The 245,110-nt window shown below is 50.3% G+C and overlaps 13 protein-coding genes across 13 annotated transcripts; 7 read left to right on the top strand and 6 right to left on the bottom strand.

The window, feature by feature from the left end:
* Nucleotides 1-36,155: 36,155 nt before the first annotated feature.
* Nucleotides 36,156-38,737, bottom strand: THUMPD1 (THUMP domain 1 NAT10 acetyltransferase adaptor; the record flags this gene model as incomplete). The annotated part of the gene is made up of 4 exons (XM_079542787.1): nt 36,156-36,427; nt 37,030-37,278; nt 38,158-38,356; nt 38,528-38,737. 4 exons carry the CDS (start codon nt 38,735-38,737, stop codon nt 36,156-36,158), a joined length of 930 nt encoding a protein of 309 aa, XP_079398913.1.
* Nucleotides 38,738-44,157: 5,420 nt separating this feature from the next.
* Nucleotides 44,158-52,877, top strand: LOC306952028 (acyl-coenzyme A synthetase ACSM3, mitochondrial-like; the record flags this gene model as incomplete). The annotated part of the gene is made up of 13 exons (XM_079542660.1): nt 44,158-44,355; nt 45,735-45,945; nt 46,638-46,845; nt 47,074-47,217; nt 48,051-48,204; nt 48,899-48,978; nt 49,623-49,746; nt 50,244-50,324; nt 50,951-51,052; nt 51,753-51,880; nt 51,995-52,094; nt 52,517-52,636; nt 52,791-52,877. 13 exons carry the CDS (start codon nt 44,158-44,160, stop codon nt 52,875-52,877), a joined length of 1,737 nt encoding a protein of 578 aa, XP_079398786.1.
* Nucleotides 52,878-53,657: 780 nt separating this feature from the next.
* On the bottom strand, nt 53,658-58,169 carry ERI2 (ERI1 exoribonuclease family member 2; the record flags this gene model as incomplete). The annotated part of the gene is given in 8 exon segments (XM_079542985.1): nt 53,658-54,992; nt 55,178-55,266; nt 55,783-55,864; nt 56,932-57,032; nt 57,339-57,495; nt 57,611-57,787; nt 57,791-58,031; nt 58,147-58,169. Coding segments are annotated over 8 exon segments (2,205 nt in total).
* A 123-nt stretch (nt 58,170-58,292) lies between these two features.
* Nucleotides 58,293-72,525, top strand: REXO5 (RNA exonuclease 5; the record flags this gene model as incomplete). The annotated part of the gene is made up of 19 exons (XM_079542814.1): nt 58,293-58,391; nt 59,975-60,096; nt 60,965-61,091; nt 62,031-62,118; nt 63,196-63,345; nt 63,481-63,569; nt 64,311-64,426; nt 65,248-65,386; nt 65,922-66,016; nt 66,783-66,885; nt 67,470-67,606; nt 67,921-68,029; nt 68,386-68,496; nt 68,623-68,760; nt 69,261-69,353; nt 69,829-70,048; nt 70,427-70,620; nt 71,105-71,214; nt 72,456-72,525. The coding sequence occupies 19 exons, from the start codon at nt 58,293-58,295 to the stop codon at nt 72,523-72,525; spliced, it is 2,310 nt and encodes a 769-aa protein (XP_079398940.1).
* A 7,935-nt stretch (nt 72,526-80,460) lies between these two features.
* DCUN1D3 (defective in cullin neddylation 1 domain containing 3) lies at nt 80,461-83,255 on the bottom strand (the record flags this gene model as incomplete). The annotated part of the gene is made up of 2 exons (XM_079542989.1): nt 80,461-80,944; nt 82,828-83,255. The coding sequence occupies 2 exons, from the start codon at nt 83,253-83,255 to the stop codon at nt 80,461-80,463; spliced, it is 912 nt and encodes a 303-aa protein (XP_079399115.1).
* Nucleotides 83,256-103,570: 20,315 nt separating this feature from the next.
* Nucleotides 103,571-107,527, top strand: LYRM1 (LYR motif containing 1; the record flags this gene model as incomplete). Its single annotated transcript, XM_079543141.1, has 3 exons — nt 103,571-103,729; nt 105,707-105,799; nt 107,411-107,527. The coding sequence occupies 3 exons, from the start codon at nt 103,571-103,573 to the stop codon at nt 107,525-107,527; spliced, it is 369 nt and encodes a 122-aa protein (XP_079399267.1).
* Nucleotides 107,528-115,368: 7,841 nt separating this feature from the next.
* DNAH3 (dynein axonemal heavy chain 3) lies at nt 115,369-176,097 on the bottom strand (the record flags this gene model as incomplete). The annotated part of the gene is made up of 61 exons (XM_079542768.1): nt 115,369-115,722; nt 115,901-116,038; nt 117,079-117,283; nt 117,852-117,994; nt 119,322-119,489; nt 120,184-120,338; nt 121,903-122,019; nt 123,708-123,952; nt 124,280-124,505; nt 125,396-127,537; nt 128,350-128,548; nt 129,318-129,500; nt 130,409-130,625; nt 130,947-131,112; nt 131,219-131,885; nt 132,517-132,660; nt 133,520-133,676; nt 133,768-133,891; nt 134,833-135,012; nt 135,442-135,736; nt 136,417-136,520; nt 136,846-137,082; nt 137,555-137,684; nt 139,249-139,354; nt 139,433-139,533; nt 140,140-140,381; nt 140,921-141,032; nt 142,156-142,320; nt 143,101-143,320; nt 143,742-143,833; nt 144,484-144,660; nt 145,510-145,623; nt 145,910-146,018; nt 147,306-147,504; nt 148,633-148,747; nt 149,967-150,077; nt 150,374-150,466; nt 151,771-151,972; nt 152,675-152,811; nt 153,071-153,250; nt 154,299-154,415; nt 155,344-155,458; nt 155,845-155,936; nt 156,202-156,413; nt 156,649-156,793; nt 158,347-158,500; nt 159,026-159,149; nt 159,786-159,970; nt 161,080-161,258; nt 162,248-162,353; nt 162,518-162,654; nt 162,814-162,993; nt 164,145-164,340; nt 165,821-165,946; nt 166,855-167,050; nt 168,669-168,858; nt 169,732-169,918; nt 171,405-171,474; nt 172,800-173,025; nt 174,629-174,721; nt 176,080-176,097. 61 exons carry the CDS (start codon nt 176,095-176,097, stop codon nt 115,369-115,371), a joined length of 12,219 nt encoding a protein of 4,072 aa, XP_079398894.1.
* A 4,299-nt stretch (nt 176,098-180,396) lies between these two features.
* LDAF1 (lipid droplet assembly factor 1) lies at nt 180,397-183,157 on the top strand (the record flags this gene model as incomplete). Its single annotated transcript, XM_079542757.1, has 4 exons — nt 180,397-180,468; nt 180,955-181,123; nt 181,552-181,690; nt 183,064-183,157. The coding sequence occupies 4 exons, from the start codon at nt 180,397-180,399 to the stop codon at nt 183,155-183,157; spliced, it is 474 nt and encodes a 157-aa protein (XP_079398883.1).
* A 3,558-nt stretch (nt 183,158-186,715) lies between these two features.
* Nucleotides 186,716-195,603, bottom strand: ZP2 (zona pellucida glycoprotein 2; the record flags this gene model as incomplete). The annotated part of the gene is given in 21 exon segments (XM_079543064.1): nt 186,716-186,733; nt 186,956-187,092; nt 187,172-187,255; nt 187,343-187,439; nt 187,520-187,652; nt 188,001-188,190; nt 188,465-188,589; nt 188,675-188,766; nt 188,839-189,020; nt 189,170-189,299; nt 189,689-190,039; nt 190,413-190,577; nt 190,789-190,827; nt 191,137-191,295; nt 191,967-192,061; nt 192,152-192,235; nt 192,378-192,451; nt 192,663-192,830; nt 193,966-194,113; nt 194,116-194,223; nt 195,579-195,603. Coding segments are annotated over 21 exon segments (2,604 nt in total).
* Nucleotides 195,604-196,644: 1,041 nt separating this feature from the next.
* ANKS4B (ankyrin repeat and sterile alpha motif domain containing 4B) lies at nt 196,645-201,317 on the top strand (the record flags this gene model as incomplete). Its single annotated transcript, XM_079543063.1, has 3 exons — nt 196,645-196,808; nt 200,129-200,483; nt 200,601-201,317. 3 exons carry the CDS (start codon nt 196,645-196,647, stop codon nt 201,315-201,317), a joined length of 1,236 nt encoding a protein of 411 aa, XP_079399189.1.
* Nucleotides 201,318-205,629: 4,312 nt separating this feature from the next.
* CRYM (crystallin mu) lies at nt 205,630-211,797 on the bottom strand (the record flags this gene model as incomplete). The annotated part of the gene is given in 9 exon segments (XM_079542751.1): nt 205,630-205,694; nt 206,201-206,285; nt 206,995-207,116; nt 208,252-208,435; nt 208,622-208,723; nt 210,831-210,893; nt 211,158-211,308; nt 211,429-211,703; nt 211,705-211,797. Coding segments are annotated over 9 exon segments (1,140 nt in total).
* Nucleotides 211,798-211,824: 27 nt separating this feature from the next.
* On the top strand, nt 211,825-223,371 carry UQCRC2 (ubiquinol-cytochrome c reductase core protein 2; the record flags this gene model as incomplete). The annotated part of the gene is made up of 14 exons (XM_079543088.1): nt 211,825-211,860; nt 213,673-213,765; nt 213,882-214,031; nt 214,970-215,034; nt 215,770-215,826; nt 216,100-216,224; nt 216,711-216,808; nt 217,170-217,227; nt 217,366-217,461; nt 219,740-219,939; nt 220,715-220,795; nt 221,209-221,285; nt 222,312-222,465; nt 223,154-223,371. The coding sequence occupies 14 exons, from the start codon at nt 211,825-211,827 to the stop codon at nt 223,235-223,237; spliced, it is 1,374 nt and encodes a 457-aa protein (XP_079399214.1). The 3' UTR covers nt 223,238-223,371.
* Nucleotides 223,372-233,276: 9,905 nt separating this feature from the next.
* LOC306952169 (integrin alpha-D-like) lies at nt 233,277-244,897 on the top strand (the record flags this gene model as incomplete). The annotated part of the gene is made up of 20 exons (XM_079542825.1): nt 233,277-233,472; nt 233,839-233,969; nt 234,505-234,656; nt 234,764-234,908; nt 236,237-236,524; nt 236,808-236,937; nt 237,399-237,544; nt 237,617-237,751; nt 238,915-239,121; nt 239,280-239,410; nt 239,705-239,880; nt 240,074-240,222; nt 240,306-240,437; nt 241,076-241,149; nt 241,227-241,368; nt 241,864-241,965; nt 242,399-242,478; nt 243,033-243,110; nt 243,417-243,603; nt 244,827-244,897. Coding segments are annotated over 20 exons (2,852 nt in total), but the record flags the coding sequence as incomplete, so codon positions are not given.
* Between the last annotated feature and the right edge of the window lie 213 nt (nt 244,898-245,110).

The raw sequence follows: 245,110 nt of genomic DNA, 5'->3' as shown, positions 1-245,110 counted from the left end.
GACCTTCTGGCCTGGAACCCAGCTGGGAAGCTGGATCCCATTCTCCGCCATCCACATCTGTAAAGACACACAGGACAGAGCAGCTGCCGTCAAACCTGCCCACATACTTCTTCAGATGGGAGTGACAGGGGGCTACTTTACAACCCTCTTCTCTCTCTTCAACGCAGGAGCACCTTGAAAACAGTTGCTGGGTGCCTGCAGTGGCGCCGTGCTATTGAAAGTGGAACTGCACAGGAAAAGGGAATGGGGAAGGGAAGGGGAACACCTACAGACCCTTTCCTTCCAGTGACTTAGCTGGGGGATTGCCCTGAGTCTCATGGAGCAGATTAAGATGAGGCTTCGACAAGCCACTGCCTACGGACACAGCTGTCGTCAAGGGCAGATGAGAAACGTTCCCATTGCACGTGGCCACCTCTCTCTTCCTTAGAACCTACAGTGACTACACGGGGCTCAGGTAGTGACACGCGAGCCACACGCAGGACAAAAGCTCCCAAGTTGCAGAGGGGCCAGGGGACCTTGCTGGCTGGCATTCAGCAGCTTTCAAAATACTTTCTCCAGGCCACGTGAAAGAGCCCTCCGAGACCTCATGAACAAAATTCAGCCCCTTGAGGCTTTCTGACTGGGAGACCTCGGAGTCAGAGAGACAAAGGCAGCAGTGGGAGCATGCAGCACCCAGGAATCAGTGGACTCCATGCATTTCACCCAGCATTGTCACGCTGGCCGGTGAAGAGCTGAAAGCTTGCTGAGCTGTCACCACCAAGTCTGAGCAAATATCAAGGCAATGAAGACTGGGGACTTGCCTCTGGCGTCCAGCCCAGGCTCAGGGACAGGATTCCACTCTGCCGGTTGTCCTTGAGGGCCTGCAGGGACAAGTGAGATCAGACACGGGCGAGCAGAGCAGAGCTTCCTCTGCATGTTGGGGCTACTTTTTCCTCAGTGACCCGCAGGGTGTGGTGGCAGGTCAGGGATTGACGTGGCCCAAAGAAGAAGGTCTGCGTTCTCGCAACTGGAGAGGGGCAGGGGTAACCTTCCCACTGAAATGTGGCCGCTCTCCCAGTAACAAACTACTCATGACTGATCTGTGCAAGACCTCCAAGGTACAAGCAGGTTAGGAAGACCTTGAGAGGATCTGAAATGACACTGTATGCTACTGGGGCACAAATTTGTCTGCCTTCTTGGAAACAGGCACTCAGAACCTACCTCTGGGTTGATCCCAAGGCATAAGACCTGGATTCAGACTAACATCTGAATAGGTCGATTCACCACCACCAATGTCAGCATCTAGAATCAAGAATCAAGAACTGATGAGAGACGTTCCCATTGCTGGGGATGTTGTGATCTTCTTCTCCCTTAGAAACTGGAGGTGGGTCAGGTGACGGGGTGGGAGGAAGACTCAGGTCACGATGGCACAGTTGCAGAGCGGCCGGGAGGACCTCCTGGCTGCCACCTGGCAGCTTCCACAATGCGCTCTCCACGCCACGCGCAACAACCCTTACGGACCGCAGGGAAGAAGCAGCTGCCCCTCGGGCCTGTCTTCCTGGGACGCCTCTGGTGTACACAAAGGAAGGTCACACCGAAGCACCGGAGGAAAACACACCTGTGTCTCCCTCTGGGCTGCGGTCGGGGCTCTGTGTTGGAAACTGGGATTCGTCTATGGGGCGTACCACGAGGCCGGAGCAGAAATGCTCACGCTTTTCCCAGCACACAGAGGACATCACCCCTGGACATCACCCAGGATGATGGCTGTGCTCCAGCCAGCAAGCGGCAGAGCCGCGGCCCGGCACGGCTGGAGCCAGCCCTGGGGAACAGCGCTGCCACGGGCTCTTGCCCGGCTCCTGCGGTGCAGCCCGTCACCCTCTGCCTAACGTCCACCCCGGAAGGTGGCCCCAGGGAAGGGTGACTTCAGGCCCCCCGTTTTCCCAGTTTTGGCCCCGACTCTGCCCACTCACCTGCTGCCTGTGCTCGAAGCGGAGCAGCACAAATCTCGCGGGAACGCAGCGCCATCAGTAGGAGGAGCACGACAAGGCGGGCAGGGGCCGTGGCCCCCCACACTCGTGCCATGCTGCCACCACCACCGCTGTCGCCACAGCAAGTGTTGCACTTGGGGCAGGCGCAGAGCAAGGCCTGTGCCCAGGGACAGCATCACAGTGGGGCATTGTGACCTCACGGCCCCGGGAAGCCGGGTGGAGGCTCCCCGCCCCTTTGTGATGCGCTGCACCAGGGCTGCTGGGGCCGGTGCTTACATCATAGAAACGCGGAATCACGGAATGGCTGGGGTAGGAAGGGACGTCTAAGAACTTTTACCTCCAACCCCACTGCCGAGGGCAGGGATGCCACCCGCTGAGTCGGCCTGCCCAGAGCTCCCTCTAGCCTGGCCTTGAACGCGTCCAGGGACAGGGCATCCACAACTTCGCGTGGCAAACTTCTATAGTGCCTCCACAACCCTGAGAGGGAATGCTTTCCAGCTCGGTGTGCCCCTGACACCTCAGGCCACCGAGGACAAGATGTGATATAGAAAACGGGGTCTGGATCCAGGGCGCTTTTGCACAGGTTACCCACACACGTGAAACGTGCTGCAATGCAACAAGCCAAGCGCATAGAGCTTCTCTGGTACAAAGGCTGATGGCTGAAATATGAACACAGGGAGCTAGACCCTCCCGCAAACCTGCCAAGTCCAGCGTCACGTGCTTACACTCTTATCGGTACATCTGCAGCTTCACCTGTTCTCTTTCAGTTTTCCATACCTCGGCTAAGGACATCCCCTTTCCTACACCAGGCGTATTTCCCATTGTTAGTGTGCTTCCATACCGAATTTAGTAGTGGAAATGTAAGACTCGCCGGTTAGCACCTCCCGGCCGCAACGTCCAAGTGAGCTCACCCACTGCTGGCAGCCGGACGCTTGGTGGCGAGAGGCTCTGACGGCCATCGCCTGCAGGGTCCCGCCTGGGTCTCTGGAAACTGCGGCAGCAGCTGCACTCCTGCCACCTTGCACTGAAGGAATCACGCTGCTGCCACCTCCAGCATAGACTCTCCAGACATAACCCATCAGTGTCTTCGTCCCTCCTTCCCTTTGTGAGGAAGCTGTAGACCACCCAGACAATAGCTCTTGATGTCACAGCATCACAGAATCGCAGGGGTTGGAAGGGACCTCAAGAGATCAGTGAGTCCAACCCCCCTGCTAAAGCAGGTTCCCTACAATAGGTCGCACAGGTAGGCACCCAGGCCTACAGGCCTACCTGTCTGGAATGTCTCCATAGAAGGAGACTGCACAACCTCTCGGGCAACCTGATCCAGTTCTCCGTCACCCTTACGTAAAAAGTTCTTGCACACGCTTGTATGGAACTTCCTGCGTCCAAGTTTTGGGCCAGCGCTCCTTGTCCTATTGCGACACGCCACCGAGAAGAGCCTGGCCTCATCATTTGCCTCCCGCCTCCCTTTAGGTGTTAAATAACACAGATCAGATCTCCCCTCAGTCTTCTTTTCCCCAGGCTGCACAGACCCAGCTTACTCAGCCTTTCCTCATCAGGGATGTGCTCCAGGTCCTTTGTCATCTTTGTGGCCCTCTGCCAGACTCCTTCTAGGAGATCCGCGTCTCTTTTGAACTGGAGAGCCCAGAACTGGACACGGTATTCTAAATGTGAATATACACTGCCAGGGCAGAAGCTCTGAACAAGAGCTCAAGGACAGCCCTCCACGTATCAAGTCTCCCCAGCACTTCCCTGCTCTGGTGGGAGCTTGGGTGACCGTCCCGGTCAGACAAGCCAGCTGAGGCTGGGCCCGAGGAGGCCCTCCCTGGCGCGCGGCTCTCCGACTGCTTCCCTTGCACCAAGTGCTGGCCCCAGCCCTGTGCCCTGTAACCCCATATATAAGCACTGCAATGGGCTGCCCAGGGACGTGGTTGAGTCACCGTCCCTGGCTGTGTTTAAAAACAACCCTTCACTACCCTTTCTGTAGTGAAGTTTTTCCTGAGATCCAACCTAAACCTCCCCGGCACAACTTGAGGCCACTTCCCCTTGTCCTGTCACCACTCCCCTATCCTCCTAAATAAGGTGGAGATGTGGCTGGCCTCATCCTTCTGTAAGGTCTGTGGATGCTGGAGCTGCCTGCAGTCGGGTGGGCTGCGCTCACTTTCCGTCCACGTGGCAAAAATGGTCTCTTGCTCATGAGCTAGTTGGCGTTCATTAGCAATGACACGCGCAGCAATCCCACCAGTCGGTGATCCTTGGCATTTGGGGTTTCCAACTGGTGGGTTGGGCCTGGAGCCCCTCCTGATGGGGACAGGCTGGGAGTACTGGGGCTGAGCACCTGGCAAAGGGAACGCGGAGGGGGCATCTGAGCAGTGCTGATGGATATCTGATGGGCTGGGGCTGCTCAGTGATGCCTGGGGTTGGACTGGAGGACTCCAGAGGTCCCTTCCAGCCCCCCAGCTCTGGAGTTCTGTGTAGAATAATTCTTAACAAAATATTAAGGTGGATTACAGTGATTGGATGCAGGGCCCAATAAAACAAGCAAACAAACCAACGTGCAGCTTGCTTATACATGACTTCTGTGTCGGCCTCCATGTTGCCCCTTTTCTTTGTTTTCAATACTTACTCATCTTGCTTGGCTCCTCCCAAGTAAGCTATTCCCCTCCCCACTTAACTTTTCCCCTTTGCTCCCGGGTTTTGCTGCATTGCAGCGCAGATCGGTGCTGTTTGCTGAGGGCATCGTGTGCTCTGGGGCCATGACTGAGTTTCCTCAGTACTGCTGGCGCTGCTCCATTCCTGTCTCCACAAAGACACCCATCCCTCCCTCAGACACACGCGGAGCCATTCATCCGTCCCACCACTCCCCTTAACCTCCCGGAGAACAGCGCTAAGGGGACAGCTGAGTACCCACACAAGGCAAACTGCCCTCTGAGGCGTTCTGTGCACCCTCAGCAGATCTGGGGCACCGCCTTCAGGACAGCCCGCAAAACCACAGCAAGGTTTGTTTGAGAGCCGCTCCTGGTGCGCGTGACGCCTCGAGGGCCTTAGGAGCAGCTGTTTCCCTTTGGGACGGAGCCTGAAATTCGTGCTGCTGTCATTCACAAACCTGGGTTGCACACACAACCGTGTGGCTCTGCATCCATCCATACAAGACATAGGGCGCTGCTACGGCAGAAGGCAGCCGGGGGTCCCCTCCAGCTCCTGCCCGCACCCCCCCACGGCGGCACAAACCTCGGAACCAACGGTTCTGTGACATCAGCGCCGGCGGCGACGAAGCCGGGCGCGATGAGCTGCTGTGCGCCTCCGGGAGCGGTGGTGCTGCTGCCGCCTCTCGTGGTGCTGCTGGGCGCCTGCCGGCCCGGGCACGGCTTCTCCGGCGGCTGCGAATGAGTGGCCCGGCGGTGCCCTGTGGGGAGGGACGGCGGTTCCGATGCAAAAGCTGACGTGTTTCTGCTTGCAGCACCTGCGGGCTCCGGCCCATGGCTGATGGTTATAAAAATGTGTGGCACAGAAGCCCTGCACGGGTCCGTGGCAGGTGGGCACAGGAATCATCTCTCACGGAGGATCTCTCATCACACCGCAGTGGGTCCTCACGGCAGCGCACTGCTTCGAGCATGCAACGTAAGGGCTGTCCCAATGGATGTCCACCGCAGGTCCACCACCAAGTACGAGCAAATATCAAGGCAATGAAGACTGGGGACTTGCCTCTGGAGTCCAGCCCAGGCTCAGGGACAGGATTCCACCCTGCCGGTTGACCTTGGGGGCCTGCAGGGACAAGTGAGATCAGACACGGGCGAGCAGAGCAGAGCTTCCTCTGCATGTCGGGGCCCCTTTCCCCCCGAGCAGTTCAGGTTTTAAGAAGACCGGAGCCGCCCTTAAGCCAGCAGAAGGCTTTCGCCGGCGCTGCTGACGGGAACGGGTGGGGAGCAAGAGCAGGAGCGGCGGCCGCCCCCGGAAGCTCCGCGGGCAGCGTATCCCGACGGCCCGCGTTCCGCCCGACGGCCCGAGTCCCGCCCGCAGCGCCCGGCCGTCGCTCTCCGCACGCCGCTCCCGTCGGCTTCCCAGCGCAGCGTGGTGCCGCCCCGGCGGGGAAGGTGCTGGGAACGGCGGCGGCGGAGCTCTCGGCAAGGGAGCCGAGAAGCAGCCCGACGGCGGAAAGCCTCTGAGTGGAGAGCGAAGAGCCGTGGCGCCTCTCCCGAGCAGAGTGCTGCCGTCGTCTCGTTCGTCATCCGTAACCGTGAGGAAGCCGGAGCTCTGCTTTGAGAGCAATCGGGGCTGCAACGGGAGCGTTCCCCAAGGCCCGGGATGCCTGCGCTGTCCCGAGTGCGGTTTCTGCGATGATCTCTGCCTCTGGGCGCAGTCCCGGTGCGGCAGCCCGTGTCTCAGCCGGTATCACACCGTTCCCTCCAGCAACAGGAGCTCCGTGGGGACGAAGGGGACAGGAGGGCACCTGGAAGGCCCCAGCTTTCTCCAAAGGGCCCGGGAGCGCACGTGTCTGCAGCAGGGTCCTTAGGTGGACACGTTTGTAACTGAAGCCAGGGAGTTTTGTACCACGTCTTACACTGGCAGCCCCAAGGAGATCAGTGTTCTTCCTCTGAGAAAGGAAATTGCCTTGGTTTTACTAACAGCATCAAGACCACATTAAACTGCGCTGGAACAGCTGTACTGTGAAAAAACATGTTCCTTGATACAGGGCCATGGCTGGAGGGGAGGGGGAGTTCCAAAGTGAGTGTGTGTGGCGGGGGCATGCGGGGACAATGCCCACAGCGGGAGGCAGATGGCTCCAACTGGGTGGGCACAGCTACACTGGGGGAGGCAGATGGCCCTCACCGGGAGGAAACTGGGAGGAATACAGGGGGACTGGATTCCTAAAATTGGAGGGCACAGCTGAAATGGAGGTGCAGGTGGTCTAAACTGGAAAGCAGAGCTTGATATGGGCGGTGAGAGGGGGGGAGGTAGGTGGCCGAAACTGGGGGGCAAGGTGCAGATGGGGCTCACCTTCATTCAACGCTCAAGCTGGAGGGGATCCACAGGGATCACAGAACGGCAGGGGTTGGAAGGAAGCTCTGGAGATGGAGTCAACATCCCTGCTAGAGAAGGTTCCCTACAGCATGTCGCACAGCTCGGCATCCAGCATGGTTGGGAATATCTGCACAGAAGGAGATTCCCCCACCTCTCTGGGCAGCTTGTTCCTGTGCTCTGTCACTCTGACAAGAAAGTTATTCCTCATGTTTGTACGGAACTTCCGATGTTCCAGTTTCCCCTGTTGCCCCTTGTTCTATTGCTGCAAACCAGTGAAGAGAGCCTGCCCCCCTCCCAGCAGTGCAGCACTGCGAGGCTCTGGGAGCCCTGCCACAAGTGCAGGAGTTAATGTGATTTTCTGTGAATTTAGGAATCAGTAAGAGTGTTAAGAACAAGTAATCAAAAAAACCCCAATCCCCCTTTTTAAATGGGGAGAGGCTAGAAAATGAAATGTTAGACTCCGTTCGTGACATCTAAGTGAACAGCAAACCAAAAAGCCCAAACACGTGGTTATGCCAGAGAAATGACTAATATTATTTGGGAAATAAGGACACTACAGAACCTAAAAGAAGAAGTTGGAGCTATTCCACCAGCCACCAAATTCTTCCTTAGATTAAATAGGGTGGAGACCTATGCTATTCTGAATCAAAAATCTGTATGACAAAAGGAAGCAAGCAACAGAGGGAACAGATTTACTTTTGAGAAGCTATCCACAAAACCCATCCCCACTAATTGTACTTGTGACAAAACTGTTCTATTACAGCTGTAAGCACCAACCCAGCGCTGTGTGTGTGTCACACCACTAGGCAGCGAATGGGTGATAATGCACACGTTTTACAACTCCCACCTGTGCAGCCTTTAAGTGCCTGTGTTCTCACTGAACACAAACCAAGCCTGCCCAGCAAGGCAGATGCAAGCACAGCTTCTGCCACTGCCTGACACTTTTCAGAACAGCGATGTGCCTAGGAGTGATGACCAGGAGAAGGAGCAGCCTGTTAATTCTCCAGTACCGCACGCTTCAACCCACAGGAGGCTTATGAACAAGGAGTCACGGTAGCAGGTAACAACAGGCCCAGAAACAGCTACAGACCTTGCATGCACCCCACCTACTGTAATCTTGGTAACTCCTCAATTTGGGAGTTAACGCTTTAAGATAATCAAAGTGCAGCAAGGGCTGAAAAAAAAAAACTGGAAAAAAAAAAAAAAGAACCAAAGAAACAAAGAAAACAACAAACCAACTGAAACACACATGTACACCTTTAAGATTGCAGCAGAGACAGCATCTGTGTGTCAGACACAGGTTTGGCAGATGGAATGGGAGCTATTCAGCAGCTTCTTGCATTTTGGAGTGACAGATAGAAGGAAAAAATAACCAGCCCCTCCACGCAGGTATCCATGAGCCCTTGGCCTTTGTAAAGCAAGTGGGCTGTTTCCAGCCACACTGACCACCATCAGCTCCCACCAAACGTGACAGCTGGCTGCTGTGCCTGAGCTCCGTGAGCAGAGCAGAGCGAGAGCATCACCTCCCTTGGCCTGCCAGCCTCTCTCTTTTTAATGCGCCCCAGGATACCACTGGCCTTCTTGGTCCAAGGGCATGCTGCTGGCTCACGGCCAGCCTGCTGCCCACCAGAACCCCCAGGTCCCTCTCTGCACAGATCCTGTTCTCTAAGCAGAACAAACCAAGTGACCTCACACGTACTGCCCACTAGACTGCCAGCATCTCTGATACCCTCCTCTGGGCATTCCCTCAAGTTTTCAGTCTTTCCTGTATTGTGGCACCCAAAACTGCACACGGCAGTTGAGCTGAGGCCGCCCAGCACAGGGCAGAGCAAGATAATCCTTCTCTTCATCAGCTAGCAGTGCCGTGCCTTTTGCCCAGCAGGGTACGGTCAGCCTGCATTACCGACTGCTTTACCAGGGCATGCGGTTGACCCACATTCAACATGTCACCAACCAGAAGCCCCAGGTGCCTCTCCACAGTGCTCTTCTGCAGCCCCTCTCCCCCAGTCCTACTTGACCCAGCGTTGTCCTGCCCCAGGCGCAGAGTCCTTCCCGGCTCCGGCCTTCCTGTGAGCACGGGGAAGGCACAGCAGGCGGCTGCTGCAGGTGCCGCAGGCCGCAGCCCTGCATCTCCTCAGCTGTGAGGAGCCGAATCCAAAGTGCGCTCTCTCAGGCAGTCTCTCAGCACTCAGAGCAATGCCTGTGTCCAGGGACGGCATCACAGCGGGGCGTTGTGACCTCACGGCCCCGGGAAGCCAGGTGGAGGCTCCCCGCCCCTTTGTGATGCGCTGCACCAGGGCTGCTGGGGCCGGTGCTTACATCATAGAAACGCGGAGTCATGGAATGGCTGGGGTAGGAAGGGACGTCTAAGAACTTTTACCTCCAACCCCACTGCCGAGGGCAGGGATGCCACCCGCTGAGTCGGCCTGCCCAGAGCTCCCTCTAGCCTGGCCTTGAACGCGTCCAGGGACAGGGCATCCACAACTTCGCGTGGCAAACTTCTATAGTGCCTCCACAACCCTGAGAGGGAATGCTTTCCCAAGTGCTGGCCCCCGACCCGTGCCCTGTAACCCAATGGAAATGGTCACAGCAGCAGCTTTGGAATAGGATGTTTTTATTGATCATAAAGATGGAACTTGATGGAAATGAACCTGAGCCCTCAGCACCGGTGACAGGGGCACTGGATGGCTCAGGGGAGTCCTAAGGACTGCAGGTATGAACGGAAGAGATGTTGCCAGCGGGAGAGCTGCTGGGACATGCGGGCTGAAGGGAGGGGTCTGTGCTGATTCTGCTGCACAGCTCGGCAAATTCTGCTTCGGAGGACCACCATAATGGGATGGAGAGGTTGTTTCTTTGGTCAAGTGCATCCTTCTTTGCAGCCTCCCCCAGCTCCGCTCGGCCTTCGCCTGCGTTCTGATGTCTCTCGCAGCCGGTGTCAGGAGGAGCTTGTCCTGCAGCTGCCCGTTCTCTCTTGCGTGCCCTGTGGGAATGAGTTTCAGAAAGCACTGCTCACCGATAGGAATCGAGGGACGCTTGAAAGGCCTTGCAACATAAATCCTGGCAGTGTACTGCCAGCAGCTGATTTGGCCATCAGGATCCTGTCACCACTAATGCTTTGTAGCCAAATGCAGCGATACAGTGTCTTGGGGAAAAGTCAACTCACAGGTATTTTTTCCACATCCATAGCATAGGAATGCAGGCCAGCGTCAGCACGGACAGCAGCGCAGCTGAGACCACAGCAACCACTGGGATGTGGCGTTCTTGCAGCTCCTTGCCAACAGCAGCCTTTGTGATTTTCCCAACGTCCACCCCTGGAAGAACCGAGACAGTGCCGCAGGTTACTGTCATCTGCAATGCAGATGATCTCACACTGCGCTTCACGGAGCCAAGAGATTTCCTTTTTCATCAGTGGGTACCTCCGTCTCCGGTGTATAAGCACCAGAGGACAAGAAGGATTGCTTCCACTTCCCGTTGGGTAGGGAGAGGCTGCACCGGCACTGCCCATCTGTTCCTCTGGGCTGAGGGCCGGGCTCTGCCCTGGGGTCTGGGCTTTGTCCGTGGGCAGCACTGCAGAGCAGAAACCCTCACACTTTCCCCACATTTCATGTCCGGAGCTCTCCCCCAGGACATTCCCCAGGCTGGAGGTCAGCCTCCAGCCAGCACAAGGCACAGCTGGAGCCAGCCCAGTGGAGAAACACTCCTGCAGGCTCCTACCAGGCAGGGCTCATGGCCCTCGGGCTCCTTTGTAGCACGTGCTCTGTAGGAACACGCTCAGGTTTGGCTGCTGGCCTGCTGCGCAAGAGCAGGCAGGGAGAGCCTGGTGGCACGCAGTGATTCTGGTTGGGGACACCGGATGACCACGGGACTGAAATTACCTGGCAAAGCAGCTGCTTGTTCTGCCTGAGCATTTCGGTCAGAGACTGGCTGCGTGTCACTGCTGCCTTCCTGCAACGGCTTCTTCTGCACAGTCTCTTGGTCAGTCCCTTTAGTTCCGCCATGCACTGCCTCCCCTATTTTCATCACGGGTTTCCTTTGGACACGGGATGACCACCAGGCGTAATACCCTCCTCTAGATGCACCCTTTCCTCTTTCCGGACCTGCACAGAATGCATGAAGTTAAATCTCCCGTGCCAAGGACACGCAAAGCCCTCCCTGGGGGCACTTCTGCAACCAAAGAGCCGTGAAAAGTTTCCGTACACGACGGCATCGCTGTGGAGCACAGTGGAGCATACCGGGGGATCGTGCAAGGAAAGGGCACACACACGCAGCACTTCGCTCTCACACCTGCCGAGAGACCTGGCCGACATTCGGCCTCTGAGCTGGCAGCTCTCACAGGAACTAAAAAGCCATGGCATACCCGTGTGATCTGCCGGAGCTTCAGTCCTGGAACTCGGAGGGGAAGCTGGATGACCTTCACTTCCAGTCACACCTGCAAACAAGCACAGGACAGAGCGAATCTACTTAGACGTTCTGCCAGTCAGAATGGCAGAGCATGCGATTAAAACAGGAGATTCCTTCACGACGCTGTTCTCTCCCTTCCACACAGAAGCAGCTTGGAAGCAGATCCTGGGTGCCCACGTGGGGAACCACGATTGTACAAATCTAACAGTGCGTGGAGCTACCCAGAGGAACGTCCTCCTGGAGCTCACGCCAGCTCTAAACTCAAATGCACCATGGCAGAAGGCACTGGGAGCAGCTCACGGCTGGAGTGGCCGGCAAAGACAGCTTTGCAAGGCACGGCACTTCACGTACATCACCCAGCCTGACCCATAACCTCCCTTCCCTTCCCTTCTGCAAAGGAACTGTGAAGTCACAATTCACTTGGAAAGAAAACTAAAACCGGAATGCTCCTCCCTTTCAGCGACCTATCCATGAGAAGGAGCAGAAGGATCCTTCAATGCCAGTGCCCCATCTCTGTGGGTCAGTGTATCCCCCCGCGCCTCGGTTCACAGGAGGGATCCCGCTCTAGGCTTCTGTCATGCCTTGTGCCTCATGCAACAAGTTCCTGGGAACTGGGTGCAGTGGGAGCTGTATAACATGTAACCACAGACACAGAGCACTGTGAGAGACCTTTAACTGCATGACCAGTTGCTTGTGTGTCCTCTGTTTCTTTCCGAGAGATGGGCAGCGTGAGACTGCTGCCTTCCCCATCTGCACAGGCTCTCTGTCTGCCTCTCTCAAAAGAAGGCAGGAGCATGGGACTGTAAGTAAGTGCTCCTCATCAGGATGATAGTATCTTCAGGAGGCAAGATACAGCAAGAAAGTTTAGAAACAAAGCCTGGGCTTTTTGCGGTGCGCCTCGTCACCAGTCTGAAAGTGTCATTCACTGAAAAAAAAAATGCTACACACTTCCAGTTCTGTTGCACGGACAGCAAAACCTGGCCTGCTGGGAGACCGGCAGGTTGCAGGTGAGTTTGTTGTTCACAGTGCACGCTGTGCGTTTTTGACAAGCTGCAAGGTGATGGTAAATGCCTTCTTTCAAAGGGAACGGGCAAAAGCTGCAGCCGGTTCAGACACAGGAGCAGCACCACAGCAAGGCTCTGGCCCGTCCCTTCCTGCCATGCATGCTACAGTTTCTCCACAAATACACGTAGAACCTCAGCTTCCCAAGTCTTTTGGTGAACAGATGGAAATATACGCACCAGGGACTGCCTTCTCCAAATCCTCCTTCACTTCCTTGAGGACAGGGGAATATTTTCCTGTCTTCAGCTCCTCATTCCATGTCTCAGGACCTTCATGGAAAGTTTTAAGATAAATTTCAGGCAAACCGATTTCTGATGTGAGTGCTCTTTCTGGTGAAGCCAATGAAGGCAGACTACCCACCTCTGGGATGCCAGCGGGACGCCAGTCGAGGATCTGGCAACGCCCTCTGCGGAGCCACGTCTGCAACCAAAGAACCACGAGAACTTTCCACCACACACTGCAATCTACGTATTACAGCTGCATGATGGCGTCACTGAGGGGCAGGTGCTATCGGGGAATCATGCGGTGACAGGGCACGCAAAGGCACGTCTGGATTCTCATACCTTCAGACGTGCCTGGCTGACATTAGAGCTTTGAGCTGGCAGCTCTCAAAGGAAGTAAAAAGCCATGACATACCCATGAGATCCGCCGGACCTTCTGGCCTGGAACCCAGCTGGGAAGCTGGATCCCATTCTCCGCCATCCACATCTGTAAAGACACACAGGACAGAGCAGCTGCCGTCAAACCTGCCCACATACTTCTTCAGATGGGAGTGACAGGGGGCTACTTTACAACCCTCTTCTCTCTCTTCAACGCAGGAGCACCTTGAAAACAGTTGCTGGGTGCCTGCAGTGGCGCCGTGCTATTGAAAGTGGAACTGCACAGGAAAAGGGAATGGGGAAGGGAAGGGGAACACCTACAGACCCTTTCCTTCCAGTGACTTAGCTGGGGGATTGCCCTGAGTCTCATGGAGCAGATTAAGATGAGGCTTCGACAAGCCACTGCCTACGGACACAGCTGTCGTCAAGGGCAGATGAGAAACGTTCCCATTGCACGTGGCCACCTCTCTCTTCCTTAGAACCTACAGTGACTACACGGGGCTCAGGTAGTGACACGCGAGCCACACGCAGGACAAAAGCTCCCAAGTTGCAGAGGGGCCAGGGGACCTTGCTGGCTGGCATTCAGCAGCTTTCAAAATACTTTCTCCAGGCCACGTGAAAGAGCCCTCCGAGACCTCATGAACAAAATTCAGCCCCTTGAGGCTTTCTGACTGGGAGACCTCGGAGTCAGAGAGACAAAGGCAGCAGTGGGAGCATGCAGCACCCAGGAATCAGTGGACTCCATGCATTTCACCCAGCATTGTCACGCTGGCCGGTGAAGAGCTGAAAGCTTGCTGAGCTGTCACCACCAAGTCTGAGCAAATATCAAGGCAATGAAGACTGGGGACTTGCCTCTGGCGTCCAGCCCAGGCTCAGGGACAGGATTCCACTCTGCCGGTTGTCCTTGAGGGCCTGCAGGGACAAGTGAGATCAGACACGGGCGAGCAGAGCAGAGCTTCCTCTGCATGTCGGGGCTACTTTTTCCTCAGTGACCCGCAGGGTGTGGTGGCGGGTCAGGGATTGACGTGGCCCAAAGAAGAAGGTCTGCGTTCTCGCAACTGGAGAGGGGCAGGGGTAACCTTCCCACTGAAATGTGGCCGCTCTCCCAGTAACAAACTACTCATGACTGATCTGTGCAAGACCTCCAAGGTACAAGCAGGTTAGGAAGACCTTGAGAGGATCTGAAATGACACTGTATGCTACTGGGGCACAAATTTGTCTGCCTTCTTGGAAACAGGCACTCAGAACCTACCTCTGGGTTGATCCCAAGGCATAAGACCTGGATTCAGACTAACATCTGAATAGGTCGATTCACCACCACCAATGTCAGCATCTAGAATCAAGAATCAAGAACTGATGAGAGACGTTCCCATTGCTGGGGATGTTGTGATCTTCTTCTCCCTTAGAAACTGGAGGTGGGTCAGGTGACGGGGTGGGAGGAAGACTCAGGTCACGATGGCACAGTTGCAGAGCGGCCGGGAGGACCTCCTGGCTGCCACCTGGCAGCTTCCACAATGCGCTCTCCACGCCACGCGCAACAACCCTTACGGACCGCAGGGAAGAAGCAGCTGCCCCTCGGGCCTGTCTTCCTGGGACGCCTCTGGTGTACACAAAGGAAGGTCACACCGAAGCACCGGAGGAAAACACACCTGTGTCTCCCTCTGGGCTGCGGTCGGGGCTCTGTGTTGGAAACTGGGATTCGTCTATGGGGCGTACCACGAGGCCGGAGCAGAAATGCTCACGCTTTTCCCAGCACACAGAGGACATCACCCCTGGACATCACCCAGGATGATGGCTGTGCTCCAGCCAGCAAGCGGCAGAGCCGCGGCCCGGCACGGCTGGAGCCAGCCCTGGGGAACAGCGCTGCCACGGGCTCTTGCCCGGCTCCTGCGGTGCAGCCCGTCACCCTCTGCCTAACGTCCACCCCGGAAGGTGGCCCCAGGGAAGGGTGACTTCAGGCCCCCCGTTTTCCCAGTTTTGGCCCCGACTCTGCCCACTCACCTGCTGCCTGTGCTCGAAGCGGAGCAGCACAAATCTCGCGGGAACGCAGCGCCATCAGTAGGAGGAGCACGACAAGGCGGGCAGGGGCCGTGGCCCCCCACACTCGTGCCATGCTGCCACCACCACCGCTGTCGCCACAGCAAGTGTTGCACTTGGGGCAGGCGCAGAGCAAGGCCTGTGCCCAGGGACAGCATCACAGTGGGGCATTGTGACCTCACGGCCCCGGGAAGCCGGGTGGAGGCTCCCCGCCCCTTTGTGATGCGCTGCACCAGGGCTGCTGGGGCCGGTGCTTACATCATAGAAACGCGGAATCACGGAATGGCTGGGGTAGGAAGGGACGTCTAAGAACTTTTACCTCCAACCCCACTGCCGAGGGCAGGGATGCCACCCGCTGAGTCGGCCTGCCCAGAGCTCCCTCTAGCCTGGCCTTGAACGCGTCCAGGGACAGGGCATCCACAACTTCGCGTGGCAAACTTCTATAGTGCCTCCACAACCCTGAGAGGGAATGCTTTCCAGCTCGGTGTGCCCCTGACACCTCAGGCCACCGAGGACAAGATGTGATATAGAAAACGGGGTCTGGATCCAGGGCGCTTTTGCACAGGTTACCCACACACGTGAAACGTGCTGCAATGCAACAAGCCAAGCGCATAGAGCTTCTCTGGTACAAAGGCTGATGGCTGAAATATGAACACAGGGAGCTAGACCCTCCCGCAAACCTGCCAAGTCCAGCGTCACGTGCTTACACTCTTATCGGTACATCTGCAGCTTCACCTGTTCTCTTTCAGTTTTCCATACCTCGGCTAAGGACATCCCCTTTCCTACACCAGGCGTATTTCCCATTGTTAGTGTGCTTCCATACCGAATTTAGTAGTGGAAATGTAAGACTCGCCGGTTAGCACCTCCCGGCCGCAACGTCCAAGTGAGCTCACCCACTGCTGGCAGCCGGACGCTTGGTGGCGAGAGGCTCTGACGGCCATCGCCTGCAGGGTCCCGCCTGGGTCTCTGGAAACTGCGGCAGCAGCTGCACTCCTGCCACCTTGCACTGAAGGAATCACGCTGCTGCCACCTCCAGCATAGACTCTCCAGACATAACCCATCAGTGTCTTCGTCCCTCCTTCCCTTTGTGAGGAAGCTGTAGACCACCCAGACAATAGCTCTTGATGTCACAGCATCACAGAATCGCAGGGGTTGGAAGGGACCTCAAGAGATCAGTGAGTCCAACCCCCCTGCTAAAGCAGGTTCCCTACAATAGGTCGCACAGGTAGGCACCCAGGCCTACAGGCCTACCTGTCTGGAATGTCTCCATAGAAGGAGACTGCACAACCTCTCGGGCAACCTGATCCAGTTCTCCGTCACCCTTACGTAAAAAGTTCTTGCACACGCTTGTATGGAACTTCCTGCGTCCAAGTTTTGGGCCAGCGCTCCTTGTCCTATTGCGACACGCCACCGAGAAGAGCCTGGCCTCATCATTTGCCTCCCGCCTCCCTTTAGGTGTTAAATAACACAGATCAGATCTCCCCTCAGTCTTCTTTTCCCCAGGCTGCACAGACCCAGCTTACTCAGCCTTTCCTCATCAGGGATGTGCTCCAGGTCCTTTGTCATCTTTGTGGCCCTCTGCCAGACTCCTTCTAGGAGATCCGCGTCTCTTTTGAACTGGAGAGCCCAGAACTGGACACGGTATTCTAAATGTGAATATACACTGCCAGGGCAGAAGCTCTGAACAAGAGCTCAAGGACAGCCCTCCACGTATCAAGTCTCCCCAGCACTTCCCTGCTCTGGTGGGAGCTTGGGTGACCGTCCCGGTCAGACAAGCCAGCTGAGGCTGGGCCCGAGGAGGCCCTCCCTGGCGCGCGGCTCTCCGACTGCTTCCCTTGCACCAAGTGCTGGCCCCAGCCCTGTGCCCTGTAACCCCATATATAAGCACTGCAATGGGCTGCCCAGGGACGTGGTTGAGTCACCGTCCCTGGCTGTGTTTAAAAACAACCCTTCACTACCCTTTCTGTAGTGAAGTTTTTCCTGAGATCCAACCTAAACCTCCCCGGCACAACTTGAGGCCACTTCCCCTTGTCCTGTCACCACTCCCCTATCCTCCTAAATAAGGTGGAGATGTGGCTGGCCTCATCCTTCTGTAAGGTCTGTGGATGCTGGAGCTGCCTGCAGTCGGGTGGGCTGCGCTCACTTTCCGTCCACGTGGCAAAAATGGTCTCTTGCTCATGAGCTAGTTGGCGTTCATTAGCAATGACATGCGCAGCAATCCCACCAGTCGGTGATCCTTGGCATTTGGGGTTTCCAACTGGTGGGTTGGGCCTGGAGCCCCTCCTGATGGGGACAGGCTGGGAGTACTGGGGCTGAGCACCTGGCAAAGGGAACGCGGAGGGGGCATCTGAGCAGTGCTGATGGATATCTGATGGGCTGGGGCTGCTCAGTGATGCCTGGGGTTGGACTGGAGGACTCCAGAGGTCCCTTCCAGCCCCCCAGCTCTGGAGTTCTGTGTAGAATAATTCTTAACAAAATATTAAGGTGGATTACAGTGATTGGATGCAGGGCCCAATAAAACAAGCAAACAAACCAACGTGCAGCTTGCTTATACATGACTTCTGTGTCGGCCTCCATGTTGCCCCTTTTCTTTGTTTTCAATACTTACTCATCTTGCTTGGCTCCTCCCAAGTAAGCTATTCCCCTCCCCACTTAACTTTTCCCCTTTGCTCCCGGGTTTTGCTGCATTGCAGCGCAGATCGGTGCTGTTTGCTGAGGGCATCGTGTGCTCTGGGGCCATGACTGAGTTTCCTCAGTACTGCTGGCGCTGCTCCATTCCTGTCTCCACAAAGACACCCATCCCTCCCTCAGACACACGCGGAGCCATTCATCCGTCCCACCACTCCCCTTAACCTCCCGGAGAACAGCGCTAAGGGGACAGCTGAGTACCCACACAAGGCAAACTGCCCTCTGAGGCGTTCTGTGCACCCTCAGCAGATCTGGGGCACCGCCTTCAGGACAGCCCGCAAAACCACAGCAAGGTTTGTTTGAGAGCCGCTCCTGGTGCGCGTGACGCCTCGAGGGCCTTAGGAGCAGCTGTTTCCCTTTGGGACGGAGCCTGAAATTCGTGCTGCTGTCATTCACAAACCTGGGTTGCACACACAACCGTGTGGCTCCGCATCCATCCATACAAGACATAGGGCGCTGCTACGGCAGAAGGCAGCCGGGGGTCCCCTCCAGCTCCTGCCCGCACCCCCCCACGGCGGCACAAACCTCGGAACCAACGGTTCTGTGACATCAGCGCCGGCGGCGACGAAGCCGGGCGCGATGAGCTGCTGTGCGCCTCCGGGAGCGGTGGTGCTGCTGCCGCCTCTCGTGGTGCTGCTGGGCGCCTGCCGGCCCGGGCACGGCTTCTCCGGCGGCTGCGAATGAGTGGCCCGGCGGTGCCCTGTGGGGAGGGACGGCGGTTCCGATGCAAAAGCTGACGTGTTTCTGCTTGCAGCACCTGCGGGCTCCGGCCCATGGCTGATGGTTATAAAAATGTGTGGCACAGAAGCCCTGCACGGGTCCGTGGCAGGTGGGCACAGGAATCATCTCTCACGGAGGATCTCTCATCACACCGCAGTGGGTCCTCACGGCAGCGCACTGCTTCGAGCATGCAACGTAAGGGCTGTCCCAATGGATGTCCACCGCAGGTCCACCACCAAGTACGAGCAAATATCAAGGCAATGAAGACTGGGGACTTGCCTCTGGAGTCCAGCCCAGGCTCAGGGACAGGATTCCACCCTGCCGGTTGACCTTGGGGGCCTGCAGGGACAAGTGAGATCAGACACGGGCGAGCAGAGCAGAGCTTCCTCTGCATGTCGGGGCCCCTTTCCCCCCGAGCAGTTCAGGTTTTAAGAAGACCGGAGCCGCCCTTAAGCCAGCAGAAGGCTTTCGCCGGCGCTGCTGACGGGAACGGGTGGGGAGCAAGAGCAGGAGCGGCGGCCGCCCCCGGAAGCTCCGCGGGCAGCGTATCCCGACGGCCCGCGTTCCGCCCGACGGCCCGAGTCCCGCCCGCAGCGCCCGGCCGTCGCTCTCCGCACGCCGCTCCCGTCGGCTTCCCAGCGCAGCGTGGTGCCGCCCCGGCGGGGAAGGTGCTGGGAACGGCGGCGGCGGAGCTCTCGGCAAGGGAGCCGAGAAGCAGCCCGACGGCGGAAAGCCTCTGAGTGGAGAGCGAAGAGCCGTGGCGCCTCTCCCGAGCAGAGTGCTGCCGTCGTCTCGTTCGTCATCCGTAACCGTGAGGAAGCCGGAGCTCTGCTTTGAGAGCAATCGGGGCTGCAACGGGAGCGTTCCCCAAGGCCCGGGATGCCTGCGCTGTCCCGAGTGCGGTTCCTGCGATGATCTCTGCCTCTGGGCGCAGTCCCGGTGCGGCAGCCCGTGTCTCAGCCGGTATCACACCGTTCCCTCCAGCAACAGGAGCTCCGTGGGGACGAAGGGGACAGGAGGGCACCTGGAAGGCCCCAGCTTTCTCCAAAGGGCCCGGGAGCGCACGTGTCTGCAGCAGGGTCCTTAGGTGGACACGTTTGTAACTGAAGCCAGGGAGTTTTGTACCACGTCTTACACTGGCAGCCCCAAGGAGATCAGTGTTCTTCCTCTGAGAAAGGAAATTGCCTTGGTTTTACTAACAGCATCAAGACCACATTAAACTGCGCTGGAACAGCTGTACTGTGAAAAAACATGTTCCTTGATACAGGGCCATGGCTGGAGGGGAGGGGGAGTTCCAAAGTGAGTGTGTGTGGCGGGGGCATGCGGGGACAATGCCCACAGCGGGAGGCAGATGGCTCCAACTGGGTGGGCACAGCTACACTGGGGGAGGCAGATGGCCCTCACCGGGAGGAAACTGGGAGGAATACAGGGGGACTGGATTCCTAAAATTGGAGGGCACAGCTGAAATGGAGGTGCAGGTGGTCTAAACTGGAAAGCAGAGCTTGATATGGGCGGTGAGAGGGGGGGAGGTAGGTGGCCGAAACTGGGGGGCAAGGTGCAGATGGGGCTCACCTTCATTCAACGCTCAAGCTGGAGGGGATCCACAGGGATCACAGAACGGCAGGGGTTGGAAGGAAGCTCTGGAGATGGAGTCAACATCCCTGCTAGAGAAGGTTCCCTACAGCATGTCGCACAGCTCGGCATCCAGCATGGTTGGGAATATCTGCACAGAAGGAGATTCCCCCACCTCTCTGGGCAGCTTGTTCCTGTGCTCTGTCACTCTGACAAGAAAGTTATTCCTCATGTTTGTACGGAACTTCCGATGTTCCAGTTTCCCCTGTTGCCCCTTGTTCTATTGCTGCAAACCAGTGAAGAGAGCCTGCCCCCCTCCCAGCAGTGCAGCACTGCGAGGCTCTGGGAGCCCTGCCACAAGTGCAGGAGTTAATGTGATTTTCTGTGAATTTAGGAATCAGTAAGAGTGTTAAGAACAAGTAATCAAAAAAACCCCAATCCCCCTTTTTAAATGGGGAGAGGCTAGAAAATGAAATGTTAGACTCCGTTCGTGACATCTAAGTGAACAGCAAACCAAAAAGCCCAAACACGTGGTTATGCCAGAGAAATGACTAATATTATTTGGGAAATAAGGACACTACAGAACCTAAAAGAAGAAGTTGGAGCTATTCCACCAGCCACCAAATTCTTCCTTAGATTAAATAGGGTGGAGACCTATGCTATTCTGAATCAAAAATCTGTATGACAAAAGGAAGCAAGCAACAGAGGGAACAGATTTACTTTTGAGAAGCTATCCACAAAACCCATCCCCACTAATTGTACTTGTGACAAAACTGTTCTATTACAGCTGTAAGCACCAACCCAGCGCTGTGTGTGTGTCACACCACTAGGCAGCGAATGGGTGATAATGCACACGTTTTACAACTCCCACCTGTGCAGCCTTTAAGTGCCTGTGTTCTCACTGAACACAAACCAAGCCTGCCCAGCAAGGCAGATGCAAGCACAGCTTCTGCCACTGCCTGACACTTTTCAGAACAGCGATGTGCCTAGGAGTGATGACCAGGAGAAGGAGCAGCCTGTTAATTCTCCAGTACCGCACGCTTCAACCCACAGGAGGCTTATGAACAAGGAGTCACGGTAGCAGGTAACAACAGGCCCAGAAACAGCTACAGACCTTGCATGCACCCCACCTACTGTAATCTTGGTAACTCCTCAATTTGGGAGTTAACGCTTTAAGATAATCAAAGTGCAGCAAGGGCTGAAAAAAAAAAACTGGAAAAAAAAAAAAAAGAACCAAAGAAACAAAGAAAACAACAAACCAACTGAAACACACATGTACACCTTTAAGATTGCAGCAGAGACAGCATCTGTGTGTCAGACACAGGTTTGGCAGATGGAATGGGAGCTATTCAGCAGCTTCTTGCATTTTGGAGTGACAGATAGAAGGAAAAAATAACCAGCCCCTCCACGCAGGTATCCATGAGCCCTTGGCCTTTGTAAAGCAAGTGGGCTGTTTCCAGCCACACTGACCACCATCAGCTCCCACCAAACGTGACAGCTGGCTGCTGTGCCTGAGCTCCGTGAGCAGAGCAGAGCGAGAGCATCACCTCCCTTGGCCTGCCAGCCTCTCTCTTTTTAATGCGCCCCAGGATACCACTGGCCTTCTTGGTCCAAGGGCATGCTGCTGGCTCACGGCCAGCCTGCTGCCCACCAGAACCCCCAGGTCCCTCTCTGCACAGATCCTGTTCTCTAAGCAGAACAAACCAAGTGACCTCACACGTACTGCCCACTAGACTGCCAGCATCTCTGATACCCTCCTCTGGGCATTCCCTCAAGTTTTCAGTCTTTCCTGTATTGTGGCACCCAAAACTGCACACGGCAGTTGAGCTGAGGCCGCCCAGCACAGGGCAGAGCAAGATAATCCTTCTCTTCATCAGCTAGCAGTGCCGTGCCTTTTGCCCAGCAGGGTACGGTCAGCCTGCATTACCGACTGCTTTACCAGGGCATGCGGTTGACCCACATTCAACATGTCACCAACCAGAAGCCCCAGGTGCCTCTCCACAGTGCTCTTCTGCAGCCCCTCTCCCCCAGTCCTACTTGACCCAGCGTTGTCCTGCCCCAGGCGCAGAGTCCTTCCCGGCTCCGGCCTTCCTGTGAGCACGGGGAAGGCACAGCAGGCGGCTGCTGCAGGTGCCGCAGGCCGCAGCCCTGCATCTCCTCAGCTGTGAGGAGCCGAATCCAAAGTGCGCTCTCTCAGGCAGTCTCTCAGCACTCAGAGCAATGCCTGTGTCCAGGGACGGCATCACAGCGGGGCGTTGTGACCTCACGGCCCCGGGAAGCCAGGTGGAGGCTCCCCGCCCCTTTGTGATGCGCTGCACCAGGGCTGCTGGGGCCGGTGCTTACATCATAGAAACGCGGAGTCATGGAATGGCTGGGGTAGGAAGGGACGTCTAAGAACTTTTACCTCCAACCCCACTGCCGAGGGCAGGGATGCCACCCGCTGAGTCGGCCTGCCCAGAGCTCCCTCTAGCCTGGCCTTGAACGCGTCCAGGGACAGGGCATCCACAACTTCGCGTGGCAAACTTCTATAGTGCCTCCACAACCCTGAGAGGGAATGCTTTCCCAAGTGCTGGCCCCCGACCCGTGCCCTGTAACCCAATGGAAATGGTCACAGCAGCAGCTTTGGAATAGGATGTTTTTATTGATCATAAAGATGGAACTTGATGGAAATGAACCTGAGCCCTCAGCACCGGTGACAGGGGCACTGGATGGCTCAGGGGAGTCCTAAGGACTGCAGGTATGAACGGAAGAGATGTTGCCAGCGGGAGAGCTGCTGGGACATGCGGGCTGAAGGGAGGGGTCTGTGCTGATTCTGCTGCACAGCTCGGCAAATTCTGCTTCGGAGGACCACCATAATGGGATGGAGAGGTTGTTTCTTTGGTCAAGTGCATCCTTCTTTGCAGCCTCCCCCAGCTCCGCTCGGCCTTCGCCTGCGTTCTGATGTCTCTCGCAGCCGGTGTCAGGAGGAGCTTGTCCTGCAGCTGCCCGTTCTCTCTTGCGTGCCCTGTGGGAATGAGTTTCAGAAAGCACTGCTCACCGATAGGAATCGAGGGACGCTTGAAAGGCCTTGCAACATAAATCCTGGCAGTGTACTGCCAGCAGCTGATTTGGCCATCAGGATCCTGTCACCACTAATGCTTTGTAGCCAAATGCAGCGATACAGTGTCGTGGGGAAAAGTCAACTCACAGGTATTTTTTCCACATCCATAGCATAGGAATGCAGGCCAGCGTCAGCACGGACAGCAGCGCAGCTGAGACCACAGCAACCACTGGGATGTGGCGTTCTTGCAGCTCCTTGCCAACAGCAGCCTTTGTGATTTTCCCAACGTCCACCCCTGGAAGAACCGAGACAGTGCCGCAGGTTACTGTCATCTGCAATGCAGATGATCTCACACTGCGCTTCACGGAGCCAAGAGATTTCCTTTTTCATCAGTGGGTACCTCCGTCTCCGGTGTATAAGCACCAGAGGACAAGAAGGATTGCTTCCACTTCCCGTTGGGTAGGGAGAGGCTGCACCGGCACTGCCCATCTGTTCCTCTGGGCTGAGGGCCGGGCTCTGCCCTGGGGTCTGGGCTTTGTCCGTGGGCAGCACTGCAGAGCAGAAACCCTCACACTTTCCCCACATTTCATGTCCGGAGCTCTCCCCCAGGACATTCCCCAGGCTGGAGGTCAGCCTCCAGCCAGCACAAGGCACAGCTGGAGCCAGCCCAGTGGAGAAACACTCCTGCAGGCTCCTACCAGGCAGGGCTCATGGCCCTCGGGCTCCTTTGTAGCACGTGCTCTGTAGGAACACGCTCAGGTTTGGCTGCTGGCCTGCTGCGCAAGAGCAGGCAGGGAGAGCCTGGTGGCACGCAGTGATTCTGGTTGGGGACACCGGATGACCACGGGACTGAAATTACCTGGCAAAGCAGCTGCTTGTTCTGCCTGAGCATTTCGGTCAGAGACTGGCTGCGTGTCACTGCTGCCTTCCTGCAACGGCTTCTTCTGCACAGTCTCTTGGTCAGTCCCTTTAGTTCCGCCATGCACTGCCTCCCCTATTTTCATCACGGGTTTCCTTTGGACACGGGATGACCACCAGGCGTAATACCCTCCTCTAGATGCACCCTTTCCTCTTTCCGGACCTGCACAGAATGCATGAAGTTAAATCTCCCGTGCCAAGGACACGCAAAGCCCTCCCTGGGGGCACTTCTGCAACCAAAGAGCCGTGAAAAGTTTCCGTACACGACGGCATCGCTGTGGAGCACAGTGGAGCATACCGGGGGATCGTGCAAGGAAAGGGCACACACACGCAGCACTTCGCTCTCACACCTGCCGAGAGACCTGGCCGACATTCGGCCTCTGAGCTGGCAGCTCTCACAGGAACTAAAAAGCCATGGCATACCCGTGTGATCTGCCGGAGCTTCAGTCCTGGAACTCGGAGGGGAAGCTGGATGACCTTCACTTCCAGTCACACCTGCAAACAAGCACAGGACAGAGCGAATCTACTTAGACGTTCTGCCAGTCAGAATGGCAGAGCATGCGATTAAAACAGGAGATTCCTTCACGACGCTGTTCTCTCCCTTCCACACAGAAGCAGCTTGGAAGCAGATCCTGGGTGCCCACGTGGGGAACCACGATTGTACAAATCTAACAGTGCGTGGAGCTACCCAGAGGAACGTCCTCCTGGAGCTCACGCCAGCTCTAAACTCAAATGCACCATGGCAGAAGGCACTGGGAGCAGCTCACGGCTGGAGTGGCCGGCAAAGACAGCTTTGCAAGGCACGGCACTTCACGTACATCACCCAGCCTGACCCATAACCTCCCTTCCCTTCCCTTCTGCAAAGGAACTGTGAAGTCACAATTCACTTGGAAAGAAAACTAAAACCGGAATGCTCCTCCCTTTCAGCGACCTATCCATGAGAAGGAGCAGAAGGATCCTTCAATGCCAGTGCCCCATCTCTGTGGGTCAGTGTATCCCCCCGCGCCTCGGTTCACAGGAGGGATCCCGCTCTAGGCTTCTGTCATGCCTTGTGCCTCATGCAACAAGTTCCTGGGAACTGGGTGCAGTGGGAGCTGTATAACATGTAACCACAGACACAGAGCACTGTGAGAGACCTTTAACTGCATGACCAGTTGCTTGTGTGTCCTCTGTTTCTTTCCGAGAGATGGGCAGCGTGAGACTGCTGCCTTCCCCATCTGCACAGGCTCTCTGTCTGCCTCTCTCAAAAGAAGGCAGGAGCATGGGACTGTAAGTAAGTGCTCCTCATCAGGATGATAGTATCTTCAGGAGGCAAGATACAGCAAGAAAGTTTAGAAACAAAGCCTGGGCTTTTTGCGGTGCGCCTCGTCACCAGTCTGAAAGTGTCATTCACTGAAAAAAAAAATGCTACACACTTCCAGTTCTGTTGCACGGACAGCAAAACCTGGCCTGCTGGGAGACCGGCAGGTTGCAGGTGAGTTTGTTGTTCACAGTGCACGCTGTGCGTTTTTGACAAGCTGCAAGGTGATGGTAAATGCCTTCTTTCAAAGGGAACGGGCAAAAGCTGCAGCCGGTTCAGACACAGGAGCAGCACCACAGCAAGGCTCTGGCCCGTCCCTTCCTGCCATGCATGCTACAGTTTCTCCACAAATACACGTAGAACCTCAGCTTCCCAAGTCTTTTGGTGAACAGATGGAAATATACGCACCAGGGACTGCCTTCTCCAAATCCTCCTTCACTTCCTTGAGGACAGGGGAATATTTTCCTGTCTTCAGCTCCTCATTCCATGTCTCAGGACCTTCATGGAAAGTTTTAAGATAAATTTCAGGCAAACCGATTTCTGATGTGAGTGCTCTTTCTGGTGAAGCCAATGAAGGCAGACTACCCACCTCTGGGATGCCAGCGGGACGCCAGTCGAGGATCTGGCAACGCCCTCTGCGGAGCCACGTCTGCAACCAAAGAACCACGAGAACTTTCCACCACACACTGCAATCTACGTATTACAGCTGCATGATGGCGTCACTGAGGGGCAGGTGCTATCGGGGAATCATGCGGTGACAGGGCACGCAAAGGCACGTCTGGATTCTCATACCTTCAGACGTGCCTGGCTGACATTAGAGCTTTGAGCTGGCAGCTCTCAAAGGAAGTAAAAAGCCATGACATACCCATGAGATCCGCCGGACCTTCTGGCCTGGAACCCAGCTGGGAAGCTGGATCCCATTCTCCGCCATCCACATCTGTAAAGACACACAGGACAGAGCAGCTGCCGTCAAACCTGCCCACATACTTCTTCAGATGGGAGTGACAGGGGGCTACTTTACAACCCTCTTCTCTCTCTTCAACGCAGGAGCACCTTGAAAACAGTTGCTGGGTGCCTGCAGTGGCGCCGTGCTATTGAAAGTGGAACTGCACAGGAAAAGGGAATGGGGAAGGGAAGGGGAACACCTACAGACCCTTTCCTTCCAGTGACTTAGCTGGGGGATTGCCCTGAGTCTCATGGAGCAGATTAAGATGAGGCTTCGACAAGCCACTGCCTACGGACACAGCTGTCGTCAAGGGCAGATGAGAAACGTTCCCATTGCACGTGGCCACCTCTCTCTTCCTTAGAACCTACAGTGACTACACGGGGCTCAGGTAGTGACACGCGAGCCACACGCAGGACAAAAGCTCCCAAGTTGCAGAGGGGCCAGGGGACCTTGCTGGCTGGCATTCAGCAGCTTTCAAAATACTTTCTCCAGGCCACGTGAAAGAGCCCTCCGAGACCTCATGAACAAAATTCAGCCCCTTGAGGCTTTCTGACTGGGAGACCTCGGAGTCAGAGAGACAAAGGCAGCAGTGGGAGCATGCAGCACCCAGGAATCAGTGGACTCCATGCATTTCACCCAGCATTGTCACGCTGGCCGGTGAAGAGCTGAAAGCTTGCTGAGCTGTCACCACCAAGTCTGAGCAAATATCAAGGCAATGAAGACTGGGGACTTGCCTCTGGCGTCCAGCCCAGGCTCAGGGACAGGATTCCACTCTGCCGGTTGTCCTTGAGGGCCTGCAGGGACAAGTGAGATCAGACACGGGCGAGCAGAGCAGAGCTTCCTCTGCATGTCGGGGCTACTTTTTCCTCAGTGACCCGCAGGGTGTGGTGGCGGGTCAGGGATTGACGTGGCCCAAAGAAGAAGGTCTGCGTTCTCGCAACTGGAGAGGGGCAGGGGTAACCTTCCCACTGAAATGTGGCCGCTCTCCCAGTAACAAACTACTCATGACTGATCTGTGCAAGACCTCCAAGGTACAAGCAGGTTAGGAAGACCTTGAGAGGATCTGAAATGACACTGTATGCTACTGGGGCACAAATTTGTCTGCCTTCTTGGAAACAGGCACTCAGAACCTACCTCTGGGTTGATCCCAAGGCATAAGACCTGGATTCAGACTAACATCTGAATAGGTCGATTCACCACCACCAATGTCAGCATCTAGAATCAAGAATCAAGAACTGATGAGAGACGTTCCCATTGCTGGGGATGTTGTGATCTTCTTCTCCCTTAGAAACTGGAGGTGGGTCAGGTGACGGGGTGGGAGGAAGACTCAGGTCACGATGGCACAGTTGCAGAGCGGCCGGGAGGACCTCCTGGCTGCCACCTGGCAGCTTCCACAATGCGCTCTCCACGCCACGCGCAACAACCCTTACGGACCGCAGGGAAGAAGCAGCTGCCCCTCGGGCCTGTCTTCCTGGGACGCCTCTGGTGTACACAAAGGAAGGTCACACCGAAGCACCAGAGGAAAACACACCTGTGTCTCCCTCTGGGCTGCGGTCGGGGCTCTGTGTTGGAAACTGGGATTCGTCTATGGGGCGTACCACGAGGCCGGAGCAGAAATGCTCACGCTTTTCCCAGCACACAGAGGACATCACCCCTGGACATCACCCAGGATGATGGCTGTGCTCCAGCCAGCAAGCGGCAGAGCCGCGGCCCGGCACGGCTGGAGCCAGCCCTGGGGAACAGCGCTGCCACGGGCTCTTGCCCGGCTCCTGCGGTGCGGCCCGTCACCCTCTGCCTAACGTCCACCCCGGAAGGTGGCCCCAGGGAAGGGTGACTTCAGGCCCCCCGTTTTCCCAGTTTTGGCCCCGACTCTGCCCACTCACCTGCTGCCTGTGCTCGAAGCGGAGCAGCACAAATCTCGCGGGAACGCAGCGCCATCAGTAGGAGGAGCACGACAAGGCGGGCAGGGGCCGTGGCCCCCCACACTCGTGCCATGCTGCCACCACCACCGCTGTCGCCACAGCAAGTGTTGCACTTGGGGCAGGCGCAGAGCAAGGCCTGTGCCCAGGGACAGCATCACAGTGGGGCATTGTGACCTCACGGCCCCGGGAAGCCGGGTGGAGGCTCCCCACCCCTTTGTGATGCGCTGCACCAGGGCTGCTGGGGCCGGTGCTTACATCATAGAAACGCGGAATCACGGAATGGCTGGGGTAGGAAGGGACGTCTAAGAACTTTTACCTCCAACCCCACTGCCGAGGGCAGGGATGCCACCCGCTGAGTCGGCCTGCCCAGAGCTCCCTCTAGCCTGGCCTTGAACGCGTCCAGGGACAGGGCATCCACAACTTCGCGTGGCAAACTTCTATAGTGCCTCCACAACCCTGAGAGGGAATGCTTTCCAGCTCGGTGTGCCCCTGACACCTCAGGCCACCGAGGACAAGATGTGATATAGAAAACGGGGTCTGGATCCAGGGCGCTTTTGCACAGGTTACCCACACACGTGAAACGTGCTGCAATGCAACAAGCCAAGCGCATAGAGCTTCTCTGGTACAAAGGCTGATGGCTGAAATATGAACACAGGGAGCTAGACCCTCCCGCAAACCTGCCAAGTCCAGCGTCACGTGCTTACACTCTTATCGGTACATCTGCAGCTTCACCTGTTCTCTTTCAGTTTTCCATACCTCGGCTAAGGACATCCCCTTTCCTACACCAGGCGTATTTCCCATTGTTAGTGTGCTTCCATACCGAATTTAGTAGTGGAAATGTAAGACTCGCCGGTTAGCACCTCCCGGCCGCAACGTCCAAGTGAGCTCACCCACTGCTGGCAGCCGGACGCTTGGTGGCGAGAGGCTCTGACGGCCATCGCCTGCAGGGTCCCGCCTGGGTCTCTGGAAACTGCGGCAGCAGCTGCACTCCTGCCACCTTGCACTGAAGGAATCACGCTGCTGCCACCTCCAGCATAGACTCTCCAGACATAACCCATCAGTGTCTTCGTCCCTCCTTCCCTTTGTGAGGAAGCTGTAGACCACCCAGACAATAGCTCTTGATGTCACAGCATCACAGAATCGCAGGGGTTGGAAGGGACCTCAAGAGATCAGTGAGTCCAACCCCCCTGCTAAAGCAGGTTCCCTACAATAGGTCGCACAGGTAGGCACCCAGGCCTACAGGCCTACCTGTCTGGAATGTCTCCATAGAAGGAGACTGCACAACCTCTCGGGCAACCTGATCCAGTTCTCCGTCACCCTTACGTAAAAAGTTCTTGCACACGCTTGTATGGAACTTCCTGCGTCCAAGTTTTGGGCCAGCGCTCCTTGTCCTATTGCGACACGCCACCGAGAAGAGCCTGGCCTCATCATTTGCCTCCCGCCTCCCTTTAGGTGTTAAATAACACAGATCAGATCTCCCCTCAGTCTTCTTTTCCCCAGGCTGCACAGACCCAGCTTACTCAGCCTTTCCTCATCAGGGATGTGCTCCAGGTCCTTTGTCATCTTTGTGGCCCTCTGCCAGACTCCTTCTAGGAGATCCGCGTCTCTTTTGAACTGGAGAGCCCAGAACTGGACACGGTATTCTAAATGTGAATATACACTGCCAGGGCAGAAGCTCTGAACAAGAGCTCAAGGACAGCCCTCCACGTATCAAGTCTCCCCAGCACTTCCCTGCTCTGGTGGGAGCTTGGGTGACCGTCCCGGTCAGACAAGCCAGCTGAGGCTGGGCCCGAGGAGGCCCTCCCTGGCGCGCGGCTCTCCGACTGCTTCCCTTGCACCAAGTGCTGGCCCCAGCCCTGTGCCCTGTAACCCCATATATAAGCACTGCAATGGGCTGCCCAGGGACGTGGTTGAGTCACCGTCCCTGGCTGTGTTTAAAAACAACCCTTCACTACCCTTTCTGTAGTGAAGTTTTTCCTGAGATCCAACCTAAACCTCCCCGGCACAACTTGAGGCCACTTCCCCTTGTCCTGTCACCACTCCCCTATCCTCCTAAATAAGGTGGAGATGTGGCTGGCCTCATCCTTCTGTAAGGTCTGTGGATGCTGGAGCTGCCTGCAGTCGGGTGGGCTGCGCTCACTTTCCGTCCACGTGGCAAAAATGGTCTCTTGCTCATGAGCTAGTTGGCGTTCATTAGCAATGACATGCGCAGCAATCCCACCAGTCGGTGATCCTTGGCATTTGGGGTTTCCAACTGGTGGGTTGGGCCTGGAGCCCCTCCTGATGGGGACAGGCTGGGAGTACTGGGGCTGAGCACCTGGCAAAGGGAACGCAGAGGGGGCATCTGAGCAGTGCTGATGGATATCTGATGGGCTGGGGCTGCTCAGTGATGCCTGGGGTTGGACTGGAGGACTCCAGAGGTCCCTTCCAGCCCCCCAGCTCTGGAGTTCTGTGTAGAATAATTCTTAACAAAATATTAAGGTGGATTACAGTGATTGGATGCAGGGCCCAATAAAACAAGCAAACAAACCAACGTGCAGCTTGCTTATACATGACTTCTGTGTCGGCCTCCATGTTGCCCCTTTTCTTTGTTTTCAATACTTACTCATCTTGCTTGGCTCCTCCCAAGTAAGCTATTCCCCTCCCCACTTAACTTTTCCCCTTTGCTCCCGGGTTTTGCTGCATTGCAGCGCAGATCGGTGCTGTTTGCTGAGGGCATCGTGTGCTCTGGGGCCATGACTGAGTTTCCTCAGTACTGCTGGCGCTGCTCCATTCCTGTCTCCACAAAGACACCCATCCCTCCCTCAGACACACGCGGAGCCATTCATCCGTCCCACCACTCCCCTTAACCTCCCGGAGAACAGCGCTAAGGGGACAGCTGAGTACCCACACAAGGCAAACTGCCCTCTGAGGCGTTCTGTGCACCCTCAGCAGATCTGGGGCACCGCCTTCAGGACAGCCCGCAAAACCACAGCAAGGTTTGTTTGAGAGCCGCTCCTGGTGCGCGTGACGCCTCGAGGGCCTTAGGAGCAGCTGTTTCCCTTTGGGACGGAGCCTGAAATTCGTGCTGCTGTCATTCACAAACCTGGGTTGCACACACAACCGTGTGGCTCCGCATCCATCCATACAAGACATAGGGCGCTGCTACGGCAGAAGGCAGCCGGGGGTCCCCTCCAGCTCCTGCCCGCACCCCCCCACGGCGGCACAAACCTCGGAACCAACGGTTCTGTGACATCAGCGCCGGCGGCGACGAAGCCGGGCGCGATGAGCTGCTGTGCGCCTCCGGGAGCGGTGGTGCTGCTGCCGCCTCTCGTGGTGCTGCTGGGCGCCTGCCGGCCCGGGCACGGCTTCTCCGGCGGCTGCGAATGAGTGGCCCGGCGGTGCCCTGTGGGGAGGGACGGCGGTTCCGATGCAAAAGCTGACGTGTTTCTGCTTGCAGCACCTGCGGGCTCCGGCCCATGGCTGATGGTTATAAAAATGTGTGGCACAGAAGCCCTGCACGGGTCCGTGGCAGGTGGGCACAGGAATCATCTCTCACGGAGGATCTCTCATCACACCGCAGTGGGTCCTCACGGCAGCGCACTGCTTCGAGCATGCAACGTAAGGGCTGTCCCAATGGATGTCCACCGCAGGTCCACCACCAAGTACGAGCAAATATCAAGGCAATGAAGACTGGGGACTTGCCTCTGGAGTCCAGCCCAGGCTCAGGGACAGGATTCCACCCTGCCGGTTGACCTTGGGGGCCTGCAGGGACAAGTGAGATCAGACACGGGCGAGCAGAGCAGAGCTTCCTCTGCATGTCGGGGCCCCTTTCCCCCCGAGCAGTTCAGGTTTTAAGAAGACCGGAGCCGCCCTTAAGCCAGCAGAAGGCTTTCGCCGGCGCTGCTGACGGGAACGGGTGGGGAGCAAGAGCAGGAGCGGCGGCCGCCCCCGGAAGCTCCGCGGGCAGCGTATCCCGACGGCCCGCGTTCCGCCCGACGGCCCGAGTCCCGCCCGCAGCGCCCGGCCGTCGCTCTCCGCACGCCGCTCCCGTCGGCTTCCCAGCGCAGCGTGGTGCCGCCCCGGCGGGGAAGGTGCTGGGAACGGCGGCGGCGGAGCTCTCGGCAAGGGAGCCGAGAAGCAGCCCGACGGCGGAAAGCCTCTGAGTGGAGAGCGAAGAGCCGTGGCGCCTCTCCCGAGCAGAGTGCTGCCGTCGTCTCGTTCGTCATCCGTAACCGTGAGGAAGCCGGAGCTCTGCTTTGAGAGCAATCGGGGCTGCAACGGGAGCGTTCCCCAAGGCCCGGGATGCCTGCGCTGTCCCGAGTGCGGTTCCTGCGATGATCTCTGCCTCTGGGCGCAGTCCCGGTGCGGCAGCCCGTGTCTCAGCCGGTATCACACCGTTCCCTCCAGCAACAGGAGCTCCGTGGGGACGAAGGGGACAGGAGGGCACCTGGAAGGCCCCAGCTTTCTCCAAAGGGCCCGGGAGCGCACGTGTCTGCAGCAGGGTCCTTAGGTGGACACGTTTGTAACTGAAGCCAGGGAGTTTTGTACCACGTCTTACACTGGCAGCCCCAAGGAGATCAGTGTTCTTCCTCTGAGAAAGGAAATTGCCTTGGTTTTACTAACAGCATCAAGACCACATTAAACTGCGCTGGAACAGCTGTACTGTGAAAAAACATGTTCCTTGATACAGGGCCATGGCTGGAGGGGAGGGGGAGTTCCAAAGTGAGTGTGTGTGGCGGGGGCATGCGGGGACAATGCCCACAGCGGGAGGCAGATGGCTCCAACTGGGTGGGCACAGCTACACTGGGGGAGGCAGATGGCCCTCACCGGGAGGAAACTGGGAGGAATACAGGGGGACTGGATTCCTAAAATTGGAGGGCACAGCTGAAATGGAGGTGCAGGTGGTCTAAACTGGAAAGCAGAGCTTGATATGGGCGGTGAGAGGGGGGGAGGTAGGTGGCCGAAACTGGGGGGCAAGGTGCAGATGGGGCTCACCTTCATTCAACGCTCAAGCTGGAGGGGATCCACAGGGATCACAGAACGGCAGGGGTTGGAAGGAAGCTCTGGAGATGGAGTCAACATCCCTGCTAGAGAAGGTTCCCTACAGCATGTCGCACAGCTCGGCATCCAGCATGGTTGGGAATATCTGCACAGAAGGAGATTCCCCCACCTCTCTGGGCAGCTTGTTCCTGTGCTCTGTCACTCTGACAAGAAAGTTATTCCTCATGTTTGTACGGAACTTCCGATGTTCCAGTTTCCCCTGTTGCCCCTTGTTCTATTGCTGCAAACCAGTGAAGAGAGCCTGCCCCCCTCCCAGCAGTGCAGCACTGCGAGGCTCTGGGAGCCCTGCCACAAGTGCAGGAGTTAATGTGATTTTCTGTGAATTTAGGAATCAGTAAGAGTGTTAAGAACAAGTAATCAAAAAAACCCCAATCCCCCTTTTTAAATGGGGAGAGGCTAGAAAATGAAATGTTAGACTCCGTTCGTGACATCTAAGTGAACAGCAAACCAAAAAGCCCAAACACGTGGTTATGCCAGAGAAATGACTAATATTATTTGGGAAATAAGGACACTACAGAACCTAAAAGAAGAAGTTGGAGCTATTCCACCAGCCACCAAATTCTTCCTTAGATTAAATAGGGTGGAGACCTATGCTATTCTGAATCAAAAATCTGTATGACAAAAGGAAGCAAGCAACAGAGGGAACAGATTTACTTTTGAGAAGCTATCCACAAAACCCATCCCCACTAATTGTACTTGTGACAAAACTGTTCTATTACAGCTGTAAGCACCAACCCAGCGCTGTGTGTGTGTCACACCACTAGGCAGCGAATGGGTGATAATGCACACGTTTTACAACTCCCACCTGTGCAGCCTTTAAGTGCCTGTGTTCTCACTGAACACAAACCAAGCCTGCCCAGCAAGGCAGATGCAAGCACAGCTTCTGCCACTGCCTGACACTTTTCAGAACAGCGATGTGCCTAGGAGTGATGACCAGGAGAAGGAGCAGCCTGTTAATTCTCCAGTACCGCACGCTTCAACCCACAGGAGGCTTATGAACAAGGAGTCACGGTAGCAGGTAACAACAGGCCCAGAAACAGCTACAGACCTTGCATGCACCCCACCTACTGTAATCTTGGTAACTCCTCAATTTGGGAGTTAACGCTTTAAGATAATCAAAGTGCAGCAAGGGCTGAAAAAAAAAAACTGGAAAAAAAAAAAAAAGAACCAAAGAAACAAAGAAAACAACAAACCAACTGAAACACACATGTACACCTTTAAGATTGCAGCAGAGACAGCATCTGTGTGTCAGACACAGGTTTGGCAGATGGAATGGGAGCTATTCAGCAGCTTCTTGCATTTTGGAGTGACAGATAGAAGGAAAAAATAACCAGCCCCTCCACGCAGGTATCCATGAGCCCTTGGCCTTTGTAAAGCAAGTGGGCTGTTTCCAGCCACACTGACCACCATCAGCTCCCACCAAACGTGGCAGCTGGCTGCTGTGCCTGAGCTCCAGCAGGTCCGCCCCAGATAACCTCAGCACTGTCAGTTTCCATCCATATGCAAAAAGCTTTAAATTTCAGAAGAAAACACTGATCGATGTAAGAAAGCAGATCTTTAATAACTGAATGGTAAGGAAGACTGGACAAGAGAAAAAGCCCTCTTTAGTTTCCACTTCTGTAACAGTTTTGAGAGAAGAGGAAAATGGAAACACTACTGAGAGAGACCTGAACAAATCGTTCCTGCTAAATCAGGGAAGGAAAAAGCAGAGTTCTTCAGGACAGGCTTTTCCCATGAGCAACCCACGAGTATCTGCACTAGAAATGGAACACTGACGCTAGGCAGCTGTGCAGGAAGAGTGCTCCAGCCCCTCAGGAAGCAGGCAGCAGCTGCACTCTTTGGCTTGGTTTGTTTTAAAGTCACCGTGATACCTAGAAGTGCCACAACAAACTGACAACCCAGACATTCATTTTCAACATGGAACAAAATGAACGTTGTGAGGCTAAACCTGTATGAAAAGCCAAGCTCATATCACCTTATCCAATATGGCACTGCAGAGCTCCTCGTAAGAAATTTCCAAGCAGTTTTTAAATCCAAATTTTGAGATCTAAGAAAAAACCAAAAACACAGACCTCATAACTTTGCTCCCAAGGATTATGCTTCTGAAAAGACCCCAACAAAAACCTATTTGCAATAAATTGTTGGAAAGGATTCTGTTAAGTGGCTGCATGCAGCATTTGCTGCATACACAGCTGATGCACACACATGGAGCTTTTCCTGAAATCATCTGCAATGCCTGCAGATACCTCTGTTCTACAGCAGTCTCATCTATTACTCTGCATCCTCTCATAGAATTCAAGTACTTCGATCACAGCAATTCTTCCAATTCCCTTTCAAGACTTATATTTTTTCAGAGATGCACATAGGGGGAAAAAAATCAGTATTTTGAGCTCACATTATTGTTCCTGTAGAAATACAGATTTGAAATCTGCAGCCCCAAAAGTTGTCAGATCACTTCCCTAAAAACCCTCTCCAAGCAACTGTCTTGTTCAGGTCCCTCACTTCTGATGACACCTCCTGGCAGAGCTCATTCCGCCCTGCCTTCTGATTTCTGTATCCATCAGATAGGACAGAAGGTTCAGTGTATGGCAGGCTGGCAGCCTTTATAGATGCATGCATGGAAGCACACTTTGGTGCTAGCTAAAGACTGAACAAAGCTGCTGAAGGATGGCAGCAAACCTCACCAGAGGTGAAGCACTTGGAAACCCACAGCAGCATCAGCTCCACCAGCAGCAACCATTACAATTCTTCCATATGAATTTTAAAAGCAAGATTCCAAAACAAAACCCACTTTTCCTTTCTGAATTCTCAGGCAATATTTTTATAGGTTTATTTCTATTGTGTCCATCTTTCTTTTCTACCACATTTCCTACACTGCTTGCATATAATTCCCATGGAGTTCAGCTCCCATTGCACCATCACTCTTGTTCTTGTATTACTTCCTTGAAGTTCTCTTCCATGGTTTCTGGTTTTACGGCTGTTGAGTTCTGTTCTTCAGACACATTTGATGGGTTTTGTTGCGTGTCTTCTTTGTTGCTCTTCACCACCTCCTGTAGATTGTATTTTCTGAATAGAACATAGTCTCTCACCACACTCAAGCAACAAACATTCTTTATTATTTCCACCACAACTGTATGTTGTGGATTATTGAGATCAACTTTGTTTTCTGGATTAAGGCTGCCCACAATTCCTGTAAAACAAAATATAGCTTAAAAAACGTTGGGAAAACAGTTTCAGAGCATCAGTTTACTCTCCTGAATGGAACACAAGTCAGAGGAGATAACAACCCTCTACTTGTGACCAATCATTAGTTACTGCAATTGTGTAAAACAGCAGAACAGACTGGGATTCTTAAGAAATACTACCAGGAGGACTACAGTAACTAAATTATCCCATTGTAACTAGCAAGAAACAAGACGCCAAAGTATGCAACTTGTTGCAGAGCTGTTTTTCAAGTTCCACATTAAATGGAAATAGAAATGTGTGTATTTCAGTATAGCATTCAAACAACTTGATGTAGTCATTTCAAACCACGTATAACTGACACACCAAATAGAATTCACTACTGCATGCTGTTCTGCTTTGTCATCTCTTGAGACATCAACAGGAAACACTGATGTCAAGCTCTTTTCAGAGCCTTAGAGACATTTTTGTAACCCAACATACAGGTGTTAAGCAACAAATATGCCTCCTTGTTTACAGCACTTTTCTTCAAACAGCCTAGCCTGTTACGCATGCAGCCGTGTGCCGCTTGTGTACTTAGGTTCAGCTCTGTATGTGATCTATACGTACCTGCCAGCTCCTTAATTACTTCTTCTCTATTCATGTGACTGTTATTACGAGCTTTGTAAACAATCTGGAAAGTACTCTTATTGGGGGCTTTAAACCAAGGCTCAAAAAACGTTTCTGTGTATTTTTTCATATCTTCCAGAAAAGCCTTGCAAGTTCCAGAAATGGGCAGCATGCGCAGAATTACTCTGGTTTTCTTCTTTTTAGTGGTATGAATGTCCTTTAATATATGGTGCACCAGGTTCTCAGGTTCTACAAGGAAACAACTAGGTGTGAGAATCAATTTGAAGGATCTTCTCCCTTGTTCCTCCCCCAAAGGTATAAGCTGGGGAAACGCACGCTTAGCTGCACAGCGCTCAGCCTCAAACCCTTTTCTGAGAATTCTTTCCATGCACCAAAATTGGGTAGCTGTGGATCATTCTGTCAAGGCCAATTCCTCTGCCTTCAGAAACTCCGCTAATTGCAAAACCAGTGGGAAGGACAATGGGAAATGGTAGAATCATTACAGCCAGAAGAGACCTCTAAGATCACCTCACCCAACTGTCCACCTACCACCAAAATTTATCCACCAACCACATCCCTCATTGCCACATCTCCCCTGCTCTTGTTCGCCTGCAAGGATGGCAACTCAACCACCTCACTGGGCAGCCCATTCCAGGGCCTGACCACACTTTTGGAGAAAAGATTGTTCCTAATCCTCAACCTGAACATTCCCTCTCAGCCCATTGCTGTTAGCTGGGCACAGAGGTCCACCCCCCGCCCCCCACAACCTCCTTTCAGGAGTTGTAGAGCGCAGTAAGGCCTCCTGCGGGACTTCTCTTCTTGGCTGAACCATCCCATTCCCTCAGCTGCTCCCTATGAGACTCATTCTCCAGACCACTCGCAGATCCCACTGCCCTTTTCTGAACGCACCCCAGGGCCTCGATATCTTTCTCGCAGTGAGGAACCCTACACCGAACGCAGCTCTCGAGGCGTGGCCTCCGCAGGGCCGAGAACAGAGGAACGGTCACCTCCCCGTCCTGCTGGCTGCCTACTGCTGATACAGCACAGGATGCCGCCGGCCTTCTGGGCTGCCCGGGCCCCAGGAGAAGCCCCGGCCCTTTGTGGCGCGGCACGGCGCGGCACACCCACCGATGCCGCGGGTGCGGATGAAGACGACGTTGTTGGCGCCGCTCTCCACTGACTGGAAGCGCCGCAGCTGCCGCTCGGTGCAGGCGCGGATCTGTCCGACCTCCTTCTTCAGCGCTGCCTCCGCGTCGTCGTCGTCGTCCTCCTCCTCCCGCTCCTCCTCCCTCTCGCTCCCCGACAGGCGTTCCGCGGGCTCCGAGAGCTGCGGGCACACGGTTCGCCCCTCGCGGTGAGCGCCAAGCGGAGCTGCCAGGCGGTACCGCGGGCCGGCCAGAACGCCGCTCAGCGCCGGCGATCCGCGTCAGGGCGCGGAGCGGAGACCGCGTGGCCGCCCTCCCCCCGGCCCCGCCTCGGGACGGACGCACGCACGCACCTGCTCGGGGCCGTACAGCAGGTCCCCGTACTCGCCCAGTAGGCTGTAGGCCTCCCCCACGCACTTGCGCTCGTTCATGTTGCAGGTGATGAGGATGCCGCGCATGCCGGCCTCCAGCTGCCGCCCGCCGCCGCCGCGGGGCCGCTTGGCGCGAGCCGCGAAATGCCCCTTCAGCCGCCGCTTCCGTGCTGCCGCCTCCGGCGCGGCCATGGAGAACCCCGTCGCCGCGCGCCGCGATGGCGTCACACGGCCGCCCTCAGCGCCGCCCTCAGCGCCGCCGCTGTGCGTCAGCTCGGCGCCGCCTGTGCCTGCGCTTCCTCCCGGCGCTGGGTGCGGGCTCCTTGCGCTGGCTGCGCGGCGCTTGCTTTCGTTAGCAGAGCCCGCTTTGTCTGCTCGGTAGAGGCTCGGTGGACGTCTCCGTAATCTACTTGGTGCGTGCGAGGACTTTGTAAGCAAATTGCTTGATGCTACGGGAGCAAAGACGACCTATGGGGGGAACCGGCTTAGCAAAAGCAAGAAGGAAGGCGGCCGAGGGTCGCAGAGAGGAAAGTGATGGATGAAGGAAGGGCTGATCGGCCTCCAAAGGGCTCTACCCTCTACCATGCGACATTACCGTGCATTAATGAGTACCTGGAAAATGTTAATTGCTTCTAAGAAATATAATGAATATGGATAGCGTGTGTGTGTAAAGCTTATCTCGGGTTTGTGACATGGCACCCAGCCTGTGTCACTGCAAGGCAGCCAGGCTGTGACCCAGCACCACCACTTCCTGTCCTCATCACTTCTGTCCTCAGAAATTCAATTCCAGGGGCAAAGGCTGCAGTGCCAGAACAAAGACCCACACTTCGCGTGGCTCCTGAGGGCTGCCTGCTGCTCAGCGACTCCGGAGCGCAGTGTGCAATGTGGGGAACACAGTGCGAGGCGTGATGGCACAGGAGGCCTTGCTGGGAGCATGGCTGTTGTGCTGCTGGCAACCAGAGTCCAGCTGGGCTGCAGAAGGGGAAAGTGTGTACACTGGTGTAAATTGGTGGGATTCTTTACAATTTACAACAGGAGGTGCCATTTGTGTCTTACATAAAACTTGGTTCCTGGCAAGCCTTCAGGACTCATTTAACCCTACAGCAATTGCCAACTATCAGTGGGATTTGTCACAGTATTAGTGGGATATTGGTCACAAATCATACCCCAGAATCTCAGCATGTTGGGTTGGAATGGCCCTCACAGCCCCACCCTGTCCCCCAACTCCAGCTGCCCCAGGCTCAGCCATGGCTCTGAGCCCCCAGGGATGGGGACCCACAGCTCTGGGCAGCAATGCCAGCACCTCTCTGCCCTCTGAGGGAAGGATATTCTTCTAACATCTTACCTAAATTTCCCCTCTTTTAGTTTCAATCCATTTCAATCCAGCAAAGTTTTCTTGCTGTTGTGGGAATCAAATGTTGTTTCTGCATTAGAATTGGATAATTTTTTTATTTCATGATCTCCGCTATCATTGTAATTCTTGGGAGTCCTTCTACTTAACTTGGGGAAGATCTCTGATAGTTTACAGCACTTATCCTCTAGACGAACCTTCCCAGGAACGCACGTGACTCTGTATATAGGTGTATATCTGTATATTTTGTCACACACTGCAAGAATATCCTGCACGAGAGCAAACCAGAGAACAAGTGATGGCCTTCCCGAGGAAGCGCCAGAAGAGACATCGGAAGGCCTGGCATCATCCCCGTGCTCTTTGTTTAACGAAGACTTTAAAGAAAATCACTATATCAATACGGCAAGGACAGCACCGAGAAGACATCTTGGAAACAACAGGATGGCTGCTGACTGACACCAGGTAACAAATAAATTAACAAGTAAATAGCAAATGTAAACCTTCTGTAAGATTGTGAACCTGGAGTACCCAGCCAGTGGGGAAACAGGGGAGGGGGGGAGGCAAGGGGGAGAAAACGGTATAAAGGCTGTCATGATGTGTCCATAGGTGCGCTCGTGCTTGCGGGATGCCCGCCATTGCAATCGCGAATAAAATCTGCTCTTATACCGTCCTGACAAAAATTATTTGGATATTTCCAACACTGTTAAGCAGGTATTCTTTTTTAGCTGCACCAGGAAGCACTGGGGGTTAATTCCACCATAAGAGCTTTTAAGATTACATGTTTAGGAGTTCCTTATATGTTCACAGATAGTACATATTCGTCATTCCTTCACGAGATAATGAACAGATAGGCGCCTGTCTCCGGTAGTGACTTACAAAGGTTTCAGCCCTCTATTCCACGATCTCTGCTGCCATCCAGTGTCCGTTCAGCTCCATGACAGCCCAGTCGGTTGCTTCTTCCAATGTTCTTTGCCGCTCGCCCTCTAGATGAACTCTCTTCATTGACGCGTGTTCAGTAGAACACCTATTACAAGCAATTTACAGGTACCAAAATCGTAACATTTGCCTACGCAGCCATTATTGTCCGCACATCTATTAGTTCTGGGATGGAGATTGCATCCTGTCTTTCAGGGATCTACTGGGAAATAGGAAAATAAGGAAGATAGCGGGAGTATCTTAACACCCACATGTTGCATTCTAAGCTTCCCCCAGAATGGAGCAATTCAGCCCTATCTTCTTTGATGTTTGATAAGCCTGATTGTGCCTTTTCATTATTGTGTTTCTTTTGCTGGAGATCCCTGGCTAAAGCAGAACAGCCTTACAAAATGCTTTCTAGTCTATAACGCTATGCCTGTAATTAACTACTCACATCTAAAAGCTATTACAGTTTTGCAAGCAAGAATTAATCATATTATACAACAATTCAACATCTACATCGTACATCATAAGGATATGCTGCCAAAATATATTGTGTATTTACTTCTTCAAATCACCATTTCCCTTGTCCTCTCACTGTCTGCTGCTGTAAAAAGTTGGTCCCCCTCCTGTTCATAAGCTCCCTTTAAGTCCTGGAAGCCCGCAATGAGGTCTCCCTGCAGCCTTCTCCTCTCTGTGCTGCACACCCCGGCTCCTCAGCCTGTCTGCACAGCAGAGCTGCTCCAAGCTCCGAGCATCTTCATCGCCTGCCCTGGCCCCGCTGCAACAGCTCCCCCCCTTGCAGTGCCGGGCCCCAGGCCTGGACGCAGCCGTGCAGCTGGGGGCTCCAAGGGCAGAGCAGAGGGGGACAATGCCCTCGCTGCTCGCCGCCCCCCTCTGCTGCTGCAGCCCAGGATGCAGTCGGCCTTTGGGGCTGCGAGCGCACGCTGCTGCCTCACGTCCAGCTCTTCGTCCACCAGAACCTTGACGGCCTTCTCTCCCTGAGTTCCTCTCCCAACCCATACATGTACAAATGAAGCTCTGAAGTCACTGAACCTCTGAGGTCTCAAGGTTTATGGCAGTGGTCTGTGGAGCTGTGCAGGCTGTGTCTGACTGTGAGGGAAAGGTACTGCGCACTTGTGAGCTGAGCCAGGGGAATGCAATTAATCACCCAGACATAACCAGAGTACCTTTGTGGTGAGGAGTGCTGAGGGGTTTGGAAACATTCACTGGTGCTCTGGAAATCAGCTTTATGCCCTAACAAAACAGTAATACAGGCAGGCAGTTATGGGAGACACATTCCTCCTCAGGATGAGGTTTGCTTCCTGAGCTGGAAATTTTGCCTGCACACTCCTGGCAAATTTACTGATGCGAATCACAATCTAGTTGCTGTCACCCTCCTCTGCAGCATTGTGACCTGGCTAGGGAATCCCTTTCAGGCTGTTCATTCACTTTCTGGTAGGATTTTGTTGCCTGTGTTCCAACAAGCTTTTTACAATGTCCTCCTGCAGAATGCAGGTCTCCCTTTGCTGTGAGGTGGAGAGCAGATTCACTATTTGGGGGAACATTTTTTCAGTGGAAATGACCACTGCAGGAGCTGGTTAGCATCTCCTTTTCAGTGTCTGCTTGTCACCAACAGACATGAGCTGAACCCCCAGGGGCAACATGGCAAACATGCAGATCCTGCCTGCAGAAAAGCTGCGGTGTCACCTTTTCTGATCAGCATGTGGAGCTTCTTGGCTTCAAAGATATAGATGGCTGTTAGCAATCTCTCTGCTGACCTTGGAGCTGCAGCTTGAGGGTAGAAATGGAGCAGGAGGAACTCTGACAGCCAAACCCTTAGGAGTAAATCTTGGTGCCCCAAATTAAGGTTAGCCAGTTAGCCATGTCCCCAGCTCCCTGGCAAATGCGACCCTTTCATTATGGGCTGATGGCAAAAAGAGCATAGTAATGCCATGGCCACGAGGCAGAGTGCTTACAGAATGCTGTGCCAGCTGCAGCGCCCCAGGAGTTGACAGACACAGCTGCACTGCTGTGGTTATGGTCTGTTGTTCCCTGTGCTGCCCCAAACAGAGTATAACAAGCTGGAGTTATCTGCAGCAAGCAAGGTCCTAAGGCTGTGCTTTTCTGGGGCCAGGAGTCGGAGCAGGGAACTGGAAGGAAACAGGAGAGATTTTCACCTCACTTTCTGCTTCCACTCTGAACTCTGCAGAAACCTGTCAGCTCTTCTCTCCAGATGGGACCTGGCTGCCCCTTGTGTGAGTCCAAAGTACGCAGAACAGACACGGACAGCGGTCACTGGGCACAGCAGCAGTGCTAGAAGAGCTGTGCAACTAAAGCCTTGGATTTGTGCAAGCAGCCAAAGCTGAGGTGCATCTCAGCTGTTGGAGGGCTGAGAGACTGAGAGGTGAGGTAACAGTCTCTGCACGAGCTGTGCTGCTGCTGGACAGGACGCTTTCTGGTCCAAGACTGGAACAAGACAGGTATGCCTCTTGTCTGTCTGTATTCCCTGATCTCCTTGCCTCTCCACACCTTTCATCTCATTGGGTTTCTCTCCTGTCTTTCATAAACAGATTGAATGTTACAGATCAAAAATTGTCCCTTTGCTTCATTAATTCACTGAAATCATGTGGGTTTACAGCTGGATGATTATTAATTCAGCAAGGAGCTATCAGTGTTTGTATTATTTTGTAAATAAATGCATGAAAATTATGATTGTTGAGTTTTCTGCCCTCCTGCTAAGCTGACTGTAGAGAAACACAGCTCCGCATTTTGAATCCCTTATCTCGGGTCCTTTTAAACTTTCCCCATCTCATACAGCACATAACACCAGTGCTAATAGGGTAAACTGCAGATGCCTTTGTAGCAAGTAACACTGCGGTCAGCCAGTAACTCACGTGGGACTGTTGGTTTTCTATGCACCGTCTTAGTCCACGCTGCTACTTAAATGTTCTCAGTCAGCAGCAGTCCTTTCATTTCCAGCAGCCACAGTTCAGGTGCTTTCAGTGTCCCTGCTATGTAACAGCAGTGCTGTCTAGCAGCTGGGTGGGAGCTGCAGGGAGGGAAAGGCTGTGACTCATGGGCATAGTGCCCTGCTGGGCGTCCTGAGCGTGGCAAGTTGGGTGCACGGTGGGGATCGCAGCTGTGTGATGGTCTGTGGAGGGCAGGGACCCAGCAGCAGAACCAGAGCTGTCCTCTCCCGGTATTCCAGATACCAGCTATTGTTAATCCAGCTCATTCCACTGCTTTTAGTAAATGCCGTTTTGAAACTACATAGCTATGTAGTTAGCTAACACCTGGTTTGTATCTGCAGCATTTCTTGGAGGCTGCTTGAGCTGCTGCTGCCATGCGGTGTCTACTGAAGGCCATGAGCATCGTGTCCCTGCATGCTTCCCTGAAAAGATCTCGCCAGCTTTGCAGCCAGAGCTCCCCAGCTCAAACCCCATTTAGTTATGAACTCATGAAACAGCAGTACAGACCAGAGGTGCCAGAGTACTTCAACTTTGCGAGCGATGTGCTAGACAGATGGACTGAAGTAGAAAAGGTAACACTACTTGTCTGCTCTGCTGCTGAAGAGCTGAGAGCTGCCAGGCACATCCATCCAGCACGCTGCTGCAGTTGTGCTCTGGTTACAATATCATGACCATCTCATGTAGTTTGAACCTGTAAACCGCTCAGGCCACATGCTGCCTTGTTTGTGGGCCCAAGTGTTCCTTTAATCAGTAACCCTGGTGACACTGACCCTGAGTAAATTTGTGCCTTAAGGACAAGACCAACTGGAGCACTTGGAGCCTTGTGCTGGCTCCCCTACCAGCTGTGACATGCACCCCGCCTGTGTGTGCAAGGCAAAGCACTCAGCCCCCGCACATCTCACTGCTTGCCAGCAAAATGAGTAACACGGTGTATTGCCAAACCTCCCCGTTCTTTTTACGGTCGTGAAATCTTTGCATCAGGAGCTATCAGAGCTATCAGTCCACAAAAGCAAAACACTCTGAGTGCCCAAACAGGCACAAGTTCTAAGCAAGGATGGGGAATAAAAAAAAAAAAAAAAAGAGGTGAAGTGTAGGTGTATGACCTATCTTCTTACTATATTGTCCTAGTCTCTGTGGATGCAGTCCACAGGTTCTTTATGATGAGGGGCTGAATACAGTGGTGTCCACCTGGCAGCAGAAGCAGAGCAGAGGTATCTCCTGTCTGACACAAGGCGAGCATTTGCTCCATTTGCAGGGGGAATGGATTTTGGCAGGCTGCAAACTAAGCAAGGAATGAACACCTGAAGAGTTTTGCCCTCTGAAGTACACAACTAAACTCTTCTCCCTGAAGATGAACCTTAGTGTTATTCTGCCACCAAACAGATAGCAAGATACCATGTTCTTGCTGCCTCCATGAAGTTTTCTTTGCTCAGGAAGTGACTTACACAATGTCACTGCTAAAGGCATCAGTCCCCTTAAGAGCACGTTGTGTGCATACATTTCATTTTTCACACATCTGTTAGTTATGAGGGATGTTGATTCGAGATCACACTGCGGTTTTGAACCTCAGATCTAATTTTCAGAAGCAATAAATAGGCCCAATTCAAGAATAAGTTGGAAATGAGCTCAGAGAGTTTGTAAAACTGAGGCACAGCTCAGCTGCAGCTGTGTCCATTGGCAGCTTTTTTTTGTGGCCAGGAACAGAAGGCTGGACAGCCTCTCTGCAGAGGGAAACAACATGAGCTCAGGAAAGGAATTTCTAGCATGATATTTGTAGGCAGCTTTTCCTGAAGGAGAGCCTCATTTGGAGCCAGTGGCAAATTTCAGCTTCATCCCCGGATTCCTCCAGCACTGAATTAGTGCCAAACGCTTTGTTTCCTCAGACTTAATTAAGGTAAAGGTGGTATGTTCCTTAAGCGAAGCATTTGCACTGTACCCTCTCATTCTATAGGAAGGAAAAAAGCCTAAGAACCCCGCATTGTGGTGGGTAGATGGCGATGGAGAAGAGGTGAAGTGGAGCTTTGAGGAGCTGGGATTGCTGTCCAGGAAAGCAGCCAATGTACTCTCTGGTGCCTGCAGTCTGCAGTGTGGGGACAAAGTTCTTCTGCTTCTGCCACGGATCCCAGAGTGGTGGCTGCTGAACGTGGCTTGCATGAGAACAGGTTGGTGAGAGGATACAAATGGCATATGGGGATGGAAATCATGAGTTAAACCTGTCCTTGCTACTTAATGCATGCAGAACTAGAAATATGCTGTTGAGGATGAACTAGTAAAACAGGAATGCCCTTCATGCCAAATGTGGCATTTCTGTGTAGTTCTGCATGTGCCCTAGGTGTTAAGGAAACACTATGAGCCCACTCTCCTTTGACATTCTCCTTTCTCCAGCACTTGTGATGCATCCCAAATGCACCTTCTTGCAACCTTGCAGTGAAGCTGGCCCACATTTAGCCAGGTGTTTCACATGGCCCCTGTGGGATCTGTTACCTGCTCAGTTTGCCAATGTTTTCAACTCAGAATGTCATGGTGCCCCACAAACACTAGGGGGGTACGGTAAAGAAATTAGGTCCAGAAGGATGGCATGGTCCTTGGGAGGTGTCTTCAGACCAAGGAAAGTTCTTCCCTTGATTTCTTTTAGTCGTCCCATGTCCAGCCTGGTACCTCCTAACTTGTGCCCATCCTCACACAGAATTCAATCCACCAAGGAAGTCAGTATGTTTACAAACGTAGGGACAAATCCTGCTTTCAGTACAGCATTGTCTCACTCAAAACCACCAAGTAAGCTGAAGTCTTAGTAGTACAAGAATTATTAAGCAACATATAAGCTATTTTTTCCATTCCACTTGCTCCTGTTTAGGAACCGTCCTGATTCCTGGCACACAGCAGCTGACAGCAAAGGACATTGTCTATCGCCTACAGAAATCCAAGGCAAAGGGCATAATCACCGATGACTCTGTTGCATCAGCTGTAGAGTCAGTAGAGGCTGACTGCCAGTCTCTGAAGTTCAAGTTGCTGGTGTCAGAGAGCCACCGAGAGGGATGGCTGAGCTTCAAGGATCTCCTGAAGTGAGTAACCACCACTGTGACAGTGTCATAGTAAAGATAAGAGTGTTTCCATTTGCTTTGGATGAGAAATGCTGCAGGTGCCAATGTGTTCTCATCCTTCTGGGTCTGCACAGTGGAAAAATATAAATGTTTTTGGCACTTCTGATTGCTGCAGAGGTTATTCTGAACATCTTCAGGAACGTGTAAGTCACACAAATCATTTCATTCCTCATTTTGTTCATTTTGAAGAAATGCTCCATCTGATCACCGGTGCGTAACCACGAAGTCTCAACATCCCATGGCCATCTATTTTACTAGTGGGACGACGGGAGCTCCAAAAATGACGGAACATTCCCATTGCAGCTATGGTATTGGCCTCACAGTGAGTGGAAGGTATGTCCACTGCTTCGTCAGACAGATTGGTGGTGTGGCAGAAGGAAGAGAAACACAAGGTTTAACCAGAAATGTTTGTTTCGCTGCTTTAAAAAACAACCCTTCTGTGAGACCCAACCAAGATTTGTTTGATTGGTTGTTTTTCCCAGGAAACAAGGCAGATTTTGAGTCCAGCTGTCCTAGTGTGCATGGAATGTAGCAGCCAGATAGACATACTGACTTCTTTTTAACATTTTCTTTAACTTTTGATAACTCTTTTGCCATGTGTCCAACAAGTAAGCTAGCACTTAACAGACAGTCCACCAAATGAACATCAGCATAAGTTCATAAAGTCCGTATCCAAAATGGGAGAACATGGGTCTGACAGGCTTCTGGGTTCGTGTGTGCCTGGGTTCAACAGAGCTCCTAGAGGAATGAAATGCTGATAATTCAGAATCTCCAGATTTATAAAGCAATATTGTTTATAAAATTGATAGGGCAGTGCACTTCAGTCTAACTGGAAGAGAATAACAAACCATATGCGGTAAACCAAAACCATCCTTGTCACTAACAGTGAGTCAAGCAATCTTATATTCATGCACCAGCACATCCTGAGGTGGGTTTTGCTGCTGCATCGCTACAACTTCCCTTGGAAACATGCAGCATCGGTCCATCCTGCTGCACCCTGCCATTGCCAGGACCTGGTCAAGCTCAGCCATTCAGGTCTATCTAAATGCTACTTAACCAAGCCAAACAGTGCCGGATTCGCTTCCCTGGCACATCTCATGATGTTTTACTACTTGCTTTATTTCTGCTAAGTATGGACTGTAGGCTATGCTTCCTTCTGCTATCAGGTACTGGCTGAACCTGACCTCTTCAGATATATATTGGAATACCTCAGACACGGGCTGGGCCAAAGCAGCGTGGAGCATTTTTTCAGCATGGAGTCAAGGGGCATGTTTATTTGTGCATAAGATGCCGCAGTTCAGCCCGCCTGCTGTCTTTGAGGTATGTGGGGGAGCCAACCTTGCAGCTGTTTGCTGTTAGTCCTATAAATGAAACACAGAGGAGATTGGGCTGGGATCCGCAAAGCTAATCTGTTATTAAAATGAGTGACTTTAATAGATAAGTGAGAGTGCTGGTTGCCTGCACCGTGTAACTCAGTGGTAAGGGGTGAGGAGGCAGCAAGGCTGAATTCCTTTAACAAATGCCATCAACATCATATTGTCCTCCGTTCTCCACACACAACTTCTTACCCTTTGTAAAAGAGTACCACCACTTCACCCCTTCTGAGGTGGTGGGAGCTGCTAGGTAACACCAGGCTGTGTTGGAGAACGCTTTCAGTTTTAGTCCTGTAGCACATCTAAAAACGTAGGTTTAGGATTTCACTTTTTTTTCTCCCTAAATTGCAATTACAAAGCAGCTCCGCTAGGAGGAGTTCAGACTTTCTCGGAGTGCAGAGCTCTGGCTAACGAACCCATTGTAAGATGATGCAGATTCTGTTTTGGAGGAAAAAAAAAAAAAAAAACTAAATAAATGTAACTGCTGTGCTACACTAATATTATAATTTTAAGACACTAATATTTTGTTTGTGTGTTTCATAAGCCTGATGCAGGCAGATGCCATTACATCTCTTATATTGCAGATGAGACCTCACAGCCTATATTGACCACATTGGTTTTTACTATTCTGAACTCCTTAGAGCCTGTCAAGGTATCCCATAACTGTCTTCTGCTCAGCCCCAACTGCCTACCGAATGCTCGTGCAGCACCAGCCGCCCAGGTAAGCCGAGGCCGTGTCCCCAGCAGTGTCTTCCATCAAAGCAGTGTGCCAAGTGCTCAGCTCTCTGATTTTGTTCCACATTCACAGAGGTAAACAGGAACTCAGACTGTGTGTTTCTCAACACCTTAAGTCTCATTTATTGTGAATAAAGTCAGAATAAATGCTTGAGGTACCACCTTAGACTTTGTAAGCAACAGTGGAAGGCAGCATGGTATCATACTTAACACTCAGAAATACTTTCACTGTCACATTCTCCTTCCCTCTGTTCCCCTCCTGTGTCCCACCAGTAGTGTGCTCCCCATGAAGTGTGTGTCGGTACGGTCAGTGACACGTATGAGAGACATCTCGGCCTCACTGGGTTCTCACTGGCAGGGTTGAACTTCATTATTCCTCCTTGGTCCAGGCTTCAGTTCAGACTCTAGGACTAGAAACATCGCATTATTAGATTTTCCAAATAATACAGAAGTAAAACAGAAAGCTTTTTTTTCTTTCTTTCTTCTGCTATTTTCAGATTTGTTGTTGTTTAGCTCTGCACAGTCCAAATGGAACAGCAATTTGTGTAGAAAGGTCCCCCACAGTGCAGGAATACTGCAGCAAATGGGACGCAGTAGACATAACTGGAGTCATTTGCTTTCTCTTTCCAGCTGCACATTCAACAGCCTGAGGCACTGTGTGAGCGCCGGGGAGCCAGTCAACCCCGAGGTGATGGCTGAGTGGAAAGCATGGACGGGGCTGGATATCCATGAAGGCTACGGACAAACAGAAACTGTACGTTAAGCTTTACAGGTGAAAAGCATATAAATTCTATTCAGTTTGCCAAGAAAAAGCCATTAAAAAGATTGTACAGTTGTATTAGGTTTACGTACTCCTCCTCACTTCACCACATCCCAGCAACACAAACTCATAATCACTATTACAGCAGTTGTGACTTTTAGGGAGAAAGTCAATTCCAATATGTAACAATGAAAACACAGTTTTTTCAACTCATAAGACTCCCAAAAAAATCCAAGGCCTGGTCTTCACATGAGACGCACTCTTCATGACCTCCTTCCAAATTCTGCTTTGAACTCTACCTTTGGAATGCTCACACTGTTTGCGGTTCTGGGCAAGATTTCCAGAGAGTCATTTATTTCACTGGATGTATGAATATAATGAAGGGATCATTATTTCCTACAGAAGATTGTTATGTTAGCTGAGTCTTCTAAACCTAAGCTAAAGACTGAATATACAAGTCACTGTTTGACTGAGAAAAATACTGATTACAGGTGCTGGTCTGTGGAAATTTTAAAGGAATGGAAATTAAACCTGGCTCTATGGGAAAGCCATCTCCAGGGTATGATGTCAAGGTATGGCACCTCTGGTGGCACTGCCATCTCTCAGATCGTCAGTTGTCATCAAAGAGGTTTAAGAGCTTTAGCGTGGCACTGTGCTATGCAGCATCATTCCACAAGGAATGGATTACAAGTATGTTACTGACCCAAACGCAGTGTGGAAGTGAGCAGTCACACCTTCCTCTTGCACCAGCCTCAGTGGGATGACATAGATGACAGCCCACTATTGGATGGGAAGGCAATGATGGAAGTCAAATTACTGAGTAAACAAAGAGGGTGAACATATTTCTTTGGGGATAACAAAGCTGATGAAGTAAATTCTGGCAATACTTGCAATATAGTTTGAGATTTTTATTACCTTTCTAAGCTTTTTAGCAGCTTCTTCTGTTTTCACGTTCATTACTTAACCTCTTTGGAGTCTTACTAACTTCATTACATGTTTTCATAGTACTGGGAATTGCTCAGATAAAAAACAGTGTGAGGTACAGTGGATTTGCATTAAGCTGACACTGTAATTTCAGGGTCAGACTCACCTCCAATGCTCCAAATAATTTTAAATGAGTATTAAGATTCTATAATATTAATATAATGCTTTTCAATTTGGCTCAAAGATAATAAAGTTTTGTTTTGCTTATTTTCAGATTATAGATGAAAACGGTAATATTCTGCCTCCTGGAAAAGAAGGAGACATTGCCATCAAAGTAAAACCTACAAGACCACTTTTCCTCTTTACTTGCTATACTGTAAGAATGCTTCTCCAGCAAAAGCAGATGCCATGTTAAGTCTCTGCCAAGGAATCCGTGCCTCATTTCATTTACATATACTGCTTAGATGTCTAAAAACCCCTGGGAAGGAAAGAATTTCCTTTTCTTTTCATGCAGCTGCTTAGTCTACATACACAAGTTGTTAGTTGGTTGATGACAGCGCCTTGCCTAGCAAGCTGAATCCACTTTTTTTTTATTATTGGCTTAATAAAAAGGGAAATATCTAACAGCTTGCTCCCCGAGTCCCCAAATACCCTTTGGTCAGAGGGCTAGAAACCCCATCTGAGAAGTGGGGACACTGTTCAAGTATCTTCAGTGCAGAACTGGGCTCCATCTAGTGTTTTGAGCACAGCGTTTTTTGTTTGAATTTCAGTTCAAATGTTCAGTCCCAGAATCAGAAAAACAAACACACAGTGCTCTCAGTTCTTACAACAGGAAACCGTATTAAATTTTGGGGATGCTATCAGCCTATTATCATGGAATCATTAAGGTTGGAAGAGGCCATCTTGTCCAGTCATCAACTATGTCTTGGTTTATGGGCTGATAATAGTGAATTAATAATCTATTGTTTATTATTAATGTCCCACTGAATATTCCTGCTGATCATGAATCTACTAGAATGCAATTTATTTTATTTTCCAAGTAGCCTTTAAGCGAAACACAATTTAATATTTCCTAGGATGATCCAGAGAAAACAAAGGCAACGGTCCGTGGGGATTTCTATGTTACTGGAGACAGGGGGCTCATGGATGAAGATGGATATTTCTGGTTTGTTGGGAGAGCTGATGACGTCATTAATTCTGCTGGGTAAATCAAACTGATTAACAATACCTCTGCCAGCACAAATAATAGAGCTGATTCAGACAAGATGTGTTTACGTGTGTCAAGTACAAATAAAGAACCTTTATCTCCATTCTAAAGATACCGCATCGGACCATTTGAAGTAGAAAGTGCTCTAATAGAGCATCCTGCAGTGGTGGAATCAGCAGTTGTCAGCAGTCCAGACCCCATCAGGGGAGAGGTAAACAAGCTAAGCACATTTTAGGTAAAAGGGAGGTTTATGCACACCGTGGCTGAGGAAGACCAGCTTCCAGTGGATTAGTCTATCCAGTGATGGAATTTTTGAACTGAATAAAATCAAATTGGCATTTCTACTCTGTCAGATATGTCTAACCAGAAAAACAGACCACGGCAATTACCCCACATCCAACATAACCAAAGCACAATTTGAAGCTTTTCCTCTGCATTCCAGTATTTCCCCTTTTGACTATCCCCATAGTCCAGACAAACACACAACATTGGCATAGCTGTTTGTCGTATTTGTTATTCTGCAGTTTGCACATGAACGTTTGGTAAATGTGAAAGTTAAACCAATCTTTCAAATCTGACTGTTGTATAATGTTTCATCATCGCTTCACCTTCTGTTCCCTTATTGTCTTCAAGGTAGTGAAAGCCTTTGTTGTTTTAACGCCCAACTACGTCTCACATGATCCAGAAAAAATGATGAAAGAGCTACAAGACCACGTTAAGAAAGCTACTGCTCCATACAAGTATCCTCGGAAAGTGAGTCGTCAATTATCCAAATTCTTTAAGTAATTGTCATGACCATAAGAAAGCACGTATCAACTATTACACCACTTGTGAGGCTGTGCCACCAAGGGGAAGTCACATCTGAAATGAATTATTTTGTACTGTAATTCCTTCCCTTTCCCATTAGATGGAGTTTGTTCAAGAGCTGCCAAAAACCATTAGCGGGAAGATCCGAAGAAATGAACTACGCCAGAAGGAGTGGAGGAGATATTAGAATGCTTTGGGTTTTGGGTTGTGTTGCTGCTTTAACATAGCGTGTGGGTTCCAGTGCCTTTTTGCTTTGTTTGTTTCTCTAAATAAAATAAGATAATGCTGATTTACACAGTAATGTGAAGATACATGATGTCTCTTAGTTGACATTCTCACTAAGTCTCACCTGACCCCCAGCACTCAGCTGCCCCAGTGCCACATGGAGAGCACAAAAGCAGGCAGGCACAAATGACACAACAGTTCTCTTATAAAGAGGGCAGGGCAGTAGATGATGTGTTAAATAAACTTAATGAACCATCTTTAAACTGCATTTTATCTTTATTATTACTGAAATGAGAAAAATCACAAGAATTTACTACAACACTTGCTTCAGTAATCACTTCTGAGCAGCATGATAACTTACAAATACATATTTAACAGTTACAGTTAAAAATCTCTACAAGTACATTTAGTAAAAATAGTATAAAAGCAAAATCTACATCATTAAATTGTTTGAGGACTCAATTAGCAAAGAATTTAAGGCACGTGATGATGAAGTAGGAGTTTAAGATGCGTAACAGCAGCTGCTCACACCTTAACTGCAGCACAGTGATTTGTTCTGTCTCATTCCAACCTTGTCAACATGGGTATGTCTGCGTGCTTAAACACTGCAATTTTCATCCACATTAGCCAAGCAGCATTATTTTCATCCTCTGCTGAGAACATGTATTTGACACTGGACTGCCCCAGTTTCATTAACTACAGTTAACTGAGATTCAGATTCAAACCACCAAATTAAAAAGCTTCAAGTTCTCATAGATGGTCTGAGGAACAAATATTTGTTGGAATCATTTCCTGAAGTGCTGGGGCACGTTCCAAGAGAGGTCAAAGCATCTACATTCACGGTGATATCATGAGATTTCTCTTTTAGAAATGCATTTTCCCACTTGAAGTATCCACAACTTCTCTTACTACCTTCACGCCTGCCAACAGGACAACAGAAAAAAGCCTTGCCATGATTTGGACCTGCATTTGACACATAGAGCCTTTTAGCCCTTCGACCACAGTTACACAGAGGGGGAGCTAGTCTTTCATTTTGCACAGCTGTTACAGACTGATTTGGATTGACTGTGGAGCTCAGAACGGCGTGAGATGCTTTGGACAAATTCAAATTTCTCAAAGGTAAGGCATGATCTGAAGACACAGTTTTCTCTTGATAGATAGCAAAAGACTGTTTTTTTGCTGGTGGGAGTGCTGCTGGACTGGTTGGCTTTCTTTTGGGAACCTCAGAAGGAACAGAATAATTTCTCATTAAGACTGATTGGGAAGAAATAGCATTTACCTTTGCAGATGGGATCTTAAAGGCAGAAAGATTTGAAGTCTGCCTTTGTACCATTCCTACATTATAGATAGTAGTATCAGGACTTTTGTAAACGATAGATCCAGGAGGTTCTGTGGGTACCAGAGTTTTCCCCAAACTTTGATCACCTGAACTGATCTCAGCCGATTGCTTTGGAATTGTTTTTTCTTCAGACACAGTTAAGATGTCTGTACTTGAGTCCTCCTCAGATTGAACGCAGTCTGAATTTGGTTCAGACTGAGATTTAGGTATTAGAGCTACATCTTCCCAGTCAGCTAGCAGAGACAAGCAATCAGAATGAGTGCCTGTATCCTCACTGGAGGTATTAACTGAGGAGATGGTGGTGGAGACAAGTACTAGTCCTGACCCACACACTGGAGAGCTGTACCTTGCTGCGCTCATGAGATGCCCGCTGTTCAATCCTTGCTGAATGCCTGGTGACAAAGTACTGTGAGATTGCTGTGCGTGTCCAAGAAGAGGAAATCTGTCAGCAGATACTGTGGAAGAGCTTCGGACTTCATCACGGAAATCAGTCCTTGAGCTGCTGCCAGATACAACATGCATGTCTGGTGCGCAATCACTGCAAGTGGCCCATTCTGCAGATTGTACACGGGAATTTACCATAATTCCAGCAGTACCATTGTGGTTTCTTTCTGCCAGAGAGCTTGCCTTGCAAGATCTATCTCTGGATGTTTCAAGGCTGCTGCTACTTCCTGGCAGAGTCTTGTCAGCAGAGTTGGTATTCAGCGTTCTGGAAATTAAGTTCTTCCTAGGACAGGACTAGGAGTCCATTAACAAAAAGAGATTTTGGAAAGTAAATACCCAGAAGCTTTAGGAATCACTGCACAAAACTAACAAGAGTGTCAGTCTAAGGGTATTCTGTTCAGTTCATACTCAAGATTCACCCTTCACCTGTATTTCAGGCTACAAGACTAGTAGAGGAAAGATATGAAATAGTGACCAACCTTATCCAAAGATTTAGTAATCTTCAGCACACACCCATCACAAATCAGCCTCCAAGCAAGACGAGCAGTATTCCGAGAATCATCCAACCCTTCAAAAGTATGGTTATATATTGATATCTTCCTTTTAATCTACGACTGCTGACAGTTCTTATTAGAGGACAAGTAACATTTCCGTACACTAGGAAAAGTAACATGTACATACACTTAAGAACTCGTGTAGCTGAATATATAGCCACAACTGTTAAAATCCTTCCTGTTTCATATTAACTATATCAAAAATTAAAAATAAATATTATGTTTGTATTCTTTCATACTCATAAGCTACTCATGAGCTGTCAGGTAAGATCAAGTTTCCTTATCCCTTCCTCGCTTTCTTTTTCCTTTCATGCCCAAGCAACTCAGAACTTGATATTGTGGAGCACACACACACAAAAGCTCTGGGAGGGAATTCTAAAATTAAGCATGAAAATAAAAATGGCAAACTCTGACCTCTCAGCTGTTTCTACTTGGATGGTTTTATTGACCAGAAGGCTACAGTCTGGACTACCTGGAAATAATATTATATATATTCATATACAGAGAGAGATTCATCAGATCACACTTACCAGAATGTTCCCGTCCAACAAAAGCCAGCCCCAAATCCTGTAAAGCACCACTCAGCCCTTTAGGTTTTCTGTTATAGAAGGCCTAAGGAGAAACATGCGGCTGGTTAAGATGCAGCAGTTCACAGTGGAGTGAAAAGCACTTCCAAAATATCACCTAAGGAATAATAAATCTCCCACTGCCATTGTGCAAGTCAGATTTCTTCATGTTAGTACTGTGATAAATGAGCATAAAAAAACACGTGCATTACCAACAGCAGATAAGAATGGAAAGAACAATGATTCCTTCCTCTTCCAGTCTTAAACTAATCCACTCTACCTTTGTTCAGCAATCATCCATTTGCACTTCATGCCTTACATCAATAAAGGCCTTAACAGAAAGAACAGCCTTGAAGAATACAATTACAATACATCTTGAGATGCTTAAACTGTTGTATATATATATTTTTAAACTTATGCCTTTGCAATATGCATGTGCCAAGTATATTAAATAAGGAAAGATATGACTCCCTGGTTCTCCCCTTGATCACGTTGTTTGACTTTAGAGATCTAAATCTGCTGCCTGAGCTCCAGCACTAGGGACAGGCAAACTCCTGGATCGCTCCTTTGAATGTTTCCTTGGCTGCAACAGAACTCCTGTTTGTGTGTAGACCGAAAAACCAACCAAGAAAAAACCCACCCCATAAAAATAATCTTTCATTTCCTCAGTAGATATCCATTTGCAGTGTTACTAGCACTGCTCTGATCAGTACTAGTACTGTTCTGGTCAGAATACAGTTCCCACACTACGTCCTGACGTAACTGCTGAGCAGACAAGGACCACTACTTTCTAGGTAGCAATGTAAGACAGTAAGAGCAGTGTAGGAAGTCCAGGCAGCAAGCAAGCAAAAGATGCCAGGAAAAGAAGAATAGCTCAAAAATTCTCCAATGATTATCAGTAATTTATCTAACAACACATTTCTTCCCTAGCATTATGATTTCTATTAAAATTTACAGTCATAAGGCATGCAGTTTGTTATTTGTGTAACAACACAGAATGAAAGAGTCGGGTAACTCTAATTACTGGAACACAGTGCTGCCTGGTAGGTGTGATACAATTAGCATCTGAGGTTATAACACAGACCTATGTTCCAGCTTACTGGTTTTTCTCACCCTGTACGTCGCTTTGAGATCAATCCAGGAATTGAAGATGCCAGGTTTCCGCAACTGCTTCCTCTTACATTCGTAGTGCAAGCACACGCCCAGGTCCCAGTCTGCACAGGGAAGACAAGAGCAAGCAAAGAATTAATGTTTCTTTAATCCTAACTTCTGCCAATTGGGCATTATTCTCACCTGAACAAGCCAGAGGTTACCAAACAAGCAAACAAACCAACAGCTGGGCAAGACGGTGCACAGCCACCTACAAATCAGCGGGAGCCCTGCGATGGGGCGGTGAGCACTGCTGCCTTATGGCCATCAATGCAGGACAGTCCCAAAGCAGGCACAGATAACAGTCCCACCAAGGACTCCTTTTTAATGCGCTCTGCTTTGTGTAATAAGCAAAAGGGAATGTTGCCTACCTGTCCAAGTAACAAAAGCACACAGCTTTGTCTCTGGAATGGCATTACTTGGGATTTCTGAGATGAACAGAAATTTCTTCTCCTTCTGTATCTCCTGAAGCCACTTCAAGAATTGTGACAAGCAGATGTGCAGAGGGACTCCTTCGTCAACTTGTTTCTTTGGGCAGCGGATAGAGAAACACCCGCGTCAGTACAGACTGCAATCCGCTGGAGGTTTGGCTGCCTTCGGCCCTTTAAAGGAGCACCGAACGGTGTAAGTCACAGCGGGATACCTGCTTGACGCCGGTCAGCGCCGTGCAGAACTCGGAGAGCACGGGCTGCTCCTGCGGCTGCACGAAGGCGTGGAACTCGGCCTCGATCCGCCCCGTGGCGGCGTTCAGCAGCACGGCCGGGAACTCAACTGGGAGGGAGCACAGCGAGAGCGGCGGGAGGAAAACACCGCGTCCGTGTCAAGTGCGGTACGCGGGCACCCCGCAACACACAAACGCACATCGCACCCCGCAAACACACAAACGCACATCGCACCCCGCACACAGCCGGGCACTCCCGGAGCAGCACTCACTGATCTCGGGGCGGCGTTGCCGTGCGTCCCGCCAGCACGTGGACTCGAAGTCGAGGACGAGCAGGAAGCCGAATCCGGATCGCCGCTCCGTCACCCCGCCGCTCCGGCCGCTCCGCGCCATCCCCAGCGACCTGCGGGACGGGGCGGCCTCAGCGCCGGGCCGAGAGGAGACCGCTCCGGCCCGGGGCGGGGCGGCCCGGCCGGCCCGGCCCGGCCCGGCCCAGTGGTATGTGCCGCGGCCCGCACCTGGCCAGCCGCTTCGTAGCCATCTCCGCCGCTTCAAACCGCCCGCGGTCCTGCCCCGCTCCCCGCCCCGCGGCTGCGCACTCCCCACGCTCTCCGCGCAGGCGCTATCGGCTCGGCTCGGCTCGGCTCGGCTCCTCGGCGAGGCCATGGCGGGTCGGTCCGACCGCGTGAACGGCCGCAAGCGGACCGCGGGACGGGACGCGGAGGAGCTTCGGGCGGGCGGCAAGAGGAGCAGGGCAGCGATGGTGAGCTGTGACAGAACGCGGCACGGCGCGGCTCCTGGCGTCAGCGGCCCCGGGACGGGCGGAGCTCTGCGTGCGGTGCGCCGGCATCGGAGAGCGCCGCGTGTCCGGTCGGGAGGCCCTCGCAGCCCCCGGTACACCCTGCCGCCTTCCGGCTACCCCCAGCTCCGTCGGGTCCGGCCGTGGCTCTGAGCCCCCAGGGATGGAGCCCACAGCTCTGGGCAGCAGTGCCAGCGCCTCGCTGCCCTCTGAGGGATTTCCCCCGCATCTCACCTGCATCCGCCTCTTGTAGCTTAGAGTCTTTTCTCCTCGTCCTCTCACTGTCTGCTGCTGTAAAAGGTCGGTCCCCCTCCTGTTCATAAGCTCCCTTTAAGTCCTGGAAGCCCGCAATGAGGTCTCCCTGCAGCCTTCTCCTCTCCGTGCTGCACACCCCGGCTCCTCAGCCTGTCTGCACAGCAGAGCTGCTCCAAGCTCCGAGCATCTTCATCGCCTGCCCTGGCCCCGCTGCAACAGCTCCCCCCCTTGCAGTGCCGGGCCCCAGGCCTGGACGCAGCCGTGCAGCTGGGGGCTCCGAGGGCAGAGCAGAGGGGGACAGTGCCCTCGCTGCTCGCCGCCCCCCTCTGCTGCTGCACCCAGGATGCAGTCGGCCTTTGGGGCTGCGAGCACACGCTGCTGCCTCACGTCCAGCTCTTCGTCCACCAGAACCCCCGCGTCCCTCTGCGCAGGGCTGCTTTCTGTGAGCTCTTCTCCCAGTCTGCACACACCTGGCACTGCCCCAACCCAAGCACAGCACCCCGCACTGCGCCTTGCTTGGCCTCAGCAGGTTCTCGTGTGCCCCTTCTCCAGCCTGTCCAGGTCCCGCCGGGTGCTGTGTCCAACGCAGCAGGGCCATGTCGAAGACCTTACATGAGTCCATGCAATCATCAGTTGTTCTTCCTTTGTCCACCAGTGCTGTTACTGCATTGCAGAAGGTCACCTGGTGGGTCAGGTATGATCTGCCCTTGGTGATGTCCTCTTGTTATGTAATAAAATGCTATCTTGGAAAATTTTTACTGGTCATGTCAGTTCCATGGCCAGACAGTCACTGGAGTTCTCCAAGGTAATGTATATGCTTGCCAAAAGGCTTGGGAGAGCTAGTAAATTTGGGATCATGACTTAACGAACTGCTGTGCTAATTTGTGTGGTTCTGTCCTGTCTCTGACCCTCTCTGCCTGCAGCTCCTTTGGATGCTGTGAAACACTTTTTGCAGCAGGGTCAGTGAATGCCCCAACAGCTGATGCAGTTACACAAAGCAGATGGGTTCTGTCGAAGCACATGTGAGACAGCTGCATGCAGCTCATGTAAATGCAGATGTCTGCATGGGGTGGTCTTTGCAGGACATCTCTGAAGTACCTTACTGAGATGCTAATGGTAACTCTGATGTTGAAATGTGGGCTCAAAAGAAACCTTAATGAATGGAAGAGTTATTTTACATGCTGTTGCTTTTGCCCAAACAGTACACTGTTTTACTGCATGTTTCACCTCCTGTTCCACAAACGTGTGTGGTCACACGAAACCTTTCTTTACTGGCATTTTCCTTCTCACAGGAGAAGTCATCTCGCTTGTCTGCAGCGTTGCTTGGTGAGGACTGTGAGATCAGCCCAGAGCAGCTGTACGATCTGCTACAGTACGCAGCCCTGGGGAAACGCCACAATGCAGCCCAGCCCAGGTACAGCACCTCTGTGCTCAGGAGGCAGCTCTGTGCTGTGCCCCCTGTGCTGTGCGAGCCTCTGAAGGCAGTTGTGCTCTGGAACTCTTACAAGGCCGTACTGACAGCTTGCATTACATAGGTATGGTTCATGTTAGGCTTGGTTGCAGACCAGAATTCTCACAGAAATTCTAGCATTCCATACTTTTGTTTCATGCAGTCACAGAAACAAAATTTGTGGAGCAGCAGCTTCACACACCAAGAAAAGAAAGGTGCTGTTAAAATGTTAGCACTATACTGTTTTGTGCCAGGTGTATTTGAAGTGTTTTCTCTGGAGTGTTTTGGGAAAGCCGATTTAGTCACTTTGCCCTTTTTCATCTTCTCATCTTCTCTTCTGTTTCCTGCTGAAAGGCTGAGGGGGTATATAGCCTTAGTTGACTCAAGTTTGGTGACATGCAGCGTGTCTTGCAGTAAAGCTACATGCAAAAAACATTTCAGGCTTTCAGTACTGAATAGAAAATGATTTTGTGAATTTTTCATTTTGATGAAGTAATCTTAGTTTGACCAGATTGCATCACTACAGCGGGAGATACTGGTTTGTGTTTGTATTCTGGTGCATATAAATGAGGTATGGTAAGACCTGAACCTATATCTGAGCCAGGAGTGGAGTTCAGGTACAACTCATTCTTTCTCTGTCTCTTGTGTTGTGTCTCTTGTGTTGTGGCTGGCTGAGACAAGCGATACGAGCCTCTTCTCACTGAAGTCACTTGACGTTTTTGCCATTGATGGACTTAAAAGCTGGTCTGGCTCCAAGTTTGTTTCTAAGAGTGCATGATGATTGTGTTGCTTTGAGTTTTATGTATTCATTTATTTATTTGTTTTATTGCAGCTGGTGCCATGTTTATCACCAAAGCCGTCTGGCTGGGGTTGTGGTTATTGTTCTGCATGAAATGAGCCAGCTCCACTTCTACAAATTCTATTTACAGTTCAAACACCTCCGAAAAGTGTTCCAGCACGTAAGTCCCTGCACTGCTGTCTACTAAAATTCTTCCAGTGCTGAAGCTGTGCCCTGGTTACTGCTTGCCACTGCTTGCTTGAGACTGTGGCCTTTCCAGCAGGAAGCGGCCGCCTTTGATTGCTCACCAAGTGAATGAGAGCATCTCTCTAGGCTCTGACAGCTCAAGCTGAGGCCAGGGCTGCAGTGTGGGAAACAGATTTTCAAGGCTTAGATCTCTGCAGCCTTACCAGGTGAAATGTCTGTGCTGTGGCATTTCAGTCCTCAATGCTTCTGACTTCTTCTGGCTGCCTGGGAATTTAAAAATACCTCTGCTGATTTGAAATATGCTCTTGGGTGTGAGTGAGGAGAATCTTAATAGAGTTATGCTGTTCCCTTCCCACTGATTGAAAAATCTGTGTGTGCTCTATGTCAAGTTTCTCCCATTTATTTCAAGATTATTAAGAGTCATTTTAATTTTCTGAGCTGCAAGCAAAATCAAGAAAGGAGGGAGGGGAGGAAGGAGAAAAGGGAAAGAGGGAGGGAAAGAAGGAAGGGAAGGGGAGGGGAGTGGAAGGGGAAGGGAAAGGGGAAGGGGAAGGAAAAGGGAAAGGGAAAGGGAAAGGGAAAGGGAAGAGTGCTTTGATCTAGCATAGTTCCCCAAACTGCAGCAAATGCAAAATCATGGAAAGTCTGGAACTGCTTTAGGTCCTTATCAGTGTAGGACTGGGATTTGTGTTCTTAATCACATCAGTGAAGGCAAAGCTTTCTCCTTGTAACATACAGTTCTATACTGTGTGTCATGAGAACGGATTTCTTTAAATTTTCCTCAGAAAATGCCAAATATACTTCCTTTCTGTCCTTCCTTCTCTAACTTGGAGTGGACTGGCGATAAAGAGGCATCTTATATGCTTGACATTTCTGCTGTGTTTCCGAGTCTCTAACACATCTCTGTTTTCAGAGATTCACGTTACCACCCCCTTCAGCTAACTTCCTAACCAGTCTGTGTGGTGAAGGAGCGAACCCGAATCCTCAAGGCACTGCACAAGGTACCTCACTTGGCTTTGAGTTCTCTCTTTCAGTTGCAGCAATTCATTTTCAGGAGTAATTTAATATCTTTGCACCCTGTGCAATCCTAGCATGCTGCTATAGTAAAAAGAAAAAGTGTAATGGCTTATGCCAAGAGTCTACTTACACTGACTACTTCAGGAACTCTCTGGGGTTTATTGTAACAAATAAATGCAAAAAGCAGATTTTGTTTTGACAAGTTTAATACAAAATTCTGATGCTTCATTACCCCTTTTGTGATTATTTTATTGTAAGATATGTCTGTTATTTTTTAGTTATACTGAGCTGCAAATGAAGGTAAAGAACAGGTGTGTTGACAACTGATACCCTATTTTTACACTCTTTATAGAGGTAACTGTAATCCAACAGGCATGTAAAAAATCTGCAAAACTACCATGAGAAAGAACTTCACTGAAATTGTTAGAAGTGTAACACAAAGATCTTGAATTCAAGTCCTAAGTGGGAGATTGAGCAGCTGTTACTTTCACTGTAATGAGAGTCCTGTAGCACCTTGTCTGTAAGCCTGACGCGCTGTCACAGAGCTGAGACATCAGGTACAGTTTTCTAGAAGTGCAGCCTGCAGAGGATCACCTACAAAATAGTAAAGTTTATACAGTTGTGGATCGTGATGTCAGTTCAGTACTTGCTTTTAGAGCCACACTTACAGCACATTTTCTGTGAATAATACTTTGGGAAAATAAATTTGTAGAGAAAGTAGGAAGAAGAGAGAGCTGCTTTTTGTGGCTTACATGAGATAACAAATGACTGTACTGTCGTGCTTCACAGGAAGGTGTCCCCTCTGTTCAGCTGAGAGGAATGTGAGATAGATTTGGAGTACAGTCGGCTCACAAGCTGCTAGCAGTGTCAGTAGCTGTGCTGGGAGTAGATTTAAGTGTCCTGATAAACTTGTATGCCAGTGTATATTAAGTTCCTGATATATGTACAGTTTGTTCCATGCATTTTCTTTTGAAATGGTGTAGCCTTTGAATGTGCCTATTTGTGCAGACTGCAAGTAAGGAGTGCTGTCTGATCCTGACAGACCATTCTGTACATTCCAGGCTTGATTTCTACTGGTGTTGAATGTGTCCCTGAAAGCTCAGGCTTGCAATGTGATCCCATCATCCGGAAATATGGCAGAGAAAAACGAGGCCTCACGAGCTATACTCTAACTTCGGAAGAGCTGAAAAAGAATGATTATCCCATGAGAGGTTGGTTTTCTGAGGTTTTCGTTGGTATGATTTTTTTTTTAATTTTGAAAATGAATGAGATTTTTGGTGATGTATGTTGTATGATAACTATTAGAAGAAAGAGGTCTGTGTCTTAAATGTGTCTTTTCATTTTAGATTCACCAGGATGTAAGGGTTATATGTACACAGAGTGTGATCTTCAGAGGACAGACAGCAGCCCCCTCTTCGGTCTGGATTGTGAAATGGTAACAGTAAATGTGTGATCCTACAAAGTATAGTCAAGCAACCAAGCTCTTATTGGCTGTTCCAAATCAAACCAAGCACCCTGTGCATTTATTAAACCACTTCTGACATATCTGCTTACAGTCCATTCTTTGATGGTACCAGTGCTAATGCAGCCATGGGAAGGACTCAGTGGTTCTGGAGACATCAGCAAAGTTATCTTTGTCCTGAGCAGTGCAGCAGAGAGCTCAGTTCTGTGCTGGCTCCTACAGTAGCACCTGGATCTGCTATTGACAATGCTGTTGTCACTCCTGAGGTTTTTGTTTACAGTTCCCTGCCTTTGCCCTCCCCAGGGTTTGGGAGTGCAAAGATGTCTCTGTCCCACGTCTTTTCTGTAGCCATCACAGTTCTGTGGCAGCATCTTTGAGTGACTAATGATGTGGTCTGGGGTCTGCTTTTAAATTGCATTTTCTTCTTAGGTGAAGACACTGTCAATGGCAGCTCTGCACTGCAGAGTGCAAACTGATTCTGTGAATTCAGCATTTCCCTGTAGAGGTTTTCTTTGTGTTAAGGAAGTGGCTGTGTGTTTGATGTGTTGAGGGCAGGCGTTTACCACTTGAAATGAAGCATGGTATGGTATGAAAGCTGCAAGTGGTGGATCTCCGAGTAAAGTGATTTGTAGTGACACTGCTTGTAGTCAAAGCTAAGGAATCCGAATGGCAGCATCAGCCGATCCAGTGCCTGCCTCTGCTTTGTCCTAACAGTGCCTGACTGCAAGAGGGAGTGAAGTCACTCGTGTCTCTTTGGTGGATGCAGAGGGGCAGTGCCTTCTGAATGAGCTAGTCAAACCAGAAAGTGTGATAGTGAACTACTGCACCAGGTGACTTCCATTAAAGTTTCTTATCGTCATCTTTTAAGACCTGCAGCCCTTTCAGATCAAGCCTTCTATACAGTCTGTCAGAACACTTTGGTGTGCATGCTCTCACAGTGGTGTCTTGCATTTCACTCACTGTTAAGAATGCAGTTTGTGCATGGTTAGAATAACCAGCGTTGTGTATATGCTGCTACAGAGCATCTGCTTGTCAGCTAGGCATTGTCATTCTGCAGTGCTGTAGGAAAAGTTCTTCAATAAGTAAATTATCACCATACAGGCTATTTTTCAGGGCTGGATATAAAAAAGGGCACAGGGTGAGTAAGGTACAGGGTTGTAAATCAGCTTTCTCTGCTCCGTAGCTAAGTTTGCATATCGGTAGATAGAGAATAGCATAGGTCATCTGCTCGCTCACAGCTCTAGGGCTGGGCTCGTTACAACTGCAGCAGACCAAACTCAAACCATCTCTTCTCCAAGTCTTGGCTTGGATTTACGCAGGAGATGAGCTGCCTGTTTCCTCAGGTTGTGTGAAGCACCTCCTTCCATAACAGCCTCGTAGGATTTTGTTACCTGTGTTATCTGATGCTGAGAACTGCATTGCTTAATAAGTCATGCTTGAGAGGACACAAACAGATGTGGCAGCACAGCAGCTTAATATCTGTGCATCCTCTGGTGGATTCCTCTTGGAATATGCCCGCAGAGAAAGCAGTAAATAGCATTCTGTCATAAGTTATGCTGGATTCATATTTTGCATGCCCTGCTTGTGATGTTCTCCAGTAAATGCTGTTGCTAATGCATTGCTTGTACCTCATCTCATTTCTGTTTTGAAGATACTCGGGAGTCACAAGGAAAATGCTTCTTCCAGTGAAAACAAGATTGCCAGACATACAAACCAGACTGAAGAAGATACTTCCCCATGATGCAGTATTGGTGGGTCATTCTCTAAATGCTGATCTTCAGGCTTTGCAAGTGAGTGTTTATCCCAACCCTGCGATACTCATTTCAGACGTAAAAGGTCCAAACAGTTCTTTTTATTAGTGTACACTTGTTAATTGCTTTTCATTATGCATAGCCTTATGTTTGTAAGGATTTGAAAGAGAGAGACTGCTCTTACACATATAAAACTTGCTATCTGCTCTTCTGAACCCAAAAGGAAGGGAGGAATCTGATTAGACAGGGATACGTGTGCAAAGGAAGCATTACTGTCTGCTGCTTCTGGGTGCTTCTGACATCTCTGTCATGGGAAGAGCCAAAGTCCTTCCTATATTTAATTAAGCCAACATAAAATCCCTGAATCTTTCTAATCCAACGTTGGTCTTCCCAGCAAAGTGTTAGAAAAGAGATTTGGGCCTGTTTCATTATTACCATCTGTTTTGTCATTACCAATTATTTGTCAGTGAGAAACTGGCAACTGAAATGAAAGGGCACGGATAACAATGGAGTTATTGCCCAATTCTCTGACTGCTGTTCTTAAATTAAACTGGTGATATTTCCTTTCTTCCAGATGATCCATCCCAGTGTTATTGATACTTCATTACTTTTTGCCAGAAATGAAGGCCGAAGATTTAAGCTAAAATTTCTAGCCAAAGCTGTTTTGGGGTAAGATTATGACAGCATTGTCATGGGAACTATTAGAACTGTTGTGGGTCATAGGGTCCTGCTTTTCCAACAGTAGCAACAGAGTATTTTTTTCCACTAAAACTCAAGGGAACAAGCAAATGAACACGGTAATGAAGAATTTACTGTTTCCTTGAAACATTAAGCAGCACAACAAATTGGCCTGGTTTTGAGCAAAGATGCTTGGCACAAACAAGTTCTTGTTTGTATGTGAACCACAAAACCAGCTTTACTGCAGCTGTACAGTGTATGCTGTACAGAGCAGCAGATGCACTCTGGCTCACACAAATGATATTTGTTGCAGCTATCCAGAAAGAAATGCTAATTTAGGTAAGTATGATGTACTGACTTAATCATATCCCTTCCAATGCCAACTATCATAGCATGTCTTAGCAGTGCAGTGCTCACAACTCAGCTCCAAACTTCCCAGAGCTGGAGGTTACCTCCTTGCCTGTGTGCAAATTGTGAGTTCAGTCATTGATCAAGGGAGAAAATGGAGAATGATCGTAAATTATTATGCTGCACTGCTTCTTTCAAACCCCGTGAACAGTGTTTTGCTCAATATGGCAAAAAGGTTTCTTGCAGTAACTTTGGGAAATATTTAGTGAAAATGCTGCTGCACAGAATTGAAATGGTTTTTAGAGAGGAAAGCTATTTTGCTGAAAAGGATCCCGTTTCGAAAAAAAAAGATGTTAATTAGTATGGAAAAGTAGGTAACCTGCCTGTACATTTAATTTTGATGCCCTAGGAAGGAGATCCAGTGCCAACAGAGGCTTGGTCACGATCCTGCAGAAGATGCTAGAGCTGCATTGGAATTGGCTCAGTTCTTTATTAAGAAAGGACCAGCAAAGGTATCTGTGTCTCATCTCCTGAATGGCAGAACATGCAAATTGTTGTGCTTACAATGAATAAACACTCTTGCCCGTTCTTTTACTGAGGAAATGAAGCTGTGGTATAAGCCTTGATTGTGGTAGCTTACTTCCAGCCTGTATCTTGGTATCTCAGTAACTTGGAACATCACCAGTACTCAGACACTGCCGTGAATCAGCACTGCTGCTGACCTCTTACAGGGGTCTTACATTGGGAAGAGAAAGATTCTGACACTCACAGCCTGTGGGACAGCCTGTCTTTTTCTCAGTGAAACAAGTGAGGGACCTTCTATGTTTTGGCACCGATTCAAGATGCCAATTATGAGTCTTAAATCTTTTTCTTGCATTGCTGGTTTTTGAGAACACTTTTTGGATGTGCTTGCTGGATGGTGCTCAAATACCGCTTGCTTGAAAATGACAACAGAAAATATTAAGGCAAAAGATGAATGCCTGTGTTTCTCCACTGCTGTGGAATGTGGCCAGATAACTCATGGAGCAAGCACATGGTTGGTGGTTAGTTACAATTAACAGAGATGAAAGCCAACTGCTCATCTTCTTTCCACAAGGTAGCAGAACTAAACTTGGAAATGTTGCTGGCAGCTGAAAGGCAGACTGAAGTCTCACCAAACAAATCTGTGATGCAGCCAAAGCAGTGTGGGGTCCAGAAGCAGCTGAATGATCCTCCACACTTATCCAAACCATGGTAACAAGATTCTCAGAGATGCATATTTTTTCCTTTGATTGAATCCTCAGTGAAATGAAAGACTTGTCCTGTTTTTGGAAGGCTTCCAGTATCTTCAGAGGGAGACACTGAATTGTAGAGTAGCACTAACACGTTTTCAGAAGTTACATCTTAAATTTCGGACGCATTTTCAGGACTTCTGAGGACGAAAACATTCTTTAAAATATCTTTAATGAACTGTATCATTTTTCAATAACGGGCACTTCTTGAAAGCTTTTAACTCACCACATTGACAACTACTGTAATGTGCAGGTTTTTTTTTCTCTCTCTGCTAGTTTTCTGGCCCGCTTGCAGGGGATGGGCCAGAAGCCCCTCCTTTTGGGCAGACAGGAACTGGACTCTTCTGGCCTTTGTCGGAGTGACCTCAGCACTTCCAACAAACAGGTGAATGGACACAGAGTGGGTTGGTCTGAGCAAGCATCCAAGCTGTTAAAAGTTCTTCTTGTCCTGAGGCAGTGGGTGGGTCATGTTTTAAAAAGCTGACTGACAGTACTTTCAGCAGTGGTGTTAGCTAACCAGCTTAGCTGAATAACCTAACTAGGTTAGCTGAATCCACTTGAACATTGAAAAATAAGCTTTGATCCTCTGTCACCATCTCATGACTCACTAGAGAATAATTTCTGCTGGAGGTTTTCCTTAGACAGATGAGAATTAGAGGTGGGAATTAAGGTCAGGAGCTCTGCTTCAGGTTTGCTGCAATACAGTTACCTCTTTGAACTTCATACTCTTTTTCCTTCCAGATTCTTCAGAGAGCCTTGGAAGATGTTCCCCTCTCCACATTTAGTATAATTCAGTTCAGTTTGGATCCAGAGTATGTTGCATCTCACCGTCTTGCTGGATTTTGTGAAAAGGTAGTCATTTTTTTTTGAGTGAGAACTGTCCTCACTGCTGAGCTTGGGAAGACCCATGATGTATCTGGTGGAAGCGGATAGTTTCCTTGCTTTGTGAAGTTGCTTCTCTAATCTGTGTTCTTACAGGTGAGAAACAGGCTGACTGACATGCTGACAATTTACGCAGGTCCTTTTGAAGAAGACTTTTGCCTGAAGTCTGTGAAAAAAGAATTTGGAAGGTGTGGGCCGATCAGATCCCTCACAGTGGTGACTGAAACGTACCAGGTGAGGAGCACTAGCAGCATTCAGTGTGCTGATAGGCAGTGAAGTCAAGAGTAATCTCTTGGAAAGATATAGATTACAACCACTTAAATACCAGTTATTCTGGTGATTTTTGGGGAGCAGGGTGTGAGGGGGACAGTTCTCAGTACACGTGAAAGCTGCTCCAGACATTGACAAGAATGAACACAGCTGATATGGTACAACATTGCTGTCCAAGCTGCAGGGCTTTAACCGTGTGTTGATAATGCTGAGATGATTTTTGTCCCCCTCAACAGAGCTGGTATACCAAGGCCTGTAATGGCAGAAGAAGGTTGTTTTTAATAGTTGAGCTAATTAAAGGTTGTTTTTAGTAGTTGCGGTATCTAGAGTGTTACCTGTATCACCCACTCGAAGCCTTTATGTGCCATTTAAAACAGAAAAGAACCCTGAGACCTGACTTGTAAAAGGGGGGGGCTAATATCTGCTATTCATAAACCTGAGGTATCCTGTCCTTTTGTTTCGAGCCATATGTCTGTATCCAGTACAGCGTGCTGGAAGCTGCCCAGCTTGCTGTGGAAAGCCTAAATGGAGCTGAGGTAGCAGGATCGTGCATTAAGGTAAGCAAAGTAAATAGCAAAAGCCTAAATTACATTTTGGAATATGGGCCAGCATGAGTCTTTTAAAATCTACGTAGTGCATAGAGTGTGGGTGGATCTTGGCTGGCTGTGCTGCCACCAGCTCCCAAGACAACTTACGCTTTGGTCTCGTTTCCTTTCTGTTGGACAGCAGAAAGGTGTTAGGAAGCACCCTGAGTTGGCAACTCCATCTTTAAAATGGAGAGTGAGTTGCTGGGTGTTGAAATGCTGAATAAGCAGAATGGGGTTCTTATTTGTCTAGTGTTCTTGCACTGCAAACATGATCTTTTCCTTTTTCATGACTCATTAAGCTATCCTTCACTAGTTACATTGTTCAAGGAAAGGGAAATAGCTAACAGAGTTTTGATAGTGAAACAAAATCGTTTAAAACAGCAGCTTAGAAGACAGAGTTGCCTTGGCTGATGTGTTGCATTTGTTCCTATTGGACTCACTTCAGGTTCAGAGACCCATCACTGCTGCTACACTGGACTGTGATGTTCTGATAAGGGAACTGGAACTGGATATAGAAAATGAAGGTGTGATTTATGTGGCAGGAATAAAGAAGTCATTAACAGAGACAGATTTGCAAGAAGAATTCAGTCTGTTGAAAGACCTGGAAACACTTTTCCTGCCAAAGGATCTCCAGAGTGGAAAGCACAGCACCTGCTGTTTTCTCAGTAAGTAGCTTTGCAGTGCAGTCTGCTTATTTCCTTCAAGCAAGCTTGTTCAGCAGCCCTTGGAAATAAGATGGAAACTCACGTGTGCTCCAAGTGCCACTATTTAAAATAGTCCAATGAAAGCATGCCTGGCTGCTCTGCACTTCACACTGACTAGTGATCACTTCTAGGAAGTCAGGAGAACAACTGGATGAGTGTTGTTATATTTATCTGACGCTTCAGTAGTCTGACACTTGCCTGAAGCAAGATAGGATCTGCTCACTGGAGTGATTTAGTTTCTCTTCTTCCTCCTGCTCCACCTTTAGCCTTGCCCTGCAGGTGCCAAAGAACAGGGAACAAGAAGTGTTAAATCACAATCCCTTTCTCTTTGTTTTTCAGAATTCCAGAAATCGCGAAGTGCGGCAGATGCCCTGGAAGCTATAAATGGCTGGGCTGTGAGGGGCAGCACGCTCAGAAGTAGGCACGCTCTTGCTTCAGGTCACCTCTGGAGATGGATTTGGCAAATGAATCACAGCAGTGAAAAGCAAAGAGGAAACAGTTTAAGTGAGAAGATGGCACCACTGTCTGACTCTGTGAGTTTAAGGCTATGCTGGCTTGTTACTGTTCATCAGTGTGAAGGTGAATAACACTGAACCACGTACTGCCCTGGGAGCCAGGATGCCATGTGTCCATGCACAGGGCAGTGAGTGATGTTACACAGCAGCTGGAGCCTACCACCTGAGAGCTAACTAAGCAGTGCACAGGTGTAGGAAATGGTACAGAAGTCAGAGAGAGAAGTGGATCGTGTCGTAGTGTTGCAGGCAAGAACAGGTCTGGTCTGCTTGTAGCTGTCCCTTTTACTGGAGGAAGCTGTAGTGCCATCTGAGTAGAGCATGCAGCTCTCCTTGCAGCTGAGCTGGTGCACTTCCAAATGCCAGCTGTAACAATCACTGTTTCCTTACCTGCTCAGTCCCTGACGCTGCCCCAGCTCAGTCACCTCATAAAACATTTCTAAATGTGATCATTACATACCTGCAGAAGAATGGGTCATTGTAATACTTGTATTCTGTTGTGCAGGAGCAGGATGTAAAGAAAAAGGTGAAGAAGTTAGACCACCATATAAAAAAGCTTTATAGAAGTCTGCAGGATAACACTTTGTGCGTTGTTCTCTTTCCTGGAATGAACAGGTAACTTACTGCTTCATGCTTTTATTTTCATCTTCATTAAAAAGGAAACAAAAGCGTGATAAAAGGCCCAAGAAGCTGTTGTATTGTCTGACTTTCATATGAGGCTAATAAAACTGATCAGTAAATTCTTCTCATAAGCCATGCTCCAGATTAGCAGGGGTGAAATCCAGAGCGTTAATTAATTGCACGGGTTTTCTGTTTGGATGAAACCCCTAGTGGACATTTTGTCGCTGTTTCGAAGCTGATACAGTTTTGCAATTGTCTTGACGCACAAGCAAGCTTTCTGTGTGTCAAACTGAATCGGGCAGAGGTTCTGCAGCAGCCAGGTTTTTGGTTGTTGGGTTTTTGTGTGTTTGATTGTTTTCGAACCACCTAACAAAGCAGTACAGCCCAGCCACAATCTAACAGGTGTCTTGTGGTAGCTGGACTAGAAAGTGTAAATCTTTCCCAAGCAAGGCCATAGTGACTGACTGTGTCTCCGCTCGGTCGCACATCTGCCCCTGCTTGTCTGTAGTTCCCTTTAACAAAAGCTGCACTGACAGAGAAGCAGGGGGACAGGGCAGCACCTCTCTCGCCGTGGGCAGCCAGCCCTGCCACTCTTACCTGCAGAGCTTCCTGAGGAGTGGCAGCGTGATGCTGTGTTATCTTGTGGACCACTGCTCCTGGAAGAGTGAAGCATCCTGAGCCAAGAGTCTGTTTGTGCTCAGTGCCCATGACAAACCATTTCAGTATGCACACGTGCTGCTCTTGGCATGATTTGCTGTAATTGTCCAGTTTCTAGTAGCTGCTTAGCAAGTTTGTTCCAAAACACTTAGTTTTTAAGAAAAGATCATTTAGCTGGTTGCCCATCACTTCAAAGAATAATAGCAGGCAAAGTGAGACAGCAGCAGTTTTTACCTCATTAGAACAGTGCTGATTGCACAAACGGATTCTCACACAAGCTTGTTATCAAATCCTGCCTACATGTAACAGCCATGTTCAGGACTGTTGGGAAGAAGGGAGTGCCATCCCAAGCCTGGGAGAGTTTTCATGCCAAGTGAGGTTCCCAAATTACTGTTTCCCAGGGGACTGATAAACTTCTTGTTCAAAAAGAATAACAAAAATTGTTGGATGGAAAATAATACATGCAGTTTTCCAATCTGCTTAACTGGGGGGTTGCAGGCTTCTCCCTGCTAGAGCAGCTAGCTTGTATGCATCAAGGCTGCCCTGAGCAGAAATAACATCTCTCGTTTATGTTGCAGCGTTCATGGATCACAGTCCGGCCTTGGTCTGATGGGAATAAAAGATGACGGAGGGAGCAGTGCTTGTTAAGCTGCCAAATTTTTAATCAGTCTTTTGTAAAGATCTTCGTAGTTACTTTAAACATTGATGTCTTTGTAAAGAGCCCTTGCTGGAGGAACAATGGGCTTTCACACTGTATCTTCTATAAATTCTAAAAATAAAAGCTATTCAAAACATCTTAAAAGCACGAAGCCTTTTCCGTTAGTGCTTCTGGCTGTGGCATTTTTCCCTGGCACTGAATTCGGCAAATGCTTTGGAAGAGCGGAGGGCAGTGCAGGGAGGTCCTGTAAAACTCCATCACTGTGATGGAATTCAGTGAGTTGTTTCCACGTGGGGCACTGCTGAACCACAGGGCTGCCTTCACTGCAGCACTGTGCCGTACCTGCAGCAGCTGCTCAGCAGCTCCACGCTCCCTGTTCCAGCTGTGCCAGCTCCCAAAACAGTCATGGCCTCCTTTCTGGAAAAGCACTGTACTTCATGGAAAGGAGGAATTGGTGATTCATACCTCTTGGACAATCTCTTTTCTCCCACACCCCTTAGGAAACAAAAGATTGCAACTTGGCTGCAGTGGGAAGGGCAAGGGCTGTTTGTTTGGGCCATCTCAGCACGCAGCTGCAGAAACTACTCACCGTGTTTTTGGTGGGGAGCTGTAAGTGCAGAGTTGCTGCAGCAGCCAGCCCTGACCAGCAGTAGTGTGAGATGAGGTACAGCCTGGCATCAGCTCTGAGCTCTGCACACCTGGAACCAAAGGTTGCTTCACCACCTCTTATCAACAGACTGAACTACAACAACGCCCAGAAAAAGCTTTGGGCATTGGGGCAAAAAAAAAAAAAAAAAAAGGGAAATGTTTGTTTCCAAGTTTGAAAGTGAGACCAAGAGTTTCTTAGTATGAATTGAAATATGCTGAGATAACTTTGAAATAGTTACTGTCCCGGAAATGATGAAATGCAGTCGGCAGGAGACGTCACTTCCTCCTGCATCCCTGCCCAGATCCCCATGCCCACCTCCCAGGCTGAGCTGACGGAGCAGGAACTGCAGCAAAGAGCGATGGCAGGGAAAGGGCACTGCAGCTCAGCCCATGGCAGTGCCAGGCAGCGTGCACAATGGTGCTCACTTCAGGTTTTTTCATACCTATAGCTTAAAGCCTCCAAAATTCCTCAAATGAAGTATCTTATTAAGCGAGATGAATGCAGCCATTAATTTCTTTTGTTTTAGAAAGGTCCTGTGTCCACGCCCGGTGAGCTCGGCGGCCCTCTTCAAACTGGGATAACCACTGAGCCCTCTGTCACTGCTACTACAAAACCGGACGGCAGTCTGACCGTCCATGCAGTGCTGCTGCGGGGAACGGCGATTGCCCGCGCTGCCACGCTCGTCCCTGCACACAGCCCCTCTCCTGTGAGGCTGCCCACATCCAGCACCTTGCACATACCTCGCGCACTGCAAATCTGAGCAAGTAAACCAGGCCATTTTAATCCCAATGCACTTAAGAACAGGGTAGGCACCTCCCTGCACGGGTTTAGTAAGCAGCAAGGATTCCTGCTTGGGAAGTGGATAACAAATAAAAGTAGCGAGAGTCCTAGTTATAGTCATGAAAAAATAATTAATTTTTCCCCTTTTAATTGAAAATGTAAAAAGGACTGCAGGTTTAAATAAAACATTTTGTACAAAGCTTCACAAAAAAAGTGAACACCAAAGTGTCATTATATAAACACGACAAATGACTCATTTGTTCATAACGCACAGAGCAACGTGCAAGTTCCCTCTCCCAGGGACTGGGTTTCTCAGGCCGTCCCCTCCCTCAGACCTTACGGACGGAGACCCGTCAGCTCTGAACATTTGCAAAGCTACAGTACTCAGGATACAGAGTGTCTACAGGCAATACTTTTTTGGCGGTGATGGGGTTTCAGGGCTTTTTTTCTGTTTTTCTTAGCGGGTGTGTCGACGCTTCAATATACAGAAGTAAACAATCTCACAGGTGAATGAATGGCAAATTGGATTAGAAAAAGCACCAAAATATTTAATATACATCTGGCACAAACTCCACAAGATGTCAGTAATGGACAGACTGATGCTTTGCTTATAAGTAAAGAGAAACCTTAATGCTTTTCTTCCAAAAGGGACTGAGCATTGCACTCAGGGTTGCTATCAAGTAACAACCTTCTCATCACAACCGACGTGCACTGTGCCTCAGACTGCACATTCTGTGGGATGCTGTTTCCATTCTGTTCCAGACAATAACGGTGAGCAAGACAACACAAGAGAAGTAATTGTAAAGCAACCAAGCAGATAAGACTCAGTATAGAAACATCACCTCAAACTTTTCCCACTTTTTCTCCAGATCATGGCTTCACACTTGGCCACATCCTCGAAAAGACATCCAGCATGAAACGAAATTTACTGCAGCCTTTTCAAGCATTACAACTCCGCAGCACTCGTGATGGTGCCGGCTGGAGGAGGAAGTGTGGTTCTGCTCCACGACAATACATTCATCATTTCCTGCAGTGAGAAAACTGGAGAAAACTGGAGAAAACACGTGGCGTCTGCTGGTAAGTCCGAAAAGCAAGGATTACTCCTGATACAGAGAATGGTAGATTTGATCCCAAGTGCCCTTGAGGGCTTACTGAGGAGACTGGTAGCTAGCCGTGTTCACATACAGTTCAGTGGAAGCTGCACAAAGGTGTGATGCTTCCACTGTTTTCTTACAATTATTCACTTCTCTGGGAGTATACAATACCAAAACACATTCCTTCCATACAGGGCGATGTGGCCACGCCAGGGCTGAGCTCCACGACAAGTGTCTGTGCTGCAAGCTGCAGATCTCCAGGCTGGCTGTCAGTGTTCCCTCCCCCTCCATACAGCTGCAGCAACGCGGGCTCACTTTGTGCCCAGGTCGGCTGGGATGGAGCCCAGCAGTGCAGGGTGAGAATCTCATCCTGCAGTCCATCCATCTCTCTTGCAACTCCAGATAATGGACAACTCGCAGCATGAGGCCTTCCCACCACTCCTGGTGGCCCATTTCCTTTCTGAGGGCCCATTTCAACTTACTGATAAGAAAGAATGCATATTTTTAAGATAACTAAACTTGACTAAAGAGCCACTCCCGAGGCACAGGGACAGCTCCATCGGCAACATTCAAGCGTGCTGCCCCAGCCGCAGCCAACCCGCAGCCCAAGGAGAATCTGCAAGCAAGAAGCAAGAGCATTGCAGACAAATGTGTTTTTTCTTCGTGTAGAATGCATGTCATCTAGAAAGAGATTTTATCTTCAGGATGCAATTATGCAAAGATAGAAGCTTTCTAAGAACAGAAAAGGAGAACCTCCCAGCATCTCCAGCGTGCTTGAGCACTCTCAGCTCTGCTTTAAGCATAAGGCGTTCATCCTGAGCAGACACCGAGCGCAGGGAGGAAGCAGCAGCTGTGCAGCCCTTTCGCAGCCTTCACTTTTTGTTGCACAGCTCAAGATGGAACAAAGTACGGAACATGTAAGAAATACACTCATAGCACTGCATCAGGTGGGTTCCTGATGCTTTTCAAGAGCAAATGAAAGGGCCAGACGGTCCCTTCTTGGGGAGCAGCTGCTCCATCTCCCATTCATTGTGGCCTGAAGTGGAAAGACAAGGTGCGATGCTGAAAGGCCCTGAGCTAGTCGGGAGCAGCTCCACTCACCGCTGCGCTCTGGAACTCACTCCCTGCAGGACTCACATGTCCCTTACCAGCTTGGCTTTGCTCCATTCCAAAGGGTTGACTGCATGCAGACCAAAAGCAGGATACCGAAAAGTATGGTAAATAGGTAACACTTAACATGGGTCAATTAAAAAGTGTACATTACTTATCCAGGCATCATAGCCTGGGAGAGGATGATCAACTTGAACTACTCAAGTCTGACAAGAGGTAGAGATACCTACGTACTTCATGGTGAAGGAATTATGGCCTTCCTTCTTACAATCTCATGTATTTCACTTTAACTGAAGATATAAACCAAAGATACAATCTTTGATAATCCAGAGAAAAAAAATTAACACCAGTGTCTCTACACACAACAGAAATAAGCACACTTATCTTTTACTACTTGTTTGAAAAAAAACAAAAGCCTTCAAAGTTTGTGTTTTGCTGTATATTAAACACTGAAGAGTTTTCAGTTTCAGGCTAAGCATCTTCCTTTTCAGTATGAAAGGGGAAGTTCACACGCACACGTTTCAAGCAGAGGGAGCTCAAAAAATCAGGCGCCCAATTGATTCCTGCCACAAGGGCCACGTCGCAGAACACAGGGCTGCAAGACCCAGACCTCCACAGTGCCTGTTCTCTTACGGTGAGTAGGAACGGCACAGCCTCAGCCAGCACACTGAGTCAGATCCGAGGCAGACAGTAACCACATGGTGTTTAATTCTGCTTGTTTGTTTGGGGTTATTTTTTGGAAACAAGGCTTAGAACTGTAAGGAAGATGCTCATGTCAGCAGTGGGTGCACAGAAGCAGAAGGTGAGACAGGACCTCAGGGGGCCTCAGGGCTCTGATGGCCACAGCAACAGTTGGGACAAACCCATAGCCTGCAGCAGCCCGTATCCCAGCAGGTCCCATGCCACCTGCCACACTCATCTCTTTTCCCTCGGGTTCTCTCCGTACCATTGCACAGTAATACAAGGCTGTAATTCTCCACACAGAATAGCACCAGCAGCAAATAAACACACAGCTCCACATTCAGTTTCCATTAAGTTACTCATCAAGTTTGATGGCCAACTCTGGGTGAAATCTTTCAAATCTGCACTTGAATCAATCCACTGACAGTCTTTGACCCAAAATCACACCCGCAGGAGAAGCTGGCACCACTGAGCCAAGCTGCCAAGGCACTGCAGTAACACTGCACAGTGCCCAGTGCACAAGTTGCACTTCTTTGTGTATAAGCGAAGGCAATAAAATGCCACAGATCACATTTCCAGTAAATTCCTACAATGATCTGTATAGTTATCTGTAGTTATCCCAAGCTGCAGCAGATTCACTTCATGCATTAAGATTCCTAATGCATACTCTAAGAAAAAAAACTAAACAGATCCAATGGTTTTGACCACTTGATCTGCATCACTGCTCGATCCAGTCCCGTGGCCATTGAAGACAGATTATATGGAGAGTGGAAAGCATTGCACCTCTTCCACAAGCACTCACAGTTTAACCACTAGGCAAGCACATTTTCAGAGGCCCCAATATTGCTGCAGACTTTGCAGAAGTGCATCTGAAGCAGCACTCTAGTGGCACAGAAAGGCAGTGCTGCTGGGGGCAGGAGCACCAAGTACCAGCACTGCTATAGAAGAGCTGCCCCATAACCACAGCTCCCGCTGCAGGAGTTTACAGCAGACACAGGTCTGGCTTGCACCCTGTAACTGCCCCGTAAGCACCAAGGCCAGACTGAAACCAACAGCACTCTGCCAAGCCCACCTGTGGGCAGTTTTCCTTGTGCGCTGGAAGCACAGGACAGAATTCACAGACAGCTGCATGCCTGCCTCCCAGAGAAAATACTGTTCCTTCCAGCATGCTCAGTGCTGCTGTCTAAAGAAAGAAGCTATCTTGTGTCTGATGCACTGAAATGGCTAAGCCTTGATGTACTACAAATTTATTTTCTTACTGCAATCCATGTTCCGCACCACCAGATAGATGTGTTCCACAAAGCTCTCTAATCCCCCCCTTTTCGAGCTGCTGCAGTTCACTGTGCAGACAAGCAGCAGTCACTGCTCCAGCATTGTATGTGCAGAGTTGCACCCTGCACTGGGTGAACACAGCTTTTATGCACCGAACATTTTAGAACAACCTTTAGGAACAAATGAAGCGATGAAGAGAGCACTGAGCAGCTGAACGAGTGTCCCAAACTTCATATAGCCTTCATCTGCTATGAGCTCAGGCCTCCATCTGGGGCTTTCTCTAGCAAAGCGGCCTCTGCTGGAGAGCTCTTTTCACTTGCTTAAAGAAGAGCACCAGCAGAAGTCTCAACGATTCCACTCTAACAGCACAAATGCCTGCTTTGCTCACCAAACAAAAATACAGTTTTGCTGCCAAAATGTGCCAGTGCTGTTAGGGCAGCATGGAGGATGTGAGCAGCAGGGCACCCTTGGGGCAGATTTGCCTGTAACACCCTGAGCAGGGCCCCTCCTGCCCAGGGACAGGCTTAGCTACGCCTCTATTTGTTCCCCACTGCTTCACTCTCCCAAGAGGAGCTTGCCAAAGCAGCACAGACCAAACCCTCCTGTTACAGGAGGAGATGCCATCAGTCATCGTGGGCTTGTTTTTAAGCAGTTTTAGACAGCCAGGGATTGTAAGTGATGTATGAACTCTGCCCCAAGCTGCCATGCAGGCTGTGCATCAGCAGAGCCCAGCACAGAAGTCAGGCAAACGCTCCACTAGCTCAGCAGCAGACATGCACTGTACAGCACCTCAGACCCAATAACAAGCTCACCCCCGAAAGTTCGGCTTTTACACACTGTCACAAAACCTGTGAGATGCTAGAGATGACCGTTCAGTTTTGAGGGTTTTTGTTGCTTTCGATTTTTCACTGAAGCCATTTTACGATCCTGAAGTACAGCTCTGAAAATAAAAGGTGTGTGATGTACATGTATTGGCTTCATGAGTTTGACACTGGGCTTCATGGGAAGCCTTGGCAATTATCCCTTTTTACCAAAATGTGTAAAAAAGTTGGCGTAATACAATTAAAAAAGTTAACATCAATAACCAAAAAAAGCTTCAACCAGTGTTAATAAAATTCCCTTTAAGTCACAACAATTTCAACAGGCAAATAGTCCCAATACAGGCATTGTAAAATAATAAATTTACTCCTTTCCAAATATTATCAAATCAGTCTAAAAATGACTCGTCTACACTGTTGTCATTAAGAACACATTACGAATTCACTTTGTCATCAGATGCCGATATTGTTGCTCCAGAAAGTGTGGAGTATTAACTGCAATTTAGCAATTAAGCATAGCTTTAAAAAAACTGGTTCCTCACATAGAAGTACTGTGCTTGCCAGACAAGTAAGATAATGCTTCAGGTATAAATCAAACAAATTAAAGCAGAATTATACCGCAGTTTTCCTTGAAGACAGGCTTTGTGTGTTGCTTCTGTCAATATTTAAGAAACTTAAGAAGCAGAACCTTTGGTTCTTTTAGTCAAGTAAAAATATTCTCCTGTAACCACAAAAATAAACTTCCAAAGAAAATGGAAGTCCACCAAGAAGTCCACTTTCAATAAAACTGAGGTAGCACTGCTCTTTTATTACGTGTTGTGTCAGAGATTTCGATACAAATCCTCATCTACCACTCAGTTGACTGACAGGTACAGTAACTTTATAAAAACAGTCCCAACATTTAGTTTGAAACTGAAAATAAAAAGGAATGATTTGACTCGGTCACAAGGAGTTAGCTTCAAGTGGCAATGAGCCGTATTACAAAAAGCTGTTGCTTATGTTGTTGGATTTGTTGTCGTTGTTTTTTAAGGGCCTTATTAGGAGGGGATTAATGCATTTCAAGTTAACACTGCTATATTCTTGGTATAAAACCTTAAAATTATTATAGCCTAAATTTTCAACAATGTAAACAGCACTACGCACAGTACAGACCTGCCCTGACAGACATAGTATGAAAAACTTAATCTGGCACTGTATAATTTAGCAATGTTAATTTAACCTAACTAAAAAGATCTACATTGTGCAAGAAATATCAGACTTACTTATACTAATCTGAAGTCTTAACAAAAATGCTTAACTTGTAGCCGGGGTCAAATATTTCAGGGTAAGAGTAAAAGGAATAACCAAAGTTAAGAAAGTGCCTAAAACATGATACAGCATTTTAGAGCCCTTTCGAATACAAGGCAGAAAAAGGTGTAAAGTAGAAAAGAAATCTGGAGCCTTGGTAACCTCCAGAAACATCCAGAGTTTACATCTCATGAAGGGCAACAGGTTGCTTTCATCACTGCCGCTTAAATGCTGTTAAGTCTGTTCTTCTGCACACAGACCCTCTGTGTCCGAAGATGTAATACATTTGGTTTCTTCCTCCTTTTTCCTCCGCTCCATTTCCCACTCCACAAAGGTATCAAAGAGACTCGGCCAGGCCTCGTCTTCGCTGTAGTTGCTAAGGTCTGGTCCGATCACCTGAGTAAAATTTAGAAACATGTTCCATGTGTCCCGGGAGATTCCCTTGATTCCTGAGGGGTTCTCTACTAGGAAGTGCAACCACTGGTCCAAAATGGGGGGTTTGTTTTGGGTGAAGACTAATTTCCAAAGGGCAATGGCTATTTCCCGATGCAGCGACCTCTGTCCTTCCTCAGAGTCCAGGCCGAACTGAAAGGTGAAGCGGTAGAGATCCTTGAATTTATCTTCCTGCTTGGCTTCGTGTAAGAGGCTGGGAAACCGTGCACAAATGCCATCGATGCTGTCTGCGTTTATTGCTTTACAGCCTTCAAAAAACTCCTTCCTATTAAGCGAGAGAAGAAAAATTAGTGTGAACACTTCTCATGCACCGAGCACTTCCCTCAGTAGGTCAGAGTGAGCGATTTCAGCAGCATGTGGATGCCCCCAGCCCCGAGCTCTGGGTAAGACGTTGCCCCAGGTCCCTCCTGGCTGGGGAACCCCCCCACAGCACACGCGCCAGCCCAGCTGGGGCGCTGCAAGCACCCGAAAAGCTCTGCAGTACAGCCTTCCCAATACACGGTACTCTCACAGCCCAAGCCTTTCACCAACACAGAGCAAACCACATCAGCCACAAGAGAAGTGCTGAACACACTGGAAAATACCACAGCTGATCCACGACACCACATACAGAGCAGCTCCATGTGATATTGCCTGTGCCTGAGGGCCCATGCTCTGGACAAGCTGCTCTCAAGGAGGAGCCATTGAGCGGTGGCCTTCCTTCAACGTGTCGCTGCTCTTCCAGACTGAAAGGCAGAGCGGTGCCAGCTGTGATGGTCAGCAAGGGCACGAGCAGAGTGCCCCACACCACATGGCGCAGGCTACAATGCAACACACAGACACTGCTCAAAGCAGGGCTCCAGGCAGCACACCAACAACCTGCCACGAGGACAGGCAGCTAACTGTGATTTGTTTCATGATCAGGAGCAAGTGTTGCAGTATAGCAACCAGCTGGTATCAACCACGCCACAGACTGTGATGTGGAATTGGGTGGAGGGAAGACAGAAGAGCGCAGAGCGCAGGAGATCAGAAGACTGCCTTCCCTTCTTCGGCCAAAGCCACCCCTGTGCCCCTATCATGGAACACACTGCTGAGCAGAGGTAATCTTTCACCACTGGATCTGCATCTCTCCCAGAAAATCAAATCATTATTAAAATGATTGTGCAGAATCAGAATTCAGTCCAGTGAAACTGGTTGTGCAGAATCAGACACCGACAACTCCTTTCCCATACTGCACAGCCCTGCTCTCCTTCAGCCCCTGGAAAATCCACGTTTGCATTCAGCACACTCCCACACCCACACGGCTGCTGCAGAGGCAGGGGAAGCTGTCAGTGTTCAGTGCACAGCAGAGGCTTGGCTGAAGGCTCAGAACACCAAAGTAATTTTAAATGTTATAAGCTGAGTAAAAATAGTTACAATTACTCAAATCAATCTCAACTGACCAAAAACTCCAATAAAAGCTCTTTGCTTGCTCTTACCTGGACACTGGTAGGGAACTCAGTGTGTGGGGAGGGTGTTTTGGTTTGGGGATTTTTGGTGGTGGACTGGGCAGGTTTCTGGTGAGTTTCAGCCATTCTGTCATTTCCTGCAGCACTGGAAATGCTATGGGCTCACTAACTGACAGCCTTGTCAGGACAAGCAGAGCCTGCAACACCAGTCACTGCGGAAGCACGTCTCTAAGCTTTAACAGGACTAGTCTTGGAGAAAGACATTATGTGTAACATCAGTCGGGCACAAACAGTTCTTAGCAACGAGCTTGCTTTACACTTTTTGACAGAAAGTAACAACAGAGTTGACAGCAACTACTAAGGACTCTCACATTATTTTAAAGCAAAAGTTATTTGCTTTGTCAAATCTTAACTTTAAGACAGCACTGATACAGAAAAACTGGTTTTGTTAGTCAAGAACAAACCAATGTCTATAGAACATCTCCATGTTGTTCATCATTAGTAGTGTGATGTCCAGAAACATTTTCAGTTCTGAAGCCTAATGTGAGGGAGCAGGAGAGGACAATGCAAAGCTTACCTTCTGCAGCCACAGGAATGAACTGCACCGAAGCACAACTGTTAGAAGAAATACCTACATGAAGTTAATGAGGCTGTCTCTCTGATACAGATGATAGGACACAGTTTAACATATGAAAATAATTAAAATTCTGCAGGAACTAACCTTGTAAATTTGCACATAGTAGCAGCCTGGAATTTCCAAGCCAGAACTAGCACTTTAAATTCAGTGGGATCAACACAGAGGTCATTGCAAAATCGTTCCATTCCTTCCTCCAGTATGGCATCTTCCCGTTCATCCTTGTATCTCCTAAATAACTCTCCAATCCTTTGGAGGGACGATTCTTCTGCGCTGGAGACGGAGTCTTTCTTTGTATCCCCAGAAAATACCGAAGGACCGGACTCCAGAGCAGCATCCGCTTTCTTTGTCCCGTTCACAAGTACGTCTCCCGAGGACTTCCCACACGCCGAAGCCTGCTCATCTTTGTGGACAGCACTTCTCTTGCTATGCGACTTGCTGCCCGTTTCCCTTTCCCCATTTTTGCTGCCGAGGGTAGACGAAGGATTCTTGCACTTGGTGACGCACTGGCCCATGGTGCAGGGAGCCTGGCTTCATTCAGAGCAGCTCCTCGCCGTGCCACAGCCCCGCGGCCGCCCCTCAGCACATCGCACCATGCCGCTGGCGGCCGTCCGCCAACCTGGAAAACAGTTTCAGAGTGAAAGAGCTGCTTCTCCACAAAGAGCATTGCAAGCATTACACGTGGGATAACATTCACCGGAAGGAGACAGGCTTCAGGATACTTCCGTTTCGCCTGCTGAAAAGGAATAGTGTGCAGAAAGTCAGTGTATGCTGGAAACTTTGGGCGATTCCAGGCTGCTTCACCTCGCTCAGTTGCTGCTGTATATTAACAGGTCCTAATAAAGGAAATTCCTAAAATTCTTATGGCAACATAGGTTACAAAGAGGTTGATTCATGTGCGGATTTCATCGTGACAGACTACTCTAACCCAGAAATATTTTAAAGGAAATTTTTTTTGTTTTGTTTTGTTTTTTTAAAAGTCTGCCCACGTTTTAATTACAGAGCACAAAACAGTGAAACAAAACACTGGGTGGAGGTAAGGGAGGGCCAGCAACTGACCCAGACCAGGCACACAGAAGTAGCAGTAATCCCAGTTCAGTTGGTAAAATAAAAATTAAAACGCCAAAACAATTTCCTTGTATTTCATTTTCATAACCCCAATGCTAATGCGTTCCATACTTGGAAGGGACTTTTCACCCCCAGAGAAGGGATCTTAAATGATGCCATAAAAAGTAACCAGACAGCCTGGCACTGCCCTGCCAGCACCACCATGTCTGTTTCTTAGAGCATCACAGGAAAGCAGTTGCTCATCATAATCCTCCTTCCATGTTGGAGCCTCAGACACAAATGGGGTTTGCTTCATAGCTCTGGTTACTGCTTCCAGCTTACAGAACAAGTATGAGAAGAGATGAGAAGTACACATGAAGAAAGCAAACAGATGTCATGCCATCCTCCCGTGCTCTTTCTCTGGAGAAAGGGAACCTCCTGCTATAAGCTGGGAGCCACGTCAGAGCAGCAGCACATGCTGAAGTTGTGAACACACATCCTTCCCACCACTGTGCCTGCATGGGGCAAACAGTGCAGCTGCAGCTCTGTGGGCAGGCAGCACTTGGGATTCCATCCACACTGACAAAACGAGCTTTAACAATTCTTCAATTCATCACTCAGAATTGGTGTAATTTTTTATTATTATTATAGCAGGAAGAACAAACTCCTAAAATTGCTTTGAAGATGAACTCCACGACATGATTTCTACATGCAAGGGAAATGCAATCTAACATACTCAAGAATAATTTCTTCTTCAGTTGTACCTCAAATGATTCACTAAGATACACATCTCCACATAAATCATTTGTAGGAATTTCATGGGTCCTCAGCAGCTCACAGCTATGAATTGCAGAGCTGCCACAAACCCAGGGAACGCTGCCTTCTCCAGTCTGCACCACTCCTTTTCTCAGGATATTACCAGACAGTGTAATTTGCTGCTCCACAGCAGAACTCCACATGAACTCCCAGATATCAGCCTTTCTTCTGTTCTTTAAATTCATCAGAATTCAAATGCCAAGTCCAATTCTTACTCTTCCAGTGATTTCTTACAAACAATTTAGCACTCACGCCCTTCATTTTCCTCCTACAAATAATAATAAACTGCACTGCATCCACTGGCATTTACTCAGTGCAACTGGTTTTCTAAGAGACAAGTCATGCTCTCAGCTGCTCCTTTATAGAATGCTTGAGCTGTGCTCAATCCGCCTCATGTACTACTTGCCTCCACTTCCCACATCACTCAGCATCAAACCATGATGGCAGTCAGAGCCTCAGAAGGAAACAAGCAAGAATTCAGAGCTTTCCTTAATGGAGGATGGAGGAAGGGTTTGGTTGCAGTGTAAGGCGCTGCGCTGACCTCCATGCTCAGTGAGTATAAAGAAAGCGTTCCCAGATCAGTGGCCAGAGCTACTTATTCAACTGGAGAGCAAAGCAAATGTCACACCTAGGTCATGTCAGTGACAGAGAAGGGAGAAAAGGAGGTATGGGTATATTTCTCCTAGTTGGAATGGAAACTTCAAATAAGAAGTGTCCTGCGTAACTGACCCAAAGGTTACTCTGGGCTGGCAGCAAAGCACCAATTCCCAAAAGAATCAGTACTTAATAGCAAAATTACTGTAAGATGGTTATACAACTTAACAGCGAGACAGAAGAGATGACGCTGATCACCAGTTTTGCTATTCTAGTAAAAGACCAAAACTCAGGACTAACAATTGGTCGCACTCGGTGCTACAGGATATGGTACTCCCAGAGCAGTCTGATTACTCAGACAAGCACTGAGTAACAACCTACAGTAAATATGAATCACCATGATGCCCATCTTCCACACAACAGAAACTGCCTAGCAAGGCATCTCTATTTCCTTCTAGAGGAGAGAAAGCAGCTGGAAACACAGGAAGACTGCAGCCAGTTAAAGGAAAGCCACCCTCTAAGAACAAAGAATGTGTAGACCATATTACCCAGAACGTAACACAGGAAGACTACATAAGATTGGAAAGACCCTGTTAATGGTTTGTTTTGTTTTTCTTTTTTCAAGTCCTATAAAGCAGTGCGTTTTTATCTCATGTTTTCAAGTGACCAGATCCCACATAAACCAAGAATTGAAGGGAGTAAACAACAGAGTGATTGGGCAATAACTGGCACACAGAACACCACGCTCAATTGAAAGCACCTGAATTGTAGTGGGGAAGTTAATAGAACATGCAAAGGAGATATCTAAGACACCCACTATTTTCCTCCAATGACTAACATTGCAGCAATAGAAATTATTGGTTACGTCCAGAGAATAACAAAATACAGCCACGCATTACTCTGTTTAATAAAGTGTTGCATCACGAGGTATTTACAGTGAATTTTAAAAAGCAGGAAATACCATGACATAGGAAAAGAATAAAAGTTTAAGAAGTCCTCATAAACAAGTTTAAGACACCATATATCAAAAGGTACACAGCTCCCCCAGCCAGTAAACCAGAAGCAGTTCTTCAGCCAAGGCAAAAACAATGGCTCCAGCTTCACCAAGCCTCACCCCAGCCTCAGCTTCCTGCAAACAGTTAGACAGAGGCCACCAGCACAGTACGGAATTTCACAGTGCATTATTTATCTTTTGTGGGCAGAAGGCACGACTTCTAACATAGCAGGTCATAGGGAACAGCATCACGGGTACCCCCTCAATTTCCAACTCTGAACAGGCACACAATGCTCTCCACAGGGGAGGCACCAGAGGATCACTGCAACTGCTGAACCAGAAGCAATTGCAGTTCCAACAGCTGACACTGCAGCCATGACCTTGTAAGCAGACTTCTACTTACATCACTCCTATGATGTAGGCAGTCATTCCATTGGCTTTCACAGCCACCTGCAGGCCCTCTGGGATCCACATGGAACACTGTAAAACAAAAGGGCTGAAACAAAACTTTACATTTCAAAGAGACAATGAAAACCATAAAATGCACTAAACTGTGCAGTAGCACTTAAACTTCTGTAGTCCAAACTCATTTGTTAAAAGAGACTTTATAAAACTGGTTCACTTTTTCACTTACGGAGTAGCATTAACTAACTATGCATTATTATAGAAAGCACAGACCAAGTACTGAATACAATGGACAAGTTCAAATATTTGTTAAAAGTAAACACAGACTTCTGGCTAATTTAATGCTTTCAGCAGGGGAGAGTTAATTCCTCATCTCAGGCCCTCAGGGCAAAACTAACATGGGGTTGTCATGGCTGTCAAGCAAGGTCCCCAGAGACTGGAAAAAGGGAACCATCACTCATTAGCAAGAGAGGGAGGAAAGAGGAGCTGGGGAACTACAGGCTGGTGAGCATCACCTCTGTGCCTGGGAAGACTGTGGAGCAGATCCTCCTGGAAGAGATGCCAAGGCACGTAAGGGATGAGCGGGGATCTGAGACAGCCAGCACGGCTTCACCAAGAGAGGATGGCGCCTGACCCGTCCGGTGGCCTTCTGCGACGGAGCCTGGCATCAGTGGCCAAAGGAAGGGCACCTGGTGTCGCCTGCCCGGATCCACGCGAGGCCTTCGGCACAGTCCTGCGCCACGTCCTCGTCTGTGTGTCGAACAGAGCTGGATCTGAAGGTGCTGCTCAGTGATAAGGAACTGGTCGGCGCTCACAGCCAGAGCACTGCGCTCAGTGGCTCTGTGTGCGGGTGGAGGCCGACAAGCAGCGTCCCCCTAGAGTCCCTCTTGGGAGCGGCGCTCTTCAACCACTGGCACCAATGGAGGATGGCGTCGAGCACACCCTCAGCCGTTTGCGATGGCACAGCAGAAGGGAGGGCGGCACCTGGCGGGACCTGGACAGGCTGGAGAAGGGACACACGAGAACCTGCTGAGGCCGAGCAAGGCGCAGTGCGGGGTGCTGTGCTCGGGTCGGGGCAGCGCCAGGTGTGTGCAGACTGGGAGAAGAGCTCACAGAGAGCAGCCCTGCGCAGAGGGACGGGGGTTGGAACCGGCTGATCTCTGCGGCCCCTTCTAGCTTAAGTCATTCCGTGCTACCACTATCAATGCATGTTAGCTAAGCCACTGTTTAATCTGTGAATACCAGACAGTTGCTCCCTAGTACAGCATAATCTGGGTCTAGAAATTAATTCTCTCTTTTTTTTCCTTCTCTAGCACATTCTTTTCCATGTTTGTTTTTTCATGTTTGTTTTTCCATGTTCAGTCAAGTTGACTCAGTCTCATTTCTTTTCAATTCCCAACTTTACCAGGATAACTGAGAAGCTCTTTCGAGATAAGGACAGACAAAGGCACGTCTGCTTTGTATAGCAAGTGCTGCACCTGCAGCTCCTTGTCATCACTTCTGTTCAGAGCTGATGTAGAGAAAAAATAAACAAGAAAGCTGTGGCAGCTCCTCTGCTTAACCGTGCAAACACTGAAATATCTCATTGTCACCGTTAGTGCAATTAAGGAGCAGGCAGGAGATCAAAAGCTGCTTTTCTGCATGGTTACTTTTTACATGAGACCTGCTTGTGAGGAATCTAGTTGGAAAATTAGCTTGTCCCATTGTTTTCTCAGTAGAAAGTAGAGGATGGATGTAGAAAGATAGCCATAAAACATGTTCTTACATGCGCCATTCTCCAGATAAAGCGAGTTTTCCTCAAACAGAAGTCCCTTACACAGATGGTGCTGAGCAAACAAGAATACGACATACATTAGATCAAGGCTATTCTAAAAAATGTAAGTCCATGGAAGCAGGCATCCAAAACACTTTGAGAAGGCCAGGAACTGTCAGGCACTACTTTTGACTGTCATACATACCCACAGAGCAAAAATGCACCCTCACTGAAACATTTTTAGACAATTTTTGAAGCTGATATTCCAAAAAGCCTGCTCCCTACAGACACGCGTCCTCTGCCTCCAAAGCTCATCTTACATACCATAGATCCAGTCCTCCCAGAGGGTTGTTCAGACTGTGTTCTCAACATGTCATGCTGTACAGACCCCCATTCCTGTGCCACCACTCCTGCTATGCAGGCACCAGTCTGGGTTTCTATCGGACCACAGCTTCCCAAAATTCCACAAAATTCAACAGCTGCCACCTCTCTGTTCATTTATTTTGCCTGCCTCTCAGCTAAGTAATTGTTCTTATATTCACTTGGGGAACAAAGGGGAGGCAGAACAGGGAGCCCTGCAGCCTTGCTCCCCCAGGAACCCGTGGAAATAGTGGAGAGGCAATCTCTTGCAGTCTCCATTAAAAAAAAAAAAAAAAGCATTAGCATGGCAACTTCACACAACAAACAAACTGCTCCCCAAACAGATAAGGACTCTTTCAGAAGCCTATGATCCACCAAACCTCAGTTTCTAGCGGACTATATCACACACTGGCAGCCAGCATGCATTCCAAGTTGAAAGCAAGAGCCCAGCTCTCCAGGGCAAGGGTTTTAACTCAGACTTTGGGGCACAACGAAGAGGCACAGCTGGACACCACAACGCAAAGCACCGCCCTGGTGACACCAGGAGCTTCAGACTGCAGCTGCTCTGAGCAGACCCCAGTGTTTGTTAGTGAACCCAGATGGCAGTCCCTGGGGAAAATAAGGGAGCAAAAGGAGCACACCTCAGGATTGCTGGGACCCTGATCTACTCCCTTGTTTTTTTTGCATCCGTGTCTGCCTGCCCACTGTGGCTTGGGCTCTCTGGAACACCGCAGAAATGCTGTGGGTTCTCGCCAGCTCAGAGCACAGCTCGCACAGTCCTAAACAAGTGCACACTAGCAGGGGCTGCAGCACAGCTCCACATCTCTACTGAAGATATGCATTCGTGCAGAATTACTTCTTCATTACTTAGATGCAGTGTAAAAGCAAGAAAGCTCTGCTGTAATTGGTTAACAGTGAACTGCAAGTTTGTCAGGCTTCCTGCTTCAACATTTTTCAGTGAACTAGAGTCAGCTCATGACCAATGAAAAGAAGAATGGGAACTCTGCTGACCTGTTTCACATCAGGATAACAAAACATTCTGGTTAGCCTTACTTTTTGGAATCAAACTGCAATATTCAAGGAACCCAAACAACTAGGACACAGTTTGCCTCAATAAAATACATCTGCCTCGGAGTGGAAGCAAGGCATGCAGGTGGGCAGTGCAGGACCAGATAGGTTGACTGACACCTGGCAGCAGGTCAAGGGCCAGCTCTGAGTGCCAGGAACCAAACCAGAGCGGTCACAGTGTCTCATAGGGCTGTGGTTGACACACCGGGGGGGGATGCCATCCAGAGGGACTCAGACAGGCTGAGCAGTGGGCCCAGGTGAACCTCATGAGGTTCAACAAAGCTAAGTGCAGAGTCTGCACGTGGGTCGAGGCAACATCCACTACCAACACAAGCTGGGGAATGACAGGATAGAGCACAGCCCTGCTGAAAAGGATCTGGGTGTATTGATGGATGGCAGCAAGACATGAGCCAGCAATGTGCCCTCACAGTCGAGAAAGCCAACCGTGTCCTGGGCTGCATGCAAAGCAGCATGGCCAGCAGGTCAAGGGAGGTGCTCCTGCCCCTCTGCTCTGCACTGTGAGGCCTCACCTGGAGCACTGCACCCAGATAGGGAGAGTCCTCAGTACAGGAGAGACAAGGAGTTGTTGAAGCACGTCCAGAAGAGGCCCACAAAAATGCTCCAAGGAATAAAACACCTCACCTACGACTGAAGCACCTACAGGCTGAAAGAGTTGGGGCTGTGCAGGTGGAGAAGAGAAGGCTCTGAGGAGACCTGAGAATGGCCTTCAGTGTCTAAAGGGGAGCAAGAGCAAAGAAGGGGACAGACTCTTCAGCAGGGTCTGTGGTGACAGAGCAAGGGAAATGGCTTCAAACTTCAACAGGGAGGTTTAGGTTGGACATAAGGAAGAAGTCTGTTACAGTGAGGGTGGTGAGGCCCTGGCACAGCTTGCCCAGAGATGTGGTGGATGCTTCATGGCTGGAGACAGCCAAGGCCGGGCTGGGTGGGCTCAGAGCACCTGATGGAGCTGTGCGTGTCCCTGCTCATGGCAGGCAGATGGATCGGATGGCCTTTAAAGGTCCCCTCTAACTCTAAGGATTCTGTGATATCACACAGTCACAGAATGTCCTGAGCTGGAGGGCACTCACAGGGATCACTGAGCCCCAGCCCCACACAGCACCACCCAAACGCTATGGCTGAAAGTGGCCTCCCATGAGCTCCAGCACTGGGACTGTGCCCAACCCCACCTGGGGCAAAGCCTTTCCCTGAGCACCATGACTTCTGCTCACAGAAGGCACATTGTTTAAACAGCTTTTCCAGCACATCACGCCTGAATCCCTCCCTCTATTTTGCATTCTCTAACCACGCAATACCCTACATACTCAGCCCCATCAAGAAGCTTTAAATCTTTTCCCAATATGTGCTTCATCCTAATTTATTAGGTGGATAGAAAGATTTGCTAGGATGATTGTATTTTCACAGGATAAACCCAAGTCTGGTTAGCTAACTAATGCACAATGGTAGAAAGGTATCTTCTGGTGGTTCTGTAATATAAATAAGTTAATGAACTAATTGACAGAGCAGACGTACTTGCTTTGAGAAATTTGTTTAGGCTACAAGCAAAACAGAGGGGAAATATGACAGTCAGAGGATGCAGCCATTCTAGATGACACCATCAATTTCAGTAAAGCTGAACCCAGAACCAGGCTGGATTCCAAGCCATTTCTCATCCAGTACACACTTCAACACTCAAACCCTGGGTGTGTTTGAATCCACCAGTTTCATGAAATAAAGACTCAGTCACCACGCAGCTCATCTCCATCTCGTTACAGCTGTCAGCCTTTCCCCTCTCCCCTTCACATGCAAGATGTATAATCAATTCCTTCATCACTTTTCCAGGGTTCACTGTAACTTTTGCACAACATAACAGATCTCCAGCACTTCAGTATGTGCTATTCACAACAAAAGCAGTATATGCCAGGGGCAGAGCTACTCTATATGCTGAGACACAACCGTTTCACACCACTTCAGCAAACGTGCCGATCAGAATACCTGCAGAAACCACGATTCTCAGATGCCTGACACAGACACACCAGGCTCTGAGCATTTGAGTGCTGCGCTGCAAATACGTACCTTAATTTGTCTCAGGCAACTCCATAAAGTACAGAAATCCGCAACTATCTTAAAGCCAAACCAGAGTGACTCAGAAAAACAGCCTCGGTCTACAGACCGAGCCGGGTGCGTGTGGATTTTGCAGTGCTCTGAGTTTGACTAGCAGATTTCACCCAGAAGAAATGGAGGTACTTTCATTGCTTCTGTACAGCAGAACAGGATTAAAGTGGATTGTCAGTGATTTCTGTACCAATTAGTTATGCTTAAAACTGAGGTAACAAGTTCATAACTCCATATTTCTCCCTGCTCCCAGCAATTCAGAAAGCTACACTAATCCCGCAAAACCAGAAAGCCCTCGTAGCAGCTCTGGTTAGTGGTTTACCACCTCCAGCACAGCTCGGCTCAGCCAATAGCACCACGCAGGTGCCCAGCAGCACCCAGCAGCATGGGGCGGGAGCCAGACTGCCTCCTGACATCACCTGTGGCATCAGATGCTCACAAGAGGCTCTGCCACCCATCTCGGTGAAGTCTGCCAGCCGACCGAATCACTCGCTTCATGCAGTTGTGCAGGAACTGCAGGAGCACCCAGCCATGTAAATATTGGAATAAACACCAAGTTATGTACAAGGCATTGTACAAAGTGGAAAGGCTTAAAAGCAAACAGAAACGTTATAGCATTTTAAGAGCGTGCACTTGGATTTTTAAAACTCTGACTGCCATTTTTGAAGTAGAAGATACACAAAGTCACCAGCAGAGACCTCAGCTCTCTCTAACGAGTTGCCCATCACAGTGCACAGCACCAGTTCTTTACACAGTGTGCAGATGCTAACTGCAGCAAGAACATCTAAGCAGACCCTCTGAGCCCTCTGACTTACATTACCAGTTATAACACAGAGCATCAGCTCCCCCTTGCCAGCCTGGTGGCAGCTTCAGCCACCATGCTTTGTAGATGAATTTTCACCTATCCTTGATTTCACTCACTTGCTGTTTGTTTCAGAAACCTGGTAAGTTGTGGGGGTATCTGTTCCTGTGTCTCACAACAAGTACACTCCCTAACTCCCTAACAGGCAGTATGTGTTGTGTATCAGACCAGTAGCATTTCTGGACCACCCATTTGAGTGCTAATGCAGAGTATTTGAGGATCTCCATATAGACCCACTTGTAATGAAAATACTGAATAGCCAGCACATGGCCAAGTTCTGGGACATCTAGATTTATAGGCCTGAGCTTCACTAAGCTACACATGCCCCCCATACCCATTTGGTGCTAGGATGATTTGTCTCCCTCTTAATTTTCCAAACAAAAGGCTAACACTGACAGCAGTAAGTGTTTCAAAACTGCAAAAAGGAGAACTCGTATTACACTAGGAAAAAAATTAGAGTAAGAGCTGACAATTTGCCACAGTCTGCTACTACTTGGATGCAGAAATAAGAGCGGTATTTTTCAAGAGCACAAAAATCCTTTGAATTGTTTTGTTTTTTTAAAGAACGCGGTTACTAAAAAGGAGAAGTGAGACAACAAATCGTCACACTGTCTTCAGCAGCCTGGCTTTCTGGCAATAAAGATCTGCAACAGAAGGTCAGTATTAGCAGTCTCACATTTTTCTAAGTTTTGTTTTTCACAAAGCAGATGTCCCAGACAGAACCGCATTTCTAACTTTCCTTCCGAGACACCAGAAGATCACCACAGCTTACTCTCTTCAGCACTCCTGTCTTTGTTTGCCTACAGTATTACAACCTCTACAAAAGAACTCTTTAATACATACAACTAAGCAGCCCCTGACCCACCAACCTCCTGCTTCCACTTCAATAACACATCAGTTGACAGGAACACTGTCCTTCAGGACAGATAAAACGCAGACCTACCGACTCCAAAAGGGTTAGTTCTCAGGCTAACTGCTAGGCAAGCAGCCTTGATTGACCTTTTTCCCCAGTATTTCTTCTGGTCTGGTTACAACAGAGAGCAGAACATAGAACCATCACAGCCAAGCTCCTGGTGACAGGGACAATCTCTGGATGTCATGAGAAAAGGTGAAGATAAGGTGGAAGCAAACAACACGAGCACATCTCCAAGTCTGGGGTCTTCCTCTCGCTCTTTGAAAGGCTGCAGCCCAGGTCAGCAATTACCCGACTCAAACTGCAGTTAACAAGTGATGCAGGAGAGGCTAGGTGTCTCAAACAACACGTCTGAGACATCCCACGGTATCATAACAATAACAATACTGGCATGGGCAGTCCAGCAGTGTTATATAGGGTTTATTGCAGGAGGCATATCACCAGAAGGCAAGTTGCCACAAAATTACCATCGTTTCCAGTCTAGTTACTATGTCATTACTACTGACTAAGTTAGAGTCAGGGATACAATTATTCTGTGTCACCCAGGCAGATAGCCTGCAAAACACTAGAGCCAATTAACCTAGTATTTTCAGAAGGAGGGAGGGGAAAGAGAAAAGGAATTACGAGATGTCCAGTAACCAGAAGACAAAGCCTACCAAACGGGCTGGTAAGGAAAGGAAGACAGTGAGCTAACTGGTGAGACAAGACACAGACCCCCAGGGAGAAAGAGCTGGAGCGGAGGAGTCCAGCCAGGGAATCCCCACGGAGGGGATAAGGGTCTGCTCTTATCTCATGCCTAGCAAGTCCCTTGAGCATTACAGATTGAGCTTCCAGTCTCCCAAAATACTGGCTAGAAATCTTCAGCTCCTCTTTTATTTTTAAGGATGAGCACAATAGAAAGTACTATTTTTCTAACATCACATACCTTTAATTTTACAATTCCTTCTTACTCCAACAAGCTTTCCTGTTACCTTTATTTCTACAGACCGGTGTGCCTGATGGGACAAAGACCCTGGTTCTGCATCTTCCAACTTTTCACAAACAGCCAAAGCCCCAAACATTTTTGCAGTGCCCCCCAAGGCTCTACATCAGCATTCTGAGCAGTACTGGGGTACTCAACACAGACTCACAGGATCTGTTCACATCCAAACACATCATTTTCTGGTGTGAGTAAATGTAAGTTTACAAGGTCTGAAGGTTTAGAATAGTCGTGGCCATTCCCTGTTCTTCCACTGCCATTTTTCCCTGCTTTACTTTGCCCTGCCCCAGTACACATGCACACACGATATAGGATTTTCTCCCCTATCTTAATGTAGAAGCAAAGAAATCAGTGGGATGGAGCCTCACCCTCATCTACATGCAATTCCATCACAACAAACCCCTCTGTCTTAGAAGTCAGTCAAATGGACTGGTGGCTTCTCTTCCTCAGTACATACCTCTTTAACTAATTTTAACTAATGACTTTCAAAAGAGTTGTTCTGGGTTTTGCCTCAAAAATCAGCATTTCAATTCATCTGATCATCCTCTCCTATTGCGTTATCCATGCAAGTTAAAAGATATAATTATGAATGAATTTCCAAGATCAATAAGAACAAGTGAAGCAAAATTGTCTATGAATATGGCAATGGGCAACTCCAAAACAAAGTAAGAGAGCAGGCAGGGAAGGCACCTAACTCAGCAGACAATGGATCATACCACAGGTTATCAGTCTCAAGAGGAAAGCAGTTTCAAAGCATCACACTGAGCTGCGTACTCTGCCATTAATAGTTTTGTCAAATTATTTAAAGATCTAACTTGTGCCTGCATAGAACTTGATTTTAGAAAATGATCAGAATTTCAGGAATCCTTGCAAGAGAAGATGCTTGCAGCAAATTTGTAATGCCAGTTCTGCTAACTTGAACTAATTCCATGCAGATCACAAGTTCTCCTTTTCCTAATGATGTGCAGAAAGTCTTTGCTTCAGGTTGTATGTCGCCTTTCACGTAAAGGGCTGTAAGGCCTTCCCACACACCATTAGCACATGTGCAGGGGAGGCGTAAGATTTAAGACAAACCCTGGAATTGACAAGAAGGCGAAGCCAGACCTCTCCACTCTCACACAGAACCATTCCTCCTTCAGAGGAGCTCCTCAGAGCAGGAAAAAACAAAGCAGAGTTCAGATGCACTTAAAGAACATCAGCCCTCGGATGTTCCCTCTCTCCATTGCTAGCCCAAGAAAATACTAAGATCTCAGTCTCACATCAACTGTTAAATGAAGAGGCTCCCAGGCCAACAATCAGAGTGTGCTTACAAGAGATGCCTTCTGACTAATGGCTCCCCCAAGAAGGAAACAGCACACAAGGACTGCTGCCCAACACAGAGGCCTGACAGATATTTCAGGATCCACCGGCCTGTTCTGTGCTTTGGGTCTACAGCTCAGCTCTTCGAGTGCTTCACCTGCTTTCCCCTCTAATTATACTATGGATGGTATCGTTTGAAGTGAACTTACAGCTGTGGATTAATGCTGTACATAAGTACTTGGGCTCCAGTTATCAGTGAAACATTTTGAAGGATGGCACATTGGCAGCATTAACTGTTTAAAAGATCAGAAACAAACAGCTCTTTCCAGCACCGACAGGAACGGTTTGTACTTCTCAGCAGCGCTCCCCAGCAGTGCGGACCGCCCAGCTGCAGGCCCAGGAGCCGCCGGGGCAGCGCAGCAGACACGGCCCGGTAAGGAGCTCATAGCTGCACCGAAAGGCGAACGGAGAGAGGAACCGCTCTACAAAGGCGGTGTGTTCAGACAGCAGAGAACTGCCTGCCTTCCAGGCCAAGCACCGCACGCCTTCCTGGAGCTCCGCTTTGCCCCCGAGAACTCCGCGGCTCACCTCCAGCGCTGGGGCCCGGACCGCGGGAACCTCCCGAGCGAGGCGGCCGCGTTGCCCGGCCCGGGGCCGCTACCGAGGGCGGCTCGGACGGAACGCGGCAGCCCCCGCCGGTGGCTCGGCCCCGCCCGGCCCCGCTCGAGCCCCCGGCTCGCCCCGAGGCTCCGCGGCTCCGCACGGACCGCCCGCGCGGCAGCTCCGGGCGAGGCTGTGGCTCCCGGCCGGGCCCGGCGGCAGCCGCCGCCCGCGCAAACGAGAGACGCCCCGCCGTCAGGGGGCGGCGGCGACGGCCGAAGGGCCGCCGAGGGGCAGAGCGCGGGTCCCGCCGCGGGTCCCGCCGCGTCCCCGCAGGGCAGAGCCGCGCCGCCGGTCACTCACCGCCGCGATCCCGGCCAGCCTGCGGAGCCCCGCATCACTTCCGGGGGCGAGCGGTCAGCTGGTGCCGTGACGTCATACAGTGCGCCCGGCGCCGTGCGCACGGTGGAGGCTAGGGCTCCGCCGACCGCGCCCGGCGCGGCGGGAGAAACGAGACGAGAGGAGAGGGGAGCCGAGCCGAGCCACGGCGCGAGGGCGGAGAGCGCAGCCTGGAGGAGCTTCTGCTAGAAAGTAAAGTGGGTACTGAGAGCGAGCGAGTGGACTCGGGGGTGAGGCGGAGGGAGGGAGAGGCGGGAGGGCGGGCGTTGGGGCTGGGGCTGGTTCCGCTCAGTGCGGGGCAAGGCCGCCCCGGCCGCTAGGGGGCAGAGCGGCACCCGTGCCTGCAGCGCCCCTATGCGGCCCGGCGGCTCGGCAGGACAGGGCAGGGCCCGGCCCCCTGTGGCGGCTGCGGCGCCGGCGGTGCTCGGGGCCCGGCTGGGGGGCTCGGGGCTTCTTGGTCCGGCTGGGCTGGGTTGGGCGGTCTCCCCGCTTCCTCCCGGTCCACGGCGCTCCGCCGTCCCCCGGTGTCGGCGCTGGCGGCTCGGGATGCCGGGCCCGGCCGCGCCCCGCCCCTCGCTGCTCGCTCCCCGCAGCACGACGCGCTGCGTTCGTCCGGGAGCGGCCGAGGAGCCGCAGCAGCGCGAACCGCTGCCGGGAATCAGCTGCTGCACCGCGGTGCTGTGCTGTGCTGTGCTGTGCTGTGCTGTGCTGTGCTGTGCGGGAGGCGCTCAGAGCGGAGCCCCGGGCCGCCCGCTGTGCGCACGGCGCTGCTCGGCCCCGAGTGGGGCGATGGAAGAGCGCGTCCGTGATGGGCTTTGCGGCCCCGTCTTTGGGTGTTCATGAGCGTCGTGCGGGGTGAGCAGGGGGAGCTGAGCTGTGCGTTCTCTGCTGCGTGTGTTGCACTGCGTTAAAACCTCTTCTTCCCTTTGTGACTAACAGAGCTAAGTGTGAGAAGGCATTTCTAAGTCTCTGAAATGATGAGTGGCAAGGCTGCACGATGCTAGGGGCAAGCTCACCGTGCCGTAGAGTTCACCTGAACTCTGCTGGCTTTGTAACAACTAATTGAGAGATATTTAAAGAAGCTTTTTTCCTGTTTCCTTTTCCCACCGCCTCTCTGCAGTGTGGTCAGCGTTTGTATTCCTTCTGAGGCTGGCAGAGCGCACTCTGCCCTTCCCATGCAAACCAGGTGATGTCTCAACAGCCTTAGAGAGAGGGAATGAAAGCTGTCATCAAAAGGGACGAGTTAAGGGTTTCCACTTTTGTTTATTCAAATAAAGAGAATGGCAAAGAATCCTCATTTTATGCAATTTTACTTGTTTGAAACTGCACTGGAAACCGGTGATAAAATCCAAGCCCTCACTCTTACTACTTAATTCCATTCTCGTTGTATTCTGTTTCCTTTTTCTCACCAAAAGGCGACACCAACAGGCAGCCCCTTTGTAGGAGGGAGCTGAACGGACAGCCAGGTGCAGGCAGTGTTCCCAGGAAGCAGCAGAAAGGCAGCATTCCCAGTGCAGCTGATGGGCAGCACAGGCACAGGGACTTCAGCTGTGTGAGAGGTGGTACTTGGTGTTTCAAACCACTTCAGCCTGCCAGCAGCAAGGTACTGGTGTTACAAATTAGACAGCCACTCTAAAGCCGCCTTGCTTTCTTTCTGGTGTCATTACTAAATAACTCGATTCAATTGCTCTGTCATCAAATTTGCTGAGATTTATGGTTGTAGCAAACAGCTTGGAAATGCTTGGAATCGAATTGGTCTTTGGTGGAATTTTATTGAAACGTGCAGGTTTGTATCGCTGGTGGAAATGAGGATGTAGTGTGGAACAGTGTGATCTTCCAGCTTAGTTCATTTTTCACCATGTGACAACAGAATACTTTAGCTGTGATGGAAGTCTTGTTATTGTTTGGTTTTGTCTGAATCTATATAAGAAAAAGGTGTAAATATTCCATTAAGAATGGAAAGCAGTGGAAATCAAACACAGTTTTTTGCCAGGTGCAGACTGCAGGCACATAGCTGTCACAGATCACCATGTCTCTGATTTGAGTAAGAGAGAACAGAATTACTTTTATGGAAGGTGAATTCTGGAATTCAGTGTGCAGCTGTCACAGAGCCTGGGCCCTCCCCTCCCTGACCCACCACAGCGTGCCAGAGAAATGTGCCTGAGGGTGAGTGTAGATTGCTGACTTCTTGTTGCTGTGGGTGGGTGTGAAACGAGCCTTATTGCTGTTAGTGGCAGGAGATGAGCTGCTTAGCTGAGTGCTATCATTTGGCTACGCACAGGTTTTTTGTATCTCTTTAAATGAATGTTAGCCAAGGAGTGCATTTAAAAATATGAGATATAGATTCTTGTTCAGGCTGAAGGTGATCATGTTTTATACCATAACGTTCATGCGTTATGCTTTTGAATTATGTCACTTCATTCCACGGTGAGCCCAGCAACTTGGCAGAGCAACCCTGCCAGTAGTGTAGGGTGTACTGCCACCGGGTAAAACGTTTCACACCTGAGAAGTTCAAACCTCCCTTGTAAGGAGACTCCATGCAGTGTTCTGTTCCCTGCCTTCTCCTTTGGGCAGATATGCTTTCAGCGTCATCATTAAGCGTCTGTGTTCCTAATGCATGCCTTAGTTAGATCTTAGTAAAAATCTGTTGTTTTGAAATATCCATTTTTCCCTATGAGCTTTCACCTTTTGTTGACTAAAGCCCTCCTTGCGCTTGCTGCTTGCAGATTTGATGCTTAAAGTGAGTAGCTAATGACTGACGTGGAAGGATGACATGAAACAGACGTATGGTGCGGCGGAGGAGCCGTGCAGCTGGGAGAGGGCTGCCCACACTGTGAATTTGCTGCTCGCCAACGAGTGTCCGTGCCACTTGGCCCCCATCCTAGCTCTGACACTGCACTCCTGGTGCCACCTCACAGTGCAGCTGACAGATTCCCTTCCTTCTTTTTGTGTGCACTTTTAATTTGAATGCTATGCAAACCTGCAAATAGCAAAAGAAGACGGGTGTTCAACTGGTTATTCAGGCCATTGAACTTCTGCACTGACTTTTTTGACCATCCAAAAAATCAAAGGCATGCGTGTTTGTTTCTTGAAAGAGAAACATGCTTTTACCTTTTGTAGTCTAGAGGACTACTTGTTTTAATGAACACAACAAAAAAAATTGCATTTTCATCGTGCAGTAGCTCCTGAAAGCTCAAGGCGCCTTTGCAGGTTTGGGAACAATGGGACACTTGGAGCGCTTGACCTGCCTGCTGTAACGGGTTTGCAGGTAGATGAAAAGAAGGACACAGCCCCACAGCGGTCTGGGCTGTGCCTCAGCATCCAGCAGTCTCTTCCTGGAGGGCTTGCTGACTCACCTGCCCTGAAGCAGCCTGCACCCCACCGCTTGTCACACTGCAGACCTACCTTCGACCTCTCCTTGTTTGCTCTGTTGGAGTAAACACCTGAGATTTGCTCAGCAAATGGCATAGCTCTGTACTCTGTGACAAAAGCACTTGTGGGTAACATCTGTGGGCTGCATTCCACAGAGACACGAGTGGTGACCATCGTGAGATGCACGTTAGTGGGAAAGTGCTGCAACATCCACTTTGCTTTCCAGAGCTGCGAAATATAATCATGATGTAAATGCCAAGGATGTAAGCAGCATGATGAGTAATTAAGAGGACACGAAATCCTTCCTTATCCTCCTTTCTGTCCCACTCAGAGTCATTCTGCACACCCACAAAACTAATACAAGTAGTGTCAGCTGCAGAATTGCACTAATTCCTTACTTTCTTCCTTACACTTCTGTCAGTGTGGGTTCTGTTTGTAACAAAAAGAATGGATCTCTTCTTCACGTTTTAGGTTGAAAGTAATTTTTCCTCTCTCTGTGGAATCACTCCCTGTTTGCATTCTGAGGTCAGAGTCTGACCCACGCTTTGAATTTTGTCCTGTCTGCTCTTGGCTCTGGAAGAGGAGGCACAGAGCTCCTCACACCTTCATGGATCTGTGCAGGAACTGTGCAAATCATTAACTAACGGCAGCTGCAGGAGGAGCTGGTTGCTGAGGGCAAGTGGAGGTCTGCTTTCCATGTTTATCACCCCGCATGTGCAGGAAGGAGAGCAGTGCTGCAGCAGGGGCTGTGCAGCCCTGTGTCCCTTCCAGCATCAAGACATTGCAGAACAGAGAAGTAAATTCCAGGGGGAGGAGAGGAAGCGGACAGTGGCAGAAAAGAATGCTGCTCCTAAACTTCCAGACAAAATCTTAATGAACAGATTCTTTGTGATGTTTAAGATCCAGAAGTGTTAATTGTGATTACAGCTCTGAGGTACAGGTCCTGAGCTGTGGCTGCAGGAACCTGATGCAATTGGAATATCTATTCAAAACTTAGTTTCCCCTGAAATTATTCCTCTTATTATTATTTATGGATTATGTGAAAACCTAGAAGGAAGCTCTCAAGAGCACACTCCCATTTATTAGCACTGGGGAGCTGCAAGTGTGAGCAGCTCCCAGAGAACGCCTGGGAACAGAAGCAGAGGGTGAGGCCGTGGTGTGGGACTCAGGCTGTGGGGCAGCCCTGTAACCAAGCTGCTGCTACTTGGAAAAAAACACAGCAGGAAGCAATGATTTCTAAGATACAAGTGCATGAGTGGTTTTGTGTATGATTGATTTTATTTCTTTCCCAGAATTGGAGCTATAGAGTGAATAAAGTGAAGCTTTTGTTCCGAAGTGATTGACGAGTGGGGCTGCCTGTCTGTTCTATCGCAGGTACTTGCTCCCTGGAAATACCCTACGTATTTACTAGAAATAATTTCTGCTGGCTAAGAGAAATCAATTTGTACGTGGAGGAAAATATCCGATTAGGTAAATATTTTAAAATATGGAAATACAAATGTTCTCTTAATAATCAGAGAAAGAATTTCATGTCTGTATTTAAGATCCTCTACAGAGGTTATGAAACAAGGAGCTTTCAGGTGATGGCAATGCTTACAGCAGAACAGGCTGGGAGTAAAGTGTTTGGAAGTTTTAGCCAAAAGCACGGAGCACCAAATTGTGTCTTTAGGTCAGCACTGTGCCTCTACATTTGGTAAGGGCAGGTGCCCTGGTGGGATCGTCTCTCAGAGCTGCATGGCCTCATCCTGACCACTCTTTGCTTTCCCCAGTAACAGGAATTGCTACAGACTACAGGGAGGTGAAACATCCAAGTTGCCAAACCTCTTGCAGTAACATGGGGGCGTGTTTTAGGAATCAGATTCTGCAATACACCAAGGTGATGGAAAGCCTTCTTTTCCCAGAGGACAGCGGTGACCCTGCTTCTAACTGCTGTGGTCTGATGTCAGGGTACATTCAGCAACTGGAGCTCCAAGTTGGCAAGTAGGTCCCAAGACAGCCCAGTCAGGTACTGTGCTCAGCATTCACTCCTCATCGCACTCACACACTTACTTTGCAGTGCTGCTGCATTGTCCTTCAGGGACAAATACCTTTGTAAAATACCTTTGACAATCCCTGAAGTCATTGTTTTGGTGAATCTAATCCAGGTGGAGAGGGATCTATCTTAGTGGCACTGCTTACATGACAAAGTACTCATTTACACAGAATGAGAATGGGATTTCATTCTTCATTTCTGACACAGATTCTTGGCACACCTGGAGTGTGGAGAGCAGGTAGCCAGCTCTCCAAAAATTGGGGCGCTCGGGACTGTCCTAAACTCACTGTTTGTCTGCCTCCTGTGATGCTCAGATAACATTGCTTTCATCACCTCTTCATCACATCAGACTCTGCCTGAATCATTGCTATACGCTGCTGTAGCGCAGCAAACGAGCTGCTTTGCATCTGGCACCATGTACAGTTAATGAATATACCAATGTTATGGTATAGCAGTGTACAATTAATGAATGAGATGGTATGGTATAACAGAGAGCTTGGCTATGATGTTATTACACCAAAGCGGGCAACAGACATGATAGGTACGCTCACCCATATCCTGGGCTCGCATGGGAAACTCCAGTGGAGTGGATCTCCAGTAGAGATCCTTCCCTGCTGGTGGTCAGCTCTTCAATGGGTCTGGGAGAGGTGCAGCCAGGCTCCACCCCTTCCTGCAGCACAGCTGAATCGCCTTCACCTGTGCTCCTTGGCTGACTCAGTGCTGGCCTCAGGTGATCAATCAGAGTTCAGGCGGTGATTCAGCAGCCCCATCCACACCGATACTGGCATTCAGCAGTGCTGTAGTGCTGTCATCGTGTGGTTGACTCACAGATCTGAAGGCACTGGCGCAGACAGGGTCGGCGTTGTTACAACACAATGGGGACACCTCAGAGTTTCGGTGACTCGCCCAATGCCTGTTGCAAAATAGCAGTGAGGGAAAACGTGGCCATTCCTGAGCCGGTGATTGGTTCAGCAAAGCACTGCAGCGAGCCCTTAACTTCAGGCAGGAGCTCAGGCTGCCTGCTCTGGGGCAGATTTAAGTCTCAGTACCGATATTTTGCTGGACTGGGTCTTCAGGTTTCAACAGCTAATTGCTTTTTACAGCTGTTTCAGTTCTTTCTTTAGGTGGTGGGAATACTCCTAAGCCAATTGAACTGTGTAGAAAAACAGAACGCGTGGTGATCTTTGACATACATTGGGGCTTTTGTGGTATTGGTTTGTTTCAGATGGCAGCAGTCACACGACAAGAAGTGCTGGGCCTTTACCGCAAGGTATTCCGGATCGCCAAGAAATGGCAGTCAGCGTCGGGACAGGTGGAAGAAACTGCTGCAGAGAGGGAGTACATTATAAAAGAAGCCAAAACATTGTTCCGAAAAAACAAAGATGTAAGTGAGTGTCATTGCAGGTTTCAATTTCTGACTCCTTTTGTTGTGCTATGCACGCTCCTGGTGGCTGGATGCCAAGGTGTGAATATAAGAAATGGTTTCCCAAATTTCCTTCACCATAAATGCTGGTACAAACACATTCTAAGGTGCATTTGAGTTACAGCTTATTATTTCAGGAGTGACATTTAGTAAGAGAACTCAAACCCTCTGAGATCTCCATTAACTCTTGAGGAAGGCCAGCCACATCACCTCGATGAGCACTGCTCATGCTGCTCGCTGTGCTGCTTGATATGTTGATCCAACCACTGCCAGGAAGGACTCAGCCAACCTCCTGCCATCTCCAAAGGAAACAGAGTCCCAAAAAATGAAAAATTGTGGTTGAAGGATGAGTGTTCAACAAAAAATGGACAGAGGAGTATTTATTGCCAAGACAGCTAATACGGCACTGCTTAATTAGCAAGGAAGTTGTGTCTGATTTGATGGAGTACTGTTTGAAAAGTCATTATATGCAAACACATGCTGCAAATTCAGTGCATACCAAGGAATGTTTTGTGAAGAGAAATAGCGGAACTGTAAAAAATATCTTCTCAACATTTTTTTTTCTAAAGTTACACCTTAGATGGACTCTAATATTGAAGCTTGTTATGGAGTAGCAAATCTGATAGCAAAAACATCACACCCACTGACTGATGGTGAGTTTATTGAGCAATGGATGGAAAGCATGGCAGATACAATTTGTCCTGATTAAAACCCAGTTTTCTAACATTGGTTTGTCTCACCAGCCTGTAGCCAAGTGAAGTGAATAAACAGGAACATCTATCAAAAGAAATTTGGAGGGCAGAGCTGCTAATTTCAAATTTTAACTTCTGGTGATAGATGAAGGTGCTGATGCTACAGCTATGGTTCAACTTGTTGTTGTCATTTGAGGTATTATAACTAATGTCACTGAAGAAATGGCTGCTTTGGTGCCACTAAAAGACACAACTCAATCTCTTGATCTGTATGAAGCTGTACAAACTACATTGAAGTGATTTTCTTTAACCTTTGTCAATGTATCTGGTACAGCTAGTGATGAAACCTGGCAATGTTTGGTTAAAAAAACAAAAAAAGAAGGACTTAGACAATTGATAGCAGGACTGTTCTGAAAGCTGTGCCTTCTATTGGAGGCAGCACTGATTGTTGGTGGGATGGCAGCAGAGGTTGAACCTTCCCACCAGTATTCCATTACTTTTTGTTTGCTGTGTGACGGATCTGACAGAATGGGGCAGTCTGACAAAATGGTGTCTGACATGGAAGTGTGGATGAAAGGGAGTGGTGGCACTGAACTCCACCTGGAAAAATGGCACCCGCTGACATTCATCAATGCTTGTGAACAATGATAGAGATTTTTCTTTACCAAGTAGTGTTACTTTGTTCTTTGTAGCTGTTGTCATTTCCTTGAAAATAATTAGGAGGCATTCTGTCACGTGCCCTCTGCTACCATCTGTCACATGGCAACAAAATGAAATAGGAGGCATTATTTTTGGAGCAGGCATTGTAGTGCAGTGCAGGACTAAATTCAGCTGATGTAAAAATCACAGTTAAGTGCAGATGAACACTACGTTTCTGACTTCAGTGTGAGTTTCAGGACAGAATGACACCCATGTGTCACCCTTCTCTTTCCCTTTCTGCCTTGCCTTGTGCTGAATGCAAGAGTGGGGCTTTTCATGGGGTAGCGGTAGTTTATGCACTCACTGTCTTTTGTACAGAGAAAACACCAAACTTAAGTAAAACCCTCTTCTACTCTCACAGTCCTGATAGCCTCTGGGTACTGCTGCTCTGTGCCACTGAGCCCAGAAGTACAGATGTGAAAAACTCTATCATCGTATCCTTGGAACTGCAAAGAGGAAGGGAAGAGGAAAAAAAGGCTTGAGTTTTGAAATGCTGATTTTTTTGTACTTCTACAAAATATTAATTTTTAACTTACTGTTATCTTAGGTGGCAGATCCGAAGCTGATTAAGCAGTGCATAGAAGAATGTGAGGCAAGAATAGAAATTGGACTTCACTACAACATCCCCTACCCAAGACCTGTGAGTATGTCTGTTCACCACAGGTGCACCTCATTAGCTCCTACATGACACTCAAATAATAAGCCCATACTGTCATCACGCCGCACATCCCACCTGTGCTCAGGTGCTCTGCTAAATCAGAGCCAGGTAAGCCAGGTGCATGCAGACATCTCTCCCACCTTGCTGTAAGTCAGCTTGTTTCCTCTCTAGGAGTCAAACCATGCTGTTGTTGTGTGAGAAGAGCTCTGGGGACTGTCACTGTGTGAGCAGATTCACTGCTCAATGGATTGCAGAGAAAGATGGTAACAGAATTAAATCCATTTGTTCATCTTTCATGTAACGAGAGAGTAGAACAGAATAAAACTATTTAATTACATTAATTATATGTGTCATAGACCGAGTCATCTTCATGGCCTGTGCTGCCTGTAACTATTCTCCTTGGCATAGATCAGGTCTTAGAAAGCACCTTCCTGCCTTGCTGCTTCTTCTCACCTGTCCCTAGAAAAAAACCTGCTCAAGATGAGGGAAATTAGTGAAGGTGCAGCAATGTCATCTGTTGCAGCAGGCAGTATGGTTTCCTCAGCATCCAGCTGCTCCTGTCCACATTACTACACGCTGCCTCCCACACTGCCCTCCCAAAGGCACTGCCTTTGTTCTTCTGCTGGTTAGTTTACATTTTCACATCAAGAGTTTACTTATCAAGGTGATTGTGGTCCAAATTAATTTGCATCTTATTGGATGCCTGCCTAAAATACCTTCACTTTTAGCATGTCTTGCACATACAGCTTGCTCTTTTTCTCCACTATGCAGAATAACAGCGAGCATCTGACAAGCTGTGACCCTAGAAAGGAGCATCAGAACATATGCTTTGCATCCACTTCAAACCCTTAAGGGATAGTCCTGTATCAGTGCTCTCATATAAACTAAGCCATCAGTACCTTTATTTGCACCTAAAGCACTGTCTTAAAGGGTCAAGCTCCAGCATCAATAGCATCTACTGCTGACACTGACCTTTTTTCCGTCACCTGGGGGCATACAGCTGTGTGACTCCCACTGTACAAGGACTGTCAGGCAGAGGAGAAGCTGTTACCTGTTGCCCCTTTGGCTTCTGGAACCCATGACGCTGGCTGTGCATTTTTGTACGGTATATATGATGATGAATAAGAAGGCAGTATTTCAAGACACAGATGTGGCTTGCTGGCTAGGTATGAGGAAAGCATACTTCATTCAGACTTTCTGCTCAGGAACTTCACAGGTTTTCTGTGTCTTGCTGTTTTGGAATACTGCTTGCAGACATATTTCAGCAATGTTATTGTCACAATCTGATTTCAAATTGCAAAATCCAGAATTAACAAAACCTCAAATAGATAGGATTTTCTTAAACGCAATGTTTGAGGCCTCAGAGTCACACCACTGATCACTTCTCAGAGAGTTCTTTGCCTGGAAATCTAATAAGCTGACTTCAAACAGCGTGGTTGCCGTCTCCAAAGAGTGAAGGAATTATTGAAAATTCAATGAAATAGTCTGTGTGTATGCTTTTTTTTTTTTTTTAACTTTCTTTCTGGTTTTGTTTGTTTGTTTGTTTTTGTAACATCTCCTTTTGCACCTGACTGGTGGGATTTTCTTTTCCAGATCCATCTGCCTCCCATGGGTCTTACCCAGAAAAAAGGCCGTGCGTTTCGACACCAGGAAAAGTTGAGGAAGATTTCTAAGCCATTATACCTGAAATCCCACGATGAAATTTCGTAACCCATCATTTCAGCTGTGATGACTGGGATTGTAGTGCAGGTGGTTTGTGTGTACAGCTGTGAATGAAGCTGTTCTGGTCACTTGCTCCCACATCGCCTGAGGCCTCTCCAGAAAGCCACGGATGTGATGCAGACAATGGCCAGGGCTGGGCTGGTATTTGCTACAGTTCAGCCACTGACTGATCAATAAAAGTGGCACTTGGCAAGGAATGAGGTGTGATACTTCAACATCAGGATGAATGACAACAGTTTTTCAAATCCTCTTAATCCATAGAAGGATTCTTCTGTTTTTTGAGGATTATATATGCTCAGTTATGATTCAGGGCAAGGGTCAGCAAAAAGAAACGTGCTGGTTTCATAGTACCTTTATGATGCAGTGTATTTTCTAAAGAGACAGTAGCAAAGGGATGAAAGGGATTTCTTTTTTTGTAGATTGCTCAGCAATAGCCCAGCCTTAGTGTCAGCTCCTTTCCCCATCCTTTAGAGAGGAGGTGGATGTGAAATTCCATGTTTGGAATTTGCTACGGAGCCAAAAGCGTAACACTGTGTTGGGTTCCTCTTGTTCTCATGTAAAAACTTTCCCCTCAGGGTATCACCACTGGTGAAGCTTAAGCTAGTTGTGGAATCTCTGCATTTTCACGTGGTGAGCCTGCCAACAAAACTAGCACCTCAGCCTTCTCAGCAGATACTGCAGCGTCAGGTTTTAACCTAACATTGCAGACAGAATCACATCTTTAACAGTAAAAGAAACTTTTCAGTCTCCTACATTCAGAGAACACTGACCCTGGTGGTGTTCAAGGAACATTTGGATGTTGTGTTGAGGGATATTGTCTAGTGAGAGCTATTGGTGATAGGTGGATGGTTGGACTGGATAATCCTGCAGGTCTTTTCCAACCTTGGTGTTCCACGAATGGAAGTGAGATGGCAGCTCTTTTTCCCTGGCCGCGATTACTTTGGCTCTGTTTGAGCCCTCTGCTTCCCTGATCTCCAGAGGCAAGTAGGCAAAGCCTTCCCTGCTTCAGACTGGGAGTAGTGATAAGGCCAAGTAGCCCACAGGAGCCACACTGTGCTGGGAGACATCATGAGCACAGCCCACAGCTGCTTGAAGGACGAGAGGCATGAGCTGCGGCTGCTCCAACCAGAAGTTAGTGGTGGCAACAAAGCACATTTGCCCAATGCAGTGTGTATTATTTTCTATTAATGTAGGCAAAGCTCAATGAAATCTCATTTTCTCAGCTCTCCAACTCCTCCTGAACTCTCCAAGTCCCAACAGAAAGATGACAGCGATATTCTTGTCTACCTTAAAAATAGGTTTAAACTGATGACATATGGAACAGAATGACGGGTCCCCGCAGGGAATGTACTTAGAAGAATGAAAAATTATCATTTCAGGCAGGTGAGAAAGTGCAAGGGAACAAGGAGGAGAGCTGGACATTGTGACGGGCACTGCCCAGTGTTGGAGGCAGTGCAACAGCCCAGCCCAACTTCTGGCTGCCCTTCTGGCTCAGCCCACAGAGGTAAATGTTCCCAGGTTATTATTTCCTGGGAATGCCTCATGGAAGAGGAACCTTGCACTGAGCATGTAGAACTGTTGTTCTGCCTGTCTGTGTGGGCTCTGCCAATTCCTACTGCCAGGAAAACACAGAACAGAACTCCCTTCATTTAGGAAGAGGGAGATGATGGAAGTCAGAGACAGCAAGAAATAATATGATTATACACTGCTTCATCCTTCAGAAACACTGTTCTCCTGTCCTTAGTTCTGATATATCAGTGTAGGGAGATATTAGCTGAGCAAACCAAAATTACAGAATCATAGACTCACCAAGGCTGGAAATGGTGGAGAGAGAAGGATTTTGAATGGAAGCTTAGGCACGTTCTTTGTCATGAAATTATGGCTCGTATCTTTTTTTAACAATTCGTATGGCTAACAAAGTGTGACTCAGCAGGCAAATAAATGGTCGTGTAAACGAGCACTCTGAATTTTCTGTGTTATAGTCACAACTCTTTCCTGAGTGAACATCCATCCCCAAAATTGCAGACTACTTACATCAAATGGAAGTCACAGTATTAGTTTAGTTCTGAGGGGAAGGAGAACCAGCCTCAAAAGTGCTGTGCTGGGGAGGTCAGAGGAGGCAGATTTCTCAGCCAGCACTTGTATTAACTTCCAAGGGCCATGCAAATACTATGAAGAAATGTTCCTACACATTAATTTTAATTGCAGGAAGATATCCTAAAATGCCTCCTAGTTCCTCAGAGTCTGTGATGCACTGGATTCCTGCACTTCTTCAACTCTCCCTTACTCTCCTTCCAGTAAATTCTGCCTGTTCCCTGTGCATCACTCTACTTGGAGGGTCTGAAAGCAGTTTAGAATAACAACCCTCAGGTTCACTTGATATTATTTCTGAAGGAAAGCTGAGCCAGCTGTCTGGACAACTGCAGGTGAACAGGTCGGCAGCACAGGTGTGGTTTGTGCATACAACATCTGGCCTGGAATATCTGAGTGTCTTCTTTCTGGAAATCCTCACTCCACCAAGAGAAAGGTTACAGATAGCCAAGGACTTAGGAGACCAGCCTGAGCACTAACATTAGCAACGAAGTACATCAGTGCATCTGAGACGTGGCACCCACTTACCTGGTGTGCCCAAGTTGCATTTCTAGGGGAGAAAAAACTCTCCTTACACTGTGGCAGTGATACGATCTGTTCCAAGGGAAGTGTCACAACAGTGAGAAGGAATAAGTCATCTGATGTATCCTAGTAATGCATGTTTGCTGCTGTAACACACTCAGATCCTGTTTATGGCCCCACTGCCTATCTGTCAGAACTGATGCCAGTAACATTCATCTTTTATCCACAGACAGAATGCCACTTATCTGATCATCCTGTATGTTCAGGTTCAGAATTATGAATTACAGGAGGGACCTTCAAGATCTGCACCTGTCACTAATATTTCTAATTATCCAAATATTCTAGCTTACAGGAGCTTGTCAGAAGAATCTGGGGCCTTTTTGCCTTCTCATTGTATCATTTTCTCTTTTCGTCACCCAACAAGTATAGAATCAGAGGCAGTACTTTCTACTTCTGAAACATCTTTTTGTACAGAAAAGGTGTAAGAAAAAGTTTGGTCTCCTGAGAAAACATTCTGGCCCTGCCTGTTGTTCAGCATCCCTCGCTGAACTTCCCTCTGATGTTTTTGAGGAAGGAATGCTTTTGTTCTGTAATGCCTGTATACAGTATTCCCTTATCTGCCTTGAGTTATTAGGCTGAGAATTTAGATTTTCAGAAAATACAGATACTTTCCTCTTCTGGTTTGTAATAAGAGTTTCAAATTGAGAAATACTAAGTCTGCAGAGCCAGATATTCTGCTACTGCCATTACATGGAATTTCAGCTGTCCACCTTCTTTCCCATTTTCATAATGGAATTAAAGTCAGTCCAACTAATGGTCTTTTTGTTTGTTTTTTTAAATGCATCTCGGGCAAGAAAGATCGTGAACTCCAATGTCTAACACGTTTATCATGTTTATCTTTCTTCAGGAAGGTCAGAGAAAGTTGGAAAGTTCATTCTGAATGAACGAGAGAAGCTGGACATGAGGCAGCAGCGTGCGCCTGCTGTGTTCCGGGCTGCATTAAACAAGGGGCGGCCTGCAGGGAGAGGGAGGCGATCGTCCCCTCCATCGACTCTTGTGAGGCCCCATCTGCAGTGCTGTGTCCAGGCCTGGGGCCCCCCAGCACAGGAACGGCTGTTTGTGAATTGCAGAAGAATCTCTAACAGTAAATTCCACTGCTTTCCCTCTGCAGTAAAGGCAGCCCAGTACATTGCACACTTCTTCCAATGTCAGTAATCATTAAGTAAAGCAACTCAGCTGCTCCTGACCCTCACAAAGGGGAACATGGCAAAGTGTCTCTAAAGAATTCCCTCTTTTCTAGATGTTTTATTTATCTCTACAAAACCTTCATTTACATCTTTAAATATGTTCTCAGCCTGGAGAAACTCAGTCCTCCAGTTCTAAGTTCTTTTTTTTCGGTGTTAAGAGCACAAAGTGAGTCACTGAGCCATGTAAGCTCAAGTCTAGATGGAGAGCAGAGCTTCTTCCCAGAGCAGCGATGGTTCTGCTGCTCAGAGATGGGTCCAACTGGCGCCAGCCGAGTGCTGAGCAGTTGGGATGTGCCCAGAACCAACACATCCCTCACAGAATCATTAAGGTTGGAAAAGACTTCAGAGATCACCTAGTCCAACCATCCACCTATCACCAATACAGCCCACTAAGCCATGTCCTTAAGTACATCTACACATTTCTTGAACGCCACTAGGGATGCTGACCACACCACTTCCCTGGGCAGTCTGTTCCAATGCCTAAACACTCTTTCTGAGAATTAACTCTTCCTAATATCCAACCATTTAATAATGGCATTTTTAAGTATGGCTGATGCTTGACTCAGCTTTCCAAGAGCAGAGAACATCAGTGGGTGTAGGTAGGGAAGGTGACTGTGCCTCTTGTCACCAGTCAGTTGCTGGAGTGAAGATTTCCCCCGTTTACTCACACACATAAAATTCAGTCATACTTGAGCAGATAAGAGTCTGGAAGAACTAAGGCTGGAAACCATCAGTCTCTCATGATCAACTTCGCCATTGAGGCTACAAGGCCTGCCAGCAATTGCCCCTGAATCAGACCTAATCTAAAGCAGCTTTATACATTACAGCAAAGCTCTGCTCTCCAAGCACACCATGCACTAACTAGTTAAACCAATGGCTTTGCCTGTAGAGTAAAATTACAGTGGGGACTTTGGTTGTAGAGGTTAACACCTGCTAACATCCATAACTGGCAGAAGTGTGTGAATAGCTGCAATGCTGTAGAGAAGCAGCTGAAGTCAGAAAAATATCATACAAACATCCATTATTCCGAAAACGATGGGGTTCCAAACAAGGTTGTCATGGATGCTACGCATCGCACCCTAAGTCAGACCTCTGGTAACCTCTGCTATTCTCACACCTTTCTCTGCCATGAAACATCCTTTCCTAATGACAGTTTTAAGTGTACCCATGTTCAATGGACTACTGCTTCATACTACACATTTAAGCACTGCAGTGTACCCTCCTTTTCCAGCCTTTCTGCTTTGAGCCAGCTTTATCCACAAGAAAAGATGCTTCAAGCTTCAAGGAGACAGCTACAGTTCCACCAGGGGAGGAAAAAAGAAAAATGCAGCACAAAGAAGGTAGTCTAACGCTGAGAGAAGTATCAGGAAATAGAAGTGTTAAGTCCTTTAGGGTGGATTAAAAAGAACACAACTCCAGTTCATCTCCAAGCACTGTATTTTGTAATTATACTCCATATTCTTCCCTCAGGAAAAACCTGCTCCAACTAATCAGGCCTTTGTTTTTTAAAGTTCAAAACAAAGGCAAGAAGGGCTATGCAGCATTGATGCCCTCACTGCCAAGGGCTCCATTTCACTCTTTACAAGCAAATGATTCTTCCACCACCAGGTACCACAGAAAGCTTCTGTATGTCAATGCTGGAATAGTTCAAGATATTGAATGTTCTGCTTGATGCTTACCGCTTAGACCATCTTCACTCTGTCTTTTAAATCCGCCTTCTAAAGCTCCTCAGCACAAATCAAAACCCTTCTTCAACCCTCCACAAGCCTTCACAATGCCGTCATTTCAGATGATGTCCCTCATGTTCGCTCCCCTCATATTCATATCCCTCTGTCCCCTCTGATGTCACATTGGCCTCATGAGTAATCCGTTATTGATCTGATAATTGTAATCAGATGCAGCTGTTCAAAATGATAATAATGACCTTTTATTTTTTAAAGCATGTGCTGTATTTCAGCTAATTTTAGTCATATTAAAAGTAGAAACCATCGCCGTTAATTTCATGAAATCTAAGAAAAGACTGTAGTTTTAGAAGACCAATTTTAATTAAACTGACCTTAATTACAGATTTCTGAAGCCTCATTCTCTTCTCAAGAAAGGTTGTCCTTGTGGTAGCTGTGCAGTCATGTTGGTGTACAGCCGGTCCTGCTTGAGCTGCAGGGGCCAAAGGCAGGGGTGGGGATGACCTTTGTAGTATGGGGGATGACCTGCTGGAGAGGAGCTTTGCGCAGAGGGACCTGGGTGTCCTGGTGGACAACAGGTCAGCCATAAGCCAGCAGTGTGCCCTTGTGGCCAAAAAGGCCAATGGCATACTGGGGTGCACTAAAAAGAGCACGGCTAGCAGGTCGAGGGAGGTGATCCTCCCCCTCTACTCTGCCCTGGTAAGACCTCATCTGGAGTACTGCAGTACTCCAGTTCTGGGCTCCCCAGTACAAAACAGACAGGGAGCTCTTGGGAAGAGTCCAGCGGAGGGCCACAAAGATGGTGAGGGGCCTGGAGCATCTCTCCTATGAGGAAAGGCTGAGTGAACTGGGTCTGTTCAGCCTTGAGAAAAGAAGACTCAGAGGGGACCTGATCCAGGTCTATAAATATCTAAGGTGTGGGGGGCAGAATGGCGAGGCCGGACTCTTCAGTGGTGAGTGGAGACAGGACAAGGGGAAAACGGCCAGAAACTGCAGCATAGGAAGTTCTGCACCAATGTGCGAAGGAACTGCTGTACAGTGAGGTGACGGAGCACTGGAGCAGGCTGCCCAGGGAGGTGGTGGAGTCTCCTTCTCTGGAGATGTTCAAGACCTGCCTGGATGCCGACCTGTGCGACCTGCTGTAGGGAACCTGCTTTGGCAGGGGGTTGGACTCGATGATCTCTGGAGGTCCCTTCCAACCCCTACAATTCTGTGACTCTGTGATTCCGTGAAAAAAGATGTGACCCCAAATCAGTGGATGCAGTGGTTTGTTGGTTGTTGGGTTGTTTTTTTTTTTTTTAATGTTTGCTTTGATCTCTGTTGTTCCCTTGTACTGCATATATCAAAATTCTAAGAATCCATCTTTAGTACAAAATAATAGATGATTATTAGTCTGACATGAGGTACAATAGACTGTGGGAGAAAGAAAACTTAGCTCCACTGATCAGGCACCTGGGATAAGCATGTCATTAATACAGAAATTTAATAGCTACCGGATGACGAGGCAAGCATGCTCCAGGAGACGGCAGGCTCCTTTTGCATGTGCTTTCCAGAATTCTTCCATGGAAATTCTAGCGCACATATCCAAGGAGTATCAGTGATTGTCGTTTTACAGAACAGCTCTGGCAGTTCATTCTAGTGGAAGACCAGTTCTACATGTTGAGAAGAGACTGTTCTCATGTGCTCATTCCTTGTTCCACATCCTCCTGGGACACAAGGTGTAGAAAGTCCTATTTGCAAAAGCTGTGGATTAGATTCTCATTGAAATCAGCAGCAAAACTCTCTGAGCCCAATTTTATCTGGGGATAAACAAACAAAAAGACCCAGTAGTAGCAGCAAGGTGAAGGAATGGCCTCAAGTTGTTCCAGGGCATTCAGGTTGGGCATCAGGAAACATTTCTCCTCTGAAAGAGGGGTAGGGAGCTGGAATGGGCTCTGCCCAGGGGGGATGCGGAGCCACCGTCCTTGGAGGGGTTCAAAAACTGCCCAGATGTGGAACTGAAGGACGTGGTTTAGTGGGAAATAGTGGTGGTAGGTGGATGGTCGGACTGATCTCAGAGATATTTTCCATCCTCAGTGATTCAGTGATTCTATGACTTACTCGTTTTTGTGCAGGGGGTCAGAATGGCCAAAGAAACGTAAGAAATTTGGGGCTGTATTAAGGCCAGCAGTAAATAGCGGTATTTAAAAATAAAATAATAGTAATAAATTACAATAAAAAGCAACGAACAGCCACCAGAGAGCAAAGCATATCTTTTAATTACGAATGAAGGGAGCACTGACTTGTCTCAGTCATCGAGCTGGCACAGCGCTGCCACACCGCGATTTATCCAGTGCTTCTGGGGCTGCTCTGAAGGGAGCTCGACAGAGAGAACGTAGTTGGTTGAGTGGCCAGTTGTGGATAAGACGCCTCTTCTTGCACTTGTCTTGTACACTGGGCAGGAATAGACGTTCATATGAAGAAATCTGGAACTTTCTCCGGGCTTCAGCCATATTATGGGCAAGGGATCGTACAGGATTTTTGGAAGCGATTCTCCAATCACCGAGGATTCTCGATCCCATCGTGCACCTTCCAAAAAAAGGCCTTTCACATAAGCCCCATCTTCTGGTACTTTCTCCATCGTGTCCTCCTGTTTCAGCACCTGGGACGAAGAAACTATTTGCTTTGTTCTGCTTTCATTTGGAGTATATTAATATTACTATTTATTTTGAGTATGTTGAATCCTGCAATAGGATTTCTTTTGAAAACTCCATTCCCTGCTGCCCCAGAACATCTTTCAAGCTGCTCAAGAAAAGCAAAATTCCTCCATGTGTTCTTACCTCAAATTCAAATCCAATGCGGTCAATGGGGATGGTGTATTTTCTGGCATAGTTTTGTAAAACCCCCGTCAAAAAAGACTGAGTGAAGTAGAATCCTGACAGCCAAAAGACAGTGGGTGGCCCACTGCTGACCCAATCCTGAATATAGAGAAAAAAACAAAGCAGAAGGAAAAAAAATACACTTTTTGGCTTTGCTGTGGAAATTCAGCAGGAGGAGATGTCTTCACAGATGCAGTCAAACACTACAGTAAGATCCAACCCTTAATTGGACCCTCTGAGTACTGCCACTCATCATATTGTCTTTTTTTTCCCCTTTTAAAATCAATATTCCTTATTTCACAGTCTTTTAAACACCGACTTCCTAACATGAAAAAGATTATCTTACGTTATGTTATCTTCCTATCACTGTAAGGACAGTGTATCACTACAGACAGCACATAAAAACCCAACAGAGGAAATAAGTCCTGCACAAAGATGCCAGTGTCTATTTTGGAAATCAGGAAGTCAGCAGGAGGAACAGTGCAAGGACAGGAGATACACACACAGCTCCAAGCCATCTGGAGGCAAAAAAATTAAAGGAATGTATATGGTGCTTTAGTGCAGCAAACAGAATTCTGCTGCCTCATACAAATCTTCCACTCTTCCATTTAGCTTTCTCCTCTGTGACCTCTATAGAACTTTGCTACATCTCACTATCTCAGCTATTTAAGGCATAGCTGAGCGTTTAAGTAACTTAAACATGCTAAGAATGTGAGGAAAGTAATGGAAGACAGAGTACAGAATCGAATAGTTTGTTCAAAAAGCATGTGGAAGTGGTGCCACTGCTTATTGAACTTGAAAGGGATTTGCAGTCACATACGTAACATGTAGCAGTGCCTGCTACGCCCCGTGGGACTGCTTGTAACTGGTCAGTGCCCTTTGAGCAGGACAGTCATTAAGGCATCAGTGCAAAATAAAACACATGTTCTAGAGGAAGGAAAATGAAAACTAGTAAATGCTGCACTGCAGTGGCACAAAGGAGGCACTCCTGGAGTCACCCTGCAGAGAAGTGCTATCCATGCAGGGCACAGCAGTTCCCAACCGGAGCCTCTTGGGTTCTGCTGAGGGAGGACAGCAGCAGACATTGCACCCGCTCACCTTCCTGCCAGCCTGTCCTTAACCTGCTGGTCTCTGCGTACCTGGAAGAAGCCCAGCCGACAGAGCAGATCGGACACGTAGCTCCCCAGGGGCTTCAGGGACGGATAGGATCTGACAGCCCACATCGATGGCACTTTTCCCATTAGCATGCTGTTGAAAACATCTTCAAGTTCAGACGACATCAACACTTGGCCCTTGATGGCTTTGCCAATATTAACAAGGCTGCTGCGAACCACCTGAGTAAGCCTTCAGATAAAACAGAAATCATCACCTCATCATTTACTAAATTTTTTTTTCTGGCTATAGACTTTCAGCTCGAATAAAGGGCTGAACAAAGCTGGGGAATGTCCTGTCAGAAAGTCTTTATCTCTTATAGTAATCAAAAATCATTTACCTTGGGAAAAGCAAACACATGCACAGAAATGAAAGGCAGTAAAAATCCCGTGCTAGGAGGGGGAAAGAAATGAGAAGAGCTTCAAGTTTCTGACAGCAGCTATTGCAGTGTGCTGGGAACAGAGAAGCCCGGGCACAACTTATAAAGAAGGAAGCAGGCAGCCCCATCTCAGCACAACAAATTCAACTCTGATTTAAGTTCTTGCTACAAGAACATGGGCACTATTTTTATGTTTAGGCAGTTAGCTGCAACTTCCACAGGTTTTTTTAATAATGTTGAGACAAAGCATCATCCGTCATCTTAAGAAGCATGTATTGTGAGAAGCTTTTAACTGCTTAAAGTTTGCCAGCTGCCAGCAGTGTCCCACACGAGCACTCCTCAATGCCAGCAGTGCTGCACAGCACGCAGAGCCATCCATACCTGTTGAATCGAATCAGCTCCTGCCTCAGGACCGTATTCATGGACTCTTCATAAAGCACTGGGTACATCTTCATCACCTCCTCAACGTCAAAGTCGCTTGGTAATTTGGATAGGATGTCCTGTGCCAAATCTTCAACAGTTTTCTGAAATCATAAATCGGAAATGAGAACTTCTATTCATTAAATTCCTCGAAACATGACAGGCTTTCCATTTTTGCTGTATAACTACATAGGTAATGCATAGGTAAATATAACTACTTTCTTGTACAGCAGCCTGTCTGTCTCTGCATGCACCTGCAGCTCCTTTTCTCTGCTTTTAAATGTACCGACAACTCAAATTTAATTTGCAAAAGGGTTTCAGGCAACTGTGAGGCAGCAGAGCAGATAGGTGGCGCAGTCCCCCTACTGCCGTAATGAAGAAAAAGCAAAGGTATGCAGGAAGAAATGAGTGGCAGACAACAGGAGCATCCCAGCCACGAGAGCAGCTTTCCTCCCAGCACGTTACACATCAGAATGCGATCACTGCACACCCTCACAAGAAATGAGGCTCCACTGGTTTCATTTCCTCACAAATCCGCCTGTGTATAAAGTATCCCATCTGAGGGGTGTGAAAGGCCATCTACCTGCAGCAAAGGGGCACGGACTGGACTGGAGCAACCTGAGCTGCAGGATCAGAGGAAGGAAAGCAGTGCCCAGCACCTTCACCACCAAGTCCCCTGGAAGGGCTGACAACAGCAAGGTTTGGGTTCCAGCAGTTTTGCTGCACCAAACCAATCCCTTTCTTTGTTCCACAGAAGTCACACACAGTTCTAAGTTTGGGACTACAGGAACTGAAGCAGTCAGGGGGAAGAGAAAATCATACCTCAGAAACCAACACTCAGTGAGCACATAGGAGTGAAAGTGCCATTAGAGCACAGTTGTCACTGGGAAGACCTTCTGCCTCCCGTTATTACACTGCAGCCTGGTGTAGGCTTGGTACTTCCTGGCTTTCCAGAGGCTGCCCCTTCATGAGAACAGCTCGGACAGCCACTGGACGAAGCCAGGCAGTGGAAGAACTTCTACTGCTGAAAAGGCAGACTGCAATCAGTGTCCTGCTGTAGAAGTACCTCGGGATGGATGCGACTGGAGGTTCTTCACCAGCTGTGCTTGCAAACTGGGTTCTACCTACAATTCATGACTGAAATGCAGCACTTCACTGTTGTTTTAAAATGCGACAGATGACAGAAACTTTCCCACTCAAACCACATATTCTACTCAACCAGGTGCTGCTGTGTGGTGCCAGCACACCTCAGTACACCCACTTCAATCCAAGTTCTTCCAGTCCACATCTGCTTCTCTACACACCCACCCCCTGTTCCCTACACACCTACGTAACACTCATGTGATGGGAGGTGCAGGGTTACTCTGAGATGTGGGGCACGTGAGGCACAAGCACCTTTCCAGGCTGCAAGCTGATTGTTCCCCCTGTTACCTGAGGGGACCTGCCACCTCCTCCTGCCACCCGTGGCAAAGTCAGCAGCACTCCGCTGAAAAGCTGGTTAGTCTCCTGAGTATCCTTGGTAATGTCTGCATTCTCATGAAGCCCAAACACCTCAGGGTGTGTCACACTTGGTAAGCTCCTTAGGTATTCAATGTAAGACTGTAAAAGAAACATTCAAATAACAGAATTCAGGCAGTGATATATTCATAAATGATCAGTACATCCAACTTGGTTAGAACTTTCCCATGTAGAGTCACAAATTTAAGCCCCCACCTAAGTCACTCAGGAATTGACTTATCCAGTCCACACAGCAGTTTTGAATAGTTCAGAGACTCACTGAGGCCTTCCACCCTCACATTAGTAGCAAAAGAAAGAAATGCAACAAAAAGCAAGTGCTCACAGCTGCAGGCTAAACAACTGTGTTCCAATCCCATCTAGTGGTGAACTCTGAAACATCAGCAGAAGGGAAAGAGAGGCCGAACATGGAATACATGCCTGCCTTCCTACTGTCTCACTGTGATCACTGCTATCAAGGCATAAGTGCTCCCAAGAGGGTACAAAGTTACCCTGTACAATCCTGAAGCCTTACTCGGTAATCCTTTCAGAAGTGTGCTGGAAATTTGCACAGTAGTTGCTCTCCACAACAACTTGATCAGAATACTCCATGTCCACTGCCATGTGTGAGATATTAAGTACTGAATTCGTATTTCATAGATGCAGTCTGTCATGGCTTTGCAACCTCATGTTTTTATTTCCTGTACGTTTATTTATTGTATTCAGTGTATTGAAGCGCAGCGTAGACGAGCTTTTTCCCAACAATTAAAGAGAGAATTTACACGTGCTGTCTCCTCACCTCATATGGCCCATGTGGTGGGATATAGTAGTCACCTCCAGGTGCGAGCATGTACTTGTCCTGTTCTATATCCTTGTTGTAGACTGTAGACAGAAGGGACAGGAGAAGCCGCCTGTCTTTATCATCTGTTACTCTCCCACCATAGTTACATTCCCCTGGGAAAGGACAAAGAAAACCAGAACGAAAAGATTAAATTTAATGAACAAATACAAATTGTTTTACATTAATGTACACCACTAGTAAGTTGAAATCCTGAGGTTCCAGATCCTCAGAAGTTTCTAGGTACCACTGAATCAACAGAATGATGTTAACTAAAAACTTTGGATTCAGTGGAATTATGCACTTTAACATCTTTGGGACTATGGACCCAAACTGTGCATCTTAGTGGTAACATTTATGAGGAACACTGAGTTGGTCTGAGAAACTGCTGCTTATGTCACAGTGAATAATGACATGTTTCAAGTGACATCTGTTTTGCTTCAAGAACTGTCAAGATCTGAGCAGTGCTGTATAGCTGATCCTTGTCTTCTTCCTTTCACCAAACTCAGAGCTGATTATGCACCAGTACGGTAGAAAGGGGATCATCAACATACAGAATGGGTGGGAGAGACCCTCAGTAATGAAGAAGCAACGAGGGGAGGTTTGCACTGATATAAAGTAGAAGAAACAAGTAGAAGAAGTTACTACTTTGATGATGACTACTTACTTTATTTTTCACAAAGCTAGTTGTAACAATTGCAAAAACCAGGAATTATCTTTATAAGGCTGACAAAGGCGGTACCAACAACCTTTCTGGAGAAAGCCAGCTGTATAAATAAATATAACAATAAAATGCCTTACCCAGGTCAATGCCCACTGCTTTAAACTAAGAGGACGACCACATCCTACCCTACAGCCAACCACCAATGCTTTCTGTGTCAGGGTCTGACGCACAGCCAGCTGCAGTGAAGCACAGGTGTCATGGTTCTATGTTTTGTTTTTGTTTGTTTGTTTTATGGTTTCAGTATTCCATATCAAAACATCATGTAGTGTACGGGGCATTAAAGTGTCACTGCCCCAATTCCAAGTACCTATCCCTGTACATTACAGAAGTCACAGGATCTGACCCTTCCGGGTGTGGGGGGGCGCTCTCTTGCTGCCTGGCAGTGGGTGCTGGAGGTGCTTTCCTAGCCGTTCCAACCTTTTCAGGTTTGAATCGGTCCCGGGAACTCTCTCTCTCTTATCTTGTCTGATTTATTGATCTCAATTTCAATTAAATTGTATATATTGTGTTATTTTGTATTCCGATATTATAGTAAAATAAGTTTTCCTCCATAGATTGTTGCCACTGCTTTTTTTCCTCCCTTCCTTCCTTCCCATTTTTTGTGGGACTGGGGTGGGGGGGCAGGGCAGAGGCCTGTTGCCCCTGTCACGGACATAGATTGATCTGGTCAACTCCGTGACAACAGGCCACTCACTGCCTGATCTAACACATGAAGCGAAGACCAGGAGGTCCGCTGGACCAGGAGCAACTCTGCAGCCACACATAAGCCAGGACAGCCATGAAGTCTGAAGGTCTGGGATCCACCTTGCCGTTATGCGGAAGGCCAGGAAAGTAAACCTGAGTGGAAGCTCAGGTTTATCAAGCACTACATTTATTTAGCACTCATCTGTTCATCACAGTGAGGTACTTTCAGCTGGTACAAAGTCAAAACGCATTAGAGGGCACAACGCCTATACCTGTCAGATACGTCAGAGCTTCAAAAGGGACTTCTTCATATTCATTCAGAAACATGTGGATCTGCTGCATACTGATCCTGAGGTCAGACTCGTTGAACTCGTATGGAATATTCCAACCTGTCCAATACAGGAAAGATACATGGGGTGAATGAATGCTGCCCTATGCTGAAAACCATGCTTAGGAAGCAAGGGAACTGGTGTAACATTGCTATGGTAGAGCTGAAGATCACAACTTGCAGACAATGCCAAGGTGAAGCCCTGGCATTCACTTGAACCAATAACAGCCAGGTGAGGAATACCAATCTGTAACAGTATTGTATCCCCTTGCTCTTTGCGCAGGTAAACCATCAGCTCAGATGTCTGGCTCCACTCACTCCTGAAACATTGTGTTTTACCCAAAGTAGAACAGAGATCTGTTTGTTATCTCCAACTAACCTTCTGCTATCTGGAGACAGCAAGAACATGAGTTCAAATTAACTGACTGATTTCGGGTTTTGGAAAATCTGCCCATCTATCCATACAATAGTCAGAGTAGCATTACAATAAAAACAAAAGCAACTAAAAACCAACAACAGCCCTATGCTCCAGGTAAAGGAATCCTCCAGGAAAACCCAGACCTGGCACAAACCGATAAACGGGTAAATTTCTGCAACCATCCTTCTGCCCCTGGCCCAGAGTGCAGTTGGCCTTCCACTCACGTCCAGCTCTTCATCCACCAGAACCCCCGCATCCCTCTGCGCAGGGCTGCTCTCTGTGAGCTCTTCTCCCAGTCTGCACACACCTGGCGCTGCCCCAACCCGAGCACAGCACCCCGCACTGCGCCTTGCTCGGCCTCAGCAGGTTCTCGTGTGCCCCTTCTCCAGCCTGTCCAGGTCCCGCTGGGTGCCGCCCTCCCTTCTGCTGTGCCATCGCAAACTGCTCCGCAATCTTCCCGGGCACAGAGGTGATGCTCACCAGCCTGTAGTTCCCCAGCTCCTCTTTCCTCCCTCTCTTGCTAATGAGCGATGGTTCCCTTTTTCCAGTCTCTGGGGACCTTGCTTGACAGCCATAACTTTTTAAATATGAAGTGTGCCCTGGAAACCACATCAGCCAGTGAAGACTAACTTCATTCTGGCATCCTTGTGTTAATGCAAATAGCTGCTCATTAGGGACAGTGGCTTTCAGTGAAAAAATAACATTTCACAGCAGTCACAGCATGAAGGCAGATTCAATCAGAATGGAAGGCTGAGAGCTTCATGCACACTAACGCAGAGTGTAAGATACATATATATACAGTTATAAATACGAAATCTGTAATTTCCCATGTTTCTGCATTTTATGGAAAACGTCAGAATTCAGTATCTCTAAATACATCTTTCCATAGTTGCATTATGAACACGCCGCAGCTACTGACTTTCAGTTTTACACCAAGCAGACATGCGCACTGGCTTTGCTAAAAACGTACACACATGAATAGAAGCAGTGCTGATAAGTACCCTGATAAGTACGTGGTGAGTAAATTACTGCAGTTACTGAACAGTGGAGTAATAAACTAATCCAGTGAGCTACGATGTAATGCAAATGCTGTATGATTTATTGACACGATGGATACTTTCTAACCCTCCCCCAGGGTAACACTTGCAGGAGCTTCAGGAGCAACTCTGCTTGAACAAGAATCACTGGTAACAGCTTATAAACCTTATTATGTTCAGTACAGATTGCACTCCTGCAATATGCTGGCAACAGTACAGCTTTTTAATAATAAATAATGCATTTCAAAACTACTAACCTTTGTGAATCAATCTGGAAAATAATCTGAACCTTACCCAATGGGCCAAAGTTTCTCCTTTCCTGCACAACAGCGTGAAAAAAGCAAAGACCAAACAACAGTTTTTGCCACATTTCTGGCTTTTGGCAACTGCTAAAGAATGTGGTGTCAGAGATGGGGTCGTTGAGGTACGATCGAAGCAGGTTTGCTCTGACCCCTTTTGGAGGTTCATTTGTCATTTTGACGCCGTTCTGGAGAATACTAACAGGAAATTCTGCTGATGGATAACTGGTTAACCACAGTCTGCAAAAAAATCAAATTGCTCGTTATTCAAAAGTCATCAATACTGACAACTCCCCAGTATCGATTTTCCGCAAACCAAGGGGTTTATTACTTGTCTAGCTATAATGAGAACATCTACGTCTCTATAAATGCAGCATAAAGTAGAGTATATCAAACAAGTAGAAAAGATGACATCCCAATTAGGTATCTTTACTTTATCCCTGCATATCAAACAATATGAATGTTGTAAGCAGCTGTTCACACAGAACAAGCTTCATTTCTTTTTGCTGGTGCCTTCAGCACACAAGAAATGCTGATACAAAAAGAACAAAATACCAAATCCCTTACCGGAACTTATTGTCGGTGCTCTCAGGCACTATCACCTCCTCGCAGATTTTCTCCAAAGCAGGCATCCAGCTGGTTGCAAGATGGCAGTTCTGCAGTACCACCCAGCTCCCGGCAGTGACTGCCTGGCAGATCATGTTGGCTGCCACTGGGCCCTGACCTTGTCCAAGCGACACAGTCTGAATGTTTGCACCTCCCATGCCAACATCGTCAGCAAATTTTAGCAAACCTACGATGCAAGTTGTGCACATGCAAAGACAGACAGACAAAGTCTATTAGAAACTAGGCCCACGTTATACTTATTTTTTTATAATGGAGCAGGTATTAAAGGAGTAAAGGTCAACAGATATTCTACTCAGCTGAAAAAAAGAAAAAAAGAAAAGAAAAGCAACATCTCAACAACCCACAGGTAGCACCCAACACTGCATCAGCCATTTTCTCAGACATGTGCTGAAATTCCGACCTACAACAAAGTAACACCACAAAAATAACTGGCAGCCAGGCTAAATGCCCAGCCTCCTCTTCAGTCCCCAGTGCTCAGCTCCAGCCTGCACTGCTCCCTGATATTTCATGGGCATAGTCTGATACGGGGTTGACCTGTGAACTGAGCCCTTAGCTATGGGCTGTAAGTATCTCTTACTTTGCTGTTCAAGCCAGTACCTCCTGGAAATCCTTATAGTACAGCTGATATTACAATCCTTTGGGCAGAAAACCAGGTTTAAAAATAAATGAGGTGGTTATTTCTTAAAGGCCATTTAACAGATGTGTTTTTAATGTGGTCATATACACCATTTACTCAGTAACAGAGTGAGGAAACTTTCAGAAGGGGACAACTCCCAGCCTCACACAGGAGGAACCGTAATGTAAGCACGAATGATGAACTGGTGTGGATGTTAAGAAATTCTGCACTCCAGAACGGCTGCTCACAGACCCAGATATGGTATCGCCATTTCCTTCACCCCACTCCAGCAATTTTACTATCATTTTATATATATAGCTAGATCTAAACATCTTCTGTTCTATCACTGCTGTGTTATGCCCTACAGACATTTTAAAGGTCAGACTCAGAGTCACTTAATTAGACAAAAAAAAAAGAAATGTTTTCAGTATCAATCTCACCTGCCATGGGGTCAGCACCTGGCGATAACACAAAAATCAAAGGGGCACAACAATTGGAATCACTGTAGCTTTGTCCAAGATCAAAAGTAGGTGGTTCAATAAAAGTCCTTCCCATGTTTTCTGTGATGAACTCCTGCACTGCTGGAACTATTTTGTCAGGTCTCAAGCACCTGAGAATCACCAGACGATCCAGCCCCGTCAGTGTGCTCCACGCATCTGGGAAATTTTCTTCGTGGGGCCTTGCAGAGTCATAGACTCGTTTCCACTTTGAAGAATTCTCTCTTACATGTTCCATCAGGCCCTGAAGGTTTCTCAGACAAGACGCACGCACAAGCTCTGCCCACGATTTGTCAGAGAGCCAGTCTGGAGCTGGGTTGGGATGACGGTTGTCAAGAGCAACCCCTCCTGTCAGTAGGAAACGCCAGACTTCATCATCTATTTGGCCTCTTCCCTTCATTATGCCCACTGTCAGGAGGAGAGAGAATAACAGCTTATCCTTCTCAAACAGTGAGCGACAGACGTTGTTGTAGATGCTTGTTGTGAAGTGCTCTATTATATTCTTAATCCTCTCTTCTAGATCTTCACTCTTTTTGCTTTTAGCAATGGACTGAACATACAAGTTAATGAACCAAGTCAACGAATACTGGTACATGGGTTCAATGTTTGCCAGATCAGAGACGCAGAAGAAGACAACAGCTGAATGAACAGCAACAGGCTTATACCCCACTCGAGTAGAATCTATCTGCATTTCCGTTGCTGAGGCAACTTCTTGCTTTTCAGATATTTCTTCAGATAACTCTTTGGATGAAGACAAAATGTTTATCGCTGTTTCATCTTCTAAGATGTTTCCTTCTGACTTGGAAAGGACTTCCAGGATTTTGTCTTCTATTTCCTTCAATTGTTTCTTGTTGGCCGCACTTTCTATAATCAGTTTATTTTTCTTTTCTTCTAGTTCAGGCTTTTCCTCCGCAGCTACAATTCCAAGAAGCTGGTCCTGAAGACCCAACGGTGTAATCATGAAGTTGAGCAGACAAACTTTAATAGCCACTTCAGGAAGATAATGAGGATTTCTTAAGCGGGTCGTTATGTAAAACCTGAAATCTCTTGAATATTCGATTATATTTTCCCCTAATTTCATGTACTCTACTCCCTGTTGTTTGAATGTTAGCTTTAGTAAGATGGGTTCTAGGAAAGCGTCTAGTTCTTCTCCAATATTTTCCAGCAGGACGGGTGTTCCAAGCTGAACAGCATTTTCTAATGTCCTAACATAATGTGCGTCAGATAATTTGATGACTGACAGCTTGTTGGCTTTCTCCATATTCTTCACCCACCTGTTAGCTTGCCTTTGAGGATCTATCATTAAAGCCCATCTCCTTGAGTTAGAAACTATTATGCCATTGTCAACGGAAAAAGAATCAATTGGCAACCCAGCAATCTGCCACGCACGGATTTTGACTGGATCCCCTAGTGTGCCGCTTAAGGTAAAATCACTGGAGCACGGTATGTTCTTCTCATTGCACAGAACCTGCCATTGCTTTTGACACTGCAAACGGTAGTCTACAGTAAAGGCTCCCAGATAAGCCACAGTTCCCGAAGATAACAACACGTCTCCTGTAAGGTCTGTGTACCGGATTCTCAGTAACCGCGCAGCTGCTGTCCACCTGTCTTTCTCTCCACCAAGACCACTGATGAGCTGTTCGGCTCTCACAAGCTTTTGTGAGCAGAGTTCAATATTATTTTCTAATTCTCTCTTCCGGTCATTCATGCTTTCTAAATCATCATTCAAAGCTTGGAGGCGATCAACAACCTTCTTAAGTTCCGCTTGCTTTGCTTTTAGCTTCTGCATCTGAACATCCAGTAACTCTTCTGCAGTTCTCAAACGTTCGCGTTTTGGGGCAACCACTTTTGCAACGCGGTCATAGACCTCCATGGCTCGCACCCACTTACACAGGCCTTCACAGGCTGATGAGACATTTTTAATGACAGCTGGCTGAAAATCTGGATGATCAATAAACCTCTCTCTAATTCTCTTCATTACAGTTGGAGGAATATTATCCTTGTCGTATGACTTCAAGCTCTCCAGGAATTTCAGATCTCCAAGAATTTTTCTAGAGGGCCCCCAGTAGTCTTCTATCATTTTACCTGCATTGCACACAACACAAAAATCAGGCCTAAGTCATGCATGTTCAAATTGAAAAAAAAACAAAACTTAACAGGAAGAACTATTATCATGACTTTGCAGTCAAATTCTACTATGCAAGCACGGCCAACTATTTTGTGAAAATCCTCTCCTGAAGAAATTCAGACCGGAACTTCAGTATTGCTAACACTCATTGAATTTATTAATTACATATTAATTCTACTTCAACAAGGGAAACAAATTATTATGCAGTCTTTCTTACCATATTATTTTAATTATACCGGTTTATCAGACAAATCAATGCCTATATGAAGGCACTACATCCTAATCTAGACAAGACAATTTTGGATGAAAAACAAATTTACAGAACTCTTATTTCTGTTATTAAGAGCTGAAATGTGGGGATGTGAAGTAAAAGTCTTTCCTATCCCACCTTGTAGATCCTGTGCAGTCTCACAATAGTAACACGAGAAAGAAAGGGTTGGTTAGAATGGTAGCCTATGGCAAGGGGACAGCCAGAATTCTGTCTCCCAGCATATCTGGTGCTGTTTTGCAGCAGGGATTACAGAGGAGCCCCTCAAGGTGACGCTAACCACAAGACTGGGTCAAAGCAAGTTGAAACTGTGACTTTGTGCCCTCTGGGATCATACCTACAAAGCTTATGCAGCAGCCAAGCAAGTGCAGGATGCTGTAATAGCAAAGTAAGCTCTCAGCTATCAAGAGCAGCCCTAAGCCATCGCTAACAAAAACATGCTCCACCAGGGCAACACACAGCACCCAACCATTCCTGGGGCAGGGATAACAAACACTTTACCACTGCCATTCGGATCAGGCTTCCTCTCTGGTTTAGTCCCCTTCATGACACAGATACTCTCCATGACAAGCTTAACAGGACCAGGTGGATTCTGCATGGACTTCACAAGAGAAATATCTGAAGGATTCAGGGTATCAAGAGCTGCAAGTGCTGCCTCCAGAGCTGGCATGGCCTCTGCAAGGTCTCCTTCGCATTCGTCCTGTCAAGACATTGGGGAGATGCCTGTAGTTTCACAGAACACTCTGCCTGGAAGTATCTAATAAGAAGTCTCCACAACACTGTGCTTCTTAGAGAGGAAACTACTTTGGTCTGCACAGTTTGAGGAGGAAAGGATTGTAGAGAAGTTAGGAAATTCCATATGCTCAACCCAGAGCTGAGAATGCCAGCCAAGTTTTCAAGCTCAAAGTCTCTCTGGTCTGACAAAGAAAATTAAAACAGGTTAGATACAACTGCTCTTAATTTAAGAGCGCCGATCAGGTAGAAAGCATATACCGAGTAGCTTAAATTCTTTATCACATACCCAGATCTCAGTAATTATCTATCAATGGCCTTTCCAACTAGCTCCAAAAATATACTGAGGAATCCTGGAGCTCCCCACTGCAAATTCTGTGCTACAGACAACTGGCTGCATCAGGTTATGCCTGGCAGGGCTTCACACAGCTCTGTGACATCAGCTCACCTAACCCCATCTGCAAACCATTGCTGGGCCTGGAATCTGTCTGACCTCAGTACTCCAACTGCTGAAAAGCAGAATTATTACTACAGAAATAAAATCTATGAATCTTTGGGATGGGAACCAGTAAAGGAAGATTTGCAGGTACTGTGAAACAGCCACACACTAAGCAGCCAAAATTTACCTTCTTTATATCAGGAACATCTTGTTCACCCCACTAACACATCAGAATACAGACTTACTTGGAAAGATGCTGAAAACCCATCGCTCTCCAGGCCAAAGCCCCATTCAGTACCTTAATAGCTTTTGCAGCAGCTGCTGCTTCATTAGCCTCCTTTTCATCTGCTGACACGATTTCCTTCTTTGCATCTACTTCAGCTGTTTCTTTTTCAATCTGGATCATCATTTTCTCTGTTTCTGCAGAAGTTTGAATCAGTTCAGGCTGAAGGGCGGTCAGTTCTTTCTGCATCTCTGCAACCTGATGAACAGGAAATCAAGAGGAAATCCTTGTAAACATTTCCACAAGCTTCACACTCTTGATGTCTTAGGGAGAAAGATGCGAAGACATTAACAAGTGAAAAAGGGACATCAGACTTTGAATAATTATTAAAAGAGTTCTCTGACCTATTTTTAGTAAGAGCTGTTTTATTGAAAGGAACTGAATTTTTAAAAAGAGTATTTGTAATCATCCATGGTTCCTTCTTCATGATCCACTTAATTTCAATCATGAGAAATAAACCGATCAATTGTATTTTTTTCTTCACTGTCAGTTTCAGTTTCTGGAACCCCAAATAATCTCTTATTGCACAGGTGGAGAAACTGAATCCAAAAGAAGCTATGACTGTAACACAGATTTAGAAACAGCAACAGCTCTGCATTAGATGTTCTTTGTCAGGACAGTGCCTGGAAGCTCCACCACTTTGCATTGGGAAGCTCAATCCCTGGATTAGATGCTTGTAGGGGGGCTGTTTACGCGGACCCCAATCAATCTCCCACTGGGAATCCATTGGGGAATCAATGTTTGTTAAGGATTTACAATGTTCTTCAACTTCTTCCTGTTTTAGAAAGGGTAACAGAAGCTAAGGAATGGTTTTTGTATATAAGGTTTTGAGAAAATAAGTGTATCTGTTCCTTTTTTCCCTTTAACACTCAATGATACCATCAGCTTCATGTAGCTTTCTATTAAGTGCTATTGTCTGAAGTTAAAATCACTAAGCAATAACCTCACTTTTCTGGATGCTTTCTATAGAAAGTTATCAACAGCATCCTGAATACAGTGAAGAAGGAATTTAATAAGCTTTATTTTTGTAAGTTTGATTCCACTTATACAGCCCCTCTATTAAAGTATGCATATGCCACACGTTCAGTGTTTTCACTGAGACTTACTTGTGAAGATGCAAAATCAAGTTTTTCGAGCCCTGTAAGGTAACGATTTCTCATTGTGTCAACTTCTTGCCTTTTGCTAATCAGCAGAGTTTTAAAGGTAAGAATCAGCTCCAGGTACGATGTTGGTGTTACGTAGTTGTGTCTTCGCAGCGTACTGTAATAGCTGATGGAGAGCTCTCTCACACTTTCTTGGAAATATTTGCACATTGACACAACCCTAGAGAAAGATTTTCTGGGTTACTGTAAATATCATCTCTCTTTACTTCAATTAATAATGAGAAAATTATTTTGTTATGAAATCTTATCAGTGTTAGTGAAGGCAGAATTATTTTTCCCTACTACATGAAATATTTTTCAGATTTTCAAATGCTCTTTCAAAGAGCACAGTCTGACGTGTATATCAGATGCCTTTGGCTCGCACTGTAATCAAAGAGGTGATTCAGCCTGGCCCACTCATACAGACAGCGTCCTGGCCACGTAGGTCTGATAAGGGGGAGGTAAACATTTGCATCGTGTTTCTTGACAAATAAACTCTTACTCTTTTCTAATGTCTTCTTCAAGTTCAACCTCCTCTAAAAACTTGTTAGCAACCATTTCCAAAGCATCTGCAGGCCAGGTTTGGAACCAGTCAATGGTGCAACAGTTTATCAGGGACGGGAACATCCGTAATCGATTCCGAAACGCATCACCAACGGGGCTTATTGCTGGGAAATATAAAAACACAGCAAGAACACCACGATTATTATCTAACTTATTCTGCAGCTAGGAAGCAGAAAAGCCATTCTAGGAAATAATGCATTATATACAGACCTAAGACAATATGTAAATTTTTCTTCACCCTTTCAATAAAGAAATTGTACATAGCAAGCGGAGTAGCTTCAATTTTCTCACTCCCCATCCTTGATGCACTTTGCATTTTCTCAACAATTTCAGCCTTCTCATCAGCAGCAAAGATATTAGGCACATCACCCGTATTTAAAAGCATGTTGATGTCTTCTATAAATGTTTCATCCTTTATTTGATTATCACAGAACAAAAAGGAAACGTTCTTGTTACCAACACCAGCCTTCAGCATGACTCGTTTAATATCCTCTTTCCATTCACTGACTCCATAGGACTTTGTAATTTCAATTTGAAAGAGTTCAAATGCACTGATGTAGGTGGCTAGCTTGGTAGCACTTTGTCGACCACTTCCACCAATGCCCACCAACAAAAGATGTCCATTATCCTGTTTCAGTACCCTGCATATCCTTGAGACATGCTCAACAGCAAACTTGAACATGACTAAGGGCATTGGTGCTCTGCTGGTATTGTTGTATTCCTCCAGGTAGGATTCCATCACAGCTGTCAATTGCTCCAAGTCTGTGATTTCATCATACGCTTTTACATTACTGTCTGGCTTCAGGTAATCTCCAAAGAAAAGGCTGCGAATATGATCATCAGTGACCTTGCCAGTGGGTGAGAGATGACTCAGTACCTACAGGAATTGACACAAAATTCAGACTACTGGAGAATTACTTTCATTAAAGCAATAATTATTCTTATCCATATAATAATAATACTGTGAGAAGCACCATTTTCCAGCTATTTCAGTTATCATCTTAGTATGGAAGAAAAAAAAGAAACAAAGACAAAAGAAAGAAAAAAAGAGAATGGAAGAGGGTGGAGGGGTGAAACAGAAAAGCCTCCTGAACGGAGTAATACTCTGTAAGCAGGCATGCAAGTTTCTGCCATGCACATGTCACCATGTCAGCGGTGATTGTGCTGTGAAAAGCAGGAAAAGTTGCCAAAAGATTTCTCAGAAAAGTGCCCACTACTCCCAGTGACTCATTCCAGTGTATGCTAAGCAGGAGCACAAGTGAACAACGAAAGGCAGTTATCCCATGCGGTCCTCTGTGCCAAAGCAGAATCATTTTGAAGCTCTGGATCATGCAGATATGAAGTATTAATTTCCGTAGGAGTGCATATAATACATAATACAAACAGAAGAAAAGCCAAACTTTATGAATGCAGTGGTATAGATCATTCAAAACACGTCCAGTACTAGTGCAATCTCAGTGTCTAAGTGTTTCTGAAACACGTGGGTCTAGCATGTTGTTGAAAAATACCTTATCGAGGTTCTGCTTGAAGCTATCTGATGTTGTCTTTTTTACCATCTGAAAGAATATTTCCCTGTCCTCCTCATCAACTAAGCGATCATAAAAAACTCGGTACACCTCGTGAATCCAAAGGCGGATCAGTTTGTCTTCATTCTGAAAAGGTACACACAAGAATATGGGTAAATATTGCTCAGGCAGGATGAGTTAGAAATGTCCATCTGGACCCTGCTGTATTTTGTCCTAAGCTCAGTGGGAATCCTTCAGTTTCAAGCCATTTGGCACATGGCTCAGCATCTGCTCACTTGACTAGCTTCCCTAACCAGTGACCTGTGACTCTTCTGTCAGTGCATTTTTCTCAGCTGTATCAAATCTCCCCACTCCTGTGCATAAAGAACAAATCTTACTGACACAGCCTCTAGCCCTATCCCTGCCCAAACCCTGTCACTGGCCAAGACATTCCCTGAATAGCTGGTAGTCATCCTGTTCTATTCTTGCACCAAACACATTCATTACCCCAGTAGAAATACGACTTCCAATATTCCTAGAAATTCCCAAGCAATATTGCTGAAAATGGAAGAAAAAGCAAAAGGATGAAAATCCTCCATATCCGTCATTATACTTTTGTAGTATTTGGCCCAAATCCTGGGCCAACCCATTGTCTTGTTCACTGGCAAGCTCATTGACTTGAAAAGAAACACCAAGTCTTTTCACATGCTTGTTTCTGTGGGAGATTTTGTTTGAAAGCACACAAGGTGGGATGGCCTGAAGTACAGGCTGTAACAGATTGGCCTTGGACCCCTGGGCCACACATGGAAAGAACATCAGCAAAAATAACAGCTGTTTCCCTCCATCAGAGAGGGAAATTACACAGCAAGGCACTCAACTGCCATCTCAATTGCAAATGCAAATCAACTGAAATCATAGTTCATGTATTTTGAGATGTTCCCTTCGTAATATTGGAATTCACTCTTCCCATTGTTCTTTCCTACAGCAACACAACAGAACTACTTACTTGCAGATGAGTGTGAGGACAGAGCAGCACTCCTTTAACAACCCGGGAAAAATCTCGGAGATTGAAGACATAATGGGATTTTGAAGGAGTTGGAAGGAAATTCTCAACTGCCATTTTGTAAATCATCATTGTCGCGTGGACCATTATCTTACCAAGCCTGAAGAAGGAAAAGAGAGACATTGTAAGATCCACAGATAAGCTGCAGGAGAAAACGTGACAAAGGTGATGCAGGAAATGCATCAAATTACCTTACAAAGATGGACTCAAAGCCTTTGCTGAAGTGCCAATCAGAAACTGCAGTAAAAATCTTGGTGAGAATGTCATCATCAAAAGAACAGATAGATACAACGTTCAAGTGCCGCGTGAAGCGCCCTGCAACACACCAAGAACACCAGAGGGATCTAGGAACGTCCAAGTGCTTTTCTGCCTCCCCTCAGCATCTGGCTAGGATCGACTAGCCCAGATTTGCAACTGGTTGCAGCTCCACTATTTTGTTTCTGCCTAATTTCTGCCACAGCAGTGACACCAAAGGAACATAAACGGGTTCATGGTTTATATGTCAATATTCCTCTTTAAATTGACTGCTTTTAATAAGGAAACCACAAATCTCCATCACAGTACAGCCACTATCACCCAAATTTCAATTACAGGAGCTTTGACATCCATGATACGGCACAGTAAAGCTTCACAAAAGCAATGACCTTCTTCTCACATTTCACATAAAAGTATGCAGAATACACACTACTAAGTTATAAAAAATCAGCAGTGTCAAAATAGTTATTTTAATAAAGCCTCCTCAGAGTGTATACCTGTACTAGAATTTTTACGTGGAGGCTAAGTGAATATAATGATGTAGCTGTAGCTACAGTAAGGCTTTCCATTAGAAAATATTACCCTCCTCACAGTGATTTGGCAGGCACCACAGATTTTTGAGCAACATGCCTTTAAGTAAATTCAAGCAGCCTGTCTCAGCAACAGGAAATGGGATTTCAGGTGAGAACTGTTAGTGTAGCCAGAGAGACCTTTCAGGAGGATATGCTATCTTCCCTTTCCAATGAGTGAAAAGTAAAAAAAAAGTGTCCGTTTCTTAAAGTTTCCTGCTATTTCATCATCTACTTCCCAATATTGATTGAGTTAATTCTGGAAGAGTTACAGTTTTGACCTTGAGTACACATACTTCCTCCTGGAGCAATCCAAATGACAGACAAGCGTAGAGTCTGCCATCAGCAAAATGAAACCTGCCTCTGAACTTCAATTGGAAGTGCTTTTCCTCGTGCATACAGACTTTGTACCACCCTTGGCAGATTTCCTACCTGTGATATCATTCCTGCCTCCCCCGGAAGGACCCATAGCTGACAGAAGCAGCACATCTATGATATTAATCTTGGAGGCATCTTTCTGGTCATACCAGTGACCGTGATCAACCCACTGCCTGAGAAGCTCGATGGGAGGCTGTGCTCCGTACGCCTCCTTGGCTGGCATGTTTAGGTCATCTGTGGAAAGCAGGGGTAGTAAGGAAAAACCTCTCAGCATTTAGGAATCTCTTTTATGAAGCTAAGAATAAAAAACAATGGGAGGAGTGGTAGAAAAAGGTTCTACATTGTTATTTTGGTAGTTCGTAAAAGCAGAATCAAATGACATTGTACTTTGTAGGCATTACACTGATGGTTAATTAAAGCATGGTTGGTGATTTCATACTGCATCACACTGCAAACACATTTAAAATGAGTCAAACTGTTCCCAAGAGTACTGCTCCAACAGCTAGAAACCTTTCAGCAGGGGGCAGTGCTAACCTTCCCCTGGGCGCCAGAAAAAAACAAGGAGCACTGAGGCAAAACAAATGCCTCACTATCTCAGTGAATTACTTCCTTGGCCTAAAGCCAGAATTTAAATGACATAAAGACATGAGAAACTTGTCTTACCTACAAATATCACAGCCCTCTTCCCTGGAGGAGGCCCAAATAATCCTTTTCTTCTTCTGTCCAGCTTGGACATGATAATGTCCTGGGTTTGGTTAGCCGAGGTTCTTGCAGAGAAGTTGATGAAAACTGGGATATACGTTGGCTTGGGAAGTTGTAGTAGAAAATTGTTTGTTATAGCTGATTTTCCAGTGCCAGTGGGACCCACAAAAAGCAAAGGGATGTTATGATCCACATATGTTTTCAGAAAGAACGCCTGTCTGGCAGTTTCCATCGTTGGAATGATTAGCTCTGAGACCTGTTACACAGGGAAGTGAAACAGCTTGTGAAGATCAAACACCTAATGCTACACGAATGAGAATACTTTCATGCGGCTACAAGAGGCCTGTAGCACAAATATATGTTGATGAAATTCTCCTCCCTGAAAACCCAGGTTAGAATGAGATTCTGCTAGACAGTGCAGATGGCACTGCCTGTTCGGCAGAGATTGTTCAGTCGACAGCCCAAACGGTATTTACCTGTTACATGGCTCATAGACACGACGTGGAGCCTGAAAAGAGAACTGCATGGCCGAGCACAGCTTAATTCTTTCCCCTACTGTGCAAGCAGGGAGGGACAGTCAGAATTTCTCTCTAATAAAAGCAGGACAAACATCAATTATCTTGGAATTACACCTGCAGAATTGGTACTTTTATACAGATCACTGCTGTACTACACTTCCTACAGTTTGCAAATGCCATCAGGATGTGGAAATGGAGGGATCCATGACCCTTGGTCCTTGCCAAACAAGCACTGACCTGTTTGCTTGGTTAATGCATACTGTGCAGGGACACAGAACTAATACACAGGGGCCTACAGTGATGAAATGCTGCAGTTCAAACATTAAACATAGTAGGAGTTCACAAAGGTAACTGATTTACACCTTTAAATCTTTTAACCAAATAATTGTTTTCTACAGTGAGAGGTGTCAGTGTAAACCTTAGCTCCTGGGGAGATAACTTGTTCATCCTGCGAGATGTAATCCGTCCACAGGTTCCACTGCCCACTCCCACGCTTGTAAAAATAGAAGTCATAAACAGTCCCTGTTAATTAAAAACAACAGAACATGGGGAAACCCACTGATTAGAATGAACTTCTATAACGTCAGTGTGAGAAGTCCAACACGGAGAGACAACAAAGACCTTTTTATCTCAGGGGAGCCCCTCCTCCTCTCTCTGCTGTGCTCAGCACACAGCTATTCCAGGTCAGATTCACCTGCAGCGTTGAGTCCATGAGGCATACAGGCAGGAGGCACCTGGCGTGCAGCACACAGCAGAGGCTGGCTCTGCAGCACACCCAGACCTCTTTTAAGGTGCTGAGCGAACTTACAGCTTCATCAAAATCCAGGCAAGTGCAGTTACTAAGTACCTTTTTCTGGGAAGATATTGTTTCTGGTGATCTTCACATTCTTGGGGCGTTGGTTTCCATCATCCGCCCCCATTAACAAGTTACGGTAGAACACATCAAACTTCTTTCTGCTGTCTGCATCGATGGTCCCGCCAATCGTCCAAACCAAAGCAAAAAGGAAGAGCCCCTGCAGCCACACGGCGATCTGCTGACTTGACATGCTTTCCTTCCCCTCTTCCTCAGGTTGCCTTATTTCATCTAAAACAATATTTTGAATTCTCGTTAAGTGCTAAGAACAACATTAACCCCAACTCAAAACCTATTTTTGCAGAAAGTATTCTGAGACAAACTCAGAGCATAGTGAAAACTTTGCCTGTGTAAAGTGCTACAAATAATTACAGATAGAAATGAATGAGAAGCTTTTACAGAGAGTCCTTTTTTTTCTTTTTTTTTCCTTCAGATGCCAGCAGACAGCACACAAAGCATGTGAAATATGCTCACAAGGCCACGTGCAGCTCTGTAATGACACCAACGCCCCGGTGCGAAAGCTCTGTATGCCAGCCAAAGCACTGTGCAATCAATACTGATCTGTGAGAATGGACTTGTGTCGTAGGATCTGAAGCAGCAAGGAAATTCTTTGCATCTGATAACCTTCATCTTGTTACAGAACAAAAGGGAAAAGAAAAAAAAAAAAAAAAGGAATAAAAAGATTGAGATTTAGGATACTTACCAAGCAGGCAAGTATAGAGTTTCATCAAGCTGTGAGTCAGATGAATAGAGGACGTCTGTACTATGGCCTTGCAGTGATGGTGAATAAAATCTAAGCAGGGCTCAACTAGCCACATGAACATGCTGTTGACCTGCCAGGAAAAAGGAAAATAGCATTTAACAGTGCAGCAGTTGGAACACTGCCCGTTGTCTCCAATTCTCTGTCAGTAAAACATAAAACAACTGAAACTGTCCAAGCTGGCAGAAGGAAGATCAGGAAATGAGCACTGTGAGGCAGCAGATGTGATCACAAAATCTTACTGTCATCACCTGATGGTGAAAACAAGCTGCTTCTGCCACACCTAAATTTAAATTTCACCCTAAATTTTGTCACCCAGCTACAAATCCCAACATCAGAGCAGTAGCTCAGCCTAGGGAGGCTGTTGCTTTGCTTAGGCAGCAAAAAAATTATTCCAGTGTGAAGAAAGAAAAGGGCCTCAACCTCCCTCAAAAAAGACTGGCCTCTACTGAGGACCCAGCAGAGATACGGTGCCACAGCAGGAGAATCTGAAAGCACAGACTGGTACCTATGGGAGTGCTGGAGCATTCAGCCAGGCGATGGGATCTGCTCTGTGATCTCAAGAGGGAAAACATGGAGGAGAAATTGTGACCTAGGCTCTTCTCAGGGCCTTTTTTTCAAGGCATGCACTGAAGGCATGCCAACCTATCTGCTGACTCAGAAAGAACTACTTTGCTTTGATGAACCAAGTGGACTTTGTCAATAAAGAGCTTCCACAGGCTTTGCACTTCTTTTGAATTTGGTCCTAATTTCCTGCAAAAGCTCAAAACAAGTCTTGTTAGAGGAAGAAATCAAGACTTTCTAACCCAACCATTGAAACACAGAACTACAGAACGGCTTCGGTCGGAAGAGACCCTCAAGATCACCCAGTTCCGACCCCCGCCATGGGGGGGTCGACCAGCAGCTCAGGGCACACCGAACCCCCTGAGTGCCAGGGATTTGCACCATGACCTCTTTGTGCAGCCGTTCCAGGGCCTTACTGCCCTCTGTGTGAAGAATTTCCTTCTCACGTCTGATTTAACTCTCCCTTCTTTTAGTTTAAGACTGTTCCCCCCATCCTATCACTACCAGACAGTGATAGTGAACTGATTTTTTTTCTGATTCTTTCACTACATTTTGATGACCAATAAACTGGAGTCTGAATTTTGACAAAAACTGATTTGCCACGAACACCTACATTCATTTGCAACCATAGTGAAGATATAATACACAATCTGTATTCGTGTTTGTGCAAGAAATCCAACACACGAAGGACAATTTACCAACTGTGCCTAAGGTGAGTAGGCCACAGAAGATCAAGCTATCGATATCTTAATTATTTCTCAAGTATTTCTCAAGCTGCACTCTATAAATGTCTCAGAAAGAAGAAGGACGAGTTCAAAACATTTCTAATCTTTCATTTTTTCCCACATTGCATTTCTATTTCTCATGGCACCTCCACTTCTCATGCCCTGACATTTGAACACTGATAACTATAAAACAATTTACAACAGCCTCTAAGAAACCTGGGACATTCAAAATAGTGACAGTACTTCACCAGGTTTGATTCTTCACGCTCGCTTTCAAGATGGCAAACTGAGCATTGCCTTAAAGTCAATCTGCTAACTGGGACCTCTGCCGGTAAGTAATGCTCTCACCAGCTCCCGGTGCTCTTCCTGCAGGTTTGGAGGCAGTGTATGCATGTAGGAATCCTTCAGTGGCTTCCAACCCAGCTGCTGTGGGTCCATATAGACCATACCACACCTGGGGAGAATGAACAGTTATGGCAGAGGAAGAGATGCAGAAGGTGGGACGCTCCATGTTGGAGGGCTTTCACATCACCTGCTAACAGTTGCTGGAGACGCTTCCTCTAAGTCTGCTGCCTCAAAGATTAAGCTCATTTTGGAATTCATCTGAATTATTTCACCACTCATTAGGCACAGCTAGAAGGAACACAGCATGGGAATATGACCTACTCATGTCAGTGTTAATCTACCAGACAAAGCAACACCTGTCATACACTCATACATCACCACATCTGCATGCTGCCACTTGTCATTCACTCCTTGGTTTCTTGTACCACTTGCTACCTTTTGACCTCACCTCAATTTTTCCACATGTTACTGTAATGGCATGCAGAAACAACACTGTATCTTTAAATAACTATGTAAGGAAAAGCAGTTATGATCTGCAGCTTTTCTTTAGTTAATTTTCACCAAATTTTTTACACAAATTCAGTTTTTGGTTCCAGAACTGAGTTTACTCATTTCAGTTTCCTAAAACGTTCCATAAATAAACCTCAGTTTCAGTTCAATAATAACCTCAGTTAGTTACCTCATTTCAATGAAGTTGAAGCAAGATAAGCCTTCTAAGGATTAACAGCTTGCAATTTTCTACTGAACCAAACCATGGAACTCAAAAAAGCAATGCTTATAAGCACACCGGCCTTTCCTAATGCTTGCAACATGCCACAATTACACTCTTTGACCACCACAGAAGCAATGCTGCTATGTGTTCAAGTGTCAGACAGCTGGCTAGAACGAGGCTACCTTTTTGTTGTCATCCAGCACAGTGTTCATGTTCTCTATCCAAACTGCATCCACTGGGCCATCAAACACAATCCACTTTCGATCATCCGTAGTAGAAGATGCCTGTGCCCTGAAGGCATGTGCAAGAACCCCATCTGTCCACTCATGGCTTACAGGATCAAAGCTGCCGTACAGTTGTCCCATGGAAATCGCTTTTGGATTAATAACTTCGTATTCAACAGCAAATTCATCCATTGATTTTGCTGTGTAGGAAGACAAACAGAGGAGCTGGATGGGTTTGTTTTATTCAACATCCAAGTAAGAACATTTTGAAGGTTCCTACTTCAGCTGCACAGGGCAAGAAAGAAAAGAGACATCTGAGGTTAGGCAGTAGTGAATAATAATTTCCCTTACTTGTACAAGGAAAGAGCAAAGCGCTTTTTGCAAAAGCACATTAAAAAAGAACAAATAGAGCACGAGAGATTTTGTACGTTGAAGGGGACTACTTACAATCTCCAATCACAGCTTGCTTTGCATGTTTTGCAAGGGTATTACGAACTGATACAATGCTTAAAAAATGCAAAGAAGTATAAACACATTACTGTGTTTTATTACTCTAGTAATACAGACTAAACTACTTCCGGAAAATACAGAAGACAAAATAGTTCAATAAAGAGCAACTTCATTGGTTGAGAAAACAGAATGCAGGATGACTACCAACCTCAGTGTGTCTCTGCAAAGAGAAATACCATCAGTAGGATTAATTTCACTGAACGGTGAGTTTGGGGCTGTACAAAGTTACCTGCACACAGATCCCCAAGGGCTCCAGCCAGCACTTGGTATGCACATGTCTTCCCACCCAGGGGATCTCCAACAATCATGAAGCCATGGCGCACCAGCATCATCTCGTATATCTGCAGCAGCAACACAACACTCAGCTTTGACATTGCACAAAGTGCAGTGTGTATGAAATCAGCCCTGCGCTCAGACGGAGCAGGAAGAACAGCAGCCAAAAGCTGCACTCCATGAAGGCACTGACCCACATCAGAGCATCATCCTATGATTATGACAATTCACAGGGAAGTAATTCAAGCAGTCCTTCCCCAGATTTGTCCTTCTTGCTAAGCATCCTTCCTCAGCTGTCTCAGTCACTGCACAGACTGCGGTGCACTCACCGAGCACTGCTCATCGTGGCCCAGTGCAGAAAGTCTCCAATGAAATGAATGGCTATCAGTGAAGAAAACACACAGCAACTGGAACTGCTGCTCTGAGGATGTGCCAAAGCAGCAGTTCCCTCACGGCTGTCTTTGAACTGTAAGGGCGGTGACCTCTTCAGTGCCCTCAGCAGGTCTGCCAGACCTCACATCAAAGCCTTCCACCTGAACGCCTTCAAGCAGAACCCTACGAGGAGCCCTGAGCAGGTTTTGCTCAACCTCAGGCTGAGGCTGATATCTTAAATCCCTGATCAGTTAATACTGCCCCTGCTTAATGAAAGATAAAGCATGGTTTGCAAAGCAGCGTAAGCCAATTAACTACTAATGAACCAGCCCCATGCCTTGCAGTTCTGCTCCCAACAGCACCAGGCTGTGCTGCTCACACAGAAACCAGCCAAGCTTTCTTTGCAAGGCCACCAACACTGCAGTGCATGGGGGACAGCAGGAACACAAAGCTGAAGGTAAAGCTAAGCCATGATGGGACACACCAGCCCTTCCCAAGGAGACTGGGCAGAACTGGGACCACAGCCTGCCTGCCAGCCCAGAGCCCTGTTTGCTGGGCAGCACTGTGATGGCCATTAACAGCTTCAGCTTAATGTTTCATCCTGAATCATCAGGCTCAAGCTCCAACTAATTAGCTCCTTCACAAACTGTCCAAATTCAAACTGTAAGCAAAACAGACAATTATTCCATGTTTTTTCCTCAGTAAATACACGCTGTTTGTAACACTAAATTAACTGATCACTGAGGCTATTATCTATCGATTCATTCATGACACTGTCAGAGAAAGAATGAAGAATATTTCTCAATCATTTGCTCTGTCATCTCCCCAAGAAATAAGTGTGAGAATAACCTGAATAATTTTCCCAATGAACCACGGAACCGGCTGAAGATCCATTTTCCTGATATTTGCAGTCACTGCCTGGACAAAGAGCTCGTAGTCAGGTGAGGGAAGAACCACTCCTGGGAACAGGTCAGATATGATACTCTGTTGAGGAGAGACAGAATAAAACATCATCTGAACCCACAGATTACAAAAAGGGAGAACTCGCAGAGCACTGCAACCTGAAAGGAAAACAACAGCTGTACAGGTAGCTGGAGCTGAAGAGGAAACGTGTTCATAAGCTAACGCTCAGGCACTAACAGCAGCCATCAGTGTGTTCCGCAGGCACGAGAGAGGAGGGAGCCCTGCAATTCTCCTACACACACTGATGCTGTAAAAGCAAGGTTAACCTTCTGCAAAGGTGTCTCAAACTGTGCTACAGGAAAGCGAAAGCTGTTGAATATGCTCAGTTATTAAACAGAAGCTCTGTATTCTGAGGTGGTGCTAGTGATAACCGTGCTCACACCTCAGCTTCTGGGTCTTTCATGTTATTGTCTGATCTGTAGCTTTGCACAGTCTTTATCTTGTATGAAAGCAGCATACTTCAGCAGCAACAACTTCTTTGTTTTCATCTGACTTCAAATTTCTAATTGATCGATTTATTTGTCCACACCTTTTCTGCAGCACAAAGCTAGAATGCAAACGGCAAAAACAATGTTTCTGCTAATAAATCAGTGCCTTCAGCAGTTATCTCATAAACACTTCACAGCATAACTTCAGAGCTACCACTGAGTGTTTTTCAAGACAATACTCGTGGAACCAAAGAGCACATCCAGATTTGTGGCCAGCAACACGGCAGCACCTGGAGCAGCTGATCCTCATAAGGAAACACCTTTCCTGCAGGTTCTCACCACAGAGCTCAGGCGCAGCTGTGTGACAGCTTACCTGAAACAAGGGCACATCCTGTGCCAGGAATTTGGCGAGGTTCACATCCATCAAAGCGCGCAGCAGCAGCACGCTCTCACTCTCAGCTGGGTACCTGAGCTTTAAGTTTCCGGCTGCTGTCAGCACAGATTTAACAGCACGCATGCCATAATCGTAGTGGTGCTGAGACGAGAGCTGCTCTGAGCACAAGCGGTACGTGGCGACGATCTTCTGGGCAAGACTGGGGGAATTAAAATAGCACGTGGAGAAGGAAAACATCTCACCATGCCAAGAAAATAATTTAAGCATCAAAATCGCTGCGGTGACTGTGGCTGTGCAGATCCACCAACCACGTAATACTTGTACCATGCCTCGGAAGCAAAACTGTACACTGTCATGTGCCAGAGACCATGTGTGCCACTCAGCAATTTCACTTACATTGCATTTTGCAAGTGGTTCTGTGCAGAGATACGTATCTGTCAACATGAGGAGGTAAATGAGGACTGGCAATAATGCAGGGGGTCAAACAGTGCTTTCTAGAGCAACCAAACAAGATGGCTTTTCCAGAACATTATGCTTTAAAGTACATATATGCATGCGTGCTTGACGGAGGAATGAGGTCTATTAGACTCAACCAAGGTGGAAAATTCAGCATGCCTTACCTTCGAGAGTCCAAAAATCCCATGGAATAAAGTGAAATTTCTCCAATCAAAGCATAATCCGGAACCATCATGGCAACTGTTCGAAACAATGCCTACAAGAAAGGAATATTTAAGCTCACACTGCGGAATTTGGCAGTAAGCTGTGCTTGCTTTGTACGAATAGTATCTCTGTGATTTGTGAGCTTATAACAGCCAGGTTATTCTTTCATTCCATCTGAGATCACACTAGGACCAGATCTTACCAAGAGGTCTGTGCTTAGCACTGTAAGAACAAATACTTAGAGTCATAATTCTAAACAACTATTAACAGACCCAAGCAGAAGGCATTATTCATCTCATTTCTGCAACAGACACACTACACATGGCGTGGTTAATGTCTTGCACAAGGTCAGGTGAAGAATGCATGCCAAGGCTGGGAAAAGAACCCTATTGATCTCGGCAGTTTCTCAAGAAGTTGTTAAAATGAAATCAAATCAGGGTTTGGAACTCCAAGCCATTTTACACCACAAGAATTTCCATTTAGTGACAGCACAGCTAAAGCTGCAAACTGTTATCAGGCTGACTGTGCCGAGACCTTCTGTCTGTATTTTGTACAGCCCTGTGTTTACGCACTCAGTGAACAGCACAGCAGAACGAGTTAGAGCATTGTATTACTTGGTTGCTGTCTAGCTTTTCTTATCAAAATAGATGAGAAACTGCAAATTCTGTTTAATTTTACAAGAAATCAGGATCCTAGGGTTACCTTCAGATTATCAGGCAGCTCAGCCCGGCCGGCATAGCCAGGATTCATGGTGATGAACACAGCACAGGTGGGATTGAGAGAGATCTCAGTGCCTTCGAAGATGAATGTTTTGACTTTACGGATAATAGCTTGCTGTATGCTAAGTATTTGTTGGGCGACCACGGACAACACTTCAACCTAATAAGGCAGAGCGGATTGGAAAACATCAGAAATACACAGGCTTACACATTTTGATGGCTATCTCCTGCAGTCCTCCAGGTGAGACCCACTCGATGTAAGGCCCAGACTGACCATCGAGCCTCAGTTTTAGCTGTCTTTTAAAGCAATCCTCCGAAATGCCCAGGGAGGTTGTGGATGCCCCGTCCTTGGACGTGTTCAAGGCCAGGTTGGACGGGGTCCTGGGCAACCTGATCTAAATGTGTATGTTTGGTGGCCCTGCTAGGCAGGGGGGTTGGAACTACATGATCCTTGAGGTCCCTTCCAACCCAGGTGATTCTGTGATTCTGTGATTCTGTGAAATGCCATACTCCCATTCTCTATTTAACCAACGTGCAGATACCACAAGGCTTCTGAAAGCCTCCTCCCAGAGAAAATACAATCTGCCTGAACGTGGACAATTAAATCGAGTGGCTGGGAGGCTCCTCTGGATGCCCCAGAAGCGCTGGCCTTTTGCCTCACACTGCAAAGAATTCAGCATCTTCAGAAAGACCGACTCGGCCAGTGCCCCAAACGGAGGGGAAATGCAAGCCATGGGTAAAGCTGCCCAGGGCTGATCCTCAGTGCCTCCTGCTCAGGTGACAGAACACTGAAAAATGAGAATGCTAACACTAATTCATTAAAATACAAGTTACAGCAGACAAATAGAGAAATTCAGCTGTTAAAGACGCTAAAACATACAAAAATAGAAAACTCTGTGGAATTCCTAGGCCTACTAGTATTGACCTAAATCCAACTGCACCTAGTTGGAGTATCAATACCATGTATCAATACAGCTCTCAGTATTATGCATCCGAGCTAAAAAATGACCTCAATCCGATTGAATTCATCAAAGCAGGACCAAGCCCCAGACTGCGCCAGGCCTTTGAAGAACTTGCCCATCGCCTTGTAGTCGAGACCGTCTGAGCAATTGAAGACCACGCACTGCAACAGTACAGAGACAACATCTCTCAGGATTAACACCAAATCCATTATAAAATTGTTAGCCATTATAAAAGTCTAAACCAGCAAAGGATTATTATTTCCAATTTTGGATGACTGCACAATGATGTCACATAGACAAGATACAAAATGCAATGCTCTTACCAACTACTACTTTGGATAAAGTTTGAACTGGCAGAGAACAAACAATATTTGATTAAGAACAGCATTGAAAGAAATACCTACACACCCAAAACCAAACCAAACCAAACCAACTACATTTTAATACCTGTTTAGCTAGTGCTTTTGCCAGATCTTTAGTTGTTTCTGTTTTGCCAGTCCCAGCAGGTCCTTCTGGAGCACCACCAAGATTTAATTTCAAGGCACCCATCAATGTCCTATGTAAAGAGCACAGCCATTAGAAACAGTAATTATTAATGGTAAATTGTCTCTGAAGGATTGGACCAGTATCTTCCTACACAGGTTCCCTTGGCTGTGATTTATGTGTACTTTGCAGCTTGACCTAGCAACCTGCTAACAGCTCACAGCTGGCTCCCCAAAGTGGAAGCTTACAGGCACCTTCCTGGCCTGCAAGGAATGTTGAGGATTTTATTACATGCACCCTCTCTGTATATACTCAATTGTACAATCAAATGTGCAGAACCACAGGGAAAGCGGCAGAGTTTGCAAAAGACATGGTGCTCTCATGATGACAACTTTAAGCTGGCTTTATAAACAAAGCCAATCTTTAGAGAAGGCCAAAAATGCATGAAGGTTGTTTCCCTAAATGAGGCAATGGCCATGCTCTCCAAGCGATATTCATACTAAAAATGGCAGCCCTGCTAATAGTAGAGTGATCTCTTTCTTTTACAAGCCATTCAAAAACTCAGCCACCAAAAGCAGTTGCTAAATTGGGATGAGACTGCTTGCTCACTGTTAGCTCTAACACTGCTGGAGATGACCCCTATCTGCAGGCAGTGCAGCAGTCCCACTATCTCTCCACTACCCCTGTGCACGGCAGAACAGTGAGTGGTTGTTGGCCTAGGCAATAATGTCACCATTTAGCTGTGGTTTGAGTGCAACAGTGAGCTTGCAGCCACTTCGTGCCTGAGTAACATTCCCACAACCTATGTATTTGCCTGGGAACAGCTATCAAGAAGCATCTTTAAATCTCAAAATCTAAAACTACCCCCGAGATGACCCATGTCTCCAGGGCACACTGCAAGTGAAGACCCAAATGCCCTCAGAGGACAAAGTGTTTCCATTCCAGCCTCTTGCAAGTAAGCAGTGGAAGAGTCACCCACCTACCAGCAGTCAGGCACCAGTGACTATAGCAGCTCTTAATTTGACAGGTGGGCACACTCACATCTATGCCTTATTTACAGGAATAAACACACCGGTATTACCATACAGTTTGTTACATTTCCACTATATCACCTCCCAGCTTTTTTCAGAGGCACTTTCCTATGTACAACAGAGATTAGCACTCTACTAGTACAGGAATCTAAGTGCTGCAAATGTACCTTAACGCATTTGGACAAAGAATATGGGTAAGATCTGCCTCCAATACCTTCCTGGAACTCTCAGAGGCTAAAGCTCCTACAGTTATTAACTGTAACAAATGAAATCAAATACAGATTGCAAATCATTAAACAAAGATGCTATTCATAAACAACACAGCTCACCTGTAACACCGGTCTGTTAGCGGGGTTATAACCAGACGTGAGGAATTGCCCAGATATTCATATCCATATTTGGCTTCTGTGGTAATCATTCGCACTATCACACCCTCCCCTTCCCAGTAGTATCTCAGCTGAGAAATCCACTGGAAGTCATTCAGATCTGTGATTTTGTCTTCAACCAATTTTTCAACCACGTCACGAGCTGCAGAGTCGGGGACAGATGGTTTTTAAAAATCCAAACACTTCTACTATCTTTGTTTACTTAGAACACTGTGTAAGTAAAATAATATTTCCTTACATACACATAAGAGCATATTTCCTTACACACATTTAGAGCAGTAGGACAAATTTCATGTCAGAAAGAAATCCCCAGCTTTCATACAGGAAACCAGCTCCACCTGATCCAGATCACAGCGCCAATTCTAAGCGGACGCAGAGCTGTGTAGGCTGAGAGATCTCCATCACTGTGCAGTAACTTTGTAAAGGCTGTTTGAAGTCAGTGGCTGAAGGAGCCTACATGGGACACTTATTTTCCCCGATACTGCAGAAAAAAACCACCAAAATCCACTCTCATGGCCAAATTCCACACTGATAAATAGACCACAAACGAGCCAGGAAGTGACAGAATGCTGCTTACATCAGAATTTGTCTCTAAGGTGCAAGATGCAAGATTCTCAGCAGTTACACAGCTGCGTGTTTGAACTCTGTATGATGGTTAAACATTCAAGTCCAAGGCTAACTTTTCTTCCTTCTTCACTGATATATTGCAGCAACCCAAAAACCAAATGAAGTATGGAGCCAAAGAGAATTTCAGCAAAGACTAGAAGGATGCATGAACAAAAACCTTACAAATCATTGCAACGTGTAGAGACATAACAAATGAAATCATGATTTTAATGCCTTAAAATAGCATAAGAATGTTTTAGAGAAAGAGAACAACCTTTTTTTTTTAGCATGACTGAGCAGAACCATTTTGCTCATTTCAAGCAGTGAAAATGCTGGAAAAGCAAGAGAATGCTGCCTGCTGCTCCCCAGTGAGAGTGTGAGCAGCTCCCCTCAGCCCCGCTGCTCTAAGAAAAACAGAGGGCCACTGGGAAAGTGTTGAGACAGCTCACAGAGGCTGCTCGAGGTCCTCGCGCCTCTATCAATAGCTGGACCCCATGCACCAGTCCAGCCACTGCACCTGATTTTCATCTCCTGGGAATTAACCAATGAAAATGATTAACCCTGCAATTCATCTTCTGTTTGGTGGAGGAAGAATTGGAGCTGCCACTTTCCACGGTTTAGCAAAGTACGTCAGTGCTGCCCGTATGGAACAAGGCGTCCTTACCGTGCACATCGATGACAGTGAGAGCTCCGAGAGTCAGCCGGGCTCCGCTGGGCAGTTTACCTCTCACCAAGTCAACAATGTCTCCAATCTGCTGATTGCTCTCCTCCAAGAAATCCTGTCACAGAAGCAGAGTGCAGGCATGAAGGCAATGGCACAGTGCTTCCTGAGCTCCCATGGGTGCATCAGAGAGAGCTCCTGTCTGAGCACAGTGATGGGACACCCAACATCACTCAACAGTTTACATTCTCTTTTCCACTTTGCAGTTCTATTGCACTGTGAGCATTTCAGAAAGCCTTATGGCCTGAAATATAACGTAAGCAGAAGTGTTTTTTCCCCAGTAGAAATGCCAGATTTCTATCACAAGAGGTGTGCTGACTCACTGTCACGTAGATTTGGATTATATTTCTTCCGCAATTTGTAGTTAGCTGTAAATTAATACTGATACAAACCTAAGATTCTCCTAACTTAACTAAGAACATTTTAAATTATTTTCTCCTGAGTTTGCATTCATGATCTAGGCAGCGGGACTGAGTGCATCCTCAGCAAGCCTTCCAGATGACCCAAACCAGGGAGAGTGACTCGTCCTACAGCTGTGCTGCCATCCAGACCGCAGCAGGCCAGAGAAACGGGCAGCCAGCAACCCTGTGCCTGAAGGTATGGAATAGGATCTTCAGCTAGTGTTAAACACCACAGACAAGTCAGATAGAAGATGTGCAGTAAGGATACAGAAACAAGGTGCTAGCTTTAAAATGCAGTACGTGGTTAAAAAGCAGTCCAATGTACTGACAGAACAAATCCCCGAATTAATTCTCACACACGCTATTAGCTTCAGACAAAATTTCAACAGAATTATTTCCATTACTTGATCATGCACTTCATCAGCCCCGACTGAGCATTATTTGAACACTGTGTGATGACAGCAGTACCACAGACACACCAAGAGAAATAACAAGACTGTACAGAAGAACAAATCTGTCTGCTTCACCTTTATGGTAAGAGAATCTAGCAGCAGGCAAATAGCTGTAACACACTGCAAGAAAAGATTGTTGCCTCCAGGTTCTCCTGGAGCTTTGCAGGTAAAGATGGGAGGTAGGAATAAAAAGACAGTGCTTAACACCAGTTTATGACTGTTTGTGTTGTACTTTCATTTATATGCCAGCATAATCTTGTAGAACAGTAACATCACTTCCCCCAGCAAAGCCACTAAAGATACAGAGTCAATGAGAGCAAGGAAACAGAAAGCAGTGTGTTGCTGACTGATCATCTTGGTTAGACAGAGGTTTTATTAATAAGCACTAAACTCTGATTAGGGCAACAGCAGAAGAAAATCTTACTTGTAAGGTTCCTTTCCTTATGGCCTCAGATACTGCTTCTGTCCAGTAAATGGATGAAACACAAATCACCACCTGCCCAGGCCACTGCAGAACCCAAGCTTTTCGAGGAACCTTGAACATAAAGATCCATTTCAAAGGCACATAAACACACTTGATCACAGCACTGTAATAAGTATTTTCCCCAATTTCTTTTGTCTCATGCTGAAAATAAATGAGAGCTAGCGTGGAAAGCTTTGTCACTTTTTACTCGAGAACATTAGAACTGAAACTTCACGCACAGTACTGAACAAGGATAAGGATTCCCCTGATCTTTCAACAGGCTGCCCTGGCTAAGAAGAATGGGAACAATCTGTTCACATACAGTTGCTTGTGAAACTTATTTTGCACTGTAATTCAGGACCAATTACCTTGACGTATCCTCCTATGCCATCTTGAAGAACTTGTCTTACACTGGCCAGCATCATTTCCTCAACTTGCAAAAGCCATTTTTCTACCATGCCCTTTGAGTAGGAAAAGCAGTTGAGTCAATAAGCATTCTCTGATTATGATCTTCTTAAAGTGCAAATCCTTTGAAATACAACAAATTCTAATAGACTTTTCTCTCATTTAGGAGGACAAAGTAGCTAGAAATTTCCCAGATTCTGACAGGCACTTCTGCAGCTAACACTGCCTTCAGGCAGGCAAATCAATTAACTGCAGAGAATCCAGTGGAATCAACACACAGGGCTTCCTACAAAAGAAAACAAGACGCCAGCCAGCACAGCCAAATAAGCTTGGTCATTTTATCACAGGATATTTTATTCCTGGAAGATTTAGGGGGTAAAAGGTGGTTTGTGGACCTCACAACATTCCCCACCTCTCATCTCTGTTTGGGTACCATTCAGTAATTCACCTTCATATCTTCAGGTTGAGAACAGAAAAAGGAGGGAATGAGACGGAATTTAAGAATCACCGAGGTTGGAAAAGACCCCTAAGATCATCCAGTCCAACTGCCCGGATACTTATCAGCACTTCTGACTTTGAAGACTACAACAAACAGTGGAATTATGATGATCAGATTTTGCCTTCAACAATCTTGGAAGTGCCTTATACTCAGAGCACAGCAATATAATTCAGAGTACGGATTGCCTCGTGGATTACCACTAGTTTTAGCAACAGCTGAGATGAAGCAAGTTACCTCTCTGGTACAGCAGCTGGGGGAATGACTTCTGTGGGAGTACAGTAACACAGATCCCAGCGTTCAAGATCCCACATTTTTCCCCCTTGTTTTCCCGCCATTTCCTATCCTGCTGCTTTCCTGCCTTTTATTCCAGGCTTAATGCAGGTATAACGAAGTAACAGAGCAGTGTTCAGACACTGGGGTCCCTTCCAACCCGAACCATTCTATAGCACAGCCTCCCCTGCAGGACAAAGATGGAGGGCAGCCTCTGGGCTTGGCTGCCCAGCCGCCCTGACTGCAGGCTGCACTCCTCAGTGGCGCTCCTCCTTGCCCTCATTCCTCTGCGTTTCAGCCATGCTGTGCCATGTTCTGAAGGCACAGCTATCCATACACTGGGCATTTACACAGATGATTGCACGGCGTGGCTGTGCCACGTCTCCTCTGCGGTGTGCGCTGAGGCAGAGAAGCGCCCGAGGAATTTACCAAGCTGTTACACCTCACTCATTTCTGCAGGAATTCCTTTTTTGTTTTCCATCCCTAAACGCCTTTCATGATCTCATCCTAAACATTTTAAATTTCATTCCCCAAAAACATAGCCTGTAAGCAAAGCATACATTTGATATCACAGTAAGAAAAAAAAATTACTTTTGCATTTGTAGGATAGATTTTATCTATGAAAGGAACGATTTCCTTCTCTGAACTGATCATGCCTAGAATCTCCAAATTCTCGGTGAACTCCAGCTGAGCAATTCCCTCAAAACACTTCTTTAAGTGTGGCTGCACTCGGAGGGGATCCTTTGTTTCAGAGAGTATTTCCAGCAGTTCATCGTTAGACAGGAAAAAGAATCTGCCAGAAAAGTACAACTAATGAATATGAACATTCCAAGCACAAAAACTGTCATTAGACATATACTGCCTGCAAGATAAATTGTTCTTACTGTTGCTTATAACATCAACATAACAGAGGAGAAATTATTATTTCAGACCCCTTTCTTTTAAGTTACTGTTAACATCATATAACACTTGCTTCAGTCAGAATTTCAGCACAACTTTCCTTTCATGCAGTGAAGGAAGAAGATGGTTTCTCAAACCCACATAAAACTCTGGGAAGAGCAGATGTACCAGAGCAGTTACAAAGACCTGCTAAAACACAGAATCCTGTTCCTCACAATCCTTTATCAGCCATACGTACTGCACATCTCTGCACAGCCAGAGAAGGTAAGGCAGAGACAGAGCCCAAAACAGACAGGGCAAAGTAGCAGCTTGCCTCGAAAATGCCCCGTGAGTGACGAAGTGCTTCTAAGCACAGATGGAAGCAATGCCAGGCAGACTTTTTCCCCACATCTGCCTGCCCTTGGCACTGCAAACTTAGCTCAGAGAAACACTCATGAAAATCTGGAAGGAAGAACACAGTTTCATTTTTTGTCCCATGGCACTGTGTCTCACACATGTTTATGAGATGAGACTTAACAGCTCAGCAGAAACTGTTTGAAAGAGCTTACACAGATGATTTTTAAGATTTTTAGGCTCGATTAATTAATTAATTTACCTCGGGAAAAACAATCTCTTCTTTTCCAAGTAAATATTCAATCCCTTTTGAATGTCTTCTAAGAGAGCGTTTGCTTCCTGCAGTCTATCTAACATCCTGGGTTGCTCAGTTGCCACAAGTACCCTCGAGTCTTTTACCTGTATTACAACAAATGCAGTATAAATTGATGAAAGTTTACTAAATGTTTGTACAAACAATTTAAAATTAAAATGTCACTGGAGCCCCACAGCATCCATCCTCTAGAGAAATCCCTTTTACTACAACACCAGATTTCAGACCTTCTTGTGACTTAAATGCAAACAGCGAGCTCTAAAACCCAGCAGGTCCATCTTCTCAGCAGCAGCCACAATGTCACTGGTATACATGACAGTATGTGCTTTAAATGCTAGCACTCACCACTTGTGCCATGATGTCCTTCCAGTACGCATCCACAATGCCAAACTTTCTGCCCTCTTCTGGCATTTGAGCTACAATATCTTCTGAACTAAAAATTGGTTCCAAATACAACCATGTTGCCTGACATTTCAGCCAGCTATCTATGATGTTTTGCATTAAAGTCAGCTTTGCTTCCCAAGCCTGCATTGAAAACATTTAATATGTAAGACTAACGAGCAGCCACTTGAACATGTAGATTGATTAGAAGAGTGACAGTAGAAGACCTCAGGTTACTAAAGTAATGCAGCACTGCATTCCCATGTTTTTTTATTTGGAAAAACATCACTGGAAGAGTTTCCTCTGACAAACTGGAAAGAACCCTATTAAAAAAAGCCTAAGCATCCCAAGAGTGATACTGCACCATTAATGCATGCCTTAATCCCCGTACAGTTTACTTGATGAAAGACTTCTCACTTAACAGCAGTTCAGAAGTGCATTCTGCACCTGCTTCTCTTTAAATTAATTGATTAGGTCATAAAACAGTTCTTCAACTCAGATCTGAAGGAATATGGGACTACGGCTCATGCTTCCCACTTTCTTCAAGGTGATTCCCCTCACAGGATTTATCTGGCTACAGGATCTGCAGCTAGCAACCAAGTGAGAGGACACCGTATGTCTTAATGAAGCACACACACCTGCAAAATAAATACGCAGGCCGAAGGAGAGAGAAGCTTTTCAAGTATTTGTACAAGGCTTCACAGTTCACAACTTTTGTACTGGCAGAGGTTTGTGGAGAAGCCTACAGTGGCTTACAAGGTGTCCAACAGCAAAAACCCACTGATTTTTCTTTCTGAGCCTTTGCACTCCAGCTGGGAACTAATTTTGGATCAAGTTTGCAGCAAGCATCCAAAAGCTGTGCCAAGCCAGCTACCAGAGCAAAGAATCAGCATTATTTTTTAAAAAATATAAGAATATTCCTTCTAAACAATAGGCACACTTCTGCACAACCACTTTTTACAGCAAATGGTAGGCAGAACTGCTGGGATCAGCAGCTATGTTTGCTTCAGCTGTAAAGCGAGCTTTGCACACCTTTGTCTGGACACCATCAATTCAAAGCTCTTGGAGAAAAATATGAACATGTGATCCCTTGAAATGGTTCAAACTATCAAACTATACTAAACACATGAAAGCACTGCAGAAACCACATCATGAGAGACACACAAGCTCAACCAAACCAGCTTTTTCTTACCCGGCATTCGGCTTCCATTGGTTTGATGAAGGGAGAACCACACATCGTCTGAGTCTTAACAATGTGATCATCCAGTAAAAGCTGGATGTCATCAACTGCTGACAGGATGCTGTTGTTCTGCAAAATACATCACATGTTAAAGTAAATTGCAGTTGCACCTTTTCACTGCTTCTCAACCTCATGCTCACTCAGCTTCCTGCCACTCCGTTCTCTGATGGCTGAAGGCAGGGAAGCAGCAAGGCACTGAGCAGGCCCAAAACACATCTGCAGATACAGTCTCTCTACTGTGCATCACTATTTCAAAGTCAAGGGAGACACTAGTGCTGCAAGTGGGAAGTGAGCCAGGAATGCTAGTGGTTATAACCACCTTTTCACAGAATCACAGGACGGTTTGGGTTGGAAGGGACCTTTCAGAGCATCTCGTCCCAACCCCCTGCTGCAGGCAGGGACACCTCCCATAGCCCAGCTTGCTCACAGCCCCATCCAGCCTGGCCTCCCAGCAGTGCTTCCAGGCACGGGGCATCCACAGCCTCACCGGGCAGCCTGTGCCAGTGTCTCCATTCTCACTGGCATGAGGGAGAGTTTCTTCCTAACATTTAGTCTAAACCTACTCTCTTCTAGTTTAAAAACATTTCCCCTTGTCCTGTTGCTTCATGTTCTTATAAAAAGTCCATCCCCAGCTTTACTGCAGGCCCTTTCAGTCCTCCAAGGGCTGTAAGGTCCCCCTGGAGCCTTCTCTTCTCCATAGTATGTGATTTCCTCTGTCTTCTGGGTAAGTGAGACATTTCACCGTTGTTCACCTTTCCATATGAAACTGCAGAAGCTCTCAGTCTCACCAATTTCTACGCATGAATATATTGAGATCACAAATGTTCCCAGACATGAAGGTCTAAACAGAAGAATGCAGTAATGGACACATTTGCCCAGGCCCTGGTATGATACTGCTCCCCACCACACCACCGTGAAACAACAGTGACTTCCTCTAATACTGAAAATGAAAATAATTATTTCCAACAATGCATATGTAGAGCTCACATTTACTCACAGTATCTCTGTACTTCACCAGGCTGAACTGTACACTGATCCACTCTGATTTCATTTTCTCTATTGATTTCTCTAAAGAATGCTCCTTACTTGCAGCTGCTCCGATGGGTTCCAGCCTAAGTTGAAATGAAACGTAACTTTGAAATGCTTTTGCAACCAAAGAGCTGCTAACTTTTACATGGATTTCTCACACAGATTCTCATCTTGGGGAATATGTATGGGCTTCCAAGCTCACCAGGTGGAGAAATTAGTATTAGTTTAGATACAAATACGGACAGAAAATTCTGAATGCAGAAATTATGTGCTTTGGGAATATGACCATTTTTTGTTGCCTTTGTTCCACAAAGACACCTGACAGCTCCATCAGGCTTTGTTAAAATAAGCTGCGAAAATATGGGAGTTTTTAACACGCAAGAAGATTAAAACTGTAATTTGTTATCTGGCACATGAAATAGTGATTGTAAAAAGAAGGAACGAAAAAAAAGCAGAGTGAGCTTCTTACTGATCAATGTATTTTGAGAGTCCCAGTTCCAGCATGTTTAGAAGAGTAGTACCTTCATTGGGTCTGACTTCACATCCCACTATTTCACTAATCTGAAAATGAAGTAAGAAGTAACACCTATTAGCAGGAGGTACACTTGTCACAGATTTATCAAACAGCAAGAAATAAATGCTGAGCAGTGCTCGTGTACCCAACCCACTCCATTTTCTGCCAAAAATTACTTTGGAAGAGTTCAGATCTGTACCAATGGAGATTTCAGAACCTGATCTACAAAGCACAGACCTTCTTACGGTGGCACACAGAACTGTCCCCGGCACGTGCAGCAGAGCCCCCCAGGCTGGGCAGAGCCTGACATACCTGCTCCCAGTGCCTCTCCTTCATTCCGCGATTGCAGGCAAGGGACAGGACAGGAAGATGCTGCTTAAACTTGTCAAGTTTGTATTTTGTGCTTTCTGCTAAACGCCTCGGCCCGGCCAGGTCTGGAAAACTCTTGCTGAGCTTGTACATCGTTCTCCACATATTGCCAATTTCTTCTGTAATTTCATCAGCATTCAATTTCTGGAGAAATCCTGAATGCAGCAACAGAAAGAGAACAGAGTGAGCAATTCAGGGTGGACCGTATCTTCCCTCTGGAAATCACTCAGGTTTTGTTTGTTTAATATCACTGCAAAGTCCATGCCTACAATTTTGTTTTGGTGCTGGATTCCAACCCTTCTCTCTTCAGAGCTGTTATCTCACAACAACCAGGCAACCCTTCCAGCCCCTGCCTGACTCACTAAACAACACATCTCATCAGTGCCTCACCGTGCATCCACTCCTCAGACTTGGTATGAAAATCATATGCCGTTATCCAGAGCTGCTCAATGGGCTGCTTCTTTGTGAACATAATCTGCAGTAAAGGAAAGTAACTCTTCTCCCGCTCAAGTAACTCCTCTTCTTTATTTATTGCCTTTATTTAAAATAATAATAATAATAATAATTTAAAATCTTATTTCTATTAAAAAAAAAGAACTTGCTAATAGTTAATTTTGGTTATAATTTTTTACATGCCAAAGGCCAGACACGTACACAGACTCACGCCCATGGCTTCTAGGCAAACGCGTTCCTGTAAACTCCCTTTAACTGTTGGTATCTCTTACTACTGAAATAAGTGCTTGATAGGTAACAGCACATGGGCAGTAATGCTGTGTCTCACAAGCTTCCAAGGCACCCTGAAACACTTCAGTCACACCGGAATTGTCTTCACTTGGAATTGCTTGCTTTGAGCTTCTGTCACAGAAACATTTGGGAACTCCAGCCAAACAAATCATTAATTGCTGAATCTATTGATAATAAATACTGTCTTTGTCCAAAATTTCCTGCAGTATAAATGAACACACAAAGATTTAGAGAAAATCACTGCCTTCTTCATTTTACAGGTAAGGAAGGGAAGCACAACACTGCCTGAATTCAGACCTAATCCAAAGTTTGTGTCTGTACACCAGACACAGACCTCTTCTAATACATGTAGTCATTCAATCTGAGCTGGAGGCAGAGGAACATCGAGATCAATCGAGATCTGCTCAGTGTCACTTACACTGCGTGGATGCATCCCTCGCTTTGTACGTAGTGACAAACTGCACCAGCACAGTGATTTGCTCTGCCCTGCCTACAGCGCAGCAGTGCTGCTCACTCACACAGCTGGATGCACTGGATGCCTTCCAGTCAGATTACAGCAGTTGATACACAGGGATTGGAGCAATTTATCTAAATCTCATGCTGATTTCGTTGGTCCAATCTTCTCTTTTGAGCAGAACTTCATTAAACGTTTGATCCTTAAGGCTCTGTATATGCAGAAATTTCATCTTGCTGTTGTTTAGATTATTAATAAAGCCTCACAATACCTGTGAGACTTTCAAAGGTAACCACTCTTAGATCCCAATAGAGACACAACCAAGAAACTGCTCAGCCCAGAACCACTCCATATTGGCTGGAGAGCTCTAATAGAATCTAGGAATCTTGGTGTTCAGCTTCATTCTATCACCTGAAAACTTTCCTGTCTGTGCTATAATATACACATTAAATATTAATATTAAATATTAATGCCCATTGGCAGTTCTAGAAATGATACAAGGAGCTGGAAAACATTTGGTTTTAATTAAAGAATAAGCAGAGAGACTTGTACACAATTCCAATAGCACAACTCAGGAAAAACTGCACCTGCCTCCCCCAGCATCCTCCTGCCACCTCTGTCCGAAGAACTGTTTCTCATGGGCAGCAGCCTGCTGCTGCTGACTGCTTGCAATTACAGTTATTCCATTTAGACTTCAATAAATATTTCTCCTCCCCAAAACACATTTTTCAACTCAGCAGCCATGCTGTGGGATAAGAAGATAGCAGCCACACATTCCTGAATTTGGGAATCATTAAGCCTGCTTGACAGTGTGCGCCCAGAGCCCCGAAAAGCATTTTTCACCCTGTAACACTGCAGCCCACCTCATAGCTGACACAAAAAATACTAACCTCGAGTTCAGCCACTGCTTCATCTAGATTCTTATTTAGCTCCTTCAGTTTCTCAGCATTGCTCCTCATCTCCTCTATGGTCATGACTTCTTGCTTCTTGTAGCTTTCTATTTCTCTGTTATAACCTTCTAGCGTTTCATCAAACCGCGAACACCTGAGTTAAGACAGCGGAGGTGAGGTGGTGCTCTGTTCTGCTCCTTTTTAGGTTTCAGCTCTTTAATGAATTACAACAAATGCTGTCACATGAAATGTGACCCCAGAACTGGCACGAAGTACAGACCCCAATAAAACCCATGCATCAGTTGCATCAATACTACACACTCCAATTCCAAGTTCATTTTCAAACCTCCCAACCGACCCAGCTCACTTACATTTACTACTCTACCTTAAATACTTTATCTCCTTTACTGCCTGAAGGAGATGAAGGAGCAACGTAAACAGATGTAACAGGACTCAGTCATTCCTTCATTTCTCCTTTCAAACCTTTCAAAATACGTTCTCATTTACCCTGACCAACATCTTCTCAGAAATTTCCATCATATTTTCAAGCAGGTTTCTCTCTTATTTTCTCAGCTGCTTTCCAAGTTCTATTTATTTGCAATTCTCTCTCTTTTACTGATAAGGAGGTGTTCTCTTCCTTTAGAAACATCCAATGAAATAAAACATCTTCACAACGTACCTTTCCAGCAAAACCAGCTCTGCGTGTTCCCTCCTGCTGCTCAGCTCATCTGCACAGTTTTCAAACATCACTTCGATCTGATTGGGCCAATGGAGAACCGTGCTATTCAGCTGTATGTCATAACCTAAAAGGAGAAAATTGTATATATAGACATCTTGAAGAATCTACCTTTGAAGCAGTGACCTAATAGACTGAGAAGTCGAAGCAAAAGAAGACAAGACTGCATTCAGGAATAAGTGAGTTAGGAATAAACCTCCTATTTTTTCGAGCTGCTGGCTGAATGATAATGAATGAGCTGCAGCTGAAGATAATGAACTTTTTGCTAAAACAAGTTAGACTGATAGCAAAACTCTAAAATCACGTGAAGAAGGTAAACTTCTAGACATTAACTAGACAGAGAAATCACTAAGAAGAGCTTGCCAGAATACATATTTGTGAAATGATATTCAAGTCCAACTACGTAAAGTGACAGATTATTCCAAACTGAATATGTAGATTACACCTCCATGAAGTGGATAAAACAATGTTAATCATTATTATTCCAGAGCACGTCAATGCTGACTGATTCACAAGAGCTATAGCATGGTAACTGACATTTCCATCTTCACATTCTGTTTGTTTAGCACCCGCCATTCACTGCAGCGCTGCAGGACTCAGGAAGCCTGCAGTGAGCCGAACTTCATCTTCACTCTACAAGATGCACCATTCACCCACACAGAGCCCAGCATCCACCTATGAATGTTTGTATATGGAGACAAACCAGAAAGGTCAGCGTAGTCCATGAGGAACTGCAGCCTGCGGGCGGCCTCACAGACGTCCTGCCTCAGTTTGGAGGCAGTGATCCGACTGGATTGCTTTAAGTAGGCGTCCAGTTCCACCAGCTCTGCTGTGTTCAGAGGCAGCTTGCTCATTCTGTTTGCAATTGAATTATATTCACCACAAATCCTACAGGAAGGAAAACAACAAACAGGCTTACAACTGCACCTGTTGGTGAAGAGAGATGTAAGATTCTGCTCGTGGAGTTTGTCCTTCACACACCAATTATTCAGATGAATATACACAACAGAGATACATTTATTAAGGATTACATTTTACCCTGCAAAATCAGTTCTCTGCTGTGTTTGTAGGAACTGATACATAATAAAGCAATCATTAAATTGGGTCCAATTTAACAACAGCAGCACATCAACAGTTTATTTCCCACAAGTTTAGAATTTACTTTTTCAAGACCTGACTTGTGGCAAAAATAAAAGTTTGAATGCAGTAAGCAAGAGCTCACATAATCCCTCCACAAATATAAGATCAGGTGCACGGCATGAAACAAAGTACAGAGATGATGAAAAATCAATTTTAAAAAGCTTTTTAAAAAGCTTTTTACATTGGAATGGAAAACAGGGACAAATCCTGCTGTTTTCCCTCTTTGTTAGAGCAATAGATGCCCTTGTCCCAGATTCCTGCTCTGTACTGAGGTCAGTTCCACTAAAGCAGCCCGGGGCTCTCAAACAAGCTCATGGCCTCGGTGCCCCCCAGTGAGTACAGACAGAGGCCCCACAAAGAACAGCTGGTCTCCAGCAGGAGATGCTTTCTGGGTAAGTGAAGGGAACCTTTCCTTTAAAACAGAAACAAACAGCTACTCTCTGTCTCTATTCACTGTGAAAGAATTCTGTCCCTGATGGTAATTTTTTTATTTTTTAAGTTCAGAGATCCATGATTATCCCATCACAATAAAGTCAAATTATATCCTCGTTTTCATTTTTTTTAAATGTACTATTGTTAAATTTGCCACAAGTATGCAATCAGAACCACTGCTTCCCCAGGGGAAAAAAAAAAGTCAGATTCAAGAGAAGCTGATCTACAGACTGCACTCTGCACCCTGCTTTAGCTGGGTGCCAGCAGGGAAAGCATTCTGTTCCTTTTACACTCAATCTGGGGTCCTTCCCCACACGTGCCTGTGTTGGTAGAAGAGGCAGCAGGTGAATGCAGCCATCTCAGACACAGATACACAGCAGCAGCGCACACAGAAAGCAACAACCACACATACTGACAACACGCACCTTTTATTTAACTCCCTGTTTTCCATCACCTCAAAGTCAATCAGTGCATCTCTAAGATTTTGCGTCCGAACGCAGAGTTCCTCGTTCAGCTGTGCAGCATCCAGGCAGAACATGGCCAGAGGGACAGTGACACGCATGGAAGCAATCTCCCTTTTCAGTTCTGTGAAGCTGTCAATCTTCTACAAATGGAAAAGAATAGATACGATGTTTTTTTGTTTGTCTTTCAAGCTCATAGACGAATGATGCTAAACAACAGCTAATTAATTCCCAACAAGGAAACAGGGCTGAAATCTTCGCACAGGAGAATGTCGCATTAAGGAACACCAGAAGATGCCTCAGGAAGTATTCGGGCAGAGGTTAACTCACAAATGCAGCAAAGAAAGGGGGCAGGGCTAAAGACAAGACAGCCAACAGACCAGCGAGACCCAGATTCACCAGGTACTCCGGACAGCCTTCAGCTGGCATCCAACAGAACCCAGAGAAGAAGGCCAGAGAGAAATATCCTTCAGCATAGCGGCCCTATGGAGTAAGGGAGATGGACTCCCATGTGATCCAAGGGTGAAACAAACCATCTGAATTGAAACTCTTCAGAACAGCAATGTATGATGGCTGCTCCAGAAGTAATGCCTCCTGTTTTAATGTGATGGCCGACTCTGACAGAGGCAGGTATAGGTGAGGTGGCAGCAGAGGTTGAACCTTCCCACCAACACTCCATTACTTTTTACTGCTGCGTGACAGAGCTGACAGAACGGGGCACTCCAACAGAATAGTGTCTGATGTGGAAGCGCAGATGAAGCAAAGGGGCGTCACTGAATTCCTCCATGAACAAAAAATGGCACTCACTGATGATCATCAACAATTATGAATGTTTATGGAGGTGGGTGCTGCATCTCAGCAGCGGTGACAGTGACACTGGGGCACCTCTGTGCAGAGCTTCACGAGCGCAGTGCACAGCTCCTGTTCAGCACTGGTGAAAATGCACAGCTAATGGCGGTGACTGTTGAAAAGCAGTGTTTTGTAGCTGAGAACTTGCTCTATCAAACAGCATCACTGTGCTCTTTGTATCTGTTGTAGTTTCCATGGGAATAAAGAGGAGGCACTGCTTTTGGAGTGACCTCCAGGTGTGATGTGCTGTATGAATGCACAGCGGTTGTCAGTTATGTATTACCTCTCTTAAAGCTCCTAAGGATGGACTTCCATTCAAGAAATTCATAACGTCTTGCTGTGCATTGTTGTTCAAAAGATGGCTGTATTTCCTGTACATGTTTAAGTACCTTAAACACAGAAGATGACAAAAACAAACACAAGCTTCCAATGTGAAGATTTGTTATAGCAAGAAACAAATTGGCTCAAATTGTTTAATGTTTGATTCAAATAGATCAGTGTTTTTAGGAATGTGAGAACGTGATGGGCAAAAGGGTCAACAGACAAAACTCACCTCTGTGGGCCAAGCATGTTGCTCTCAAAGATCTCCTCAAGTTTGTTTATGTACTCTGCAAACAACGGTTCGTCTGGTTTGACTGTACTGAGAGCGAGGTCATCTCTTTTTAGTTGAGGAAAGAGAATTCTCTCTACCTAAAGGGAATCATTGCAAGTGATGTGAGAGCATTTACAATACCTTCTATAACACAAAATGCAGTTCCTTGGATGTGACTCTCGTAGGTAACATTTCACACCACGTGTTTTTTAATTCACAAAGTTGTACTTTACGTGGAGCTGCAATCTGTGCAGTACCTTTGGAAGCCCCTCTGCGCTTTGTAGGATCTCCCTGAAGCACAGACTGATGAAATCCCAACATTCGTTCAAAGGTGGCTCAAAGACAATCTTGGGTTCTTCCACACTGAGTTTGACTATCAGTATTTGAGGCAAAAAGAACTGCATTTCTTGATAGGGTTCTGCAAAATCACTCCCGTCCTTGGGGAAAAGAATGAAAATTGAACATGCCAAATAAATCAATTACAACTGTAATCATTTAACTGTCACCCACGTCCCCACTCTTTTAACTACAGAGCACCAATGGGATTTTCTTCACCAGCTCTTAGTCAGAACACTGCTGCACCAACATACAAGATGTTCAGATGCCAACTCCTAAAGGAATCTGTAAGACACAGAATTAGGAAGCTGGAGCTAAGCCTAATTGCCTCGCGGTGCCTAAGCACCAAGTGCCACGCAGAACTAAAACCCAAAGCGAAGAAAAAATCATTATCAGAAATAAAACCCAGCATCAAATACAAGATTCTGTAGGGTTTTTTTGCTTGCTTTAATTGTCTTGATGGTTAATAAGAACTGTCCTACCCCAAAATTGCTTCTACAGTAACAAAATGCTAACCCACATCTAGGACGGTAATGTGGAAGCTGTAAGAATTTCAAGCCACCAAACAAAAAGCAGCAGCAGCCGGCCACGAGGGGAGCCTGCCATGGGCATCACCTCTGACCTCTGCCTGCCGTGCAGCATTTCAGCTGCCATGCTCATTATGGCTCCTGCCTCATCACAGCAGCCATTCTGTGTGACCTGATATTTAACAAACTCACTTCCACTGCGAGACAACTGTGTGGTAGCCAAAAGAACCACAAAATCTCTGGCAGTCTGATGTTCATTTTCATAATTAAACGCATTGCTTGAAATAATACAGGGCACTCGTCTGGTATAGACAGGGACACCATACACAAGCTCTCTCTGCAAAGGATTACATACAGCTGCACACTTCTGATGTAAAGAGGGTAATTTGTGTGCTTTTATGAGAACAGGTTGGCCAGGTTAAGGTCAAGGCAAATAAAACTCAAAAATGCCATTAAAAAACAGCACATCCCCTCAAGATGGAGTCAAAAACTCTTAATTATAACTCCAGGCCTGCAAAATCATTATTTGAGTAAATAGTTCCTCACCCTTGAAAAAAATCCACTGAGTAGGAACGGTGATCCGAAGGGCTCAGCCCTATTCCAGTAAGGCTAAAGCTATCTGGAGTATTTCAGCCTCAAAGAGAATTATGTTTTGTGACTGCATGAGTTACCATCCCCACATAATGCTGGAAGCAGCGAGCACAGATACACCTGGTGGCACACACCTCGTGCATCATAAAAAACCGAAGAAGGTCCTCCAAGGAGCTAACAACCATCTGACGGAGCTGCAACGACATGAGAGTCGCCACGGAGCTGAAGTAGCTCTCGATTTGCTGGGGTGAATCCCTGCTATTTCCAGGAGCAAAATGAAGCCACTTCCTTTTCTCATCACGTAAAATCGATGCACAAGTGGGGATCCAGCTAAAAGAAAACAAGGCAGACAAAGTTTTTAAAAGCTTCTCGGGCTTCCTCCTTGTAATGAAATCTAAGCTGGAGATCACCCAAAGAATGAGTACAATCCAAAAAGCGAGCACAGAATTGATAACTAGGTGTCAGACTAAACTGCATCTGCCACCACCTGGAGAAACACCATCAAGATACCTGTTAGCATGGGGACCTAAGTCTAGTTTAAATGAATATGAAATAGATGGAACACTGGTGGCAAATTATCAGCATTAAATGGGAGCCTTGAGATCCTGATGACGGAACGAAGTCGCCTACCAGCACCAGACACCTCCTTAAATGAGTGATCTCCATGCTGAAAAGGCCACGTTTCTGGTCACAACTCCTGCAGACGGGGGGGCAGATTTAGCCTCCCTTCCTTCTAGTTTCCAGCCTGCCAGTCACTTTATTCCCATTTGCTCTGCTGCGAGCACCCTCATGGTTGCAATTGCTCTTTCAGCATCCAGATGCTTTTCTCTATCGTTCACTTTTCCCTCTGGTTCAGGTGTCTCTGGAACCACTGCCATCTCAGCCACCCTTTGAAACAGATACGGCTTAATGATGATTCTCAGGGAACTGAAGCGAGAGACAGGTATTAAAAGGAAACACTTCTAACCACGGAGTTCTTTTGTTTCCTTTGTAAACAGCATGAGTTAACTGGTATCGACAGGTTCACACCAGAGCAAAGCGTCCCAGGTTAATGTCAGATCGGGCAGACATTCACACCTTTGGGGAAATACTTAAAATCCAAAGGCTTCCAAGTTTATTCGAAATGTACTGAAATAAATAAGAAAGTCAACTTACCTTTACAATTATACACTGTAAAACGGGTGCAAAGCTGATAAATAAATCCAACCCTCAAAATACACTGTTCAACAACATTCCGCATTTCTAGCGCTCTGAAACATGAATTGGTTGGACCACTCACTTTCCGACATAACAGCAGGTTATGCTGTGGTTTTGTGTGGTTCCACTTAACTAACCAGAGCACAGACAGTCCGAAAACTTCCTGAGGCCATCAGTGCCACCTGCCTAAGACCAAGGGTACTTCTCTGCTCCCATATTTCTTTCCTGCCTCAGAGATGTCTCAGCACGCAGGGACTTACAGGTGAGTGCACCTGCAAAGGGAGTTTTCCACTGACAGCAGCTGGCCCTGGATCAGAATGGGAATGGCTGCTTACTGCTGCAGTCAGTGTGAATTCTGTACTTCATCTCACCTGCTGAGGACCTGTAACACATACCTAACTAAGGATCTCCATCTTGCAAATAAAATCCATAGGAGTGGAAACTGAAATGTAATCGCGTTCTCTTAACTTACATTAACTCAATCAGAACTCTAACATTTCTATGTAAATTTACTGCTACTTCATGCCAGGAAATAAGACTGAAACGCGCAGCTCTTGCCGCAGCTCAGCCCTCAGATCCCCACCCCCCCACCGCCACGACGGGGGGCACTGACTTGTTCAGGAGGACGGCGCGAGCCTCCGCGCAGTGCCTGCGAACGGCGCCCACGAAGCCGGCGGGCGGCAGCGGCGGCTCCCCGCCACGGAGCTCCTGAGTGCGAACAAACCGCAGGCAGCCGAACCTGCGGGAGCGAACAGCCGGCGCTGCGAGGAGTTCTGCTCAAACGAGCAAAGCCCGCAGCGACACACAGCCAGGTCTTGAGTGAACTTACAAACGCAAATAAAACTTCGTTGCTTATGCAGGTCACGTCACTGCCAACTTGTCCAGCAAGTGCATTTCCACAGTTTTTGCTTGGTTGTTTGCTCAACTGTCCTTTGCAGTTGGCAAATGTAAAGAGCTTCACAAATTTCATTTGGCATTTTGCAGATTTCAAATTATGTTAATTTCTGACAAAATGCTCAGAATATTAATTGTCTTTTTTGCAGGTTTATTAGTGAGTCCAGACAGTAAGAGCACCCGGAACGACAGCTCCTGCTTCTGCCCCACATTAATAGTAAAAAGCACCCACCTGGGTACCCTCTAGGAGAAAAAAAAACTACATTTCATCAATGTTTAAATGGTAAAAGCTTACTAGTACCCAGGGTTACTGAACACCATTTTTAACTCCCCATGAAAACACGCCTCAGAGTCCCCAGAGCAACTTCCAACTGAAACAGACTTGGTTTTAGCAGAGGCGAAAGGTTTTCTTTTGTTAATTTCAGCAATAACATTGAGAATTCTACATTACTGTTTCATTGAGCTTCAAGCCTTATCCCAAAGTGAATTCGGGATAACACCATTTAACAAAGGAGATGATTTTCTCATAGCACTGAGTGCACGTCCCTCACTCACAGCCAGACACTGCAGGAAACAACCATTCCGTGGCTGAGATTCCTGCAGGCTCTGAAAATGAAACACTCTTTAGAAAACAGAGAACAGATTTTGTCATTCCCCCTCCATCCCCGCTCGGAGCTCTGCAGCATCGGTCAGCAGATGCGCTCTCTAACAAAGCCATACAATCCCAACATAATGTTAATTGCAATTTCTTACTCAGAAAGCCAAAGCTGATGTAAAGCGTGCATCAGTGGATTCACAACAAACAGATTGCTTTCATTCCAGCTTTTTGCTTCTTTGTAAGAGCTGTGCCATGGGACGGGTGCCCGGATGACTCTCAGGGGAAACGGGCGCGGGGTTCTTCCAACCAGCAGTCTCTCTCTCTCAGCCGGATCCATCAGGATGTAATCAACTGGAATAAATCAGATCTACATTGAGGTGAGAGGGCATGCATGGTCATACCTGCATATGAGAACACAGGCTCTCCATAGTTCATGAAGCATGGAATTCTTCATTTAAAATCTGCACTGCCATTCCTTGTAAGTTTTTTCAGTGAAATACAGCACAGTAATCAAGTTACCAACACACATATAAAGTTATTTTGGAAAAATAAAACAGGGTCTGGTCCTGGCTCTAAAATCAGGAGATGTAGAAACAACTTTTCATCCTGCCTTCCCAAGCTGGGTATTGGGTGCTTCATTTCCTTCCTGGTCCACAAAGTGAGGGCGGAAATATCTCCCTTCCAAGCAGAATTTTTAGAAGGCTTCTTAAATATTTGTGATTGCAGAAATTATTGCTCAAAGCCTTCACTGCATCGAGGAAGAGCATGGCACCCAAGGGCTGACGTGTGTTCTCTCCCAGAGGACAGAGCTCCATTCTGCCGGCCCCAAGAACGTCTGCAAAACCTGGGAGTTGCACACTGAGCTCTCCCACGTATGGGAACCACAAACACACAGACTGTACCAACAAAGAAAAGCAAATTAAAGGTTACTTGGAGATTGGAGAAAGCAGAGTGAAAACCTGGCAGTCTCTCCTTTCCATGCTGTTGTGAAAAGGAGACTACAAATACTTGATCAACAGACTTTAAAAAATTCAAAGTGGGAAGGCTGAACGCTGCCAAACGTGGCTCCTATGTTTAAAGAGGAAAGGACAGCATTATACCCACTGCAACGCAGGTGGAAATAAATGCCATGCCTTACAACATGCTTCTGCAGATGTCAGAAAGCAGCTGCAGCTGCACGCAGTGCTGCACACCTAGGGCTGCTGTCAGCTGACGGCGCAGGCACTGCTCAGTGCCCAGGTACAAGTTCTGAGAAAACACATTCCATTTGTAAACCAGTCCTCTGATTTGCTAAAAACTAATGGTGATTCTTACCTGCTGCCATTTCATAGAAAATAAACCCCTCTTATAGGTATGAGTCACACTACACAGAATAGAATGAGAAGCAGCCCTTTATCACCAAGACACCCATCAGGGATTCGTTCTCTTCGTTCCATTCACACTGGTGAGTACTCTGTGACCACTGATCCACCCAAGTCTGCCTTCCCATCAGCCTGCACCCTGTGAAGGAGGACAGGCACAGATCTCCCATTTTCTGCATTGACATCAGCCCCTTTTGCTGTTCCCCTGCACTGGGAATGAACAGCTCTGCCCGTCCCGCCCCTCTACATGTGCTCCCAAAAAGCACTCTGAATATCTCTGGAGTCACTGCTGCTGTGTTGTGTTTGTATCAAGGTCTCTAATAGGCTCCAAAACTGCTGGAGTATGGTGTGGAAAGCAAATGGGCATATGGGCACAACAAGAGTATCTACAGTCTGATTTACAAAATCACCTCCTCGGCAGAGGTTGAATACACAGGTGTTTGTTCAATATGGAACTTCAGGAAGAATGCTGACATTCTGCCATGCACCTACTGCAGTTCTGCTGACCCTGACAGAGCCCTCCACTGGTGCTAAGAGCAGAAATCAAATTTGCTTTCCAAGTGCAACAGTTTACATATGCTAAATCACTATGAGATTACAAGTCTTACCAATGGCTTTCATGAGGCTGATACAATAGTCTTCCTTAACCTCTTCTTTTAAACTCACAAGTGAATTCTTCAGATAGGGGTTAGCAAGAACAGGAGTTGGAATTTGCTTTAAAATTGCGTTCATCACTTCCTCATCCTGAGGTGCCAACATGTCCTCCCGCACTGCGCTGTGCACATAGTGCCAATACCGCTGCAAAACACGTTCAAAATGTTACGCTGTGTAAGAGCTTCTGGTAGACAGGGAATTACCATAGAATCACAGAATGCCCTGGGTTGAAAAGGAGCACAATGCTCATCCAGTTCCAACCCCCTGCTGTGTGCAGGTCACCAACCAGCAGCCCAGGCTGCGCAGAGCCACATCTCCAGCCTGGCCTCGAATGCCTGCAGGGATGGGGCATCCACAGCCTCCTTGGGCAACCTGTTCCAGTGCCTCACCACCCTCTGGCTGAAAAACTTCCTCCTCATATCCAACCTAAACCTCCCCTGTCTCAGTTTAAAACCATTCCCCCTTGTCCTATCACCATCCAGCCATGTAAACAGTCCCCCTCCCCCCCTTTTTATACATTCCCTTCAAATAGTGGAAGGCCACAATGACTTCTCCCCTCATTGCTATGATTACTTCAAAATCATTTGGGCTTTTCTGTTACTTGAACCTTTTCTGCAATCAAAAGGTAACTGAGCACCATGAGTTGTAGCTGTGCCTATCTTCCAATTCTCTTTAAACGTCTGACATTTTGATCACACTTGCATCTGTTTTGATGGAAGCATGTATTAAGTGCAGCACACTAAATTCCTGACCTCTGAAGTAGAAGCCACCAATGTGTGAGGTTACGAATTTGGGAAGACAGTTTTACTTGCAAAATCATTATATAGAAGGCAAACTGAGAAACAAGTACGAAGGGAAGCAAAATTTAACAGCAGTTTGCTGAATATTCCTGTTTGCATCTCCTAAACCTCAGGCACTGCGTCCTCTTCTCAGCTCCACTTAAGCAAAGAGGTTACAGACGTAGTGCCGACATGCACTGCTGCTACTGCTTTCCAAATGGAAATGAACACTAAATACCTCCATATCGCTTCCTGAAGGTGACTTTTCTCGCTTATTCATCTCCTCCTCGTGCGAGTGCATGACAACAAACTGCTCTTCTGGAGTCAGTGGTTGATCTTCTGTGTAACGTGCAGCATCAAATTCTGGCCCATGAGCAGCTGCACGCAGGGAAATGAGATCCAAAGTGCGTAACAGCGGGGTACGGCTGAAACAAAACAAAGCTCTGGTGAGCAAGGAAGCTTCAGTGGATACCCAAATCAACGTGGGCAGACTACACTGCACTGCTCTAAGGACAAATACAACCTATGATGAAGTACTTCAATGATTCATAAGAGAAACTCCATAAAATTGTTGAAGATAGCAATTTACTTCAACAGAGAGAAAACCAGCTGCCACTTAACATCATGTGAACTTCCCAGCTACACAGTACTGCTGAGATGGGCAACATCTTGCAAGCAATTCTACCAGAGCCAGATCTCCTCACAGTAATGGCTATTATGCCTGAGCTCTCTCCCATTGTCAGGTGGTTCTCTTTCCAAAATCTTGACAATCTCAGCCAAAGTTCAAATTGGCTCATTCACAAATATATGTGGGTCACTCCAGAAGCAGTGCCTCTCTTTATTTCCATGGAAATGACAATAGATACAAAGAACACAATAACAACATTTGGTAGAGCAAATTCTCAGCCACAAAAGACTGTTTTTCAATGCAGCCACCAGCAGCAGCTCTGCATCTTCACCAGCAACGAACAAGAGCTCCACATCACACTCGTACAGATCTGCAGTGGCAGAGGTGAAGCACAGCTGCTGTCACCACTGCTGAAATGCAGCAGTGACCCTCGCTGTGCCAACAGCCACTGCTGGGTCTCCATAAATGCTCACAGGCGTCGATGGTGGTCAGTGGGTGCCATTAAGACACTAAAATGTAACAGAGTGTTGGTGGGAGGGTTCAACCTCTGCTGCCATCCCATTAACATCTGCCTCTGGTGGCGCGGGGCAGTGCAATGAAATTGAAGGCACTGCTTTCGGAGCAGCCCTCGTATGTTACACTGCAGCCTTCAGTGCCAGGATTACACAGGGTTCTCCATCGGGATCCTGCCTCACTGCCCAGGATGAGCAGCACTCAGCAGCACTGCAGACCTGACTTACTGCGCACTATCAAGCTCTTAGTTGAACAGAATTTAAATCCCCACTGTTTCGTTTGTATGGCACAGATCCCTACGTTACCTTAACACAGACCAACGCCATAGCAGTGCCAGAGAGGACTGTTTCTCCCTTTGTTTTTCAGAGGAACACAGGAAACAACAACAACAAAAAGGTAAAAAGAAATACTCAGTAGAGTAGAATACTCAACTTGACACAACTCCAGGAGCATTACAGAGCATTTAAAGGCTCACAGCACAGCTGGGAGCTGTATCTCCACCACCTAAATTCGGGGTTCTCATGTCAATACCTGTGAGAGGAGGGCACTGTCAGCACGCCCATGACTTGAACGTACTCTGCCACTAAGTGAACGATGCTGGCTTAGAACACAGTAGAATGTCAGTATTGATGCACATACCTTTTTGTAGAGACTTAACATCTCATGCTTGGAAGCACATCGCATCCTCCAAGTCAAAAGAAAATCAAAGTACAACTCAAGTAACAGAAATAGCTGTGACTGTGTGTCCTTACACCACTACAGAACATTACCTATCAGAACCACGTGGACTTCTTGGAGCAGTTTTGAGCCTCTTCTTGGAAGGTGCCAATTCTTTCAGAGCTTTAAGCACCAGTTAAGAAAATGACATAATACATATTTTTCAAACACTGATGCAAATCAAAGCTAACCACATGGCACAGCACCTCACTGAGGTGCAGGGCTCAGCCCTGCAATGTCAGTGCTTCCCAACCCTCTGCACAGACCATCTTTTCTGCCCCGCTGCACTCGCTTTTGAATTTTAAAGCAGTTCAATAAGATATATTGTTCCACCAAATATATTGCATGTAAAAAAATGGGAGAAGTACGAATTCTTACCAGGTGCACAAACAGACGGGACTTTAAACCATAAATAAATACATCCCAATCTTTCTCCAATAATGTGACCTGCCCCCCACATCCCACTCACATACCACAGAAGCACACGGAGTAGAAGAACCAGGTGTATAATTAAGAAACTGTGAAGACACCTAATGAAACAAAATAATCACTTCTTACACGATGCACAGGGAAATAAGTGGATATCAAATCTATTACACACCATCTACCCCAGGGAAAATAAACAGTTCTTACAACTTTGGAGGAGCAGAGCAGCCACGAAGGACACGCGTGCATTGCAAGCGTTGTGTAGGAAACAGTGCTTTATGGATGTGTCACTGCTCAGACAGGGGGCATCTAACTAGATAATAATGAAATAAACCTGAACTCTTAGCTCTTCACTTAACAGACTAAGTAACTGAGTTAATTTGTTACTTGCAATGAGTGAGATAACATCTGAGCAATGTTTTTGCTGTATAGATACAATATAGGTAAACTTAAACAGCAGAAGCAATTCTTAATATCCTTATCTGCATTACATCACAACATGTTTTGAATCAGCAGCATGAATTATCTCATACTGTAGGGTTTGTGTGTGCACAGGTTGCTAACAGATCAGCTGCAAGGTTGAGACGTGAGAAGTGAATGAAGCAAGGTTAGTGACGCTGATGCTCAGAGGATGACTGATGCCCGTTCCCTGTGAACATGAGCACAGCAGAAATGCTCGTTTGCACACACTGAGCCTGCTTCTGTGCCGTGCTGCTGGTACCCATTTTTACTTCTGACAAGGATCGGAGCTGAGTTGTATCACCTTCATTTTCCGCGCTGCACACAGTTTCCTCCAAATAACTGCACGTGGCTGTTTGGGAGGAGGAGCCTCACAAAATGACCACAACCTGGCCTTACCTTTAGTAAAGCTATGCGTGCTTTTGGAAACTTGTCTCTCCTGACCCTAAGGTAACACACTGGTAAGCACTTACCAAGGCAGAGTCACTTTGCAGACAAGGCACGAACAGACAATGCACACAACAAACAAGGCTGTGCCCACAGACAGATTCGGATACAGATACGTGGTGTGCCTGCTTCCTGCCCCGCTGGAACTGGCGGTGTCCTCGTCATCGAAGAGGACTGCAGTACGTGAAGATTTTTCAGCTTTAAGTCCCGCGCAGTAGGAGTGTAGTTATTAGCTATGGAGTCACTGGGGCTTCGGTGGTAACTCTGTTCTTTGAATGGAGCTGCCAAAGTCCATGATGCTTCTTGCATCAAGCGAGGATAGCATCTGCTCTTAAGAACGAGCTGAAATGGGAGGGGTAAGAAAAGTCACAGTTACACACAGCACAGTGATTTTACTTCTTCTCAGGGCTAGAACAGGGCAACAGACCAATTAGCACCACAGGCAAATACACAAATCTGACTCAGAGTAATTTGAAGACTAATTTATTTTAGATCCCAATGCTCCACTCATAGGAAGAAGTAATTTTACACAACTCTAGTGGGAGCGATCATGCCCTGCCCCCCCTCAAAACAGACAAACAAAAGCATCAGGATCTAGCTAGCACTCTCTCCTCCCCCACATCCTCTCCTCCTTACATTTGCTTACACTGAGGAAATTCCTATTTCTCCAGCCTTTGTTAACTACCTGCCATCACTCAGTACTTGCAATAGTGGAATAATAACACAAATCAACAAATTCTACTCTCATCTTTCTCCCCCACATCAATACAGGATTTGTAGTAGATTTCTTCCCTCTGCTCACTCCACGTTCTTCACAAGTCAGTTACTATCAGTGGATTGGCTCTTCATCATTGTTTAGATTAGAATTTGAACAAGAGTCACAGGCATAAGGGCTGTGGGACTGCAATTATTTTTAGTGAAGATACACACTCAGAGGGTGTATAACACAGAACCATGAACTGTTCCACCTCTGCAAATCCCAGTGAGGCCTGCTTTCAAAGCCATATTTTTTCTTCCCAAAACACAGAACTGCTGGATGCAAAATTCTGCCAGTGGTGATACTGAAAGCAACTGCTTGGACAAAGCATCCACCAGGAGGAAATCTGCCCTCTGGAGAGGAGAAAAAGTCACCTGGCAAAAGTGCGTTGTCCATGGGACACAAATGCCAGTGGCTAAACTACCTTGTATAAACCTCGACACATCCCTAGGAAGTCTAATTGATTTCCGGACGACAATTTTAAAAGTTTATGCAACGTTTCATTTAATTATTTTACCCTTTGTAAAAAAATCAGAATAGATTTTGCAGTTAAAATCTTCTATTTTCACTCAAAGTGTGAAATGACAAACTTTACAGCAGAAATCACTCCAATTTCTAACGATCTCTTACTATTAAGAGACACCACTGGGGAAACAAAGTGCGACATAAATGAGGCAGATGAGGAACTGTGAGGCTGCTCATGGCAGGAAACAGCCACCCTCTCTCCCTCCTCCCTCTGAATGCTGGCACGTGGGATTTATTTGTGCACCTGTAGCAGCCGATTCAGACCAATGCTGCACCTGCCGAGCTCTCAGCTGTTTCGGAACCATCATTTGGATTCAGTTTTTTTTGTGCACTGCTATGAAGTAGCCAAATAAAGTAAACAAATCACAATCTGCCTGGAAGGAAAATATTTTTAATCCAAAAATTCAGCCACAAATAGTAATGAACCATATACGTAATGAACTGATTTTGACTGGCTTAATAACCAAATAATAATAGAAGGTGTAACAACACTCCTCTCACTAAGAGCAACGCTAATAGAACACCCCACCACCTGCCCAGTGCTTAAAATTACTAATTTATGTACTTTCCTTGCCCTTAACTCACAGTGTGCCCATGGCCTGGTGTCACACAGAGCCTAAAATCAGCTCAGCATGGGTAACACAACCCTGACAGAACACAAACCTCGTGCAACTCCCAAGGTGCAGCTGCAGCAGGAGGGAGGACGGGGGGCACCTCAGGCAAGTGCCCCACATGGCTCCTGTCGTACACCGAGTCCTTCTGCAACTGCAGAGAGATGACAAAGACGTTCTGAAGATGCTTATGAATTATGCTGCTTTGAAGAAGTTATTCACAATGACTGCCAGGGCATCTGGCAGGAGGTTCTTCTAACGATATTTCCTCAAAATTATTCAGCCCCATGGTGTTGTCAGGTATTTCTGAAGCATTTTTCTTTAGTATAAGCAGACACCTCCGGTCCTTCTCATCGTTCTAAACCATATTTGCTCAGGAGATCCACAAGAAACAAATTCCCTAATATGCAATGAGATCACCAGAAAAAGAAGGTGAAAGCACGTGGTATCAGAACACCAGTGTGTTAAATTGCCATAAAACACCAAGTCGTTACCCTGCACAATTACGTATGAAAAATTGCACGTTATTACACATAACTTCAAATACACGATTAGAGCAAGGGGCAGTTTTCATAGAGGCCTGGGAATCCTGGCTGCCCAAACCTGGCATTCAAACAGACAAAACCGTGCCCTCCTCAGCGTCATTTTGGGAAAGGACTGATCTGACCGACCCCCCGTACCCAGCGTGCCCACACGCAGACACTCAGAACCAAGGCGTTACCAGGTGCAGCTCCCTAAAGGCAGTGCATGGGAACTGATTGATCAGAGGTTTTTTACTTAGTTGGAATACACAGCCAACTCAATTGGAATACAATGCCTCTAATGCCCGTTTTTTTCTCTTCACAACACAGCGTTTCCATAATCAGTTTCTCAAAAAACCTTCTAAAGACATGAATGGCATCTCTCCTTTTGCATGTGGGCGCGCCGGGTACCTGAGGTGAGCGCTGCGTCAGCCAGGGAACACAGGTGAGGCGATTCAGCTGTGCTGCTGGAAGGGCTGGAGCCTGGCTGCACCCCTCCTAGACCTATTTAAGAGCTGGCTGCCAGGGGAAAAGGATCTCTGCTGGAGATTCTCTCTGTTGGAGTTTTGTAAGTGAGCCCAGAACACAGGTAACCTTTCTATCTATTCTCTTTTTGTTATCATAATCTGCTCTGCCTAACTCTCTTGTTTATTTCATAATTATAACATCTCAATATCATTGATTATACAGGTAGTGTGAGTTTTTCTTGATTAATGACAAAAGTATTGAGCTTTTGGGTGAGAATAAGCTGAGCAGTTTGCTGGGAGAGTTGTTCATTCATGAAGATGTAAGGGTTCATAAGAAAACCACTGCTCCTTCTAACACAGCCCTTGGGTTACTTTTATTATATTACATATATTATACAGCTTTCTGTCTAAAGAACATGGAACAAGCTTCAAACAGAGTCCTCCTCAATGACGTACCGTCAGCCACAAGCTGAAAATCATATGAATTGTTCATAGCCCCTGCAGAAAGAACTCACCCTCTGTGTTGGCTTCATTCTGCTTTGTCTTTCATCTCTGCTTTGGTTCCTGAGAATTTTTTGGTCTTCCTCCTCAGATCAGCACATGCACTGAAAACAAACAAACAAAAAAATGAGAGAACCCTTCTGGGAACAAAAGATATCAAAGCAATCAGCCTTCTCACCCAACAACACTGTTCCCCACCCCCTCTCCTCCCAGACCACACGCTGTCTTTCCCTTCTTGTCCTCCTCAAGCTCCATTTTCACCTTAAGCTTTCTAACTCTCTCCAGCCATCTGTCAGGCCAGATTTTCACACCTACCCCCCCTCCACCTCTCCCAAACCCAGGCTCCTCCCCACTGCTCCATCTTTTCCATGGCACCAGTCACTCCAGGCCCCTTATGATGGTTTACAGCAGATGTTCCCACCATGAGAAGCAAATGCACGTCAAAACAAAGTGGAAATGAGAAAGGTGTATGGCCAGCAGGCCTCGTGCTTCCACTGAATGCTTGAGCCGGAGGACCCGCAGCCCCTGGTTACCTCCCTTCTGCTCAGTGGACCCAATACAGCTCAGGGATTTCTGACACTCTGCTGTTCAGTGCTCACCTTCACTGCTGCAGTCACAGTGCAGCCGGTGCCAGGAGGCCAGGATGTCCTCCTCCCTTCTCTGCAGAGCTGTGTGGCCAGCCCTGCTCAGCGCTGTGTTGTGCCAAGCTGTAGCTATGGAGACTCAGTTCTGGAATCAGTGAGCAAACACACAGGTCAGCCTCACCTCTGAAAGCTACAAAAACCCCAAATGCATCCTAGGTACTCTAGCAATAGTATGAAAGCTATTTCATTTTTAATCATTCAGAACCAAACTCCCCAGAGATCCAAAGCCAATGGGACGCCTGCATTCCCACACCAGTCTGTGTGTTTGTCTTCCAGCCACAACTGTCACCACGTCCCAAGAGAAAGCATCCTCCCAATTTCAGCACAGACGGAGCTGTTACTACCCAGCAGGAAATCCAGAGCAGTTTCCTGATGCCGGCCCTTGGCAGAGGCATTGCACGTGTTCTGCCCACCGAGCAACCCTTCCATTCCCACCACAGCTCCTCACCAGCACTTTCAGGTGCCGTTCATCACATTTTCTGTAAACCACAAGAACAGCAGGCGTCCTTCACACAACGGCACTGCTTTCCTTGGTTGTGATGTTAGCTCAAGGTGGGAGATGGCGCTTTGTGGCCACGCGTGGAACCTCCCCCCACGAGCTGCCCCATGAGCACAAGCCAGCAGTGGGGGGCACAGAACCAGCACTGCTAAGCGTGACTGCTTTCGATCACAGATGTACAAAGTCCCTGGTGCTGTTCTGCAATAGGAGCACCTTCCTGTGAATTCAAGGTAATGCTGGCAAGAAGACAAGCTCGGTTAAGCAACAGTTATGATGATGATTGTTCCTTTGTGCACAACTCCAATGTCCTCAAGAGCTATTAAAGCTCATGGCAGCATTATCACTGGATGATGCTGTAATGTTACAGCTAGCTACATTCACTTAACATATATATACATACAAATTGAGAATCACAGAATCCTTAGAGTTAGAGGAACCTTTAAAGGCCACCCGATCCATCTGCCTGCCATGAGCAGGGACACGCACAGCTCCATCAGGTGCTCTGAGCCCACCCAGCCCGGCCTTGGATGTCTCCAGCCATGAAGCATCCACCACATCTGTGGGCAACCTGTGCCAGGGCCTCACCACCCTCACGGTAACAGACTTCTTCCTTATGTCCACCCATCTCTGGGCTTGAAGTTGCCCACTGCTGATGGAGGCCTGGTGTTGCACCAGCAGCACCCAGATGAGCTCACGGTAACACAGATCTCTGCTTTACTTCTTCGTACCTGCAGAGCTCGGTGACCTCCGCACGGCTCGCACACCGCCTGCAGGCAGCCTGGCGTGCTAAAAAGAAACGAAGTACTTCATAAACCCTGCGTGAAGATGAAATGCACAGCGTGCTTCGCTGCTGTTACAAAATAACCCCGACACATTTCATATGGGCTTCCCAACATTCCCACGGTGGCACCAATCCGAAATCAGTCATTGAAGCAGAAAGGCACGTGTTGCTGGCACAGCTCAGGGCGGCGCGGCGAGGAGCCCGGCACCAACACCGGCTGCCGGCCCGGCCGCGGCGGCTCCGGGTCACCGGGGCGCGGCTCTCCGCGGCGGCGCCGGGCAGAACTCCCCGCCTTGCCGGCTGCGGGTCCCGGCACGCCGAGCCGCCCCTCCCGCGAAGCACGGCCCGGGCTTGGAGCCGCGTGCGGGCGGTCCCTGCGCCGCCCCTGCGGGAGGAGCCGCGCGGCTGCGGCCCGGGTTGTTTTCCGTCCTTAATTTCAGCCGTAAAAGAATCGAAATAAGTAGGAGGCTCCGGGACGCGCCGCGTGGCTCACAGCGCCGCACGAAGCCCGGAAGCGCCCTCCGAGGCGGCGGGGGCCGGGGGGGGCAAAGCGGGAGGGCGCAGAAAACGACAGAGCCGCCCGGCCCCCGCGGAGCGCCCGGCCCGGCCGTCAGGGGCGGAGACAGCAGGCGGCGCCGCGCTCCGAAAGCGAGCGCTACGCGAGCCGCGGCCCGGCGGGAGGTGAGTGGGGGGCGCGATGGCGCCGGGGCCGGGGCCGGGGCCATGCGGTCGGGTCGCGGGGGCCGGTCCCAGGGCCGGGTCGTAGAGCCGCCCTTCACGCTGCCCCCGCGCCTCCCCGCGGCGGGGCCTGGCGGGCGGCGGCCCGAGCGAGGCGGCAGCGTTGCCGTGGTCTCGCCGTGGGGTTTGGGGGCCGTGGGTTCCCCCACTGCGCGGCGCGGCGCGGCAGGGGAGGAGGCGGCGCGGCGGGCAGCCGAGTTCGGCGTTTGGTACCGTCCGTGTCGGGGGTGCGGATGTAGCGGCAGCGTAGATAAAATCGTACGTTACTCAGTTAATATAAAATTATTTAAAAAGTAACGTTGACGCCGTGGTTACGTGTTCAGAATTCAGAGAAGCCGAGCGTGGCGTTGGGTGTCCTTGGATGATGGAGCCGGCGCAGCAGATGGCGTCTGGGGGCGGTTGGCGTCGCTGCTGTGCGGCGTTGCCGCGCTCCGCTCGGGCCGCGTTTGGAGGCCCGGGAGCGTTGTGTGCTGTGCAGGGAGAGCCGACTTACAGAGAACTGAGAGCTGGAAGGGACCTTTAAAGGCCATCCGATCCATCTGCCTGCCATGAGCAGGGACACGCACAGCTCCATCAGGTGCTCTGAGCCCACCCAGCCCGGCCTTGGCTGTCTCCAGCCATGAAGCATCCACCACATTTCTGGGCAAGCTGTGCCAGGGCCTCACCACCCTCACTGTAACAGACTTCTTCCTTATGTCCAACCTAAACCTCCCTGTTGAAGTTTGGAGCCATTTCCCTTGCTCTGTCACCACAGACCCTGCTGAAGAGTCTGTCCCCTTCTTTCCTCTTGCTCCCCTTTAGACACTGAAGGCCGCTCTCAGCTCTCCCCACAGCCTTCTCTTCTCCACCTGCACAGCCCCAGCTCTTCTCACCAGCAGTGCTGTCCCCCCGTGGTTAAACGGGTCACGGTTGTGGTGCACAATGCGGAAACGCCCTCACCAGCCCCGATGTGGTGTTAGGATGCAGGCATTCTTAATTTATGATGCCTGCCCTAACCATGCCCCCCTGAACAAAAGCCCTTCAGGTAACACACCTCACTGGTCTTACCTATGCAAAAGGTTTCCTGGGCGGTACAAACATTCAGTTCTCCCCCCAAAACCATTCCATAGAGTCCCTCTCCTTGCGTGTGCTCATTGGTTTTGGGTGGGGGTCTCAAAACCCACAGATACAAAGTAAGCAGCCTTCCTCTTCGTGACCCCACATTGCCCTCTTCTTGGTTTTTTTTTTGAGTTGCAGTTCAGAGTGCTGTACTGGAGAGGACCCCTATGCTGACCTGGATAACAATGATGTGTGGGACTTGTTAAGCAGGAAAAGGATGTTCTGCTTAGTGTCAGAGTGCTCTGCTGACTGTTAGCTGGTTTTGTGAAAGCAGGCATTGTTCAATTACGGATATGATAAGGGCTGTAAGGAAGGAGGTAGGGCACCTGGATACTTATTTCTGCTCTTGGGAGTTCCAGAAGAGCTTTCAGGGCCTGTGTGTTAGGTTTCCTTTGTGAACCTAACATTTTAGGCTACAAATGACATTAACAACAAAATGTATAGTCTCTGTTTTGGCAAAAGCTTTTCCTTTATTTTCAGGGAACACCTGCACGAGTCTGCCACCGCCCGGCCGTGGCTGCAGGGGAGGTCGGTGGCTCCGAGGGCTGGCAGTGGCACTGCAGGTCCCAGCATGTCTAAAGAGCTGCAGGAGCTGCAGAAGCAATGGCACTTCATCGTGCAGTCCATCCACAGCAACTCAAACGTAGGTCTGCGTGAGAACTGGGAGAACTGTCTGTGGCGCACTTCCGAAGCCGGGATCTTTACAGCTCTTGAGATGCAGTGCCCCAGTTTATCTCAGTGATGCTTTTTTTCCTTTATTTGGAATCTTGGGGCTCTCTTTCTTGAGCAAATGCTCAGGAGTGCAGGGGAAGGGCAGCCCTCCCATATCTTCAGCAGTCGAGATGAAGGGACCACTGTTCTGCACTTCTGTCTTACCAGTATAGCCATTAAGGCGGAAGAGTGGCTGTTTGGTGACATGTTTGTGCTGCTCCACAAATAAACTACAGTACGTATTTGCTTAGAGGGAAAGAAATGTCTCTTCTACACAGAAATTCCAGTGTACAACTGCTTTAACAGAAGGGATTTGTTTCCACCTGCAGACTTACAAAAGGTGTTCCCCTGCTCACTGACGAGCTGCGGCCGCGGAGTTACGATGAGATACAGCTGAACGCTGTTCTTCCCTCCGCAGGTCGTTGCGTTTATGAACTCCCGCCTGGGCCTGTATTTGGATGACCATCCCTTTGTTGCCTTATCGCTCCTGATGTTCATTGCAGTGTCTACTATTCCTGTGGCATTTTTCCTCATCTTTGTCATTACGACAGTCATAATGGCTTGTGTTGGTGTGATAATCATGGAAGGTATTGTATGCATGAATATACGTACTCCCTTTTCAGGCAGAAACCTTTTCCTTACTCTTTTCTTCTTTTTGGAGTCCCAGTTGAAGCATTTGAAGATTTCTGCGTGTAGTCCTCAGAGCAGTCATCTGATTAACTGCATTCTGTACCAAAGGAAATCCTAATTGCCTTTCTAATCTGAACCACTGATTGCGGCAAAACCAGTTATCTTGGCCACGCAAAGCTTTTGTTTCTGGTATTTTATGGAAGGCATTGTTACTCTGCCCTCCAGTGCTGTCCTGCTAGGGCCAGGCTCTTGGCTGTTCCCCCATCAGCTGGTTGATTCCATTTTCCCAAATGCTTTTACTTTGGGGTTGTGGTCGAACACCTGCTTTTCTAACTCAGTTGTATATAAACGTGTTTAAATGATACTCTCTGTCTTGTTTTATTAGGTGTTGTGATATCCATCGGGGGCGTAGCCCTGCTCTGTGTGCTTTGTGGCCTGGGTGCGCTTTCACTGGGAGTTTCTGGAGTGCTGAGTGTTTGTTACATCATTCTTTCAGCTCTGGTCAACTGCTGGTGTGCCTCAAGGTAACAGCCCTGACTTCTGCATCCTGACTTCAAATTGCACCTGCACTACTGCTTTGGTTACTGCCTTTATTTTAACAGTGAACCACTTCTGGTTCGTTTAATGGATGGTTTTTTGGTGCTGGGGCATCTTTGGCTGCTTTGGTGCTTCAACATTAAACCTCATCATTAGTATGGATTTTGGTGAGAGTTACAATCACAGAATCCTTAGAGTTAGAGGGGACCTTTAAAGGCCATCCGATCCATCTGCCTGCCATGAGCAGGGACATGCACAGCTCCATCAGGTGCTCTGAGCCCCCCAGCCCGGCCTTGGCTGTCTCCAGCCATGAAGCATCCACCACATCTCTGGGCAACCTGTGCCAGGGCCTCACCACCTTCACTCTGAAAGGCTTTCTTATGTCCAACCTTAAACCTCCTCCCTTTGAGCTTGAAAAACCTGCATATGCTAACACTGTAACATCAAAATTTATCTTTATCTCAGAATTAATGTTGATTTAAACATCCTCAAAGCACGCTTTCAGGTGTGCCTAGAGGATGCAGCAGCGTTCTTTCTGCACAACACAGTACCCAGCTATCTCAGCTTACCTGCATTTGTAGAGAAATGGACAGAAATGTAGCTTTGGAATAGGAGCACGAGTTGATAGAAGATGAAGAGCGTGGGTGGCTTCAGTAGGAGTGAGTCGTTTTTCTGGATGCTACGCGTGTATTGCAGATCAGGTCTGCACATGCTCCAGGAGCTCAGGGCTTGGAGGCCAGCTTAGGGAGCTGTGCTTTAGCTGTGCTCTGCTGGGCTGAGGGCGGCCCTGGCAGGTTGTGCTGGAGGGCCACCTGCTGCCTGCCAGTGCGTTCACAGCAAGGAAGGGCTGATGGTCACTTGTAAGCACAGGGGGGAGCAAGGAGAAAAGCTGCAGCTGCTCTCTCTGAGACTTTCTTAGTTTGGTCCTTCATCACAGCAGCATTTCTGCACGGTTCTCAGGGACGCACAGTTTCCTGTGAGGGTGTTGTACTTCAGGAAGAGAAGACTGGTGCCAAGCCCAGTGTGTCTGCACACCTCCAGGACTTGCAGCCCTCCGCCTCGGAGGCGTGCTGCCAGGCCCATCGCTTTGCCCACCAGGTCCAGGAAAGATTTCTCTCTCCTGCAGCACGTACTGATGTACTGATAACCTACATACAAATTACAGTTTGATGTTAAAGAGGTGCTGGCAGATCGCTCTTTTTGCGTTTGGTGCCTTTTCAGAGAGCTGTGGCACATAGAGCAGCAACGGATGTTCAGAAGTCTCAGGCTTACATCTCGTGTTGCTCAGCTGCTCTGGCAGAAAGTTAGACAGCAGTCTTAGGGGAGAACAGACATAAAACTGTTCTTTTCTCCTGTGCAGGAGCCAGGCGAGGAAGCAAGAAGTTAATGGAAGTTCGCCACAGAAGAGTCTGTCTGTCATGGACTTCTCTGACAACAAACGAAAGAACAAATAGTGGGATTCTGCTCATCTTCAAACACTCCACTGTGCAGGTCTGTCCTTTGCAATGTAATCGTTTACTTGTTAAGCATCCAACCTCAGTGCACTTCATATGGGAGCTGAAAGAGCCGGTGTGCATCCTGCATCGTCACTGTAACAGCAATGGTGGGAGCACGCGCTGAGCAGCACAGCGTGACACTGCGTGAGCGAGGGAATGTTCTGCAGAGTTGGGGAGAGGGATGCAACTGTCACAGCAGAGTTGGGGGCAGTTGGGTAAGAGAAGGGCTGGGCAGTGTTTGCCTGTGCTCCTGGAGCTCTGGCTGCACTGTTGTTTGGTTTGCAACGCGTGCGCAGCGGTTTGGCCATTTCATACGTAAGTGTTAAAGCCCAGAACATCAGAAATGCTTTTGAAAGGTGAAAAATTTCTAAGTGCTAACAGCCCGTGTTAAAATACTGTGAGTATACCACACTAATGCTGTGTGTTGTGAGAGGAAAGCAGGTTTTATCATGCCTTAATTGTGGTGTAAGCTTTTGCACACCTGTACAGCTGCAGGGATGTTTTCCTGCACTCACTGCCACCTCACTGCAGCAGTTTGCAGCCTGCCATTCTGTTCTGCCCTGCTCTGGGTGCTTAAGTGGCCTGTTCTGCTTCTTGGTTGTAACCTCTCACTTTGTTTAAACTTTTTCCATTTTTGAAAATGCTGTCATAGTTCTAAGCATTATCTAACTGTCTGAGTTTAATAAAGTGCTGTTTGTTTAACCACGTTGCCTCATTATTCTTATTTATTCTCAAGTAAAGAGTTGCCCTCAAAACTTCCCTAAGGGTTTTCCTTTCGAGCAGGAGCATACTTGTTCAATAAAATATTTGCTGTAGATATTTCAAAACTTTTCCCCTATAGAATGTTCCATAAAATTCCTGTTGGTAGCAGGAAGACAAAAACAAAATTGAGTTTCTCTGTAAGGAAAGATAGGGCTGTAGTACTGTTTATGTAACATAGGGAAGGAGAAATCCATCGAGAGGATGGAACAAAGACACCACTTGAGCACGCATGCAGAGTTTTTTGCTATCGCTACTGGTGGGTAACACCTGCAGCAGCCAAACCCCCAGCAGCAGGGCTGCTCAGCAGCATCCCTTGGCCCAGGCTGCTGTGCCACCAGGGCTGGCTGTGCAGCGCAGAACGCGGCACCGCTTGTCACACTGCACGTTGGTGGTGCCTGGCTCCCTGCAAGGCTGTCTGTACTCCACAAAGCCAACAGCTCCTCCCCAGCTGGGGGCAGGCTTACTGAGACACCTTCAAAACTCCATCGAAGATGTGGATGAAAGCATTCAACAGAAGCGGCCCTAAAATGGAGCGCTGCGGCAGCACAGAGGGGCCTTGACCCCAGCCCTGTCCCCATTTACCATAACCCCAGGGCCGACCCCTTATGTTACATTTTGGGCTGAGTGCTGGGCGGTTTGTCTAGAAGGATACAGGATAGAAAGCTTTACTGAAATCCTAAAGATAACAGCAGCTGGCTTCCCTCCACCAACAGGACAAGTGACTTCACCATGGAAGGAAAATTAATTTGTTAAAGACCACCTCCCCTGTGAACCCACACTGGCTCTGGCCAAATACAGCACTGTCCTTCAGAACCTCCCAAGATAATTTTCTCCATCCTTTTTACAAGCACTGAGGTGAGTCCGACAGGCCTACAGGTACTGAAGTTTTGCTCTGGCTGGCAGTCAGCTGGCACATCTCTAGATTCCCAGTGATGGACAATTCAGAGACACCTGGCGCTGACCTTGGCCAGCTCTGAGTACTCTAGGATGGATCCTTGTGAGCTCTCCTGCACCACAGCAGGCTGCACCCAGCATCTCTGCCTCCCCCTGGCTTCCAGGCACTGCCAGGTCCTTGGGAGCATCCAATGATGGAGGTCAGGGTAAAAGGAATCCTGCTCAAGACAACCTTGATTATCATCCATTGAGGATTGCAGCACTCTGTTAGGATCTGCCTGAAATCCTTTTAGGAATTATAGTCAGCCCATCAGCAATGCTTATTGTGAAGGAGTGGCAGTGGGAGCTGAGCTCCGCTCCACACCTTCTCCCCCCCCCCCCCCCCCTCCCCCAGCTGTGGCAGCATCACAGACCCAGTCCCACACAGCACTGTGCCACCCACTTACAAGAAGTTGAAACCAACGATGAATAATTCTGTAGTGATGCTAAGAAACAAGTTTAGCTTAAAGAAAAGCTTTACTACTCCTTGCCCCAGCAGAGCTCTGCACACCTTTCCTATCCAGCTGCCCACTACAAGCACTTCTGTGCTCTGCTCACAGGGCAGTAGGATGTCCAGCACAGCATCCTTGAGATGCTGGAACATGGGAGATTCTGAAGTGGCTCGTGGCACTGACCAGTGCTTTTGCTCTGCTGTCTGCTCTCTCACTGGATTAAAAGCAAATACAATCCAAATGTTCAGTTTTAAGGAGAATCTCATTAACCCAAAGCCATCGGGACCAACACCATTTAGTTTAGTGGGGAAAGGCAATTGCCAGAGCTGACGTTCTCCACTTGTGCCATCCAGAAGCAGGAGTTTATTCTCAAATCAGTGCATTGGTAGAGAAAGCAACAACGCTGTACAAGTGAAAGCACTGCTCACAGCCTGGCCTTGCTCACAATAGCAGGCTCAGGAAATCCTGTAGCAAGTTCAGTTAGTTTTGCCTCTGCCAGCTTCCAGCAAGGTGCTGCAATTGGGCACAAGCAGTCACACGGAGACACAGCCCAGCAAAAGCAGCAGCCACACCTTCAGATGAGGCACCAAACAGAGGCAGCAGTTGTGCTCTCCCAGCTCTTGGCTTGCAGGAGAAAGAGCACTTTAACCTACTGGGCTGCCTGCAAGCCACCCTTAACCTGGATTAAAACCTGGTCTACCTCCAGTTTCATTTGCTTCTGTTTGAAAAGCATTTCCTCAGGGAGAGGAAGAGCCTCCCACTCATTCTCTGAAACCTTGCTCGAGGGGAAGGTGGTATAATGATCCAAGTGACAGCCTAAAGGACAGCGGGCACCTCCTGCAGTCTTAGCACTGAGGTGTGCAATGCATTAGCAGAACTACTGGAGAGCTAACACCAACCACTGCCACAAGCTTCCTTCTAAAAGTGCTCTTTAAACAGGGAAGGAGGGAAGAGGAGGTGTAGTTTCTCTTCCAGATGAGAACCCCACTGCATTTACACTCGCATTTTACTTCTCCTGTCACATACGCGCCTTTTTCTCACACCGGGATCCTCCTCCCCCCAGCCCACCTCTTCCAAAGGGACACTTCGCAGTCTCACCACCCCGCACCCGCTGGGTCTCAGCGCCCGCTTCCCATTCGCCGTGCACTTCACACCTCGTCCTTCGGAGGGCGCTGCTCGGCTGAGCGGTGCCTGTTCCGCATCGCACTGCTCCGCGGCTCTGAAGCCAGCGGGGCGACTGCGTTACCGAGCAGGACGGGGAGACCTGAACGCCGCAGTGCTCAGCGCTGACCTCGAAGCAGCAGCTCAGCCCTTCTCCGAAGGAAGGGAAGGAGCAGCTGAAGAGGGGCTGCTTTCACACGGCTGTTTTCTAGCAGTCGCGGCTTTCCTGAGACAAAGAAACAGCCACCGGCTTTAGGCCCTAAAGCTTTGGGGGCTTCTCTTCTGTTTTCAGCTCGGTTCCTCTGCCCGAAGACCTGGGGAGCACTGCCTCCATGCACCGAGACACCTGTGTTTACCTCCAAGGAGCTACACGACTAACTCCAGAGCTACATCTCTTACCTGAAAAGCCACATTTTTAATCCAAGTTTGATAACAAACATTAATATACCACATTTACCATCAGGGCTCTTCTTTTCAGGCATTTAAGAAGAGCCGTAAATAACAGCATCGCGGCCGCCAGAGAGAGAACGCCAACAGCAGCCGCAGTCACCGCAGCCCACGTCGCCCGGCTCAGCACAGCGTCCCCTGCAAGGGGAGCAGAAAAGCACCGCGCTGAGGGGCCGCCCCCCACGGCCGGGCAGCGCACGCCAGCGCCGCTCCTCACCTCGTGCTGCCGCCCATCCGCGGGGCGCCAGGAGCACCGGACCCTGCAGGCTCGCCGTGGAACTGGCGCCCGGCCTCGCACCGCCTGCAACCGCGCACGGGAGAGAGAAGTGAGCGGCGCGGTGCCGCGCGTCGGCACTGCCGTAGGACGCAGGGCGCGCCGGGGCGATACCTCGCTTGCTCCTAGGCGACCTGGGGCACCTCGCTGTGCACAAGGGGGAGTCCGGCTGGAAGCGGTCGCAGAGGAGGGCGCTGCAGTGGAAGTACACCTGGACAGAACAGATGTGGCCGCTCACTTACAGGAGACGGGAGGTCTTGCTGAGCGCAGTAAGTGATAAGCGGCACTCACCAGGCCAGGGAGGGCTTTGTCCGACACGAAAGCAAAAGCCTTCACTTCCAGCCTCTGGCGATAGTTGGGATAGCTGACGCCGCGGCCCACAGCATGGAACGCAGTCCTGTAGCTGTCCTGGTCGTACTCACACCTGCAGGGGGGGAGAAGCAGCCCATCGGTGGTAGGGCAGAGGCCATAGAGTGGCCGAGGTGGGATGGGACCTCTAAGACACCAACACCCCCCTGCTACGGGAGGATGCCTCCCTACAGCCCAGGCTGCTCCGCTTCCAGCCGCAGGCTACAGTTCAAAGCACAGGTGCCATCCTGCAAGTTCCAGGACGCCTCCATGCGTGGCACCAGGCAGCGGCGCCGAGCAGCGCCCCCCAAAGCAGAGCCTGTTGCCCCACGCCTCCGATTGGGAATGCAGAGAGAAGGGGCGAGGGGAGAAGCAGCCAAACCCCGCAGCAGACAGGGCAGCGTGCCTCCAGCAGGGCGCTCACCCATCAACAACAATATTCCACTGAGGAAGCGAGCTCGGATCTTCTGATGCTGTTGCCCAACAATCATCCAGCTGGAGATAGAGGTTGGGGTCATTGCGGTTCAGGACCTGCACTTCCATGAAGATGGGCTGCTGGAGGTACCTCACTATGGGGTACTGGTCGTCACGGTACGGCTGCCTGTACGAGTCCTCTGCAAGAGCCAAAGCCTTGGTAGGTGAGTCCCTACATGACAGTAGTCCTGAAGAAACCCAAGCGCTTTGAAGCCAGCTGCTCTGCTGGCTCGCAGCTCTTCCTGGAGCCAGAGGCACTCAGCTCCAGAACCAACTCCTCCACCTCAAGTAGCACAGCAGGAGGAAGAGAAGCATGTAGGGCCCCACAAAGCCCACACACCCAGACTTGCACACCCTTCCTTTCATCTCAAGCATGAATTACTGCCCAGTTATCTGAGCCTGGGGATGGCTTACCTGGGTAGCTTAGAAAAATTAAAGAGAGGGGGCCTTGGTTCATGGAAGCAGCCAGGGGGGGAGGGTTTTCAACCCCTACAGAGATGGAGGCATCACCATTGCTGAAGGAGCACAGCACCGTTAACCTGGGCAGGGAACAAGAAGCAAGTCTCACACCTGTGCACAGCATACCCACAGCCAAGTCTCAGCCAGAGAGACTTCCTTACACACCTGAACTCACTGTCCCTTGAGATCCTGGGCAGCACACGGTCAGACCACAGCGCCCTCACCTCATTCTCATACATTATCTTCTCTCCTTCAAGCTGAGAAGTGACAGCAGCATTAGTTGAGGGCATTCCCCCACGAAGCCCCCCCTGCCAGCAGTGGGAACTCACCCAGTACCTGGTCCCACACCTGCTCAGTGGGACATGAAACCAGGCCCTGTCATTTGAGGGGGACCTGAAGGCAGGTTTGCACATGGGATCTCTGAGCCTGAGCGTGTCCAGGGCTAGCGGAGGTGTAGTACTGCCAGCAAGGACTTCAAAATCCATGTACCCATCCTGAGTGCATACAGCAGCTGGAACAGAGGTACAGGAGTCATGCCCAAATAGCAACAGCTCAGTCTGCCAAACAGCTGCTGTATTTTGGCCACAGGAACTTCCTGGGAAGGAGCAGGTCAAGAATGGGCAAAGTTGGGGTTTGCCAGCCGAGCAGGGCATGACTGACCTATTGGTGCGTGCTGGTCACAGGGGCACTCCGGGCCCATCACCATTGCCACAGTCTCCCCGTGGAAATGAAAAGTCAGTTTCAAGGAGGACAAGTAGGACTGAACTCCGGGGCAGCTCTCCCCAGGTAGCTGGAAGACAAGTTACTCTCCTGGAGCATAGTGCAAGAGTTGCCCTTAACACCTACAACGGAGCAGTTCAGCCTGCTCTGCAGCCACATGGCATGAAGAGCAGAAGACCTGCATTGCTCCAGGCATCTCCAACAGCAGCCCACCTCACAGCAGTGCAACCTCCAGCTGCTCTCAAAGGACAGTTCATGAAGTCTGAATTACTTTTGAGGGTGATGCTTATCTGCTACCCAGTGAGATGACATTTATCTGGGCCACAGCCACCCTGCATCAGTCACAGCACACGTGGCCAACCCAGGACCCATCCAGTCAGAGGTGGTGTGCTTTGTAACAAGCAAAGCCCAAAGAGCTGTGAGCACAGCCACCCCCACAACCCCAGAACATCAACTCACTGCAGACTTCAGGACTCCCCTGCTGACAAGCAGGTTGACCCCTCCTGTTGTGTTGAGAGTAATGCCTTTGTCCTGGAGCTGGTCCATTGGGATGGTCTCGTCCTCTACAGCCACAGCCATAAGGGTCCCCGGGAAGTCTGGGATGGCAAGAGCCATGTGTGTCGTGTTACAAAGCACCGAACCTGCAACAACATCCTTGTTGAAGCAGAACATCCTTGTCAAAGCAGGAGCAGGCAGCTTCTCCCACGCATTACCTGGAGCACAAAGCATTCTTGACTCCACGGTCAGTCTGTGTTCAGGAGGGCCATACGTGAGCTTCAGTGCCGCAGTGTAGAGCGCCTCGTGGTTGTGCTGCAGGGCAGGATGCAGAGCAAGGCACTCAGTGCAGAAGGCAGCACAGGTGAAGCTCTGCAGAGCCACGCAATGCCCACCTGAGGCTGCTGGTCTTCAGGAAGGAAGTGGAGCTTTGCACGCTCACTCTTTAGGAAAGCTCTGCTCAAAGGACAGGCAGAACCCCAGCAGAACCGTGCTGCTGCAGGTGCACCCTGAGCAGGGCCCGACAACTCAAGGTAACTCTGCAAACTAACAGCCTGCACATACCATTAGGCACAGCTCCAGATGAACTCAGCTCTAGCCATAACCCACAAACACTTCCATCAGGAGGAAGGCTTCCAGCCCCGGAAAAAGCTGCATCATCCCTTCAGCGTGAGCTCCATGCTCCTACCTTGTAGGAGACAACTCCAATGGCAGTGAAGGCTGCCTGGAATACCAGGTGGTGTCCATCAGTCAGAAAGCTGTAGCCATGCTGCATGGCTTCCTCGAGGCTCAGCTGGTGAACCCTGATTCCATCATCAATTGTCAGAGTCCCAGCCAGCACAGCCGCCTGAACCTGCAGAGCAGGAGGGGTCCCTTAGAAAGGAAAGCATAGCCCCACAGCAGCAGGGCACTTTGGGCCACCACAGCACAGGCTGTGCATTTGATGTATCTGCACTGAGGTTACACATTAGACTCCCCAACAAGCGGTAGCTACTCCAGCCTGAAGGCCACAGGCTGCCTTTGGGTCCAGAACAGACACCTTCTGCCAGCAGAGAGACACCTACCGGGTGCTCATCACTGAGACTTGGTCCTGGGAAGGTAACCTGAGGAAAGAGAGCATGAGAGTTACCTCAGATGAAGCTGTAACCACTGTCTGCTTCTAAGAGAAGTCTCTGCTACACGTCCCCAAAGCTGGAGTCGGTGCCAGCAGCCCCCACCCCCCAGGCAGCACCGCGCCAGGCACAGTACGGCACCACAGCGCTGGGCACGGCTGCTCACAGAACGGCTCTCAAAGAGCAGAGTGCCGTGCCAAGGAGGGCTGCAGCCAACAGACCTCCCCAGAGCCACCGCTCCGTGGGACCCCAGCCTGCCCCAAGGCCCCCGGCAGGACCCACAGCACCGCCCTCACCCACCGCCATGGAATCCTTTGTGCACTCGGTCACACCAACAAAGAGAGGAGCGATGATTTCATCCCCGCGGGCAGCGCTGCACTGAGCGCTGTAGGTGATGTTCCTCTCCTCTCCCACGGTACTGTTCAGCAGCAGGAGCAGCCTCAGCTGGTGCTGGCCGTGCTGCAGGGAGACAGGCTTCAATCAGGAGGGATGTCAACTCAGGAAAGAACATCAGCGCAGCACAGAAGCCCTTCACCGTTTGCTCCTTCATCATTAGGATAAGCAACTGAGCTGGTACAACATCAGCCGGTATTTCAGGAGCTCTGAGGTAGAGATGGGCTCTCTGGGTCAGCAGGTCAGGCAGAGGGACATGAAGCACTGAGGGAGTCGGGAGCAGAGCCTCAGAGAGCACCTGGCAGCGGTGCCGGTGCTCCTGGAGCAAGTACCAGGGGTACTTCCAGTGCCTGAGAGCAGCTGGTACCAGGAAGGCCTCTGGGCCTCTCCCCACTCTGCTTTAACAGCTCTGCATAACTCAGATTATGTGTTCATGCATACATGTATCTGCCAGGTGCTGACACCCTTGGGCCCCTTCCAGCTCCTACAGGTATCATTTTAAGTAGCTCTCCACTCCATCACAGGAGAGTACAGCATTCCTAGCAGCATCTGAAGGTGTTTAATGCACAGCTGGAAGAGGAAGCGCCCAGGGAACAGTAACCCAGCAGAAGGGGCCCTTCACAGTAAAGAAGTCAGTAGAAATTAGAGGTAGAAATCCTACTAAGCCCAACCTCGAGCAGCAGAAAAACCCCAAACACTCCATGACATCATGCTCCCAGAACAGAAGCACGCTTTACCTCCAGGCTAGTGCAGTTCACCAGCAGGGCTCTGAGCAGCAGCTTCTCATAATCCACAGTGTGCTCACAGGACATCATCTCCTCCCCGCTCGCATCTATGGAGAAGGGAACAGCCAGCCCTGCAGGCAGCAGCTGACTTCAAGCCTTGGAGGGAACAGCTGAGCCAGGGCAGCAGCAACACCTACCCACGGCACGCACATGCCACGAGTGATTGCCGAGCTCCCCGGGAAGCTCCAGCTCCAGCCTGTCCTGCAGGCAGGTCACGCTCTCTGCAGAGGGAAGATCAGCCAGCTCAGCCCCAATCCAAGAGCCCCTTTCACACCAGCAGCAGAGGAGGGGGCTCGAAGCAAACACAGAGCCCCTCAAACCAGCAGTAGCACAGGGAGATCCCAGTAATTCATTCATTCTTACCTGAGAGGTCCAACTCCCCTAAGGCCCTAGGGGCCAAGAACAGCAAAAATCCAAACAAAAGGAGCAGCAGCAGCCTGCAAGCAAAGCAGAGCCTCGTTAAAGAGCAGCAAGGAAATGGCCCAGCTCCTCCTGGCCCCAACCTCACCTCATCCTCAAAGTGCCAGAGCACTGCTGCCCCACAAGCAGCCCCATCCCTCCCAGCCACCACAAGCCTCCTGGGTGCTGCCCAGGTGGGTTTATATGGGGCACACACAGGTGCAGCCTTTCTGGTGGGTGCCACCTCACCTGCCTCTCGTTTCTGGGCTGCCCTGGGAAGGAGGAGGGCTTCTGAGGGATGGCTGGGTGGTGCAAAGTCTTTGCCATGGGGTTGTTGGATTTGATTTTAAGGCACTTTTTCTTGCTCTGAGTTTATTCCCTTTCTTTCTTTGCCAGATGGTGCAGACTTTTTGGGAGCTGCTTTTAAAAATGAGACTTCTGTGCTGCTTTGATTTCCTGGTGATTTAAAACAAATGTACTGGGGAATCTGGATGCACCTGAGGGTGTCCAGTTCTCCTTCTGGGCAAACCTGCAATGCTGAGGGCAGATCTCGTACTTAGCAGAGAACCCTTGGGGTAGTTAAGGTAGAAGAGAATGTCCCTGTCAGAATTTGGGACCAAAAGAGCTCGGGGGCTCTGCCCCGCCCTGCTCTTCAGAGCTGTGAGGCCCAGGGAGAAGGTTCTGTGTTTTGTCCCAGCTGCTTCAGTTCTCTGCAAGTCAGACAGGCTTGAAAAAAGAAACAAGAGACTCATATTATTGAAAGCTTCTGAATTCTGGAAATGTGAGAGAGCGAGGAAGTGGGTCGTAGGAGTGGAAAGAAGTGTTATGGTGGCCATGAAGGATTTGTGCAGGGAATAACGGGTGTTGTGTCAGTTACTGCGTGTGAGCGCCAGACGTTGGCTCATCTCTCCGGTTTTGCTGCCCCGCTCTGCTTGCTGCGGGCTGAAGGCGGCGCCGCAGCAGCGGCACGGAGCTGCGCACAGCCGGACGCCGGGCACCTTCCCGGGCTGCCGGACACCGCCTGCCGCTTCCCTTCTGAGCGCGGATTCCTGCGTGGCCGCTGCCTGACGAGCAGCTCTGCTCCAGCCGCCCGCTGGTGCCCGGAGCGATGCTGAACGGCCGCTTCGCGTCCTGGAACATAAAAGCGGCTCCTCGGCTCTCTTTCGTTTTCCTGCTCCAAAGCCCTGCAAGCTCCGCTCTTTGGTATCTCTGTGTTTTTTCTTTTGTTTCTTTGATTTTCGGACTTCAGGAAAACAAAAGGCATCGCCCGGTGCCGACCAGCCCAGAACAGCGGGCGCAGCGCCCGGCTCCGCAGAGCGCACGCATCCGAGCGCGGCCCCGCAGCGGGTCGGATGCCCGCGGCATTTCCTCCCCGCGGGAGCCCGGACGGCTGCGAGGAGGGAAGGAGTGAAGTCTCTGCGGTTGTTCCAATACGCTGCCATCCTCCCTGTGCGGCGGCCATCGCCCCGCGTGCCCGATCTCCGCGCTCTCTGAGCCCGATGGTTCCGGCCCCCCCTGCTGCAGGGGTGCCTTTGCTGCCCTCAGCCCTCGCCGCGCCGCGTTTGTTGCTCTCCGGTTTGCGGTGAGCAAACGTTGGCCCGGAGCACGCATCGTGCAGAGCAGCCGCGGCAGCAGCGCTGCTTTTCTCTCAGCTGAGGAGGCAGACGGGGCTCTGAGCTGCCTGAGCAGCCAACGTGCTGTGCTGAGGCTGACGGGTGCGACCGGTGGTGCTGCTCTTGGGAGGAAACAGTGATCACCAAAGACACCGCAAAATCCGAAGACAAAACGGGAGCTGCTGGCTCGGTAACGCCTAGCTCACAGCAGCACCATTAGCGCGGTGCTTCTCCTCAACCTCGTAGCACATTTCCATTGCAAGAGGAACAGTTCAAAGTTCTTTTCAAACCCCGATAGAAAAGCTTCATTCGAACTGCCCAGGACTTGGAAAAGCTGTGCTTCAAGCATCGCTTTCAAAAGAAATGTCTGCATTCTGGCTGGGAAACTTCACTTGCTGCTGAATCATGTAACACATTTTAAGTTGAGCTTTTCAGATGGGACATAAATTAGCAAATAGGAGTTTGGGAAGAGATGGAGATTTTGTTCAGTCTTTCCTCCTTTATTCCTCGTTTTTGTGGTGCCCACTTTGGCAACATAAAGGATGAAAGCTTGTGAGGTCCCAGAGCTTCTCTGCATCTGAAGGGGGTTTTGCTTTGCCCCCAATTAAAACTTGGAACAATGGCATCAGTTGAAAACTTCCCTCTGAAGGAAACCTTTTGAGATGTTAGTGAATAACCATCACTGAGATCAACATTTTGCGTGCTGAACTAATTAGTAGAGTGGTCACGAAGGTGCGGGAAGGAGCGTACTTCTGCAGCAGGAACCATTTCCAGAAGGAACCCCAAAGGCGGCTGTTGTGCCCAACCATGGCCTGCAGTAAGGACGTGTGGGGAGGCAGCCCAGCATCCCTGCTGGGTCAGTGTGACCCCATGGGACCGGGGCAGCAGAGGCAGCAGAGGATGCAGCCTGGCAGGGCGTCACAATGAGCCGACAGCCGCCGTGAGTGCGACAGGAGAGCAGGGAGCCCGTGGCACTCAGTGAGCTTGTGTTGTCTCAGCATTCTCAGATTTCTTTTCAGCTGTGACCTGCTGAGCGTGTTTCCCTCAGTAATCCTTTTGAACATAAGAAAACAGGATTGGGAATCACAGAATCATAGAGTCGCAGAGCAGTTTGGGTTGGAAGGGACCTTTCAGAGCATCTCGTCCCAACCCCCTGCTGCAGGCAGGGACACCTCCCATAGCCCAGCTTGCTCACAGCCCCATCCAGCCTGGCCTCCCAGCAGTGCTTCCAGGCACGGGGCATCCACAGCCTCACCGGGCAGCCTGTGCCAGTGTCTCCACCTCACAGTAAAGAATTTCTTCCTAACATTTAGTTGAAATCTACACTCTTCCAGTTTAAAGCCATTTCCCCTCGTTCCCTCCCCTACACGCCCTTATAAAAAAGTCTCTCTGTAGGCCCTTCAGGTCCTGGAAGGGCTATAATGTCTCCCCAGAACCTTTTCTTTTCCAGGCTGCACAGCCCCGCTTCTCAGCCTGTCCTCGTAGTGGAGGTGCTCCATCCTCTGATCATCTTCATGGCCTGCAAGATCATCCAGTCCAAATGTCCCCTTACCAGCAATGTTTCCCACTGCCCACATCCCTCAGTGCCACATCATCTCTGTGGATCTTGGGTCCCTCCTGGGATGGTGACTTCCCTCCCCCCCAGGCTGCCTGTTCCAATGCATCACTGCTCTTTTGGAGATGTTTTTCCTAGCATCCAATCCTGTGCTCTAGTTCCACAGGCTTTCCCTCACAGGGTAACCCATTGCTCCACTGTCATCAATGGAAATAATGTCTAAACTGACAGGCTAAACTTGACAGGCTGAGGGAGCTGGGCTCGTTCCGCCTGGAGAAGAGAAGCTGCAGGATGACCTCATTGCAGCCTTCAGGACTTAAAGGGAGCCTACAAACAGGAGGGGAGTCAGCTCTAGGAAAGGGCAGATGACAGCAGGACGAGGGGAAATGGTTTGAAGTTGAGGGAGGGGAGATTGAGGTTGGATGTCAGGGGGAAGTTCTGTGCTGTGAGAGTGGTGAGGGGCTGGAACAGTTGCCCAGAGAGGCTGTGATGGCCCGTCCATCCGTGGAGGTGTTGGGGGCCAGGCTGGATGGGGCCCTGGGCGGCCTGGGCTGGCATTAAATGTGGAGGTTGGTGGTCCTGCACACAGCAGCAGGGGGTTGGAGCTTCGTGATCCTTGAGGTCCCTTCCACCCCGGGCCATTCTGTGATGCTGTGATAACTGAGACCCGTGCCTGTGAGGACGAGGCCAGGCGGAGCGTCCCATCTGCACCAGCAGTGTGTGCAGCCACGGGCTCAGGAGCAGCAGGCTACTGCTGCTGGAGCTTCTGTGCTGCCCGGAGGAAATCAGCCGCGTTGCTCCATCTGTACTCGAAAACGTAGCTGACAGCAACAGCAGCCGAGACACCAGAAAGGTGAAGGACCCCCTGCATTTCGGCAGCACCCCACGCAAGAAAGGAAGCAGTGCTGTGGCGGTGGGGCCGCTGCTCGGGAAGGGAAGCGGGAACGCCGCCCGCCGTGCGCAAGGCAGGACTTTGCCCCCGTCGGCCGCCCTGCGCCTGGGTCGATGCCGCAGCTCCGGCCGTGGGCGGGCCGCCCTGCAGGCGGGCTGCCGACGGCTGAAGATGTCGAGCAGGTATCACCGCGCGGCGGCCGACGGCAACCTGGAGCTGCTGAAAGAAGCCACTCGGAAAGACCTCAACGCTTCCGATGAGGACGGGATGACGCCCACGCTGCTGGCCGCGTACCACGGGCGCCTGGAGGCTCTGGAGGTCATCTGCCGCAGAGGGTGAGTGGGGCGGCCTCCCTCTGTCGGGGCTGCGGCGCCGACCCAATTAGCGCTTATTTCCACGCCGCAGCGACGCCCCGAGAGCTGCCGGAGCCGCGGCGCCCCTTCGGGCAGCCAGCTCTGCGAACTGCCGTGCACGGCGTGGCCGAGCAGCCCCTCGTTCCCCGATGGCAATCCTTTTTTACGGTGGGAGGGCACCGTCCTGCAGCATCAACGAACGGGGTCGTGTCCCCGTCGCTGCAGCGCTCCCTCCAGGGCTGACGTTTCGTGCTGTGATTCTCTTGCAAGGTTTAGGAGGGGGGAAACAGAGTAAAGAGAATGTTCATTCTGGGGTGAGATGGAGGTTAAGTTGTCCTCTGGATTGTGTTTTCAGTCTGAATGGTGTGAAGGAGATTGGGGGGAACGTTTGATTAAGTACTTGGATGCATTCAGTTCTCCTTGCCTAGAAGCAGCTTTGAAAACATCACACCCCGATGGGATTGCCACAGATCTGCTGTACAGCTGAGCTCAGGCGGGGCTGTGGCTGCACTGTAAAAAGGGCCTTTGGACTCTATTGCTGTGGCTGCGCCCCCAGGGAAAGCAAAAATTAACTTGTGCGATGAAGGAGGCTGCAAGGAGGTACTGAGAGTCCACAGAGCACAGGGAACGACTGCCCAGGGAACAAATAACCGAGCAACCTCAAGGTGTGAGTTCAGAAAACCCCTTCTGCCTTGAGAACAGCTAAAACTTCCACATGCGCTCAGAGAAGCTGCAGCAGAGGGCACAAAGCCCAGAAGGGCCTCGTGTTGCTCCATGTGCTCCATGTGCTCCTGCTCCCTTGGTGTGGGGCAGCTCTGCGTCTGCCGTCCCAGCGCTCCATTCTGCGCATCCCGGTGCGCTCAGCAGGCGCTGCCAGCAGCTCACTGGGTGTTCGCTGGGGGGAAGCTGAGTTCTGGGAGATGCTCAGTCTGCTGTGCAGTCCATGCTTTCTTAGATCTTTTTTTTTTAATGAATTCATCCTTTCCCTGAAGCAAAGGCAGTTTCCCGACAGAGGTGCAGTGAGGAGGTGTTCCCTCCATGGGGTGCATCCTGCAGGGTGCTGGGCCCGCAGCACACACAGACCCTGGCGGACGTGTCAGTGTGACAGCATGAGCGAGCCCTGTTGTCTCCAGAGAGTTTGCCTTCCCAGGCAGCAGGAGGTGTGCTCTGCCTGTCTGTGTCACACGAGGGGGGCAGATCTGCTTCCTTCTTTCTGCTGGGACAGTAAGGAAAGAGGAACCGAGGAGCCATCGTGGCCACAAAACTGTACCCCACTCACTATCACATGAATGAGGCTGCAAGGCCGGCGGGGTGCGGGGTGAGGAGAGACCCCAGGCAGGGCTGTGGGGCCCTGCAAGGCTGGGGGTGACAGCTCTGCTGCTGGCGTGGGGTTGAGGAATTTGCCATGCTCTGCTGCAGCCGCTGGCTCCCAGGAGCGAACACGGAAGCAGAGATGCACACGTGTGTTCCTGTAAGTCTGAGTGGAAAACCACTGCCCCCAGCTGCACCCTGCCCACGTGCTGCACTGCCACTGCTGCCGCACAGCCTGCCCGGCCCCCAGCTTAAAACCAAACTTGCAATCCCAAGCACAGATGCAGGCTGGGCAGAGAATGTTGGTGGACAAAAGATTCAACATGAGCCAGCAACGCGTGCTTGCAGCCCAGGAGGCCAAACAGATCCTGGGCTGCATCAAGAGAAGCGTGACCAGCAGGGAGAGGGAGGTGATTCCATCCCTCTGCTCTGCTCTCGTGAGATCCCACCTGCAGTTCTGCGTCCGGTTCTGGAGCCCTCAGCACAAGCACACGGAGCTGCTGCAGGCCATGAAGATGATCAGAGGATGGAGCACCTCCACTATGAGGACAGGCTGAGAGCCGGGGCTGTGCAGCCTGGAAAAGAAAAGGTTCTGGGGAGACATTATAGCCCTTCCAGGACCTGAAGGGCCTACGGAAAAGCTGGGGAGAGACTTTTTATAAGGGCGTGTAGGGGAGGGAACGAGGGGAAATGGCTTTAAACTGGAAGCGTGTAGATTTCAACTAAATGTTAGGAAGAAATTCTTTACTGTGAGGTGGAGACACTGGCACAGGCTGCCCGGTGAGGCTGTGGATGCCCCGTGCCTGGAAGCACTGCTGGGAGGCCAGGCTGGATGGGGCTGTGAGCAAGCTGGGCTATGGGAGGTGTCCCTGCCTGCAGCAGGGGGTTGGGACGAGATGCTCTGAAAGGTCCCTTCCAACCCAAACCGTCCTGTGATTCTGTGATTCTAAATGAGGGGAGATTTAGTTTGGATGTCAGGGGAAGATTTTCAGTGAGAGTGGTGCAGTGCTGGCACCAATGCCCAGAGATGCTGAGGATGCCCCAACCCTGGAGGTGCCAGGCTGGATGGGCCCTGTGCAACCTGTTCTACTCCTGACCTTGTGGTTGGCAGCCCTGCCTGCAGCTCAGGGTGGAATCTGATGATCCTGATGAACTCAAGCCATTCTGTGATTCTGAGATTCCGTGAGCCAAGCCAGGCCCATCCCAGCCTGCAGGCAGCAGCTCCGTGTGCAGTCAGTACAAAAGGGATGCAATTATTTTCACTGGCTTTAAATTTTGTTGAAAATAATATGGCTTTTATTTTGTTTCTTTTGTTTTCCCATTTCCCAATGAACTTCTGCTTTCCAAACCCCACAAGCAAAAGAACCATGTGGAGAAAACAAAAGAACTGAATGAAACCGAAATCTGCCTGCGCCCAACCCAACACCAATGGAGACGAAGGAGCCACACTTTGCTGCTCCTCATTTACCCCCTGCTGCTCCGCTGCCATTGCGTGGGCGCATTAATTGCACTTCGCTGCAGCTGGTGAGGGATCCTCCCTGTACTGTCCCGATTTTTGTCATGCCAAGAGGCAGAAACACCTTTGCAATACTCCGCCCGGAAGGTCAGGGAGCAGCCTTGCCCTCTGTTCCAAGGTGCAGGCAGAGGCCGGGTGTGCTGCTGATTGCTGCCGCATGGCAGTGGGCAGCTGAGGTGGGCAGGGAGCAGGCAGGGCTGTGCCAAAGCCCCACAGCCCCCGCTGTAGGAAGGACATCCTGCTGCTCCATAGGGACCGCGGGCACAGCAAACTCATGGGTGAGCGGTGATCGGGGTTTGCCCACGCTGCTCGGGGTGTAGCACGGCTCCCCAGGATGGAGCGAGGCCGACCTGCTGCCATCGGGCCGCGCTCCTACAGCAGTCGAGGTAACCATTGGGTGCTGGTTCTGCTTCACTGCTTCACGCACGGTGCTGTCCTCCACGTGCCATTCACTCTGTGCCATTTTCCTCCTCAGAGGCGATCCGGACAAATGTGACATCTGGGGGAACACTCCGCTCCACCACGCCGCGTGCAACGGTCACATCCACTGCATCTCCTTTCTGGTCAGCTTCGGTGCCAACATATTTGCTCTGGACAACGAGCTCCGCACGGCGCTGGACGTGGCTGCCAGCAGAGATCGCCACGAGTGTGTCAGACTGCTGGACAGGGCTGCCATGGAACAGAACGTGGCCAACCCCAGGAAGGTCTCCAAACAGAAGGCCCAGGCCCAGAGGAATGTGGAGAAACAGATCAAGGAGTGCGAGAAGCGGCAGGAGAAGCACCAGCACGAAATGAACAGGAGCTATATGAAGGAGAAGGAGAAGGAGAAGGAGAAGGAGAAGGAGAAGGAGAAGGAGAAGGAGAAGGAGAAGGAGAAGGAGAAGGAGAAGGAGAAGGAGAAGGAGAAGAAAGAGAAGGAGAAGAAAGAGAAGGAGAAGAAAGAGAAGGAGAAGGAGAAGGTTGGCTCGGTGACCTCCTCCAGAGGGACTCACTCCAGGGTGAAGCTGCCGACTCTCTTCACATCGAATACAGCAGCTCCTTTCTCCAAAAACCTGAAGGATACCTTCAAACTGAAGGCAAAAAGGACGGCCGGCAGCACGAGAAGCCAGGAGCCACAAAGCAACGGCCAGGCAGACGGCAGGGACAGGGGAAGCGTGATGCACTTGTTCGATGAGAGGGAGGAGGACGACTTACCCGATGATGATGGCCAGCTCTCCATTTTCACACGGCCAGGTCTCGGCAAGATTGTGTTTGGAAGGAATTTGGCTGCAGATATAGATCCCGGAACTGTGTCTTCCCAGAAAGAAGGTATCAGCTTTAAAATGTCCAGCGAGCTCTTCCAGAACGAAAGTGCTGAGAGCAGCATGGAGGGCAATGCTGGAAGTGGGGCAGATGTCCCCTGGCAGGAGGAGGAGCTGCTCTGGGATGACGAGGAAGCAGAGAGCACACCCCTGGAGGTGTTTCTGGCCTCACAGATGCTGGATGAGTTCCTACCCGTCTTCATGAGGGAAAAAATGGATTTAGATGCCCTGATGCTGTGTTCTGATGAAGACCTACAGAGCATTCAGGTGGAGCTGGGGCCAAGAAAAAAAGTCCTGAGTGCTGTGAGTAAAAGGAAACAGGCATTCCAGGATCCCGGAAAGACTGTGGATACCTGCTTGTAAAACAGCATCCCCGTTGCTGAGATCTGCTGATCTGCACGCTGAGATCTTTTCCTGCTTCAAAACAGCATGCGACTCTTCTCACACCACTGCTAATGCAAAGGGCAAAGAGCTCACGGCGATGCAAGGAGCTCATGGAATGCAAAGAGCTCGCGGTAACGCAGAGATGTGCAGTCAGACCAGGGCTCCTCACTCTGGGTTGGTGGCAGAGGTGTGCGGGCTGCGGTGTGGATTTGGGCACACTCTGCCAGAAGTTCATGACAGTAAGAGCCAAGAGCTGTAATCCAGGGCTCGTTCTCCTTGCTTACATGGGCAGGGTCTTTGGGTTTACTGAACGCGCCGCCCGGCTTAACGAGCCGCTCCGTTCTTCTGCAAAACAGCATCGAGCGTTCCCAGAGCTCCAGGCTTCCAGGTTTATCTCCGTCCCCGTGTTAGATTGCTGCAAACTGCTCTTCTCAGTGCTGCTGCTCTGCTAGAATAAAATCTGCTCCTTGGCTCCGGCCGGGGCTCATCGCCTCTGCTCGTGTCTGAATTCAGGTAAATAGGAGTATCAGCCAGCTCCGTGCTGCCGCTCACGTTTCTCTGCTGCTGTTGCTGAGGAGTGCCTGAAATCCCCGCTGAGATCCAAGAGCGGTGAGCGGCACCTCCTCCTGCCTCGCTGTGTGCCGGCACACACGGCGTCCTAAGCGGCACCGGGAGACAATTCCCTCTGCGGACGCGAGGCCGACGGCTCTTTTCCGCGTTTATTGTTCTGCGCGTCCCTGCAGGGCACGGCTGGCACGCAGGCCGAGGAGCAGAGCCGTGCAGCCGGTGCTGATGCTGCTCAGTGCCACCTCAGCCCGGCACGGCGGATGCACACACATCCAGCTCACAGGAGCAGGCAGGCAGGCGATGAGCAGGGCTGGCGTCCCACTGACCGGTCCCATAGCTGGAGAGGTGCAGTGCCTTTCCTTCGGAGCGCGTGGCGTTTGTGGAAACGAATTGCAGTTAATCATCTATTTGTCACGCTCCATTCTTTCCACATTTTTGTCTTCTCTGATTTACTCACCATTGCTTTCCTTGGCTGGACTTTGTGCTGCATTTTTTCTCTTTCCTGCTACTTGGCACGCTGTATTTCCCTGTGCCAACTGCAGCCCCAAAGGCCGACTGCATCCTGGGCTGCAGCAGAGGGGGGCGGTGGGCAGGGAGGGGATTGTCCCCCTCTGCTCTGCCCTCGGAGCCCCCAGCTGCAGTGCTGCGCCCAGGCCTGGGGCCCGGCACAGCAAGGGGGGGAGCTGTTGCAGCGGGGCCAGGGCAGGCGATGAAGATGCTAGGAGGTTGGAGCAGCTCTGCTGTGCAGACAGGCTGAGGAGCCGGGGTGTGCAGCACGGAGAGGAGAAGGCTGCAGGGAGACCTCATTGCGGGCTTAAAGGGAGCTTATGAACAGGAGGGAGACCGACCTTTTACAGCAGCAGACAGTGAGAGGACAAGGAGAAAAGACTCTAAGCTACAAGAGGCGGATGTAGGTGAGATGCAGGGGAAATCCTTCCCTCAGAGGGCAGCGAGGCGCTGGCACTGCTGCCTGGAGCTGTGGGTGCCCATCCCTGGGGGCTCAGAGCCATGGCCGGACCCGACGGAGCTGGGGGCAGCTGGAAGGCGGCAGGGTGGGGCTGGGAGATCTTCAAGGCCCCTTCCAACACAAGTCACCATGTGATTCTGTGGTCTCCATTAATTCTGTGCAGATGGCAGACAGCACATGAAGCCCCCAAGAGACCCTCGTCCTGCTTGAGCTGCACCTGGAGGAACCCCAGAGGCACACAGGACAGTGCCCTGCAGGCAGCTCAGAACACCCATCTGCACTTTGCCATTTCCTGATGGGGGGAGAGGAAAAGAGAGCCTTTTCTTGCAGGTTGTCCTGCACATGGAGCTCTGGGATAAAACAGCAATGTCAGACAACTGGGGAAAAACAGTAAGATTCACACTCTATTCCTTTTCCCCTACTTGTGTTTTTCCATTTCTCCATAGCTTTTTTTTTTTTTTTTTTTTTTTTAAATAATTTGGAACTATTTAATTAGGGAATTGCAGGTGCAACTCCTCAGTAACATTTGCATGGTGCATTTCAGCAGGAGAAATGATGTGCTTTATGTACAGCCCTACAATCCCACCCAAATGCAAACTGCAGAGCCATGAGGTCTCACAGCAGCAGAGCTGAGCACCACGATGTCATCTCCTTACAGACTGATGGCTGTGCAGGGGATGGACACAGCACTGAGCATCCCAGCAAGCAGATCTGCATTCCCTCTCACTCAGTGATCCCATTTACCAGAACAGCAATCGCTGCAACACCAGAAGTGCTTCCCTCCTGGTCTAAAAGAGCAAAGCCCACCCAGCTGTCCAGAACAGAAGTAACAGACACCAACACACAAGTCGAACAGGAGCTATTTAATTTTAACATAGACGAGAGTTACAACAAATCTTGAGACTCTCAATCGGTAAGAGAAGGAAGCAGAGCAGCGAGGCCTAATCTTCGCTCTCTGAAGACCTGGAGAAGGCACCCAAGTGGCCCCACTGTGCTGAGCAGCCCGGCTCCCCCCTGGGGCCGCGGGAAGCCCAGTGGTTTCAGTTTGGGCTCACAGCAGCTCCCATTGCCAACAGTCCTGTGAGCGCTGCTCTGCACCGCCAGCTTCTCTGAGGTGGCCGTAATGGACTGGGCACCACCACCACCAGCATGCTGCAGCCACCCCCCAGCGCTGCCCTGCGCAGACCTGGGGCTCGCACGATGCACTGCTGCGGCCCCGGCTGTCACAGCCCCCCACATTCCCCAGCTCTGCAGTAACAGCCGCAGCCCAGACACATTTCTCAGCACTTCACAAATGATACAAAGCAAAAAGCACTAAAAACACTGGGGTGACGCTGCTGTCATTAACACACGCAGAGCTGGGGGGAGGAATGTCTGTCCTCATTTCTGCTGACAGCAGCAAAAGCAGTCCAGTCCCACCTTTACCCACACAAACACATCCCCCTCCCTTCCCCTCCCCGCCCCCCGCACCGTGCTAAACCTCGCCCATGTGCTAAACTGCACCCATGCACACCGCTGCTCCCTGCCTTCCCACTGCCCTGCCTCACTGTTCTGAGCTGACACTGTCCTCATTAACCCCTTCCACACGTACCTATTTGCCAACCAGGTTCCCACACGCAGGGCTTCACAGCCTCCTTCCCCCCACACCCGCTCCTCCCCGGGCACAGGAGGCAGACAGGCTGCAGGAAGGTGCAAGGGCAGCTGAAATGAAGCTTCTAGACACAGTCTGCATGCATAGCCAGGCTGCTCTCAGCCGCCACCCAGCCTTCCATGCAGCCATCGCGTAACGGCACAGAAATGGGATTCCCTCCTTCTGCAGAGCATTCCTGGCTCTGCTGCAAGGGAGGACCACAGACATTCTGCTCCAGCACAGACCTGTAGGGATGAGCACTGCTACCAACAGGCAACTCAGCCAGGTGGAATCCATTTCCCTGTGCGCCCCGAGTTCCACTGGCCAAAATCAGCCAGTGCTGTTCCAGCCACCAAGACGCTTTGAGAACAGCTTGCATACACCATAGGCGACTAAGGAAACCTCCCAGCATGAGGAAACATTAAATCAAAGCACATTTTCAGCACTGACATTTCGGGCGAGTCCCTCCAACACAAAAAAGGCAAAACCACAGGCAGGAAAGCAGCAAGGGAGGGATTCAGTACAGTTTCAGCCTGCCTGAACCAGGTCTCCTACAACAAAGCCTGCCTGCAGGGAAGGCACGGCTTTGCACACAGATCCTGCTGGGGAATGTGCTCCTAAATGAAAACCAGTGAGGTGTGGGGCAGGAAATGGGGCACTGCTGGGGACTGATCCCAGCAGAACAGACCGGCTCTGCTCCCTGGAAGGGCTGAGGAGCCGCTCACAGCCAGCACTGCACTGCGACCATCACAGCTCCACACGTGGAACTCCAGTCTCCAAACTGCCTGCTACCCCAGTGGGAACGAGCCTGCTCAAAGCATGAGATCTACCCTGGACTGCCACACCAAAAATAATGAGGAAGGGCATAGCAAAGCATGTAAGAACACCATGTTAGTGTAAATGCTGCCATCATCCACACACTGTGTGCGAGATGTTTGCTAGCAATGCTGCAGGTACCTAACAGCTATAGAAAACAGCAGGAAGTCCCGTGAAGTGTTAGTTTTCATTCTTGAAAGCTGCATTCAGGTGGGGTTGCTGCCCATCTTGTTAACCAGAAATGCAAGGGAACCAAGTGCAAGTGATCTGCTGGTGCTTCGTGACCTCATTGGCACTGCAGAGCTCTCGCTTCATTTTCCAGCTGACCACGCATCGTATACAAACTTTGCAGCTATGGTATCTTCAATGGCCATCCCTGAAATAGAATGGGATTTGGCTCAGAAGGGAACAGGTGGACAGCAGCCAGTGGCAGCCCCATCCTGGCAGCCCCATCGCTGCGCTCCGAGTCGCTGCCACCACTCGCTCTTGACCATCCTACGGGAAGCCGACGTAAGTGTGAACACAACAGGCGGCGCTCCTGAGACCCCTGCAGCTGCAGCACACCGCAGCCCACCAGCACTGCTGCCCTTCCCACAGGCTGCAGATGCTCTGTGCCCTCCCGCCACGTGCAGTCAGCCCGGAGCTCAGACAGCAGCACACAGCCGCAGCTGCATCCACGTGCTCTGCACTCACACTGGATGATGTTGAAACGGGAAGCCTACTTTTCCCACTCTGTTTTGCTTTCTTATCACCTTTTATTACCCAGCCCTGACGGACAAATTACAAGGCAGCTCCCACAGCCACTCAGCAGCCTTCCTGTGTGCAGCCCAACAAGGGGCAGAGCCCCTCCGGCAGGCTGTGCGCTGCTGGGGCTGCCCTTACCCAGAGACTTGAAGACTGTGGTTTTCTCAGGCAGCGCTGGTTTTGTACCCTTCAGCACCTCCCCCAGCTCAGCAAAAATCTCTGCCTGCAAAACAGACATGTTTATAGCAATGTAATATCCGTGTGTACATTAAAACATATGCTTCTAAGTGATTGTCAATGCAATTCTGTCCTTTTCACTATCCCATCACGGAAACTTTCCTAAGGGGTGCAAATTGCAGAGCAGACAGAAGGACAGAGCACCACCAGGGGCAGCTGTCAGACCACCCTCAGGAGCCGGGCTGTTCCTAGCGGGCATCTCGCCATCCACCAGCAGAACCGATGGTGTCCCACCCCCACATCCCCAGGTGTCAGACACCAGGAGGGAAGTGCTGCCGCTCTGCACCACGGCTCAGGCAGAGCAGCAGTGAGTGCAGCTGTGCGGAACAGGAACGGCTCGCTGCTTCTCCTCATCCTGAGCTCTGAGTCGCATCACTCTCACTGAGATTCTTACAGGAGCAAGGGGACACATTTGATTCAAAGACTTCAAATATTTATATTAATTAACAAAGAGTGCAAGAAATGCACGCCTTCCAAAACAGCGCTTGGTTACTGTACACCAAGGGCAGCGCTGAAGGCCGTGTGACCACTGGCACAGAAGGTGCGCGGCTACATCACAGACATCTCAGATCAGTTCCCCATCTGACAGCTGCACACCATGCAGCCCCAGCACAGTACCCAGCCCGCAGCACCCCGCCAGGCCAAGCACTGCTCATCTCAACTCCGCTCCGCAGCACCAGGGCACCCAGACTCACCCCGGACAGGATGACATCGCCTGACTCTGTCAGCGCTGCCTCTCTGGAATCCACAACCAGAACAGAGCTCTTCATCAGCACGTCGTCCAGCTCCCTCCAGTCCGGCCTGCTTGCTCCAACCGCTGAGAAAGCACAACCATCAGCTGAGAGAAACACTGGGAGCAAACTCAAAACGTGCTTTGTCCACAGAAAGGCAAAGCGGCCATGGACAGGTGGGAATGTGGCATAGCACAGAGGCATAGCATCCCATCACCAAAGCTCTCACGTTCTTCATAAGCAGAACCAGACAAGCTTGAGTCAGAACAGCTTGTTTTCTGTGGCTTTTGTTTTCTTAAGCAGAGCTAGCAATCTCCTCTGAAATACGCTCCTAACAAACGCCAACTTTGCACAGAGCCTCCAGAGAACTGAGGCCCACGTGGACCACCTCCTCCGCCTGCTGTCTCTCACAGCCCCCTCCTCTCATCACATCAGCGCCAAAGCACCTGAGGTTTGTCACCCTTCCACGTGACCCAACTGTGACTGTGCCGCCTGCCTACAACGGAGAAGCTGGAAGCACCGTGCAGTTGTCCCAAGCAGGGCTCACTGCCAGGACCCGCATGCAGGCAGAGCGCAGTGTTGCTAACAGGGATTTTCAAACCTGCAGTTTCTCCTGTCTCAGCTTTAAGCAGGACAAGGCACGCAGGTTGCAGGTATGATCCACAAGAAGAAACAAATCCACGGGCCTAACCTCCGAGCACAGAAAGATCGCTAAGAGCTTCTGGGCTAATTAAACAGTTTTTGCAGTTAAACGCTTCTCAAGAGAGCTGCTGGTGGAGTAACAAGTGGTGTGGGGGGGAGGGGTTCGAGAGGGTCAGAGGGGTCTTTGTGTCCGCGTCGCCTCGATGACCGAGGCCGCCACTGCCTCTGGTGCAGGCTCGGAGCTGCTGCGGCCCCCTGGGAACGGCCTGACGCCACGCCCCGACAATCCGCCCTTTGTCTCAGCACCGCCAGCGGCCCGCCCGGGAGCACCGCCGCGGGGGGGTCCGACCCGAAGGCTCCGAGCACCCGGGTACCGCCCGACTGTCGGCTGTCGGCTCCGGGGAAAACCGACACGAGCAGCACGGAAAGGAACAAACGGAGACGCGGGGAAGGACGGACGGCCGCTCCGGGAGCCGCTCTGCACGCGTCGCTGTCGGCGCAGCGGCCGGCGGGGCGAGCGGCCGCGCGGAACCGAGGCAGCGCACAGTGAAGCTGCCGCCGGGGAGCAGCACGGCGTACCGTTGACGTGGGCTCCCGGCTTCACCCATTCTCCAAACAGAACGGGCGTCGTCGCCATGGTGACGGTCACGATCACATCGGCCCCGACCACCGCCTCCCGGGCCGTGCTGCAGACCCGCACCGCGCCGCCGACGGCGCTCGCCAGCCTCACCGCGCGCTGCTCGCTGCGATTCCACAGCCGGACCTGCGGGGAAACGCACGGATCGGCCCGGCGCTCTCCCTGCCGAAGGAGGCCAGCCGTTCTCTTCCTGTAGGCGGGTTTGGGGTTGGGTTCTTTTTACCGCAATTTCTCTTTGGGCAGCCGGGCGGTCAGCCCTCGTACAGCCGCACTTATCGGCACCGAGGAGCGAGAGCCCCGGGCGCCCCTTACCTCCGTGAACGGGAACAGCTCCGTGAAGATCTCGTAGTGGCTGCGCGCTTGGACACCGGCTCCCAGAATGCACAGCACTTCTGCAGACCTCGGCATCAGCAGCTAGACAGCACCAGAGCGAGCAGACGGTCAGAAAACAGACCAGCTGGTGCAAACGGATCTCAGATACCACAAAAGCAAGCAGTCCTCGTAGACGCTTAAGGGAAAAGAACCACGGCTTCGTGCAGAGCTGCTCACACACACAGTGACACAACGGCTGGTGCCAGCAGCACCACTGCTTACCTTGGGCAACTGGGTCTCAATGCCCAACCCCTGGAGCTCAGACTTGAGGTACAGCAGCACAGGCCGACGAGCTCCCACGGCACACAGCAGCATTAGCAGAACACACTGCACCCACGTGACAAACAAAGCCGGGAACTGCGATGCCGCTGTTCTGCACTGGCTGAGAACAGGGCAGCCCCTGACAGAGCTCCTTCTGCAGCTATAAAGCCACAGATCACAGTGCAACAGGCCTGGGTGCTGCAATCCTAGCTGGACCCAGGCCCCCATCAAGAGGGGCGATCCACCACCCCAGCCTGGCTCTCCTCTGCAATGTCCCCAGCTCCTTCCCATCCCCCTGCAGCACCAACACCTGTGTGCTTTCAGCATCCTCCCACTTCTTTTTCGATGGGCTGAGGAAGCAAAGGGAATAACGACACAGTGGTAGAACAGGAGCTGTTGAGATGCAGACTACTCCTTGCTAGCCAGGTTGCAGCTGAGCTCCCTGCCCCAGCAGGGCACCAACTCCACCTCTCCCCTTCTCAGCTGCCAATATTCCCAGAGCTTTTAGGACCTCAATAACTCGGCAGCTTTCACTCCTATCACATCTGATTGACAGCACCCCTCGGATTTGAAGTGCATTTGCTGGGCACCAACAGAAGCACAATCACTGTCGGGACACAACTTTGGGGGGGATCTTTTTCCCTACTTTGCCTGAGCTTGTCCCAGGTGCACAGCTGGGGGTCCATTTAGGTTAACCTATGAGGAAAAATGCTGCTTCCCAGATACTGTATTGCTGTGCATTTGTACTCTGTAACCTCCCTAAGAGACCTATAGACGGTGAACTGCTGATGTAGGAAACATTGGACAGTAAGAACAGGAATGCCCAAGGAATACATTGCCAGGTTCAGCTCTGTGGTTGCTTCGGGTTTTCTGGTTTAGTTCCCTCCTGTGATTCAGCAGCACTTGGCAGGAGAGCAGCATGGGCTGCAGCACAGCCCCACACTACCTTTGTCTCTTGTTTGTGCTTTCGCTACAGCCACTCGCTTCTGCATGAAAAGCTTTTGAGCTGTGCAGGCTCTCACTGCTTATTCTGCTGGAAGAAAATTGAGGGGGGGAAAAAAATCTCATTATTGCGTTTTTCAGTAGCAACGACTCTTTGTAACATTCCTTTTCAAAGGCACTGAAGCGCTAATCTCAAAGGCATAAAAGCATTGGGTTTTTGAAAGCTGAGTGTCAAAGAGGGGACATGACGACAGCTATGAGCTGAACTCAGACACTGCTGAGAGCTTCCCGGAGCAGTGGATAGCAGTGAGGGCCTTGTCACGAAGCCCCTCCAGTAGCCAAAGCTCCTCGGAGCCAGCAGAGGCTGCGGGAAGCAGTCAGTGTCCCATGCAGCACAGTGGGACGGATGGCAGATGAGCATCGTGTTCCACAAGTACTGCAAGTTCTTCTGCCCTGGGAGCAGGAGAAGCTCCTGGGGATGGGTTCCTCTGCTCAGCTTTCTGCCAGCTCCATTTTAGCGCTACAGACAGAGCCAGGCAGGCATGGAGTGCTGCTAGCAAAGCACTGAGGTCAGCCCCACCTGGGCACAGAAATCAGGAGCACTCTTTAGCTCCAGATCCCCTTCCTCTCACTTGGCTGAGCTGGAGCCACGGCACTGCTGTGCAATGGACAGCGAGCTGCTCTGCCCGATCACAGCAGCACAGCCCCAGGTGCGCTTTAGGAGAATTTGAAAGCAACCACATCTGACAGAGCATAAATCAACGCACACCAAGGTCTGCATCCCCACCCTCAGTCAGCACGGCTGTCACACGGCCACCCCACAGCTGTCCTTGTCAGACCACCATCCTCAGGAGCGCCCACGGGAAACAAACCCTTTTCCCACAAGCCTGGCGGCACCGCACAGAGCCACAAGGCTCCGCTCTGATCGGGGCAGCCCGACACCGACCTTGGTAGCTATGGCAGAAACCGCCGCTGTGCGCCTCGCCGTGATGACAGAGCCGTCCAGGACCTTCCAAATCAAACAAACAACAGCAGACTGAGACACACAGAACACACCGAGTGCCCGACGCCCGCAGCGAGCGAGACGCGGCACACACGGCACCGCGGCCCGCGCCGCAGGGAGCGCGCAGCGGAGCACCCGGGGGGCAGCAGATAACCCGTCGCCCACCATTTATCGACTGCCGTCGAGACAGAATAACTAAAGCCGGCCGTCGCGGCTCCCCGAATCCCCGCTGCCCTCTAAGCGGCCCCGCCCGCACCCCGCAGGACGCACCGCTCGCAGGGAGCCGCAGCGGGGGTCGAAGAGCAGAACGGTGGCCTGATGGGACGGCGCGGCGGAGTCCCCGCGGCGCTCATAGAACGTCACCAGCTTGGTAGTCAGCGCGTCGTCCGCGGCGCTGTATGCGGGCATCACCCCCAGGAACCTTGCGGAGAGAGCGGCTCAGCGACGGTACGGGGCGGCACGGACGGGCGCACCGCAGCCCCCCTCCCCCCACCCCCCTCCTCCCTCCAACAGCCCTGCCCGCTCCGCGCCCGCTCCTCACCCCCCATGTGGCCGCACAGGCACCACGGCTCGCAGCGGCTGCTCCACTCCGCCCGCCGCGCCCGCCGAGAAGTTGCGCAGCGCGGCCTCCAGTCCCGGCAGCAGCAGGCTGGCACGGGGCAGCAGCCGCTCCACCTCTGCAGAGCTGATGAAGACGGGCGGCGCCGAGCTCATGGTGGGCAGACAAACCGTCCAAACTCCACACGCAGCGCCGTGCGGCCGCCCAGAAATACCGCCCGGCCGCCCCACCCCCAACCCCCGCCCACGGCCCCGCCCTTCCCGGAGCAGTAGAGTCCCGGCGCCGCAGTGCTAGAGTGCCGCGCGGCGTGGGGCACACCGGGAAGGCAGAGTCCTCCCCGCGGACGGCCATCTCGCCCTGCTGGCGCGGCGCGGCACCATGAAGCGCTTCCCGCTGTCTGCCCGGTCCCTCGCGGTGAGCGGCGCTCGGGGCGGTGGAGGGGAGTGGGGCAGGGTAGGGAGGCCGAGGCTGAGGCTGAGGCTGAGGCTGTGGCTGAGGCTGAGGCTGAGGCTGAAGCTGGAGAGCTTGTCTGGTGGCTGCCGGCGGCTGGGCCGGGTGGCAGCGCTGAAGGTCGGACGCGGCGCAGCGCGGTGTGGACGTGGCCGGGTCCCCGGTGCGGCCTGCTCGGCCCCGGGCCGGCTGTACCGCGGGGCCTCGGCTGCGCTGCTGCGATGGGAGCGGCTGCCGGAGCGCCGTGTTTGTGCCGGGCGCCGAACGGCTGCGGAGGAGCAGCGCTGTGCTGCGGCTCCTGTGGGGCCGCATCTGCAGCGCCAAGCCGTGCGCTGCGGCCGGGGCCGGGGCCGGGGCGGGCAGAAAGGGGTCACGAAGATGGTGAGAGGACGGGGCGCCTCCGCCGCGAGGATGGGCTGAGAGCTGCGCTGTGCGGCGTGGGGAACGGAAGGCTCCGGGGGGATCCTGCAGCCCTTCCGGGACGTGAAGGGTCTCCGGGAAAGCTGGGGAGAGACTTTTCATAAGGTATGCAGTGACAGGGGAAACGGCTTTAAACTGGAAGAGTAGATTTAGACTAAACGTTAGGAAGAAATTCTTTACTGTGAGGTGGAGACACTGGCACAGGCTGCCCGGTGGGGCTGTGGATGCCCCGTGCCTGGAAGCACTGCTGGGAGGCCAGGCTGGATGGGGCTGTGAGCAAGCTGGGCTATGGGAGGTGTCCCTGCCTGCAGCAGGGGGTTGGGACGAGATGCTCTGAAAGGTCCCTTCCAACTCAAACCGTCCTGTGATTGGTGCTGCTGCCTGGTGCCCGAAGGAGGGCTCTGGCGGTGTCCCCCCCCTTCAACTGGAAAACAGATAAGCGGATGTCCTGCCTTGAGGCTGAGCTGCTGTACCAGATATGTATCATTGTATTCTTGATGATCCTTGAGGTCACTTCTAGACTAAGTTCTGTGATTCTGCCCCACGGAACAGATAGGGATTGCAGGGGCTCATTCAGTTAATTCCTGTGTGGTGTTCCTACAGACCACGTGGTGCTGGGGAGGTTGGTACTACACAAAGGAAAGCAGAAGGGCACTGGTACCGAGGTGCTGCTTTTTGGATTCCCAGAGGCCTCGTTTAAGTCATTGCTTTGAAGTTTCAGCTGTAATGGAAAAGCAATTTGAGGAATTAAAAGGGAATGCATTTTTTTGTTCTGTGATCCTGGATTATTTAATGTATGTCAACTTTAAAATAAGCTGCTTTGTTAGAATGTGGGAATTAACTAATACAGCTGTCACAGAGCTAACTAGATCAATCTGTCCTGTGACGGGGGGCTGTTGGCTCCTGGGCCCCCCAGCCCCACAAAATGGGAAGGAAAAAGGAAAAGGGATAGGGAGGTGGGAGCTGGGCTCAAGGAAGAAAAAAACAGCAGCAATGACCTATGGAAGAAAGCTTATTTTACTATGATATCGGAATGCGAGGTAACACAGTATAATGCAATGTAATTGATATTGAGACTAATAAATAAGATAGGAGAGAGAGAGTTCCTGAGGCCGAGTCAAACTCAAAAAGCTAGGAGCAGCCAGGAAAGCACCTCCAGCAGCACTGCCAGGCAGCCAGAGGCCGCCTCCCCGCAAGGGCCACAGCCCATGACTTACGTGACGGAAGGGATGGGTACCAGGAATGGAGCTTCAACACTTTGACTCCCAACATGATGTAATGATGTGGAATACTGGAAACCAAAAAGCACAGAACCGTGACAGCAGCAAACTCCTTTCCTTCTGCTCTCTCCTCCAGAAGAGGCTGTACTCCCTTAAAGTAGCACCTAAAGCGGCGGTGTCAGCGACTGCAGAGCGGCTGAAGCTGTCTGCGGATGCGGAGGATCTGGAGGTCAGTTTCGGCACGGATATTTCTTTTCTCTTTCCTTTTTTTTTTTTTTTTAAGTCAAAGCAGAACTGTGGCAGTACACCCAGTGGCTCAGAAACCCAATGTTGCTTTTAATGCAGATCACAAAATTACCAAACGGATTAATTATTGCATCTCTGGAGAACTTTTCTCCGGCCTCAAGGATTGGTGTGTTCATCAGGGCGGGCAGCAGATATGAAACCACCGCTAACCTGGGAACGGCCCATCTGCTTCGTCTCGCCTCCCCTCTGGTAGGTGGCTGTTCTGTTCCCATGGTTGGTGGTGCAGAGTGGTGGAAGATTCAGGACAGCAGAGAGCAGCAGTGTGTAAGAGCTGTGCCGCACTGCAGGCAGTGCAGACAGCGTTCCTTGCTGGTTGGGGATGCCAGTGCGGGAGAAACGCCGTTGCTTTGTGGCTGTTTGTGAGGAGCTGTGCTCTCTCACACTGTCTCTCACTGCATAGCTGATGTGTCTGTGTCACACCAGGATGGGGCTCGTTGTGCTTCAGCTGCGGTAAAAGACTTGGATGTCACACGTCAACTCAGATGTGTATGAGAGATGTTCCCAAATGGCTTTTCTCACAACTCACCAGGGTTGGTGTGAGCTCTGGGGGCAGGGATGTGCCAGCAGATTCAAGAACAAATTATACACGTTCACTGCCAGCAGTCCTTACACGGCTCCAAAGATGGGCAGGCAGAAGGTGTGCACCGAAACCCCCAACGCAGCTGCTGCAGGGTTCTGCAGGAGTAGTGCTGGTTGGATTCTGGGCGCTGAGCTCTAGCAGTCTCTTCTGGTGCTGCTGCCAGGAGGACGGTGCTGGGTGCCGTGCTGTGGCTGCTCCCAGCCGTGCTGTGGCTGCTCCCATAGTGTGGCAGGACATGCAGGCTTTCCTTGTCCTGGCGGTGTGAAGTTTATCCAAGTTAAAGAATCCTGTGAAACATTTAGCCAAACCTGGATCGTTCCCATAGAATGGGGCTGGGGGAACAACAGGGTAATTGTGCTGGGAAATCAGAGAGAGGGATAGAATGGGAATAAGGACGTGGTAAGTGGGCTCAGCTTCTCTGTATGGGCAGTGGTTTCTGTAGGAATGGGTAAGCACGGGCTGCTTCAGCTTTGCTGGAGCACTGACCCGTGTCAGGCAAAGCTGTAATCTTAAGTCTCTTTTTAATTATCATTTCTTTTTTTAATAGACTACAAAAGGAGCATCCTCTTTCAGGATTACTCGTGGCATCGAAGCTGTTGGGGGCAGCCTAAGGTTTGTAACTTGGCCCGATGGGAGTAAAGCAGGGTGGCAAAGGAAACCGAAAGCATTATGGTGTGTGGGTGGGTGCGTGCCTCGAAGGGAGGGTTGCATAGGAAGCTTCTGTGTTCTGTCTGCCTTCCTTGTCTTGAAGGTGAGACTGACTGAGGTCTGTGGGTCTGTCTTACTTGGGAAATAGATAACACTCCTACTGTAATTCTGTGAACAATTTGGGTGGTAGATGAGTTTCCCAGTTTGGGAGTCCTAAGCCTAGAGAACCCTCCTCGGAGGAATGAGGGCACCTGCGTGCGCCAGCTGTTCAGTGAGGTTGTGCTATACAGTGTGGTAGGTTACTCTGCACTCTGCTCTTTTTGCTAAGGAAAATAATGCGTTGAGGTGAGGCAGACAGTTTTGTGCCCACTGAGAGCAATTTCTGAATTACTTTGATATTTATACCCATTTTCAGGTTTTACTCTTCAGTCTTGCTGTTTTACCGTGAGTTATCACCATGTCCCAGATTGCTATGGCCCTGATGCAGTCGGTATCACCGGGTGCTTCCCACACCACTGCTAGATGCGTGTTGTGCAGAGCAACCCACGTACTGTGGGTTGAAATGCTGCTATTCTCCCTCCTTTACACTGGTGCTCCCGTCAGTATCTCGCTGAAAGATTCCATCGGTGGGGAGCACGTGTGGAAGTCCACATCTTTTGTGCTCCCAGCTGAAACCCCTCTGTGTGCCTTGTGTTGCAGCGTGTTCTCAACGAGAGAGAAGATGGCGTACTGCGTGCAGTGCCTGCGTGGCCACGTGTAGGTACCGCCCAGCTCTGTGCAGCGCGGGGCTGCTCTCAGGGCGGCAGCAAACAAACCAGCACGCTGCCGCGCGGCTCCACATTCGTGTCGCTGAGCGCCCGAGCGCCGCGCTGAAGGGGAATCGCGGTGCCTGCGGCACGGCCGGCTGCTGCGCCGCTCTGGGGGCTTTGCTCGGTGTCGCCGGGTTGTTGTTGGGTTGGTCGGAGCTGCTTTCAACTGCCAAAGAAACACCTGCTGGTTCTCAATGCCTTTCTCGCTGCTTCTCTCCAGTGACACCGTAATGGAGTACCTCCTGAACGTCACCACGGCTCCGGAGTTCAGGCCCTGGGAAGTTGCTGATCTTCAGCCCCAGCTGAAAGTCGACAAAGCGGTCGCGTTTCAGAGCCCTCAAGTCGGTAGGTGTATTTCTGATTTGCTGTGTTGGTGCTGTGGGTGCGTCTTAAAAACAAAGAACTTTGAAAAACTCTTGCCCCGTCCCCTGACCGCTTTACTTTTCAGCCCAGCCCGCCAATAGATACGGCCTTTCTGTTGTTACCTAACTTCTTCATAAGCCCGCAAGTTTCTGCAGCCCATATGTGACATATGGCCACTGCTTTTTACTGAAGCCACCCACCCTCCCCCCAGAAATGAATGCAAACCAGGCTGCATTATACCTTGTCGTGAGGCCAGAAAGTGTTGAGCATCTGTGAGTCCTTGAGAGCTTTTATAAGGTCCAGCTGAACGGGAACACCCAGCCCGGATGTGTTGCTGGATGAAACTTTATTAGTGTGGGGCTGTGGGTCTTGTGAATGAGCGCTGTAAGTGCGCCGCAGCTGGGTTTCACCAGCATCATGCTGGCATCTATTGCTAATCCTCAGCACTGGAAACTTTGTTCCTGTTAGGACTGCTGGAAAACTTGCATGCTGCAGCTTACAAGACTGCTCTGGCAAACCCCATGTACTGCCCAGACTACAGAATCGGAAAAATTACATCCGAGCAGGTAGGATTCTCCTTGATAAATCTCTCCCCGCTTCCTTACCGAAGATAGAGAAAGGCAGACAGAGAAAAAGAACTGGGCGGATGTACGATCAGTGCTGATCATCTTATCTGGCCTCCTCAGGGCTTTTGGTGATGAGCACAGAGCTCAGGGTTCATTTAGAAGGGCTGTGGTTGCACGGCTCTTGGGGAGACGTCGGCGTACAGCAGCAGTCCGCAGTGCGAGCAAAGCGCTTCTCCTGGGTGGGGAAGCGTGGTGGGTGGTGGCTTTAAGAAGTGTGAGCTCCGAACAGCAGGTGTCACAAACATTTCTGCCTCTTTTGTTCTTTGTACAAAATACCTACAATTCTGCCTTCCTGTTGCAGCTTCACCACTTTGTACAGAACAACTTCACGAGTTCGCGAATGGCCCTCGTGGGAATAGGTGCGTATGGCCGTGTGGGCTGAGGGTCAGAAAAGAAACTGCTGTACAAGTTCTGTGTTGTGGTGCGTTTAAGAAACTTTTGTCACTGATGGTTTTCCAATAACGTGACATTACTTGGAATAAACTGTTGCATTACAGGTGTGAAGCACTCCGACTTGAAGCAAGTGGCAGAGCAGTTCCTAAATATCCGCAGCGGAGCCGGCATCTCCAGTGCAAAGGCCATCTACCGGGGGGGTGAGTGCGGCTCTGCTGCCGGGGCTCCTCTTGGTGTTGTTACAACGCTATTCGTTGAGTTGCAATGAAAACTGCACAGTTGTGCTCTATGCTCTGTGTGGGAAATGCCCGCTCAGGGGTGTCTCTCTAAATAAGCAGAGGATTTTCTTTCTCCCACTGTTTTGGGAAAAAGAAAACCCATATGCTTGACAAAGTTTGACCTGCACAATCATGTCTATCTTAACATGGAATGCAAGCGTCTGTTTTAGCTCACTGTGTATGGGGAGGTTCTCTAAAGAGCTGGGGAAGGCAGGAAGTTGACTGGAGCTGCTGGTAGCTCCTTTGGGAAGGGCTGTTGGACTGTGTGAAGCCTTTTCTGAAACGCAAAGCGCTGTGTTGCTCTTTCAGAGCAGCATCTGTATAATACTGCAGTCCGTTCTTTGGTTGGGGTGTCAGATCACTTTGTAGTCAGATAGAAAAATAGGAAATTGTTACCACTTGAATGGGATAACTTCAGCTTCTAGGATGAGGATAAACACTTTTATGATGAACAGGACAAATATTTCACATTTCTCCGAGGCGATCAGCTCCAGTGCAGGCATGTTCTGCAGTGAGGATGGCAGCATGAGAGTCAGGTCTGGAAATCCAGGAGACCTCAGGCTGAGATGAGAGCAGCCTGCAGCAGCCAGGGGCCCACAGGGCTTTGAGAGGGCAGTGGACATGGTGTGGGGGGGGCCGGGAGCAGAGGCACAACGCCCCCCGTGTGCACGCGGACCAGCTTCTGGGCTGTGCTGCATCTGTTTGTGGGCTGCGTGGCCTCTGTAGAGAGGAGCAGTACCTGTTGTGGGATGTTGGGAAGGGACTGAGGGGTCTGATAAAGCCAGAAATGGCTACTGCTCCTGCTTATTCAGGTTGGGCCAGGGGAGGCTGCAACAATGAGACTGCAAAATACGGAGGGAGACTTAGAGTGCCTTGGGAGGATGGTGAGGGGCTGCAGGGGTCTGTGACCTGGGAAGAGCACTGCAGTTCTGTCCAGTCCTGCAGAGATGGGACTAGGGAGGCTGAGACAGATGGAACTGAACTTGGTGAGGGGCAGGACATCCCCACATACAGAAGGGGCCCTGTAGGTGCATTGGTCAGCAGAGACAGACAAGGGAGAGCATACCCCCTGTGGTAAATGCAAGGGGGGGCTGAGAATGCTGAGGTACTCACTTCTTTGCTTCAGCCTTCACTGGTGGCAGGATTCCCATATTTTTCACACTCCTGAGCTGCTTGCTGACAAATGGGGGAGCAGAATCCCACTGTATGTGCAGAACAAGTCCGAGTCCACCTCGTGGGCCTGAATGTGTACAAGTCCATGGGGCCGGGTGACGTGCATGGTGGGGGTGAGGGAGCTGGCTGAAGTGGCTGTTGAGCTGCTTCCATCATATTTGAAAAGTTGTGGCTGTCAGGTGAAGAGGGAACCATCACTCATTTGCAAGAGAGGGAGGAAAGAGGAGCTGGGGAACTACAGGCTGGTGAGCATCACCCCTGTGCCTGGGAAGATCGCGGAGCAGTTTGCGATGGCACAGCAGAAGGGAGGGCGGCACCCAGCGGGACCTGGACAGGCTGGAGAAGGGGCACACGAGAACCTGCTGAGGCCGAGCAAGGCGCAGTGTGGGGTGCTGTGCTCGGGTTGGGGCAGCGCCAGGTGTGTGCAGACTGGGAGAAGAGCTCACAGAGAGCAGCCCTGCGCAGAGGGATGCAGGGGTTCTGGTGGACGAAGAGCTGGACGTGAGGCAGCAGCGTGCGCTTGCAGCCCCGAAGGCCGACTGCATCCTGGGCTGCAGCAGCAGAGGGGGGCGGCGGGCAGTGAGGGGATTGTCCCCCTCTGCTCTGCCCTCGGAGCCCCCAGCTGCAGTGCTGCGTCCAGGCCTGGGGCTCGGCACAGCAAGAGGGGGAGCTGTTGCAGCGGGGCCAGGGCAGGCGATGAAGATGCTCGGAGCTTGGAGCAGCTCTGCTGTGCAGACAGGCTGAGGAGCCGGGGTGTGCAGCACGGAGAGGAGAAGGCTGCAGGGAGACCTCATTGCGGGCTTCCAGGACTTAAAGGGAGCTTATGAACAGGAGGGGGACCGACCTTTTACAGCAGCAGACAGTGAGAGGACAAGGGGGATTGGCTTTAAAGTAAAAGGAGTGCAGATGTAGAAATCCACACCTTGATTTCCCTCTGAAGAAACTCCTGGCTACAAATGTTTTTATTCCTCTAATAGTTTTTAACTGAACAGTGCATTACCTTTTTTTCCTGTTACTGTACTCTTAGGAGAAATCCGAGAACAGAGTGGCCACAGCCTTGTCCACGCTGCTGTTGTAGCAGAAGGAGCTGCTTTTGGAAGTGCAGAAGCAAATGCTTTCAGTGTCCTGCAGCACGTTTTGGGTGCTGGACCACTTATCAAGAGGGGAGGCAATGTTACCAGCAAGCTGTACCAGGGCATTGCCAAAGCAACCACGCAGCCTTTTGATGTAAGTTCCAGGGGTTCCTGCACTCTGAGGTTTTGAGTAAGAGCCGTGCTGTCCTTTGAGAGCTGCCATTTCCATCTAGGGTCATAATTAGTTACGTGGCTCATTCTGAAAGTAGTGCTTCCTTTTCAATTTTCCTTTCAATGGAAATAACAATAGATACAAAGAGCACAGCAACGCCATGTGATAGAACAAATCCTCAGCTACAGAACACAGTTCTTCAGCACAGCCACTCGCTGTGCATTTTCACCAGCAGTGAACAGGAGCTGCATGCTGCACTCATACAAACCTGCACCAGCGGAGGTGAGCTGCTGTCACTGCAGAATGCCGCACCCCCAGCGCTCACTGTGCCAGCAGTCACTGCTGGGTCTCCATCAGCGTTCACAGCTGTTCATCGGTGTCAGTGGGTGCCATTTTTTCTGTGGGGGAAAGTCAGTGACACCCCTTTGCTGCATACACACTTCCATGTCAGACACTGCTCTGTCAGTGCCCCCCTGCAGCCGTTTGCGACACAGCAGCAAAATGCAGTTAAATTGGTGGGAAGGTTCAGCCTCTGCCACCATCCCACCCACGTCCGCCTCTGATGGCGTGGGCTGATGTAATAAAACAGGAGCACTACCTTCAGTGCAGCCCCTGTAGTTCTTTCCTCAGTGTCATCCTCGCACAGATGTGGCCTGGCATCCTCCAGCCTTTGGACCCTGATAGTAAATGTCTTCCTCTGCTTGATGCTGCATCGTTGTGATACTTGAAACAATGGATAACGGTGTTTGTTTTGCAGGCTTCTGCATTTAACGTGAATTACTCAGATTCCGGAATCTTTGGGTTTTATACCATATCTCAGGCTGCACACACTGGGGAGGTGAGCGGCTGGCTGGAATGGGGGTGTTGGCAGCCTGTGCCAGAGCTGCACGGCGATGGGGCAGCAGAAGCAGCTCGTTGGGCTCCCTGCATCAGCTGGGCGGTGAGAAGCGCCCGATGCAGGTGTGGGCCGCGGGGCGCCGCTGTGGGCCGTGCTGCTGTCTGCAGGGCTGCGTGGGTCAGCGTGAGAGGTGTGGGTTGGGGTAAAATGTTCTCGCGGAGGGTGGAGGTGCCGTACAAATTAACAGCTTAATTTGTGGTGGTTCCAACCCACGCTGCTTTCTTTAGTCTGTTCTGGCAGCGATTGCAGTAGTTTTAGTTTTGTTGCAAAGCTGCTCAGCTTGCAGCTGAAGATCAGACGCCGCGTTGCCGGTTAATGCTGGAAGAAGCCCTAAGCGATCTCGTCTTCCTCAGGTCATCAGAGCTGCTATGAACCAGCTGAAGGCAGCTGCGCAGGGCGCTGTCACGGAGGAGGACGTCGCAAAGGCAAAGTGAGTGCAGGCTGTGCTGCGCTGCGGCTGGGGCCCTTTTTGTGGGGAAGGGCTCTGTAGCGCCTCGCAGTGACGTGGGAGCACCACCAATGGACTGCTTTGCTCTCCAGTATTTTTCAGGGGCGACACTAACCCTCTGCTTGCAGTATTTCCTGTAAGGATCTTGTTAGGTAAACTAATTCTTGCAGGTAGCTGCTTCATACTACAACCAGCATGCTGGAATCCTGGGCTGCAGTGTCGGCAGTTTGCTCTGTACTCACACTGCAGCAACAGTTGTATTGAGCAGCTGTGCTCTGAGCCTTCAGAGGACAGCAATGCTGAGGATCTGCAAATGTGAAGCACTGGATTAGCAGCACTGCATCCAGGTGCTCCAAGATTGTGTTCCTTTAGGGGATTTCAGTGCGGGGAAACCTCCAGAGGGGCAGCAGTGCCAGCAGTGCCAGCAGTGCCAGCCTGGCTTGGGGCTCCTGGCTTGGGCTGTGCTGCGTTGTGCTCAGTAGTGCTGCAGGCAGTGAGCTGCCACATCTGGGCTGTACAGAACAGCACTGCTGGGCAGATGTGACTCAGGGGGAAGAAGGGAAACACAGCCAGAGCCTGTTGGTCCTTAACAAAAGGTTGAGGTTGAACTGTTCAGCAGGGAAGCTCCCCACTTCCCATCTGTGCTTCTGTCAGTTACGCGAGAATGGCTCTTTTCTGTGTCTGGTCTTCATGACAGTCTGTGACCAGTTTCACATCTGATTTGTCAGCTTGATGATTTTGTCTTGTGGTGGAGCAGTTGCATTCATTAGTTCAAGCAGAAAGACGCTGCTCAGCTGGGGATCCCCGGCCCTGAGGGCGATGCACAGTCCCGGGGCACGGCGCCTCATTCCCCACTGCCCGCGTGTGACTGCGGTGCCCCTCTGCTCACTGCAGAAAGGGAAGAAGCTGCAGAACAGAGGGGTCTTGAGAGCTGCAGGGGCTGAAGGCCTCGCTGCGCTCGTGGTGGTCCTGGGGCGGGTGTGTTCACCTCTCCCTGTTGTGGGGCAGGAATCAGCTGAAGGCTGCCTACCTGATGTCGGTGGAGACGGCGCAAGGGCTGCTGAACGAGATCGGCTGCGAGGCGCTGCAGTCCGGCACGCACACTGCGCCTGCTGCGGTCGCTCAGAGGATCGACTCTGTAACCTCTGCTGATGTTGTGAATGTGAGTCCCTGCTGCGTGTGCCTTCGTGGCTGTGCGAGTTGCTGACAGGCGCCGCTCATCCGTGTGTCCTTAAATCACAAGAGAGGCGGTTCATCAACAATACAGCTAGCTGGCTTTTAACATCTTTACTTTATTAACAGAAGTCAATGAATTAGATGATATATTTACTGACTTACATAAAATGAGTGTAGATGAGGGTACAGAGCCCCACACAGCACTGAGACTTGGCGCAAGTCTCAGTCTGGGCACGTGGTGGCACAGCTTGTTGGACTGCCGAGGGCGAAGTGCTCGCTGTGCAGAGCGGGGCTGCGGCACTGCCAGCAGGACGTTGGCACAACCGCATGTGCCGTTCTGAGCTCCTGCCTTCACGATACTTGAAGCAAACTCCGTCCAAAAGTCTGTCAGGGACGGAACTTGTAAGACAGCAAATGTTTCCCAGTCTCCGCTCGCCCATTGCTGCTGTGACGCGAGCTGTGGCAGGGCCGCAGGATCCCGCAGGCCGTTGCTCACTGCCGTGCAGGGTGACCCATTCTGAGGAGCCAGCGCCTCCTCGTGTCACTGTGCCGTCCTGCTGGAGCAGCCGAAGCTCAGGCAGCACAAGGGAACCCGCTGCGGTTGTGCTGCATTCTTTGCTTTCTGACTGCTGTAGTGAACGTTTCCTTACACTGATTTTCTGATGTATTTTCAGGCTGCAAAGAAATTTGTCAGCGGGAAGAAATCGATGGCAGCCAGCGGAGACCTGGGCAGTACTCCCTTCCTTGATGAGCTGTAAAAACAAAGCTGGGAGGCGGGTTCAGGGCTTGGCTGTCGGTCACCTGTGCTTAAAGGAATCACTAACTTGTTATTTATGAATTCAGTTATTGGAGAAAACGAATGGAGTAATTGTGAGCTTGCACTGATCAAATAAAGTGCTGAGTTCGTACGTTCTGTGTTGCTTTCCTTTCCCTGAAGCAGTACCTGTACTTTTGGTCTGGCTCTGTATCTCAAAATAGAGCTGCAGGGAGGAAATAAGGTGAGTGAGCTGGTGTGAAAATTACCTGTCCAAAACAGTCCTTGGGGTGCCAGTCATCCTCATCAGCCGGTGTGCTGGGACAGGGCCCCGAGACACGGCTCTGCACAAATGAAGAAAGTGAACGGCACAAAGAACTTCACCATGGCTTCTCACAGCTTGTGCTGGGAAGGCATGTACTCACAGTTGAGTGTAAACTGCCCTCGCTGCCAGTCCTGCTGTCTTCCTCAGTGCCTTCATTTGTGCTGGAAGGACACAGCGTGGAGCTGCTCAGGTGCGCAGCAGTTCCTGTAGCCACTTCATGTAATTAACGTGCCTAATTGTGGAGTCCAAAGTTTTTTTTTTTTTTACAAGTCAGAATTAGATCACAGAATCACAGGACGGTTTGAGTTGGAAGGGACCTTTCAGAGCATCTCGTCCCAACCCCCTGCTGCAGGCAGGGACACCTCCCATAGCCCAGCTTGCTCACAGCCCCATCCAGCCTGGCCTCCCAGCAGTGCTTCCAGGCACGGGGCATCCACAGCCTCACCGGGCAGCCTGTGCCAGTGTCTCCACCTCACAGTAAAGAATTTCTTCCTAACATTTAGTTGAAATCTACACGCTTCCAGTTTAAAGCCATTTCCCCTCGTTCCCTCCCCTACACGCCCTTATAAAAAGTCTCTCCCCAGCTTTTCTGTAGGCCCTTCAGGTCCTGGAAGGGCTATAATGTCTCCCCAGAACCTTTTCTTTTCCAGGCTGCACAGCCCCGGCTCTCAGCCTGTCCTCATAGTGGAGGTGCTCCATCCTCTGATCATCTTCATGGCCTGCAGCAGCTCCGTGTGCTTGTGCTGAGGGCTCCAGAACCGGACGCAGAACTGCAGGTGGGATCTCACGAGAGCAGAGCAGAGGGATGGAATCACCTCCCTCTCCCTGCTGGTCACGCTTCTCTTGATGCAGCCCAGGATCTGTTTGGCCTCCTGGGCTGCAAGCACGCGTTGCTGGCTCATGTTGAATCTTTGGTCCACCAACACTCCAAATCCTCCTCAGGGCTGCTCTCAAGCCGTTCTCTGCCCAACCTGCACTGTGCTTGAGGTTGCCCCAACCCAGATGCAGGACCCTGCACCTGGTCTTGTTGAAGTTCACGAAGCTGACGCGGGCACACCTCTCCAGCCTGTGCAGATCCCTCTGGACGACGTCCTTTCCCTCAGCTGCACTCAGCTCGGTTCCATCTGTAAAACTGCTGAGGGTGGCTGGATCCTTCTGCCCGTGCTGCCTACAAAGATGGCAGATCACCCTGCTCCCAGCACTGGTCTCTGAGGAACGCCGCTCACCACCAGTCTCCACGTGGGCACTGAGCAGTCGAGCGCAAGCATGCAGCCAATGCCAAATCCAGCTGGCCATCCCTCCATCACAGCCATTTGTCCCTGCCTTGGTGACCAGGCTGCCGTGCAGAACAGTGCCAAATGATTTGCACAGGTCCAAGCAGATGATGCCAGCTGCTCTTCCTTTATGCACTGATGCTGTAACTGTCATTAAAAGACCTACAAGTTTGTCAGGCATGATTTGCTGTTGGCAAAGCCACACTGGTTACAATCAATCACCTCCTTTATTTTCCACGTGCCTCGGTGGGGCCTCCAGGAGGATCTGCTCCACGATCTTGCCAGGCACAGAGCTGACACCGACTGCAGTTCCCCGATCATTCTTTTTCCCTTTCCAATCGCTGGTAATTCCTCCAGACTGCCAGGACAAATATGATGGGCAGCAGCTTGGCAGCTTCACTGCCAGTTCCCTCAGAACTCATCGGGTTCCCACGCAGCTGTGCCTTTATGTTCTTTAGATGGTCTTGAACCTTGTGCGGGCGCTGCTGAACCACGGCCTGAACCTCTGGCTGACCACCTGGGCGAGCCGTGAGGCAGCCCTGGGAGCACAGGTGAGGCGATTCGGCTGTGCTGCTGGAAGGGGGGAGCCTGGCTGCGCCTCTCCTGGGCCCACTGAAGAGCTGGCTGCTGGTGGGCAGAATCTCTCCTGGAAGTCGCTCGTCTTGGCATCTTTTCAGCGAGCCCAAGACAAGGGAAAGCTTTCCATCCATTCTTCTTTGGTGTGATTACCTGTTGAGCTTAGCTTTCCTGTATATTTCTTAATTATAACAACTGTGTGTATTTATTGATTATGCAAACCCCATCTTCGCTTGCAGCAGCTCTGCCTTCTCCCAGTTCTTACCATTGCTTTCTGCAGCTTGGGCAGTGTGGCACTGAGCCCTGGCCAGTGAAGGCTGAGGCAAAGAAGTCATGGAGCACCTCGACCACATCCCTCATGACCAGGGATTTTCCTTCAGGACAGGGCCCACATCCTCCCTGGCCTTCCTTTTAGAATCATAGAATCATAGAATCATCAAGGTTGGAAAAGACCTAAAAGATCATCCAGTCCAACCGTTCACCTCTTACCAACAGCTCCCACTAAGCACAACTCTGTCCCTCAACACAACATCCAGCCTTTCCTTGAACACCCCCAGGGTTGGTGACTCCACCACCTCCCTGGGCAGTCCATTCCAGTGCCTGACCACCCTTTCTGAAAAGTAATACTTCCTCATGTCCAGCCTGAATCTCCCCTGCCGTAGCTTGAAACCATTCCCTCTGGTCCTATCACTATCACCTTTTATCACGGATCCACCTTGGTTACAAGAATTTCTTGTTCAAGAATTTCTTGTTCCCCTTGATGTCCCTGGCTAGATTTAATTGTTTGGGTTTTGGCTTTCCAAGCCCAATCCTTGACTGCTTTGGCAGCTCCTTTGCAGCCACCCAGGTAACGCTGTTCCTGCTTCCACCCCCACAGACCTCCTCTTTGAGTGGAAGTCCAGGAGCTCCTCGTTGATCCACGGAAGCCTGCCGGTACCCTTGCCTGCATTCCTCTTCCTGGGGATGCACGGCTTCTGGCCTCGGAGGAGATGGGCCTTGAATACCAACCAGCTTTCTTGGGCCCCCTCCCCTCCCGTGCTTTCTCCCACGTCTCCCTGCCAAGCGGTGCCCTGACAAGTTCCACTTTCGCTCTCCTGAAGCTCAGAGCAGCCCCTTGCCGTGCTCCCTCTGTGACGCCCCGAGGATTTTGTACCCTGCCGTTCGTGGTCACTGCAGCCCCACGGACCGCAGCCGGCCGCCGGTAAGGGGGTTCGTGCCCCCCAACGCGTTCCTCCCCTCCCGTTCCGCACCGCGGGCCGCAGCCGCCGCGTCCCGCTGAGCCGCTGACGCCGCGGTCAGCGCACGGTCGCAGCTCCTCCCGCTTCCTCGCGGTCGCCGCACGGCGTCGGGCCGGGTTACCGACGGTCCGCTCCTCCTGCACGCGGCGCTCCCGGGTCGCGGTCCGTCCGCGCCGACGTCGCCCCCCCCCCCGCCGCGGCGACTTTGCGAAACCCTCGTGGCCGAGCTGGAAGCTCGCTGCCGAAGGAGCTCCGTCATCCCCGGCAGAACGGAATCCCCGCAGCGCCTGCCGCGGCCCAACGGCGCCGCTTCTCGAACCGCCCCCGGGTTTCGTCCCGGCCCCTTCTCTCCCCGGCGCTGCTGCTGTCATTGCTGACGCCGCGATCCCTTCGCTGCCGCTCGCGGCTCCTGGCGGTCCGTCGATGCGCGGGGCCGCTCGCCGTGCCGCCGTGTCCCCGGGGCGCTCCGGCCGGGCCGAGGTGCGGCGGCGCAGCCGTTGTTCCTCAGTGCCGGAGCGCTTCGCCCGAACGGGGGCGGACATCGCGACATCGCGACATCGCGACATCGCGGCACCGCGCACCCGCACCCGCAATCCACTTTTTCCTATGGGCTCCACCGCGGCCGCTGCACTTACGGCCGTTCTGTGCGTTCCGGTGGGTACGGGAGCGTCCGCCCCTCCGCGCTCCTTCCCCCGCCCCCCCCCCCCCCCCCTCCCGCTGCACCGCAGCCGCGTTTAGGAAGAAACCCGGCTCAGAAAATAGGGAACCGCCGCGCTCCGCTCCACGGCGGACGGCGATGTTGGACCCAGGTGTGGACGCACGCCGGCACCGTTAAGCCCCGCTCTCCGCATTCGTTCTCCCGCGTTTCCCGCCGACGTTTCGGCTGCCGACGTTCCGACGTTTCCCGCACCGAGCGCTGCCCGCGCCGCTCCCCCCCCCCGCCTGCCCCCCGGCCGCTGCGGGTCGGGCTCAGCTCAGCGCCGCCTGGCGGGGCTCCATCTGTCCGTCCGTGCATCCCGTCCCATCCCCGCTGCGCGCCCCGAGCTGTCCGTCTGTCTGTCCGCGCTGTCCTGCCCTCCCAGCCGTTCCCACGGTTCCCGGCCATTTCAGCTGCCGAGCGCCGTTTCACACCCCCCCCTCTCCCCCCCCCCTTTTATCCGCTCCCCCTTCCCCCCCTTTCCATCGCCTTCATTCATTTCCAAATGCTTTCCCATTTCCCCATTATTTCCCCGTTTTGCCATTTTCTCTTTTCCCCTCTTCCCCCCCCCCGTTTCTCTCCCCGCTGCTTTTCCTCTCGTTCCCAATTTCTCCCCATGAACCCATTTCTGTTTTTTTCCCATTTCCCCGCTTTCCCCTTTCTCCCGTTTCCCCCCATTTTTCTGTCTCATTTTTCCACTCCCTTTGCTTTCTTTTCTCTCCTCCATTCACGTTCCCACGTTCCCTTTCCTTTCCTCTGCATCTTTTCCCTTTATGCCCTTTTCCCTTTATATCCCCCCACTTCCCGCCCTTTCCCATTTCCCCCCCTTCAGCCCCACTCCGTTTTCCCACTTTCCCACCCCCCACTTCCTCTTTTTGTCCCATTTTCCCGTTTCCCGGCATTCTGTCTCACCTCCCCCCCCCCTCCTTTTCCATCGTTTCCTCCTTCCCCTCCCTTCCCCTTTTCCCGATTTCCCTTCATTTCCTCCCGCTCGGGGACGGTGCGATCCGTTCGGGATGAGGATGTCGGCGGGTGTCTCGGGGGGGGTCGGAGGCAGCGCCCGGCGGGGGGTAGGGGTGGGTCGCGGGTTCCGGCCGGTCTCCGCTCCCCTCGCGCTGCCGCCGCGGTCCCTGTAAGCGGCGCTCAGCCCCGCGCCCCCCTCCCCTCCCCCCCGAGCAATTGGGGAAGCTGCCGCAGCGCCGGGGGGCCGCCCCACACCCGTGGGAAGCGAAACCGCCCCGCAGTCCAAGCAGCGGCGGTGCGGTGCGGTGCGGGGCAGTTCGTGCCTCCCCGGCGCTGCAGGCGGGCGCTGAGGACGGGGGAGGAGCCCCGGGGGGGTTCCGCACCGCACGTGTGGGCGCTCCCCTCGCAGCCCCCGCGCCCCCGAGCGGCGGTCGCAGAGCCCCGCGGAGCCCCGCATCCGGCCCGGGACGCCCGGCGGCCTTGACCCCCCCCGAACGGCCGGAGCTGCGGCCGGGGCTGGCGGCGCTGCGGGTTGGGGGTCCCGCCGTGCGCGGCGGTCCCGGGGGTCCCAGAGGCGCCAGCGCTGCTGCGCCCCGTTCACTCCGTTCCGCTCCCGTCGGGTCGGCCGCCACTCCGCCTCGAAGGGGCGCTTCGTTACCGAGTGGTGGAGTGCTTTGGGCCATTTCTGCCTCTTTTGGACAACTTCTGCCCACGGGGACGCCGGGGACACTCGGGGAACTGAGGACGTGGGGCAGCGCTGTGCGGCAGCTACGGGGCAGCTGTGGGGCAGAGCTACGGGGCAGCGCAGCGGGACAGCTATGGGGCAGCTGTGGGGCAGTTACGGAGCGGCTGTGGGGCAGAGTTCCGGAGCAGACCCGTTTGGCTTTTGCCCTTTTTTGGCTCTCTCGGCCCTTCCCCGCCCCCTCTCCCCACTTCCGCCCCCCACGGCCGCGCGTGGGCTGTGGGTGTGGGGCAGACCTCCCTGATCCCCGCCATGGGGCTGTGGGTGCTGCTGCTGCTCGGCGCAGGTCTGGGGCCAAATGTGGTACTTTTGGGGCTGGGGGGGATGGGGGGTGTGGAGGGAGAGACCCCGGCAGGGGGGGAGTCCGAAGGTCTGAGGGACAGATGGGGGAGAACCCCAAAGCGCCCCCAATCCCCAACCCCTGTTTTCCCTCTGGCTGCGGCACCCCAGGCCCACAGACACCCCCGGGCTCTGCTGCCCCACAGCCCTCCAACCGTACAGAGACATTGGGACCGCTGGGGACATATCAGGATGGGGCGCGGGGGACGGGGGGGAGCCCGGGATGGGGGAATGTGGGGATGTGGGGACATGGAGAGGTCCTGGGGCACAGTGGAGTCATGGGGCAGCTGTAGGGCAGCTGTGGGGCAGCTGTGGGGAAGCTATGGGGCAGCTGTGGGGCAGCGCTGTAGTGCCACAGCCGGGCGGCTCTCTCACATTCAGCCATTTCTTCCCAGTTCCTTCCCCATTCTGCCCATTTCTGCTTCCGTTCCTCGCCCATTCCGCTCCCATTTGACACTTTGCTGCCCATGATTTCTGCCCACTTCTGCCCATTTCTGCCCATTTCCTGCTGCCCGTTCCCCAGAGTTCCACGCCTCCCATTCTGTGCCTCTGTTTTGGACCATTTCTCTCAATGTTCTTCCATTTCTTTCCACACCTCTGCCCAATCCAATTCCCTCCCATTCTGACAATTCCTGCTCCTTTTCGCCCATTTCTTCTCCTTTTTGTCATTCCCCTCTTTTTTTTGCCCATTTCTGCCTCCTCCCCCCTCTGTCCATTCCATTCCTCTTTCCCCATTTCTGCACGTTTCCCTTTTTTCCCCATTTCCACCCTTTCAGGTCTTTCCTTGCCCGTTCCCCCCATCACAGTTCCCCCTCCTCCCCATTTCTTTCCATTTCCCCTTTTTCTCCCCATTTCCTTCCATTCCTTTCCCTCTTTACCCAGTTCTGCCCCTTTTCCCCCCAGCCCCGACCCGGGACCCCCCAACCCTTTGGGGCAGCAGGGCTCTGAGCTCAGGGGGGTGCGGGGGGTCCCAGAGCCCCCTGGCGCTGCTCTGCCCCACTCTCTCCATCCTGCTCCGGTCCCACCAATTTTTGCCCTTTGGCTCCATCCCCATTCCTGCCCATTTCTGAGCATCACTCTCCGGTCGGTGCCATTTCTGTCACTTCTGGTCATCTTTGCCTGTGGGGACACTAGGGACATCAGGGGAACTGGGGGCGTGGGGACACGGGCTGCAGGACTGGGGATGCAGGGCAGTGCAGCGGGACAGCTATGGGGCAGCTGTGGGGCAGTTACGGGGCGGCTGTGGGGCAGAGTTCCGGAGCAGACCCGTTTGGCTTTTGCCCTTTTTTGGCTCTCTCGGCCCTTCCCCGCCCCCTCTCCCCACTTCCGCCCCCCACGGCCGCGCGTGGGCTGTGGGTGTGGGGCAGACCTCCCTGCTCCCCGCCATGGGGCTGTGGGTGCTGCTGCTGCTTGGCGCAGGTCTGGGGCCAAATGCGGTGCTTTTGGGGCCACCGGGGACACGTCGGGATGGGACACGTGGGGATGGGGGGGAGTGTGGGGATGTGGGGAGAAATGGGGGGGCGGCGTGACAGTGGAGGGATGTGGGGACATGGGGGGACATTGGAGGTCAGTGGAGATACAGGGTCACGAGGAGCAATATGGGAATGTGGGGGGTCGGGTGAGGAGGGGTGATATTGGGATGTGGGGTGATGAGGGGGGATATATTGGGATGGGGAAAACTGGGGGACATGGGGGGCACATTGGGGACATGTGGACATACAGGGGACTTGAGGATGCAGGGGCACATGGGGACATGGAGGGGTGGAGGGACATGGAGGACACAGGGATGGGGGAGGACATGGGGACATATGGGGACAGAGGGACAATGGGGAACATGGGGTGCCTGTGTGACTTTGTGGGATCTGTGGGGCTCTATGGGATTCTGTGAGTTCTATGAGGCTCTGTGGGATCCTTTGGGACTTAATGGGGCTCTGTGGGGCTCTGTGGGGTCTACAGAGCTCTATGGGGCAATGTGGACTCTGTGGAGGCTATGGGCTGTATGGGTCCCCATGGGTGTCCCCCGCCCCACAGCTCTGCCCCACAGCTGCAGCTCTGCCCTCGACTTGGACTCTGCTGTGGCCTTTGAGGGTCCTGGTTCCTTCGGCCTCAGTGTGGCACAGAGCGACGACGGGTATGGAGCTGCCCCACAGCTTGTGGGGCCTCCCCAGGATTCCGTGGGGCAACCCACAGAATACATGGGGTGCCCCATAGAATATTTGGGGTGGCTCGTGGAATGTATTGGGTGGCTCATGGGGCAAATGGGAGCCCACTGTGGTATCTGTATGGCACCCCATAGAAATCTATGAGGCACCCCATGGAACTTAGAGGGTGACTTACAGAAGCTGTGCGGCGCTCTACATAACCTGTGGGATGCTCTGGAGAATCTGTGTGGTGCCCCACTGAATTTTGAGATGCCCCACAGTCTGTGCAGTGCCCCATGGAAGCTATAGGGTGGCCAGTGTGACCTATAGGGCAGCCCACATAATCTATGGGGTACCTATGTGAATCCATGGGGTGCCCCACATAACCTATGGGCTCCCTACTGACTCTGTGACTGCCCCACATAATCGATGGGGCACCCTATGGGAATCTGTGGTTACCCTACTGAATCCATCTATCCCCCCAAGTAATCTAGGGCTGCCCCACGGAATCTGTGGGACACACCACTGAATCTGTAGGGTGGTCTGTTTAATCTATGCGGTGCCCCACTGAATTTAGTGGTGCCCCATGGAACCTATGGAGCGCCCCATATGTCCTAGGGGGCTCCCTGCTGACTCTATGACTGCCCCACATAGTCTGTGGGGACCCAGTGTAATCTGTGTGGTGCCCCATAGAATTGAAGGGGTATCTAAGTGAATCTGTGGGTCACCCAATGGGATCTATGGAGCACCCAACTGAGCCCCACATCCCCCCATCACAGGGTGCTGGTTGGGGCTCCCCTGGACTTGGGGGGCCAAGGCCTTGTCTATCGATGCCGTGTGGGGGAGAAGAGTTGCAGGGATGCAGATGTTGGTGGTGAGAGCTATGGGGCAGCCCCACACATGTGGGGCACATGGGGTGGTGTGCGGCTGCCTCAAATGTGTGTCTCATGGGGAGTTGTGGGGTGGGCCGGGGAAGGGGGGAGGGATGTGGGGCAGCCACAGTATGTGGAACTGAATGGGGAGTTTGTGGGGTAGCCTCACATGTGTGGGGCAGCCCCAAATGTGTGAGTCCTGAGGGAGTTGTGGGGCAGTACTATATGTGGACCTTAATGGGATGTTATGGGGCAGCCTTGATGTATGGGTCTGAGTGGGAAGTTGTGGGGTGGCCTCAATGTATGAGTCCTATGGGCAGATATCAGGCAGATCAGAGGGGGTCCCAATGGGAGGTTATGGGGCAGGGGGTGGTGTGATGCTGCCCCACACGAGTCCTTTGGCAAGTTTTGGAGCTGCTCCACAAGTGTGGGTGCTATGGGGTTCCCTGCCCCACAGACCTCCTGGATACGGGTCCCATGGCAATGGGAATGTCCATGGCTGCCAGCGGATCCCAGCTCCTGGTGGGTGCTATGGGGTGCTGTGGGGCTCTCACGGGTCTATGGTGTCTGTCAGGCTCTGTAGGCTTTATGTCTCTGGGGTGCTATGGGTCACTATGGAGTTTGGGGTCTGCTGGGCTCTATGGGTTCTGTGGGGTTCTGTGGGTCTCTATGGGTGCTGTGGAGCTCTGTGGGGTATTGTGGGTTACTATGGGGTTTATGGGGGTCTATTGAGCCCAATGGGTTCTATGGGGCTTTGTGTGTCTCTGTGGGTCACTGTGGGTCTGTGTGGGGTGCTGTTGGTCTCTATGAGATGCTATGGGTCACTGTGGTTCTCTGTGGGGCACTATGGATCTCTCTGGGGCTCTATGGGATGCTATGGGGGCTCTATGGGGAACTGTGGGGCTCTCTGGAGTGCTGTGGGGCTCTATGGAGTGCTATGGGTCACTGTGGATCTCTGTGGGATGCTGTGGGGTGCAGGCCTGTGGCCCGATGGCGCAGCGGATGTGTGGGGAGAACGCGGAGGTTCCGGGGTTGTGCTTCCTCGATGGCTCCCTAGTGACCACCCCACGAGGTATGGGGCACGTGGGGGGCAGCAGTGGGGCAGAGGGGCTCTGTGGGGTGGAGAAGACCCAGCGCCGTCGTCTGTGGGTTCTGTGGAGCCAGGAAGGGGCACAGAAGTCCTAATGTCATTGTCACTGGGATCTGTGGGGCGGACATGGGGCGGAGAAGACACAGTGCCGTTGTTGGTGAGATCTATGGGGCAGATATAGCATCTATGGGGCAGACACGAGACAGAAAGGATCCAATGCTGTTGTCATTGGGATCTGTGGGGCAAAGACTCAGCGTTGGGTTCAGTGGGATCTGTGGGTGGGGACGGGTTGGATGAGACTCACCAAACTGCTGCACCCCACGGCCTGCCCCACCACCTGCCCCACAGCTTGCCCCACATCGTCCTCCGACATCGTGTTCCTGATGGACGGCTCCGGCAGCGTGGCAGCGTTTGACTTCTGGCGGATGAAGACATTCGTCATCGAAATCATCAAACGCTTCCGTGGGACCAACACCCGCGTGCGTGACACACGGTGCTATGGGGCTGCCCCGCAGCAGGGCCCCACAGAATCTATGGGGCGCTCCATAGAATTCTTGGGTTACCCAAGTGAATCTCTGGGGCGCCCCATGGAACGTATCGTATCAGTGCCCCACACGATCTATGGGGCGCCCAGACTCAGCTCTGCGCTGCCTGACATCCCTCGTGGGGCGTCCCGCTGTGTTTGGAGCTGCCCCATGAAATTTATGGGTACCCGTGGTTGCCCCACGTAATATATGGGGCACCTAGCGTAACGTGTGGGGCTTTGTGGGGCGCTGTGGGGCCCTGTGAGGCTCTGTGGGTTTCTGTGGGATGCTGTGGGGCTCTGCGGGGCGTTATTGGAGGCTAAGGGGAGTGGAGCTCTGCGGGGTTCCGTGGGGCCACGTGGGCTCCACGTTGGGCTGCAGGGCGCTGTGGGGCTCTGCGGGGCCATGGGGCTGCGAGGGGCTCTGAGGGGCTCTGCGGGGGCCGCGGGGCCGCGCGCGGTACGATGGGTGCCGTGGCCGCGGCCCGCAGTTCGCAGTGCTGCAGTTCTCCACCGGCGTGGAGGTGCACGTGGACTTCCCCGACTTCGACCGCCTGCCGGCGGAGCACCTGGAGCGGCTGCTGCTGCGGGTGGAGCAGCGCAGCGGCGTCACGCAAACGGCCTCCGCCATCCGCGTCGCGCTGTGCGTCCCCCCTCCCCCGCACCCCCCTTCCCTCCCCCCCCCCCCCCCGCACCCCCCTTCCCTCCCCTCCCCCCCCGCCCGCCCGGCGCTGACGCGGCTGCGCGCAGGACGCGGGTGTTGGCGGGGAGCCGCGCGGGGGCCTCCAAGGCGCTGATCGTGGTGACGGACGGGCAGAAGTACGGCGACGCGCTGCAGTACGGCGACGTCATCCCGGAGGCCGAGCGCGCCGGGGTCATCCGCTACGCCATCGGGGTGAGCCGGCGCGCCGAGCTCCTCGCCCCGCATCCCTGCGGGACCCCAAATCCTGCCCCGAATCCGTCCTCAAAACGCCCCGAACGCCCGCGTTCTCCTTGAAGTCCTTACCCAAAATGCCCAAATTCCTGCAAATTCTCCCCAAATCATCCCCCAAAAACCCGAAATCCTGAATTCATCTCCAAAGGCCCCAAATTCCTCTCCCACAATCCGCCTCTCAAAACCCTCAAACCACAAAATCCATCTCCCGCGCCCCAAACCCGATCCCCAAAGCTCCCAAATCCCAAATTCGCCCCCAAGCGCCAATTCCCCCACGGAAAAACCAAGAATCCCAAATCCACCCGATGCATCTCCACAACTCCCTAACGAATCCCCAAAACCAGACCCGTCCCCCAAATTCCCCACAAATTCTCCCCGGCTCCCACCCGAAGCCTGACCAAAAGCTCCAACCCCCCCCCCCCCACACTCCATAACCCCACACCCACCCAAAGGCCCCAGTTGTGCTCATTCCCCCCAAACCATGCCCCAAACCCCTTCCCCCTTCCCCCAAACCCATCACCCAAAACCCACATTCCCCCCAATTCGCCACCAAACTGTCCCCAAAAATCACAACGAGCCCCAAATTCCTCCAAACTGCCCCCAAATCATAACCCAAGTCCCTCCCCCCAGAAAACCCCAATGCCAATCCCCAAACCCCAAATTCCCCCAAATCCTCCCCAAGAACCGTGGGGCTCTATAGGGCTCTCTGAGTCTCTCAGGGCTCTGCGGGGCATCATGAGGCTCCGTGGGGTCCATCGGGCACTATGGGACGCCACGGGGCTCTGTGGGATGTAGGGGGCTCTATGGGGCGCCAGTAGCTGTGGGGGCACCCGAGGGACAGTGGGGGGACACCGAGAGCAACGGGGGCGGGGGCTCCACACGGAGACACTGGGGACACTGAGAGGTTGGGGACACGGAGGTGCCACCAGGAACGTGGGGCAGTGAGAAGGGGCGCAGAGTGCCGGGACACCGGAGCGTGGGGGCACCGCGGGGACAGCAGGGACACGGGGAGCTCTGGGGGACACCCAGGTGAGATGGAGGCCATGGGGACGCGGAGGTGACGCAGGACGCGAGGACACCTCACGCTGCGGTGACACCAGGAGCACGGGGGACGCCAGCGCGATGTCAAGTTGTGGGGATGCCAAGAGGGTTGGGACACCAGAGCACGGGCCCCGCGAGCTCCAAGGCACCGACGGCGTGGGGAGCAGCGGGGGCAGCGGGACACCCAGAGCTCGGGGATGGCTGGGTGACGGCGGGGCGGTGGGACACCGTGAGCGACGTCCCCGCAGGTGGGCAGCGCCTTCAAGGACCCCAAGGCGGTGGCAGAGCTGCAGACCATCGCCTCGCCCCCCCCCGAGGCGCACGTCTTCCGTGTGGACAACTTCGAGGCGCTGCGCGGCATCCAGGAGCAGCTGCAGGACAAGATCTTCGCCATCGAAGGTATGGCCCTGTGGCGCGGCCCCGTGGGGCGCCGGGGCCCAGCTCACCCCACCGTGCCCCCAGGGACCCGGCCGGCCTTCGGGAGCTCCTTCCAGCTGGAGATGGCCCAGGAGGGCTTCAGCGCTCTGCTCACCCCCGTGAGTGTCCCCACCGCCAGCCCAGCGCCACACGCCCGTCATCGCAGACCCGAAGCCCGTCACAACCCCATGCGGCCCCAGAGGCGCCGCAGAGCCCCATAGAGCCCGCGGAGCGCCACAGAGCTCCGTAGACCCACAGGGACCCACCGGATGCCCCCAAACCCGCCAGAGTTCCCCAGGACTCCTCGACCCCCTTCAGACACCCCTAAGCCCACCTGAGATCCTCAGGGCCCCATCCCGCCCCGCTCAGCCCCCCAGCCCCTCCCCACCCTCTCCGCTGCAGGAGGGGGCGGTGCTGGGAGCAGTGGGCGCCTATGACTGGGCCGGAGGGGCCTTCATCTACGGGGCCGATGGGAAGGTCGCCTTTGTCAACGCATCCGAAGGGGACGGGGGTGCGAGCGACGCGTACCTGGGTGAGGACCTGGGGTCCTGGGCTCCTCAGGGGGGTCTCTGTTTGGTGGGGGGTCTCGGCACCCTCATGGGGGTCTCTTGGTGGAGGGCATCCCCGAGGGGATGTTGGAGTCCTCCTGATGATCAGGGGGCAGTGGGCCACCCGCGGGGGTTTTGGGGTCGGTGGCTGTCCCCACTTGGGTCATGGAGATAGCGGGGCTCTCACGAGGGCGATGGGATGGTGGTGATCCCATGGGGTAACGGAGTTTTGGGGGGGGTCTCAGGGCATTCACGGGGCTCTTGGGGCCATTATGACAGTCCAGGAGATGACGGGGTCCTCATAGAGACAGAGCTGTCACTGTGTGGGTCTTGGGTGCGGCAACGATCCCATGGGGGTCCCAGAGCTGTGGATGTTCCCATGACCCCACGAGGAGCTGCGGGGCCGTCCCCCCATGGGTCCAACCCGCCACCCCCCTGCCCGCAGGTTACGCCACTGAGTCTCTGTCCCTGGGGGGGCTCCGGGCTCTGGTGCTGGGTGCCCCCCGGTATCGCCATGTGGGCCGCCTGCTCCTCTTCGTGCTGCACCGCGGGGGGAAGTGGGAGCTGCGCTCTGACGCCATGGGGCGGCAGGTGATGGCAGGGGGACGTGTGGGGCATGGCATGGGGCGGGAGGAGCCCCGAGGCTGACATTGTCACCCACAGGTGGGCTCCTACTTTGGGGCAGCGCTCTGCGCTCTGGAGGGGTCAGGGGATGGCGTGGCACTGCTGGTGGGGGTCCCCATGTTCTACGGAGATGGCACCGGGGGACGCGTGGAGGTCTGCACAGTGCTGCCACAGGTACGGACCCCCAGCACGGCCCCATGGTGCTCAGCTAGTCAATAAGTCAACTGCAAACCAACCCCAGTCCAACCCGTATCCCAACTCCATCCCCATCCCTATCCCCACACCCATCCCACCCAACCCCTCCCCATCCCACCACATCCCATTCCCCACACCCATCCCATCCCACCCCATCCCTCCCCATTCCATCCCATCCTCACCCCACCCCACACCTCCCTATGCCACCCCACCCCACCCCATTCCCTCCCCATCCCACCCCACCCCACCCCATCCCATCCCACCCCACCCCACCCCATTCCCTCCCCATCCCATCCCACCCCACCCCACCCCACCCCATCCCACCCCACCCCATTCCCTCCCCATCCCATCCCATCCCATCCCATCCCATCCCATCCCATCCCATCCCATCCCATCCCATTCCCTCCCCATCCCATCCCATCCCATCCCATTCCACCCCATCCCATCCCACCCCATCCCATCCCACCCCATTCCCTCCCCATCCCATTCCCTCCCCATCCCATCCCATCCCATCCCACCCCACCCCATTCCCTCCCCATCCCATCCCATTCCCTCCCCATCCCATCCCATCCCATCCCATCCCATCCCATCCCATCCCATTCCCTCCCCATCCCATCCCATCCCACCCCATCCCACCCCATCCCACCCCACCCCACCCCATTCCCTCCCCATCCCACCCCACCCCACCCCATCCCATCCCATCCCACCCCACCCCACCCCATCCCTCCCCATCCCATCCCACCCCATCCCTCCCCATCCCATCCCATCCCATCCCATCCCATCCCACCCCATCCCTCCCCATCCCAACCCATACCATCCCACCCGATCCCATCCCATCCCATCCCACCCCACCCCATCCCATTACACTCCATCTCATCCCACCCCACCCCACCCCACCCCATCCCATCCCATCCCATCCCACCCCACCCCACCCCATCCCACCCCATCCCACCTCATCCCACCCCATCTCACCCCACCCCATCCCATCCCACCCCATCCCATCCCTATCTCCTCACCCATCTCATCCTTACCCCCATCCCTATCCCCACCCCTCTCTTCATCCCATCCCATTCCCATTCCCATTCCTGTCCCAGCCTTGACCCACACCTATCCCCATGCCCCCCACGTGTTGCTTGCTGTAGGGCCGTGCGCTGTGGTGCCACCGGATGCTGCGGGGTCAGGCCGGACACCCACTGGGGCGCTTTGGGGCCAGCGTTGCTCGCCTTGGGGACATCGACGGGGACGGGCTGCACGATGTGGCCGTGGGTGCTCCCATGGAGGATGACGAGCGTGGCGCCGTCTACATCTTCTGTGGGGAGAAGGGTGGCATAAGTGACCACTACAGCCAGGTGGGACAACCCCACTGAGAGCCACCGAACCCCACAGCGTCCCATAGATCCCAAAGACCCCGAAGGGCCCTTCAGAGCCCCCAGGTCCCACAGACCCCACAGTGCACAGCTGCCGCTTGGAGGTCGGGTCCCACCCTCGTGCATTCCGTCCTCCACAGCGCATTGCAGGCTCCTCGTTCCGCAGCGCCCCGCAGCACTTTGGGCAGGCGCTGAGTGGGGGCCGCGACCTGACAGGGGACAGACTGCCGGACTTGGCCGTGGGTGCACAGGGACAGGTGCTGCTGCTCAGGTGGGAGTGCCGCACCGGAGCCCCATCGCCAGTCCCAGCCCCATACCATCCCCAGCTCAAACGGCCTAGCCCCATACATTGCCATCTCTGACCCTAATCCCGGCCAAACACCAGCCCTAACTCCCCATCCCCAAACCCAACCAGCCACGTCCCATCTCACCCCCACCCCATCTCCATACCCATTCCCATTCCCAACCCCAACCTGTCCGCGTCCCCACCCCGACCCCCACCCCCAACCCCTTCCCACCTCACCCCACCCCACGTTCTCCCCTCCTCCACGCCACCGCCCCGCAGGTCCCCACCCCTGCTGAAGGTTGAGGTGACGGTGACCTTCAGTCCCCCGGAAATCCCGACGTCTGCCCTCGACTGCCACCGGGCAGAGGAGGAGGAGCTGAGCGCCGCCGAGGCCGCGGTGGTGACCACAGCCGAAGTCTGCTTTGTCGGCACCAAGAAGAGCCGTGACAGCTTGGGTGAGAGCACGGGCCCCCCCGCGGGCGGGCGCCCACCCATCGGCTACCCGCGGGACCCCCAGCCCCTCCGGGCGCCCTCGGGACCCTTCGAGTCCCATCGGCCCTCCCCAGCAACCCCTCCCGACGCCCCCCGACCCGCCGGGCCCCACAGCGCCCCGCGGAGCCACGCAGCGCCGCGTCCTGCCGCCCGCAGGCTCCCTCGGCGTCGCCCTCCGCTACCACCTGCACTTGGACCCCGGCCGCGCCGCGCGCGCCGTCTTCGTGCCGGGCGGCGCCAGGAGCAACGGGACCGCGCACGTGGCCGAGGGGCTCCGCTGCCGGACCTTCGGCGTCGCTCTGGCGGTGCGTGCAGCACGGGCGCCGGGGGCGCGGAGCTGCCCCGCGCGGGGCCGCCGCCGCCACGGGCGCTGTGTGTGGGTCCCCAGGGCTGCCCGGCGGACACGCTGAGCCCCGTGGTGCTGCGGGTGGCCTTCGAAGCGCGCGGGGATGCGCTGCAGCACGAGCAGGGGCTGCGCGTGGCGCTCAGCCGCGACACGCAGTGGGCCGTGAGCGCCGCGGTACGGGAAGGGCGGGGGGCGAGGGGGGAGGGAGAGCGGGGGGTGAGAGGTGGGTGGGGGCCTGGGGCGGGCGAGGGGGTCGGGAAGTGTTCAGGAAACGTTGGGAGGGATGGAGCGCTGCGGTGGGCGCCTGGAGAAGGTGGGATGGAGGGATGGGATGGGGTGGGGTGGGATGGGATGGGATGGCAGCGTGGGGTGGGGGGAGGTGGGATGGGGATGGAGAGGGTGCGATGGGAGGGAGGGATGGGATGGAGACGGTTGCAATGGGAATTTGGGGTGTGTGGATGGAGGGATGGGATGGGATTGGAGGGACGGGATGGGTGCATGGGGTGGGTGGAGAACGTGGGGTGGGAATTGGTATGGGGAGAGGGATGGATGGGGATGGAGGCGATGGGATGGATGGGATGGAGATGGTTGGGGTGAGTGGAGAAGGGATGGAAATTCGGGATGGACATTGGGAGGGATGGAGACATGGAATGGATGTAAAAGTTGGGTTGGAAACATGGGGCGCATGGAGAGACAGGACGGAGATGTGGGGGATGGAGAGATGGGACGGAGATGTGGGGGATGGAGCAGAATGGATGCAGCCGGGGCGTGTGCTGGGAGGCTGGGATGGAGGCCTGTGCGCCGGCCCCCAGCTGCCCTTTGAGAAGAACTGTGGTGAGGACAACCAGTGTGTGCCCGAGCTGCACGTGGCCCTCAGCTTTCCAGGGTATGTCTCCCCCGTGGCCTTGCCTCGTGCGGGGCACCCCACCTCCCTGCCCCACACCCACTGCCGCCGCCCCATAGGCTGGAGGAGCTGGTGGTGGGTGCCGCTGAGGACGTCACCGTCACCGTCACCGTGCACAACGTCGGGGAGGACGCCTATGGGGCCCACGTGGAGCTGCAGCACCCCAAGGCACTCTCCTACCGCAAGGCCACCGCGCTGCAGGTGCCCACGGGGAGCGGGGTAACCGCCGCACCACAGGGGCTGCCCCACACTCCTTCAGGCCCCCCAGAGCCCCTCCGGATGCTCTCAGGACCCCCAGAATCCCATCCCGGTGTTCTCAAGACCCCATAGGTGTCATTACAGCACCCAAATCTCCATCCAGATGCCCTCGAGATCCTCACAGCCTCTACAGATGTCCCCAAGGCCCCAAATTTCCTCAAGTTCCTATAGGTTCCTGCATGTCCCCATACCCCAAACCCATTCCAGATGCCCTCAAGAGTACAAACCTCATCTAGCTGACCCCAATCCCATCCAGAGGCCCTCAAGACTCCTGAGTTTCTCCAGATGCCCTTAAGACCACAGAGAATCCCATGTCCCCAAAACACCAAACCCCAATCAGATGTCCCCAAACACCAAACCCAAACCTCCTTACCCCACCCCCAGATCCCACCTCAGGTCCCTCCACACACCCCCCACTGCTGACCCAGTGCTCCACAGCCCCACCACAGGTCCCTGGCACAGCACTGCAGCTCAGTGTCTCCAGGAGGTGGGCGCATCCTCTGCAACATCAGCCACCCTGTGCTATGGGCCGGCCAGCAGGTGGGCTGCTGTGGGGCTCTGTGGGGTGCTGTGGGGTGCCGTGGGGCTCTGTGGGATGCTATAGGCTCTAAGGGAGTCTGTGAGTCTCTAAGGGCTCTGTGGGGTGTTTCAAGGCTCTATGGGCCCTATTGGGCACTATGAGATGCTATGGGGTGCTGTGGGATCTAGGGGGCTCTATGAGATGCTGTGGGGTGCTATGGAGAGCTATGGGTGCTGTGGGCTCTATGGTAGTTTATGAAGCTCTAAGGGCTCCATGGGGTGCCATGGGGAGCTATGAGACTGCATGGGCTCTGTGGGGCACTGTGTGCTTTATGGGGCTCCATAGGGCCTTATGGGTCTCTGTGGGGTGCTGTGGGCCCTGAGGAGCTCCATGGGATTCCATTGGGGCCCCATGGGGTGCTATGGGGCTGAGCCCCACATCCTTGCCCCCCAGCTCATGTTTGTTGTCACCATGGATGTGCCCCACGAGGCTGAGTTGGGGGACAGCGTGGAGGTGGTGGCGTTGGCCAGCAGGTGGGTGACACTGCAACATCACACTGTGACACCATGGCACTGCAGTGCTGTGTGGGGCTGTGACATCGTGACATGGTGTGATGTGGTGTGACACTGGGTGACGGTGTGACACGGCGACATCACGTGATGCTGTGTGACATGGTGTGACATTGGGAATTTGATAGAGGGTGACACGGTGTGATACTGTGGCGCTAACGCTGTGCTATGTGACACTGGTGGGGTGGTTCCTTTGATGTTGTGTGACACTGCGTGACAGTGTGACACCGTGACACTGACATGAGGTGACACGGCTAGTGACGCAGTGATGTGCCGTGATGTGACATGGTGTGAGTGACATGGGTGGCAGTATGTGACACAGTGTGACCCTTGTGGGGTTGTGACAGTGACACTGTGTGTGATGTTTTGTGACACTGTTACATTGTGTGGCACTGTGACACGGTGTGATGTGATGGGATGCTGTGTGTCTGACAGTGGGTGACATGGGGTGAGGTGGTGACACTGTGGGGCTGACACAGTGACGCAACGTGAGCCCACGTGTCCCGCTGTCCCCGCAGCGTCCCCCCACCCGTGAGCCCCCCTCAGGTGCGTGCCGTGCTCCCAGTGCTGTACAGCGTTGTGCTGCTGCTCACCAGGTGGGCCCCCCACGTGTCCCACATCCCCCGGTGCCGCCGCCCCGTATCCGCGTCTCCTCGCCCCACACAGCCGCCCCCTCCCCACATCCCCATGGGCGTCGCCGTCACCCCACGTCCCTACGGCCGTCCCCGCGACCCAACGTGCCGCATCCCTACGGACAGGGGACGTCCCTGCGGGTTCCCCAGCGTCCCCACATCTCCGCGGCCGCCCCCGCATCCCCACGCGTTCCCCCGCCGTCCCCGCGGCCGTCCCGCATCCCCGCGGTGCCCGGCCGCACCCTGACGCGCCGTCCCGTCGCCCCGCAGCTCTCCGTCCTCCACGCGCTCGGTGCCCGCAGGACAGACCGCGGTTCAGCACCGCTACCAGCTGGCGGCGCAGGGCGCGCGCCGCCCCCCCGGCAACGCCACCGTCCGGATGCCCACGAGGCTGCGCGGCGAGGAGCTCTGGGAGAAGCTCTGGGTGGTGGGGCTGCAGGTTCGGGCGGGGCCGCGGGTGGGGGCGGGGTCCGGAGGGACGCGGAAGCAAAGGGCAGCCCGGAGGGCCCTGGGGACGCGCCGCGAACCCCGTAGCCCCGTAAAGCCCGCCGTCCTGTAGAAGCCTGTAGAGCCCCGCAGGACGCGTGGGGCGCCGTAGAATTCCTTGGGCCTCGTCGTCCCGCGGCCCCCACTGTCCCGTCGCGTCCTTTCGGCCCCATTTGTCCCTGGCCCCCCCCACGCTACAGCTCTGCCCCCCGCTCCCCAGTGGTCTCAGACCCCAACCCCCTTCCTGGGGTCGGCAGGTTTGGGGTTGGCCTGGGGCCTGGGTTCTGCTGTGGGTGGGTTCTGCTACAGGGTCAGGTCCTGTTATTGGTCCGGGTCTTGCTATGGGTCTGGAGGTGCACGGGGATCTGCTGTGGGGCTGGGAGTTCTGTATGGGTCTGGGTCCCACGATGGGGCCAGATTCCACCATGGATCTGCTGTGGGTCTGCATTCCTCTATGGGTCTGGGGATGCCCTATGGGATGGGGTTCTTCTGTGGGGCTGGAGATGCTTATGGGGATGGGGGCTCACTGTAGGTTTGGGGATCTTCTATGGGGTTGAGTCCACTGTGGGGCTAGGTTCTGCTACGGGTTTGGATTCTGCTATGGGTCTGGAGTTCTCCTATAAGGCTGGGGCTCTGCTGTGGATTGTTGGGGGGTGGTGACACTTACAGGGATGGGGTTTTGCTATAGGGTCTGGTTTCCCCTATGGGTATGGGTTGTGCTGTAGGGCTGGATTTCTCTATGTGTCAGGGGTTCCCCTATGGGTTTGGGGGGTTCCCTTTGGGGCTGGGGGTCAGCCATGGGTCTAGAGGTTCCTTATGGGGCTGGGCCCCACTGTGGAGATCGGGGCCTGCTATTGGGACATTCATAGGGCTCACTATGGGGCTGGGGGTTCCCTAATGGGGTTGAGTCCTGCTGCGGGCCTGGGAGCTCCCTTTGGGGCTGGAAGCTGCTGACGATATGGGGCTGACTGTATGGGGGGGGTCCGCTATGGGGCTGGATATTTGCTCCAGGTGTGGGGGTCCCCAGTGGGGCTGGGGGTTTCCTGCGGGTGTGGGGGCTCCCTACGGGGCTGGGGTTTTGCTATAGGGTCTACAGTTCTGCTATAGAAATGCATCCCTCTGTAGAGATGAGACCTGCTATGGGGGCTCTGCCCCACAGACCGCTGGCCCCACTGTGCCCCCATTCTCCCACAGGACTGCGAGCTTGCCCCGTATTCTCGGGGGTTCAGGACCCCACCCCTCTCCTGCTGCGGAACCCGGTGGTGGTGAGTGCCCCATGGCCCCACCCCCTTCTCTTGGCCGCGCCCCTTTATTGCCCCCGCCCCAAGCCGCGTTCTCCCCATAACTCTGCCCCTCCTCGGCTCCGCCCCGCTGCCACATGGCCCCGCCCTTCCCCTTAGCCCCGCCCTCTTCCTGGGACGTGCTCCTCGTTCCCCTCGCGCATCGATTCTATATGGCCCCGCCCCTTCCCCGTAACC

The sequence above is a fragment of the Tetrao urogallus genome (genome assembly GCF_951394365.1).
Source record: "Tetrao urogallus genome assembly, chromosome: 15".
Lineage (NCBI taxonomy): Eukaryota > Metazoa > Chordata > Aves > Galliformes > Phasianidae > Tetrao > Tetrao urogallus.
Note: the sequence above shows the minus strand (reverse complement) of the source record. Positions and strands in the feature narration are given on the sequence as shown.